Source organism: Telopea speciosissima, chromosome 5, assembly GCF_018873765.1.
Source record: "Telopea speciosissima isolate NSW1024214 ecotype Mountain lineage chromosome 5, Tspe_v1, whole genome shotgun sequence".
Lineage (NCBI taxonomy): Eukaryota > Viridiplantae > Streptophyta > Magnoliopsida > Proteales > Proteaceae > Telopea > Telopea speciosissima.
The window spans coordinates 50,938,247-51,226,604 of NC_057920.1; the positions used below are offsets into that span (position 1 = coordinate 50,938,247).

General features: G+C 41.8%; 5 protein-coding genes across 5 annotated transcripts; all 5 read left to right on the plus strand.

The window, feature by feature from the left end:
* Positions 1–17,604: 17,604 nt before the first annotated feature.
* On the plus strand, positions 17,605–207,633 carry LOC122661436 (glycine--tRNA ligase, chloroplastic/mitochondrial 2). Its single transcript, XM_043856817.1, has 36 exons — positions 17,605–17,962; positions 22,847–22,897; positions 23,622–23,689; positions 28,054–28,135; positions 28,268–28,331; positions 50,899–50,954; positions 51,157–51,234; positions 51,474–51,548; positions 51,629–51,699; positions 54,813–54,929; positions 55,032–55,133; positions 68,387–68,513; positions 70,174–70,257; positions 71,011–71,097; positions 71,243–71,344; positions 72,781–72,844; positions 102,446–102,501; positions 123,191–123,262; positions 134,575–134,657; positions 136,960–137,008; positions 153,107–153,169; positions 153,327–153,416; positions 153,534–153,620; positions 156,209–156,280; positions 156,403–156,461; positions 156,730–156,823; positions 158,507–158,725; positions 164,702–164,796; positions 179,669–179,759; positions 179,842–179,946; positions 180,236–180,274; positions 200,738–200,827; positions 202,370–202,471; positions 204,043–204,124; positions 204,351–204,436; positions 207,312–207,633. The coding sequence occupies exons 1-36, from the start codon at positions 17,714–17,716 to the stop codon at positions 207,408–207,410; spliced, it is 3,210 nt and encodes a 1,069-aa protein (XP_043712752.1). The 5' UTR covers positions 17,605–17,713; the 3' UTR covers positions 207,411–207,633.
* Positions 207,634–217,612: 9,979 nt separating this feature from the next.
* Positions 217,613–219,952, plus strand: LOC122661127 (pentatricopeptide repeat-containing protein At3g03580-like). The gene has a single exon (XM_043856445.1). The coding sequence runs from the start codon at positions 217,842–217,844 to the stop codon at positions 218,868–218,870; it is 1,029 nt and encodes a 342-aa protein (XP_043712380.1). The 5' UTR covers positions 217,613–217,841; the 3' UTR covers positions 218,871–219,952.
* LOC122663048 (pentatricopeptide repeat-containing protein At4g30700-like) lies at positions 218,937–219,857 on the plus strand. Its single transcript, XM_043858755.1, has one exon. It carries the CDS (start codon positions 218,937–218,939, stop codon positions 219,855–219,857), a length of 921 nt encoding a protein of 306 aa, XP_043714690.1.
* A 13,645-nt stretch (positions 219,953–233,597) lies between the features above and the next one.
* Positions 233,598–234,824, plus strand: LOC122663049. Its single transcript, XM_043858756.1, has one exon. It carries the CDS (start codon positions 233,598–233,600, stop codon positions 234,822–234,824), a length of 1,227 nt encoding a protein of 408 aa, XP_043714691.1.
* A 196-nt stretch (positions 234,825–235,020) lies between these two features.
* LOC122663050 lies at positions 235,021–235,710 on the plus strand. Its single transcript, XM_043858757.1, has one exon. The coding sequence runs from the start codon at positions 235,021–235,023 to the stop codon at positions 235,708–235,710; it is 690 nt and encodes a 229-aa protein (XP_043714692.1).
* The last annotated feature ends 52,648 nt before the right edge of the window (positions 235,711–288,358 follow it).

Consider the following 288,358-nt stretch of genomic DNA (forward strand, 5'->3'; position numbering starts at 1 on the left):
CAATATATCTATGGTTGTCCCAGTCCCTACCTTCCAACAAACCAAACATCTAAGAAATGGAAAAATACTAGAAATTTCATTCCAAAGCCAAAAAACTGTTTTTTGGTTTAAAAGTATGATAATATGATTGGTATTAGGGAAGTACTTTGCTTTTAAGGCCCTCCCTCAAAGAGTAGAAGGATTGTGTAATAGTCTCAAACCTAAACTAACGAGTAATGATAGATTATGAATATGGCTAAGCCAAAACTCTAATCCACCACAACTTTACGGTTTACACAAATGTGACAAAGATATTAAAGAGAGCTTTTTTACCTTCTTTGGACTCTCCCCCTCCAAAATTTAGCACTAATACAGTCCAAGGATGAACAAAGACTAAGTAAGACATTAAATAAGTTGGCATAGATCTCAGAACATATCAAGATAGAACTCCCAGGTTGAGAAAGCAAAGAAGCTTTCCAAGAAGCAAGCTTATTTTGAACTTCATGAACCAAAGGAAAAAAAGAAAGTTTCTTAGCTTTATTAATGAAAATAGGGGCACGAAAATAACAAGAAGATGAGGACATTTCATGCACACCAAGGATTTTAGTTTTGGATGTATTCGGTGGGCTTGGCCCCAACCTTACTTTCAGTACTACCCTGTGATGTAATAATTTTGGTAAGTACTACTTATGTCTGGTTGAGAAATTTGGATGATTTTTGAATAAAATACACACGGTTATGTATTTATTTTCACAACTTAGCTTCCGCACTCTGATTTATTCCATTATACTCTATCTTCCATTGCTTTGGTTATATCTTGTTGGGTAATGACTACAATGGCTAACTACTATTTCTGAGATCCTGGGGATGTTGGGGTGCATGTGTGTTACAGTTTGGCTTAACTCTAGCACAAACCCTGATTGTAGGTCTGAAACCCAAGGTCATAACCACTAATACCTTATGGAGTATTGACTGGATAAGTGATCGAGAGGAAGGAACCCCAATAGTGAAATTTCACCTACCGGCAAATAGATGGATACCTCCCCCGTGCAACTGCAAAGTCCATCATCAAATGTACAATTCATGGTAATTACCCTTGACTGGCAAACCCTAACCATAAACTTAATGTTTTAAGCTTGAAATCTATGTTGGGGGAGAATTAGTACGCGAAAACACCAACAACCGAAGTATTTTAACACTAAAACAACAAGGAGTCGAACTCTGGTCGATCACTCAGGTCGACATTGGATCGACCACTCCTTCGATCTGAGCTGTTGTTCTAGCGAATCCTTGTCCCGGGAGTGCGGAGTCCAGTGTTGCGAGGCCAGAATCTTGTCATCGTGTCCCAAATACCTAGTAGAAGTATTCCCCCAACAATGTAGGTAAGCGGGACCCATGTATCGACTCATGTACGTGAAATCAAAAAATTAATCAGTTTTGGGTCAAATAGACCCTTAGCCAAACTGACCCTTGGACCCATTTATATATAAACCACAGTACAAACATTGGAAGAGGAAAGAAAGAGAAGAGAAGAGAGAGGGAGTTGGACTGAGGTAAGATCGTCATATCCTCACCTTCTCTTTCAACCTAATTGGTTTCCCATAGGTAAACCCTACTGAGCCATGCTTAACTTCAAAGTTTGGCCTAAAGAAGAGAACCTATGTAGTGAAAAATCAGCAAACCTTTTACCAAATTCAATTGGGTAGGCTAATCTCTAGCCCAACCCTAATTTCCTATTCTAATTTCTCTTCCTTAGTCTAGGGATCATGCTTCAATTCTGAAATTTAGATTTGAATTAGATTATCTAACATATTGCATGATTAATTAAGGATATATGAACCCAATTCTTTATGCATGTTTAAAATCCAAACCCATTAACCCTAATTCAACTTTGTTTTAACCTAATTACTATCCATGCCTCATCATATATGCTAATTGAAGCACTTAGAAACCAAATTCCAGCCATGCATGGCTGAATCCATGTGCTTGGAACCTAATCCCCATGCATGGATGTTCCCATCTTAAATCCATCAATTAACCACCTCCATAGACCAAATTAGGGTTTCAAATTTATGAATTAATTGGAGTAAACATCATCCCTGTGGTCAAATGGAGGAATCCAGGCTTAAACCCCTTAAAAACCCTGTCTTTCCCTTTGAATTATGAGCTTAGTTACTGTAACCCTCTGGTCAGGACTGACCACCCCCACCAACTAGAGTTGTTGTCAAGCCATTTCTGGTTTTTAAACCTAATCAAGGTGGCCACCCATGTGTTCATTCCCAACCTTCCTTGTTTTGACTCCCGTCCCATCCATCGTTGATGAAAGCTGTGCCTTCCCCCATTCGGGCCATCTTGGGGCAAGATCTAATGGTAGAGCCGAATGCTATGAGTAACAGGCTTAGAAGGCCCCAGTAATCAAAGAGGGAGGGTTTTGGTATTAATATTATAGTAAGTACGTATGCCCATAAACAAACCATTACCAACTCATACGACACTGATCCAAAAAATAAATACTAAATGATGGCAACATTTCGAGGGGAATTGAAACTAGTACTACCGGCTCTATTTAGGCAGGTACCGTCGCCTCGTTTGAATGGAGAGATTTCGGGAACCAGTTGGGATCAAAAGGTAGCTTTCTTCTAATACTTGGCCTTTATTATTTCAGCTTTCCTTTATGAACCAACAGAAGGTGCTTTAAAATGGGGGGTGTGAAATCATGATTGGAGAAATGACCCAGCAAGGACCACCTTGCAAGGCTAAATACTCTTGGGTGACCGATAGCGAAGTAGTACCATGAGGGAAGGGTGAAAAGAACCCCATCGGGGAGTGAAATAGAACATGAAACCGTAAGCTCCCAAGCAGTGGGAGGAGACTAGAGCTCTGACCGCGTGCCTATTGAAGAATGAGCCAGCGACTCGAGAGAAGACTTGGGAAATAGAATAGGAAGTTTTAGCTAGACTTGTGGTCCAAGCATGCGAAAAAAGCGAGAAAACGGAAGGGCGCGCTAGCAGCGTAGAAACCCCTAACCATCTAGGGACCCTTTAGTGCCTGTAGCTTTCTACGCTTGTTCGAAAAGCCGACACTATCAGGAAGGACCGCCACCTGTTAAGTACATCTAGCCCGAGTTGTTCACCCAAAGATATGTGTGCAAACCAAGGAAGTTGTTTGACAGTACAACCCTCCTCTAGAGTTGTACAAGTCGAATAGGTTTATGAGACAGCATTGAAAGCTGCGCAGTTTGCACGAATGAGAAAAAAAAGGCGGCTAGAATCGGCTACAAGAAACTTTCGCACAAATGTAATCCAACCCTATGAATGACCTAGGACCCCACCTTCACTCAAACATATTTTGACACGTGTGTATGACTTATCAGTCGTAGGATAGAATCGATCGATCGACAAGACCCACCGACAACTGTCTCGAGAATCAATTCAATTTTGTAATCGCATACATATCAAGATGAGTGGGGATAAACATTGATCTTATTCTTTTGGAGTGTTTGTTTAATTGTTTATTGTGTGCCACTCATGCATGTATGATTTTCTTTATATATGATGTTAGAATTTAATTTGTTAATCCATTTTTATTATTTTTTTACATATAATGTGTGAAATTGAGTAAGGATGATGTTACGATATAATGTATTGGAATGCATACCAACACTATCCTAGATTAGATGTCGTAGTCAGCTTGGAAATGAGGTGTGTGGTGGCCCGTAGTATGGGATGCTGTTGGCACCACTCAACTAATACTATGTCATATAGAGAGCATGTGACTAGGATTTAACACTCACGTATGCTACGACCCTTACCAACAGGGGTTTAGGTGTTGGGTAGTCATAGCTCTTTACTGGCTGAGGAGTTGTCATCTGCCCAGGGTAGAGTTGTCTATGGCATCGGGGTCGACCAATGGGTGGTATGCGATGTCATGACCTGTGCGGGCTCCACGGTAACAATTGAGGTCTCAACACGGTGATGATGAATAGAAGCCATGTATGTTTCTTAAGTTGTTACAGTAGCAGAAGCTTAGAGACTTAATCATTGATGCTAGTTGGTTAAAAGATTAAAATTGAACTTTATACGTTTAGGATCATATGACTTGCAATTTCTTGTATGGTTTATCTTCATTCATTGGTTTGGGCTCAATGGAGCTCACCTCTGTGGAATTCCTCTTTTCAGATGATTATATAGGTGGATATCATGCTGTCAGGGTGGATTATTTCGACTTGGAGGTTGATGGTGATTTTTACTATTCTTGTATAGACCCCGAGGGGTGTGACCCCTCTCATGGATGTGATTAGGGTGTCGTTGGACAACGGAACATGATGGTGTTGAACTTTTCTTTTTGATGTTTATTTAACATTCTTTTGGTGGATGCGATCCCTGTAAATATTAGCTAGGGTTACAAGTTGCCCTCGGGTTGGGCATGTGGTGTAACCAAGTTGTGGAAAATAGGGAAAAACAATATAAATATAATCTTTTATATAAGCCTTAACTTTTAGCATACTCTGATCAATGAAGAATCGTTATCTTGATATTTGTGTATATTTGTGAGTAGTAATTACTGCATCTAGATCCTGGAGGTATTTGGATGTTTCGAGAATCCGGGTTACTTTCCAAATCCTTCTAGGGGTTGGGTTTGGGGTGTAACAGAGAGTGGTATCCGAGCGTGATGCTCTATTTACACTCACAAGCGACTGAAATAGAAAGGATAGTGGTCTAGAGCCAAAGAAATTTAAAAAAAAAAAAGGGTTTTAAAACACGTATAGGAACGGGGTAGAAGAACACCACCATAAGAGAGCAGTCAGGTGCAAAAGCCAACAACATATTATAATTTAAGAGCATAAGCTTTTACATTTAGAATTTTTCTTAAACAAAACAAAAGAAAGAAAATACATCCAAGATCAAAGGAAATAAAAACAAGACATAAACAGGGAAATCCTACAAATTTTAAAACTTAGATCTACTCCTGTGGAGGCTGAGGTGGATGCGAATTAACTTTAAAGTGAGCATCCCAGAAGTTCAGCCTTTGCTTGACGGCACCCACTCTCCCACCCAGGTCGGTAAAGCCTTGCTGCATCATGGTGGAGATCTCCCCAAGCTAGGTCCCCATGCTATTGAATCGGGCCATCATGTCCTGCCAACCATAATCCTCAGTTGGCGATGGTGGTCCTCGTGATGAAGAAGCCTCAATGTGAAATCCTGTTGCATCATGTGTGCATCCTAGTTGCATTACCCTGGTTTTTGGGAGTGGGATGTGACAATTGACATATGGAGTGATCAGTGGGTACCTAAAATTAAGGGATTAAGATCACTTCCCCACGTCCTAAGGAGACTCAAGTTACTAAAGTTTCACAGCTTATTGATTTGGAGAACCGGGTTTGGTGATTGGATTTACTGGAGTATCCTTTTAGTTCCTATGATATTAAGGAAAAAAGATACATTTATCCATCTTTCCACAAAAGGATAAAGTTGAATGGAATGCTGCTATGAATGGAGTCTTCACATTAAAGAGTGCTTATCATATTCTTTCCTAACAACTTGCAAAAAGGGACTTCACTGGAGCGTCTATCTCAAGGACGCATTCTTGGCATCTGATCCCTGAGGCGGTCTGCAAGAGTATATGGACTTGTCATACCAAAAATCCAATGATTTCTATGGAGGCCTTACGCTTTAGGGCTTGCAATTGGAGATGATATGCATAAGAATCCCTATGTTCTCTATCTGTGGACGAAATATTTTTATGTATTCTATCTGTTGAAGATGTGGTGCACAGGAATCGATTTTATATATTTTATTAGGTTGTGCCTTTTCTTATGCTGTCTGGTTTGGAAGTAATTTTGGATATTCAGCCTCTATTGGTGAGGATCCTTTGATCTCTTCATGAATTCTCAGCTGGGATATCTTGAAGGCCTTCAAGAGAGGTATGAATTCCCAATGCACCTTTATCTGTCGGTATCTCTAGTTATCAAGGAATGATCATGTTATGTGCATGACTTTGCACACATGGTACTATGTAATCTGTTGTGGGCAGTTTTATAGTAGAGAGCGTTAGTAATAATAGAGCAAGAGAAATTAGTGTAATTGGATTTATATTAGTGATTGTAGGACGTGACCAAGTGGATGGTTATGTAGTTAATATTGTACAATTTTATATATCTATATGAGTAAACTTCTTGTAGATCCCCTGAGGTTTGTTCACCTATCATGTAGCCCTCAAGTTTTTTAAAAGTTGACTTACAAACCCATAAAACGGACGGAATACATGTTATGTTAGAGTCAATGGTTAAGTGTTGATGTCAGCAAGCCATAAATGAATAAATGGCAAAAATATCCTTATGAAACAATGTAAAAGACCAAAATAGCCTTGTACATCTTTAATGAAATAGTGAAAATGGAAATTACACTATTACCCTTATGGAACAATGTAAAAGACCAAAATGGTCTTGTACATCTTTAATGAAAAAGGCAAAAATACCCTTCATCGTCCACGTCCTGCACCACCGCAACCATTCCCTCACCTGGTTCAAGTTTTGTAAGATGGGAAGAGATTCGAAAACCATAACAAGCATTCAGAGGAAACAACCGAAGATTCATCCTCACCTTCAATATCCTCTGACAGTGAAAGCAACCCACGTAGTAAAAGATCGAGTAGTGGTCGCCACAAGGAAAGCAGCATAAGCAGAAGGGACAAGGAAAAGAAACGTGAAAGAGAAGAGAGACATCGTCGGAGAAGAAGGGAAAGAAGGGAGAAGAAGAGGGAGTGAAGGGGAGAAGAGAAACAAAGATAAAAAGAAGAGGGTTGAAGTCGACAGTGACGACGATGATTCCAAATCCTCTGGTGGAGATGAATCAGAACCTGATGTGCTTTGAGAAGATTTAGAAACTGTTCTTCGGTGCCTTTTGAAGGAGTTCCCTTATGCTGCTGATGACCTGAAACAGGTACCCATTTTTCAATCTTTGTGAACAAATTCTTTCCTTTCCGGTGCTATCGATCTTGTTTTCGTTATTTTTTGTCAAAGATCTGAAATTGAATATCAGTATCGTTTTCCTTTTCTCTTGGATGCATAGGATTAGGATCTCTGTTCTTTTTTTTCTTCCAAGATCTAAGAGTTTTTGTTCTGTTTCTCTCCAGTTCCCTGCAATTGAAAGTTAAGAAATTGAACGAAGACCATGAACAGAGCGGAACAGAAAAGGAAAACAATGAACAAAAACTAGATCCGGAAACTGATTCAGACTAAGAAAGAAGGGAAAATATCAACCCCCTCCCCTCTAAGTGTCGTTAATAGCAACTCAATACCCAAGTTTTGAAAAATGATAATATCCTCCCTTACTTTTTAAAGATTATATCAAACGTATCCAAACGGTTAAAAAACGCCATTAAGTGATGATATGGCATCTCCAATTTTTCTAAAACCCCAAATTACCCTTAATCTAATTTTATTTTCATTTTTACCCTCATCAATCCCAGAACCCCTTTTACAGTTTTACCCTTCATCCTTTTTCACCCCAAATCAAAACTCCTTTTTCATTGCTTTTCCCCCAAAATCAATACTCCTTTTTCATCGTTTTCCCCCAAAATCAAAACCCATTTTTCGTTTTTTAATCTTCTTCCTCGCACGCCTCACACCTGCAACATCAAAACGACGAACACCACCGTCCCTGCAACACCACCGACGATCCTCTTCTTCATCGTCTTCTTCTGCCAGCACCACCACCATCATAGCACCAGCGCCAGCACCACCACACTGCCGCCGTCGATCTTCTTCTTCTCTTCTGTGAAACCCATCTGCTACTTTCACCATCTAAATGTAATCAAAACCCCTTTTTTCGTTTCTGTATCCACCCCTCCGAAGGCTGGACTGGCTATGTGCACGTCGAGATGCACATAGGTACATATCCCGAGCCGATTCACCGAAGTTGTTCTCCGCCTCCACTGTCGACTGTGTTCTGCTACTCTTGCTCTTGTTCCACCTCCCCCAAAAAAACTAAAAACTAAAACAAAAAAAATCCACTCCGGTATCATCAATGTAGCGAAACCATTTCTAGTGGAAGATGGGCCGTTTTATCTAAAGAATGGAAAAAAATTTCTGGTAGATCAATTGCTTATTTACCATTATAAATTACAAACATTACTTCAAGTGGAATACTTGTTTCTTGTCTGTGGATAACAAATGCAAACGAATCACTCAATCAGAGTATTCAAATCGGAAAATTGTGTTGGTCGATGTTGAATTGTTGGAATTAAATTGTTTTGGACCAGGCAAGACAATTTCAGTTTTTTTATATGTGAATGAAAGCTTTCAGTGGGAGTTCAGTGAGTAAGAGGACGATAGAGCAACTGGGTTATGAGATAAGGGATATCTGAGCAAACCCGAACTGTTGAGAGGTTACCCATCTCAACAATTTTTCTGAGGATTCAGAACTTGGCTTTGCTAATTAGAGCTCACTGACAGGTGAGGGAGCGATTTCTGAGAATACGCATCTCCTTAGATTGTTCAATTCAAACAATCTTATTAATTTCTATAATTGTATCAACATCATCATCTTTGTTTTTTTTTTTTTTGAGGAAGAAGAAGAAGAAGAAGATACAGAAACGTAAAAAGGGGTTTTGATTTTGGAGGAAGAGGATGAAAAATGAGTTTTGATTTTGGGGGAAAAGCAATGAAAAAGGGGTTTTGATTTGGGATGAAAAATAATGAAGGGTAAAACTATAAAAGGGGTTTTGGGATTGACGAGGGTAAAAATAAAAATAAATTAGATTAAGGGTAATCTGGGGTTTTAGAAAAATTGGACATGCCACAGCATCACTTAATGACATTTTTTAACGGTTAGGGTACGGTTAATATAATCTTTAAAAAGTAAGGAAGGGCATTATCATTTTCCAAAACTTGGGTATTGGGTTGATATTAAGGAAACTTAGAGGGGAGGGGGATGATATTTTCCCAAGAAAGAATCAAAGAGGAGGAGAGGGATGCAAAATCGGAGAAATCCTCCTCGTACAGGGGAGTGAGGAAAGGGTGGTGGGGCGGCGTTGCAGGAGAAACAGAGGTCTGCCAGAGTGGGATTGTAGGGAAGGAAAGGGGGGGGGGGGGGGCGGTGGGGCAAAGGTGTGTGCTGGAGAAAGACGAAGAAGATGAAGTTGAGAATAACAGATTGAAAAAATAAAAGAAAATGTAAAATAAGCATTAGTGGGTCCCATCGATTTAGGCAGAGGGTTGTTTCATTTTAGTAAGGGTATTTTTGACATTTCTTCATTTATGGCCTACTGACATCAGCACTTAACCATTGACTCTAACAGAACATGTGTTCCATCCGTTTTCTGGGTTTGTAAGTCATGTTTTACAAAACTTAGGGGCTACATGATAAGTGAACAAACCTCAAGGGGTCTACAAGAAGTTTACTCTCTCTCTTCTCTCTCTCTCTCTCTCTCTCTCTCTCTCTCTCTATATATATATATATATATAGATATATCAATATATCATAATCATTATCATTACTACTTTTAAAAGTTCAAACTCAATTCTATTTTCTTATACTCTTTAGGCTGACAAAAATACCCCTTTCCCCTCAAACAGTCACGCCTCTTCTTCCTATTTCCTCTCAAGTCTCTTTCTCTCCAACAACAACAATCTCCAGCAAATGCACTACCACCCTGCATAACATCTCTTTCTCAGCCCAATCCCTCTCTCTCTCTCTCTCTCTCTCTCTCACACACACACACACTTGGTACAACAACTGTAATTAGGGTTCTTTTCCTGTTGCCACGCTTCCTTCAACCCTAACTTTCTCTCTCGCACTCTTTCAACCCCGATTGTCTTCTTCGAATACGTCTCTATGAGCCCTAATCTACTCCTCTCTCTCGTCTCCAATGCTTCTTTGGTTGTCAAAATCACCAGAGGAAGGGCACCCGCCAAAGGCCTTTGGCTGGGCAGCTAGATATCCTTATGGAATCCTCTCTCCTTTTAAATTCTCCCGGAGATGGATAGATATCTCTTCTTTTCTCTTTATTAAAGTTAAACCAAACTTTCTCTTTATTGTTTTTGTTTATTGATGTGTTTGATTTTGTTTAGGGAAACGGAAGACGAAGACGTGAACTTCAAAGTGCTCTACAGTGGGATCTGCCACTCCGACCTTCACGCCGTCAAGAACAAATGGGAAATTTCTACCTATACTTTGGTTCCCGTGTATAACCTATACCTCTTCTTTCTTTTTCTTTTTTTTTCTTCTCTCCCGCATGGCAAAGATGATTTTGTGTTTGTTTTTCTTTCCTTTTCTTTTAATTTGCAATAATGTGATCTATGCACAAGAAGATCTTGTTTGTACATGATTACTGCATGGTTTACCAGTTTTTAAGCTTGATGTTGTCCAACATTTTAAATTCATTCCCATTTAAAAAAGCACTGCAAGTTTCGGGTCACAAGTTCTAAAACCAGTAGCATTTGGTGGAATAATTCATTTACATGGAATAGGTTTTTCTTCTTTATCCTCAATGAATAATCTACAAGGGAACCATTTTGATTAGTCTCTTTTTATGAATGATCAATCTATTGTACGTGTGGAGGAAAATTGTCACACCCCAACCCCACCCTAGGGTTTTGATATGACTAAGATGCTTCCCAACATCCCAAACCACCACCAAGCTCTCGATGCAGTGGCTTGAATCACAATCAACTCAATACAAACTCACATGTACATCAAAGTGCGGAAAAAAAAGCACATTTACATTATAGGAAAAATGTAAAAATTTACAGTGCGGAAGCATTTACAATAATACAAGGGTGTTCATTCGTCTAAATGATAGATAATTTAATATATTACAATATTATCTTAATAGACCTTTGAAAAGCTAAAACAACAATAAGTAAAATTATACAAGTTTACTCAATACAAATGATAACATTCAATAGAAACAAAAGATAAGATTCCTCGATCTAGATGCCTGATTAGCACAGCCATCAATAGCTACTCATCATCATAGCCCGAAGTCACCAGCTACGAATCAGCGACACCGAACAAAACATAACCAAAAGAAGGAGCTCTCATGGCTCGCCACCAAAACATCACTTGCAAACACAGCTAAAAAGGTTGCGCAAAGAGGGGTAAGCTCCACTAAACCTAGTGAGGGGATAGGGAGCACACAAGAAATAACACATAGTCCATGATGCATGAATTAATTAGCAATATTAGCCACCTAGCAAACAATCTAAGTCACTAAGTAAGTGCTACTACAACAACTCAGGAAAACATCATGAATCACTTATCTTATCACCGCAATGCAACCTCAATTGTTGCTTTGGGGCTCATGTCAGTCATGGCACACAAACACAGACCACCTAGTGGCAGACCCCGATTACCAATGGTCATCCCTGACCTGGCCTCTTACAGCTCCTCAGGCACATAGGAGGCCTTGGTTATCCAACACCTAAACCCTTGTTGGTAAGGGTGGTAGCATGGGGAACATAACTCTAACCACATTATTATATGAAACTATTGTGTCGAGAGGTATTCCGGGTGCATCAACTTCCCATACCATCTAGTACCCAGGTACTAGCACAATACAGTGCATAACAGACCAATTATAACACATGATGAAGGCATTAATAAACTACATTCGCAACACATAAACATCAACCAACATTTAAATAATCACAAACATAGTTGTCTAATGCAAGTATGAAGTTCTGCATGGAGAATGGCATACACAACATAATAAATTGCAAAACGCTCCCAAAATATTTCACACCCAAAACCACTCACCTAATAGTTCGCGAATCAAAGTTATGGTTCGTTGTCCGATCGTCGCCCAATACGCCATAGGGGTATAGTTGCCTAAGGAGTGTAAAAGAGGGAGTTACAAAGAGTAGAAGAGGTCCCAAGAGGATCCCTTTGGTTGCCTACAAGTATGGAATTATTGAACAGGGGCAGTTGCATCAACAATTGCAACTGGTCATGTGACTGCTAGACATCAAACCCGAAATTTTTAAGTCTTGACCTTCCCAAATCCGTCCTTCTTTGTTTATAATGATTCAAGGACTTGAGGAGAAGTGCCCTAGGGTCTTTAATGGTTCTAGCAACCTAATCAACTCAAGGGACCGAGGGATTTTAAAGGTTGGTTCATCCCTTGACTCAATTATAGGTTTTTTATGTATCAAACCATAAGTTCTTCAAATAGGTTAGAGGGAGGTCAATAAGCATAAATGGGTAGACCTTAACACCACATTAGGTTACCTAATTAGTATGTTTAGAAGGCATTAACAGTTTTATATAATCCCCCCCCCCATTAAAACCCTTCAAAAGCCTACATAAACATTCTCAAAGTAAGCGAGGTCACCGGGGTAAAATTCATTTCTAATATTGTTGTCAAAACACATCAGCAAGGTTTGGGCCCACTTTCGAGGGCTTTCCTCTCTAATTGGGTCAAAGGTTTCTTCATAATAAATGTATCCCTTTAAATCTAGTTTACAACTCAACTTGGATCATGTCGATACGATATGTATAGACAAAGTAATGACCAAAGGGGCAGAGGTAGAGTGGTTAACAGTTCTGGGGATGGGCGGATGCATAGTGCTTGCATCCGGCCCTGCGTCCGCCTGTGATACAGGAGCGAATGGATTTACAGGCGTATGCATGGGCTTGTATCCATACATGAGCCCGCCCAGTTATAATCCTCAGGGGTCGGGCAGATTTACGGGCAGATGCATCAGCAATTGAATCTACCCCTGCTTCCGCCCAACCTCAAACCGGAGCATCTAAGGTCTTCACTTCCCCAATCCAATCCTCTTGGGTTTTAATCCCCCAAGGGCATGGGGGAAGAAGTCCTAGGGTCCCTAATGGTCAAAATAACCTATCTAAACCATGGGCTTAGTGGATTCAAGGGATTGAATCACCAACAACTAAATCTAGGGTTTTGGGATAGTCGAAGCCCTAGGCTTCCAATGGGGTTAGGGGAGGGGTCAATGGGCATTAGGGGAGTGGCATTGACCTCACCATGAGTCCACATACCTGAACTCGGCCATCTCTTGGGTTCGAAGTGGAAACCTAGGTCAAACCTAACCTATAAGGATTCCCCAAAACCCAAAAAGATGGAGGGAAGAGGGAGTAGTGTTCTTAGAGTTACCTTAGTGCCAAGTGGAAGAAGTGCTCCAATGGCTGAGCTCCAAGGTCACAAGGTCCCCAACCGATTCTTCCTTCCTTCCTCTTCTTTTCCTCCTTATCCTCGGCTTCCTTTCCTTGTCCGGACAGTAATAGGGGAGGGAGGTGGTGTATAAGGGATGAGGGCAGCAAGGCTTCCCTTTCCTCCCTTCTCTCCTTTTCCTTTTTCCTTCTTCCTTCCCCCTCCATGGTTTTGGTTTTGTTTTTGGAAAGGAAGGAATGAGCTAAAGAGCTTATGCCTTATATAACTTTAAGTGGCCTTAGGGCCCATTTGGCTATCAGCTCTAAGGCTCCAAAATCCATTTAAAGGATAGGATGGCTAAGTGGGCCCACCTACACAACCTCATTTGGTCAGGAGAGATGGGGGTGGGGTCCACCATGTCTAAGAACACCAATACAATGTTCGAGACACAGGATAAGGGGGTCCCACACGAGATCCATCTCACTTGGGGTTTTATAGCTCGGACGGATGCATCAGCAACTGAATCCGCCCTTGCTGAAAAGGGACAAAACACAGGGTATGGCTCTCAGGCCTTGGCCCGCACTTCAAAGACTTCAAGGAGGGTACGTATACTTAACACTTAGGGTTAAAAGTTTACCTTTGGGTGATCTCATTGCTCATCAAAGCGTGATTCCTATCATTTTGTTCAAACTTTCCCCTTGATTGCCACAACCCAAGGTCATAGGTGTCGACATTTGGCAACATCGCAACACCTACCAATGAAAAATTCAAATTAGCCCAAAAAATTAGGGTGTATTTTGGACGCGGGTATAACAATAATTATAGCATGATGGAGAGGATCCTTGTTTGACTGTAAGAACAATGAGGGAATTCGTTCAATCCCAGTAGTCAAGTAGTCAATATTCCTTACCCATAAAAAAAGTAGTCAATATTAAAAAAAAATGTAACTATGCACACTAGAAAACATGTATACCTTCATGTTCTTCGTTTTGTATTTGTTTTGAGGGGTTTCAACACCTATTTGTTTTACCCCCTTCGCCTTGATATTTGCTTTAGATTTTATTGAGAATGGAATGAAACATAAAATATGAACTAATTTATAACTAATGATTTGATGCTTTCTTCCTATTTGTAGAATGAGATTTAATGTTCTCTTAATTTCTTTAAATGTCGATATATAATCATTGAAATATATTTTTGTACATTTTGTTTTTATAAGCTGGAAAAATATTTTTGAGGTTGATATCACTAATTGCTAGTCATGAAGATCTGGTTGTTGATAGGGTAGTATTGGTTACTGCTAGACTTGGAAACCAAAAAAAAACTTCGATTTTTCTAACAGCCCAAGAAGTTCGCTACATCCAAATTTACAAAAAAATAAAAAATAACAAAATAACGTAGGACGGGGACAGAGCCACTATGATAACGACACGAGAAGCAAGTTCTTTGACCTTCTTTATTAAATAAGTGTTTGCTTTCCATTTCAAAGTATAGTGTTGAGAAGCAACTCAATGATCCAGTGTTATCAAGGGTCCACCAAGAACAAAAATGGCAACAAGCTCATCAGAACCAGTGCAAACTTTTTTAGAATTATTTACTTTATTGGATAGCATGTTGTATAATATTGGGGCTTATAAAAGAATTTCGCTGGTCAGTAACTGCATTGATTTGTAGCTTTTGCATTTTATGTGAAATGCAAATAATAGAAATTTTAAATTCACTAGCTCTCCATCTTTGTGTGATAATATCCTTACAATTTTCCTCATTTTCACATTGTTAGAATTTTACCGATGTTAAGTCTCTCTAATTCGAGATTTATTGCCCATCTGATTCTGAACTGCACGTTAATTGTTGTTACTCTTGAAAAGTAATGGATTATGGAACTGCCCTTCAGATTTTGACGACGTATTCGAAATTTACGATATTAATCTTCCATTATACCCGGTCTGTGCACTTGGATACATTTTCTCTCTCCATCATCAAATAGATGTCCCCACATGCATTTGCGCGTGAAAGTTTACTAGTATATATATAATGTATTATAAAGAAGGAAAGTAGTCTCTGGAATCAAATTAATTGCTCTATTGAGTAAGAGGATTGGCGGCCTCCCAATTGCACTAAGATGCCTGGATTCGTCTGCAAACGATAGGGTAGGGTGCTCCAGCCAGGATCATAGTTTACTTGAAATAATTCAAGTGGCCGATTGGATTGGTTTTCCCATCATATATCTCTAAAGTCGGGGGCTTAAACCCTGCTGGAAGTGGGGCCTTTATGATGTTGTCAGAGAGCGCACTGTCATTAGAGAACTTGAGATCGCCCATCTGTCTTTTCAGCATCTTCTGCATCTGCTCATTGAGATCCCTAAGTTGTTTGCTCAAACCTGCCTCATTCTATAGAGGTCTCTCTTCTTCAGGTCTTCTAGTAGTTTCAATTCGTGGGGACTACAACCACGCCGCTGCTCATGTACTTGTCCATGGTTACTTCGTCTGGATTTGGCAGGAGGAGATCTACTAAGTTGTCCTCGACTCGCCAGGAGGTCTGTTGGCTAGACATTTCCAGTAGGCTCATTATCATGGTTGGGAGGTGCTCTTCTGGGAGTGGTTGAGCTCGTACTACTAAGTTTCCCCACGACATGTCGGGGAGCGCGCCTTGAATGGACGGACTACTCTGGAACTTGTTGTGGGGCTAGTGGGTGCTCCTGGGCCTGGGTGATCTACCGAACGGCGTTGCTGAGTAGGTTCTCCATGTTTAGGATTTGCAACTGCATGGCATCTAGCCGGGCATTGATTGTCTTGATCTAAGGAGCATGAAGGTTGGCAACCTGGGGATCATGAATTATGACCGTAGCTTATCTTCTGGGCGTGGGGCCTTGCACTTCATTTCCACTAGGGTTCTCAGGCAAGGCCCCCGATGGGGGGAGGAAGAGCCCTTAGGGACTATTATGCTCTCTGATTTCGGCCACTCTGAACAAACGGTTCTTCAGGGGGTGATGCAATGGCAGCTTTGGTTTGCACCATGTTGATTGCAATGAACAATGTGGAATTGCTCTGCACTCATTCCCACTGACAACGCCAAACTGTTGCGACATAAAACTTTCAAGGCGACGTTTTGACCTGCGATCAACAACTAATCTGCAAAGGTGCACAGGAAAAGGGACACTAGAGGTTGTCGTAGTGGACTCCGACTGGGACTCTTCGATGCCTAAGTTAGTTCTTTGGCAACAAATAAGAATAACAAAGCGAATTCTCATAGTATAGAGATTAATGCATACTTGCTCGATTGAGACCTTATTTATATTATGATACATAGTGGTCTAAGGCGATGATTTGAGTCCTTTGATATGTTGTCTTCTCAATTTGATAGTTTTCTAGTGGGAGACAGGATATTCATGGAGAGTCCTGTCGTGGAAAGTTTCCATTCTTGGCGTCTTTGGGGTGGTCTCCTTGCTAATTTGGGAGTTCAACCCTGCCATAGTAGATCTTCTCTGGCCATCAGGGTGTTGCAATGCTGGTTTCCTACTTCGAGTTAGATGCAGATGGTATGTGTTCCGTTCAAAGTTGGTTTATGCATGGGAAGTCATGTCCTGGTGCGATAGTCCGACTCATTGATTCAGTTAGCGATCTATGCTGTCCAAGTGTCACATTCTGAGGGGTTGGTTCATTTTTCCCGTATCAAGGACCATCAGTTTTCTGATGCTAAACCAAAGCAGGAAGATACCTACAATATCATAAGAGTGTCAATTCGGTACGATTTTGCCAAACACCGCATGTTGATACTGTACCGTATCGTATCGTACAATATCGAGTATGTTACCATTTTTCTATATCGATATTGTACTATATGGTACCGATTCAATATACAGTTTTATTTGGCATGTATTCGTTATGGTATATAATATTCATTATATAGTTTCTTATATTATATATATAAATTAGTATATATAATATGAAATATATTATATTTACTATGTTATATTCTTATGCATACAAATTATTATATATATTTAATACATATTATTTAATATATAGAAATTATTATGTATAAATATATATGCCGGTAATATGGTACGATATCGGTATTCGATATGGTATTCAAATCTAGCGCTGGTACCGATACTATACCATATCAAATACGGTACCATACCGAATTGAATAGTATTCGGTATGGCATGATACTGGTAATTCGGAACAGTAATGGTTCGATAAACGGTTTCGGTACCCTTTTACATTCATAGAGAGATTCAATCGTCGAAATCTTAAGGCCACAAATAACTTCTCTTCAGTCCAGTTCAGTTGAATCGGAAAGAGTCGCTTCTGGTTCCATTTTACTCTTTAGGTCGAAACATGGTAGACGGGCGTCACGGGCCAAGAATTCCACCATATAAGTAGCAGCTTTCACGACACACCTTGGATAAGCTAGTCGGCTGAGGTGATTGGTCCAACCATAGCTCTATCAACATCTGTCAGCCTCTGCCCCAAAGCCTGCAACTCCTCACCCAAGGTAGCAGCTTTGTGGACACACCTTGGATAAGCTAGCCGGCTGAGGTGATTGGCCCAACCATAGCTTATTCAACATTCGTCATCCTCTGCTGCAAGCCTGCAACTCCTCACCCAAAGCTATGGCCGCATTACCCTTTGTTCTGTCCGTTCTAAAACCACACGGAGCTCACTTCTCGTTCTTCTATGCCAGCAAAAGAAACCCTAGCCATTTCTGCAAACCTCTCCGTCGTCGTTCCTTGAATCAATTCAGCAAAACCTGCATATCTGCCATTAGCACTTCTGCAATATCTCAGACACACTCTAAGGATTCTGAATCTAAAACCAAAGCTTCTACTCCTACATTTCAACAGGCAATTCAGCGTCTCCAGGTTCGTTTCCTCTCAATGTTTCATATTAGAAAAGATGCGAATATAGTTGAATTCGAGTTTTACTTAAATTTTATTGGGCTTGGGTAATGTGTATATGTAGAGAGTGTTCCTGGAAGTGCTATAGGCCATATTAAAAATACAGAAGACCTGTAACATGCACTGCTAATTTAATCTTGTGGAATTTACATTTCATGTAATGCTTCAATTTGACCAGATTTTTTTTTAATCTTTTGTAAAATTGTTTAAGATATGGTCAGGTATATTTATCACTCCCACTGCTGTTTTTAGCTAGTGTAAGATTCATTATTGTGGTTACTAAACGTTCAATTTTAAAATTAGCCTCTAAAGCATAAGCTGTTCAATGGCAAATATTTTGCTGAAATTGTATGAAGCAGAACATATATGTATGAGCATTTTTTTTTTTACTGGAATTCAATGTAAAAATGTAGAAAAAATGCTTGCTATTGAATAAGTTGGATGTAAATTTTCCATCAAATGGTTGGATGTTGGTAAATAACACCATGGCCCCATTGAGAGCTCCAACACTGCCGTATGGCTTGGTTATTTTTTCATTATCACATGGTCACACATGCTTCCATGTCATGTGCAATAAAGAAATGATAGCGTAGAAAGGAAATTTTTTTTTAATAGCTAATATCAGTTTTCCTGAAAATATTTTTCCTGTTGAAGCAAATGGAGTTCAAGGGGATTAGCGACTTTGACCCAGATCACCATGCCCAGTCTCTCATGCTTATAATCTATCTTTTGTTGTGCAGTCTTAGTGGGAAAAGGATTGGTAAAGATGGGATGATATTTCCTCCAGAAAATGTTTTGTGGAAAAAAAAAAAAAAACATTAATAACTTGAATTTGTTGCAGTCCCCAAAGATTGAGGGAGGTTTGGATTAGGGCTTTGAAAAATATAAATGTGGACCCCTTGCTCAAGTGGTTATAGAGATTTAGCTAGGACATTGACAACCGAGGGTGGTGGATGATTGTGACAAAGTTTTGAGGTTATAACTGGGATTGGGAGAGTATTGCAGTAATGACAATAAAAGCCTAGTTGAGTTTCACGGCGGGGGTGGGAAATGAATCCGAATGGCTTATTAAATGAATATTAAGGGAGTACGCTAAAAAGTTGGTAATTGTAAAAGGACATGTTCTAGGTGTAACTAATAACTAGAAAGTTCTCTTGGGTTGGCTGGTTCAGATTCATGCAAATTGATGACATGGAAAAAGGTTTCTTGGCGATGCAGGGCAATTTAGATCTTCTGGGTGATGGTCCCAGCTAGAACTGCAAAAAGAATTGCATAAAACTGAAGACATAAGAGAAAGATAAAGGAACTATTTACCATTCAATAACACATAAATGAAACCCTAATGTAAAGCTTTCTGATACAATGGCTCCCTCAACAAATATTTATGGATTCTCAACTATTCCTACTTCTACTATGACCCCTTGTCTCTTCACTTAGTTCCGAATTGAACTAAAACTCCTAATATGACTTTAACAATTTAGCAACTTGTATGAGTACTTAAATAGTTTCCCAAATGAACAAAAATTATAAACTTAAGAAATAGATGCTAAATAAAGTATCTAAAATTTGACATGTAGTAATAGAAATACCATCATAGATTGATACCTCTGTGAGCCACTTAGAAGTGGGTTTATGGTATCACGAAAGAGGCATAGTCAATCTAGTAGGTTCATTATTAAGACTGCGGTTTAAGGCCCATTCTCACCGCCAACCTAATAACCTGATAGCATAGTTTAAGATTTCTTTCGAAACTTGGATGATTTCGGTGAAGGGTTATAAGGCCTAAATGGCCAAATTAGGTCCCTTTACTTTTAGGAAACCCTATTTTAGGCCCTCTAAATATAGTGGAATCCTTAGATTTTAAAAATCACATCCAAAATGGGAGTTTGACTTCGGAGCCTAGGTTGGTAGTATATGCTGTACGCTGATGTATATATTTTCTAATATGGCATATTTCACACAAAGTTTAGTAGTATAATATACTTAATTTAGTTAAAACAACTTAAATATGCATTAGGAATGAATACACAAAATGGGAGTTAAGCATACAAGCAAGTCATTCCTATGCCCATCCTAGAATCCTAGTACCATATTGAGTTTCGGGTAGGATCGAAACCACTAGAAACTCTTGCTGTCGAAGCAAGATATCCTCTGATTGTATCCCAAAAGTTAGCCATAGTATGGCGGAAGAAACGCTCAAAGTCCTCCACAACAGCCCTATAAATGGAATTGTCAACATATTGGAGGTACCCTAACCAAGGTATGTATCTTTGAACTGTGAGGAACTCTATCGAGAGCCGCTGCTACTGAATGTTGGTTGTGTAATCGACAGTGACACCCACATGTATGGTTGAGGGACCGGGAATGAGAATATGCTGTCTACAAATGATGACCTAGTGTGTGACTGATCCTCATACTCAGCATAGTTCAAAATTTCGTCTCGTCTCGCCCTTTCGTGTTGGTCGAAATTTCCAAAAATATTCCGAAATATCAGCAAAATATGGTATTTTTTCTGCCATATTTCGGCACTCCATCTCGGTGGGTTTTTGGCCATATTAAGGCCTGATACTTCATGTACACCCTTATTTAAGCTAAATAAACACATTTAAGCCTTCATATTGCAAAATAATGAACTCAAAGTGGTGTTTTGGGTTTGCACCCTTGATTGACAGTATACGGTCGGACCCTGATGTATAAATAGTTAAATACATATTGTTTAAGTAATATACCGAAATTTCATGAAATTTCGATAATATACCGAAATTTCACGAAATATACCGAAATTTGAACATTTTTCATTTCGGAAGCCCATCTCGTCTCGGTAGTGTCGAGATTTCCAAAATATGCCGATATATCGGCGATATATCGCGGATTTTGAACCATGACACTCAGAGGGTAAATGACGATGAAGAGCTATACTGCCCATAGCCAACATAGGCACCATACCCAACGTAGTCGGAACTGGTGCTCTCTGTGGCATATGATGGTGCACGCCACTGCCCATGCACACTACTCTCTAGACTCAGGCCTCCAAGAGTGCCAGTCAAGCTTGTAACATTGGTGTCCATGGACTCCATGCCATCCTCCTCCTTAGGTAGTGGTATGAATCGGCAGCACGAGCCTCTCGAGTAGCCAGCATGTGGGGTGGGGGGGCACATGCACCGTGGTCAATATCTTGTGTGGCATGGTCGAATTGACTCTTGCCTATGAAGCGGATTTGCTCTGGCTCCGACTGGTGGTACCCCTTGTGCATCCTTGCAAATCTATCACCCCCATTCACCATCACCATCCTCATCATCCTCATCATCCTCATCATCACCACCATCGGATAGGGACGGTGTGCGAGTGTGACCACTAAAATGCGACCAGTTGACATCCTCATCATCATCCTCGCCAGGCTGAGACTAAAATGTTGGGGTGTCTATGAATGAACATGGCCCTCTTGATACGCCATAAACTCGACATCAGTTTTCATCAGACTAGCTATCTCAGGGTTTGGCTTACCCCCAGCCAGATCTATGACAGCTCGATCCCTCATCCGCTCGTATAGGGGATCCTCCTCATTTAAATCTATTTAGAAATGTTGGCAAGCTCAATTGGGTCTTTATCACCATCCATGCCCATGCGTATGCGTTGCATCTTTAGTCTCATGTTATAATGTACATACACCAACTGCTCCAACCGTGCGTGTCCCAATCAATTCTGCCCCTTGGAGTGGATATGTGAGAATGTATTCTAGTTGCGCTTGCATCCAAAGGCGAAACATGTCTGGGAGAACACCTTTGTTGCTCTCTTTCTCAAGTTTGGTGTAGCAGTCCCATAGAGCCAGAGGAACTAGCTCTTCCCCCATCTCTACAGCCCAAACCCACTCCATCTAATGTGTGCCTCCGCTTGCTGCTTGAGCCTGCTGTATCTGTCTCCTCTTTGCCTTGTCTCCACGTCAGCATGCATGTAATCACTATCAGACTCATCAGAGTTAGTTCTTGCTGGTGGGTGTCTCTCTAGCACTGCCTTGTTAAACTCGTCTCTCTCTCTTTGATTTTCCAACTTCCTCTATTTTTCTCCATTTCTGAGGGTAGCCATGGCCTTCTGTATCTTACTACGGACCCTAGAGCATTTGGCCACATCCATGTAGCCACCTACCGGATGCCACTTCAGTTTTGTGCTCCCCCCCTGAATTTATTATCTTGCCACAATAATCACATTGTGACATTTTGTTGCCATTTCCTATAGGTACTCCATGCTTCTATGCTATGTCTCCACTTCCACTATCAGCCATTGTGCATTCTTCTTAATTCTTATTTCTTACACTGTTGCATAAAAAAATGTATACATTATTAGCTATTCTACATCATTTTGAGACTCTTAAAACAATAATATAGCTATTTCCTAATTTTTCCCTCTCTTATAGTTTTCTTAATTAAAAAAAAAATAATACCATAATTTATTAAAATAATCATGGAATGAGACATTAATAATCATCCTTCAGTTGTAAATACAACAACAATACTTTCATATATTCTAAAGAAATTTCTAACCAAAACAAAAAATTTTCCTTTTTTTTTTTTTTTCTGAATTTTCAGAAAATTTTCAAAATCTTGAAATTAAAATATTAATTTGCTGAAATCTCGTGAAATTTGAACTATGCTTGCTATCAAGTAACCATGATGCGTGCCTGTTATCCCTGTGCAGGAAGACATCTCCCTCTCCCCAAAAGAAAGAGAGAGAGGGTATATTTGAATTTTTGCAGATTGTGTATGCTATAGGTGGCTTAGTTAATTGATCATCATCATCATTGTCATTACCATTTTTGCTCTACTAACGCCATTGTAATGCTTAATGCTACAGGAGTATTGGGCTTCCGTAGGATGTGCCGTCATGCAATGTAGCAACACGGAGGTAGTGACTTTTAGAAGTTTTCTTCTCCCAAATTTAGTGACTTTGTTGCGAAGCCATCTTTTGATGTTCAGCTGTTCTACCATCTATACTTTCTCAAGGATATCTTATTTTTATTGGTATAGTGAGGTTCTGTATTGTAATTTTTGCCCATTTTTTCTTAGTTTTGTCCAAGAAAGTGGCCGGATTGTAGGGAGAGACTATTGTTTGTTTTGGAAGTTACTGAAACAACTATATGCAAAGTGCAATAATAGCATGGATTCATGTACTCATGCATGCTTGGAAGTTGGAAGTGAGTGCTTAAATCTCGCATACATGCATTATGGGCAAAATGCTATAGGAGCACAGTGGGCATGTGCTTGTGCATGCAGCAAGTCGGTGCTTTTAGTGGTGTGTGCTAGACCTGCCATACAGCTGCTGTGGCTTCAAACAGAGTGAGACAGCCGAACAAAATAATGATGCTGATATTAGCTGGGATCAGGCTGGGTTGAGTTGAATTAAGTGTGCTGCACTTGCTGAGTACAGACACATAAATGTGCATGTGCGATTAGATTATAGAATGAATGCGTGCATAGATGTTGATAAGATGCATTATCTACTCCGTACACTTGAAATTATTGGATAGGTTTGGAATTCCTTGGTTAATTGTGTTCATTCAGCTTTTTTCATTTCACTCGTTATTTTGTGATACTGATTGATTGATTTGTGTCCTTGGTTTATTAATAAGGTTGGAGCTGGAACTATGAATCCTCTGACATTTTTGAGGGTTCTTGGCCCAGAAGCATGGAATGTTGCGTAAGTATACTTTTGGAATACGTTTATTTGATGCTATACATCAGCCATGAAAACTTACTTTTGAAACTCTTCGTTAACGAAAGAAGTAAAAAAATTGGCATTTTCTCATGTGGGTCTCTTTTTCAACTTTAAATTTATGTCAAATGTACGACCATTATGAGTTTTTTAGTTTAACCATAGGATAGAGAATCCATAAATATGAGTGGATTAATGGATTCTTATAAAAAATAAAAAGGAGTGCAGTCTCTTCACTTTCACATCTTGAGATTTTAACGACCACAGATAGATTATGTTTCATTGATATTAAGACAATTCAGATCCAAATTTCAATTTGTAACTGGATAAGTTTATTTGACTCCAAGCCTGCCAAGTGCTGAATTGATGATAACTTGCACCTCACAAAATGTTCCATCTTCCTCCTATTTTTTTTTGGGTCTGATTTAGTTGCAACTTGCAAGCTTTACATGTCTGATTTGTTGTAATGTGTTGTAGATTAATAATATGATTTTTTAAAAAGAAGTCATATTAATTAGGTGATTTCTTTCCTCATTTTCAAATATTATCTTAATCTTGTTTATGGAAATCTAAAAAAAATTCTTATGCTGTTAGTGCAGCAACAATTGTAGTGCTAATGCCTAATAATGATATGTAGGGTTTCTTGGCTGGAACCTAGCAAAAGGGCTTTAAAGAAGCAAGAGAAAAGGAAACATCCATCCAGTATTTCATAAAAATTCAACAATGGCTGCTTAAAAAATTCTGTCCTAACAACTTTTTATATGAAATCTGGAACCCTTGTTGACATAAAGACTGAAAATACCCCTACTGGCATACTTAACTCTAAAACAAAGGATATACTTGTCCAACTATTGGAATAACTAAGACAAAAAGTTAAAGAATACAATAAATCTATGTGAAAGGAGACTTTGGCGAGTGTTGAAGTTGACAGGATGGATTTTTCTTCGCTGATCAAGGAGCCGATTTATTGCATCTTTTAGATTTCTAATTTCACCTTCACTGAGTACTAACCTATTTTTTTTAACGATCTTCCGAGAAATTCAAAACCAATATCTATCATTGTCAAATATAGGTGGTCAGAGATTCATGGCTTTCAAGATATGACCCGGAATTGGTGCTTGTGGATTCTTTTTTCAGTTGGAGGATAGATCTGAGATCTACACTTGACCTGTTTAGAAAGAAAGCAATTTTTTGTTTTTCTAACTATTTTGAAATTAGCCTCATAAAAGATACGTGAGTGATAAATGTATCACAAGATGAGCTAAAGAACTGTCCTTGGAAGAAGATGATGTCAGAATTCCCATCAGCCACTGATGTATTGGCAAATTGTTGCACCATTGAGGTTTACTGTACTTTACCCAACACTTGTCAACAATATGATTAATTTTACCACAATGCGAACATTGATGCAAAGCTTGGTTGGTTGCTGTCCTCCATGACCACCAAAACCACGTCCTCGACCTCCCTCTTAATCACGACCTCTTCCAGGAAATTCAGAGCCATGACCACGACCACCACTGCTAGCTACAAAGGCAGAACTGTCCTTGGAAGAAGACAAGGATTCAGATTTAGTTAGGGAGGGAGATACAATAAGCTGGACACGGAAATTGCTTCATTCATTGAAGGAACCTTTTTACCAGCAAGAGGTTGACTTTTGACGGGCTGCAAGTCAGAGTTCAAAACAGATAAAATTTAGCCACCTGAAATTCTGCTCGTTCAGTCTTCAACAACTCCAAATCTGTAGTAAGGGGATGGTAGACATTCAGTTCCTCTCACATGCTTTCAAGTGTACTATAGTATTCACCCCACATATTTGTCACCTTGCTTGAAATTAAAGATCTTCTCATAGAGATCATAAACTCGGGACATGTATTTATCTTGAGAGAAGCTCTCTTTCAAGTCATCCCAAACACCTTTGGCTGTGGTATGGAAGAAAACATTGGCAACCATATCTGGATTCATACTATTCCATAACCTGACAAAAAATGAACCATTTTTATGCATCCAATCATCATAGTCTATAGGGTCAGGAAATGGAGGTGATGAAGTTAAGTACTTCAATTTGCCCTTGGCATTGATATAAACTTTCACAACTTGAGCAAACAATTACTAGTAGGAAGCACCACTTAGCTTGATAGTAGTAATTTGGACATTAATAGAGTCCATACAGGGTTTGTAGTCACCCATTATATCAGAACAGAGATAGTTGCTTCACCAAAACAAATCACAATAACGAAAAAAGATCACAACCACATATCAAGGGCAGAAGGCAGAGAATAACCAGATCTCAATTGCAGATAACAGAAAAGAACAAAAAAAGATTGAGAATCTTCTAACAGTAGCCATATTAACCATCAATATCAATTTGGAAACAAGAAGAATCAACACTAGAAATCACAAGACAGAATAAGTCCAGATTGAAGAAGATATCCAACTCATTAGAGAATCCATATTGCATAAACTTCTCAAGCAAACCGTTGGGCTGAAGACTGTGCTGATGATGCTAAAACTTTACGTATATATATACTTGCTTGATATAGAGAATAAGTGTATAAAATATCAAGGTTTGAAAAAGGAAAGTAGGGTTCTTGCAAGGTTTAAAATATTGTATCTTATCAATCCGTATTGGTCGATACGTATTGGTATTGGAAGTCCTCGGTACGATACAATACCGATACATAAAAACAAAAAGCAAATGTATCTTCCTTGTATTGACCGATGCGGGACTGATATGGTCCTATACGGGTTGGTATGGTCCGATACTGGATTGATACAGATCGATACAGGTAAGATACACTCGACATGCTCCTTCAAACCTGCAAAGCAGAAACCGTGAGTGAGATACGAAACAGAGAGCAACTGGAGGAATTTTCTATTCCAAATTAGCTTGGTATCTGTCATTTTTTTGTCCACCCTCCAATCAAAGTCGATTTCAAAGTTAACCAACCTAGATTAATGAGCCAGCAGCTCCTTCAGCTCAACTAGAAAGTCTGCAGTCTCAAAAATGAGGTTATCATTTCTTTTGTAAATTCCCCCCATTTCTCTCTCTTCCCCTTCCCCACCCCTAGAAAGACATCCTGCAATTTAATCTGAAATGGGAGTATTTCCCATAAAATCTGTCCCTTAATTTTTTTATACTGAAATTTTGATTTCAGTCTATTGAAATTCTTTTAATTGTTGCCAGTACTTATTTTCTGCAATTTTGGTTTTAAACTAAGTTTCTGAAGCTGATCCTTTTGGCTCCTAGAAACCCATCACTTACATGAGGTTGAAATTAAAATTCCAACAAGTAGGGTATGCACAAGAACAGACAAAAACCAGAAAATACTGACCTGATTTAATGATGAACTAGAAAGAAGAATGGTAGAGAAGTAGAATGATATGGACCAAAGCTTCTCACCTAGAACTTGATCGGAATCTTACCAATCTTACCTTAGCATCTCACCAAGGGTTGTTGCATCACACAACACCCAGAAAATTGGAGCAAAAGCCAAGCTTTTCAACATAAAAATTGTTGGGGGGGGGGGGGGGAGGGGTCTACCCTCTCTTTATTTCAATATATGGAGTTGAGTATTAAATCTCAAACTCTAATTAGGAAACTTAGCAAAGCTGGATAACCAAACTCCTCCTAACTGTGGGCTACTTGGAGTGTTCATCTTGAAATAGAAAACTTGTAAGACAAGGAACTTAAAGATAAGACAATGAATTTAAAAAGTGAAAATCCTAATCCAGCCCAACTACCTTACGTTAAATAAAGAGAGAATATTATTTAAAACTTCTAATAGACCCCCACGATTCTAATTTTGGGTGAACCATAAAAACACCCAAGCTATAAGGCTTGGTCTCATCCAGAACTGGTTCAAAAAGGAACTACATGCCCTTGTTTGGCCCTGGGCTGGTTCCTACACAGGTACTTTAGTACCTCCTCTGATCTGCAACTTTAAGCTTTATGAACACTCCAAAAATTGAGGCATTCATACAGTTTGTGGTGCAGGATATATTATCCCTAGGTATTCTCTCTCCTTGCTGCTAGACTTCTTTGAGGTGTTTCCAGCTTATTCTTGGCTGTTGTTGCCCTACTTCCTTATGCTGTTTGGTTCTGAAAAAAATGCAACTTTTCTTAGTCTTGGATAATTTTGCGTCTTTTGATGACTGTAAAAGTTTTTCTACTGCTAAATGTCTCATTACCGTTTGATTATGTGAATCCAATCTGCTTACATTGTGCCACCCTGTCTATCTTTTTCAGATCTCCTCCTTTTGTCTTCCATGTTGCATTGCGAGTGCATTAAAATTCTCCATTGTTACTTGCTTACTAATACTCCTACTAACATATAAGTTTCTGGTGGAAGGTACGTAGAGCCTAGTATACGGCCAGATGATAGTCGTTATGGGGAGAACCCAAACAGGCTTCAACGCCATACTCAATTTCAGGTTAGCTTTTGTTGATTCCCATGATCAAATGATGAAACTATGATATAATGGATCTTTAAAGAGGTGCACAGTGCACACTAGCTTTCCACCTTTTTCCCAATAAAAAGATTACTTTTTTGACTCTAATATCAGGTTATACTGAAGCCAGATCCAGGAAACTCTCAAGATCTTTTCATCCGTAGCCTTTCAGCTTTAGGTAGTGACTCAGCCTTTCTATCTTTTAATTTGTTATGACATTATTGTGGGTGAAAATCCATGCTGCAGTTATTAACATTGTAAAAGTATTCTGACTCCATTGCAAGTGCTTGGTTTTTGGTTGCGTGTATTTTTAGTGTTCCTTATGCAGTTTTGCTGTTATATCCTTTTTCCATCTTCTGGTGAAGTAATAACACTATTATCCTTCAAATTGCATTCTCATGGGATATTGAAGGTTGTTAGAGCCTCATGACTTGCTTTTCTTTTCATCCTATTTTATTAGAGTTATTTTCTTTGATCAGCAATTTAAAAATGATGTATTAGGATCCGAAAGAAAAAAAGACAGGATCACTGGAAGTCAACTAGCCCCAGAAGCAGCAAAATAGAAAAGATCATAACCACCACAGATCATGAAGCAGCTTCCCTCCAGACATTGGAAAACTGACCTGCTGCAACAAAGAAACTACCTCAAAAATTAAGAATAGAGATAGATGATTTGGGGATTTATGATCAATCAGGGTCATGGCAAATTTGCAAGGAATAAAGAAACGTTTTCGATGTAGCTACTCAACAACTCTCTTGGAGAGGAAAATTATCATCTCCATTTATCTGCCCCTCCATTTACTCCATTTCATCTAATAGGGGGGAGTGAACCCCACCCGGGCAGTATGTTCGGGCAGGGGGTAGGGTGGTCATTTCTGCCCCCCATATGAGATGAAATGGAGTAAATGGATGGGCAGATTAATGGAGACGATAAAGATCCGCCACTGCTTTTTCAAATTAGTGTAGGTGCATTCATCACCCATGGTTGGAAAACTGCCAATTTTTCTTCTCTACCTGGAGAGCAGTGAAAGGGAACCATCTTCATTATAGAAGGTTTACCAGTTACCCCTCCACATTCTTGACATACTTAGTATAATTACAAGCACCCATGCTTGCTTGATAGAATTACTGTTGTAATTTGGGTTTGAGGGTATTTTTGGGTATACTTGTAAGGATGAGTTGCCCTAAGGGTATTCTTGTAATTTGTTCCCTTTTCCCCTTCTATTATAAATAGAACAAGGCTGTGCTCTCTTTAGACACAAGTCATTTCTATTCTTCCCAATCATTTCTCACATGGCTGCCGCCGCCGCTGCCGCTGCCGCCATAACTTGATAGCCACCATTCACCGCCATCGCCCTTCTCCTTTTACCGCCTCTCTCTCTCTCTCTTTTTGATATCATTTCACCGCCTCTCTCTCTTTTCGATCTCACCACACCGTCTCTCTCCTTGCGATCTCACCGCACCACCTCTCTCCTTTTGAACCTTGCCGCCACCCTTCTTCTGGTTATCTAAACTACCGCTTCCCTTTTTCTAATTTTCTACAGTCCCTCCCCTTCTTTGAGGGTCTTCCACATGAACTAACCCAAGGTGGTTCCCTTTTTCCCACCGAGGGTCCTTTTTTTTGTGACTGATTTGCTTCCTATGACCTAGACCAGCAATCCTGTTGCTGTTGTTATTAGAAGAGAGAACTGAGAGAATGCTTGAGTGATCGAAATAGATCACCCAGGCCCTTTATTTATAAAAATTGAATTACACTAAATCAAAGAACAAATAGGAATGCAGCCTCGGTCCTAATCCTATTAGGAATTCCCAATACAACTAGGAATACCAAATATAGAACTAGGCTGAGGGAAAAATAATAATAAAAAAGAAAATCCCTAGTCCTAGCCGAGATATGACTAGGAATCTAGGATTACATAAAATATAATAACCATAAAAATAAAGCAGAAAAAGACCAGAATACCCCTACGGTGGGTATTCTGGTATATCTTTAACACTCCCCCTCAAGTTGGAGCAAAGATATCAAGCATGCCCAACTTGACTAGGCTAGGATGAAAGACCCGGCCAGACAGTCCCTTGGTGAACATATCAGCAAGCTGATCAGTAGACCTTACATAAGGAACACAAATAAGGCCTTCCTCTAACTTTTCCTTGATAAAATGCCGATCCACCTCAACATGCTTCGTGCCATCATGCTGTACCGGATTATGTGCAATGCTAATGGCAGCCTTGTTATCGCAATACAGCATTATAGTAGGAAGGCGAATAGCAACGCCAAGATCTTGTAGCAAACCTTTTAACCAGAGTAGCTCACAAATACCTTGTGCCATAGCACGAAATTCTGCCTCAGCACTAGAACGGGCCACCACATTTTGCTTCTTGCTACGCCAGGTGACAAGATTACCACCCACAAAAGAAAAGTAACCAGAAATAGACTTTCGGTCCGGGGATCCTGCCCAATCAGCATCAGTATACGCCTCAATGCGTAGGTGACCATGGGGAGCCAAGAGAATTCCTTTTCCAGGAGCGGACTTCAAGTAGTGAAGAATCCGAAGAACAACCTCCATGTGTGAAGTATAGGGATCATGCATAAACTGACTGACAAGACTAACAGCAACGGCAATATCGGGACGAGTATGGGAGAGATAAATCAATTTTCCCACTAGTCTTTGATATAGCCCTTTATCAACTGGATCACCCTCCTTTTCCTTGAGACGAACATTTGCATCCATAGGAGTATCTGAAGGACTGCATCCTAACAAACCAGTCTTAGTCAGTAGGTCTAGGACATATTTTCGTTGGGAAAGAAAGATGCCTTTGGAAGATCTGGCAACTTCAATCCCAAGAAAATACCTTAATTTTCCTAGATCCTTAATTTCAAACTCTTAACCAAGAAATGTCTTCAACTTGCTGATCTCAACACTATCATTGCCAGTGACCACAATATCATCCACGTAGACCATCAAGATAGTGAGTTTTTCGCCTACTCTCTTGATAAAGAGAGTGTGATCTACATTACTCTGCTTGTAGCCTACAGAAACCATTGCTTTGTGAAACCGGCCAAACCATGCTCGGGGAGACTGTTTCAACCCATAGAGAGCACGTTTCAATCTGCATACCTTTCCTCGATTGCTGTCAGAAGAAAACCCTAGTGGAATGTCCATGTAAACCTCTTCATCGAGTTCCCCATTGAGGAAGGCATTCTTCACATCAAGCTGTTGTAAGTCCCATCCAAGGTTAATTGCACAAGATAATAGTACTCGGACAGTATTCAGCTTAGCGACAGGAGCAAAGGTCTCCTGGTAGTCTATCCCATATGTCTGAGTAAATCCTTTGGCCACGAGGCGTGCCTTATACCTATCCACAGTTTCATCCACCTTCTGCTTCACTACAAACACCCACTTGCATCCAACAGTTCGCTTCCCTGGTGGAAGAGTCATAAGCTCCCATGTGTTATTTTTTTTCAAGGCGTCCATTTCTTCCATCATAGCTGCCTTCCACTTTCCATTTGTAAGGGCTTCCTGCCAATTTTGAGGAATACGAACAGAAGAAAGCGAGGAAACAAATGTACGAAAGGATGGAGACAAAGATTCATAAGAAACAACATGAGATAAAGGATGTTGAGTGCAAGTTCTCACACCCTTGTGAACAGCAATGGGGAGATCCAAAGAAGAAGTATTACCAGGTGGAGAAGTAGGTTCCGGAGCCAGAGTTGGCAATTGGACGGGAACAGGTGTCACAGTGGATTGAAGCTCCCTAGTTCTGGTCTTATTCCTTGAAAAAAACTTCAAATTTGTCGCATCAATCCTTCGCTGAAATTCACCAATGGTTCTCTGGACTGGGGTGACCTCCCCTTGAGCAGGAATTGTGGAAACCTCCCCCTGTACAAGATCATCTCCCTCTGAAGGAGAATGGGGAACCTCCCCCTGTGTAGGAATATCTCCCCCTGACATAGGGGGAAGGGTAGGGGTAGGCATACTAGGAACAGCAGGGACAGCAGGAGTAGACTCCTTATAAACATGCCTAAGAGGGGGGTCTATGGTCAACACATCTTCACTAGAACTCTCCCCCTGAAGAGGTGGGGACGAATAATACGAGAGAGTTTCGTGAAAGATAACATCCATACTGACCATGGTTCAGTGGGCAGGAGGATAATAACACTTGTACCCTTTTTGAGTGGGAGAGTAACCCAAAAATATGCAGCGGAGACTACGGGGCTCTAGTTTGCCAGGAGATCTAGTATCCCTAGCATAACAGACACACCCAAACACCTTAGGTGGAACAATATAAAAGGAAGAGCCATGTGAAAGCTCAATAGGGGACTTGGAAGCAAGAACCCGAGTCGGCAGCCTATTAATCAAATAGGCTGCAGTAAGGACAGCATCCCCCCAATAAAAGGAGGGAACAGTACGGGCAAACATTAAGGCCCGAGCCACTTCCAAGAGATGGTGATTCTTCCTCTCAGCCACACCATTTTGGGCTGGGGTATCAACACAACTGGTTTGGTGTAAAATGCCATAGGCAGAAAGGTATCTTTGGAACTGACCTTCCATATATTCTGTCCCATTATCGCTCCTCAAAATTTTTAGAGAGGCATGAAACTGGGTTTGGATCATGTTATGGAAATGCTGAAAACAGGAGAAGACTTCACTCTTGTTATGCATGAGGTATACCCAGGTGAAACGGGAATGACAGTCAATAAATGTAACAAACCATCGCTGGTCATGAAGAGAGGCCTTGCGACTAGGGCCCCACACATCAGTATGAACTAAGTGAAATAGGGAAGAACTTCTTTTATTTGATATAGGATAAATGGAGCGTGTTTGTTTGGCCAAGACACAAGGCTCACAAAAAAATTCTTCCTTATTACAATCTTTAAACAAAGTGGGAAACAAAAGAGATAAAGTGCCCAAGGAGGGGTGTCCTAACCTAGAATGCCATTGGTGCAATTTAGAAGAAAAAGAAAATGGCTGACATAATTGAGATGGTAAAGTCTGTTGTGGTCCATCATCAAGGAGATACAATCCACCATGCAGCCTACCCGATCCAATCGTCCTCCCCGAGTCCAGTTCCTGAAAGACACAATGAGTAGGAAAACAAATCACTTTGCAATTCAAATTCTTGGTAATACTACTAATAGAGAGAAGATTAGTAGTAAATTTTGGAATGCGCAAAACAGAGGATAGAGTAAGTGAAGGGGAGCAGCTGATGGACCCCTTGCCTGAAACAGAGGAGAGGGAACCATTAGCTACCCAAACTTTATCTTTGCCAGAAGAAGGGGAATATTGATGAAAAAGGTTAGAAGAACCTGTCATGTGATCAATGGCACCGGAGTCTATAATCCAAGGAGCGGAGACAACCGATGCACAGTGACCAGCAAAAGGAATACCTGAGCGGGCAAAGTGGGAACCTGATGGTGTAGAGTAGGCGGCAGGAACAGATGTAGTGGAAGACTGTAACATACGCCGGAGGGCCTGGAACTCCTCCTGGGAGAAACTATTGTCAGCAGTGGGTGCCGGAGCTACATTTTCAGTGTGATTGGCTTTGTTTTTAGGTTTAGCACGGCCGCGTTTAGCCTCAAAATCAGCCGGCTTCCCATGTAATTTCCAGCACTGAGCCTTAGTGTGATATAGTTTATTGCAATGTTCACACTTGACAGGCTCCTTTAAAGGGGCAGCAGCAGTAGCAGTGGCAGTAGAGTCAGATGAAGTGCCTTTAGAACCAGCAGCCTGTAGGGCTGATCTCTCAACAGAGGTACCTATCATCATTGCAGCCCGACGTGTTTCTTCAGTGAGAACATAAGAGAAGGCTTTCTCCAATGTAGGGAAAGGCACCCTACCAAGGACTTGCACACGTATGGGGTCATAATCAGCATTAAGACCAGCCAGGAAGTCATAAACACGAAACTTATCCACGTAGGCTGAATAAGCAGTAACATCAGCAGCTGTAGTGGGCTGAAAGGGGGCATAGTGATCTAATTGTTGCCACAAACTTTTGAGGACAGCATAGTACTTAGTCACTGACAGCTCCTTTTGGGTAGTAGAATGGAGTGTCTTGCGAATGTCATACACCTGTGCATCATTCCCCAATTGGCCATAAGTGCCCTTAGCAGCAGCCCATATTTGTGCGGCTGGGTCAAGAAGAAGATACTGGCTGGAAAGGTCTTGTGGCATGGAGTTCAAGATAAAAGACATAACCATAGCATCATTGGCAGCCCATCGGGTCTTGGCAGTGCCCTCTTCAGTAGGCTGTTTGGAGGTACCATTAAGATGCCCACTGAGTCCCCTACCAGCCACAGTCAAGGAGAGAGACCTGGCCCATATGAGATAATTTGTTCCATCAAGTTTAATAGAAGCAGCATAAGGGAGGAATTCTGTCCGCGGCTGAGAATCACCTCCAGAGTTGGCCGTGGTCATTTCTGAGTCCCCCATTGTTTAGAAAAAATAGTTGCAGCAAAACTGAAATAAAACCTTGATAGAGTAATCCCTTTGGCAGCAAACTACAGGGATTAGAAAGGCAGAAACAAGCAGCCCTAATTCCAGAATCGATAAGCAGGGTTTTAGAGGAAAACCCTAGAAGAGAAAATCGATTGGGAGTTAGGGGTCTTCAAAGCAGTGATAGAAGACTGCAGAATCAGCATTAAAAGTTGATGAAGATCCTCAAAAAAATTAGCCCACGCAGAGAACAGAGAGAAACCAGATCGAAGATTGGTAGGGTTTTTCAGCCAAACCCTAAAGTAACTTGATATGGTGAGAGCCTGCAATGCTGGGGAAGAAAAAGTCGAGACAGCAGCTATCCAAAAAAAACCTGCAGAGGTGGATCTCAAGAAGAAAAGCAGCTTCAATTGCCAAGGGAAGACTGATCTTCAATAGGGAGAACTCCAAAAAAAATTGCAGAGATGTGGGCAGCAGCTATCGAACCAAAAAAACCTCTTAAATCATCAATTGTTGAGGTGATCAGATTAGGGCAGCATCTATCTTACAAATCACCTCATTAGATCTGCCCTAACTGAGGAAAAAAAAAACAGAAAAAAATTGGAGAAGATCGAGTGGTAAAAAAAGGTTGAGAAGAGAACAATGGAAGGAAGGAGGGGGGTTAGGAACCAGGCTAGATCGAAAACATCTGCTTTGATACCATATTAGAAGAGAGAACTGAGAGAATGCTTGAGTGATCGAAATAGATCACCCAGGCCCTTTATTTATAATAATTGAATTACACTAAATCAAAGTACAAATAGGAATGCAGCCTCAGTCCTAATCCTATGAGGAATTCCTAATACAACTAGGAATACCAAATATAGAACTAGGCTGAGGGAAAAATAATAATAAAAAGAAAAGCCCTAGTCCTAGCCGAGATATGACTAGGAATCTAGGATTACATAAAATATAATAACCATAAAAATAAAGCAGAAAAAAACCAGAATACCCCTACGGTGGGTATTCTGGTATATCTTTAACAGTTGTTTGTTTTCTTTGTGATGCTCCAGTGCTACAGCCTTTGTTTCCTTGGTCTGCTGTAGTAAGCCATAGAGACTCCTTTTTTTTTTTTTATCAGCAGTCATGTCCGACGGCAGCAGTACTCTCTCTACACCCACTGAAGGAATGATCGCAGCTCTCATGGTGAGTTTACCTCATTCCCTGTTAGCTCCATCAGGTTGGATAGAAGCAATTATTTGATGTGGTCTCGCTCTTGTTTTCTCTCTATTGCTGCCTGCGGCCTCACTGGGTATCTTTTGGGTAACGTTGCAAAACCTACGACTGCTGGTCCTTCATTGGGGAAGTGGCTCTCAGATGACTCCCTTGTAATGTCATTCCTCATCCATTCTACGCAACCGACTATTGCTTGCGGCTATCTTCTCTTGGACTCTGTTGAGAAGATCTGGAAGGCTGCAAAGGAGACTTACTCTTAGGTTGGAAACACAACCCAGGTCTATGAGTTGCGTAAGAGGATCCATGGCACCACTCAGAAGGAGATGTCTCTTTCCCAATACAATTCTGACTTACGCAGCATGTGGCAAGAACTTGATTTCTATGAAATCTTTTAGGCTACCTGCTCTACTGATGCTGCTAACTTCAAGAAACGTGAAGATATGATTCATGTTTATTATTTTTTTTCATCCACAAGCTCATTAGTTGGATTCATCTGCTTTTGCTTCCGTTTTATCATAGTTACATCAGTAGCATCAATGCTTAGGCCACCCACCACTTAGGACTTTATCGCTTGTTTTTCCTAGTCTTTTTCAGAATTGTAATCCTAATGACTTCTTTTGTGATGCTTGTGTTTTTGCCAAACAAACTCGTACTATTTACCCTCATTCGGAGAATTCAAGTACTGAACCTTTTGTTTTAATCGACTCTAATATTTGGGCCCCTTCCCGTTGTGCCTTCCATTTCTGGTTATCTGTGGTTTGTGACTTTTATTGATTGTTATTCTCGTACTACTTGGGTTATTTGATGCATTGTAAAAGTGATCTGTTTCAGTGTTTTCAGCTTTTTCATAGCATGATTAAAGCTCAATTTAATGCTATTGTTAAGGTCCTCCGCAGTGATAATGGTCAGGAATATCTTGAAGGTTCTTTGTAGTCTTATCTTTCTGCTGTAGGTATCATTCATCATAGTAGTTGTGTGGATACTCCAGCCCAAAATGGTGTCGCGGAATGAAAGAACCGCCACCTTTTGGAGGTTGCCTGTGCTCTAATGTTTGAAATGCATGTTCCCAAACACTATTGGAGTGAGGCTGGCCTTACTGTTGCTTACCTAATTAACCGCATGCCTTCTCATGTGTTGGGTTCCAAGTCCCTTTTGGATGTTCTCCAACACGGACCCTCCTTTCCTCTTACACCTCGGGTCTTTTGTTGTGTGTGTGTTTTGCACGCAATCATCGCCTTGCAAGCAAACTTGACCCTCGGGGGCTCCGGTGCATTTTTGTTGGCTATTTTGCCACTCAGAAGGGCTATAAGTGCTACCATCCGCCTTCTCGTCGTATGTTTGTTACCTTTGGATGCCTTGTTTCATGAGTCTGCTGCTTACTATTCTTCCTCGTCACCTCTTCAGCGGGAGGTTTGTAGTGACGACGTGCCGCTGATTGTCTCTTCTTGAGCTTGGTGTATACCCTTCTGTGCAGGGGGAGCAACAAAATACTGACAATGTTCCAAATACTAAACCATAGGTGTTTACTTGCTCTGGGTCTCGCAAAGGTTCAACAAATATTACCACTACTATTGCTCCACCCAGCCAGTCGCTTCCCTCAAATCCAGGGCCGCCCATTACTGCATCAGAATCTGGTAATCTTCCCTCTCCTAGTAATGATGACAACTTGAATTTTCCTATTGCAGTTCGAAAAGGGAAAAGGAGTTGTACTCAACACCCTATTTATCATGTTGTGTCTTACGACTCCCTTTCTCCCTCCTATCATGCATTTGTGTCTTCCTTGTCTTCTATTTCCATTCCACAGTCCTGGCAGGATGCGATTGCAGGCTTGAGATGGAACTTGGAAGGAGGCTATGATAGAGGAAATGAGGGCCCTTGGAAAGAATGACACATGGGATCTAGTTTCTCTTCCTCCAGGCAAAAGACCTGTGGGCTACAAATGGGTATACATAGTGAAACAGAAAGTTGATGGAATAGTGGATAGGTACAAAGCCAGGTTAGTTGTGAAAAGGTTCACCCAAACATATGGGATCTACTGCCAGGAGACCTTTGTACCTGTTGCAAAACTGAACACCGTTCAAGTTATCCTCTCATGTGCTGTCAACTTGGGTTGGGAACTACAACAACTTGATGTAAAAAATGCTTTCCTCAATGGAGAACTTGAAGAGGAGGTATATACGAAAGTTTCCCAAGGATTCTCAAGCTATGAAACTCAAGGGAAGGTGTGCAAACTGAAGAGTGCATTATACAGAATCAGTACCCTAGAGCCTAGTTTGGGCGTTTTCATAAGGCTATGGCATGGTACTAAAACTCGAAACTCGACCACAACTCGACCCTGGGAAAAACCGAGATCTCGGTCGAGTTGGTGTTTTTTTTTTTCCAACTCGAAACCTAGTTTCGGTGGGTTTTAGACCTAGTTTGGGTCTGAAACTATGTACTTAGCCTATTTTAGGCGAATTAAACACAATGATACTATCAAATTTTGTAAAAACAAACTCCAAATAGGAGTTTCACTTTGTACCCTAGGTTGGTAGGCGACGATGTACTAAAATACTCTACTCTACACATAATTTAGTAATAGAAATCAAGCAAAACATTCAATTAATGTAAAACAACTTAAATAAGAATTAGAAAGCTTTCCAACAAGTCTAAGATTGCTTAAATATGATTTATATTGAAGGAGTTATGTACCGGTCAAACTTAATTTGGTGTGCGCGAATGTTGTCAAAATCGCTCTGGATGAAAATATTTTTTTGGACATCAAAACAAATGAATAACCGTTGGCTCTGTTATTGGTACCCCTCTCTTTTCAGATGTGAGAACCAAAAGAAAGGACAGGTTGCCTTTTGTAAGGATTTGCATTGAGGTTTCTGCGCACGACCCTCTCCCTTCCTTTATCACAGTGAAGGAAGGTGAAGAATTTTCCTTTGATCAGGAGGTTCTTTACGAATGGAAGCCTTCTCACTGCGAGGTTTGCAAAACCTTTGGTCATGGCTCATCTCTTTGCACTCCAAAGGCCCAGAACTTATCGGTCGCTCCTCCTGCTGAGGAAGTTGAGGCGTCCGAGCTTCACAAAACCAATGATGGTGTTCGTCATGTCTCCTGTGGAAGGCTTTGTTCTAGAATCCGGCACCGGTACCACCGTCGGAACGAGAAAGGGTCTTTGCTTTAATCGAAACAACAGCTTTCCCCCTGTGATCAGAACAGATTCAGTCTGTTGTCTCCTGCTGAGGACGATGGAGACTTAGAACTTGGCTTGTGTCCCGAAAAGCTCTAATTTGATGCAATCCCTCGTAGCAGGTCCAAGTTGTTGGAAAACCCTACTTTGGAGCTTTCCATTCTTGGCTCTTCTGACGCTGCTATAGCTGCTGCCACTAATCTCCATGGGAACCAGCCCTTTGGCGTCTTGCGCTGCTACCTCGTCTGCGAACGGTGCTTTCTCGACTGAATCTCTGACTTTGGATTTGGTTATTACGAATGCCTTTTGCCCTCTTCCTGTGGGCCCTACCATCTCCAAATCCCCTGTAGCCCCCTCGGGCTCTCTTTCTTCGCCTGGCTTGGTCTCTCTAGACCTTGGGCTGGACCCCTCCTCTCTTAAACCCAATTCCACTTCTTTCTTGGGTTTGTGGGTCTCTAACCCATCCACCTCTCTTAACCCGACTGGTTACCCTCCTTCACCCGAAAATCCTCGCAATACCTCTCCCCATCTGTCCAACTTGGCTACACCCTTTAGCTGCTCTTACCGTAGGCGCTACCGTAGTGAAATGCGTTCCAGGTCTGTTATGTCCAGGCTCTCTGAGCCTTTGTTGCTTCTGGACTCTCCTTTCCAATGATCCAAGGATTCATTTGGAATACTCGGGGCTTGAACTCCCCCTCCAAGCAAGCTGTTGTCCGCTTTCGTCTTCGCTCATCTCGTGCCAATTTTTGCTGCCTTTTAGAAACCCACATTAAAGAGCCAAACTCTGAAAAAATCTTAAATTCTATTGTCCCTAGCTGGTCTCTTCTCTCCAATTACCTCCACCATCCTAATGGCTGAATTTGGCTTCTTTGGGACCCCAGCAAAATCTCCATTTCTCCCTTGTCCCCTTCTTCGCAATTCCTTCACCTTTCATTCTCGGACTGCCTGGGCCATTTCTCTTTCTTTTTCACTGTAGTTTATGCCCACAATTGTCATTCTCAAAGGATTCCCTTATGGACTGATCTTCGATCTATTGCTAGCCAAATTGGGCTTCACCCATGGGGCTTGGGAGGTGACTTCAATGTCATCAGGTACAGCTATGAAAAACAAGGAGGAGACGACTTGGATTTGGAAGCAATTAATTCTTTCAATGAGTGTATTGAGGATATTGGAGTGCATGACCTGAGGTGGTCTGGATTCTCCTTTACTTGGAACAACAAAAGGGTTGGAATTCATCGAATCTCTTGCAATCTGGATAAGGTGTTGGTCAATGAGGATTGGCTTTCAGCTTTCCCCTCTTCCCATGCTTCCTTTGACAATCTAGACATATCCGACCACTCCCCCATCTCCCTTGCTATTCAGCCTTTCACTTCTTTTGGTCCTAAACCCTTCAAATTTTTTGACATGTGGTCCTCACACCCCTCCTTTTTACCCACTGTTCAAGAAGCTTGGGACAAGCCTGTTTTTGCTTTCTCTACCCCCCTCATTACCCTCTCCAAAAAGCTCAGAAATGTTAAGGCTGCCCTCAAAGATTAGAACATCAACACTTTTGGCAGCGTCCCCCGGCAGGTCCTGGATTGCAAGGCAAGACATGCCTCTATTCAGCTTTGGTTGGAGTCTGACAATTTCAATAGTGCTTTAGCTGAAGAGGAAAAAGAGATTTCCTTTGAGCTCTCCTCCTTGCTAGCCCATGAAGATAGTTTCCTCAAGCAGAAATCTAGAATCAAGTGGTTAGACCTGGGTGACTCCAATACTGCATGCTTCCACCGTTCTTTGAAAGCTAGAGTCAATTATAACTCCACTGTTAAGCTCACAGCTCAAGATGGTTCTTTTGCTTCAACAGTTAAAGTCATAAAGGACTTGGCAGTTCAGCACTTTAAGGGATTATTCAGATGCACTCAGATGGTCTCTTCTCCAATCCTGAATGACTTGCTCAACAAGTTCATTCCCTCGGTTTACCTTGACTCTTTGAGCTCCATTCCCAAAGAAGATGAGATAGTGGCAGCCATCCATTCTCTCAAGGTGTTTGGTGCTCCTGGTCCGGATGGGTTTAGTATGGGATTCTTTTTTGCTACTTGGGACATCATCAAGCAGGACCTTATTGCAGCCATTGAAAGCTTTTTCTTTAATCCTAATCAGGTCAAGGGTATCAATCAAACTTTTCTCTACCTCATCCCCAAAAAGTAGCTCTTCGATAAGAATAGGGATTTGAAATGATACAAATTCCTCTTTGCAGTCTATTGTACAAGTTCATTGCCAAGATTCTTGCTCGAAGGCTCGAAGGCTTAAAAGTGTAGTGGATCTCCTTGTCAGTGACAACCAATCTGCCTTCATCCCAGGAGGAAACATCTCAGACAACATCCTTCTTTGTCATGATATTGTCAGAGGGTTTGATAGGAAAAATCACTCCCCCTCTGTTCTCTTGAAGATTGACATCCATAAGGCTTTTGATTCTCTAAGGTGGGATTTCATTCGACAAGTGATGACCAAGATGGGATTTCCGGCGATTTTTGTCAACTGGATTCAGGCCTGCATCTCCTCCTCTAGGTTCTCAGTGTTAATTAATGCCAGCCCGGCGGGGTATTTTGATGCTTCTGTGGGAATTCAGCAAGGCTGTCCCCTCTCCCCCTACTTGTTCACTTTGGCTTTGGAAGTCCTCTCCAGGAAAATCCAAATTAGCATAGATCAGCAGTTCATTTCTCCTTTGCCAAAGTTTAAAGCTCTTAAGCTAACTCATTTGGCGTTTGCAGATGACCTGATGATTTTCTCTAAGGCTTCCATTACCTCTCTAGAATCTTCGTTGCTTCGTCTTCAACATTTCCATGAGTTATCGGGCCTTCGCATCAACCCTTCAAAGTCTCCTTTGTTCTTTGCTGGGGTTTCGGATTTGGACAAAGTGGCTTTTATTGAGAGATCTGGTTTCCAAGACGGTCATCTTCTTGTCGAGTACTTGGGTCTCCCTTTAATTCCAGCTAGGCTATCAGCTCACCACTGTACCCCGATGCTTGATCTCATCCGCAAAAGGCTTCAGTTGTGGAAAGGCGTACTTCTCTCTTATGCAGGCAGGTTGGTGCTTATTAGATCAGTTTTGGAATCATCTTATATCTATTGGTCCGACAGCTATGGTCTCCCACAAGCTACTATCAAGTCCTTGGAAACTCTTTTGGCTTCCTTTCTCTGGAAGGGTAATGATTCTTCAAGGTTCCTCCACTCTATTAGCTGGGCAGTTGTGTGTCTTCCTAAGAAGGAAGGTGGTTTGGGTATTAAAAGAGTCAAAGAAGTGAATTCTGCTGGAATCATCAAGCTCATTTGGAAGATTGTCTCTAGACAGAAAACCATCTGGGTTGATTGGATTTACTCGGGCCTTCTTCGTCAGGACTCCATCTGGACGGCTTCAGCTTCCTCTGATTCTTCTTGGGTCTGGCGCAAGATCTTAGACTCCCGCCATTTGGTTCTTCATAAAATTCACTCTCAAATTGGGGATGGTTTCACTTCCTGTCTTTGGTTCGACCACTGGCACCCAAGGGGGATCCTCATCCACTCGATAACCCCGCGAATCATTTATGCTTCTGGTCTTCACAAGCTCTCCTTGGTAGCTGACATCTTAGATCAGACTGGCTGGTCCCCTCCTTCTACCTCCTTTCCGGAGCTTAATCTCATCTGGAATGAGCTTCCCTCCATTTCCAGAAGGCATATGGGTAGATATGACTGTGTTTCTTGGCTGGCAAGCAATTCCAGTTCCTTCTCCTCTAAATCAGCTTGGGATCTCATTCGTCTGAAGGGTCAATTGGTCCCTTGGAGAAAGCTTCTTTGGTTGAAGCATCACATCCCTCGGCACTGCTTCACTGCTTGGAGGATCTTCTCCAATTGTCTTCCAACTCGGGCCTTCGTCACCGCCAGATTCATGTTTCGCCCTCTTGCTGCCTCTGCTGGAACAATATGGAAGACCTGATCATCTCTTCTTTGAGTATCCTACTGTGGCAGCAATTTGGAAAGGTATCTTGACCAAATGCTGGCCTGCCCCTAGAAGAATCCTTCCCTTTTCCCGCGAGTGGATTTGGACCAACATGACCTTTGTCGGTTCCTCTATTTGTGACACGGTCGGAAATCTTGCTTTTTGTGCAACTCTTAACCATATTTGGATGGAGCGTAATATCATTAAATGGACCTCTAACTCTAGGACTTATCAGCAGATTTGGGATTCCATTTCTTTTGAAATTAAGGTGAAATTATCGTTAGCTCCTCCATCTTCTTGCCTTGACACCCCAAGGAACAGGCTCATTGTTGTCTCCTGGGGCCTTTCTTCTGTCTCTCTTGTTGCTCCTGACCCTCATTTTTGAGGGTTTGATTTCTGATTCTTTGTTTTGTTGCTCCCCCTTAGGGGCCCTGTAATTTTTATCCTCTTTGGTAATGAATTTCTTATTCACCAAAAAAAAAAAAGATTTATGGAATTTTTAGATTTGAGAAAAACGCTAGCATTAGAAAGTTGAAAATTGCACCTACCGCCAAAAATCCAATTTTTGTTCTTGAACTGGGGGGGGGGGTTGACCTTTTTTTTCCTTTTGGAATTTAATTTTTTTACTATTTTTATTGGATTCAAATAGGGGGTATTTGCTTATTTATGAATAATATCTTAAGTAAATGTAATACAAAAACATTTACTTAAATGATATTAGGCATAAATAAGTGTCTGTATACCAAGATTTCCCATCGAGATCTCGCTCAAATCTCGAGATCTGGCACTCATATAAAGGAGTTTGGATTGAGATTTTGAGATCTCGTCGACCGAGAAATTGCACTTTTAGAACTCGTATGAGATCTCGTTTCGTCCCCTTGGAAAACCGAGATCTCGCGAGTTTTAGAACTATGGGCTATGGTCACCGCTAGGTATACTCAGAGTAATGCTGATCACACCTTGTTCATTAAGCGGTCTGTTGATCACATTACGGTTCTCATCATCTATGTTGATGATATTGTTCTTATCGGAAGTGACTCAGCTGAAATAGTAAAATTAAAATCATATTTGGGACAAGAGTTTGAGATTAAGGACTTGGACAATTACGGTACTTTCTTGGAATTGAAGTTGCTTATTCTTCTAAGGGAATCTTCCTTTCTCAATGGAAGTATACCTTTGATCTTTTATCTGAAGTTGGGATGCTTGGTTGCCACCCTTTCGATACTCCTCTTGAGGCTAACACACATCTGAAGAGCAAAGATGGAGAGCCGGTGGGCAAAGGAGGCTATCAGCGACTTGGGGGACGATTGATATACCTATGTCATACTAGACCAGACATTGCTCATGTTGTGAGTCTAGTTAGTCAGTAAATGCGTGACCCACACTCTACCCATTTGGATGCTGTTTATCGTATTCTGAGGTACCTGAAGTCAGCTCTAGGAAAAGGGGTTCTTTTTACTCCTCACAATCACATGCGTGTAGAGGCCTTCACAGATGCTGACTGGGTAGGTTCCCCAGATGATCGGAGATCCACATCTGGCTATTGTTCCTTTATAGGAGGAAACCTTGTGACTTGGCGCAGTAAGAAACAAGCTGTGGTTGCTTATTCAAGCGCAGAGGCAGAGGTCCATGCCATGGCACATGGCATGTGTGAATTATTATGGCTTATGGGCCTTTTGCGGGACCTTGGTATTTGCTTCACTTCTCCCATGATACCGTACTGTGATAGCAAGTTTGCTATTAGTATTGCCCACAATCCAGTTCAACATGATAGGACAAAGCATGTGGAGATAGACCATCATTTCATCAAGGTGAAGCTCGATCAAGGAGTTATATGTATCCGCTTGTTCAGTCTGATGATCACTTGTTTGATGTTTTTACTAAAGGGCTTAGTAGTAGGGTTTTTCATTCTATTTTGTGCAAGTTGGGCATGTGCGACATCTATGCACCAACTTGAGGGGGAGTGTTGTAATTTGGGTTTAAGGGTATTTTTGGTATACTTGTAAGGATGCGTCACCCTAAGGGTATACTTGTAATTTGTTCCTTTTTCCCTTCTATTATAAATAGAACATGGCTACGCTCTCTTTATTCTCTCCCGTCGTTTCCCACAATTACCTCTCACATTCTTCATCTGAAATCCCCGCCTCCCTTTGAACAATTACCAGCATCCTCTCTTGGAACAATTCTCAAACATCGGTCTCTTGTTGATGATGGTCCTATCATGAAAATTCACTTAAGCAGAGTCTTCTGATAGAGTCTACTTACAATGACTTTTTACTGAATCAGGTTACCACTCTTTGATTTATTAGACACTAGCTAGGCTCATTGCAGTAGAATGTCACCACAAGCAGAGGTGCGTACTCTGAGGCACCTGGCATTTTCATGAGATGCCACAGGATCAAGTGAGAATCCTCTTCAAAAGACAAGGGAGTAATCGAGAGGAGAGGGGGGGGGGGGAGGGGCAACTTTGAATGATCACCTGTATTGGCAGCTGCTGAATTCAATTGCTGATGATGTTGACAATGTATCTTTGATGATGGAATCACAAGTTACCTTAGAGGAAGATTTTGCTACATCAGACTGTGGCAGGCATCCCAAGTGTGTTGATCCCCAAGCTGACTCTGTAATACTTGGAATTGAGTTGAGAAAGAAGGCTATATATTGAGCCCATCTCTCTCTGTAAAAGTCTACTGGGAACCCACTTGCCCTTAAAAACCCGGTAGATAGGTTTCTCAAGGATGAGGACAGGCTCGAGAAGAACTGACCTTATGTTCAGAGCCTGATTTGGTTCAACTGGTAGGCAAGGCCATCTTCCCCAGTGGGATGGACCTTACCCTTTTCACTCTAGTGGAGACAATTCATTTGTTATCCAAATACAAGGTTCTTTTTTTTTTTCTTTCCCTTGAGCATAATGCATCCTCACATGGCTAAAAAAATTACATTTCCATTTGACATCAGGAGTCGATCTTGTGAACTTTCTGCTTCTTGTTTTTCTCTTTTATATCAGCCAGCATTTAATCCCTGCAGGTAAGTTCACTTCCACATTTAATTTAATTGGTTCAGTGAGGTCATTCAACTCTCCCTGGATTGTTAATATTAAAATAGGGCATACTATGATTAAGTGGGCCCTATGGATTTGTGGATCTGTACTTGCTGTTAAGTCGAATGGATGACTTTTTAAGTTTATTAATGAGAAAGGGATTTTTCTCTTTAAAAAAAGAAAAAGAAAAGAAAAGAAAAGAAGGGGTGATATGGTGAAAATATACAAAATCTGCTGAAAGTAGCATTCGGGGTGTTTCAGTTTCAGATTTGATGGAGAAGAGCGGAAGGAAGAAGAAGGAAAGAAGAGAAAGAAGTTGGGAAGAAAGTCTGAGGATTGAGTTAGAGAATGTTAAATTATGCTGAGTTATGGGGTTGAGTGTGTGTCACTTCTTTTGTTTTTTTTTTTTTTGATGAATAAAACAATTCATTACCAAAGGAAAGAAAGGGGGGGGGGAGGGAGGGAACATACCAGCATGAGCCATTTACAAAACCCTGCCATTGAAGGCAAGGTCTAGCAAAAAGGAGGGCAAGACTTTAAGAGCCCCCAACAAAAACATCACGCTAAAGACGGGAAACACCTGATCTTAAAAAGACACCCAAAGCCAGCCCCGATGAAATCACCCTATCCCGGATCCATAGTGTCACGACAGAAGGCATGACCTCTGATATCCAAGCTCAGAGGCAAAATCTTTTCCGGGCAGGGTAAGGAGTAGGCAATGTAGGGATGATTCTTAGGGAAAGGAGGGGAGCTGGGTTTATGATGGCAAAAAACTCGAACGGATGGGGGGCATTAGAATGGAGCACAGAGGGGGTCGACCCAATGTTGGAGTTTAGGCCCAAACGAGGGTGGGCTAGGAATGAAGGGCTAGAGCAATGGGTCAAATGGCAAGAAGTAGCTGGCCCATTAGGCCCAGTGGGATCAGCCAAATAGGAAGAGGTGGTGGGCCGGGGCAGAGAGAGAATGGGCAAAGGAGTAGGGACTGCAGGGGAGGCCCACCATAAGGGTTGCGATAGGGGATGGTGAGATTGAGGGGAGAGAGGATCGAGGGGCCAAAAAAGACTTGGCTTGCCCTTTGAGAAAGTTGGTAATTCCCAGGCTCAAAGGTACTGACCTGGGAGAGATCGACGGAGAAAGGGGATGAGGCGCAGAGGGAGGGGAAGGGAGGAGGCATGGACAGTCTGAGGCGCAGAGGAGACTGGAAGAAGATGGTGACATGTCGAAAGGGTTTCCGACAAAGGCGAGGAAGTGGCTTCAACTGCAGTGGAGGAACCAACGGCAATAGAGGATGGATCAAGCATCCGAGAAGAAGATCTAGGTTCAGAGAAGCTGTGATCAAGGTCAACATCAAAGGAATCTCTCCGAGAGCGACTTGGCATGGTTTGCCGACCAGGGGTAGTCTCGAGGTTGGATATCTGGCCTGCAACATTGTCAGAGCTTAGAGCAGAGAACCGATTGCGACCCAAAGGAACATCAGAGTGACCAGCGTATAATCCAAAGCTAGAAACTGATGCTGGATTACTTGCCGGAACATCTTTCTGCCGGTGATGCTTCTGACGGTTTCTGGTTCTAGTTTTCCCTTCGGAGAGCAGCCGATTCTCCAAGAGAGGGTTAGGATCTTCGATAGAGGATGGCTGAGCAAGAGAGACTTCCGCTACAGAGGTACCTTCAGTGGTGACTTCACCCCCAGCAGCAGTAGCCTTAGGTTGGCAAAGGGAGGAGTCGTGGCCAAAGGTTTGACAGATTAGATAGTGAGGCGGTGACTAATCGTAAGCAACATTTTGCACAAAAGAGTGACCATCTTCTTCAACAATGGTAATGGTTGAAGGGAGAGCTTCACTTGCTGATACTTCAACGGAAATACGGGCGTATGCGAGCCTAACCTTCCAACTGGTTCTGGTATCTGAGTGCAGGGGGGTACCAAGAACAAAACCGACCAAACTTTGACCTTCAGTGCACCAGCAATGGAAGGGTAGCCCAGGGAAAGAGATCCTGAGTGGGATAGAGGAGAGGTTAACATGCTGGAGCTGGATATGGCGAGTCCATTATCGCAAGAAGATTGGTTTTCGACCCACCAGCCACTGCCATCCTTCCAAGGCATGATTCTTATCGTTGGAGTCACAGAACTTGAAGATAAACAAGCCATTCCCCAACAGGTAAGTCTCAAAAGACCCTTGTGATCTCCATTGTTTGGATAGAGAGAGCTTGACTATGTGGAGTGGCGGTCGGTTACCTATGAAGTGTCCAAGTAGAGTATTTTCCCACAAGGAGGCTTCATCATCAAGGAGACTTGAAGGAGGCTTCATCATTCCCCAACAGGTAAGTCTCAAAAGACCCTTGTGATCTCCATTGTTTGCATAGAGAGAGCTTGACTATATGGAGTGGTGGTCGGTTACCTATGAAGTGTCCAACTAGAGTATTTTCCCACATGGAGGCTTCATCATCAAGGAGACTTGAAGGGCAGAGTGCAACCTTGGAACCATCGACAGAAGAAGGGGAGACAAAGTGCAGAGGGAGACCATCAGAAGAAGAAGAGGGTGCTGGACCGAAGAGGGAATTCCAAGCAGGGCGAAGAGGGGAGGTAGAAAGGGCAGGGGATGGCAACGGAGAGAGAGAAGGGGAGGGTGCAGGAGAAGGGGTCGGGGAGGCCTGTCCAGAGGGGCGGGTCATGGAAGCCGGAGAAAGCACGGGTCAGCCACAGTACCCTTCTTTGGGTGTTCATTTGTTCTTTATCCAATCTAATGAGTGTTGCTTCTTTAAGTTAAGGGTAGTTTGTCATTGTCTTTTTTTATTATATTCTTAAGTTCTTAAGTCAGTTCTGGGATCTGGACCCAGGTTTAGGTTACAATTGCTTCTTTGTTTATTATAAATAGATTCCCCCATTCCACGATATGAAAATTCTGCTCGTTACTCAAACCATGGGCTGTGTTCTCTCGTTTGTCATCTTCTTCTCTCTTCCTCTTGTCCAGATAGTGATTCGGGTTCTGTTATTGTCACATCAAATGGTATCAGAGCTTTGATTTCAGTATGTGGGATTCCTTCTTGGTTCCTGTTCTAAGTGGGGTTAGGGTTTTCCCTGCCTTTTGGTGTACAACCACCTATGCTGTTTTCTGTCTGTTAGAACCCTAGTTTCTTGAATATGCCCAACTAGGGTTTCATCATTGTTGTTACTGAAGTTATTGGAGGGGGAATAATTTTTATCTAAAGACACCCTTATCTCAGCTAGGGTTTGCTGTTTTGGTCTATGTGTTTGGGTTTTCTTTCCATGCGCATAGGGGTTTGACTCTCTACGGGGTTTGTTTAATGATCCTGGTTATTCCCCTCTTATGGTAAGTCACGAACATCATTGTGAATACTTTTTATGGACTGATCATGTTTGTTTGTGTGGAAGATTAGATTTTCCTTGTTCCTGCCAAAACCCTAATTTGTGGGGCACTGGTTGGGCAAAACTATACTTTTTTCGGGAGATTTCCCAAGAACTTAGTCTTTTGTGGGTTGATCGCTGTGACTTTTGGAGGACTTTTTCTCCCTCTACTATACTGTATGTGGTCTGAATTTTAGACCAAACAGACAATCATAATTCATAACCATCTATGGGATTTGACATTTGCGATTTAAGGGTTTCAACTTTCTCTGCGATTTTCTGTTTTTGGGTTTTTTGGCTGCTGTCTTTGAGCCTCTTGCATCCGGTTACTGCTCCTATTACTGATTGTTATAATTTGTAGTGCCTCTGGTGACTATTTGCATAAGGTTCTCTCTCTGTGAAAGGATTCTACTACCTACAACATTATGGCTGATTCCAAGCCTCCCACAAATAACATCAATGTTCAGATTACATCTATTAAACTGAATGGGGCTTCCGATTGTCTTCTCTGGGCACAGGCAATTAGAGTTTATATTATTGTAAAATGGAAGATGGACTATCTGACTATGTCTCCACCTGCTACGACTTCTACTGAGTATAAGGAGTGGACGATGGAGAATGGTACATTACTTTGTTGGCTGTGGAACAGTATGGGGCCTTCTGTGGTTGCCAATGTAATATTTTATACCAGAGCCAAGGGTGTCTAGGATGATCTTAAAGAAAACTATTCTCAAGATAAGAATATGTCACGACTATATGATTTATATGAGTCATTCTCTTTTAAGTAGAATGACAAATCAGTTGGTGACTATTACAATGCTTTAAAAGGAATGTGGGAGGAACTCAATGTGTGCCAAACCTCTTTCTATTGATATTGAAGTTCTTAAATCTCAACGTGCTGAATTTTTTGTTGCAAAATTTTCTCTCCAAGTCCATCACAACAGCCCTATAGTTGGAAAATTTGGAATTTGAAGAAATTTGGCAAATTAATTCTTCAAATCCACCCAAATGTTGAAGTGGATAATTTGCAGTTAATCACAAAGTGTTGATTTAGTAGTAAAATGAAGGACTTTGCCAAAAATTTGAGGTTTTTAGTAGTTCTGGAGTTCTCAAGAGAAAGAGAGAAGGGGGGGGGGGGGTTCTCGAAATTTTTCCAAAATGAGTTGAAATTCATCAAATTTTGCCGAAATGAGTTGAAATGACTGAAATTGTGATTGGAACCTGGAATGCTTGTAGAGTCTACCCCTGTTTTGTTTCGAGGCTTCTCAAAACCGAAATATTTCTTAATTTCAAACCATGCATCTATCTAGTGTTGTTGTTCTTTTGTTTGAAATTTATAATCTGATTATAAAAGTTTATGGGGGATTAATGAGTCACCTGTCACCATCTGCTAGGAGGAATTATCCTTTTTCTTCACAGGGCAGGTGCACAATTCTAAGTTGTCTTTGTCATCTACCACTCATTTTTCTGTGCAATTGTTATTGTTTTTGCTGTCATTTTTCTAAAAATATTTACCTCCTTTCTCAGTCTTGAACATCCAAATCTTGTATGCTTGACAGGTATTGATGTCCATGAACATGACATACGTTTTGTGGAGGATAACTGGGAAAGTCCGGTAATATTTTTTCTGTTCCTCTTTTGTATTTTACGTCTGTTATTTCACTTCTGTATGAGCTAGGTAATGCCATATTGGTTTTCTAAAATTAGTTCTTGTTAACACTCAATATTTACTTTGGAGCTGTCCTTGACTAACTTTGGAAGTTAGGGCATGCATTTTTTTTCTAATCTTTTTACCATTGAATTCGAGATATTCACAGGTTCTGGGTGCCTGGGGATTGGGGTGGGAAGTTTGGATGGATGGGATGGAGATCACACAATTCACCTACTTTCAGCAGGTACATTTTCTGTAGTTATTTTATGTTTCTTCTTTGTATTGGTTCACACGGCAATGCCATCACAACAGAGTTTGGTTTATGAGCAGAAGAAAAGATATTTCTAGGAGAACTGCACGTGTGCACGTGCGGAGGGGGAGGGGGCGAGGGGAAGGGGGAATATTCTTGTAGGAGTGCTAACTGGGTAGGAGAGATTCTTGTTGGGGTGCTTTATTGTCTAATTTTTACTAGTTTTATTTTAGGCTGGGAGTCTTCAACTGCTGCCAATATCTGTGGAGATAACTTATGGGCTTGAGCGCATTCTCATGTTGCTTCAGGTTAATACTTGCTTGCATCAGTGGTATCCTTTTTTTGTGCATTTGGTAACATGTTTGCATTAACTTAATTTAGATGGCAGGGGGTTGATCATTTCAAGAAAATCCAGTATGCTGAAGGAATTACCTATGGGGAGCTGTTCTTGGAGAATGAGTAAACAAGCCACTTAATACTATTAGTTATCAAAAGTTCCTGAAAATTTCATGCTTAATCAGTTGAAATGCTACTTATGTCTTGCCTTCTTGCATATTTATGGGACAATGATGTTTATGCTTAATTTTTTTTCTTATCTTGAAATTAGATTTTCTGTGTCGGTTAATTCTTAGTTTAACTCATCAGTATTACAATCATCATCATGTTCCTTTAAGTTTTCCATTTGGGTAAGCTACTTGAATCATGTTCTGCCATTTTGCCTGAGGTCTATCTGGGGCCATGTTTCCAGTTCTCCAGACCTTTCCTTAGTCCTTAGTATCTCATTCTCATTGGGCCTCTTGGTTAGGCTGGTAAGTTCTTCAAGTTAATCACTGTGCCTTGTAAGGCAAGCGAGTTTTCCTTTTCAACAATCTCATGGCTAATTGGTTGAGGTTCTGTGGTGAAATAAGAGGCACTGGTCCATCCCTCACTCTCAGTCTGCTGGGGGTTGCAATTGGTGTCAGCTTTGAGCCTTTGGCCCAAACCTAACTGATCCTACATTCCTACCCATACTGATCTAGTCGAGGTTAGGCTTGTGGAGTGCTTTGTCAATGATTCAACTGAGTCTTTACAAGAAATCTGACTCCCATTAAAAAGTGAACTAGCACAGATAAAATAATGGAGGGCCCTATAATCTTCTCATTACATCTATTCCTAAATGAAGCACCAGATGGATTTAATTTTCTGAAATTCGATGGTTTCATCAAACTGGTAATCATCTAGAATACCAATCTATGGCTCTTCTTCAGGGCACACCAAACCTCTGTTATTTGCATCTCTCTCCTCTCAAGTGCTCTATTGAACATAGTTGTCACGCGTCTAGGTGACCCAAGGAGTTGGAGGGGCCCTGGACGCAAGGCAACGCCAACAATGTGCCTAAGCGCCTGCCTAGTCTCCAAGGCACCTGGACACCTAGGCAATGCCTTGACAACTATGCTATTGAAGTCAGCCAAATGCTAGTCTCATCCAGTAAGCAAAATGCCCAGGGCCTTGCTATCACCTACAATTGAAATAACTCCTTAATATTAGACGCAGAAGCTTCGTATATTTGATATCATCAATAATCTCGGTGTCTTCCTGAGAAGAACTAAAGCCTCTCCCCAATCTTTTTGAATGGTCTCATGGGATGACGGATTTTTCAAGAATGCTAATCTGTATGAGTTTAAATAGAATTGAATGGAAACAATCAGTTGATTGAGTAATGAGTACTCCCCCCCCTCCCCCCCCCCCCTAAGGGGGGACATTCGTATAGGTAAAAAACTTGCATACCTCCGTTAACTTGACATCGAAATCCAATTGTCCTGTAGTTGTAGACCCTTCAGGGGGTCCTTGATATCAACTCAGGGTGGGGGCAGGGGGGGTTGGTTGGTTCAAAGGTTCAAAAGTCTAACATCATGGACAGAGCTATTTACCCTGAAGTACCTGTGTTGCAACACGTCATGACACAGGTATGGGTATGGATTTGTGTCAGATCCTTCCACAATCACGTAGACATGGCATACTAATGCTTCCAAAATAGGCCTGAGAGAGAGACCAGTTGAGGCTTATATGTTAAATTCTTCATATTTTATTATAAACTCTATAATTCAGTTATTTTTGTTTAACCGTACCAAGTCTTCAGGATTTTGCAATTGTCTCCTTGTATTTTACTTTTATGCCTCTAAGAAGAAAGACTGTATAGATGGTTAAAAGACCTCAAACAAGTCCCACACCCTACCCTTTTTTTTTTCTCTCTCCCTCGTTTGATACATTTAGGCATTTAGCTGTGTTTTTGTACTTATAATCCATTTATGGGCACATAAACCTGTCCTAACTATTAGGGCTTTAGGGATGAGGGTGTATCCTACTCCTGGACACATACATGACTTGATCCCCATTCCCGAATGCGTGTAACATAGTGAGATGCTAGTGTCTGAAGGCCCAACAGAAGCCCATCTTATGTGTTGAATGGAGCAAGATTCTCATGGTATGTCATATGCCCAAAACCCATGGACTCTATAGTTGATGGTCCTGTTGTATGAGAAGCATCAAGTCTTTCTGAATGCACAAGCTCTCTCCAATTCCACTCTTTTCTTTGCGTAGGATTTTTTTTGGGGGGGGGGGGGGGAAGGGAGTGGATTTCAAATCCTTGTTTCAAAGAGTCTCCTGTGCAAAATGGAAAGCATACCCATGTTTCCTTTCTGGCCGAATTGATGACTAGAGTCACGAAGGAGGGTGGTGACTCCTTTGCATATCTAAATTTTAGCTTAGGAGATTGACACTAGTGATACAAGTTCCTGAATGGCTGTAGTCTTGTTTAAACATGTCCGCGGCCTGATCTTTTTAAGACATGACCCAATCTTATTCAGATTCCTTATGACAGTTTTGATTTTCACTGAATTTTAACAATTTCATTTGTTTAAAATAATTGAGATTAGACAATATATATAATGATACGTGTGGGGGTGAATGCTGACAATTCAGCAGGAGGGGTTAATGTTGTGATGAGTTCATTTGTTTCGAATGGTAAACACTGCATTTTATTGTCACTGTTGGTAGCAAAGAAGGATTTTTGGATCTTGGTGCTGCGATAATTGCCTTGTTTGTCCTTTACATTCCATCTGGTTAATGATTGAGTTCTTGCTTGTATCTTTTCTCTTAATATTTCTACTAATGATGAAGAAGGTAGATTGCTTAACTAGTGGACTTATTTCATAATCACATCCTTGCATATGCAGTGTGCTTCTCTTAATTTCATCTTTTGCCCAGTGCATTTGTTAGTTGTTACAAGCTGAAATCTTTTGGAGATCTGGACACTAACTTTTGTGACTGAAGTATTCTCTGCTGCTAGAGTGCTAGTCTTCTGATAATGTGCTGATTCTATCAACTCAACTCAGCCTTATCCCAACTAAATGTGCTGATTCTATCAAATTGTTCTTTTTTGTGATGTGTTCATATTCCTTCAAATTATTCTGTCACTGTTAAGATCTACTTACCTTTTGATTGGGACAATGTAATTCCTTTTGAAATTGAACATGCTTTGTACTTACCTGCAATGTGATAACAAGTTATTGAGTTTTATATTTCTGGCACAGGAAGGAAATGAGTGCATATTATTTAGAGCATGCTAGTGTTAACAATACCCAGAAGCACTTTGAATTTTTTGAGGAGGAAGCTCGGTCCTTGTTATCCTTGGGTCTAGCAATCCCAGCGTATGTTCCAGAAACTATCATTGCTTGTGTCTCATGTTATCTAGAATTTGTTTCCTATCACTTTCTTTTTCAAAAGCTAATGCTTACTCCCCAACATGTTAGGTATGATCAGCTTCTGAAGACATCACACGCTTTTAATATCTTAGATGCTAGAGGCTTTGTTGGTGTAACTGAAAGGGCACGCTATTTTGGTCGGATGCGAAGGTGTGGTTATTTTCTTGGTTTCTAATAGAACTTGGATGAATTTTATATCCGGATAAGGTTTGCTTGATGGGTTCTTACTTTTAACTCTCTTGAAAGTACTGGTAAGAACTTTTGCTCATTCATTTATCTTTCTTGAGTAATGCCACTTGTTTCTACTTTCAAGTGGATATTAATGTGTCGATTCAGTGTATTATCAGTGACAGCTTTTACCTTAAGGTAATGCAGCTAGTAGTTGCGTTTTTTCTTTTTGGTCCACAAAGTTGTAGATATTTAATTTAGCATGGGTACCACCAAATAACAAAGTGCCTCATAGGTTTACCTTTTCATTAGGATATCTGCTTATTTAAGGTTGAATGGTGAACTTGTGAACATGGGTATCCATCCTTTAAGGCTGTGTTTTGTAACACTCACCGGAAACGATTTTGTGAGTAGAATACCGTTTGGCACGTCAGTCCGTCTTTTTGCTCACAATGAGCAGTTCTGGTTCAAAAGGTGCTCCAGGAACACTTTTCACAGAGCAAATTTTTTTTGCTTTAGTTGCTCGTGAACAAAATTGCGGGAACGAAACACCCTCGAAAATATTGGCCTCTAGTCGACTTGACCCGACTCTCACACACCTTTCTCTCTCCTCTGAGACGCACGAACCAGGAGGCAGACCCAAGAACCCAGGTATGCTTTGGCCATGACCTTCATCCTCTACCTCCCTCTCTTTCTCTCTCTCACACGACTTCTATTGTCTCTCTGTGTGTGTGTCTTCTGCATCTCCCACTCCATTCGTTTGTCTGCAAATCCATTATTGGTTTTGGTTTTCAATCCCATTCCCTAGAACCATACAGAGTTACAGATTAAATTTCTAATCAAGCATAACCTTACCCTTCAACCGGTTACATATTTTTTTCTTCTTTTCCTTTCAAAGGCCATTGCAACTCTGCCTTCTTCAACATCTGCAACTCAAATAGAAACATGTGTTCTCCAGAATCACCATTTTTATTTCCTTTTCTTTATCTTCCCCTGAATTTCCCTTCCTGTTTCTGGTTGTGCAGGTTCTGTAAATTATGTTTGGCTTTTGATTGTTTGGCCTATGAGATACAGAAAAATCAGCTTTTTTTAAACTAAGATTTACTGATTATTGCTTGTAAACTTAATATTGAGATTGCTTGTATAATCGAATATTTGTTTGGCCTGTTGGTTTTCATAGTATTGCATGTATACTGCTTGTATGGCTTGTATACTGAGATTTTTGTTTGGCCGAGATTTTTGTTTGGCCCAAGGGTTTTTAGATTATTTCTTGTATACTGAGATGTTATTTGCCATATGGGTTTTCAGAGTATAGTCCTAGGCTTAGGATTTAGTAAATCCAGAGTGTGTTAGCAAATGCAGCCATACAAGCATTTTTTTTTGTTCCCAAGCCAACTGTTATGATTATAACTCGATTATGTACTATTATCTGAACTCAAGAAAGGCCTTGATACAAATGTTGTTGAAGTGTATTCCTGATGAGAAGATGTGGGCGACCTCTGAATATGTCTTCCCTTACAATACTCTTTTGAGTGGATTACTCTCTTTAGTAAATATAGATGAGTGTTGGAAGTGATTCTGTTAAATTGTGCCAAACGCCATTATGTTTTTTTCCCCTATTCCGGAAGTACTTTTTTCACAAGGTTACCAAACGCCAATCTACTCCCTGTAATATATACTAATTACTCTCTTTGAACAAAATCAGCAAAAAGTACTTATGGGTCAAAAGTACTTTCTCAGAGCAAAATTGTTACCAAGCGTAGCCTAAGTGATGATGATTTTCTTTATTTTTTTTTCCAGCAACAATGGAAGAATATATTAAGTTAGAGAAGAGAAAAATTGATATTGGTGAAAATATTTTGTATAAGTATATTGTTAGTTTACTATGTCTACATAGAAGCAAGGAAAAACATAGACCCATTCCATCTAACGCTCACGCTGAAAGGCAGTGGCATCAGTAGTACAAGCCATGGGAATAGGGTAATAGAAATCCAACTATTGCTAGAGTGCATTAAGAGCAGTATAGTAAGCAGTAAGGAACAAATCTTTTTGTATGGTCTCACAAACCTGTACAGAGCTCATAGATTTGTGCGCAATTACTAGCCTGGGCACAAGTCTGTTGCATGGCATCCCATAACTCCTTTGCAAAATTCATAAGAACAAAGCTAGAGCTGATTGTAGGTTCCATGGAATTGAGGAGAAAGGACATAACCAGTACATTCGCCAACCAAGTTTTTTTTTCTAGTGCTTTCAGTTGCAATATGGGTGTCACCTATCAGGTACCTCGAGAAATGATTACCATGAATAGTCAGTAGACGCCCTTAACCAGGCAAGGTAATTAGACCCATTTAACTTTGTTGGACCCGACTGGAGGGATGGTTATGGCCATGAGTCCTAGGTCCTAACATGACTCACCTCACTACCCCCAAGTCCTCCCAATGAGGTGCCTGTATTGCTACCTCTGTCATAGAGTCGGAATCACTGACAAGTAATAGGTTGCTGAAAATGGATACAAGAAAGTAAAGACGGGCGTGGGTGTGAGTTGGAATATGTAATCTAGAATACCGTGGGGGTATTCAAGTCCTTTTGGGGGTAGTTTAATTCTTATGTCATTAGGTTAAGTTGCTGATCTTATAGAGTCAATTAGTTAGGGGTAATTATGTCTATTTCAGTCCTTTTGTAACTTTCCCCTCTAGGGCTTACCTATCAATTAATAATACATTCCATTCTCTAATTCTCTCTTTCTAACCCACGGTTCTGCCAACATGGTATTAGAGCAGGTCTGATCTAGGTTAGAAAGAAACAAAAACCCTTTTTTCTTCAATCGACTTCTCCCTCCTTTCTCTCTTTCTCGGCTTCTCCTTCTGTTTTTCTTCTTCTCATCCTTGTAAGGGGGCAGCACTAATGAGGTAAAAACCTAAACCAATGATTTAGTTGCTGCCCTCCTCCATCTAATCTATTTTTTCCATTGAAATTCTGCTAGAAGCATACCTGTGATTTGGAGTTTTTTTCCCAGAATTCCTTGAAAATCAGATTTTTCCACTCTTGAAGGCTGATCCTCCATTGTTGGAGCCTCCTATGCAACATTTTCCAGCACCTTTCTACCCTCTTCCATCTACTCTCCTTTCTTTTCTTTCCCAGCCTTGAGTTACCCCAATCGATCTCCTTTATCAAGGTTTTCTTCAAAACCCTGACTCCATTGATTTTTTGGGTTCCTCCTTTCAAATGCAGCTGATTTTTGGGGGGTGATTCTCTCCTACTATAAGCCCCACTCGACCTGAGTTTGGACTTTGGACCCTTTCTGATGGCTGGATTAGTTTTTACAGCAAAGCTTCCTTAACCTTCTAATTTGGTTACCTGCTAAAAACCCTGACAAAACCCTGACTCCAATTGAATTTAGGGTTACAGGTTTTAGCTTTTGCTGATTTTGGAGGGCTGATTACTTCCATTACTAGGACCACTGGACCTCAATCTTGCACCTATCCAAGTTTTCTAGAAGACCCCTACACCAATCGATCTCTACTTTCAGGGTTTTTCAAAACCCTGACACATATCGATTTTTGGGTTAGGGTTGTTTGCTGCTGCTGTAATTTTTTGGAGGTGTTTCTACCATCAAGAGAGGCAATCTACTTCAATTATTCATGGCTTGAAGAAGTATTTTACTTAAGATAGCTGCTGCCCTATTTTTTTCTGCACTTTTGGGTGTTTCTCCCTCTTGAAGATCAAGTCTCAAACACTACAAGAGATTGGTTGTTCGTATTGGAGATCCATTCAAGCAGCTGAGGACAGCATCTATTACCTGAAATCATCACACTTTGACAAGTCATCATTAGTTTTTTGAAGCCCCCTACCCTTCAATGGATCGCAAGTTTCAGGGTTTTTACAAAACCTTGACTATAATCGATCTAAGGGTTAGGGCAGTCCTCTCTTGCTGAATTTTTTAGGAGTGTTTTATCACCATCAGAGGAGTACTCGACCCAAGTTTCAGCATCATTCATGGAGTTTTTTAACAAAATTCAGGTTTCTTCCTTATGGTCACCTTCTACATCAAGCAACCTATTTTGTTCAAGTTCCTATGTAGCTGGCTGCATCACTTACTATTGGATCTGTTGAGTTATTATCTTATACTTGCTGGTTCTATTGATTGGCTTCTGTAAGCATGACTGGTTAACCTGTTACTGCTGCCTTTTTGTGGAATACTGCTACCCTGTTCTTGAGACTGAGTATCCTACTAATGGAGATCGAATTTTGTTCATTGTTGAAGACTTGAATCTACTACCCTGGAGATCAGTTTATTTGGGATTACAACAGTGTGTTCCATAGTTATTGGTTGCAACTACGAACCTATTCAGTTTTGTGAAGCTTTTCTACTAGTTCATATCCAGCTTACTTTGGGAGCTTGATCCTAGCATTGTTCACTAATTCAGATCTGATCCAAGTTTTTTTGAAGTTTATTACATCAATTCTGCCCAGATATCTTCGTCAGTTCTATTTAGCATGTGGGAGTTTACAAATTGGAGTTTTGCACACTGGTTCTTCCGTGTTTGAAGATTGATCAAGCCTTGAAGATTGAAGTCTTTCCTTACTTCAAATCATATCTGTTTACTTATCAGATTTGAATATTGGAGTTAAGTGTTTCTCCCCTGCAGGAGTTTCCATCTAAGGAGTTTGTTTGATCGTTTGAAGATGGTTGACAATTTATATGTTGCATTGTTTTTTCTCCATAATTCTTTATCCCACTACTTCTTACAATACCCATCTCCCATACCATACCTTTGGCACTTAGCAATCACCACCTTGGAAGTTAATGGTCTCTACTTTGCCATTTCTTCTTTTTCCATTCTCATAGCACCTTTGGAAATTCTGAAGATTATACTTTTGCGCTATCTTTTACATCATCTCTGTTATGTCCACGTGTACTACTACACGTGAAGGGGAGATTATGTACAATACACCTGCAGACATTGCAGAAGTAGAACTTGCAGGAACACTTGGTGCAAAACATAGAAGATCAGTGTTTCCACCATTGCCATTGGGTATCTTTTGTTATTAGGTTGAGTTTGCTGTAAGGGGGAGATTGAAGTATTAAAGTATTAAAGATATTTGGTTGTTGCCAGCCTATATGAGGGTTTACAGTTGGGTTGATTCAGTTGTTTTCGTTGCCTAATTCAGTTTATTCTCCTGCTTGCTGCCCTAGTCTTTCACTTCAAGATTTTGTCACTATGACAATCTAAGATTCATCACTGGATAGCTATTGAAGATCGTTGAAAGCTGCCTTTTTTGGAAGAAATTCTAGTCTCGGTTTGCTGATCATGTTTGTCCAAGTTTTGAAGATCTATTTTTTAAGTTCTTGAAGTTTTATTTGGGAGCTGCATTCATCTGTCAAGCTGGACTCTGCTGCAACATTGTTTTTTCTCGTTTTCTTTAAGTTGGGCAGTAGTGCCTTGTATGCGTCAACTTGAGGGGGAGTGTTAGCATTATTATGGAGTTTTTTACTTATTAGTTCAAGCTGGAGCTTCTTTTTACTTATATGTATAATTCAGCTTGAGGGGGAGTGTTGGAATATGTAATCCAGAATACCGTGGGGTTATTCTAGTCCTTTTGGGGGTAGTTTAATTCTTATGTCATCAGGTTAAGTTGTTGATCTTATAGAGTTAGTTAGTTAGGTGTAATTATGTCTATTTCAGTCCCTTTATAACTTGCCCCTTATTTATAAATAGAGGAGCTTACCTATCAATTAATAATACATTTCATTCTCTAATTCTCTCATTCTAACCCACGGTTCTGCCAACAGTATGTCTAGCTGTATCATAGAGGCATGCAAAAATATCCTGTGATGAAGGTGTAAGGGCACTAGGGGCCAGGTATGGTTTAAAGTATTGGTCCATACCGTACCGTATCGATTGATATGTATCGGTATTGGTTGGTACTGATACGATACATACCGATACATATCTCTTTTTTTTTAAAGGATAGTATGTCTCGATTGGTTTCGTATTGTATTGGTCGATACGGCCTGATATGATACTTACAATACATACATTAAAGGGTTCTATGAGAGTATCGGTATGTATCAGCTGATATAGCTCGATTAAGACAAGTATGGTCGATATAACCGAAACATTTCCATATGGCACCCATGTGACTATCAAGCTCAATACAGAGAGTCATTTGATGGAAAAAAGGGAAGGAAGTCCCAACCGAGACTCTCAAAACTTTCCTTTAACCAAGTTTTTTCAAATAATTGGAGTTGGGGTAAGTATTGTGCTTTTGTTCGGTCAGTGCACAACATCATCCTAGTCTCTCCTATTCCTAAAGGCCCTTCTAGATATGAATTTGAACCACCCGAACACTCTTCATGGCAATAGACTATTACAGTTTTACAACATGTAAGAAACCTCATCTTTTTTAACAATTTCAATTTAATACACTTGTCTCATTATACGTAGTTCTCCATTTTAGTGTTTATGCATGATACATGTTATATATTGTTTAGTTATATTGTTTTTTGTTCCAAAAGTGTATGTCCATGTATACCTTTACCATTCCCATGCATATCTTTACCGTATTTCTTATATGATATGATATGTCTTTTAAAATAGCCCTTCCGATACGATACCTGATACCAATACTTTAAACCATGGGGCCAGGGGCTTAGTAGAAATCGTCTGGGCCTAACAGAAGGCAAGTGAGGGGCAACAAGGGCAGGCGGGAACCCTTGCTGTGAGCGGTAGGCGGCAGGTTGGCAGTGGCCTGGTGGGCCAGGCGGCAACTCGACAGGGGCCTAGATGCTAAGCAACGGGTCAGGGGCCTGCGGTCAAGCGACTATGGTAGAGAGGCCGTTGGAACCATAAGGCAATGTTAGAAGGGAGAATGGGCCAGGCGGTGATCGTGGCAAAGGTTGATAAGGCTAGTGGTGCCAGGGATGGGCAATGGTGGGCTAGGAGGCCCGACGGGTGGCTGGTGAGTTCAATGATAGGCGGTCGACGGTAGGGTGCAAGCAGCAATGGTAGTGGTGGTGCGACATTTGGTAATCAGCAGAGTTAAATGAAGGTTAGTGGGTCATGCGTGGTGCGACATACGTTGGAGCATGTTCAGTCTACCATGCTTGACTAGAGAGGCTGGAGCCTCTAGAACTTGTGATGGTGACCCTACTGGTGACAAAAAAAATAAAAATAGGGTTTTTGGGGTCTAATACCAAGTTGAGAATGAGGACCAGGATATGGGAGAATGATTTTGGTTTGTCTTAAATGACAGAGGGCACGTTTATTTATAGAGGTGAATATGATGTGTGATGGTTGGATTGGACCCACTAGACAATCCATCATTAGCTTCATGATCTATTGTGATGGCATGACTGAAATCTGTGGATGCGTATAAGGAGAAGAAGGATGCAAAGTATATATGTAAGTTGCTGAAGAATGTGGTACAAGAGGTGGGGGTACAGAATGCTGTCCAAGTGGTGACGGACAATTGTATCAACTTTATAAAGGCTGGGGAAAAATTGATGTACATAAATAGGTGCCACCTATTTTGGATACCATGTACAACTTACTACATTGACCTCATGCTAAAGGACATGGGGAAGAGATCCTTGATACAGGGTGTGGTCGAGAGGGCAAGACAAGTGACACCATTTGTCTACAACCATGGGCATTCTTTATAGACACTGAGGGACAAGTGTGGTGGAGATTTGGTGAGGCCTGGCATTACTCAATTCATTACCAACTATATTGCCTTGAAGAGCTTTGAGGCGAAGATGGTTGGTCTAAGGTTGGTGTTTGCATTACACGATTGGCTTAGTTGAAGGGAGTCGGGCTCGCCATAGGGTAGGGCAACACAGGCGACCATATCTAGTTACCAGTTCTGGCAGGACTTGAAAAGGTTGTTTTTAATTGAGCTAGTGGTAAAGGTATTGAAGATGGTCGACTCTGAGATAAAGCCTACCTTGCTACATCTGTATGCAGCCATTGAAATGATGAAGGACCATGTCCAACCAGCAATTACATATGGTGGTAGGTCGTACCTGAAGATGGTTGAGGATAGTTGAGAGAAGCACTTGATGCATCCACTTCATAGGGTTGGTGAGTTTTATCTTTTTGTTTTAAGCTACCCAAGTCAATTTACGTTCTATTTTACATCTTCATAAGCATTGATAAGTTCTTTATAGTTTATATCGCCCTCAGTTTATTATCTTAATCCCAAGTATCAATACAATCGTCGACTTAGGATGGAACAATCACTGATAGGTGCAGACATGCAGTGAAAGATGTGGTGACCAAGTACAAGCCAAATCCAACTATGCAGTCAATGTGCAATAATGAGGTATGACTTGTAGTTTGTTGAGGATTTATAAGGAATGTAATTACTCGATTTGGTATTAAAAGGCAGATTACCAATGTTTGAAATGAGTATGGATAAAGAACTTCAGGGTGGCACTTGGGACTTTTAGTTGGGTAGCCACGAAGTCTTGGTCGAGAAACCCCAACTCTTGGTAGGCCCACTGCATTATTTGTCTCCGTTCAATTCATATACGTTTGTACCAAGTACAGTCACTTAACATTAATAATGTTAATACTTTAATGCAGGTGAATGGTGGGTATTATATTGGAGTGATGTACCTAACTTGAGGAACCGATTTGGTCACCCACGATTGGAGAAGTTGGTGTATCATATGTGTGCACTATGCCACTATCACATAACATAGTTCAAGAACTCGTCGAGATCTCGGTAATATCTCTCTTTTTGAAAAATGCGAGATAAGACTTGAGGCGAAATGAAATATTACCCCAACTCGGTCGAGATCTCGGTTCAAAATTTTGGTTCGACCGTGATTTGGACCAAACTTATCTTTATAATGTACATATCTCGACCAAGACAGTGGAGATCTCTCCAGAACTAAAACTCGATTATCTTGGTGAACTCGACAGAGAAGTATGCATTTGACCTGATTTTTGAGGATTTTCGATGGTGGTTTATGATAGAGATATATGTAATATGTTAAGATTGATGTATTTTACACTTTTACATTTGTAATGTTTGTTTAGGTTGTTGTATATTAATTGTATGATTTGATTGCTTTCAATTACTAAATTATGTGTAGAATATGGCCTATTAGTACGTAGTCACCTACCAACCTATGGTCCGAAGTGAAACTCCTATTTGGACTTGGTTTTTGCAAAATCTAATAATGCCTTTCTGTTTAAATGGCCTAAAATAGGCTGAGTACTAAGTTTCAGGTCCAAACTAGGTCTAAAACCCATCGAAACCAGCCTTCGAGTTAAAAAAAAAAAAAAAAAAAAAAAAAAAATTACACCAACTCTTCGAGCTCTTGGCCCAACTCGTTTTTTTTGGCTGGCTGAAACCTGTACCAAAACCGAGTTCTTGAACCTTGGAGTGAATATGCAACACATACACATGGGTATGGAAAGTGATAAAGAACCAATCCAGCTTAGCAACTTCTTCTAGATGGAGTTAGATGAGGAGGATCCCCTCTATGAGTGGGTGAGAGATTAAGGTGTCACTGTCATGGATCGGCCTGGGGGTAGGCTTTAGCCCGAGATTGCTAGTGAAATGGGTGCTGATGTTGACGAGTTTATGGCATCTCAAGAGGGGCGAGTTCATTCATACACACCCCAACTGTTAGTCTCAGCTTGGTAGGGATGGTGATGAGGACACTGACTGCTCGCATTTGAGTGGCCACACTTGCACACTGTCCCCGTCTGATGATGGTTGTGATGATGATGATGGTGATGGGGGTGATAGATTGGCATCCCCTCTGTGAGGAGTACTACCAGGCGGAGTCAGAGTCGGAGCCGGAGCCCATCTGATTACAAGCAAGAGTCAATTCGATCATGCCACTCAAGATGCTGACCATGGTGCACATGCTCCCACATGCGTAGACTACTTGAGAGGTTCGTGCCTCCGATTTAGACCAAATGAGGAGGATGATAGCATGGATATCAATGTTATGAGCTTGACTAGTACTCTTAGAGGCCTGAGTCTGAAGGAGAGTATTGTACATGGGCAATGGCATGCACCATACTATTCCACGAGAGGACCGATCCCGTGTCTTGACTACATTGAGTATGGTGGCTTACTGCAGTATAACTCCTTTTTTTCATTACCCTCTGAGTTTGAGGGTCAGCCACACGGTGGGTTGTCATTTATGGACAACATCATCTTCTTCCCTACCCTCAACCATACATGCTGATGCCAGCTCCACATCCACCATCTAGTTACAGTTGCTCTCAATTGAGTTCTTCACGGCTCAGAGATCTATACCCTAGGCTAGGGTACCTCCAGTATGTTGACGATGCCATTTATAGGGCTGCTGTGGAGGACTTCGAGCGTTTCTTCTGGCATACTATGACATGGCTAGCATTTGTGATACTGTCAGAGGATAACTTGCTTTGGCAACAACAACAATCTACTAGTGGTTTTGATCCTGCCTGGAATTTGATGTGGTACTAGGAATCTAGGATGATAGAGGGATGACTTGCTTGTATTGTTTACTCCCATATCTTTAATTCTTTGTAATGAACCATGTATATAACACTTGATAATTATGAAATGGTTTATAATTTTATATTTATTCATTCCTAATACATATTTTAGTTGTTTTATTTGAATTATGTGTATTCTAGTGCTAAATTTTGTATGGAATAGGCCATACAGAGAATGTATACGGTAGCGTGTAGTGTATACTACCAACCTAGATTCCAAAGTCAAATTACCATTTTGGGTGTTCTCTTTCTACAATATAAGGGCTCCTCTATGTTTAGAGGGCCTAAAATAGGGTTTTGTAGAAGTTTCAGGACCTAATTTGGCCATTTGGGCTTCAAAACAATTCATCTAAACCTGCAACCAAACCTTATACAGGTTTAGACCCAAATTTTATGGTTCACGAAATATTTTGGTTTTGAGCCTGGTCGAAACTAGGCTCGAAACTGAAACCTTGAACATTGATCTGAACACAACTCAACAGAATATAGCAGGAACATATATCAATAGCAATTCTGAAAATTAACAGGAAACAGAGTAGCTGCAGCATTTAGAAGGTGAACAGATCAAACCTATGGTTCTGGTAGGGAGATAGACAGAAAGATTAGAGGGATAATCAGGATAGGAATCCACCTATGCTCAATCTGTAATCCACCAAGTACACCATTGAATCCACAGCAGCATAATTTCAGAAAATATGAACTGCTCTATTAATTAAATCATGGAGAGGGTCAGAGGCCTTTACATCTATTTATAATAATTGTGAAATCCAAACATGCTTGACTTGGGAAATACTAAAGTTGATCCTGACCAGAAAAGGAAAAGGAAAAGGAAACGCAAAACAAAATCGAAACAGACTTCAAAGTCCTCCAATCAACCTGCTATTGGAGAGTCTGAAATAGACTAGGACTCTGAAATAATAATGAAATAACCCCACAAAAACTGTATGACACATGAGTATGCAACTATTGATGAAAGATGGAAGAAGTTTCTTAAAAAAAACCCCTTGCAGCCCTTACCACAAAGGAACACCCATAACTCCCGACACTAACAACATCCAAGACACAGGCAAAGCATCAAAACAAAGAATCAAACTATCACTATATTTATTCCTTTTTCTACTTCTTCCAAGCGCAGGATAACTCCAATGGGTTGTGGGGTTTTTTCTACCAATTGGGGCCCTCCCTTCACCACCCCCATGGGGATAGTCTACAGGGTTCATAACTGCTCCTCTTACTACAGGACGCTTGCTAGCGAACAATTATATCTGGCTCAATAATGTAGAAAGGGGTTCAGCCAAGAACCACTCTACAGTAGGATTGTGGACAGGTTGCAGCAGAACCTCATAATTGCAATAAAACCAGAATTAGTAACTTAGGAGGTAGAGATCAAACCAGCCTGTAGAACAGTGTCAAACTTAGGTCGAATGGAGCCTGGGCTGAGTAGGTCTTGTGCTCCAAATTTCGTCCAATTCTGATGGTCAGAAGTGGAGATCTGAGTTGGTCTTGAAAATAGAAGGTAAAACTCAGAATTAGAAGGTAAGTGATGTAGAACAATCCAGCCAGCAGAATAGGCCAAAATTGGGATTGAATGTAGCCTTTGATGATGTGATTCAGCCCTCCAAATCTCAATTGATTTCAGTGGCTGGTTGGGGAGATATCCAAGCTTGAAATCTGCAGCAGAATCTGGCAGAACAGTAGAGCCGCAGGACATTCAAAGTCTCCCTTAGAATTGATGCAGCAGCAACAGTTCTGATCTTGATTAGGACTTGATTCTGATCTTCCAGAGGTCTTCACAGCACTTGCAGCAATCTCAGGGAAGCAACAGGTTAAGGGAATGGAGTGGGGTAAGAAGAGAAGATAGGAGAAGAAAAGAAAAGGGATAAAGAGATTCGGCTCTCACCAGCCAGGCTCTCTCAGCCCTAGAGTTTTGGCTCGGCCTCCAGCCTTTCAAGTCACTCACATGGACAAGAGAATATTCATGCTTCAAAGCAAAAGTTTCATTCACTTACTAAAATCGTGGGGATGGCTATATCAGCCTTACAAATAAATAGAAGCAATTCTTGCTTCCCAAGAAAAGACTGAAATAGAAACCAACTTATTGACTCAATCTTAAGGATTAGAAACTACTCTAACTAGGACTGAAATGAAAATAGAAACATTATAAAATCTTTTAAATCTTCTTTAGTCTTCAAATCTCCTTGTTGGACCCACTTGGATGACTTAATTGTTGCAGCCGAAATCTCCAGCTTGTGGTCCCCATCAGTTCAACTTATTAGCTTTAGAAGAATGACAAAATTGCCCTTCACTTAAGGACTTGAATAACTAATACTTAAAGACTAATCTGCCCCCACAAATTTTCAAGGAATATTCTCACCAAGCCAAAAATAAGGGGATGTGACACTGTTCATGTGAACAGTAACATGAACAGTGTTTTGGCCGCTTCTTCTTCAGGTTTTGATCTGCATCACTCTACTCAAACTTTTCTGGTTTACCCCAACATTGCCCATCGGTACGAATGTTGCTGAGCAGTTTTCGGATATCAAACGGACCTCCCCAGAAGGTAGATTTACCCTCTTTTGCAATCAGTTTTGCTACAGCACCCACTGCTCTAGCGAAGACACGAATGATTGGTTTATGTTGTGGAAGAAAGACATGTATGTGTGATATTAGATATTGACTAGTTATATATGAACTATTCATATAATGTGCTTTAGTTTGTCTCATGTTCAGTTTAGCTCGCCAATGTGCGCAACTTTGGGTAAAGACACGAGAATCACTTGGGCACCCACTAGGCGTTATATCTGAACAAAAGCATCTTATTTGTCCCAAAGAGCTTCTTGAAACAGCATTGAAAAAGGTTGGCTTTTGCATCTGGTGGGACTTGTCTGTATTTATTTATTTTTTAAATTAATATGTTTTCCTGTTTTAGCTGCTTGATAAATTCCTGGAAACCAACCTATTTACTATGATTTTTGTTGATCTCTTGTGTAATCGGTTTTGAAGTCTGACATTGTTCATTATTTAACCTCCAATTTGTCATTCAGTAATGACTGATTGCATAGTCACCAATAAAGATTTTGTCCCCCGAACAAAGGATCTATGGTTTTTATTAAAATCTGTATCATGAAAGTCCTAACCTAGTATATGATCATAATTGTTAATTTCAGAATAAAGGCATGTTTGGAACGGTAAAGTAGCATTATGAAAATAATGTGCCAGAATTTTCAGGATGCAATATGTTCATAAAAGTGACAACTAGAAGTAGTTCAAGTAGAAGGTGAAGCTGCTAATTTTTTTTTTTTTTTTTTTTTTCTGTTGGTTAGAAGAATAGTTTATATTTATTGCTGTATGGGATTACACGTACTAGTATGGTCAAAATGTAAGTTCTTTAAAAACTATTCAGCAAATAAGGTGGCTTAACCTTGGCAATATGCTCAACTTATAAGGCCCGTTCGGCATCTCTCTTCCCAGCTGGATATTGTTTTCAAATATATTGCAAGAAGTGCCGTATGAAACTGCTGGATGAACTGGCAATGCAAGAACTTGCAGTTTTATACAACCAAGAGTTTTATTTGAAGAAGATATTTTTTATGAATTGTACTAGCTGTGAGAAATATTTTGATTTTGTAATGAATTAGCTCTTTGAGATAGGGTCCTTTGCGCAGGATTGTATTATATTATTATGTCCTACTATTCTGTTGTCATAAACAAAATATTAATTATTTAAAAAAAAAAAGAAAAAAAACTGGCAGAGAAATTGTAGCAGGGCCTTCACCAAAATAAACAACAGGATACATATAAATGAAAATTTATGATCCATCTCAGATCAACGAGGACTAATCATTCCCAAAGCTGTGTCTATCAATCCCAAAAAACAATCTTTTTTGCCGACCCAATTCATAAGGGATTCTTCGATCAGGTGACATAAGTAGGGGACATCCATACCTTTGTTCTCGCCTATGATTCCTTATGCCCAAATGTTCCAAATAGTAGCATGCAGATTGGTGAGTTGTTTTTTGTAGAGAGGTTTTCTCAAATAGCCTACTATAATGGTCTCTCCAGTCTCCACAATGGCAGCATGGGGAAGCGTAATCCATACATTGGAGCCTTTCAACTGTGAAAAAATATGGGGAAGAGAGAGTAGTCCCAACTGAACAGACTTCAATAATAATTCCTCATAGAACTAGCTGTTTCACAGCTTAAGAATGTGTTTCTGGCTGTCTTTTCTTTGCAATGTTTGTGACATAGCTTGCCAACTTAATTCCCGTGCTTGAACTGTGGCAAAGTTAGCAAGCACCTTTATTCTGGATTTCCGATCTCTGGTTCTAGTCCTGACATCAGAAAAAATCTTCCTTAAATTCTAGATAGTGAGGGCTGGTTTGGCAACTTGCACAGAACATTTCGGGAACATCCTGGCAGTACATTCTGGGAAAATTGCCAAACCAGCTAGATTTAGAGTTCTAAAATAGCAAGGCAATTAGCCATTTGCAAGTTATATTTTAATTTTTTTGTAGCAGGTGCAGGGTGATGATAGGGTGTTTGTTCTTGAAATTGGTACAGAAGAAATGCCACCTCAAGATGTAGTTGATGCTAGCCAACAGGTAATCTTCTATTTTCCTTTGAAGCATCTAATTTTTATTGGAAGCTAAATTTATTGAACTCGTAACTGTACTATAGATATTCAGTCAAGGGAAGACATGCTCCAAACATGGAAGCAGAAAAGATTAGAAAAACAGAAAAGGAGGAAAAAATGAAAATCACTACAAATAGAAGACTGAGAACTCTGATGAGGAACTCAAGAGAAAACCTCTTCATCCAACATGAAAACCCTGATACCATGGCAACCCTCGAAAGCCACCATCGGCAACCTACCTTAAGCCATTAAAGTGAGATGCCACCCACACCTATGTTTTCCCTCTTTTCCCGCATCCTCTTCATATACCTCCAATGCCCTTAGCCTGCATAGAAATACAATTTTTTGCGAACTGATTACTGCTAATACTTTCATTCTGCTCTGACTGTAAATCTAAAGGAGCTGCCATCTTTGAAATTTATTGATCATTAATTTCAATAGCTTTATTGCTGTTGCACTCTTTTTCTTCTGGTTTCCTTTAAGGTTTTCTATCTGCTGTACATATGTTTTTCTCAATCTACCATAATATACAAACTTGAATATTTATTATCCAGTCCATGCTGTCTTAGAAATTCTATTGAATGCATGCTACTTCTGTCATTTTTTTTTGGGGGGGGGGGGAAGCTAGGATGCATATCGGTTTAAAACAATTTATCTGCTTAACGATAAGAGTAGAATCTCTGACTGCAATCGTATGACAATGCTTTGTTGGTTGCTGCAGATTAAAGGCTTAATCATGGAGTTACTAGAAAGGCAAAGGTTGAACCACGATGAAATATTTGCATGTGGTACACCACGCAGACTTGTGGTATCTGTTTTAATGGATCAAAACTTAGTTCTTTTGTTTGTCCTCATATTTAGTTGCGTTTTTTATTTTTCGAGACATTACTTGCATTTGGGGATTTAAATACTACACTGGTTAGTGCTTATATGGTTGTATCTCACATTTGCAGGTTCTTGTTGACAAGCTTTGTTCTAAGCAGCTGGAGAACGAAATTGAGGTTCGGGGACCTCCTGTTGCTAAGGCATTTGATCATCAAGGGAATCCTACCAAGGTCTTGTCCTGATTTCTAGCAGTTCTTCATTCTGTTGTTACTGAAATTTGTCTTGTTAAATAAAAAAAGTTTCTTCTATTGATTGGTATTACGAATTATAATTTCAACAGTATTTAGAAGATGGTAAGGGAGTTGCTTCTTCCCAGGCATGATTCAATTGACTACCCTTGCAATCCAGGAGCCAGAAACCAACTAATAGATAGTCCATGCATCCCGGGATCAGCTTCTCCCCCCGCTGCCTTGAAATGCATTTGAGAACTGATTCAGGCAACTGACTTCAGAATTGATTCGCCACTCAAGGCTATGAAAGCATTTGAAAGCCCTGAACATGTTCCCAGAAGTTGTGTTGTCCCAGCACCATCTTCTAAATACTGTTTATAGTATAATTCCTAATACCAATCAATAGGAGAATTTTTTTTAAAAAAAATTTTGTATTTACCGGTAGTGTTTGTCTTTTCCTTACTTTTTTTCCCCCCCGGTTTCTAGTATTTGTTTTTCCACTTTCAATGTGAGAGGGGTCTTTTAGAAGGTTCTAATTCTCAGTTTCAAGGCCGGTTTTGACCCTAGGTGAAACCGAGATTTCCCAGGTTTCGACCGAAACCTGGTATTTTCTGGTTAGCACGCACAGTAGTTTGATTGCTGTTAGCGCGAAAGCTGTTGTGCGGGAGCATGGTCCGGCTTTCTTCGCATGCTTGAGCGCGACGCACGAAAGCCGTTGCGTGTTAGCGCATCCATTTTCTTTGCTGCGCCATTAGTCTACAAGCCTTTCTCATTTCAGTGCTTGCCTTTTGAATCTTCAGTAGGGGCCTTTAGTATTTTGATTAGAGTAGGGGTCGAGAGAGCAGAGAGGCCAGGAATTCTTGATCGATCAGATAAGGGAGAAGTAAAATGGCAAATGCTTCGGTTAATCGGATAGTAGGTTCATTGCCAGCCCAAGAAGCAGATAATAGAAGAGGGGCACCGTAGGCACTTTGACGGCAAAAGAGGCGAAAGAAGCAATCCATAGAAAGATTTGGCGCCGCTCACTAAATTCTGTGGTTAATGAGATTTGTAAATCTGTGGTTCCTGTTTGCCGACATGTCATGGGCTGATTGAAACTGGTTGAAACTACCGAAATGTATGAAATATGGTCGAAATTTGGTACGAACTAGTTTCAACTCAAGGTTTCGGTTTCGACCTAGATTAAGAACTATGCTTTTAGAACCTGTAGTGTTCTGTATTTAATTTCGTTTTTGGGGGACAAGTATGCTGAACGACATTTAAATTGTGCAACAGTGAATGTTAATATTTTTTCTTAAATGATGTTCCAGTTAAGGGTTCTGATGACTGGAAAAATTTTCTATATGTTAAGTCTTGGTATATGACTTATGAAGAGTTTTGAATCTGGGATTAAGTTTTAATTGGCTTTCCTTTGTCAATTTCTCATCTTTTATCAGGCTGCTGAGGGTTTTTGTCGACGATACAGTGTACCTTTACAATCTTTGTATAATAAAGCGGATGGTAAGTTAGTGTAGATGCACTTGTATCTAGGACTTTTCTATTTTTATTTAATCATTTGTTTTGGCGAGGATTGCTTCATTACTATGGCAGTTTCTGTATCTATTGGTATGCTTATCCTGTATTCTGATGTGCAAATGCTAAAAGCCATAATGCCTGTGCCCGTTATAATATCTTGTTATATAGTTCATCTGAAACTAGTTTCTACGTGCCTCTTAACCTTGTAAATGGGTCTTTTTTCTGGTGTTGGAATATAATGAGATGTGACTAGTGAGCTGAAAATTATTTCAAATAATAGTGTCTCTCTCTCTCTTGGGACCAAATCTTTTTTTTTGTTGTTATGCATTAGTAGATTAGGTTAAAACAACTCAAATCCTTGCATCAAACTAATATATACATAGCATAATAAGATGTTTTATGCTTCAAAACTGTATTTTATATGTATCCTATGCACATTCATTTGTTTCTTGACAATTTGCATACGTTTCTTTAGCGTATGTTGTTCCTCTTCGATATGATATGATACAATACATCTCTTAAAATCACTGATGGTTAATGGAATAGTTGGCTTGTCATATTGAACAGTAGCCAGTCTTTATTCATAATGAATGAGAATGAGTACAAGTACAAGAATGCCTTCATAGGACAGAATTACCCTTATACCCATATTACAACACTCCCCCTCAAGTTGGTGCATGGATGTCACACATGCCCAACTTGCACACAATTGGATGAAAAACCTTACTACTTAGACCCTTAGTAAAGACATCAGCTAATTGATCTCTAGACTTAACAAAAGGAACACAAATAAGGCCTTGATCCAATTTCTCCTTAATGAAGTGACGATCAATCTCCACATACTTCGTCTGATCATGTTGAACTATGCTATGCACAATGCTAATGGCAGATTTACTATCACAATAGAGCATCATTGGAAGAGTCACAAGTACACCCAAGCCATTCAGAAGACTGTGGAGCCACACTAACTCGCAAATACCATGGGCCATAGCTCGGAACTCCCTTCAGCACTAAACCTGGCAACCACAACTTGTTTCTTGCTTCTCCAAGTAACTAACTCGCAAATACCATGGGCCATAGCTCGGAACTCCCTTCAACACTAGACCTGGCAACCACAACTTGTTTCTTGCTTCCCCAAGTAAATCAATTCCCCCCACAAATGTACCATATCTAGTCATAGACCGCTTGTCATCAGGGCAACCAGCACAATCCGCATTTGTAAAGGCCTTAACTCGCAACTGATCTTGAGGTGCAAAGAGAACTCCTTTTTCTAGGAGCGGACTTTAAATAACGCAGGATACAGAAAACAGCTTCCAAGTGTGCAGGCTAAGGATCATGCATATATTGACTAACCGGACTTACTGCATCGGCAATGTCTGGCCGGTTATGGGACAAATAAATTGAACTCCAAGCCAGCCGCTGATATCATCCTCTTATCAACCGGTTCACCATCCTTGCTGGAGAGATGAGTATTAGCTTCGATAGGAGTATCTGAAGGTCGATAACCTAGCATCCCTATCTCGGATAGGAGGTCAAGTGTATACTTCCGTTGAGAGAGAAAAATGGCTCTGGTGGAGCAAGCAACTTCAATACCAAGAAAGTAGCGTAGTTTGCCCAAATCTTTAATCTCAAATCTCTTTCCAAGTAGGCCTTTAGACGAGATATTTCCTCCGTATCATTCCTAGAAACTACAGTGTTGGCAACATATATAATGAGAAGAGCAATCTTATTACCGGATTGCTTGATAAATAACGTATGATCCGCATTGCTTTGAGTATAGCTGCCAAACACCATAGCTTTATGGTATCTGCCAAACCAAGCACGAGGGGACTGTTTCATCCCATTTATAGTGCATTTAAATTTGCAAACTTTCCCGGAGTTTTCTGACATGAAAAACTAGGACGAATCTCCATATATACCTCCTCCTCGAGCTCTCCATTAACAAATGTGTCCGTAACATTGAGTTGTTGCAATTCCCAGCCCAGGTTGATCGCACATGAAAGGATTACTCGAATAGTGTTCATCTTGGCGATTGGAGCAAACGTCTCTTGATAATCAATCCTATAGGTTTGGGTAAAGCCTTTGGCAACGAGCCTGGTTTTGTATCTATCCACTATGCCATCCGTTTTTTGCTTCATTGTGAAAACCCACTTGCAACTCACAGTTTTCTTATTTGGAGGAAGACACCATATCCCATGTGTCATTTTTCCCAAGTGTTTGCATCTCCTCAACTATAAGTGCTTTCCACCGTGGATCTGCAAGTGTCTCCTGCCAATTTTGAGGAATAGAAATAGAGGACAAGGAAGACACAAAAGCACGATAGGAAGGAGAGAGGGACTTATAAGAAAGAACCTGACAATAGGGTGTTGTGTACTGGTCCGTTTTTCTTTCCGGACAGCAATACTAGGAAGGAGAAAGTTACCAGACGGAGTAGGTCCTGGATCAGAGGATGGCGATTGGCTAGGTAGAGTAGGCGCATTGGTGGTGGTATCTATTTGCTGATCATGAGGTCCCTAAACATAAACCTGCAGATTTGGGTTCCCAGTATCCTGTGTCTCCCCCTGGACAGAAGGTAGCTGCTCAGTAGGTGAATTCGTCAGAGGCAGAGATGGGGAACTGTCAAGAGGGAAAACAAGAGGCACTTCTTCCCCAAGCGTAGAATTCTCCCTCTGAAGAGGTGCCGAAGAGTATTATGCAGCTGTCTCATGGAAAATCACATCCATGGTAACAACGACATGACTTTGATACCACGTGTCATGATCTGATTCAACCACCCCAAAAGATGCATCTCAAACGTGAGAGAGTGAGCGACCTCCAAGAGATGACAATTCTTGCGTTCAACCACACCATTTTAAGCAAGAGTGTCAACACAACTTGTTTGATGGATAATCCCATGGGTGGCAAGATAGGATTGAAATGGGCCCTCCGTATATTCCTTACCATTGTCACTATGAAGGATCTGATTAGTGGCATGAAATTGAGTCCAAACCATGCTATGGAACAATTGAAAGAAGTGAAAAACTTCAAGTAAGCATTTTTTGTCCCTCTAGAGATTCCTATACAAGCCGTACACAGTCACATCAGCAATATAACTAAAAAAACCACAAAACGGTTACATAAATAATGCCTTTTTCTACATAAGGTAGAACATTTACGAAAAAACAGCAACTAAAATAAGCAAATGGAGCAGCAGGATTAGTATGAGTTCTACTAATCCTCCGACCACCTCCCTCCCCTCCATATCCTCTGCCTTTCCCACCATCTCAGCCACCACCATCACTACTGCCACCACCAGCCCCTACTCCACCACCACCATTCCTGACTCCACCATCGCCTGCACCAGCTTCACCACCAACCACGACTCCATCACCGCCTCCATCTTCACTCCCTCTGCTGCTCCCGCTGATCCAAAGTCTCTGTCCTCCCTCTTCTCTCGTCAACCTATTTCCTCTGATACTTCCCTCCATTATGTTAAGCTCTCCTCTAATAATGGCTCTCTCTTCGCCCAATGCCCCAATAACCTATTATCTCCAGAAATCACCAAATGGCAAGCCTGCCTCGTCAGCCACTTCCTTGGCTCCAGACTTGCTTTCAACGTTGTCAAAGCTTCCCTCACCAAGCAATGCAAAGCTCTTGGGGCTTTGGACTTATTCCTCCTTGATAATGAAGTTTTTATCTTCAAGTTCTTCTCCGAAGAAGTTAAAGCTTGTGCCCTTGCTGGAGCCCCTTGGATGGTTGGTTCAAAATCGATCTTCCTCCGCCAATGGACTCCCTTTATTCAGCTCCACAAGGTCGACCTCAATACTATTCCCTTATGTATCACCCTCTCCGGTCTCACCTTGCACTACTGGAGCCAAGAGTGCCACAACCGTATAGGCTCGGTCGTTGGCTTCCTGCTATATTTTGACGCTCGCACCTTAAAGAGGGACAGGCTCTCGTATGCTCGTATTTGTATAGATATTTCTGCTGATTTCCCTCCTCCCTCATCCATTTCCATTGTTGAAGGCGACGGATTCAGCTTTGAGCAGCCGGTGAACTATGACTGGATGCCTCCTCATTGTATTCATTGTAAAGTCTTTGAACATCATTCGAAGGTTTGTTTTGGCAAAGCCCCTCGCCCCTCCGTTGAACCACGTTGGGCCTAGTGTCGACTCTAGTGCATCAGACCATCAACCTAGGTCCTCTGCCTCAGTTACACTTTTCCTGGTACTTCTCGACAGGGACGATCATCTTCTCGCCGCAGCCAAAGCTCCCGCAGCCAAAGTCATCACCTCCTCGATCATCCCGCCTCTTGTTCTCGCCTTAGTAGGGAGGCATTGCTGCCTACTGGTCCTGAGGCCCTTCTGACCTCCGCCGAGCCTGACGTTACGACTCTGCCAAAGCCTGCTTCTCTGGCTCCACAGAAGACTTGCAATCCCCTTGGTCTGGATGAGGTCCTCTCTTCGACCAACGATACCACCCCTAGAGATGAGATTTCCCTTTCGATGACTCAATCGTCTACTGGAAAGTCACTTTTTCTAAAAAGCCTGACCCGAGAGGATCCCAAAGCCGAGTGTTGAAGATCTCCAAAATCTGCCGCCTCCATCGAAGTCTCGAAGAACCATGCCTTCCCTCTTCAAGCTTCCTCTGTCACTGATGTTGCTGATGCTGCTGAAGCTTTGGTCTGCGCTACCTCCTATGGCGATTTTCTTGATAGGCGAACATCTCTTGCGCGACGGTCTGGTAACTTCTCCCCCTCTCCCCAACCCTTTTCCCCCTTTAGTAGTCGTCCACCTTTTCTTTCTTCTCCCTATTCCCAATTACCCCCCCTTTTACCAGACCCATCTCCCTCCATCTTACCTGAACCCACTCCTTTATCACTGTCCAAGTGTCCTCTTAATTTTTTAAACCATCCTCCAGAACTTCCCTGTACCCTCCTTTTAAACCCACCTCCCCTTTTGTCTCCAACAAGCTCACCTCCTCTCCAGCCCACAAACCTTCATCCAACTCCCTCTCCCTTAAGCCCACCCACTCCAACCTTCAAGCCCATATCTCTTCTGACCCGACCCAACTTCCCATCCTCAACAAATCCTTTTTCTCTTATAATCTCCCCATCTTTACCCCCTAGCCCATCTTTACCAGGCCCATCTTTACCAACCCCATCTCCCCAACCTCGCCTCCTGGCCTCCCCTAACTCGCTCCATCTCGGACTCCCTCATCCTCTCCCCTCTTGTGGACCTCCCCCCTGCTCCCTCCAGTCAACCCGAGCCTACATCCTTATCCGCTAAGCTGGCTCCCCTTCCCCCCCTTGGCGACCCTTTGTTCGAAACCTGACTATTGCCTACTCCCGCCGGAGATACAGAAGTGTCCCCCAAAGGACATCGTTGCCCAAATCCCTTTAGCTCCTCATGTTCGCCGGATTCATTTGGAATGTTAAGGGTCTCAACTCTCTAGCAAAGCACCAGGACATTAGAACTCTTATCAAGTCCACGTATTCCATCTTCCATTGCTCCTTTCTTTCCAACTACAACCATTCTCCTAATGGCCGTATTTGGATCCTTTGAGACCCCTCTAAAATGCACATTTCCATTTCCCATTCCTCATCCCAGCTCCTTCATCTTCACCTATCCTTCCCCAACTCTTCCCTCTTCCTCTCATAGTTCGAGAACTCACGAGATCTTGGCGAGTTTCTCTGGTTTTTGAGAAACCAAGACGAGATGGGATATGATACAAAATAATACAAGATCTCGGCGAGATCTCGGATCTCGGGTTGAGATCTCTTGTTGACCCATGGAAATGACCCATCTACTATGTATTTACTTACCTAACTCGACAGAACTCTTATATGCTTGCTGTGGAGCACTATATTCAGCATTATAGCAACACTATGTCATGGGAAGACTATGTGACACTAGAGGGGACTGAAACTTGATTCAAAGTGATTTTATGTGATGATAGTTGTAACACTGTTAAACAGTTTGATGTATCACTTTAACATTTCTAATTCTTATTTAAGCTGTTTAGCTATTAATTGAATGTTTTGCTTGCTTTCTATTACTAAATTATGTGTAGAGTAGGGTATTTTAGTACGTCATCTCCTACCAACCTATGGTCCGAATTGAAACTCATATTTGGACTTTGTTTTTACAAAATCTGATAGTGCCATTGTGTTTAAATGGCCTAAAATAGGCTGAATACCAAGTTTCAGACCCAAACTAGGTCTAAAACCCACCGATTTGAGGCTTCGAGTCGAAAAAAAATGCACCAACTCGGCGAGATCTCGACTCGAATCGGTTTTTCCAAGGATTGAGTTGGTACCGAGACCCGAGTTTTAGTACCTTGCTTCCTCTCCGTGGTTTATGCCCACAATTTGGCTACCGACCGCATGACCCCTTGGAATGACCTCTCTCTCCTTAAATCTAGGATGAATTCCCTCCCATGGGGAGTGGGTGGCGACTTCAATGTTGTCAGATTCCAATCCGAAAAAATTGGAGGGTGCCCCTTCGATCTCCCTTCTGTCAATGCCTTTAATGATTGTATCGAGGGCCTTGGCCTCGATGACCTTAGATGGTCGGGCTCTCCTCTCACTTGGCATAACCGGAGAGTGGGTCCTGACCGGATAGCTTGTAAGCTCGGCCGTCTCCTTATCAATAAATCCTGGCTTTCCACTTTTCCTCACTCTCATGCCAAGTTCCTTTTCCAGGGCTTATCTGATCACTGTCCTTGCCACCTCCTTATTCAGACCTACACCTCTTTCAATCCCAAGCCTTTCAAAAATTTCGATATGTGGATCTCCCATAACCTACCATCCTCCAAGCGTGGTGCCCACCAGTCTTTTCCCCTCCCTTCCCCTTATTGCCTTAGCTAGAAAGCTCCGTCGCACCAAATCTGCTCTCAAGTGGTGGAACCTTTCCACCTTTGGCAATATTCCTTCTTGTGTTTCCTCTTGCCGGTTTGACCTTGCCCGAGTTCAATCCCGGCTCCAATTAGACCCGCTCTTCCTAGAGCTTGCTTTGGAAAAAAAAAGATCTCTGAGGAACTCTTCTCCCTCTCTCTCCAAGAAGAAAGTTTCCTGGCCAAAAATCCAGGATCAAGTGGCTGGAGCTGGGAGACTCTAACAAGGCTTACTTCCATCGATCCTTGCGAGCTAGGTTGAATTCTAACTCCATCACCCAGCTTCTCGTGCAGGATGGGACCCTTATCTCCTCCGTTTTTTATATCAAAGTCGAAGCAATCTCTTTCTTCTCTTCTCTCTTCAATCCCCCCAACTCCCCTTCCCCTTGGACCCCATCAATAAGTTTGTTCCCCCCCCCCCCCTTTGACAGACTTCCTTCTGTCTATCCCCTCTGATGATGAGATTTCTAAAGCTATCCTGTCCCATAAATCCAACAAAACTCTTGGCCTTGATGGTTTCAATATGGGCTTTTTCCTCAGTTGCTGGGACTCTATCAAAGGAGAACTCTTAAAAGCTATCAGTAGCTTCTTCTTTAAACCCTCCCAGCTTGCCCAGATCAACCGAACCTTCCTCTGTCTCATCCCTAAAAAGGATGGAGCCTCCTCCCTGTCTAACTTTAGACATATCTCCCTTTGCAATCTTCTCTACAATTTCATTGCAAAGATTCTTGCCAGTAGGATTCAGCTTGTCATCCCCTCCCTGGTCAGTCCCAATCAATCTGCCTTCATATTTGGTAGAAGCATTGCGGACAATATTATTCTCTGCTCACCCAAATGGGGTTTCCCCCTACTTTCGTCCATTGGATTTTTGCTTGCATTTACTCCCCTTCCTACTCTGTTCTGGTTAATAGCTCGCCTGCCAGGTTCTTCCATTCCAAATTTGGTATCCGCCAAGGTTGCCCTCTCTCCCCCTTTCTCTTCTCCCTAGCATTGGAAGTCCTTTCTAGGAGTCTCCAATCCAAAACGGATCTCCACCTTATTTCCCCTATCCCCAAATGCGAGCACCTCAACCTTACCCACTTGGCCTTTGCTGATGATCTGATGATTTTCTCAAAGGCTTCCCCCTCCTCTATCTCAGTCATCATGTCTTCCCTCCGCCTCTTTGAGGACCTCTCCAACCTCCGTATCAACCTCCTCAAATCCAAAAATTTCCTTGCCGGTGTCCCTGACTCTGACAAAGACACTCTCCTGCATCTTACTGGTTTCGTTATAGGAACCCTACCTGTCAAGTACTTGGGCCTCCCACTCATCCCTACTAGGCTTTCCAACCACCATTACACTCCGATGCTTGACAATATCCGTAAGCGTCTCCAGCTTTGGTAGGGCAAACTCCTCTCCTATGCAGGTTTACTTGAATGCATCAGATCGGTTCTCCAATCATCTTACACTTACTGGTGTGGCATTTTGGTATCCCCAAAGCCACTATTAAAGCCATGGACAACCTCTTCTGTGCGTTCCTCTGGAAAGGGAAAGAAGCCTCCAAATTCCTGCCTCTAATCAGTTGGAAATCCATCTACCTCCCAAAGGTTGAAGGGGGTCTGGCATTCGCTGCATTTGGGATTCAAATACCGCGGGAATCCTCAAGCTTATCTGGAAAATCTCCTCCAAGCATGACTCCATCTGGGTCAACTGGGTCTAGTCCCATCTCCTAAAAAATGATTCCATCTGGATTGTTCCCATCCGCTCTGATTCCTCTTGGGTCTGGTGAAAGATTCTCCGCCTTCACCCTCTAGCCCTTAGAGCCACCTCCACGGCTATTGTTTTGCACGTCAACCTCTCTTTGGCTCGACCCTTGGCACCCCTTTGAAATTCTTTACAATGTCTTTGGAGCTAGAGCGGTCTATTCCTCTGGCATCCCCAAATCTTCCCCCCTCTCCTCCATCATCTCTCTTGGGTCCTGGTCTCCCCCTCCCCCCTTCAGTAACATCCTCTCTCAGATCTGGTCCACCATCCCCCCCAGCTCTTGCGGATAAGGTTATTTGGCTCCCCTCCCCCACTGGTCGTTTTAGCTTTAGTTCGGCTTGAAATTTTGTGCGTAACTCTAGCCCCCCTGTCCCTTGGCACAACCTAGGCTGGTTCAAAGGCCTCATCCCTTGTCATAGCCTTACGACCTGGAGATCGCTTAACTTATGCCTCCCAACTCAATCCTTCCTCCTCCATCGTAACATCCTTATTCCCTACTTTTGCATCTTCTGTTGGAATGGTTTTGAGGACACTGCCCACCTTTTCTTTGCTTGCCCCTTTACATCTACCATCTGGAAAAAAGCCCTTTTGTCCATTTGGCCCCGCAACAAGAGACATTTACCCTTTGATAGAGAATGCCTCTGGATGATCAAGATCTTCGAAGGCAGCACTCTCGGTGACATTGTTGGAAAGCTTGTTTTTGGTTCCGCCGTTCATCAGATTTGGATGGAGAGGAATCTTAGGAGATGGACTTCCAAATCTAAATCCTTAGATTTGATTTGGAAAGACATCTCTTTCGATGTCTCCTCAAAGCTCATCACTATCCCCCATAGATCCTTTATTGACACCCCAAGGAACAGGCACATTGTTGTTACCTGGGGTTTGGATAGCTCTCTTTTACAGCCTCCTTCCCTTTCTAGGATGGCTTGATTTTGTACCTTTTGTCCCCCCATCTCTTCTCTTTCCTCTGCCCTTCTCCTTGTATATTCCCCCCTTTTTTCCCCCCTTGCCCCCTCCTGGGGTTTGGTAATATATTTATTCACCAAAAAAAAAAAAAAAACCCACGTAGTCCTCGTATGATAAAAGCGACAAACTAACGGTAACCAGAAATCTAAACACAACGGGCAAGGCCCACACATCAGAATGGATCAAAGTAAATGTTAATGGCTATCTAGGTTCAATATATTGTCTAGGTTCGATGTATCTTGTGTGTGCTAAGGTGGAGCTGAGTCATCTCCACGTAGTATACCTTATCTATGTTCTGATTTCAATCTATAAATAAAGTGGCCCTTTGTCCTCTAGTGACAAGATGAATATTTTGATATTCAACTTCGTATCAGAGCTCCAAAACCCTAAAAAAATTCTTGGTTTTTTCTACTGCTGTTACCAATAAGGTTCCACCGTCGGTATTCGAGGCTCCAGCTTCTCTGGGTTAAACATGGTTGACCGAACATGTGCCAACCCATGTCGTACCACGTCTGACCATCGCTTACCAAGCTGTCAGGTGCCTTTAGACCACTACCATCACTGCCTACCACCACTAGGTCAAACTGATCGCCGCCAGCCCTTCTGGATGGGTTTGCTAGCAGATCCAAGCCTTTCTGCTTCCTGTCTCAAGCACTAGGGGCTTCCACCCCCCTTGTCGCGATCTCCAAGGGCCTTCGACCTCCTTCCGCCGCAAGCCCAAGGGCTCCTGCCCCCCATCACGATCTCCAGGGGCCCTCACCCTCATTCTGCAACAACATAGGGGCTTTTGCCACTTGTCGCGACCTCCAGGGCCCTCGCCCTCTCTCGCCACAAGCACAGGGGCCTCCACCCCCTGCCACGATCTGTTAGGTTTTAGAATGGAAGGTGAAGAAGAGAGAAGAGAGAAGAAGCTCTAGGAGAGCAAACACGATGTTGGGGATTATGTGTTATGTCTCAAACTAGAGACTAACAGGTTTATATTCAAAAGAATGAATAATTACAGAGAGGCCCTTGGCTTTATACAAATAATATAAAAAACATGAAAACATGTGGATATGTACAAATATACCCCTGAAACTACTATTCTTAACACCCCCCCTCAAGCTGGGTGGTATATGTCATACATGCCCAGCTTGTTCAACAAACAATCAAAATGATGAGAGCTAAGGCCTTTGGGGAAGATGTCGGCCACTTGTTCATTTGTCTTCACAAAAGGAGTGCAGATTGTCTTTGATTCAATCTTTTCCTTGATAAAATGTCTATCAACCTCAACATGCTTTGTCCTGTCATGTTGTACTGGGTTGTGGGCAACATGGTACTAAATCTCGTTTCGTTTCGGTCTGACCGAAATTTCCGAGATACCGAAATTTCGACGAAATTTCGTCGAAATATGGTATTTTTCTGTGGGTGTAAAATGCCAAAATGACCGAGATTTCCGAAATTTTCGAAACGAGATTATCGAAATTACCGAGATTTCCGAAACAAGACGACCGAAATTTCCGAAATATTCGAAATATTGCACATGACTTTTTCAATATCTCGCGATATATCATGAGTCCACGATATTTCGTCGATATCTCACGAGATATCGTCGAAATATGGTATTTTTTCATTTCGGATTGGTATCGTATCTCGGATAGCTCGAGATATACGAAATTTGGAGAAATATCGCCGAAATTTTGCGAGATTTTGAGCTATGGTGGGCAATACTTATGGCTGCCTTGTTATCACAATATAAACTTATAGGTTTAACAGTCTCAAATCCCAACTCTTGAACAAGTTTCTTCAACCACAAGATTTCACACACTCCATGAGCCATGGCTCTAAATTCTGCTTCAGCACTCGATCTAGCCACCACAGGTTGCTTCTTACTTTTCCAAGTAACCAAATTTCCACCAACAAACGTACAATAGCCTATAGTAGATCTTCGATCAGAAATAGATCCAGCCTAGTCAGCATCAGTGTATGCTTCTATCCTCAAGTGACCATTCCTAGAGAAGAGAAGGCCTTTTCCAGGGCATGACTTTAAATATCTGAGAATTCTGTAAACTGCATCAAGATGTCCCATTTTGGGTGCATGCATAAACTGACTTACCACTTCAACAACATAGGCTATGTCAGGTCGGGTAAGGGAAAGATAGATCAGATTGCCTACTAATCTCTGATATTTCTCAGCATCTACAAGAGGTTCACCACAATCTTCCCCTAGTTTGTGATTTTGTTCAATAGGGGAGGAGACTGGTTTACATCCTAAGTATCCTGTCTCTGTAAGTAGATCAAGGACAAACTTCCTTTGACAAGCATTGATCACTTGCTTGGATCTTGAAACTTTAATCCCCAGGAAATACTTCAAAGGACCAAGATCTTTGATCTCAAACTGCCGAGCCAAGTAAAGTTTAAGCTTTGAGATTTCAGCCTCACTGTTTCCTGTGACCACAATGTCATCAACATATACAATGAGAGCTGTAATAGTGCTGCCCTTCCTTTGTATAAACAAAGTGTGATCGGCTTGACTTTGGGTGTATCCATTCTGTAGGATAGCTTGTCTAAGCCTCTCAAACCAAGCCTTAGGAGATTGTTTAAGGCCATAAAGAGCCTTCCTAAGACGACACACCTTTCCATTGCCACTAGGATGCTTGAACCCAGGAGGAGAGTGCATGTAGACCTCTTCTTCTAAGTCACCATGTAAGAATGCATTCTTTACATCAAGCTGGTACTATGGCCAATCAAGATTTGCAGCCATTGAGAGAAGTACCCGAATGGAGTTACGGTTGGCCACTGGAGCAAAGGTTTCCGGATAATCAATTCCATACACCTGTGTATACCCCTTGGCAACCAGTCTTGCCTTATACCTCTCTAGAATACCATCAGACTTGAACTTGACTGTGAATACCCATCTGCAACCAACAAGAATTCTCCCTTGTGGGAGTTCAACAAGATCCCAAGTGTGATTCTTCTCAAGAGCCACCATCTCTATATTCATTGCTTCTCTCCATTTTGGATCAGCCATGGCCTCTGCTACATTCTTAGGAATTGGTATGGAGGAGATGGCCACAGTGAAGGCAACACCTGTAGGGGAGATAGAATCATAGGAGACAGACTTGGCAATGGGATTAGTACATGCCCGTGTTCCCTTGCGATATGCAATGGGGAGATCTAAGTCTGAGGATATGGAAGTAGAGGAAGGTATACCTGTCTCAATGGATGTAGATCCAGGATGAGGGGACGAAAGAGGGTTTTGGCAGGTCTTCTTTATGGGAAGCCATGAGGAAGGATTTTGGCTGCCATCCTTCTTTGTATACACCAGTTGCTCCCCCTGTTCTCTGTTCACCTGTGGTGCACAAGGCGGCTCCTCCTCAACAATAACATCTATAGAACTCTCCCCCTCAACAAGAGTATCCATTGAACTTTTTTTTCCTTTGTCAATCTGAATAGGGGGAATAGGAACAAGAGAGGAGAAGGGAAAGGAAACAAACTCAGGAACCTCTTCAACCGCACCACCAAGGGATGAACTCTCCCCCTGAAGAGGTGACTGAAAATACGGAATGGTTTCAAAAAAATGGACATCTTTGGAGAGAAGCCACCGACGGGTAGGAGGATGATAACATTTGTATCCTTTGGAGGTAGAGGAATACCCAAGAAAGAGGCACTTCAAGGCCTTAGGGTCCAATGTAGTGCGGGCAGATTTGCTAATATGGACATAGCAAATACAACCAAACACTTTTGGAGGAAGAGAAAAACAAGAAGAAAGTGAGGGTAAGACATCAAGAGGGACTCTGAAGTTCAAGACACTAGAGGGCATATGATTAATAAGAAAGACAGCAGTGAGTAAGGCATTGGACCAAAAGGTTTTTGGAACATGCATTGTAAACCAAAGAGACCGAGCCACTTCCAACAGGTGGCGATTTTTTCGCTCAGCAACCCCATTTTGTTGGGGGGGTATCAACACAAGCCACCTGATGGACAATGCCATGGTCAGAAAAAAAGGTTTCCAAACCACCATACATATACTCTCCACCTTTATCGGAACGGACAATCTGAATACGAGTTTGAAACTGAGTAAACACCAACTTATAAAATTTTTTAAACGCGACATAGACATCACTCTTTTGTTTCAAGAGGTAAACCCAAGTAACACGAGAGAAATCATCAATGAAAGAGACAAAGTAGCGGAAGCTACGTAAAGAAGTAACGGGGGAAGGACCCCAAACATCAGTGTGAACAATGTGAAAAGGTAAGTAGATCTATTGCTAGTAGAGGGATAAATTGTCTTACAACTTTTTGCAAAAAGACAAGGTTCACACTAGAAAACATGATTGACAGGAAAAGAGGTAAATAAATGTGGCAACAGTTTCCTCATAACAGAAAAAGAGGGGTGTCCCAAACGACGATGCCAAAGCAAAATATCCTCCTGTGTACGTCCGCCATCTTGCCCACACACGTAAGATTGAGCTTTCGCAACAGGGGAAGCATAAGTGTCCAAAACATATAAGCCATCTGCTTCACGTCCATTGCCAATCACCCTCTTCGTCACCAAATCCTGAAAGAGACAATGGGTAGGAAAGAAAGTGACAAAACAGTTTAAAGATTTAGTCAATTGGCTAACTGAAAGAAGATTAGTAGCAAAGTTGGGAACATGAAAGACAGATTTCAAAGGGATAAGTGGGGTGACTTGGACATCTCCCTTACCCAAAATGGAAGAAAGGGAACCATCAGCAATTTTTACCTTGTCTTTCCCAGAGCAAACAGATGAGGAATTATAAAGTTGAGACCTACCAGTCATATGATTTGTGGCTCCGGAGTCAATGACCCAGGGAGTGGTGCCCGAAGAGGTAGAGACCTGTAGGGCAGTGGAAGTAGTGGTAGCAGTAGAGGAGGAACCATCCAAGTGGGCTACAATCCGGCGAAATGCAGCTATGTCTTCCTTGGAAAGAGAGGATGGATCAGACTCATGAACTCCAACGTGGGCCTTAGGCCCATTCTTCTTCTGTCTTTTCTGTCCCCCTGATGAAGCAGAGGATGGTTTCCCATGAAGATCCCAACAAAACTCCTTATGTCCAGACTTGCCACAATAGTCACAGGAGAATCGACCCCTACCAGACCCCTTGGTGAGGGGAGTACGATCTTGAGGAGTGGAAGAAACAAGGGCAGAGCGCTCAACGGTGAGAATGGTCTCCATAGCACCCCTACGGGTCTTCTCACTCTGTAGATAACCACACACCTCCTCCAGGGAGGGGAGACTTGGTCGGCCAAGGATCTGGACCCGTAAAGGTTCAAATTCAGGGTTAAGACCTCCAAGGAGGAACATGACTCTCTCCTTCTCAAACAGCCGATGCACTTTAAGCTCATCAACAGGGCACAACTGGAGATCTCTATAATGATCATACTCCTCCCACAGTCCTACGACCAGACTATAGTATTCGGAGATACTTTTGTCACCTTGGCGCAGGCTGACAATCTGTTGGAGAAGTTGATAAACCTTGGTAGTCTCCCACTCCATCAAAAATACGAGCAACACTATCCCAAATGTCTTTGGCAGTCTCCTTGCTCATAAACCTTCTTCCAATCTCCGGCTTCATTGAAAAAATAAGCCAAGTCATCACAAGGGAGTTCTCTGTTTCCCATTTGGAGTAACTTGGATCAATGGAGGGAGGAGCCTTAAAGGTCCCAGATATGTATCCCAACTTTCCTCTACTCTGAAGAATGAGCTTCATAGACCGTGACCAATCCAAGTAATTATGATTGTCAAGCTTGACAATGGGGAGCTGAACATTGGAATTCTCATATAAAGGTGAAGGAATTAAAGGCAAGGCTGCTGCAACAGTGGGAAACTCAGATGTCCCAGATATTTCAGATGGAGGTATGACTGTGTCTCCATTTTTTTCACCCATTGTGACTTCAAAGCAAACAGTTGGGAACCAAACAACAGCACCACAAGTAAACACAGTGGGTTCTCAAAAGACAGCGGCAAAAAACATATACAAACCAGGACAGAGATCCTTGAAATAGCTTGTAGGACTTTAAACAATCATTAAACAGCAGTGGAGTAAAGAAGAAGGACCTTCCTTACCAAAAAACGACAGGGTATAGCCCAAAAAACCCCCAAACCAAGCTCTATTGAAGAGCTCTTTCGAATCAGTCCCTCTGGCTGGCGGAAAAAGTTGCAGAAATGGCCTGGCCGAGATGTATTTCTGATCCTTAGGAGCTTCCAAGATGCTTGAGAGGATACAAGGGAAAGAAAGAGCACTTCCAAACGAAACTAGAGCACCTGGTCATTCATCATTCAGGTTGCAAACAAGAGAGAAATCGATCTGAGAAGGAAGGCTAGGTTTTCCTTCAAAGGAACTGTTCTTCACCTTCCAAACAGCCTTCTACCACCTTCATACTCCAGGAGCAAGATGCTTTGATACCATGTTAGGTTTTAGAATGGAAGGAGAAGAAGAGAGAAGAGAGAAGACGCTCTAGGAGAGCAAACACGATGTTGGGGATTATGTGTTATGTCTCAAACTAGAGACTAACAGGTTTGTATTCAAAAGAATGAATAACTGTAGAGAGGCCCTTGGCCTTATACAAATAACATAAAAAACATAAAAACATGTGGATATGTACAAATATACCCCTGAAACTACTATTCTTAGCACGATCTCCCCGGGCTCTTGTCCTCTCTCGCCTTAAGTACTAGGGGCTCTCACCCTCGTGTCGTGATCCACCACGGCCTCGCTTAGTCCCCTGCCACCTCTCTATCATCACTGCCTGGCCATTTTAGGCCCTTCACGCTCCTCTGCCGCTGTGCTTCAGCTGTGTTTATCTTGCTTCCGGTCACATTTGTCTCCATATGACTTTTTGCCTCTCTTACGAATGATACGGTTGCCTCCATATTGCTACTCTTTACTTTATATATTTTTGTTTCAGCAACCTATCAATTTTTTCGTTGAGATTCTGACTCCATGGCAGAGGATAGTGATGTTCATGACTTTGTGGGAGAACTTAGGGGTAGTGAGGTGAGTCTTATTGGGACCAAGGTTCAAGAACTCTGTTTCGACCCTGTTTTCGACCAGCCAGAAACCGAGATATGGTTGAAACTTTGTCGAAACCAGGGATTTTTTCTCAGCCAACTCGATGAAGTGGTTTCGAGGTCCAGAAATGGTTTTCTTGATCTGATTTTTAATATAATCCTATTTGTGACAAACACAATGCATGAACTATTTTCACAAAAAAACACTCAAAATGGTACTTGTGGTTTTGACCTAACTTGGATAGTTTATATTGTTCTTGGACATTTGCTGGAAACCAGGACAGATACTTATTTATGCCAACTATAATTTAAGTAAATGTCATTTACTTGAGATATTATTCATAAATAAGCAAATACGCTCTTATTTGAATCCAATAAAAATAATTAAAAAATAAAATTCAAAAAGGATAAAAAGTCGATCCCCCAGTTCAAGAACAAAACTAGATTTTCGATGGTAGGTGAAATTTTCAACTCTCTATTGTTAGGGGTTTTCTCAAATCTAAAAATTTTATAAATCTTAATGTTGAATAATGTACACCAGAATACTGTGGAGGTATTCTGGTCTTTTCGGAGTTATTTTTTATATTTTGCCACTCTCTTAATAGAGTCGGCTTATGTAAGGGCCATTCTGTCCCTCTTTTGTAATGTTTCTCATTATAAATTAAAGGCTTGCTTGATCATTCAGATCATTCAAGCATTCTCCTATTTTCTATTTTGTTGACATGGCATCAGAGCCAACTTCTTTGATCTAGGTTTTCAAAACCCCATCCCTTCCATTGTTCTTCTCTTCCACCCTCCTCCACTCGATCTTCTCTTTCACTTTTCCTTTTTTTTTTCTTGGTTCTCTTTACTCACTAGGGCAGCTCTAATGAGGTGATCATACGATCTAGATGCTGTACTCAATCCAACCTCTTCAACAGATGGTTTAATCACATATCAAGCTCGATAGCTGCTGCCCTGTATCTTTGTGATTTTTTTTGGAGTTCTCCCCTTCTTGAAGATCAATTTTTCTTTTGCCTTAGAAGCTGTTTGTTCTTATTACGGCCACGTTCAAACTATCCTATTTCTAATAAAAGGTCTTCTTCCTTGATTTATTTGGTTCATACTGATGTGTGGGGTCCTAGTAGAAAAGCTTCAATTTCTGGCCATCGGTGGTATGTCACTTTCATAGACTATTATTCCCGATTCACTTGGGTCTACCTCATGCACACAAAAAATGAAGTTTTTTCATGTTTTCAGCTTTTTCACAAGATGGTTCAGACCCAATTTAATGCCACTCTCAAAGTCTTGAGAAGTGACAATGGGACAGAGTATATGGAAGGTTAGTTCCAAAAATACCTTGCTGCCCATGGGATTTTACATCAGACCAGCTGTGTTGATACTCCAGCCCAGAATGGTGTGGCTGAGAGGAAGAATCGCCATCTCTTGGAGGTGGCAAGAGCACTAATGTTTGTTCGACATGTCCCGTCCTTTTATTGGGGAGATGCTGTCCTCACTCGGTCTATTTAATTAATAGGCTGACTAGTCGGGTTCTTGGTTCCAAGTCCCCTGTCGAGTTTTTACTTGGCTCTTCTTCTTTTGTTGTTACCCATAGGGTGTTTGGCTATGTTTGTTATGTCAGGGATACTAGGTCGCCTGGTAAACTTGACCCCCGTAGTCTCCGCTGCATTTTCTTAGGGTACTCTGCCACCCAAAAGGGGTACAAGTGCTATTATCCTCCTGCCCGACATACTATGGTAAGTGTAGATGTTGTCTTTCATGAGAGTGTCGTATTATTTGTCCCCACCTCTTCAGGGGGAGAGTGTTAGTGAAGATATGTTGACTATAGAACCTCCCCTGCAGTATGTTCACAATGAGCCTGTTCCTGTTCCTCCTATGCAGGGGGAGACCATCATAGACACTGTTGTTGACATTCCTATTCAGGGGGAGAATACTCCAGTCCAGAAACTCCAGTCCAGAAGACCATTAGTGAATTTCGGAGGAGGATTAATGAATCTAATGTGCAGACCTATATGAGGAAACATAAGCAGCTTCAATCCACTGCTGCACCAATACCCATCCAGTTGCCGAACCTGTTTCCAGAACTTGCTTCTCCACCTGGTAATACTTCTTCTCTTGATCTACCTATTGCTTCACACAAAGGTATCAGGGCTTGCACTCAGCACCCTATATTATTGTTTCTTATGACTCCCTTTCTCCATCTTTTCGTACATTTGTTTCTTCTCTTTCTTCTGTTCGTATTCCTAACAACTGGCAGTAACTTTATCAGATGGAAAGTGGAAGGAAGCAATGATGGAAGAAATGGAACCCTTGAAAAAGAATGACACTTAGGGAGCTTCAGAGCTTGTAGTTCTTCCACCAAGAAAAAGGACTGTTGGATGCAAGTGGGTGTTTGTAGTGAAACAGAAGGTGGATGGCACTATGGATAGATATAAGGCACGACTCGTGGCAAAAGGGTTTACACAGACATATGGGATTGACTACCAGAGTACCAGGAGACCTTTGCCCCTGTTGCAAAGCTGAATACTGTCCGAGTTTTACTGTCTTGTGCAGTCAATCTTGGATGGGATTTACAACAGTTGGATGTGAAGAATGCCTTTCTCAATGGAGAATTTGATGAAGAGGTATATATGGATGTTCCTCCAGGGTTCTCTTATGACAAAAACGCTGGAGCAGTCACCTAGAGCTTGGTTGGCCAGTTTCACAAGGCCATGATTTTTATGGGCTACAAGCAGAGTAATGCTGATCAAACTCATTTTATAAAGAGGGTTGGTGAGAAAGTCACTGTTCTTATAGTCTACATTGATGACATTATGGTCACTGGCAATGATGGTGATGAGATCAGCCGATTGAAGACTTTTCTTCGACAGGAGTTTGAAATTAAAGATCTAGGAAAACTAAGGTAAGTTGCCAGATCCTCTAAAGGCATTTTTCTCTCCCAAAGGAACTATGTCCTAGATTTATTGGTTGAAACTGGTTTGCTAGGATATCATCCTTCAGATACTCATTTGGATTCTAATGTTCGTCGTAGAGAGGAGGGTGAATCTGTTGATAAAGGCTGGTACCAAAGACTAGTGGGGAAGTTGATTTATCTCTCACACACATGACCTGACATTGTTGTTGCTGTGAGTACTGTGAATCAATTCATGCATGATCCTTACTCTTCCCACATGGAGGCTATTCTTCGCATGCTTCACTACTTGAAGTCAGCTCCAGGGAAAGGCGTTCTCCTGTCTCCTCATGGTCACCTACGGATAGAGGCATACACTGATGTGAATTGGGCTGGTTCTCCGGATCAGAAGTCTTTCTCTGGGTATTGTTCTTTTGTATGTGGCAACCTTGTCACTTGGCGTACTAAGAAGCAGAATGTAGTGGCTCGTTCTAGTGCTGAAGGAGAGTTTCGTGCTATGGAACAAGGCATTTGTGAGTTGCTCTGGCTGAAAGGTTTGCTACAAGACCTTGGTGTTCCTATCTGTCTCGCTATGATGTTGTACTGTGACAACAAGGCTGCAATCAGCATTGCACATAATCCGGTACAGCATGATTGTACCAAACATGTTGAAGTGGATATGCATTTCATCGAGGAAAAATTGGAGGAAGGGATGATTTGTGTCCCTTATGTGAAGTCTACTGATCAGCTTGCTGATATATTCACCAAGGGACTGCTCGGAAAGATGTTTCATCCTAGTTTAGTCAAGTTGGGCATGTTTGATGTTTTTGCTCCAACTTGAGGCGGAGTATTGAATAATGTACACCACCAGAATACCGTGGGGGAATTTTGGTCTTTTGGGAGTTATTTTTTATATTCTGGTACTCTCTTAATAGAGTCGGCTTATGTAAGTGAAATTCTGTCCCTCTTTTGTAATGTTTCTCATTATAAATTAAAGGCTTGCTTGATCATTCAGATCATTCAATCATTCTCCTATTTTCTGTTTTCTTAACACTTAATATGGTAAAACATTGCTATGAACCAAAGTGCGGTAAAATATTCATTTCTTTAAATCTGATTCGTTGCAATCAGCATTGCACATAATCTGGTTTAGCATGATCGTACCAAACATATTGAAGTGGATATGCATTTCATCAAAGAAAAATTGGTGGAAGGGCTGATTTGTGCCCCTTATGTGAAGTCTACTGATCAGCTTGCTGATATATTCACCAAGGGACTGCCCGGAAAGATGTTTCATCCTAGTTTAGTCAAGTTGGGCATGTTTGATGTTTTTGCTTCAACTTGAGGCGGAGTGTTGAATAATGTACACCATAAGGGTATTCTGGTCTTTTGGGAGTGTTAATAGATTCAGAATTAGAGTACGGCTTGGATGATTAATGATCACCCCTAGCTCTTTAGTTATATCATTGAAAATAGAGGATAGAATTACAAATAAGCACTGTGGGGACTAAAACCCACATAATAGAAACATAATAGAAACAAGAAAGTGTCCAGAATACCCGTACGGTTCTAATACTCCTCCTCAAGTTGGACCAAATATGTCAATCATGCCTAACTTGACTAGATTAGGATGGAACAACTTCCCAGATTAGCCCTTGGTGAAAATATCAGCAACCTGATCAGTAGACTTCACAATGGGAATACAAATCAACCCTTCTTCCAACTTCTCCTTAATGAAATGCCTGTCCACTTCAACATGCTTGGTGCGATCATGCTGTACCGGGTTGTGTGCAATGCTGATTGCAGCTTTGTTGTCACAGTACATCATCATAGGAAGACGAACAGGAACACCAAGGTCTTGTAGAAAGCCTTTCAGCTAAAGTAACTCACAAATGCCTTGTGCCATAACACAAAACTTTGCTTCAGCACTAGAACGAGACACCACATTCTGCTTCTTGCTACGCCAGGTTACAAGATTGCCTCCTACAAAAGAACCATACCCAGAGATGGACTTCCGATCTGCAGAACTAGCCCAGTCAGCATTAGTAGATGCCTCTATCCGTAGGTAATCATGAGGAGACAAAAGAATGCCTTTTCCAGGAGCTGACTTCAAGTAGCGAAGAATCCGAAGAACAACCTCCATATGAGAAGAATAGGGGTCATGCATGAACTGACTCATAGTGCTCACAACAACAACAATATCTGGACGTGCGTGTGAGAGATAAATCAGCTTCCCCACTAGTCTTTGGTACTGGCCTTTATCAACAGGTTCACCCTCCTTTTCTTTGAGACAGACAGTAGTCTCCATAGGAGTATCTGAAGGGTGACACCTTAACAAACCAGTTTCAACCAACAAGTCTAGGACATACTTCCTTTGGGAGAGAAAGATGCCTTTGGAAGATCTGGCAACCTCAATCCCAAGAAAGTACCGTAACTTCCCTAGATCTTTAATCTCAAACTCCTACCCAAACCATGCTCGAGAGAGTGTGATCCACATTACTCTGCTTATAGCCCACAGAAATCATGGCCTTGTGAAACCGACCAAACCATGCTCGAGGTGACTGCTTCAGCCCATAAAGTGCTCGCTTCAACTTGCACACTTTACCTTGATTACTGCCAGAAGAAAACCTTGGTGGAATATCCATGTACACCTCCTCACCAAGCTCTCCATTTAAGAAGGCATTTTTCACATCCAGTTGTTGTAGATCCCATCCAAGATTGACTGCACAAGATAGCAAAACCCGAACTGTATTCAACTTTGCAACAGGGGCCAAGGTCTCCTGGTAGTCAATCCCATATGTCTGAGTGAAGCCCTTTGTAACCAAACATGCTTTATATCGATCCACAGTGCCATCAACCTTCTGTTTGACCACAAACACCCACTTACATCCCGCTGGTTTTTTCGCTGGAGGAAGGACTACAAGATCCCAAGTATTATTCCTTTTTATAGCACTCATTTCTTCCAACATAGCTGCCTTCCACTTTCCATCTGTATAAGCTTCCTGCAAATTTCTAGGAATAGAAACAAAGGAAAGAGAGGACACAAATGCACGAAAAGACGGAGAAAGAGAACTATAAGAAACAAAATGAGAAATGGGATGTAGGGTGCAAGTCCTAGTACCTTTGCGATGAGCAATAGGTAGGTCGGAAGGAGAGGTCTCACCAAGAGGAGAAGGAGCTGGATTCTGAGCCGGCAATTGGATAGGGATTGGTGCAACAGTGGATTGTTGTTGCCCTTTTTTGGAACATCTCTGTGTAGGTGATGGTATTAGAGTTGTCAATGCTCTTTTGAAAGTCACTGATGGTTCTCTGGACTGGAGTCAACTCTCCCTTACTAGGAATATCACCACCATTATTTCCTACAAGCTCCCCCTGTAAAGGAACCTCCTCAGATGAGGGGGCAGCAGCCAAAGGAGATGGTGCAGTGGATTGTTGTTGCCCCTTTTTGGAAGTTCTCTTTATGTAGGTGATGGTATTAGAGTTGTCAATCCTCTTCTGAAAGTCACTGATGGTTCTCTGGACCGGAGCCAACTCCCCCTAACTAGGAATATCATGACCATTATTTCCTATAAGCTCCCCCTGTAAAAGAACCCCTTCAGATGAGGGGGCAGCAGCCAAAGGAGATGGTGCAGCAGCCATAGGAGATGGGGCAGCAGCTATAGGAGAAACTTCAAGGGGAGGAAATACAAACACATCTTCACTAAAGCTAGAACTCTCCCCCTGAAGATGTGGGGATTGATAATAGGGAAGACTCTCATGAAAAACAACATCCATAATGAACCATCAACAGAAGGGGAGGAACCAGCAGTCAGAGGAATAGCCGTTGAAGCAGTCTAGAGAGCAGATCTCTCAGTTGGTGGAGGATGGAGCATGGCAGCCCTACGGTTCTCTTCAGAGGAGACCAAAGCATAGGATTGTTCAGGTGTGGGAAAAGGAGAGTGGCCCAACACTTGAACTCTAATATGATTATAATCCATATTTAATCTAGCTAAGAAGTCATAGACCCGTATCTTATCAACATGCTTCTTGTAAGAGGCAATATCACCAGGAGTAGAAGGACGGTAATCAGAAAAATGGTCCAACTGTTGCCAAAGGCTGCGAAGAGTAGCATAGTACTTGGAGACAGTCAATTCCCCCTGAGTTGTATGAAGGACCTTCTTTCGGAGTCATATACCTGGGCATCATTGCCAAGCTGTCCATATGTTTCCTTGCTGGCAGGCCATATCTAGGCAGCATTATCAAGAAGAAGAAATCCACCCACAAGGTCTGATTGTATGGAGCCAATCAGATAAGACATCAGAGTACCATTATTGGAGATCCACCTGGTTAGAGAAGGGCCAACTTCAGTTGGCATGACAGTAGTGCCATCAATATGGCCAGTATGTCCTCCTTCCTTTGGAAAGGCTCTGATTCTACAAGATTTCTCCGGCCCATTAGTTGGGCCTCAGTTTGTCTTCTGCTCGAAGAAGGAGGTTTGGGCATCTGAAGGATAAAGGAAGTGAACTCTGCTGGCATAATCAAGCTGATTTGGAAGATTGCTTCTAGACAAAGGAGCATTTGGGTGGATTGGATTTACTCGGGCCTCCTCCGATCCGATTCAATTTGGACAGTCTCAGCCTCTTTAGATGCTTCTTGGGTTTGGCGCAAGATCCTATCTAATTGCTCTTCTGTTCAAGGAGCTATCCAATCTTGCGTTGGCAATGGAGCTTCCACCTTGCTTTGGCTTGATCACTGACACCCTTTGGGAATTCTTCTTCATTAAGTCAGCTCTAGAATTATCTATGGCTCTGGTCTCTCTCGTACATCTTTGGTGGCTGATATTCTTGATCCGAGTGGCTGGTCTACCCCGTCCTCCTCCAGCCCTGCGCTCAATAACATTTGAAATATCTTGCCTTCTATCTGTAGGAGACCCTATAATAGAGGTGATTGTGTTACTTGGCTACCGAATTCTTCGGGCTCCTTCAGTTCCAAAGCCGCTTGGGATCATATCCGCTCTTGCAACCCTCTAGCCCCTTGGAGGAACCTGGTTTGGTTCAAGCACCACATCCCCCGCCATTGCTTTACGACATGGAGAGTTTTTTCAGATTGTCTTCCAACGCAGTCCTTCCTTCGGCACCAGCATATTGCGGTCTCCCCAAGCTGTGATCTTTGTTGGAATGCGGATGAGGACTCAAACCATCTTTTTTTCGCTTGTCCTTTCTCATCCTCTATATGGAAAGGCATCCTCGCTAAATACTGGCCAAGAAACCATAGGATTCTTCCTTTTGACAGAGAATGGGTTTGGGTTGATATGACTTTTGGTGGCCACTCCCTTTGTGACACGGTCGGAAAGCTGGCTTTTTGTGCTGTCATCAATCATATTTGGATGGATCACAACCTCAGGAAATGGACGACCAAATCCCGCTCTCTTCAGCAGATTTGGGATTCCATTTCCTTTGAGATTAAAGTTAAACTTAGCTCGTCTCCCCCCACCACTTGTATTGATACCCCAAGGAATAGGCTCATTGTTGTTTCCTGGGGGCTTACCTCTGTCTCTCTTCTGGCTTTTGACTCCTCTCTCTGAGTCTTTGCCTTTTTTGTATTTTCCTCTTTTTCTTCTCCCCTCCCTCCTAATTTGAGGGCTGCTGTATTTCTCTTTCTCTTTGGTAATGATTTTTTTATTCACCCCAAAAAATATGGCCAGTAATCCCACGGCAAGCAATGGCAAAGTAAGCAGAGCGAGATCATATCAGGCAATTGCTCCCATCTAGTTTAATAGGATTAGGAAGAAGATCACGGGTGTCATTCCTACTGTACCCATTATCAATAGAAGTACCAGTAGAGACTTTAGAGTCACCCATAAGTGTAGCAGAGAAACCCAAATCGCCGAGAGGGGCTGTTGTGAAGAGAACCCCAACAAATACTTCAAGAGAATGGCCAGAAATCGGTGGAGAGACCTTTGGTATAATAATAATAAGTGTCTCCAAAAATCAGCAGCAACAGAGACTCAAATCCCTGAGATCGATTTTTTCAGGGTTTTGAAAAAAACCTTGCTTGTGGTGAGATGGATGTAGGGAGAGAAGCCTTCAAATAAACACTGGATTGAGCTGAAACTTGGCTCGAGTGTGGGTCTAAAAGGGCCTTAGCCCTCCTCCAAATATCAGCACCAACAGAGGACAACAGCTCCTAGATCGATATTTGTCAGGGTTTTGAAAAAAACCCTGTTTTTGGAGAAATCGATCTTAGAGGTCTTCAAGGCAGATCTGAGATAGGAACTTATTCAACAAAGGAGCCTGCTGCAGTTCTTGATCTTCAATAAGGGAGATTGGTTCCTTATACTTGAGGTGGAATCAATCCAAATATGTGAAGCTTCAAATATCACTGCCAGGGTGTTGTAGATATCGAACAGAATTATTTAACCATGGAATGAGGTGAGAAAGGGCAGCATCTGGATCTATGGATCACCTCATCAGTGCTGCCCTGTTGGAGAATAGAAAACAAAAGAAGAAAAGAGAGAAGAGAAGAGGAGATCGAGAGAGAGAGAGAGAAGAGAAAGAAGAAGCTGAAATTCGAAGGTAGGGGACCCTAATTCAAAACCTGCTTTCATACCATGTTAACAGATTCAGAATTAGAGTAAGGCTTGGATGATTAAGGATCACCCCAAGCTCTTTATTTATATCATTGAAAACAGAGGACAGAATTACAAATAAGCAATGTGGCACTAAAACCCACATAATAGAAACATAATAGAAAGAAGAAAGTGTCCAGAATACCTCTACGGTTCTAACAAGGAGTTATTTTTTATATTCTGCCACTCTCTTAATAGAGTCGGCTTATGTAAGGGCAATTCTGTCCTTCTCTTGTAGTGTTTCTCATTATAAATTAAAGGCTTGCTTGATCATTCAGATCTTTCAAGCATTCTCCGATTTTCTGTTTTCTTAACACTTAATATGGTAAAACATTGCTAAGAACCAAAGTGCGGTAAAATATTCATTTGTTTAAATTTGATTCATATTGAAGGAGTTATTTTCCGCTCAAACTTAATTTGGGTGAAGAAGTTATTTTCCGGTCAAACTTAATTTGGAGTGCGTGAATGTTGTTTAAATCGCTCTGAATGAAAAATTTTTTTAGACATCAAAACAAATGAATATTTTACCGCACTTTTGATTTTTTGCAATGTTTTACCATATTAAAATTTATAAAATTTTTTGATTTGAGAAAAACCCAGCATTAGAAAGTTGAAAATTTCATGTACCGTCGAAAATCCAGTTTTTGTTCTTGAACTCGGGGTTTAACTTTTTATCCTTTTGGAATTTGATATTTTAACTATTTTTATTGGATTCAAATAAGGGTGCATTTTTTTATTTATGAATAATATCTTAAGTAAATGATATTTGGCATAAATAATTGCTTGTCCTGGTTTCCAGCCAGATTTCGTCAAGTTTTGATGGGGATAAGTCATAAGTGACACTTATATAGGTGTTCAGGTCGAAATGTGGTTGAAACATGTCGAAACATGGAATTTTTTAAAGTTGCATGACATTTCATCTCGGTTTCACAAGAAATCTAGATATCTCAGTCGAAACTTGTAGTTTCGACCGAGATTTAGTTCCATGATTGGGACTCCTGGCCATAACCTCTCTCTCAAACCGGGTACAACCAAATTGAATGGGTCCAATTACCTTGTATGGTCACAAGCATGTCTATTAACTATCCGTGGGAATCATCTTTCGGGGTATTTGACTGGCAACCCCTATGCCATCAAGTGGTTCTGCCAAGACTGCCTGGCTTTCCATTGATGCCTTGGTAATGTATTTTCTCTTTAATTTCATGGAACCTCAAATTAGTGCCAGTTTTGTTTTGCTGAACTCTGGACAAGAACTATGGGATACTGGCCATCAAACATGCCTAGACGAATAGCTATGTTCAGATCTTTGAGCTCCGTCGCCATGTTTGGGAAACCACACAGAAGGATATGTCTCTCACCTCTTCTTATGCTGCTCTGAACTCACTCTAGCAATAACTGGACTTTTATCATCCAATTCTTCTAGTATATTTTGCTAATATTGCTACCTTTCAGAAGGAACGTGAGAAGGAGCGGGTCTATGATTTCCTCACTGGGTTGAATCCAAAATGTGACCAGATTCGCGTTCAAATTCTTGGCCGAGATAAAATTTCCCTACTCTTCTCCAGGCATATAACATACTTCGGCATGAAGACCACCACCGCTCTGTGATGATGCCATCTGTTTTGGCTCCTTTCTCGGCTCTGGTTTCTGCTCCTGCTACTAGGGAGCCTACTGCTCCTAAGGCCCTTACCAGTACTAGAGAACTTGTCAAATGTGATTACTGTGGAAAACCTCGGCATACTCGAGAGACATGTTGGAAGCTCCAAGATCGCCTCAAGGGCAGGAGACATTGTTGGAAACAGGATTCTACTCGACACTAAGCTCATCTTACTGATTTTTCTGATGCTTCCCAGACTGGACAGCCTGCTCCTGCATCCGCATTGACTGCACCCATCTCTTTGGATCAGGTCTTAGCACTACAACGCATGATGTGTCAACTGGGGACCTCTCTTTCTACACCTCTGCCTACCTCTACCTCTAATTTAGCCCAGTAAGGTATTTTTCACATTTCGTTTGGTTCTAGTCCTTCATGGCTCCTTGATTCTGGGGCCTCAGATCACATGACTAGTTGCTCTGTTTTGTTCTGCTCTTATCATCCCATGTTAGGAGGATAATGTTCGTGTGGCTGATGGATCTTTTTCCTCTTTCTCTAGGAAAGGTTCCATTAAGTTTTCACCTAATGTGTCCGTACCCTCTATTTTACAAGTACTTAACTTGTGTGCCAATTTGCTTTCTATTTACCAGTCTTACCATATATCTCAATTGTTGTGTCTCATTCTAAAACAACTTAATCACTGGGCTTACATTGCTGAAATGAAGTGGGAAAAAATTTAGCTAAAGTGCCCATGTGAGGATGACCCTGTCAATGCCAGTGATGTAACTTGGATAAAGCTGTTTGAGTAGATTCTGTTTGATGAGCCTGATTAGTGATCGCAGACACAAAAGAGACATCATTCTCGAGCAAATATAAACCACTGTGCACTTTACCACAGATGCCAGGTCCTGAAAGAAACTTTTAAGAGACGAATTGTTTAAGAAACTTTTATATCCTTTGATCCCATGTAGTGCCGGTGCAAAATGATGTTTGCGAATGATAAAATTGGAAATAGAATCGTAAAATACTATATAATTCGAAGGGTTAAAAACATAGTTGTAATGGTGTCTAGGCGAACCAAAGTGTTGGAGGGGGTTTGGACGTAAGGTGACACCACCAATCTGACCAAGTCGACCAAAACGCCCGCCTAGGTGATCAAAGAGACACTAGTTGTCAAGGCGCTTGGATGCCAAGGCGGTCACCAGGGCGACGCCTTGACAACCATGGTTAAACAATAAAACACCACCACCTATGTAATAAGGCGGGCGTCTAGCTCCTAAAGTGTGCAAAGGTGTCCTAGGCGTCGTCTAGGTGACGCCCAGGACACCAAGGTGCCAGCTTTCACATATACAAAAAAGCGATTGTCCTGTAGCCCTTCCCAAAACTGTCAGGTTGCCTTGGCGGCGGCTAGGCTATGCTTTAATAACCTTGAACAAAACAAAACACCACATAAGCTTGCCCCTTTCGTGTATTAGTGATTATGTGCCTTCAATTCTTCCTTATATCATTCTGTTCATGACTAACTTAATGTGATTTATGGATGACAATTACTGGTGTATAATCATTTATCAAAAAATAAAAAATACAAAAGATAATCATTAATAGGGTACTGACCTTCAATCTTGATCACAGCTTTTATTGAAGAAGACAAAGAACATAGGTGGCTTATGTTCCAACTGAAAAACTTTTCAATGGATTATTATTGTGAAGCTAATCTATATGTTCCAGCTGTAAGAACCTCGAAATCATTTTTGGTGGGAATGATGTGAGCCCTTGCGGCCATGGCCGATCTTTTGAGATCTCTTTGCCCAGCAGATTTTGACTATCTCTTGGCATCATATGCTATTTGGCCCCATATTTGCTCAACTACTCAATATTTATTCTCTTTCTTTTTGCAGGGAAAACAGAGTATGTCTATGTTCGTGTGAGGGAGCCTGCCCGGCTTGCTTTAGAGGTTCACTCCCTTGCCTTCTCCTTGCTATAGTGCTGGTGTTTTAAAGTCATTTTCCAGGTTTCCTTACATGATTTTGAAGTTTTTCACTGCCTATGTGATCCAAAACATGTAAAATATTCGTTAAAGCCTTAATCTTGGTTCTTCAAACATGCATCTAGATTTTCCTCTCAAATGAGCTGAACTTGTTCTAAAATATGTAGGGTGAGATTGTTAGTAGAGGGATTTATAGGACATTCAAAATATGTAATTTGAATTTTCTAGCTTGCTTCATCACATGAGGCCTAGGATCAGTTTTTTTCTTTAGTTGGTGACATGCTCTAACCACTGATAGTTGTCTATTCATTTTTTTTTAAAGTAGAATTTCTTTAGAAGTGAAAAGTTGGTAACCTTTCGAGAAGTGTTTAGTAATTTCTGATTTTGGATATTGTCATTGGAGATGAACGAGATTTAAGAGGCTTATTTGATAGTGCATAGAATAACCTGGCTCTGTATTGCTTAGTTGGTTTTCTAAGTAGATTACTGCATTTAGACAATTTGATTAGTGGCCTTTGCTATATGAATCTACTTAATCAAGTGATGAAGCTACGCAATGGAATTTTTTTTTGTTGTTCTATATCCTTGATCATCTAAAGAGGGTGTTTGATTTGTTAGTGGGATCAGTTTGGATGAGGGATGGCTTACTGTTAGGGTTCTTTTAGGAGGAGGATGAAGTAGGATGTTTAGGTTTTCAACTGGGTTTGACAAAACTAGGGTTCAAAGATGTAAAATAAAGGCAAAGGTAATAAGTGGGGAAGTTTCAGCTCAAAGGGAACAGGTATGACATGACAAGATAGATTTTAGTTTTAATGGCAAAAGCAGGTTGGGAAAAAGTATGATAACTAGGGTTAGGGTTTGAATTTTGAGATGAAACTTGGTAGGCTGATAGAGGAGGGTAAACTAAGTTGAATGAAAGAACATTTTATGATTTGAATATATTTCCAATATAAAGATTGAAATATCCCAAAATCTGTATAGTAAAATCTAAGGGAACCCACCTCGAAGGGAGCAAGGCTCGTCTGCGCATCAAGATTCATAATTGAAATTCCCATGACCAACCTGAACAAAGGCTTTGCAGTAGAGCCCAAATAAAGTTTGCCAAGTGAGACCCGGGAATGATCCCTTCTTCTCCGGAATGATCCCTTCTTCTCCGTCAACCCCTCCCACTGCCCCCATCGCCCCCCCTCTCCCTGCTCTTCTCATTCCCTCCCCCCTGCTCCACACCCCCCTGCTTCTTACCCTGACCCATCCACCCCTGCAGTCGACCCTCCTGCCTCTGCTGCTATCCCCTGGACATCTTTCTTCTCCGGCAGCTCCTCTGCAAAACCTACTGGACACCCTCTCCATTTTGTCCCACCCACCTCCCGTGATGATTCCAAAGTTGGATTCTGTCCCAAAGGCTTACTTGATGAGGAAATCCTGAAATGGCAGTGCTGTCTCGTAGGCCACTTCCTTGGTAGCCGTCCTCCTTACCATGTTGTCAAGGCCTCCCTTCTCAAGCAATGTAAAGCTGCAGGTGCTGTCTTCATCTATGTGCTATCAAATGGGATATTCATCTTCAGGTTCTCTGACGAAGCCGATAAAACTCGTGCGCTGGAAGGTGGCCCCTGGCAGATTGGCAGAAAGCAGATTTACCTTCGGCAATGGGACCATCTCTCCTCTCTTCACAGGATTGACCTCAAATCCATTCCCATTTAGATTACCGTTTCAGGTCTCCCTCTGCATTACTGGTGCCCCTCAGGCCTTAGCATCGTTGGATCGACCATCGGCACCCCCCTCTTCACCGACGAGCGCACCAAGAGAATGGACCGATTATCCTTTGCTTGCATCTGCGTGGAACTGAGTGCTGAGGAATCTCCCCCTGATTTTGTCACCGTTCTGGAAGAGGATGGCCACTCCTTCTCCCAACGTGTTCTCTATGAAGGCTTGCCTCACCACTACTCTCTCTGCAAGGTCTTCGGCCACACATCAAAAAATTGTGAGCCAGGTCCTCTCTCTTCTAAGGCTATCTCAACCGCCAAGCCTGCTTCTGCAACCCTGGTTGAGGCGGAGACCTTTGAAGGTGAGCATCGAACAGCTTCGTCTACTGTTGAGATTCCTGCTTCGTCTACTGTTGAGATTCCTGCTTCGTCTTCGGTGGTTGTGGCTGCTGACTCTACTGCTCCTGAGAACACTCGCCCACCGGCTCATTCGACTCCTTCTCCTGCTGTCACAACTCATGGAGATAACGCGATGGACTCCATCCCTGTAATAGTTGAAGACCCCACTTTGAAGCCTCCCTTGGCGATGGCTCGTGGCCGGAAAAAGCAAATAAATTGCCGCCGAAGAAGTCCTAGAGAACCTGACGAGACTACTCCCCTTGGCGAGATTGCCGATGTTCACCTACCTCGCTGCTCTCCTGACGCTGGCCACAACAGGTTCTCTGCCCTCATAGGTCTCGATCCTGAGACCACTTGTGATGTCGACTTCTCGCCTGCTCTCCAGGAGCCCTTTGCGAGCAACAACGATGGCCTGCACACCCAGCACTCCCCCCTGAAAAATCGCCTTTTGCCCCTGCTTCGTCCTTCTTCCCTACTTCGTCCTTCTTCCCCTTTTGTCAATGAAGACGAGCCGCCCCCCCTTTTCCCCTTTTCGAAACCCCCCTTTTCCAGCTCTCAGTCTCACATACCCCCCCGTCTTGTCCCCTGCTTCCTAAAAAACCCAACCAAAACTTACACGTGGCCACCACCAACTTCCCCTTGTCCCATCCCACTTAAACCCGGTTGCCTTACACCCGACCCAAATATCCATCTCCTCAACCCACTTATTCCCTATTCCCCCTTTCAACTCTTCCTAGCTCGCCTTAGTCGAACCAGTCCTTAGCCCCCAGACCGGTTCGTCTACACCCATCCTACCTAACCAACCCCATCCCTCCCCTTCCTCCCCCCTGGTCTGCTATCCTCCCTTGAAGGAATATCGTCTTCGGCCCCGTAGTGTCCCACCGGGGTCTAGAGTTAGCTCCTCCACTGGTTGGCTGCCCCCTCCTCCCCCCCTCTCATGATCCCTTGAACCATTTGGAATGTCCGCGGGCTCAATGCTCCGGCCAAATAAGCTGAAATCCGTGCTCGCCTCAAGTCCTCCAAGTCCCCCCTTTGCTGCCTCCTTGAGACCAAAGTGCTCGAGCCCAATTCGTCCCGCATTGCCCACTCTCTCGCCCCCTCTTGGTGCTTCCTCTCCAACTATGATCATTCCCCCTGTGGCCGCATATGGGTTTTGTGGGATCCCACCAAATTTCATATCTCGGTCTGCTCCTCCTCCTCCTCCCAGTTCCTCCACCTTAGCATCTCCGACCACCTTCACAACCACCTCTTCTTCTTCACCATAGTCTATGCCCTCAACCGTCACCCTGATAGGATCCCTCTCTGGGACAACATCAGATCCATTTCTTCTTCTATTGGTTCCTCTCCATGGGGCATTGGAGGTGACTTCAATGCCGTTTGCTTCTCCCACGAAAAATTGGGTGGTTCCCCTATCGACCACCAAGCAGTTGCAGCTTTCAACTCCTGTCTCGAGGACTCTGGGCTGAACGACCTCCGATGGTCGGGTGCTGATCTCTCTTGGCACAACAAGCGCTCTGGCTCTGACAGAGTTTCCTGCAAGCTTGACAGTGTCCTCATCAATGATACTTGGCTTTATTCCCTTCCTTCCTCTTATGCCTTCTTTGACCTTCCTGGTCTTTCTGACCACTCCCCCATATCTCTCTTTGTCCTCCCTTACCTCTCCTTTGGCCCTAAACCTTTCAAGTTCTTTGACATGTGGTCCTCCCACCCTGACTTCCTCCCCCTTGTCCAATCGGCTTAGAACATTCTTGTTCTGTCCTCTTCCTTCCCTCTTCTGGCCTTCTCCAAAAAGCTTAAAAATGTCAAGATAGTCCTCAAAGCCTGGAACTCCTCGACCTTTGGTAACATCTCCTCTCGTGTCTCCTCTTGTCGGGACACCCTCTCCTCCATCCAGCTTCGCCTTTAGGTTGACCCCCTCTATGCTTCCCTTGCTGAAGAGGAATCCCTAGCTGCTTCGGAACTTGCCTCATCTTATCCCAAGAAGAAAGCTTTCTTAAACAGAAATCCAGAATCAAATGGCTTGAGCTCGGCGACTCCAACACCGCCTTCTTCCACCGCTCCCTCAAAGCCCGCTCCAATTCCAACTCGATCCTCTCCCTCACCTCCTCTGATGGCTCGACCCTCTCCTCTGTTGATGCCATCAAAACCGAAGCCGTGAACTACTTCACTGGTATCTATTGCCCCCCCTGCCCCCACCCCCTCCCCCATTCCTTCTGACCTTATCAGCAAATTCCTCCCCCCTCTCCTCCTTAGCTCCCTTAGCTCCATCCCCTCTGACTTTGAAATTAGCTCTGTTGTTCGCTCCCACAAGGCTAGTAAAGCTCCAGGCCCTGATGGGTTCAGTATGGGATTCTTTTCCTCTTGCTGGGACATCATCAGTGTCGAGCTTATCAATGCCCTCAAGAGTTTCTTCTTCAACCCTCACCAAATACATAGCATCAACCACACCTTCCTCTGCCTCATCCCCAAGTCCTCCAGAGCTTTGTCCATGTCCAACTTCAGACCCATCTCCCTTTGCAACCTTCTCTACAAGTTCATAGCCAAAATTCTTGCCAACAGGCTTAGCCTTATCATTGACTCTCTTGTCAGTCCCAGCCAATCTGCCTTCATTGCTGGGAGAAGCATCTCGGATAATATCATCCTTTGCCAGGAAATTGTCCGAGGCTTCGACCGCAAATCCCACTCTCCCGCTGCTCTGCTAAAGATAGACATCCACAAGGCTTTCGACTCCATTCGCTGGGATTTCATCTCCCAAGTCCTCCTTAAGATGTATTTCCCCCCCATTTTTGTCAACTGGATCCACTGTTGCATCTCCACCTCCCGCTTCTCTGTTCTCCTAAATGGCAGTCTGGCTGGTTTTTTCTCTTCCTCTGCTGGTGTCCGCCAAGGCATCCCCCTCTCCCCTTTTCTCTTTTGTCTTTCCCTTGAGGTCCTCTCTCGCAGCATCCAGTCTAAAACCGACCTTCACTTCATCTCCCCCATCCCTAAATGCAAGCCTACCAACCTGACTCACCTCGCCTTCGCTGATGATCTCATGATCTTCTCCAAGGCTGACCCTCTCTCCATTGAGTCGATCATGTCCTCCCTCCTTCTCTTCCAGAACCTTTCGGGGCTTTGCATTAACCTGTCCCAAATCTTCCTTGCTGGGGTCTCTGACTTAACCAAAACCTCCCTATCCTCCCTCGTTGGCTTTACCATTGGAACCCTCCCAGTTCGCTACCTTGGCCTCCCCCTCATCCCTGCCAGACTTTCAGCCCACCACTGCTCTCCCATTCTGGATCTCCTTCGCAAGAGGTTGTAGATTTGGAAAGCCAAACTCCTATCCTATGCAGGTCGTCTTGAGCTCATCAGATCGGTGCTTCAGTCTTGCTACATCTATTGGAGTGGTGTCTTCGGCCTCCCTAAGGCTACCATCAAGGCGGCTGAATCTATTATGTGTGCTTTCCTTTGGAAAGGTGTGGATTCAGCTAGATTTCTTTATCCTAAGAGTTGGGCTTCCCTTTGTGTCCCCAAATCTGAAGGAGGGCTCGGACTTAGGAGAATAAAAGATGTCAACACCGCTGCCTCCATTAAGCTTATTTGGAAGATCCTCACCAATAGATCCTCCATCTGGACTTCTTGGGTTTATGCCGGGCCTCTTTGCAGAGATTCTATATGGTCCATTAGTCCAGGAGCTGACTCCTCTTAGGTTTGGCGCAGAATTCTTCAGGTTAGACACTTAGCCAGAGAGGCTATTTCTTGCAGGATTGATGATGGTTCGGCCACCCTGCTTTGGCTTGATAAGTGGCACCCCTCCGGAGTCCTATCTTCCATCGTGAGCCCGAGAGACATTTACTCCTCTGGTTTGGACAGATCTGCCCCCGTTGCTGCCATCATCTCCAGTGGCTCCTGGTCCCCCCCCCCCTTCCCCTCCCACTCTTGCCGACCTTTGGAGCTCCCTTCCCCCCATTCCCCCTGGGCACCACGGCAGAGGTGACACAATCTTGTGGCTCCCCTCCCAATCCGGCAGATTCAGCTCTCACTCCGCTTGGGATTTGGTCAGACATAGAGGGACCCCCTGTCCTTGGCATAGAGTTGTTTGGTTTCGTGGTCACATACCCCACCATAGCCTCACCGCTTGGCGTGCCCTCACTGGCTGCCTCCCCACCCAAGCCTTTCTTGCCCATCGACATATTCAAGTCCCTCCCAGCTGCTGTCTTTGTTGGAACGGGACTGAAGATGTTGATCACCTTTTCTTCACCTGTCCCTTTGCCTCCACCATATGGACCCGTGTTCTCCACCTTTGCTGGCCCGGAAGACGCACTCCTCTCCCCCTCAACCGGGAGTGGATTTGGATAGACATGACATTCGGAGGGAAGTCGATATGCGACTCTGTTGGCAAGATTGCCTTTTGTGCCACTATTTCCCACATTTGGATGGAACGCAACCTTAGAAGATGGACATCCAACTCCTGCTCTTTCGACTTGATTTGGAAGGCCATCTTTTTTGATGTTTCATCTAAAGTTAGATCCCTCCCCCTTAAGGATGTGAAGGATTCCCCAAGGAACAGGCTCATTGTTGTCTCCTGGGGCATCCCTTCTTCTATCCTAACCCCCAACTAGTTCTGGTTTCGGCTTGTAGCCTTGTACATTCCTTCTCCTTTCTTCGTAATTTAATTTTTATTCATCCAAAAAAAAAAAAAATCTAAGGTTTTAGGTGGTATTTGATGATGGGTTTACGTTTGGGCTCAGGTGATGGTAGTGATGAAGTATATAAAATGGTTAAAGATTTTGGATAGATTTGTGTCATAGATAGCAATGGTTTTGGAGTTGCAGAAAATTAAAAAAACACAAGTTTTTGGAGGTGCAAATATATAGCTCCAGGGGTGGCAACATCAACCCAAAGATAACCTGTTTGCCAATAATGCGATAGTGTCCCAACCCTTAGACAACCTGCTAATAAATGGTTCATGTTCAAGTCAACTTACCACAACTTACTGTTTCAATCTTCTTATACTTTCCTAATCAATTGATTATGTTAGTAATGCAGGACTGGTTGTTGCAGTGTACAGCCAGCAGAAAGAAAAAGATGAAAAAATTTGGGCTAGTTTAGTTGTGGGGTCCAGTTGGATATATTTTAGTTGTTATTTCCTTTTTTTTGCTGAATTAAAAATTCATTACCAAAACCCAAAAGGGGAGAGAAGGGAGAAGGGGAGGGGGGAGAGCTATAAAAGCCTCAAGCCCTAGGAAGGGGGGCTAGGAGATTGAAAAAGAGAAACATCTAATCCCCAGGATACAACAATGAGCCTGTTCCTTGAGGAATCAGAAAGGGAACCATGAGGAAGCATATGAGGTTTAGAGCAGACTTCAAAAAGGATGGCTTTCCAAATCAAGTCGAATGAACGGGAGCATATGAAGTCTAGAGCTGACTTCCAGCAGTGGGTTATTTTCTTTTTAATCAAGTGTTTGTGTCAGTTAAGGAATATATCAAGCATCTGGTTGATTGGGATCAGATTCCTTGTCAATTTGGGTTTCTTTTTATTTTATCATTGAGACAAGTAAGGAGTCCTGACAGCTATTGATTGGAGAGAAGGATTAGTTTTCTGTCAGCTTAAGACTCTTTCAAAAGTACCCACTGCGGGTATTCTGAAGCTTATCTGGAAAATCTCCTCCAAGCATGACTCCATTTGGGTTATTGGGTGTACTCCCACCTCCTTAAAAATGATTCCATTTGGACCGTCCCCATTCCTTTGGATTCATGCTGTGACTGGCGTAAGATTCTCCTCCTCCGTCCCCTTGTGCTCAGAGCCACTTCCTCTACTATTGTTGATGGATCTTCCACTTCCCTTTGGCTTGACCCCTGGCACCCTAGGCGGGTTCTTTATAATCTCCTTGGGGCCAGGGCAATTTACTTTTCCGGCATTCCCGAGTCCGCCCTCTCTCCTCCCTTATCTCTCAAGGTTCTTGGTCCCCCCTCCCCCCTATTCCCATCCTTTCTCAAATCTGGCCAACCCTCCCCCCCTTCTCATGCGAATAAGGTTATTTGGCTCCCCTCCTCTAATGGCCTTTTTAGCTTCAGATTTGCCTGGAATTTTATTAGATCCCATGCCCCTACTGTCCTCTGGCACAAGTTTGTCTGGTTCAAAGGCCACATCCCTCACCATAGTTTCCTAGCCTGGAGAACCCTCAGCCTTTGCCTTTCCATCCAAGCCTTCCTTATACACCGTAGAATCCCAGCTTCCCCCTCCTGCATCTTTTGTTGGTCCGGAGCCAAAGACATTGAACACCTCTTCTTTGCTTGCCCCTTTACCTCTACCATTTGGAAAAAAGCCCTTTCGTTTATTTGGCCCCGTAGCAAGAGACCCCTCCCCTTTGCTAGAGAGTGGCGCTGGTTGGTCATGACCTTCCTCGGAGGCTCTATCTACGACACTATTTGGAAGTTGGTGTTTGGCGCCGCTCTTTATCACATTTGGATGGAGAGAAATCTTAGGAGATGGACCTCCAATTCTCGGTCCTTCGACTTGATTTGGAAAGCCATCTCCTTTGATATCTCTGCGATGCTAAGCTTTCTTCCTCATCAGCCCATTTTGGATTCCCCAAGGAATAGGCATATTGTTATCTCCTGGGGATTAGACAGCTCTATTTTTCGGCCCCCCTCCTAGTTGGTCTGGGGTTTGTATTGTTTCCTTCCCCCCCTCTCGGGCTTTGGTAATACATTTTTTATTCACCAAAAAAAAAAGTTATCTAGTCAATTAGGAAACTCCATCTCACACCACTCAAGAGGGAGATTTCTTTCTTTATTTTGGTTTCCTTTCTAAAGCTAGTTTTCTTAATTGAGTTGGTTGGTTAGTCTAATTAGGAACCTCCCTTTAGCTTGGTTGTTGAAGGAACCCTGATTTGTTTCTATTTTTGTTTTAGTATGTTATTTCAATACATGTTAGAGGCCAGAACTCACACACAATTCGATTAATGGAATAGTATTTGATTAGTTTTTGAGTTGAGATTGTTCTTTCACTCCTCTCTCCTATCTCCCCCAACGATTCAGGTTTTCTCCTTCTATTTCTCTCTCTTCTTTTTCTTTCTAGTAGGTCGATCTCTCTCTCTCTCTCTTTCTCCCTTCCATCGATCGATCTGCATCAGTTAGATTTGTTTTATATTCTTAGGCAAAAAGTTTCGTGCACGGCCATGTATGGTGCATGACCGTGCCTGCAACCGTTGGATGGGGATGAGCAACCGTGTACTGTACATGATCATGTTCATCCAATGGTTGAAAGCATGACCGTGCACATGCACGGCCATGTATGAAAACTCTCCCCATATTCTTATATGACAATATTTTGTTATGTTTGTGTCAATTGGTCTTGTGATGTGACCTTCTTTAGGTTAGTTAGAGTCAAAATCTCATCAAATGACAATCAGAAGATGTTAAAGTTGCAAAACTGATGCATAGAAATGTAAAACTCAAGCTCAAACCACCAGGCTACATACTTCAACACTGTATATATGGTGTATATAACATCTATTTTCTGTCATCTATTCAAAAGTGTGCCAAGTGGTTTGGGCAGGTTAGACTCCAACCCTTACAATACCTGTTTATCAATCATGTTGTGTCTTGGGGTCTAAAATTTCATTTGTGTCAAATCCCCAGCTACAAAACACTTAACTTTTGTGTCTCGTTTGTGTCAGTTTGCGGGTTGTGTGCGAAATTGTGAAGCCCATGGTCCAGGATTTCTGGTTTCTAATAACTAATATGTTAACAGAATGCTAATGGCTGTAATGCTTGGATGATCAATGTGATCACCAAGCCCTTCTATTTATAATTAAATTCATAAGAGCAGGATTACAAATAAGCCCCCCCTCACAACCGACTCTAATGAATGAGTCGGCTATAGGGGAAAAGACCAAAAATACCCTTGTGGGTTACATAACTCAACACTCCCCATCAAGTTGGTGCATAGATATCACACATGACCAACATGGACTTATTAGGATGAAACAATTTCCCACCCGATCCTTCAGTGAAGACATCAACAAGCTGATCACCTGACTTCACAAAAGGCATACAAATCTGACCACTTTCTAACTTCTCCTTGATGAAATGTTTGTCAATCTCCACCTGTTGGTACGATCATGCTGCACAAGATTGTGGGCAATGCTAATTGGAGCCTTGTTATCATAGTCCAACATCAGTGGGCGACGAACAGAGACACCAAGGTCTTGAAGTAAGCTTTGAAGCCATAGTAACTCATAGATTCCCTATGCCATAGCGCGAAACTATGCTTCAACACTAGATCTTGCCACAACATTCTGTTTCTTGCTACGCCATGTGGCAAAGTTATCTCTTACAACGGTACAATAACTTGAAGGAAATTTTCGATCATGTGGAGATGATAGAATCCCTTTTCCTGGAGCCGACTTCAAGTAATGGAGAATGCGAATAATAACAGCCATATGAGTGGAGCAGGTGTCACACCCCGGCCCGGTTCATGAGGGCCAAGTGTGACTGGATGTCTCTGACATCCAACCAATCCATCAGGATCGCAAGTGTAGTACCCTATTTACAACAATTATCACAATATACAGAATTTAAACGCAGCGGAAGCAATTTAAATATTAGAGATAAATGCAGTAATAAAGGAATCTAGTGATAATGCTGTCATATATATTTAAGTGAAGTAGAGTTACAAGGCAATCCCACACAGTAACTTAAAACCAAAAAGATATATCTACATAAGTCTAAGCATACAAAAGTGTTTATAAACAAAAAGAGAGGAGATGGCCTGATCTGTCAGGCAATTCAAGAGAAGGCACAGTCGTCACACGAGCACAAGACATCGTGCTCCACAAGAAGCGGAGTATCAACTCCATGAGTTGTAGGAAGGTCCTGAGCAGAAGAAACTCCCACGGAAATAGCCACAGCAGAAGTAGTATCATCTGAAAAATAAGGTATACCACAGGGGTGAGCTCCACTGAGCCCAGCAAGGAAAAGCATGCAAGCATATGCAGATAGTCCATGATGAATGACCTAAATTAAACATGCTCCTAACATGGATACTAGGTCTCATGAGGTATAAGTACTACTGTAATAGAATGATAGCCTCGGTCCCGGAAACACATAACCAGACGTCGGTCACCCGAGCGAAACCATTCTACTACGGTGGAGACCCGGCAGCTCAGGCATCAAACATCTGACGCTAAAGGAGCCCCAGTGACTAACCCTACTATTTATTCCCACTCCTGTAATATTCTTCGGAAATGGGACAGTGAATGGCATTCCGGAATCATCCCTTCGGACCTACCACGGGTTATCCAACACCTCTCCCCTGTTGGTAAGAGACGTAGTACTGGGCTATGTCAATCCTAACCATATACAGTCTAATATGATGGCATATGTTTCAATAAGAGTAATAATAAGCTGACCAGTAACATCATCATAAATCATACAGTTCCAAGAACAATAACAAGTGCAATGCAATATGCAGATGCATCCTAAATCATGCACATCTAATGCAAAGAAGTAAAAGCTAATTAACTACATGATCAGGGTTGTAGAGATGATGCATGGTATGATATACTTAACAAAATAGCAATTAAGTTCACAAACACACCAAATTAAGTTCAATTTCCCTTACCTGAGATAGTAGACTAGCCTAGCCAGATAGAATCCCAAAACTCCAGGTAAATTACACAAAGACAGGGTTTAACAGTCCTAAATAGACACAAAATATCATGAATTAGATATAGGAAGAGTCCTAGGTCAAAGCCCTAACATCAGGGTTCACGACAGGGCCAAAATCATGGACCGGATTCACACTCTAAACCCTACGGTCGACCGGTTGCAAGCCTGCAACTCCATCCGGTCTAAAAGTCAGAATTCGGGGTTTTTCATGTAATTCTTTGATCTTGACATGCAAGCTTTCAATTTTATGTTTTAGGCCTTATTTAAGGTGGGTCAGTAGAATTGGGTTAATTCAATTCAAAATCACATTTTAATTTGGGGGTTTGGTTAATTTAGCCTAATTCCCTATGCTAGGGTTTAATAGGTTATAAGATTCATTTATAGTTGAAGGATAAGAAGTGATATTCAGGTTATCTCTCAACTAGAATCATATTAGGTCCAAATTCAAGAACAAAATAAGGGTTTGGCTAAGTTCTTACCAATTCTATGGTTTAGGGCTGAATTGGGTTTAAGACCCAATTGGAGTTAAGAGAATTGAGAGGAGAAGAAAGGTACAGCAGTATACTCATGACCTACCTGATGCAGCAGATGAGATTGAAGATGGCAGCCTTGATTGTAAGCTTCAAGTATGATCTATAATGGTAGTCTCCAAGTTCCAAGTCCAATCTCTAAGCTAGGCCTCAATTCCAAGTTCTAGACCTTCCTTTCCCTTCTCTTCTTCTCTTTCTTTACTTTCTCTTCTCTAGATTTCCTAGGCTGAACCAAATTCTGGTTTGTGTAGGAATTTAATGAAAATCTAAGGCTAAGTATCCTATTTATACTAGTGTATTGATTAAGGGCTGTTTGGTTTAGTATGTTAAAAACAGATTTTAGGAAGTGTTTTTATAATCTGATTTTATATAAACCTAATTAGCTATAATTAGTCATTGGGGTGATGTCATGTGACATCAGGGGGAATCCAGCTAGGGTAAACTACAGGAATCTGGATTCCACACTGGAGACATGGGTCCCACAGATGGAAAATACCATCTTGCCCCTATATATTAACTAATCAATCTTTTATGTATACATACATAAGATAGATTATAACTTATAATTCAGTTTAGGAACTGGAGAGATTCTGCATACGTTCAAGCCAGCAAATCTGACATAAGTAACTCTGGTGCAGGGAGCCGGCAGGATTCTCAAACTCAAGAATAGCTATCTGTGATGCCTCCATGGAATCCTCCATAGGTGAGTCGAGGAGTTGATATGCATCTTCTACTGATGTAGCCCACAGCATCGAAGCAACCATTGACACTGAAGTAGAACCTGAAATCACACAAGTTCCAAAGTTCAAATTTACAGTGGATTTCACAGTAGGGATCATGCATAAACTGACTGACTAGACTCACTGCAAATGTAATGTCTGGTCTAGTATGGGAGAGGTAGATCAACTTCCCCACCAATCTCTGATAACGTCCCTTATCAACAAGTTCACCATCTTTTTCCTTCAGACGAGTAGCAGCTTCCATAGGAGTATCACAAGGGTGACACCCTAACAAACCAGTCTCAGAGAGAAGATCTAGGACGTACTTCCTTTGAGAAAGAAAGATGCCTTTGGAAGAACGAGCAACTTCAATCCCAAGAAAGTACCTTAGCTTGTCTAGATCCTTTATATCAAATTCTAGTCCTAAAAAAGCTTTCAGGTGAGAGAATCTCATCAACATTTTTGCCGGTCACAACTATGTCATCGATATAGACTATGAGAACAGTAAATTTATCTCCACAACGCTTGATGAACAGAGTGTGGTCAGCATTACTCTGTTTGTACCTTACATAATTGATGGCTTCATTAAACCTGTGAAATCAAGCCCGAGGAGATTGCTTCAGCCCATAGTTGTCCAGGCGTCTAGGCGTTTTGGTCATCTACGCGGGCGCCTTGGTCGCCTACTTGGTGTCACCTTGATTTTTTGCCCTCTCCAACGCCTTGGGTCGCCTAACCGCCGTGACAACTATGCTTCGGCCTGTATAATGCCCGCTTCATTTTCAGACTTTGCAATGAGTCTTGTCACATGAAAAACCCGGAGGAATCTCCATATAAACTTCCTCTTCAATCTCTCCATGAAGAAATGCGTTCTTGACGTTTAACTACTACAAATCCCAACCTAGATTAACATCATATGACAATAGAACCCGAACAATGTTCAACTTTGCAAATGTCTATTGGTAGTCGATCCCATTGGTTTGAGTAAACCCCTTAGCTAGAAGTCTTGCCTTGTATGTATCCACTGACCCATCTATCTTCTGCTTGACTACAAACACCTTTACAACCAATTGGTCTCTTACCTGTAGGAATAACCACTAGCTCCCATGTCGTATTATTTTCTAAGGCTTTCATTTCTTCCATCATAGCTGCTTTCCACTTTGTATTTGCAAAAGCCTCCTACTTTTGTGGAATAGAAGCAGAGGAAAGAGAACACACAAAAGCACGATAGGAAGAAGGAAGGGAATCATTGGAAACAACATTGGATATGAGATGTTAGGTACATGTCCTAGTGCCTTTACGAACAACAATATGTAACTCAAGAGAAGGATCCTTACCAGATGGAGTAGTAGGCTCTGGATAGAAGGATGGCGGCTGGAGGAGTAGAGGTGCTGTAGTGGTGGTAGTTTGAACTTGTTCTTTTTGCTTGGGATTTCGGATATAGACTTTATCTAGAGGAATCCAACTCATAGGTCTTCGAACTGATTGCTCCCCCTGAACAGGAACCGGATGAGAAGCTGGGTCAAGCACTACTAGAACATCTATCCCTTCAGAAGGAAGATCTTGCATAGGTAGTGTCATAGGAACATGTGTTATAGCTGACACATCTTCAACACCCATAGAATCAATCTCCCCATTAAGAGGTGGCTGGGAATCATAGGCCAGGGATTCATGGAAGACAGTGTCCATAGTGATCGAGGTGCGCCGTGAGGGAGGATGATAGCACTTGTATCCTTTTTTTATTTTTTATTTTTTTTGTTCGGTGTATCCTTTTTGAGTAGCTGAATAACCCAAAACAACACACTGAACACCATGGGGATCAAGCTTGCCATGAGGGTGATGGTTACGAGCATTGCAAATCCAACCAAAGATCTTTGGGGGAACAACAAAGGAGGACCCATGGAGAATGTCTGTAGGTGCACGATCATCAAGAACATATTAGGCATGATGTTGATCAAATAAGCAGCGGTAAGAACAGCATCACTCCAGTATTGAGAAGGAACATTTCGGGCAAACATAAGGGCCCGAGCAACTTCCAGGAGGTGACGATTTTTGCGTTCAGCCACAACATTCTGGACAGGAGTGTCTACGCAGCTGGTTTGATGAAATATCCCATTGTCAGCCAAATATGTTTGGTACTTACCCTCAATGTATTCTCTGCCATTGTCACTGTGCAGAATTTTCAGTCGCATTGAACTGGGTTTGAACCATACGGTGGAAGAGCTGAAAACAACAAAAAACTTCACTCTTGTGCTGCATCATCTAGACCCAGGTAGTGCGGGTATGACGGTCAATAAAAGTAACAAACCATCTATGATAAAAAATGGATGTCGGACGAGCAAGACCCCACACATCAGTATGAACTGAAGCAAAAGGGGAAACACTTCTTTTATTCAAAGGGGAATAAGTAGAACGAGTTTGTTTGGCTAAAACATAAGCCTCACATAATAACTCATCCTTTTACAATTTTTTACTAACTGAGGAAAGAAAGAAGCTAAAATCGAAGAGGAGGATGTCCTCGCCAGCAGTGCCATTGATAGAGGTCAGGAGATGATGCTGAATGTAACTGATGAGCTGGAGAAGAAACTATTGTGAGAGAAATCGAACTCGTGTCAAGCAAGTAGAGACCACCATGTACCTTACCACCACCAATTGTCGTCCCTGTTACTAGATCTTGTATGACACAATGAAAGGGATGTGATTTTGCAATTTAAATCCTTTGTAAGGCTACTAATTGAAAGAAAATTAGTAGAGAAAGAAGGAACATGCAAGACAGAGAATAATGTAAGGCTAGGAGAGCAACGAATAGAACCCTTTCCAGAGATAGAAGAAAGGGAACCATTAGCTACTCGAACAGTGTCTTTCCGGGTAGAGGGAGAATACTGGTGAAAAAGTTTGGAGGAGCCAGTCATGTGGTCAGTAGCACCGGAGTCTATAATCTAGGGACTGGAGATTGCCGATGCACAGTGACTACTGACTGGAATACCTGAAGCAAAGTGAGGACCAGAATGGGCAGCAGTTGCAGATGGCGTGGCAGGTGCCGCTGAAGATACCTTTAACATGTGACAAAAAGCTTGAAGTTCATCCAGAGTGAGACAAGTGTCTATAGAAGGAGTTGCAGCGGCTTCAGTGTGATTAGCTTTGGGTTTTGACTTTCCTTGACCATGTTTGGCTTCAAAATCAGCAGGTTTACCATGAAGTTTCCAGCAGGTGGCTTTGGTGTGATATGGCTTATGGCAGTGCTCACATTTAATAACCTCCTTAGAGGTATCACCATTGTGAGAAGACCCATCAGATAAGGGAGTAGAATCTGAACTAGTTTTTTGTAGGGCAGATCGATCAACAGTAGGAGGATGAAGCATGGCAGCTCGTCTATTTTCTTCAGTATAAACCAAGGCATAAGACTGCTCCAATGTGGGAAAAGGTGATCTGCTAAGAACTATAACACTAATCTGGTCGCATTCGACATTTAAACCAGCCAAGAAATCAACTCTGATCTTGTCCACATGCTTGCAATTAAGGTTCAAGATCTCGTCCCGTCTCGCCTTTTCGGGCAGGTCGAGATTTTTGAAATATCCGAAATTTACCGAGATTTCGCCGAAATATGGTATTTTTTCTGCCATATTCCGACAGTACATCTCGGTGGGTTTTTGGCCATTAAGGCCTAATACTTCATGGATACCCTTATTTAAGCTAAATAAACACATTTAAACCTTCATATTGCAAAAAAGTGAACTCAAAGTGGTGTTTTGGGTTTGCACCCTTGATTGACAGTATACGGTCGGACCCTGATGTATAAATAGTTAAATACACATTGTATAAGTACTAAAAGACATAATAACAAATTTAAACAAAGTAATGGAACAAAAATAAAGTCAAATGTAGCCTTTAGTTTAAACTTTAAACTCATAAAGTCATAAGTACATAAGTTCATAAGTCATAACTCATAAACTCCATAAAAGAAACTCCATAAAAGTCATTACTTCAATACTCAATAGTCAATACACAAAGTCACAACTCACAACTGTCATAAAACAATCCTAGTAATAATTGCTATGCCATCCTGGATCTACCCCACTCATGCTCCGCTGGAGTCGACGTCCATTGCTTTCTATCTGAAGGACATACGTAGACCACGGAATAGTTTCAGAGAAGAAACGAGTGTAGTCATCCACAATTGCCATGTAAATCCCAAAATATTCCGAAATATCACGAAATTTCGTAGAAATTTGTACTTTTTTCATTTCGTATGACCATTTCGTCTCGGTAGTGTCGTGATTTCCGAAATATGTCGATATATCGGCGATATTTCGTGAAATCTTTAACCATGCTTACGATAGGCAGCAATGTCTGTTGAATTCGTGGGCTGGTAGTTAGAGTAGCGATCCAGGTGTTTCCATAAGCTACGAAGGGCAACATAATACTGGGAGATGGATAGTTCTTTCTGGGTGGTTTCATGAATTTTCTTACGGAGTTCATAAAACTGAGCATCATTGCCCTCCTGACCATAGGTGTCCTTCGCAACAATCCATATCTGAGTAGCAATTTCCAACAAGTATCCACTGGCAAGATCTTGTTGCATGGAGTTAAGTAAAAAGGAAATGACTAGAGAGTCATTGAAGATCCATCGATCCTGTAGAGGACATGCTGTAGATGGCTTCTATGTAGTTCCAGTGATGTGTCCTGTAAGCCCTCAACCAGCAATGGTCAAGTATGTTGACCTGGACCACATCGGGTAGTTCGTGCCAACAAGTTTGATTGAAGCAGCAAAGGGAAGGTACTCATTCCGTGGCTGCCCATCAGTTTGAGAGGAAGCAATAGAATTGTCAGACATCAGTACACAATCAAATCACCAAATCGAACCAGCAAGAAGACCCCCAAAAAAAAAAATAGATCGAATTTTTGGGAAAATCGATCCTAAGATGGGGAATTTCAAAATCTCTAAAAATACTTGGCAGAAGGGGCTGAAACTTGGGTCAAGTGCTCCTCTGTTGTAGGTCAAACTATTCTCCAAATATCAACAATATCTGAAAAATATTGACTCCAAATCAGGAAAGTCGATTTTATCAGGGTTTTGGAAGAAAACCCTGAAAGGTTGGAATCGCAGGGATCAAAATACTTCAATGGTTGTTGATGATGATAGCTGTTGCTCAAGAGGTGCAGGTCTGGATCTTCAATAATATAAAGATTCGATTCTCAACTGAGGAGCAGAAATTGATCTTCAAAGGTGAAGATTCCATAATCGCAGAAGGGAGCAGCAATTATCGACAGTTTTTAAAGTATCGGTCCGTCTTGTATCGTCTCGGTCGATACGTCTCGGTATCGGTCGTGGTCGATACGATACATAATGAGACGTCTCTATTTTTCTAAAAATTAAAATGTCCCGACTGTATCGATACGTGTCGACCAATACATATCGATACGATACGACACGTTCAATACAACCGAGACATCCATTGTAAAATTTTTTTAATTATTTTTTAACGTATTGGTATGTATCGATATGTATCAGTACGTATCGATATGCATCGACTGATACATATCGATACGTCTCGATACGTCTCGACACACTTAAGCAGCACATGGTTATGTTCAGTTTTTCCAGCAGAACACGATACAGAGAGGTTCTAGGAGGAAAAAAGGCTTGTCCAGCCAAGGGAAAAACCACAAAATCATGGTTCAAACCCATTTTTTCCACCTGATTTTTTTAGGGCTTCAAATCCTTGGTAAAAAACGATTCTAAAGGAGGTGGAATCACAGCTTTTGCTGCATCCAACAACCCAAATTCGAAATCAAAAGGTGTTCTTGAAGGTTTTGGTAAGTTTTTTGAAAAAACTTGATTTTTTTGTTCAAGTCTTTGATTTTAGGTGTTTTTTTTGCTATGATTTAAAGAGAATAGGTTAAACTAAGTTAGCTATGCATTCTTTGTATACATTTGCAAAGATTTGAGTTCAAATCTTTGCATTTTTACCCAAAACCGAAAAATGCTTCTCAAATTGATTTGAACTCATCTTTTAATCTTTTATAACAATTTCAAAGTGCCGCACTTGTCTGGTTATTGATTGTTCACAATTTTTAGTGTATATGCATGATATATGACATAAATTGCTTGTTTATATTGTTTTTTGTGTCCAAAAGTGTATATTCATGTGTATTTTGATCATTTTCATGCGTTTCTGCACCGATCGATACGTATCTCCGATACGATGCGATACGATACGTCTCTTAAAATCGACCAACCGATACAATACCCGATACCGATACTTTAAACCTTGATTATTGATCCCCAAAAAAAAGGTTATTTCATTCCATGATCGAGGTGGCATATAGGGCAGCAGCTAGATCAATAGATCACCTCATTAGTGCTGCCTTTTAAGATAGGAGAGAACCAAGAAGAGAAGAGAAGAAGAAGAAGGGAGATGAAGATCGAGAAAAGAGAAAAGAGCAGTGGCGATGGAAAATTCTGTAACCTAGATCAGATCTGGCTTTGATACCATGTAAACAGAATGCTAATGGCTGTAATGCGTGGATGATCAATGTGATCACCAAGCCCTGCTATTTATAATTAAATTCATAAGAGCAGGATTACAAATAAGCCCCCCCCCCCTCATAAGTCATAACCGACTCTAATGATGAGTCGGCTATAGGGGGAAAAGACCAAAAATACTCTTGCGGGTTACATAACTCAACATAATATAAATCTATTAAATAGGAGATGTTCTGCTAAAATTTAAATGGGAAACTAAACACAGATCCCACTACTACTACAGCTAAACAAATAATATATGATCCCACAAATTAGACCCGAAACAAAACCAAATATATAGGGAGCATGGGCCTGAATCTTTTCAGAATTAGTGCAAATAAGGATGTTTTCAGTCCTACCCTTGTCTAAATTGAGAAGTCAGGTTATTTGGGCTCCAAGGCTCAGCGAGAATCTAAAATCTTCTGAGTCAATAGAGGTTGTTCGCTTGTTGTTTCTTCTAGACCTCCTTCTGAGTCAATCCATTGTCTGCATTGAAGAGGTTTGGAGTTGTTCAGTTACTAGGGATGGAACATTCTCTGAAATACACAGCAGCTTTGCTCCTACCTTATGAATCTGCTAATGAAAAGACGAAGTTCCCAAGTAAGGTCAAGTTCTTTCTACAAGACAATATATAATACTACATATTAAAGTGGATCACCTCATTGCCAAAGGACGGAAGATGTAGCTTCTGTGAAGCTATTATGGTGTCATTGAATCAGTTGAAGCATCTTTACTTTCCGGTCCTTCTGTCTGGAGGGTTGTTGGGTGAAGCAGGAGAAATTTACTTGGAAATGGGCTTTGTCATGTCAATATTTCTAGCTTGATTGTCTTTAGTAGATGTTATGGATTTCATAAGTGAGGAGTCTTCACAGTTACTCTCTTCTGCAGTCACAGTCATATGTTCTTCTGTTTAAGAAATTAAAAAAAGGAAGAAAAAAATTTTCAGGGTCTAAATCTTCCCCGCAAGCGACTCTAGGTATTTTAAGACCTTGATTTTCTAGGACCCCTCTTGGTATAAATGTTTTACAGTTCATGTATTTGTTGAAAATTTTCTTGTTAGCTTGTTTAGTCTTGAAGGATGGCTTAAATTATGACTTTACTAGTGTTGTCTTCTTTTCTGCCTAGGTTCTATCTGAAGAATTGCCTGGTACAATTAGTAAGATATCATTTCCAAAATCGATGCGTTGGAACTCTCAGGTACATGCGTATTTTTTCTTTAGTTTTCTAATTTCTATGATGGCTTACTGGTCTGTTCTCCTATTGTTATTTTTTATTAGTTTGTATATTATGTGAAGTATATGGGCATATTTCTTGTGACAATGGTATAATGTTCTTGTTATGTTTCCCAAAATGAAAGTTATATGTCAAATCTACATTGCTACCCTAATGCCTGCTCATAAGTCATAACTGACCATATGTAGTTTTGTGCATCTGGTACAAGCTGTTATAGTTTGAGTCACCTTGACATACTTGTCTCCTTTGTTCATGTATATGTCTTCATTTCTTGAGCTGATTGTAATTTCATGGATGCTTTTGTATACTTCTCATGGATCACATGCTATAAATGTTTTTTTCTTCATAATTTAAGTGAAAAGGCTCTGTTTGCTGCAAGGCCCAGGTAGGAAGGCCTTCCTGGTTGGCTTAAATATCTGCCATGTGGCAGTCAGTTAGTAATGCAAATCGATCTCGAACCAGTTAAGATAATCCAGCGAGAAATCAATTTGCAACAGGATCATTGGACAACAAAAATGCAAACATAATTTATTTCATAATAGAAAACAGAAAACAGAATTAGAAACAATGAAGAAGAAGGAATAGAGAAGGAAAGAAGGAAGGAAGAAGGGGGATATGGGGGGAATTTGACCAAGGTCTCTCACATATGGCCTAGGTCAGCCTCTCACTAACCCTATGGCATCTCACCACATACACAATCTCTCATAGCTCAATGGTGTTAAACCAAGGCATAAAATTCTTGTTGTGAGCTTTATGGCTCTTACATCTTATATAGGCTAATGAAAACATTAAAGAAATACATCAACTAACACTCACAAAACATGTGCCTAACTCCCACCAAACACTTACCTAACATTGATCAAACTCCGATATAACATTGGCCTAACTACCACCAACCATTGACGATGGATTCTCCCTTTTGACATTGGAGCCTTCTTTGTTGACAATGGAGCTTCCCTTTTGACAATGGAGCCTCCCTTTTGATATTGCAGCTTCGTTTATTGACAATGAAACATACTTCTAGAGGTTCTTTCCCTACATGGACTAGGTTTGGGCCTATGGTTTGAGGTCTCACGAGATCTCGGTGATTTTCTCTGTTTCGACAAAACTCGAGTGGAAACCACATGCGATACCAAAACATTTCATTGTTTCGACCAAGATTTCAGCATCTCACCAAAATCTCGGTCCGATATCTCGTTTCAATGAAAAAGGTACCAACTCATTCGATATAAATACATTGTCTCAACGTGATCTGGTCGAAATTTGACCATTTCAGTGGCTCTATGTGGTTTTGGTAAGTTTTGAAGGAAAACACCTCAAAACCTCATTTTTTGCCCAAATCTCGTCTGGAACAAGTAAACTTGTCACTCAACAACAACATTTGAGGCGATTAGCTGCACATCAACATCATTTGGAGGAGATTTCAAGTTGAAGGTAATACATCAACATCATTTGGAGGAGAGTTCAACTCAACAAGGCTTAGTCGAAATTGTGACCAGTCTCATCTGTCAGTAGGTCTTGACTGTGAATGCACAAAAACCCCCCAAATGCTGAATTTTTGACCAAATTTTACACAGCCAAGCTTGAAACAAGTGGATTTTAAAAAACTAAGGGTTTTACTTGAATTATAGAAATTTCATTCCTATTGGTTATTTAAGCTGTTTTACTTTAATTATATGTGTTCTAATACTAAATATTGTGTGGAATTGGTCACATCAGTATATATATATATATATATATAGTGTACACTACCAACCTAGGGTCCTAAGTCAAACTACCATTTTGGGTGTGATTTTTAAAAAACTAAGGGTTCCACCATGTTTATAGGGCCTAAAATAGGCTGTCCTGCAAGTTTCTTGACCTAACTAGGTCATATGGCCACCGAAACCAAAGACCGAAATTTGACATAAAAATTGCACCAACTCGGTCGACATCTTGCCCATTTACCGAGGCAACTTGGTCTTTTGGCTGACTGAAACTAGCCGAGATACCAAGACCTCGAACATTGCTTGCGCCAAGGCTTGGCCCAATGTTGGCCTTAGGCCCTGAGTTCGACTCCGCCTCCCCCCTTGGGGCCACCCGCCTGGGCGGAAACTCCCTGGTGAACATGGGGGCCCTAGTATCTCCCTGTTCGTGGTGTTGCGAGGTCTTGCATGAGCCCTGGGGGAATTAATCGGCCAAATGTCGGACACCTCCAGTTCCAAAAAAAAAAAAAAAAATTGGCCTTAGGCTGGGGCCTATAATATAAGGCTAGAATAGCAGGCTATTTAACCCCAATTACCCACAATAAATCAAATCAGTCGACTAACAATAAGCCCTAGCCGCAGGGTTACACCCGACCTAAATATCAGAGGTAGGGATTATGCTGGAGCTCAAAACACAGCCAAGTAATGGGGCTGCAACTAAGGTCGAATGCAGGTCTTGGTATGTCCAACTAAGCTTTCCAGTTGGGGCTAATTTGAATGGCCAGAAACACAAATATAAGCAGGTCACCAAATTAGAAGGTAGGAAGTAAATATGGTCTTGAGCATTGTACTAAAACTTGCGAGATCTCGAGTGAGATCTCGGTTTTTCCCAGGGTCGAGACAAGATGGCATAAGAAACGAGAAAGTGCAATATCTCGTCGAGATCTCGAGATCTTAGTGGGAAATCTTGGTATACAGACATCTATCTATGCAAACGTTGGGATACAGACACTTATTTATGCCAGAAACCAGGACATACACTTATTTATACCTAATATCATTTAAGTACATGTTGTACTTAAGATATTATTCATAAATAAGCAAATACCCCCTATTTGAATCCAATAAAAATCGTTAAAAAATCAAATTCCAAAAGAAAAAAAAGTCAACCCCTCAGTTCAAGAACAAAAACTGGATTTTTCACGGTAGGTGCAATTTTTAACTTTCTAATGCTGGAGTTTTTCTCAAATCTAAAAATTTCATAAATCTTAATATGGTAAAACATTGCTAAAAACTAAAAGTGCGGAAAAATATTCATTTGTTTTGATGTCCAAAAAAATATTTTCATTTACAGCGATTTTGACAGTATTCGCGCATACTAAATTAAGTTTGACCGGTACATAACTCCTTCAATATAAATCAGATTTAAGCAATCTTGGACTTGTTGGAAAGCTTTCAAAACAAATCTTTTCAACAAGTCCAAGATTGCTTAAATTTGATTTATATTGAAGGAGTAATGTACTGGTCAAACTTAATTTGGTGTGTGCGAATGCTGTCACAATCGCTCTGAATGAAAATATTTTTTTGGACATCAAAACAAATGAATATTTTATCGCACTTTTTGTTTTTAGCAATGTTTTACCATATTAAGATTTATGGAATTTTTAGATTTGAGAAAAACCCCAGCATTGGAAAGTTGAAAATTGCATCTACCGCCGAAAATCTAGTTTTTGTTCTTGAACTGGGAGGTCGATTTTTTTTCCTTTTGAAATTTGATTTTTTATTGGATTCAAATAGGGGGGTATTTGCTTATTTTTGAATACTATCTTAAGTAAATGAAATACAGATACAAAAACATTTGTAAGTCTATCCTGGTTTCCCACTAAGTGTTTGTCCTGTGTCTATCTTGGTTTCTAGCATAAGTAATTGGACTTTGTTTTTGCAAAATCTGATAGTGTCATTGTGTTTAAATGGCCTAAAATAGGCTGACAATCAAGTTTCAGACCCAAACTAGGTCTAAAACCCCACCGAAACCAGGTTTCGAGTTGAAAAAAAAAAATGCACCAACTCGACCGAGATCTCGAGTTATCTCAAGTCAACTCGGTTTTTCCCGGGGTCGAAACCTGGTCGAGTTTCGAGTTTTAGATCTATGGTTTTGAGTGTAGAACCAAACCAGCCAGTAGGTTGCAAACAAACCTGGATCGACTGGAGTAGGAGATGGGGAGGACCTGTGCTCCAAAGTTCAGCCAATTCTGTTGGCGTTAACAACTGAGATATGAGGCAGACTCGAAATTAGAAGGTTTGTTGAGTTCTCAATCCAGTAAGAATTTGGGTTCCAAACCAGGGATCGAGTGTAGCTCTTGGTTGTGTGAATCAACCCTCCAAACCTCTGCTGGATCTCTGTTTTGTTTGCAGAGGTATTGAAGCTTGAAGTTGCAGGAGCAGGCAAGGTAGAACAACAGAGCCGTAGGGGTATTCAAGGCCTCCTTTGTGTTGAAACAGCATTAACAGTCCTTGAATCAATAGGGGGATTGAATCTAGTCTTCAGGGTGATCTCCAGCAGCAGTTTTGCAATCAATAAAAGGCAGCACTAGTAGAGCTCGATGGAGAGTACGGGAGATAATGAAGAAAGAAGAAAATAGAAGATAGGAGACAGGGGGATAGGGTTTCGGTTCTCTCAGCCCTTCATCCTCACGCTAGGACAAGAAAACTTTACACAAAACAATATTTCAATTTCATTAATCGTGGGGGTTGGCTTCTAAAAGCCTTACATATAAATAAGGGATAATTCCTTGCCCCTCAAGTTACAAAAAATTAGAAACTTAATTGACAATGTTCTAAAATTAGTAACTAAAAAATAGAAGCTAGGATTCATAAAATAAGTGTGGAATTCCGTGAATACTGGTTTGAGTCAGTGACTACAGCCATCTTTATTTATAATAAAGAGAGGAACATTCTGGAATGAGTACAAGGACAAAAATACCCTTATGACTATTCTACCCCTGAACCCTTATTACAACCATGGTTCAAAATCTCGCGATATTTCGCCGAAATATCGCTTAATTTCGTATATCTCGAGCTTACCGAGATGCGAAATCAGGTCGAAATGAAAAATACCATATTTCGTCGATATCTCGTGAGATATCGTGAGATATCGACGATATCTCGTGAGATATCGGCGATATCTCGTGAGATATCGACAATATCTCGATATCTCGTGAGATATCGACGAAATATGGTATTTTGGCTTAAAGTGTCACGTGAAGGGGGCTTTAATACAATATTTCGCAAATTTCGGTCCATATTTCGACCGAGAGCTGCATTTGCTAAGGAATTTCAGTCTTTTGCCTATTCTTCCACTCTTCCAAGCTCTCATCCAACACTCTAGCCATTGTTCAAGCACATTGTTGTCGGATTTTCGGTAAACTCATCGGAGGGTCATCTAAGCTCATCATCCAAGCTTTTTTCCACTATTTAAGGTAAATTCTATTCCTCTAAAACTATTTTTTTGAAAAGACTATGTACAAATTTTGTTGGATGGTGATGATATTAATATATGTTAGACAGGAGACCGATCTATAGCCTCACAAGGTCGAAATTTTTTTCCATATGTATTTTTTTTTTTTTTTGGTTTTAAAATTCATTTTCCTACAATTAAAATAGGAAATAATTAGGGGTAATATGACTTAGATGGTAATGAATTAAATATATGTTAGACACCAATGGCCGATCTACGGCTTCACGGTGTCGGATTTATTTTTCTGCTCTTAAATAATTATTTTAATTTTCGCACATACCACTCCATTGGCATCGGATTATGGTGCATCACAACCTTACGATGGATATAGATATGGATCATCATCATATGGGCATTTAGTGGGGTAGGGACTATGACTACCTCCCAGTCCAGGGACATCTTGGATCATCTTTTGTAAATAACATCTTTGCATACCCTAGCGGACCTAACTACCAACCTCACCACCATACATGCAGCCCAATGCCATCGCCTCTGCGCGGCGCCAACATCATATCACAATGGATCATCTTCTTCCCGGATGGATCGATTGGTAACCCTAGTTTATATCCTAGGATAGGTTACCTACAGTATGTTGATGATTCCATTTACGTGACACTTGTGGATGACTACACTCGTTTGTTCTCCGATTCTATACCGTGGTCCACATATGTCCTTCAAACAGAGAGCAATGGACGTCGACTCACCGAGGCATGAGTGGGATTGATCCAGGGAGGCACAAGAACTACTATTAGCGCTTAGCACTTGTAATTTGTAACTTAAGTTGTGATTTCATTGATCTATGAACTTGTGAGTTGTGACTTGCGAGTTGCGAGTCTTGTGACTTACTAACTTTGACACTTAGTGTATTGCCTTTAAGGCTTTAAGCGAGTTATTGAATATTATGGAGTTTATGAGAATCATGGCACTCATCAATGTGTATTGGCTTTAACTTGATATGTGATGAAGTTAAATACTATTATTAAATATTAACGCCTAATCTATGTGTATGTAACTATTTATACATTAGGGTCGGCGACCGTATGTCAATCAAGGGTGCAAGCCCAAAACACCAATTTGAATTCACATTTTTACAATTTTATGGTTTAAATGTGTTTATTAAGCTTAAATAAGGCTGTCCATGAAGTTTCGTGCCTAGATATGGCCAAAAACCCCCGAGATGGACCCCAAATATTGCAGAAAAATGCAATATTTCGGTCATATTCGCGATATCTCGGATATTTCGGATATCTCGGTAGGCCCGAGATACCGATATATCGCGAGATATAGTACTATGATTACAACACTCCCCGTCAAGTTGGTGCATAAATATCAAACATGCCCAACTTGCTAATTATTGGAAAAAATAACTAGTACTGATTCCTTTGGTAAGGACATCAGCCAGCCGTTCACTAGACTGAATAAATGGGATACAAATTATTCCTTGTTCTAACTTCTCTTTGATGAAGTGCCGGTCAATGTCAACATGTTTGGTACGGTCATGTTGAACCGGGTTGTGAGCAATGCTGATTGCGGACTTGCTGTCATAGTAGAGCCGCATAGGAAGATCAGCATGTATCCCCAAATCTGGAAGAAGCCCCTTTAGCCAAAGAAGCTCACAAATACCCTGCGCCATAGCTCGGAACTCAGCCTCAGCACTAGATCGAGCCACAACAGCTTGCTTTTTGCTTCTCCAAGTTGTTAGGTTTCCTCCAAAAAATGTGCAATACCCAGATGTGGACTTCCTATCATCAGGACTGCCAGCCCAATCTGCATCACTGTACACTTCTATCCGGAGATGGCTATGTGGAGAGAACAAGGCTCCTTTCCCAGGAGATGACTTGAGGTAACAAAGAATTCTGTATGCTGCTTCCAAGTGAGAAGAGTGAGGATCATGAATGTATTGGCTGACAAGGCTTACAGCAAATGTGATATCTGGCCAGGTATGTGAGAGGTAGATCAATCGACCAACTAACCTCTGATAACTGCCTCTATCCACCGGGTCACCTTCCTTACTCTTCAAATGTGTGTTGGACCCAGAGGGGTATCTGCTGGTTTACACCCAAGCAGCCGTATTTCTTTCAATAAATCCAAGGTATATTTCCTTTTAGAGAGAGATATGCCCTTAGCTGAATAGGCAACCTCAATCCCTAGGAAGTACCTTAATCTACCCAAATCTTTGACTTCAAATTCGGTGCCCAAATAAGTCTTCAACTTCTGGATTTCTAGTGCATCACTGCCTGTGATCACTATGTCATCAACATAGACAATCAACACTGTCACTTGCTGTCCTATCTTCTTAACAAACAATGTGTGATCAGCATTGCTCTGCTTATACCCATAAGCAATCATAGCCTTATGGAACCAGCCAAACCATGCCCTTGGTGACTGTTTCGGACCATGTAGGGCCTTTTTCAGCTTACATACCTTTCCCTGAGTTTCTGAAGAAGTAAAACTAGGAGGTATCTCCATGTAGACATCTTCTTCCAAATCTTTATGCAAGAAGGCATTCTTCACATCAAGTTGCTAGAGTTCCCATCCTTGATTCACAGCACAAGAGATAATGACCCGTACAGTATTCATCTTTGCTATAGGAGCAAAGGTCTCTTGATAGTCAATTCCTTGGGTTTGAGTAAACCCTTTGACAGCAAGTCTTGCTTTATACCTTTCCACTGAGCCATCAGCCTTGTGCTTCACAACAAAGACCCATTTACAACCAACGGGTTTTTTTCCTAGTGGAGGACTCACCAAATCCCAGGTCTGGTTTTTTTCAAGGGCATGCATTTCTTCATTCATCGCATCCTTCCATTTCTATTCGGCTATTGCCTCCTGCCAATTGTTAGGGGTGGAAACAGAGGATAAAGAAGATACGAAGACATGGAAAGCATGAGTTAGTGAGTTGTATGACACAAAGTTAGAAATAGGATGCAATGTACAACAACTCTTTGATTTTCAAACAACAATGGGTAAATCAAGACTGGGATCAAGAGAAGGCTTACCAGAAATCTGACTAGGAGAAGACTTGGAGTAGGAACAAATGCCGATTGAGTAGGCTCAGTGGTGGTGGTCTCTTTTTACAGAGGGCCGTCCAGAGGAAAATCAGTTCCCCGAGTGTACACATTTTCCTTTGCCGATTGTTGCTGTCCCACTTCTTGTTCTTGACTTGTAACTCCATCTTCAAATTTAATGGAAACATCCTCTATAGTAGATATCTCAATGTCTAAAGGAGCAATCAACGGAACCTCTTCACCACTTATAATCTCCCCCTGCAGAGGTTTCGGCTGTTTAAAGTAAGCCTCAGACTCCTGGAACACTACATCCATAGTGACAAACACTTTTCGGGTAGGAGGATTATAGCACTTATACCCCTTCTGGGTAGCAGAATAACCAAGAAATATGCATCGCAGCCCTTTGGGGTCAAGCTTGCCGTGTACATGGTGATTCCTGGCAAACATAACACAGCCAAATACTTTGGGGGACACAACAAAAGTCGATTTCCCACAGAGCACATCTACTGGGCAACGGCCATCCAAAACACGGGATGAAAGTCGATTGATAAGATGTGGCTGTAAGGACAGCGTCTCCCCAAAAACGAGGAGGAACTGCCATAGTGAACGTAAGAGAATGAGCAACCTCCAAAAGATGTCGGTTCTTGCGTTCAGCCACCCCATTTTGAGCAGGTGTGTCAACACAAGAGGTTTGATGAATGATCCCATGGCTGTCCAAATATGACCGAAAGGCACCATCCATATACTCCTTCCCATTATCTGATTGGAGAATCTTGACCTTGGCATCGAACTGTGTCTCGACCATCTTATGAAATAAAGTAAAACATATGAAAACGTCACTTTTACTATGCATCAAATACACCCAAGTCGTCCGGCTGAAACAGTCAATGAAAGTGACAAACCATTGAAGCCCAGAGCTAGAGACACAACGGGCAGGGCCCCACACATCAGAATGTATCAAACCAAAAGGATGCAAGCTTTTATTATCAGAAATTGGAAATGCTTCTAGTTTGCTTTGCCAAAGTGCAAGCATCAGAAGAAAAATTATGTTTATTACAACTTTTCACTAAACTGGGAAATAAATTCGACAAAACACCAATAGGAGGATGGCCCAAATGACGATGCCAATTATTCAATTCAAAAAATGCAAAATCAAAATCAGAAGATGCAGGTTGAGATGTCAAAGCTGCCCGGGAACATTCAAGCATGTACAGACCACCAACCACCTTACCACATGCAATCGTACTGTCCGTTGCCAAGTCCTAAAATAAACAATGGGTTGGAAAAAATGTTACCTTGCAATTTAAATCCCTAGTTATGCTACTAATGGAAAGCAAATTAGTAGTGAACTTCGGAAAATATGTGGAATAAAAAGAGGAGGAACCGGTCATATGGTCGGTTGGAAAAAATGTTACCTTGCAGTTTAAATCCCTAGTAAGAGAGAAAGAACACTACACAGATCCCTTGCCTGAGATAAGAGAAAGAGATCCATCAGCAACACGAACCTTACTCTGACCAGATAAAGGAAAATATGTGGAATAAAAAGTGGAGGAACCGGTCATTTGGTCGGTTGCCCCTGAGTCAATTACCCAAGAATCGGGCATGACTGAGGTGCAATTCCCACCAAATGAAATAGTGGTAAGATAGCTAGAATTGTAGAACTAGATTTCTTGTGGTCATCATTCAGATAATTTAGGTTTGTCTTTGTTGAGATTGGTTGAGTTGAGATATTAGAATGTGAAGGAAAGAGAAGAAATAGTGTTGCTCTCCATATGGACCTAGACTGTTTCTTACATAGTTTTCTCCCATCACTTTCCTAGGATGGAAGTAACTTTCAGTTACATGTACTGATGTACATATTTTGTGGTCTATGATTAAGAAAAGTTTAGGCTACTTCAATGTACCTCCCAGTACCTAAATCGGTGTTTTCATCTGTATTATGTCGCTATATGCCTTAGAAATGAGCCGTACCTCTCTCTTGAGAACCACTTCATTATATCTAAGGGAATGGAGAATGTCATGATATTTGACCCTCCCTCAAGAGCCATATTCATTTCTGGTTCCCTTTCCCTCCCTGGTCCATCAAACCTAATTTTGATGGAAGCTTGGTAGGACAGGAGGGGTTTCTAGAAACATCTTGGAGATATTGTCCTGGCTTTTTCAGGTCCAATTGGAATTGCAGATTCAAACAGGAATCTCTTTCTCTTAACCTATCACCGACTAATGAAGAAGGGCAGGGTATCTAAACGGCTGAAGAGAGTTAAAAAAGGATCTGTTGTTTACAATCCTGTATAATCTCGAATGTTTCAGCATTGTTGTCAAGGTAAACCCTAGGCATCCAGGCAAGATTTACTGGAGGGGCGCCTTGGCCGCTTAGGCGATGCCTTGACGCCTTGTTGGTGTCACCTTGATATTTTTCCTCCAACGCATGAAATGGCCTAGACGCCGTGACAACTATGGTTATCAGTTCTGGTACATAGGCCAAAGGATACAATGAGAGAAAAAGTTCCTCTTTGGAAGTCTAAGGGGATTCAACAATGATGATATCATGGATGTCAAATACAGGGAGATATCCCAAGTAAATATTCACATTTAATCTGGCAGGCTAGATCACTTTTCCATGACCAGAGTGTTCTTTTAGGCGAAGTTCCAGATGTACCAATTTCATGACACAAGCTGGTTAGTATAGTTGTCAAGGCATCGCTTAGGCGACACAACTCATCCAGGAGCGCTTTGTTGGAAAGGTTCCTTGGTGGCCTAGGCATCGACTTGGCGCTCTGTAGGCATCTTTTTTCCTTCCTCCATCGCCTAGACGCCGTGACAACTATGCTGGTAATAGAAGTTTCTTGAAGGTCTCACGTTTATATAGGGGTGCAACCTGGCCAGCTGCATTGGGTTTTCAAAAACCCTACTTAATATTTTTTTTTTTATACATATTAGTAAATTTTTTATTCATCGAGGGGGCTGGGGGGGACCCTTAATTTGAGAATCTAAGAGATTTTGGCTCAGAAAGTAAGCATTTTTGACTGACTTGAATGTATTATTTATTGCTTCTTCATTTTCTTGCAGGTCATGTTTAGTCGACCTATTCGTTGGATTTTGGCACTCCATGGAGACGTGGTTGTGCCATTCATGTTTGCTGGAGTTCTAAGGTAACTTTATTTACATATTTGAGAATTCCAGTTAACTTGGAAAACTACGAATGCTGTGTTGTTTTGGAAGATCAGCCTTGTGCCAACTTTTGGATGTTTTTGTGGGAGTGCAAGCAAACAATTATCAATGATAGATACAGTTTATTAAATGTGTTCTTGCTTCTCTGTTAGCAATGGAGTTGATCGGGTGGTTGGACCATTAAACTTGGCTGGTCTTGTGCATTGATTGGATTTTTATTTATTTTTGTTGGAGTAGGGACAAATTATGATTTTATGGTTTTGTTCATTGACTGGAACACTTTTTGGGTGTTAACAATTTTATGGGAAAGAAGAAAAAAAAGAGGGATACAAACTGGCAGTGCATACTAATGATATGACAACAACAATGTAAGAGAGAAATAAACCAAAACGTCCATCTTAAAGAGAAAAAATGCAATCAAAACACAAAGGAATATAATCTCCAAAACATAATCTGGGCCTCATAACCCCTTGCTTTGCCAACTTATCTGCCAACTCATCAACACTCATTGGAATACACTGAAAAGATACTTGCAAAGAGGCCAATGGCCAAATGGGCCTTTTAAAATGAGAGTACTGCCATGCTTCATCATCTGAGGTCCTCATCCAACGAAATGACATTGGTTGTATCACTCTCTACAATTGCACAAGAGAAACCTTTCCTCTCCAGCTACTCCATTCTGACTTTTAGGGCCAATAATTCTGTTCAATTTGAGTCCCCTCCACCTATCGGTCTTGAGAGTTGAGAAAACCCCACCAGCTGAACGATCTCCCTCCTAATTCTGCCACCAATACCTCATGGACCTGGGTTTCCAAGGGAGGGTCTGTCCATGTGCAATTTAATCAGCTCCTCTAGAAGAGGCTTCCTTGGGATCACTAGCCTGTTCACTGCTTCCCTTGAAAAGCTCAGCGGACTCGAACTTGAAGCAACTTAGCATATCTCTCCTCCCAAAGAGACCAAAATGTGTCCATCAATAAATAATGCATCGTTTGGCATTTTTCATACAGGGAAAATGGTAATATTGCTAATTTCTCCTTATCTTGTGCAGTTCACACATTGGAGAATGATTTCCCAGTTTTCTCCCTCCCTTTTCTTGTAACAATACTATGGAGTTCTACCATTACAATAAAACGTAACAAATAGGTACGTTATGTCAATAATTAACAGCAGGCATGACTGGAAATTTTTCATGTAGTGTTTAAGGCTTTTTGTGTAGCATCTGTTTCTTGAAGCCTTATATCCACTTTTTTGGCAGATCTTGTAAAATTTTTGGACTCAACCAGAATAAAAAACTAATGAGAAAATTTTGAAGTTCACGCTTCACGTTGATGAATCCGTTGTTTCTTACCAATTCTCTTTGGTGCTAATTTCTGTTTGTTTTCTTTATGTTGCCATATGTGTAAATCTAAGGTTCCCCCCCCCTCCCCCTTTAAGTGTACATGCAAGATTTTAAGGCAAGAGGTCTTTCTGTGCTCTCCCTGCCCCCCTCCCCCCCCCCCCCTCCAAAAATCAATTATGTAAAATCCAAGTAAGATTGTAGAAAATAGGAGGAAAAGAGATCCACAAAATAATGACCAAATTCTATTGATTATGTACAAAATATACAAGATAACCATCTGCCACTCTTTGCTAAATTCTCCTTCGAGCGCTCTAAAATACTCAAAGCGCCTCATAGCACTAGGAGAAAAGACAGTCCACATTTGCACCAGTTACAGGGATAAGAGTCTTTCAGAGAGAGAGCATCCATCCACAAAAAGAATGCATGCTAGTTGTCAAGTATGTTTGGGATCAATTGAGGGCTCTTCTCTTGGTGTCCTCAGGATGTTTTACATGCCTGGCCTCTGAATTCCCTAGGTCTAACTGACAGTTATTATGGAGAAAATCCTTTTTATGATTATGCGAACTATTTGACAGAACGGAACAAAAATGATCAACTGGTCCTCCACAGTGAAAATTTTGAGAAATATACTCAGGCAATAACAGGGAACTACTTATTTTTATTTTGTTGAGTAATGACATTGCTTTGGTCATAGAAGATATAGGTGTTTGTGGGGGATGTCTTATGTTTTTCCTTTCTTGTGCTCTTTTTGTACTGCTATACAGCTTTCACTAAATTAATAAAATTGTGTTTGTTCTCAAATAAATGTCTATTTGGGGATGTGAATTCTCATTCGTTTTTGCTATTTAATTTACTTTATTAAGTTGTTCCTTGCGTGTAAATTTTCCTTGGTGTTTTGAAAAATGAAAATATTGTGTTTCACAAATTGTTCTTTTATAATGTAGCACGAATCTATCTTATGGTCTACGCAATACTCCTTCCGCTACTGTTGAGGTATGTAGTTTAACTTCATTACTAATCATTGTATTAAGTATATGATTAATTTCCTGGCTTTCCAGCACTTATTTTTAGTTTGTTTTACTTACTAACAGTGTTTTATTAACGCTAGAAAACCGTGGAGTCTCCATTAGTATTTGGTGATATAAAACTTACACAATAAGTGGAGCTATAAGTGGAATGCCTACTAGATGAGATGCAAATCAAGTGTTTTTGCGATAGCTGTGCCTTCCTGGTTTTAATTCGAAGTGGATAGTTACCATTATTAGTTTTTTAGATATTGAATTAAGATGGTAACTCATGGGATCATAAACAATATCATTTTTAATAGACTGTTTTATTAACTATTAAAAAGATATCGGCATATGGCTAAAGAATGTGGCATGTCCTTAGAGTGACCTGAGTAAATAAACTCCGGATCTTTTTCCTTTGGTAATCGAAAATTGGGATTGTCATGGACAGCAGAGTGTAGATGACTTCCAGGAGGCTTACTTACAAGGTACAACAGAATCTAAATCTAGTATGTGATTCTAAAGCCAGAAACATCTGATGGATCAGATTCTAACGTTACTACTCCCAAGTTTCAAAATCCACGAAATCTTTGGCACTGGCATCATTTTTAATGCTTGACCTGCTTCCTGCTTTCTTCCGTTGCATCCTTTGTACCTCAAAACTCCAAATCATTACTTATTGTTCAAAATGTTGGATGCTACACAATCATTGGGACTTGGGGAGGGAAATGCAAAGAGGAAACCCATCCATCTATCCATCGCCCCTGCAATTCATCATCAGATCACTGCTCATTGTATGATCCTCTGCTAATTCAAAAATAAACCTCATTTGAGTCTCAATCATTCTTATGTGTCAATGATGAAAATAGTGGCTACTTATGTGTTCCTTTCTTTGGAAAGGATCTGACTGCTCCGGATTCCTTCACCCCATATGTTGGGCCTCTGTCTGCCTCCCAAAAAATGAGGGGGGTCTTGGGCCATGGTGAATTAAAGATGTTAACTCTGTGGATATCCTCAAGCTTATTTGGAAGTTAGTAGCTAAGATGAATAGTATTTGGGTTACAGAGCTACTCACAGTCTGTGTTCTCACAGGATGGCAAAAGTTTTGGACATTATCCAAAGTGAAAATCGGATGGATTTGAGAGGACCAGACCACCAGCTAGTGGATCAGAAAGATTTGTATGGAATGTCCTACTCCTGCCTGAGCTTTCCGATCAACCAATCCCCTATTTCAGGGACGTCTGTGTTAAGTAGGTCCAGGGATCACTGATTAGTCGAATGAGCCCCTCCCTCTAGCCTATCATTCATTGGTCGACCCGGCTGGCGGCTCCCCCCACCTCCCCTAGCAGTCTGCTATTTGGTCTGCTCTGTCAGGTATCCACAGAAGGCCTTCTAGTGGCGGTGATCAGGGCTCTTCAGCTCCATGTCTGCTTGGGATCTCGTTCGTGCTCGTGGCACACTTACCCCTGTTGCAACTTGGTTCGGTTCAAGTCTCACATTCCCTGCCACAACTTCTCTACTTGGCGGGCCATCTCCCACTGCCTCCCAATGCAGTCCTTCCTTATTCAGAGGTAGATCCCCCCATCCCTCCTTTTTGTTGCATTTGTTGGAATGCTAATGAAGACGTTGAGCATCTCTTCTTCCGCTGCCCTTTCTCATCCATGATTTGCTCTGGCCTCCTTTCTAGGTGTTGGCCTTGGAGAAGAAGAATTTTGCCCTTCGAGCGTGATTGGATTTGGGTTGACATGTCCTTTGGAGGTAACTCAGTTTGTGACCATGTGGGTAAGCTTACTTTTGGCGCTGCTATTTATTACATTTGGATGTAGCGCAACCTCAGAAGATGGACTTCTAAGTCCAGATCCTTCCTACAGATTTGGGACTCTATTCTCTTTGATGTAAAAAGCAAGATGTTGATGGCTCCCTCTAGATGTATTTTTTTTTGGTGAATAATAAATTCATTACCAAAGGAAAGAAGAACAACAGCCCTCAAATAGGAGGGAAAAAAGAAACAAAACAGGGAGCAAAAGCCAAAAGACTCAGACAGAATGAGCCTGTTCCTTGGGGTGTCCTTACAAGAGGAAGGAGCAACCGAACTGAGTTTGGTTTTAATTTCAAAGGAGAAGGAGTTCCAAATCTGGTTTAGAGATCGGGATTTGGTAGTCCATTTCCATAAATTACGCTCCATCCAAATATGATTGATCGCAAAGCAAAAAGCCATCCTTCCGACCACATCACAAAGAGAAGAACCTCCAAAAGTCATATCAACCCAAAGCCACTGTCTATCAAAAGGAAGAATCCGGCAATTTCTTGGCCAGCATTTAGCAAGAATACCTTTCCAGATGGATCGAGAGAAGGGGCAATAAAAAAAAAAGATGATTGGAATCCTCAACTCCATTCCAACATAGACCACAAGAAGGGGGGACAGTGATGTGCCGATGCCAAAGGAAGGACTGCGTTGGAAGGCAGTTAGAGAAGACTTGCCAAACCGTGAAGCAGTGCCGGGTATATGATGTTTGAACCAGACAAGCTTCCTCCAGGGGGCAAGAGGTTGACGCGATCGAATGAGATCCCAAGCAGCTTTGAAGCTGAAGGAACCCGAAGTATTTGGCAGCCACATAACACAGTCACCCCTAAGCAAGGGTCTTCTTTGAATAGTAGGCAAAAGGTTCCAGATAGTGGTAAGCTCAGGATTAGAGGCAGGAGGGGGGGCCCAGCCATTAGCATCAATGATATCAGCCACCAAAGCATTTCTAGGTAACCCAGAGCCATAGATAGTTCTTGAGGTGACTTGTTGGTGGAGAATTCCCATGGGATGCCAATGATCCAGCCACAAGGAAGTGGAGTTTCCATCACCAATGTGAGAGTGAATGGATCCGAGGACAAGGGGGCGGGAAGCCAGAATATTGCGCCAAACCCAAGAAGCATCCGAGGAAATAGAGACAGTCCAAATGGAATCCGATCGGAGCAGCCCCGAATAAATCCAATCCACCCAAATACTTTTCTTTCTAGAAGCAATCTTCCAAATCAACTTGATGATGCCAGCTGAATTCACCTCCTTGATCCTTCTAATACCCAAACCACCTTCCGTAGAAGGAAGACAAACTGAGGCCCAACATAGGGCAATGGGCCTAAAATCCGACATAGCTGAAGCTCCCTCCTTTGGAATGAGACAGAGAAAAGTGTGGTTCACCCCTTTGATTCGGCTTGGATTGAAGAAAAAACTTCTAATGGCTTTGATGAGATCATCCTTAATGATATTCCAAGAGGCTAATAAGAATCCCATGCTGAATCCATTCGGCCCAAGAGCCCTGTTCAGCTTGGAAGAGTGAATAGAAGTAGTGATTTCCTCCTCCAAAGGAATGGCACTAAGGGACTGAATTAGCTCAGTAGGAACAAATTTATTGAGTAAGTTATTGGGAATAGGATCTGCATCACCCTGGGGGCCATTAAAAAGATCCTTAAAGTAGGAGACAGCCATATCTTTGATGTCTTTCACAGTAGTAACAGGAGAACCATCAGGGCCAGCCAGCTGTAAAATGGAATTGAAGTTTGTTCTAGACTTCAAAGATCTGTGGAAGTAGGCTGAGTTAGAGTCCCCTAGCTCCAGCCATTTAATCCTAGCCTTCTGCCTTAAGAAACTTTCCTCTTGAGAGAGAAGAACAGATAGGTCTTGGGAGGCAACCTTTTCATCGGCAGCAAGTTGACAATTCAGGATATCCGATTGAATTTGCAGCTGAATGGTAGAGAGCTTATCCTTGCAATCCTGGACCTGCTGGGATATATTGCCAAAAGTATTGGTGTTCCAATCTTTGAGAGCTTCTTTCACATTCCTGAGCTTCCTAGCAAAGCAATAAGGGGGGAAGAAAATGCTTGGACAGGCTTATCCCAGGCATCCTTGACTGTTGCAAGAAAAGTGGGGTGAGAGGACCACATGTCAAAGTACTTGAAAGGTTTAGGACCAAAGGAGGTGTAAGGCTGAATAGATAGGGAAATAGGACTATGGTTAGAAATTCCGGGGGTGTCAAAGGTAGCAGAGGAAGAGGGAAAGGAGGCAAGCCAATTATCATTGACAATAACTCGATCAAGCTTGCAATCAATACGGTAGCTCCCAGCCCTTTTATTGCTCCAAGAGAATGTAGGACCAGTCCAGCAAAGATCATCCATGCCCAAGTCATCAATGCAGTCATTGAAAGCAGCCATAGAATCGAGATCCAAAGAATCACCTCTGTTTTTCATTCCCGAATCTGATCACATTGAAAACTCCACCAATACCCCAAGGGGAAGGACCAATAAGACTAGCAATACTGCGGAGATCATCCCATAAAGATAACCTCTGTAAAGTGCAATTAGAAGCACATACAGCAGTGAAAAAGAAAGTGAAATAGTTGAGGCAGTCTGAGAAACTTAAATAGAGATACTGGGCCGAAGAGGAGATCAAGGAAACCTTAATTTTAGAAGAATCCAATAAAATCCAGATGCGGCAATCGGGGTGGTGGATATAATTGGATAAGAAAGACCAACCCGGAGCAATCGAGCTCAAAATTTTTGCAGCATTGGGCTCTTTAATATGGGTTTCCAGCAAGCAACAGAAGGTAGAATGGTGAAGCCGGATACGGGCTCTAACAGCAGCTTGTTTCCTCAGGGAATTGAGACCCTGAGTGTTCCACACTACTCCGTGATTCATTTGGGCAAGGAAGAAGGTTGCAACTGGCTTCCCACAGTTCGAGACATAATGCTTCGAGATGAGGAGGAGCTCCAATGGCGTCGATTGTAACCAGCAGCAGAGGAGATACGTGGGATGTTGGATGGGGGGGGATCGGGTAAAGGGGATGAAGGAATCTTGTTGGATACCTCAGATTCCCCAGCCAAAATGCCCGACCCGGGTGGTTCTGAAGGACTTAAAGGGTAAAACACAGTGACCACAGGAGATGACGACTTCTTCAATTTTTTTTTCTTATGGTTTTTTGTTTTTTTGGTGGAGGGCTTTTTAGGGATTTGGGTCACAGGTGATAGAGATATGGGAGAAAGTAAAGTAGCAGAGGGCCCCACAGAAGGGACAGCCAGGGGTAAATATCGGGAGAAGCAGTGAGAGAGGGAATCTCAAGGTCTTTCGCAAAAGAGGAAGAAGCGAGATCACTCGCAGGAGCTATCACCAGGACTTTTGCAGAAGAAGAAACAGCAAGAGCAGTCGACGAAACTGACGCAGGTTCCAGCAGGAGAGCAGGGGACAGAGAGGGAGGAGTCGTCAACAATGCCTGAACGACAGAGGCTTGGCCACCAGTGGTGTCAGGCAGGTCTTCAGCCATCGGCGATGCCATACACGATCTGCTACGAGGAGCAGCATAGTCAAGGGACTTCTTGATGCAAGTACCAAGATCAGACTCCAAAAGTCCATGGTCAGATAAAGCAACAAACGGATTTTGCCCAATGGATAAAGCAGGGTTACCCAAGGTACTGTCTTGTGGAGCAGCTGGAGCACGGCTAAGAGGTCGGCGGCGAGCTCTGAACCTGGCTCTGCCTCTGGATTGGGAAACAAACTTAGATGGAGCTTCAGAGGTCGAGATGTGATTCTCGGGTAAAGGAATAGACACCGGAGGAGAGCATAGGGAAGAATCGTGCCCAAACTTCTAGCAAATCAGGCATTGAGGAGGCTTCCACTCGTAGTGGACTTCCTGTTCAAAAGAAAAATCTTCCCCGTCATTCACAGTGATGAAAGAAGGCAGAGGTTCATCGGTAGGCACTTCCATATAGATACGAGCAAAAGCCAGTCGTAACTTCCGCATTGTGCGCACATCTGAGAACAATGCATTTTCCAACACAGAGCCCACGGTATTGAGACCATCAGCGCACCAGTAGTGGAGAGGAAGTCATGGAAGAGAGACCCAGAGGGGGATGGTCGAGAGATCGACCCTGCGGAGTTGCAAATGACGGTGCCACTGTCTGAGAAAAATGGGTTTCTTCCCAACTTGCCTAGGGCCACCCTCAAGCACTCGGTTCTTATCTAGATCATCCGAGAACTTGAAGATGAAGAAGCCGTTATCAAGGAGGTGAGTGTCAAGAGTGCCATTGATTCTCCATTGTTTAGAAAGGGAAGTTTTGACAATGTGAAAAGGAGGTCTGGAGCCTAGAAAGTGGCCAACTAGGCAGGATTCCCTAAGCTGAGCTTCGACATCGAGAGTACCAGAGGAGCAGACAGCTACCTTAGTAGTCCCAACAACAGAGGGAGCAACAAAATGAAGGGGGAGACTAGCGGATGAGAGAGAGGTTTGGTGGGAGGAATTGAAGAGAGTGTTCCATTTGGGTTGGCCGAAAGAGAGAGGGGAGAGAGGGATGGCAGAGCCGGTAGGAGAACCAGGTGGAGGAGTTGGTGGAGAGGAGGAAGGCATCATTCCGCCATTGAGAAGCAGCTTCTTATCTTGGCTCAATCTGCAACTTCTTCATTCCGCCATTGACCGAAGGAGTGGTAGTGGTCATCTGCTATGTTGTTTCCTCTTTAATATTTCTCATTTTTATTTGAATGTAGACTTATGAAAGTTGTGAACACAGAGTCCTCTAGATGTGTTGATTCTCCTAGAAATAGGCTTATTGTTCCTCTTGCCTCTTGGGACGTCCTCCATTGTTCTAGTGCAGGTGTGGTTTTGTTCGTGTTGTCATTCGGGTATTGTATAGGTTCTGCCTTGAGGGTATATTTGTACCTTGTGCTCATTCTCCTTTTTTTTTTTTGGTGGATAAAAAATACATTACCAAAACAACGAAAAGAGGGGGGGGAGAAAAAAGCCCCAAACCAAACTAAGAAAGGGAGTAGAGCCGTAAAAGAGCACTATCTAAACCGCAGGAAACAACATTATGCCTGTTCCTTAGGGAGTCATAAAAGGCTTATGGGGGAGAAGAATCAACTTAGAGGGAACATCCAGAGAGATGGCTTTCCAATTCTGATCATAGGACCGAGAATTGGAGGTCTGTCTCCTAAGGTTCCTCTCCATCCAGATGTTGTACAGAGTAGCGCCAAACACAAGCTTACCAACACTGTCACAGATAAAACATCCAGGGAAGGTCATGACCATCCAGAGCCATTCTCTAGTGAAGGGGAGGGGTCTCCTGCTGCGAGGCCAAATAGAAGAAAGGGCTTTCTACCAGATGGTAGAAGAAATTGGGCAAGCAAAGAAAAGGTGGTCAATGTCTTCAGAACTGTTCCAATAGAGGATGCAAGAAGGGGAGACTGGGATACTACTGTGAAAGAAGGAGGCTTGGGTTGGCAGGCAGAGGTGTAGGGTTCTCCAGGCTAAGAAGCTATGGCGAGGGCTTTAGGGTACTCATTCTCCTTTATTATAAATAAAGCTTGGTTGTGATCCCTAGGATACAAATCATCATTCTCCCAATTAATTCCATTATGGTATTAAAGCGGGAATCAATATTGGATCCCCGTCTTAGTACCTACCCTAGTATCTATGCCTAGGACCTGCCTTGGTATCTATGTCGTCGCAGCCACTGTGAAGCAACACAGCAGCACCAAGATCTTGATGAAGACCCTTAAACCACAACAACTCACATATGTCATGCGCCATCACATGCAACTCTACTCTCTACACTGGCTCTTGCTCATATTCTCGGGGTGGATCCACTTGTTCCACTGATCGCCCTTCCTCTGATCGGGACCTTGTCAAATGTGAGTATTGTGGGAAGGAACGTCACACGATGGACTTTTGTTGGAAACTACATGATCGTCCCAGTTCTTCACGTGGGCTTGGACGTGGTGATTCTGACCCTACTCATGCACACCATACTGAGGTGACTACCCCAACATTCACAGGTAGCCATTTTCCTAGGATGAGTTGCTGGTTCTTCGATGTCTGATTTGATGTTGAAGTTGGAACCCGCTTCTTCCTCTTCACCATCTCCTGCCCCTGCCGCGTCTGGTTTGTCCTCTTCTGCCTCCAACTTCGTGGATTCATGTATCTCTTTTATTAGCCATTATGCCTCGGCTATTTCCTCATCTTGGATAATTGACTCAAACGCCACACATCATGTAACTAGTTCCTCTAGTCAATTTTCTACTTTCTACCTAGGTTTAGGTAAAGAACGTGTTCGGGTTGCTGATGGTTCCTTTTCCTATGTTTCTGGGAAAGTATCTATTTAGTGTTCTACCTCTCATCATTATCGTCTGTTCTTCCTATTCCTAATTTTTCTAATTACATTCTTTCTATTAGTAGTATTACTCGGGACTTAAATTGTAAGGTCACCTTCTTTCCTTCTCACTTTGTTTTTCAGGACTTGGCATAGTTCAAGATCTCGCGATATCTCGCCATTTCGGGCTGGTCGAGATATCCAAAATTTACCGAAATTTCGCCGAAGTATGGTATTTTTTCTGCCATATTTCGGCAGTCCATCTCGGTAGGTTTTTGGCCATGTTAAGGCCTGATACTTCATGTACACCCTTATTTAAGCTAAATAAACACATTTAAACCTTCATATTGCAAAAAAGTGAACGCAAAGTGGTGTTGTGGGTTTGCACCCTTGATTGACAGTAGACGGTCGGACCCTGATGTATAAATAGTTAAATACACATTGTATAAGTACTCAAAGACATAATAACAAATTGAAACACAGTAATGAATCAAAAATAAAGTTAAATGTAGCCTTTAGTTTAAACTTTAAACTAAAAAATTCATAAGTGCATAAAGTCATTAGTTCAATACTCAATAAGTCAATACACAAAGTCACAAGTTCATAACTCACAAGTCACAAGACTCACAACTCATAACTCACGACTCACAAGACTCACAACTGTCATGAAACAAATTCTAATAATAATTGCTATGCCTTCCAGGATCGACCCCACTCATGCTCCGTTGGAGTCGACGCCCATTGCTCTCTGTCTGAAGGACATACGTGGACCACGGCATAGTTTCGGATAAGAAACGAGTATAGTCATCCACAATTGCCATGTAAATGGAGTCAACAACATACTGAAGGTAACCTATCCTAGGATATTGGTGACCAATCTGTAACTGTGAAGAAGAACCATGACTACCCACTGATTCAGTATGATGTGATGTCGGCGTTGGCAGCATGTATGGCCGGTGAGTTGGGTAGCTAGGGTATGAAAAGTTGTTGTCCACAAACGATGATCCAGTACGTCCCTGGGGCTGGTACTGGGACTGGGAGTCATAGTCCCCAATGAACTGCTCATATCCACATCCATATCCACCTTGCGGTTGTGATGCACTATAATCCAATGACGATGGAGTAGTATGTGCGTCAAAAGATGGGGCACGCCAATGCCCATTCGATCCTCCCTCCCTATCACCCATACTCAATCCGCCAACAGAGCTAGATAACTCATCAATATCCATATAATCAGCAGCTTATGTCTGCCAACCCCTACGCTTCCTAGTGTATGATAAGGGGATACATGAGGGTGCGGGTGCGGCCTCACGTGCACCGTGGTCCGTATCTTCTGTGGCATGATCAAATTGTGTTTCTCCAGTGAATCGGATTGGTACTACAGGCGTCGTCTGCTCGTCTACCTCATAATGCTCTCGCATTCCATCAAAACACAGGAGACTCATGGGAAGGTATGCAAGCTAAAACGTGCCTTTTATAGTCTAAAACAGTTTCCCAGGGCTTGGTTCGGCAGATTTCACAGTGCTATGGTTAAGTTTGGCTACACCCAGAGTAATGCTGAACACACCCTTTTTATCAAGAAATCTAGAACCAAGATTGCTCTTCTTATTGTCTATGTGGATGATATTGTTGTCACAGGCAGCGATACTAAAAAAATTGCTCGTCTAAAATTACATCTTGGGAAGGAGTTTGAAATCAAAGACCTTGGCCCATTACGATATTTTCTTGGAATTGAGATTGCCCGTTCTACCAAAGGAGTATTTCTCTCTCAGCGAAAATACACCTTGGACTCGTTGTCTGAGACTGGCATGTTAGGATGTAAGCCGTCTGATACCCCTCTTGAAGCAAATGCCCGTCTCTCTAGTAAAATAGGTGACCCTGTGGACAAAGGGAAATATCAGAGATTGGTTGAGAAGCTGATTTACCTTTCCCATACTCGGTCGGACATCGCGTTTGCAGTCAGTATGGTTAGTCAGTACATGCATGACCCATATACTTCTCATTGGGATGTTGTGGTCCGTATCCTACGGTATTTGAAGGCTGCCCCAAGAAAAGGAATTCTATTCTCTCCACATGATCATCTCCTAATGATCGTCGGTCCACTTTTGGTTATTGCATGCTTGTTGGAGGTAATTTGATCACATGGCGAAGCAAGAAACATATTGTTGTTGCTCATTCTAGTGTTGAAGCGGAGTTTCGTGCAATGTCCCATGGAATTTGTGAATTGATGTGGCTCCAGGGGCTGTTGAAAGACTTGGCTCTTCCTACTTCATTACGTATGCTGTTGTACTATGACAAGTCGTCTGCTATTAACATTACCCATAACTTGGTTCAGCATGACCGCACCAAACATGTGGAGATTGATTGTCATTTCATCAAAGAGAAGCTGAAACAAGGGCTGATTTGCATTCCATTTGTCAAGTCTAGTGACCAGTTGTCCTCTTGTATGCAAGTTGGGCATGTGTGATATCCATGCTCCAACTTGAGGGGGAGTGTTGTAATGTGGGGTATAAAGGTAGAATTGCCCTTAGGGTTTTATGTTGTGTTGCCCTAGGGGCTTTACTGTCTTTGTACTCTCATTCTTATTATTATAAATAAAAGTGGGTTGTGTCTAAGGAAGTAGGTTCTGTTTTACTTGTTTATTGGTTTGTGTGCGTCGGTTTCAAAGTTGAGGTGAGAGTTCTGCTCCTATGGGTTGGGGTAAGGTGGTATACCCCCCCCCTTTGTATTCTTTATTCATTTATTGGTTTTTAATAAAATCCTAGGGGCTAGCCTAGGTCCCAGGTAATATTCGGGTTTTAAAAAAAAAATTAAATAAATAAAAGGTGGGTTGTGTCTCATAGACACAAGTCACAATTCCCAAAGTCTTCAATAGGTAATTAAGTGCTCCTCTCTTTTTTCAAAGACGGTGTTCATAATGAATAAATCATAAACAACTGCAAAGTCTAAAATTGATGTCCCCTCTTCATTCCTCTCCTCAACCCCGAAGCCTGCATAGACACCTTTGTAGTCTCTACAATCTCTTCCAACATGTCCTTTCAGGTCACCTCCAATAATAATCAATTTGTCCTGGACAAAACTCTGCACCAAATCATCCATCCCAAAATTGGCGCTTAATACTTTCATCCAATCCTATTTGGGGTGCATACGCGCAAACAATATTGACAACATTTTTCTCCAATACCAGTTTGATGGATATAATCCTTATCTCCCATTCTTTTTATCTCCACCACATCATTCTTTAGGTCTTTGTCCACTATTATGTCCACTTTTCTTCTATTACTTTGATCTCTCGAATACCAAAGTTTGAAGTCATCCAACGCCTTAGCTTTGTTACCCTTCCATCTAGTCTCTTGGATACATGGGATATTAATCCTTCATCTCCTCATAACATCTATCAACTCTTTCAACTCCAGGCTCTTACCCGTTAAGAAACCAATGTTCCAGAACGCTAATCTAATATTCTAATACATTGTTTCTGGGCTGGTAAATTTCCTCACATGCCCTTGCCTACTTATCAGTTATCACCGCATCCGGGCATTGACGTGGCATGTCGCATATAGGGGACGCCCTATCCAAATAAGGACGAATAGACATAATAAGAAGAAAAAAAAAGAAAGAGATCAGAAAACAAAAGGATCCATGCAGAAGGTGATTGGCTGGATAAATTAAAGTGCTGGCTGCCTACCTGACGCACTACTGTAGGAAAGTATATAAATTTGTTAGAAAAGTATACACAAAAAGGTTATAAAGGAGAGGACACACCAAGTGCATTAAAAACACTCTCAATCATAGTACAAAAACTCGTTTCGTCTCAGTTGAGATTTCGAGAGTTTCGAGTAACTCGGTCGAGTCAAAACGAAATGCAACATCGAATTGAAAAAATAAAATATTTCGAAAATTTCGGGAAAATTTCGGTCATCTCGTTTCGGAAATCTTGGTCATCTCGTTTAGGAAATTTCGGAAATCTCGGTCATTTTGGCATTTTACACCCACAAATGACCAAGCAAAACTCAGAAAAAATACCATATTTCGACTACAAAAAATCTCGGAAATTTCGGTCAGACGGAAACACCGAAACGAAACAGGATTTTAAACCTTGCTCTCAATAGATAAAATAAGGTGCATATTCAAGCGAAGCAACGAACAGAGATGGTAAAGCAGTGCTTGAAACTAAACAGATAAAGATGATCAAGTAAACAAGTAGTTCAGATTAGCTTCAATAAGAGGAGCAGATAGTACAACATGGCATACAGGAAAATACTTTCAAGGGTACAGCAGATCAGGCCAAACAAAAGAAGCAGGATGATTCAATAACAGACAGATATATATGGGTTCTAGCACGTTAAACTAAAGCATAACAGGAATGACAAATAGCATGCAGAAATAAATAGATTAAATAGATATGCACACAAAGGCTATAAGTAGCAAGGAACGGCAGATAGCATGCAAAAATTAAATGGAGAGTATAGAGGGTGTCCCTTATGACCCAGAGGCTCCGAGGACCTTGACCATGAATAACTCGGTCGAGGATGCAGCGTGATGCAGAACCGTACGCTGCCGGGGTAGACCTGGTCAGTTTGGCGCAGTTTGTATTACGGTGATTCGATAGTGGCAGTGCTGCTGCGGGGGTACATTTTTTTTTAACGTGTGCGGTAGAGTGCTGGGTTTGGCTATGGTGGGTGTGAAATCGAAGATGGAGGGATGAAATCATGTGGAAATCAGAGGCAGGTAAGGTTTTTTTTTTTTAACCTGTGTTGTAGATTTCTGTTTGGGTTTCGATTGTGGGGTGAAATCGTGTGGAAAATTGAAGTTTTGGGGGTGAAATTGTGTAGAAATCAGGGGCAGGTAGAGGAGTAGGAGGGGTGTAATCGTGTGGAAAATTGAAGATGAAGGGGTAAAATAGGTTTTGATGGTGAGGTGAATCGTGTGGAAAATTGAAGTTGGGGGGGTGAAATCGTGTGGAAATCAGGGGCAGGTAGAGGAGTAGGAGGGGTGAAATCATGATCAGGTAGGCTCTGATAGTGTGGGAATCGTGATGGAGTGAAATCAGGGTCAGGTAGAGTGGAAGGGATTTCTTTGGGGGGGAGGAGGACCAGAGAGAGAATCGTGGGGAGTAAATAGGAGCAGATGGACAATCGGGGGAGATATAAATCTGGAGACAAGGCGGAGAGAGAATCGAGGAGCAAGAGATAATCGGGGATGGGGGGCTTCACTTACCTGGGCTGATTTGAGTAGGATTTCCTTTTTTTGTATATACTATGTAACTCAACGATTTGGACGATGGAATGAATGATATTGAGTTGTGGTTTGAGTGCTTGCCTGCATGGCCTGTAAATCGATCGAGTACCCCCGATTCTCCTTGCTTTCTCCGTCTTCTTGTTCCTTAGGTTCGATTTCTTCCTCTTCCCTTTTATTCTTTCTATTCTTCTTATCCCATCTTTTTCCTCCTTGTTTCTTCTTCAATTCCCTATTTCTTTAGTGATACTGGCAGCCTGAGATTGGAGTTCGAACTCCCTAATACCCCATCGATTGGGACTGAAACTTCAGGTCTGGTTTCTGAATCATTGCCATATCTGATTCCAGATACATCTATTCCCCTTAATGTTGAGTTTGTTCTTGCAACTCAACATTTAGCATTCATGGGAGGATCAGTAGTTACGATTCCACATCTAAAATTCCAGTCTGGTTGGATCCCATATGAGAGAGAACCTTTAATCGAAACAAGCTCTCTTTACGCTGGTTTTCTGCCCCTTGCTATCGTAAGGTTGAAGATGATTTTTTCCTTCTATTTACAATTAAGGCACTTGCTGTTAGTTACAATTTTGACCTTAGATTCTTAAGTGGTGTTGATTCCTTTCTTCTTTTATTATTAATTCCAGGTTTACCCCTGTTGCGTCAAGAAATCGCTGGTGGCTCTTTCGGGTGCCGCAACCTGCAAAAGGACCTTAGTGACAAGGGAGAACCGGTGTGGTTCCGGCCTAGGACTCTCCAATGCCTAAGTTAGATCTCTCTAAGCAACAAATGAATAGTTAGAATTCAAGATGGGTTAATGGGGTAGAGTACCTCGGAATTTATAGTGAAGCATGACAGTGTGGAGAGTCAATAATCCAAGAAGGGGATTTGACAGAGGAGCTATTACCACAAAACCGAATACTTGTAGAGGAACTGGCAGAGGAAGGAGCAGTAGTGGCAGAGGCAACACTGGCATGGGCCGAAGGTGCTGAAGTAGTAGATTCCAGCCGTGACATCAAACTCCGCAGGTGGGTTATCTCATTGGTAAAGAGAGGTGTACTGGTGGAACTAGAAGAATCATCCTCAGAGATGGACTGATGAGCAGCACTGCCACTAGATTTGGGCGGGCCACGCCCCCAGGAATCAAGTGGACGGCCATGAAGTCTCCAACAACGATCCTTGGTGTGACTCTCTTTCCCATAATAGTCACACTTAACAGGAGGTCGCTCAGGTTGGGCAGCAGAACCACGATTCTAAACAGAAGGAGAAGCCGTAGAGGAAGTCAAAGCCCCTTTAGAGGGAGCCGTATAAAGCATATGCCTGTGCAAGGGTTGGAAAGGGATCCCTATTCAAGACATGTGCACGAATGGGATCATACTCCATGTTCAGTCCGGCCAAAAAATCATACACCCGAAGCTTTTCTTCCCATTGGCGGTATGCAAGAGTTTCAGCCTGACATGTAGCAGTAAACTTCCCATAGAAATCCAAAGTTTGCCCGATACCTCTCATGGCATTGTAGTACTGGCTAAGAGTAAGATCCTTTTGTTCCATTTTATGTATCTTTCGACAAAGTTCAAAGCACTGGGCATCATTACCAACCTTAGAGTAGGTTTCCTTGGCAACACTCCAGACATCGGCAGCAGTCTCCAACAATAAATAATTCTGAGAAATCACAGGATCAATGGAACTGAGGAGAAAAGACATTACCAGGCACTCATCAAGATCCCATTTATCCTGGGCCTTCCCTGCAGCAGTGGGACAAACAGTGTTACCCATCAAATGGCCTTTCAAACCACGGGAACCAACGGCAAGCGAAACAGACCTCGACCACATGAGGTAATTATTGCCATCCAGTTTGACAGAGTTAGTCTGGAAACTAGGGAAATCCTTCTCATGATGCACAGAGGTTCCCTCTTGCCCAGAAGAGATAGCAGAATTTTCGTCGTCAGACACGGCCACAGAGAATGGAAAAAAAATCACAAATCTTCACTTAACAGCACATAAAAAAATCTCCAAAATAAGTGGGAGATTCAGGACATAGTGGCTGAGAAAAAAGGGCCCTTGGTGGGATACACTCACCACCAAGGGAGACCGAAAGAGAGAGGGAGGAGAAAAAACCTGCAGTTGTGGCTGTAGAGGTGGAAAAAAATAGGGAAAAAGAAAAAGGCAGAAAAAACGAGAAAAAAAGTGGAGAGGAGGGGGCTGTAGTCTCGCGAGAGGAGAGAGAGACACGAGAAAGAAGAGAGAAGGCGGAAGGGTTGATGGTGACGGAAAGAAGGAGGCGGAAGAGGGGGGGTGGTGTTGCTGTTACGGTGGTGGTGTGGAGGTTGGAAGGAAGGCGGCGGCTGCTGTTTTTTTAATCTCAAACATAACCGAAATCCCTAGATTGATTTTTGTTAGCTCTGGATACCATGATGAAATCTGAAATTAGGGAGAATGACTTGTGTCAAAGTGATACAGGCCAACTTTATTTATAATAAATAGAGGAACATTCCAGAATAGAGTGCACAACCAAAATACCCTTATGACAGTTCTACCCTTGTACCCATATTTGTTTGCCTATATATCATTGCATCATTACCATTTTCATCTATTGCTTCTTTTTTTGTTTTTTTTTTTTTTTTTTTTTGTAGATTTCACTTTACTGAGTAAGATAATATTTTCCTTTTCTTTTCCTTCTGCAATTTAAAGGATTTATATTAATATAGACATGAGATTTTCATAGGTAGAAAATGCAGAATGTTACATTGGTGAAATGAAGAAAGCAGGAATTTCTATTTCAATTGAGGTATGTTATGTGATTATTCCATCTACAAGTTTTTTTCCAATACGAACTAGGAATTACTAAATTTTTCCGTTTTTATTGACACAGAGTTTAACTTGGGTTTTAGATCAATGTTGTATGGATTTCTATCTGACTTTATATGTATGTTTCCCACCTTCAGGATCGGAACCGAACAATTTTAGAGAAATCAAATTCTTTGGCAGAAGGTGTTGGTGGACACCTTATCATGCAGAATAGTTTACTTGATGAGGTAAATGTTGACCTTTCCTTTTTTTGAATTATTTATTATGATAGATTCTATTTCTTCTTTTTCTTTTTCTTTTTCTTTAAGCTTCATTTTTTGACATCTACATACATGAAATTGTAGGTTGTAAATCTTGTTGAGGCACCTGTTCCAATCATTGGAAAGTTCAACGAATGCTTCCTAGAGCTTCCAGAAGACCTGCTAATAATGGTAAGCAATTTGAATATTTAAGGATTTGCTAGAGCAGGAAGAAGTTATTATTTAGATAATAGAAGCATATTACATTAACTGTTTGTATCGATGTTGTTATTCTTTCTTTATTTCTTGAGGAGCATAATCATACTTATAAGTTGTTGTTCCCACTTCCCAGTTCCCATCTACCAACCATGGTCCAAAAATCTAGGACCCAAACTTGCATAAATTATCTCTCTCTCTAGCTAGCTGTCTACCTAGCTATCTTCTGATTTTGTTAATATAAAAAATGTTTGTCACAATCCTCCCGAGTGTGAAAGGAGGACTTGTACTGGTTTTTATATTTTTAATTGTGATTTTCTGACATCAAAAATTTCCCTCAAGCTGGCATACCTTATGTTTTTAGATGGGTTTTCCCAAAAGTTGGTGTCATGAGCTTGAATTCTTCAAATCTCCCCAGCTCCCCTCCTTTCCCCAAGATCCGTCCCTACATTGCCTATTCCCTGCCCTGCTCGGAGAAGGTTTTGCCTCTGAGCTTGGATATCAGAGATCATGCTCTCTGTCGCGAGCCCACGGATCCGAGATAGAGTGACTTCGTTGAGGACTTGAGGATGGCTTTGATTGTCTTTTGAAGGCCAGGCATTTTTGTCCTTTTCTTTAGTGTGCTGATTCTTTTGGGGCTCTGGCCCTGTTTTGATTGTCCTTGCCTTTTTTGGCAGGGCCTTGTTTTTGGCTCGGTCTTGTATGTTCCCTCTCCCTCCCCCCTTTTTTCTTTCCTTTGGTAATAAATTTTTTTATTCATCCAACAAAAAAAATTGAGTAGGGTCGAAGAAATAGTTTTCAACAATTCCTAGGAAATATTGAGCAAAATGGGGTTTTGCTTGATTTTGGTTGGAACGTGTTCCTAATGGTCGAAATGCATGCGTTTTGTTGTTGAAATGCTACTGTTTTGATCAAAATCTGGAATTTTTTATTATAGCTGTAGCATTTCAGTCATGTCACCCAAAATGTCACATTTGGCTAACTCCCCTTGAGGTAACTGTATGATTTTTCAAGGTCAAAGATCCCCTGACTAGTTTGAAACAAAATAAATAGGAACATAAGTACAATAAAGGGAACCTATTTTGGTCAAAGTATATGATGTGTAACTTTAGTCACACTATGATGGATGATGACATGGTGAAAATTGAGGAGCGAGAGATACCACCAAGTGACTATTTCAGATATCTGGGGTCTATCATACACAAATAAGGTGACATAGATGATGATGTTTCACAAAGAATTAAAGTAGGATGGATGAAGTGGAGAGGTGCGACCGAAGTTCTTTGTGACCGACACATTCCTTTAAAGCTTAAAGGAAAGTTATACAGGAGTATTGTCCGACCGGCTATGATATATGGGGTGGAGTGTTGGGCAGTTAAGAAGTGCCATATAGGCATATAGCGAAGCTATGTGTTGCAGAGATGAGGATGTTAAGATGGATATGCGGCAAAACTAGGAAGGATAAAGTGAGGAATGAATGTATTAAAGTTGATGTGGGAGTTGCCTTGATCAGCGACAAGCTCTGAGAATGTCGCCTGAGGTGGTTTGGCCATGTAAAACGGAGGCCTGGGGATGCTCCAGTAAGGAGAAGTGCTTTGATGCCGATTGAAGGAGCTAAAAGAGCTAGGGGCAGGCCTAAAATGACCATAGGTGAGGTTGTGAAGAATTACATGCATAGTTTGGGTCTTGTGCCAAGTATGACCTCAAATAAAGCCTATTGGAGAGCAAGGATCCACGTTATCGACACCATGTAGCTGAGATTTTCCTAAATTCCTGGGTTATCCTCTTTCCTCTTTCCTCTTACTTTCATCTTCCATTTTCCATTACTTACCTTTCGTATCCCAGTTCTTTTTAAGTTTCTCCTACTTTCCTTTCCCTTTGTGAGGACCTCAGTTTTCTTTACTTTGTTTTTGAAAGAATCCATGTAGCCAATCCCATTTAGTTGGGAAAAGGCTGTGTTGTTGTTTTGAATTCAGACCCTGATGAAAGGTAGTACTCCAGTCGAGATATCAGATTTCGAGGGAAATAAGAAACCATGTTGTCCTGTGTTTAGAAAACGCTGACATCCAACAGATGTTATGGATGTACATTTCTGTAATGATACAATACTTAAAAATGTAGCATAGCTGTCTCTTTATCGTAGTTATAAAAGTCAGTGTGTCCGGGCTGGTTGAGCAGGAAATCCAGGAATAGACCACCCTGTGGATTTTAACTTTGGATGGATTTGCGTAGAATTGTTCAAACATGATGACTCTCATTTCTGTGTCCAAACTGGGAGATCAGGATAGTTGAAGCAATTGACCAAGCTAACAGTTAATTTTCATTTACAGCATCCTCGGAACTATTTATGATGCCATCACATTGACCCTAGTTAACTAGCCCGTTGAGCTACAGTGAACATGCCCAGATTCTTCCCCATGCCAATATTGACTTGTCCTGGTAACCATGTTTGTGGATTTAGTATTCTGATGCAATTTCATTGTGGTTATTGGAAAGTTTGTGTGTTCTGTAATTCCAAATTCTTACCGGCATTACTTAATAATTGCCATCTAATGACTATGCAGGTTATGCAAAAGCACCAGAAGTACATTTCCATGAGAGATGTTAATGGGAGGCTATTGCCATACTTCATTGCTGTGAGAAATCACTCTAGATTATTAGATTTCAGATGCTTTGGGAACTAACTGTCTCTTAGTGGTGAAATGTTTTAAATCATTCAATGATACCTGTAAACTAAGATTTTATTTTTTCATTGTAGGTGGCAAATGGAGCAATTAATGAATTGGTGGTAAGGAAAGGGAATGAAGCTGTACTCAGGTCAGACATGAACCATGCTTAAAACTCTTGGTGCCTATGGAAACGGATAAACCTATGCTATCACTTTCATGGTTCTTTAATTTCAGATGTTGGGATCTCTTTTCCTAGTGTGCCTAGAAAGAAGAAACAGTTTTAGGATGCTTGAAGTCTAAAAAATAAATTTGGTTGTGGAATGACATTTTACTTCTGACTCATGATTTATATTATAGTAGAGTAACTTGACACTTTGTTATATGCCTTTGTGACCAAAAGAATTGTCTTTTTGTAGAGCCCGCTATGAGGATGCAAAATTTTTCTATGAAATGGATACACGTAAAAAATTTTCTGAATTTCGAAGCCAGCTGGAAGGGATCCTTTTCCATGTAAGTTATGTTGTTTTAGTCATTGATGTGTCTTGTTGTCGTAACTCTTCTCATGCAGTTTTCTTTTTTCTTTTTTGAATTATTAAGGGGAATTTTGTGTGTAATGTTAAAGTGTAACCATGATAGGGGGAGTGTCCCTATCGTGGTGTGTGTGTCAAGTGATAGAGTTTAGGTTTATGTTTATGTCTTTAATGTAGACCAGTCAAGTGATAACTAGTCCACAAGAGGATCACAAACTTCAGGTTCAGCAACAGTAAATACTTCGATCGGTTATCAGATTTGCAGGAAATTTCAGAACAATAAAATAAAAAAATAAATCGAAGAAGGGAAGAAAGAGATAGGGTAGTCTCTCTCAGACTCGAGCCTCTCACCCACTCCCTCTCATCGTATTTTGGTATCTCACCATACTCTCTCAGAGCAAAACACAAAGCTATGTTTTTTCTCAATCTCATTAATCAAATTCGTGTACAAGGCTGTTGTCCCTTAGAAAGTTATATAGAAGACTCAAAAACAGACTCAAACACAAAAGAAAAAGGCCTAACCCAATCTTTAACTAATAAGGTACCATAAACTGACTAGGAAACTGAAATATGGAAAGAAAACCCATTAAAGTGGCCCATTGCAAAGAAAACCCATGGAATCAAAGGCCCAATAAAGAGGCCCATTACAATGAAAACCCATGTGATCAAAGGCCCAATACCTACATAACCCAACCCAAGGCTTATTTCCAATAAAGTTAGCCCTTTACGTGACTTATCTGCAATCTGCATAAGTCTTCTTTAGTTATTGAATTTTGTTGTAATTGTGTAATTAGCCTCCGACTCTTAGTAGGTTTCCTACTAAGAGTCCAATATAGAAATATAATATAGAGGCTATTGCTGGACCACGATAGGTCATTCAATTTCTACTCATCGTCTCTCTCGCCCTCTCGGTTCTCCTTCTCTTTTTCTTCTTCTTCAGATTCTGGTTGGTAATCTCTGGTTTTGTCACATGGTATCAGAGGAATGAAGAAGAAAAAAAAAGCAAAAAAAAATTCGGTTACTAGTTTTCTTCATCTGTTCTGGTTACTGTTTTTGGGCCCTTTGCTATTTTTAATCTGCTACACTGTTTACCTTTCCTGCAACTTGCGGTACAGCGGGACTGAAAAGGAGTGCATCGATCCCTCATCTCTGATCTGTTGGGCTTGAAATCCTGGGAATAATCGATTCCCTCATCTCTTATGCCCGGAGATGCAGTAGTCACCAATGAAGGGATACAAAATTTTCACTTCTAATTGCCCAATTTATTGAAAAGGAAAAAAGAAAGAACACTTCTAGAACTTGTTGATTTGTGTATATCCTCTTTTATGAATCTTACTTCGGTCTTGTTCAATCTTTGAATCCCCTCTTGTTTAATTCTGAGCTTTTTTTTGTGTGTTAGTTTTGAATACTGGACTGTCCAACATTGTCCAAAACATTTCTGCACAAATCTTTGACGGAAATAAAAAAAGAATTATTCTTACCGGTTAGGTAATTTTTGACAACCAGTAAAGAATCTTAACTGTTGTTTACTTATACAAAAAGAATTGAACTGTTGTGTTTCTCTAGGAGCTTCAGAAATTATAAAATAGAGATATCTATGATGGCTAACTGAATTTATCACTTTTTTTTAACCTTCATATGATTTAAATGTGAAACAAATCAGGAGAAACTAGGAACAATGCTGGACAAGATGATCCGTGTTCAACATATTGTTGCAAAATTAGGCTTGGCCATGGGATTTGATGAAGATAAGCTTCCAGTCATCCAAGATGCTGCATCACTGGCTATGTCTGATCTAGCTACTGCTGTTGTTACGGAATTCACCTCCCTCTCTGGAATAATGGGACGCCATTATGCACTTAGAGATGGTTATCCAAGACAGGTTGTTCATCTTACCATTAAATGCATTGATTTATTTATCATTTATTTTTCATTTGTTGTTTAAGAGGAAGCAGTTAGTGTTGATATAGTACTGATTAAAAATTTAAGAAAGGCTGGTTTGTGTTTCATTTTTTAAAATATGAACTATGAATACATCTTTGGTGGGTTGGAAGTTTTGTTTTGTGTAGGAGTTGTGGCCTCTAGGGTCTTGTACTCTTGTGATGCCTGGTTGTTGGTCATCTGCTGGGTTTCCATTGTCTAAGGACCCTCCTGTACTCTCATTCCTCCTTCTGTGCCCTCCTGGAAACTCGTGTCCTACATGATAATGCCTCTTGCATTACAGCATCCATTGCCCCTTCTTGGTCCTTCCTCTCCAATTATAACCATTCTCCTAATGGTCATATTTGGATCCTCTGGGAAGCTTTCAAAATCAACATCTTCGTTGCACACTCCTCCCCCCAGCTTATTCATCTCCTTCTCTCTCTCCCTAATTCCCCCATTTCCTTTTACCTCTCGGTGGTTTATGCCTTCAACCGGGCTGCGGACCGCTCCTCCCTTTGGGATGATTTGGCTCTCATTAAAGCCAGGACTGGGTCCCTTCCCTGGGGGTGGGAGGAGATTTCAATGTCATCAAATTCCAATCTGAGAAAATAGGTGGTCGCCCCCTTGATTCCCAATCCGTCAAAGCCTTCAATAATTGTATTGAGGATATTGGTATTGATGAACTTAGATAGTCAGGATCCCCCCTCACCTAGCACAATCGGAGAGGGGGAAATGACTGGATTGCCTACAAGCTGGACCGCTTCCTTATCAATGAAGCTTGGCTATCCACCTTTCCTCACTCCCATGCTAATTTCCTCCTCCAAGGCCTGTCTGACCACAGCCCTTGTCATCTCCTTATTCAACAATATTCCTCCTTCGGCCCTAAGCCTTTTAAGTTCTTTGACATGTGGACCTCCCATCTTTTGTACCTCCCTACCATTCTTAAATCTTGCAGCTCTCCCGTCCATTGCCCTTCCCTTCCTCTTGTTGCCTTTGTCAAAAAGCTTCGTCTCACCAAATCTGCCCTCAAATCCTAGAACTCTGCCACCTTTGGTAATATCCCCACCCGGGTATCCTCCTGCCGATCCAACCTTGCCTCTGTACAATCCCGTCTTCAATTGGATCCGCTCAATTCCTTGTTTTTTTTTTTGGTGAATAAAAAGTTATAATACCAAAGCCTGAGGTGGGCGAAAAGGATAAGCGGGGGAAGAGGAAAATACAAGGGAGGAAGAAAGGGGGAGGGGGAAGAGCCGAGCCCCTCTAACGGGAGCGCAGCAAAGAGCTATCTAGGCCCCAGGTAACAACAATATGCCTGTTCCTTGGGGAGTCCAAAAAGGCCTTAAAGGGCAACAGACTGAGCTTAGAGGAAACCTCCCAAGAGATGGCTTTCCAAATCAGGTCACAAGAACGAGAGTTGGAAGTCCATCTCCTAAGGTTCCTCTCCATCCAAATGTGGTAGAGGGTAGCGCCGAAAATCCCTTGTTGGCTGAGGAAGAGAGAAAGCTTTCTGAAGAGCTCTCTTCCCTCGCCACTCTGGAAGAAAGCTTTCTCCGCCAGAAATCCCGTATTAAATGGCTAGAGCTTGGTGACTCAAACACGGCTTTCTTTCACCGTTCTTTAAAGGCCAGGCTGAGCTCCAACTCCATCACCTTGCTCATTGCTCGGGATGGATCCCCGCTTACCTCTGTCCTTGATATTAAGTCTGAGGCTGCCTCCTTTTTCTCTTCCCTTTTTAACCCTCCCCTCCCCCCTTCCTCTTCCCTCCCTCCTGGCCTCATAAACAAATTTGTCCCCTCCACTTTGGCTAGCTCGCTCCTTGCCATTCCCTCTAATGAAGAGATTACCAAGGCTATCTTGTCCCATAAATCCAATAAGGCCCCTGGACCGGATGGTTTCAGCATGGGATTTTTCCTTAGCTATTGGGACCATATTAAAGAAGACCTCATCAAAGCTGTCCGCAGCTGCTTCTTTAACCCCAGCCAGCTAGCCCAAGTTAATCAGACTTTTCTTTGCCTCATCCCTAAAAAAATGGAGCCTCCTCTCTGTCTGATTTCAGACCTATTTCTCTTTGCAATCTTCTTTACAAGTTCATTGCCAAAGTCCTAGCAAACAGAATCCAGCTTGTCATCCCTTCCCTAGTCAGCCCCAACGAATCTGCCTTCATCTCTGGCAGAAGCATTGCGGACAACATCATTCTCCACTCCGAAATTATGCATGGCTTCAACCAAAAATCCCACTCGCCCGCTGCCCTTATGAAGATTGACCTTCACAAAGCTTTTTGATTCCCTCAAATGGGACTTCATTTGCGATGTGCTTTCCCAGATGGGCTTTCCCCTTGCCTTCATCCGCTGGATTCTGGCTTGTATCTCCTCCCCCTCCTCCGTTATCGTCAACGGTTCCCCCGCCGGCTTCTTCCACTCTAAAGTTGGGATTCGCCAGGGGTGCCCTCTCTCCCCTTTCCTCTTCTCTCTGGCCCTAGAAGTCCTTTCGAGGAGCATCCAAGACAAAATAGACCTGCACCTTATTTCCCCCATTCCCAAATGCAAGCACCTAAATCTCACCCACCTGGCCTTTGCAGACGATCTTATGATCTTCTCCAAAGCCTCCCCCTCTTCCATCTCCGCCGTCATGTCTTCCCTTCACCTCTTTGAGAGTCTTTCTGGCCTCCATATCAACCTCCATAAATCCAAGCTCTTCCTCTCTAGTATCTTGGATTCCGATAGAGACACCCTTCTCCGCCTGACGGGCTTTTCCTTGGGCTCCCTCCCAGTGAAATACCTGGCCCTTCCCCTTATCCCTGCTAGGCTCTCCAGTCGTCATTGTACCCCCATGCTTGACAATATCCACAAGCGTCTTCAACTCTAGAAAGGCAGACTTCTTTCCTACGCAGGTAGGCACAAATGCATTAGATCGGTTCTCCAATCTTCTTACATTTATTGGTCGTGTATCTTTGGCCTTCCTAAAGCCACTATCAAAGCAATGGAAACCATCTTTTGTGCTTTCCTTTGGAAAGGGAAGGAAACCTCCAAATTCCTCCATCCAGTTAGCTGGAAATCCATCTGCCTTCCCAAATCTGAAGGAGGTCTTGGCATCCGCCGTATCCGCAACTCCAATACTACGGGAATTCTGAAGCTTATATGGAAAATCTCCTGTAAGCATGACTCCATTTGGGTCCACTGGGTTTATTCCCATCTCCTAAAAAATGACTCCATTTGGACTATCTCCATCCCTTCGCATTCCTCCTGGGTTTGGCGCAAGATCCTCCTCCTTCACCCCTTAGCTCTTAGAGCCACCTCCTCTTCTATTGCTGATGGGTCCTCCATCTCCCTCTAGCTTGACCCCTGACACCCCAATGGAGTCCTCTATAACTTCTTTGGGGCCAGAGCAATTTACTCCACCGGCATTCCCAAGTCTGGCCCCCTATCCTCCATCATCTCTTATGGATCTTGGACCCCCCCCCATCCCCTCTTTCCCTCATCCTTTCCTTGATCTGGAATTCCCTTCCCTCCTCCCCCTATCCCCCCCCCCCCCAGCTCATGCAGATAAGGTTATCTAGCTCCCCTCCACAAACAGCCTTTTTAGCTTTAGATCTGCCTGGAACCTACTGAGGACCCATGCCCCTACTGTCCTATGGCACAAACTTGTCTGGTTCAAAGGTCACATCCCTCGCCATAGCTTCCTGGCCTGGAGAACCCTAAACCTTTGCCTTCCAACCCAAGCCTTCCTCCTTCACCGAAGAATCCCCGTCCCGCCTTCTTGTATCTTTTGTTGGAATGGATCCAAAGACACTGACCACCCCTTCTTTGCTTGCCCGTTTACCTCTTCCATTTGGAAAAAAGCCCTTTCTTTTATTTGGCCTCGCAGCAGGAGACCCCTACCTTTCGCTCAGGAGTGGCTCTGACCGACCATGACTTACCCGGGCTGCTCCATCTGCGACACTATTGGTAAGCTTGTGTTTGGCGCAGCTCTTTACCACATTTGGATGGAGAGGAACCTTAGGAGATGGACCTCCAACTCTCACTCCCTTGACTTGATTTGGAAAGCCATCTTTTTGGATGTCTCCTCTAAGATTTGTTTTTTGCCTCATTCGACTTTTTTGAATTCCCCAAGGAACAGGCACATTGTTGTATCCTGGGGTTTAGGTAGTGCTCTTTTGAGGCCCCTCTCCCCCTCTTAGTTGGGTCTAGGGTCTGTTTCCCCCTCCCCCCCCCCCCCCCACTCTTCTCTGTCTCCCCTTTGTATATTCCCCCCTTTTTCCCTTTCGCCCCCTCGGGCTTTAGTAATATATTTTTTATTCACCCAAAAAAAAAAAAAGGACCCTCCTGTACTGCTTCTGCCATTTTCTCCCTTTTTCTTCTTGTTGCCTATCAATAAAATGTGAACAATGATCTACAAATATGTCACAATGTATTCTTAAATCTTAAATGACCATATGGTTAGAACAGCTGTCTGCTGATTGCATTAACACATCATCTATATCTTGTATGTCTATCTTAGCTTCGTGATGATTCATTTTTCTAATCGTTGATTTAAAAACAAGTTATTTCCCATGCATCATCAGAAAAGAGAAAAGGATATGTCATATCTTCTATAAGCTAAAGACTGATGTGTACTATATGCTAAGACAACTTGAAGAATTAGTTTGGACTTTGGGAACCATTTTCCAAAATTTGAAAAATTTGAGGATCTTGTGGAGGGCATAGTTATTGCAATTTTTGAATTTAGCCTTGTGCAGTTACTGTGGCCTTTTAAAATATGGTAATCCTTCTTGATTTCCTCTTTTGCCTTTCCTTTTTCTTTTTTGAATTTTTAATCTTGCACCCTTTTATAGGACTTTAATTCCTATTTACTTGTATAGTTGTTAAAATTCTTATTTCAACCTTATTTAGGAAGAATTCAAAAACACTCTTAAATGTGTTAGAAGGACTAGAAAGGGGAAAATGTAAGGCCAAGTGCTCACCCAATTTGCCATGTTCTCTTTTTTTCTTTTTTTTTTGTGGTGTTAATTTTGTTAATATTGTGTTAAGTTTATGTCAATATTGTAATTATTCTAGTATTGTGGTAAATGGAAGTTACTGAAAAAAAATGACTACTAAAGCATTAATAGCCATATTTAGTAGCCATTTGTTTACTTTTGTGGTAATTCCATTTGGATTATGTTGATGTCCAACCTCACCTGCATCCATGTCAATGGTGGTCCACCCTTTATTTATACAAGGACTATGCTCCCCATGGTTATACAAGGACTCTGCCTGAGTATAACGGTTCATACCATAAGATAATAACCTACTCAGTATGTTAACTACTTGGGGAAGCAACGTATGACTGATTTGCTCAGAATTAGATGAAGATTTCAGTCTTGCTGGTTTGTATCCCATCCTGATCTCATCTTTTGCCATGCATAGATGTTTTTATACTTTTTTTGGGTCTGAAGTCTGTAATCATGCATTTTTTTCACATTTCCTACAATGAATATTGGTTTCCCCACATTTATCCAATATTCCCATCTTTAGGAATTTTAAATTATTTTCCAGTCTCAAAACATTCCATTGAAATTGCCCTCAAATTTCAATTAGTTCGTGGCAAGAATACCAGTAATATTAAAAATCTACACCTTTAATCATGGAACATGGTCTTGGTACTATATCTTGCAGCCCATCACAAACCATGGATAGTCTTGGGTTTTCTTCCATGGCCTTTTGATTACTGTCCTCATTTTTCTGATTAGTTCGTATGAATCTTCCAATTCAGTAACAGATGGATGGGTGCTAGCTTATCCATGTCTAAGAAATAACTTGATGAATTTATTGAATGCATTTAACAATAAATGAATCATATTATTTTTCTTTAAGCTGTTTAGGATTCAGTTCTTTGGGAGGTGATGGCCATGTAGTCAGAATTGTTGATGGTTTGTTCAACTTTTTCTGTGTGGTAGGTTGCAGATGCACTGTTTGAGATTACACTTCCCAGATTTTCTGGAGATATACTTCCAAAAACGGATGCAGGAATGGTTTTGGCGATTGCTGATAGGTGAATTACATGTCACATATACATTCTGATCACCTTCATGGTCATAGTTTGAATCTTCTCTTGTAATTTTTTCTTCTGTTTTTTCCCCTAATATTCTTTTCATCTCAAAAGTATAAGTAATGCATCTTTGTATACCTAATCCTTGACATGATCCTGTTTTAACTTGTTTCATATACAAACATACAAAGTCAGTCCATACATCATGCTACTCATCTTCCATCAGTGATAACTGGTTGCATCACTCCCCTGAATTGTATTTTGTATCAAGAGCTCAGACTGTCATATTTTTTTTCGGGTGAATTCAACTCATTACCAAAGAAGAAGAGGAGGAAGGAGAATATACAACAGAAGCAAACTCAGCATTTACAAAATGGGGGAGGAGGGTGGGTTTGAAGAATAGACGGTGAGAGGGCACAGGAGTTTATGATAAGCATGTTTCTGTGAAAATCAGGGCATCTACCAGGGATCCCAAAACCTTATACTATACATCAAACATAATGGAGTTCCAGATTTGTTGGAAGGATCTAGCGTTGGAGGACTACCTTCGCAGGTTGCGCTCAAGCCAGATATGAGAGATAGCAGCACCAAAAGCAAGTTTTCCCACCTTATCACAATAGGATTTCGTAGTAAAGGACATGTCATCCCATATCCATTCTCTGTCAAAGGGGAGAATTGTTCTTCTCCTAGGCCTGAACATGGCTAGAATACCATACCTAACAGCTGAGGAGAAGGGGCAGGCGAAGAAGAGGTGGTCCACATCTTCAGAGGCAGTCCCACAAAGACAGCACAGGGAAGGGACTAGAATCTGACGCCTGACGACTGATAACGAAGGACTGCGTTGGGAGGCAGCGGGTGAAAACCCTCTAGACAGTGAAGCTGTGGTGCGGAATATGGTTCTTGAACCAAAACAAATTACGCCAGACTTTAATAGAGTCACAAGCCCTGATGAGGTGTAACGACCCAAAACCAGCCTAGGGGTAAGGGCTGTCACTCAAAACCATAGGATCGAAAATGGTTTAGCTAGTGAACTAAAAATTTAATCATGCTCTCTTAATTCCAATCAATCCCCAGTATCATCACAAATATACACAACGGAGGACTCACATAACCATTAATTATTATCCAACTCAATTGTCTATATTCAAATGTGCTGGTGGCACTACAACCAAAAAGAAAATCTCTATTACAACTGAACTGATCAAAACTCCTAACTAAAATCAAAGTAACCGAAAAGTCAAATCCAAAGTCATCTATATAGTCCAAATTAAAAGAAAAATGAAAATCTCTAAATATCCTCATTTTGGGGTCCATCTTCCTCAACTACTGCAGTACATTCTTCACACTGACAAGGTTCCTCCTCAGCATCATCTAAAAAGATACTAAAGGGGTAAACTTGGGAAAGCTTAGTGAGTAAGGGGAAACAAAACCATAATATCGATAAAGCATATGGTATTTCCAATATCAGAAAACATTTCAAATCATATTCTATATGCAGTTTCATAACACTAAGCAAATTAATCAAACCATGTTATAAAACTTAGTTTGCAAAAAAAGAATTTTCATCATTCACCTTAAGTAAAATCCATGATATAATGCTGTCACAAATAAATGTAAAGAGCTCGAGGGAAAGCAGTTAGTGGCTTTGGCTCACGTAGTGTCGTAGTCCGGTACAAGGCTCCTATAGAGGGGAAAACCTTACCCTTATGTAGCGGTCCGCCTCACCATCTTCCCACTCTTACTCAATTCCACTCGACCCAATGAGCTTAGAAGTTAGTGGGAGACTCACGTAGTCTGGTACAAGGCTCCTATGAAGAGGAAAACTTTGACCTTATGTAGCAGACTAGCGGTCCGCCTCAACCACCCTTTGTTCTATACCCACCCCAACATCAATTCCGTGTTGGTAAGGTTAGCAAACTAAAGATAACAATTCATAAAACATCTAAAAGTCTCACTATGCCATTATAACACATCCATGCATTTTATTCACAGTAAAAAAAAAAAAAAAACATATGTCAAAACATGTCATTTCATAAAAACAATAAATAAAGGGTGATTTAAATAAAATAATATATGGAGATTTTGTTGGTCTTACTCACATTTAAAATCATGCCTTTTCGTGAAAAAAAACAGTTAACAATGAAAACAATAAACAAAGACTGATTTATGTAAAGTAATACAATAGGGTTTCGTTAGTCTCACTCACCTCGATATCGCCCAAAATAGTGATTCTTACCGTCAAAAGTACAACAACCTCAAATACTTATGTACATATACATGTATCCACTATTAGTACATTACTTAATATATTCCTATATAATCAAATATGCTTCCCCCTCTAAAAGTCCTCCTATATTATTCCGACAAAATTCTACCAGTATCTACGTGATGAATGGAATTAGTATTGAAATACCTCTTCTGGAATTAAAAAGGTTTCCAATTTTTTTATAATATCATTAGACCCATAGGTTAACTATACCTCAAAATTTTAGCTTCAAATTCCAAGTCCTTGTTAGCGAAATATAACCCACAAGTACAGTAAACAGACTCTGCCAAAATCTGCGCACGGAAACCATTAAATATGAAACAAATAGCTCCCAAATCCAACATATCTCCAAATTGATTATAACTAAACTAGACACATAAAACTAATATCCCTAAAAAGTTTAGACTCAGAATCAACTCCTAGGTCGGGTATCCAATCCCCTATGGTACAGTGTTCAGAATCAGTCTATTTCTATACACAGTGGTAAGGAGATATCAGAATCCATACTTTCCAATTACAAAACATTCTGAAAATTTTCTGATATAATATACATTCAAAAAGGATTACATCCTCCGAATTTCAAGTTAAAATTCTTTGTATAAGTCCAGTTATAATTCTTCCCAAAATCGGGTTCCAGTTTGTGATCCCTGTACATCAGTCTAGTATTTTATTACCCTATCAAACGAACTCAAAATGAGCCCAAATTTGTCAGAGACATTCCCATACATGTCATCCACGTTCTTTAAAAATTTCACATCAAAATTCTAGGTCCATAGGAAGGTACAATCAATCTCCCATGATTTGACAGATCTGTTCACACCACAGAAAAATCACACCCTAACATCACCCCCCTTGTACAATCAATTAATTCTAATTTCTTGCATACAATAATATGGTATTAGACCTAGGATGAAAGTACTAACCTCAATAGTTTGTTTGATAGGATTCTTCTTCCACGGTTTTCCTTTTTTTTTTTTCCTTTCCTACTGCAAGCACTCTCTCCCCCTCTTATATTCTTCTTTTTTTTATCTTTCCTATTTCTTTCCTAACTCACGCACTATTCTCTCTCCCCTTTTCCTTCTTTCACTCTAACTCCCTCTCTTTCTTTCCTTTCATATTTTTCTTCTTTTTGTTTTCCCCTCCCACACGGTTTAGGTCTCTCCTCAAATCCCCTCTCGGTTTGGGGCTCTTCCCCACATTCCTCCCCCCCCCCCCCCCCCATTTTTTTCACTTCTCAATCCCCACTATTTTGGGTTTCCAATTTATACTCAAATTCCTAAATCCCAGCATTATAGGGAATCTCTTCCTCTAGTACGTGTATACTCCTATTATTTAAATTAGTTAATTAAGTGGGGCCCACCTATGACTAAGATTAAAAAATATAACATCTTAAACAAAACCTCCTTAATGCACATATGGGGTCTTGAACCTTTGACCTCTCTCTAATTAAGTTACAACTACTAGGCTAGCTGCTAGCTTGTGTACAAAGCCCAACAAAATAAATACTCACATCAAATTAGCTACACTAGCAATACATTGGATAACTACTTAATAATTCATACACTAACACACAAATTATAAGGTTCAAAATTGCTAACTCACCTTCAATATAAACAATTGGTCACTAAAGTCAAAATCCTCAATGTTAGCAGCCTTTAGGAATGAATGCTTTCACCAAGCCTTTTTATTTATAATAAAAGAGGAGAACAAAAGATTACGGAAATACCCCCTCATAACCGGCTCTAACGAATGACTCGGCTATGGAGGGAAAAACTCCATAATGCCCTTGTGGGTTACATAACTCAACACTCCCCCTCAAGTTGGTGCATAGATATCACACATGCCCAACTTGGACAAAATAGGATGAAATAATTTCCACCCAAGCCCTTAGTGAAGACAGCAGCCAATTGATCATCGGTCTTCACAAAAGGCATACAAATTTTGTCCACTTTCCATTTTCACTTTGATGAAGTGTCTGCCGATCTCCACATGCTTCGTACGGTCATGCTGCACTGGATTATGGGCAATACTAATTGCAACTTTGTTATCACAGTACAACATCATGGGGAGACAAACAACAACACCAAGGTCTTGAAGTAAACCTTGAATCCACAACAACTCACAGATTCCTTGTGCCATAGCATGGAACTCTACTTTCGCAATAGATCTTGCCACAACATTTTGTTTTTTGCTGTGCCAAGTGACAAGGTTCCCTCCCACAAAAGAACAACTACCTGAAGTAGACTTTCGGTCAGGAGATCCACCCCAATCAGCTTCGGTATATGCCTCAATACAGAGGTGATCATGCGGAGACAAAAGAACCCCTTTTTCTGGAGCTGATATCAAGTAATGAAGGATGCGAAGAACAACAACCATTTGTGTAGAAGAAGGATCATGCATGAACTGACTAACCAAACTCACCGCAAACGCAATGTCTAGTCTAGTATGTGGGAGATAAATTAATTTCCCCACTAATCTTTGATAATGGCCTTTGTCAACAGGTTCACCATCTTTTAATCCTTCAGTCTAGTACCAACTTCCATAGGAGTATCACATGGATGGCAACCCAACAAACCAGTCTCAGATAAAAGATCTAGGACATACTTCCTTTGAGAGAGAAAGATGCCTTTTGAGGAACGAGAAACTTTAATCCCAATAAAGTACCTTAATTTCCCTGGATTTTTTATTTCAAACTCACGTCCTAGGAAGCTCTTTAGACTAGAGATTTCAGCACCATCATTCCCTGTCACTACTATGTCATCGACATGAACTATGAGAATAGTGACCTTGTCACCAGACCGTTTAATGCACAAAGTATGATCATCATTACTCTGTTTGTATCCCACTAAAATCATGGCCTTGTGAAATCTACCAAGCCAAGCCCGTGGAGACTGCTTTAGCCCATAGAGTGCATGCTTCAATTTGCAAAATTTCCCATGTGTTTTTTTAGATGAAAATCCTGGAGGATTCTCCATATAGACTTCCTTAAGCTCTCCAGGAAGGAAGGCATTCTTAACTTCACGATGCTGCAAATCCCACCCAAAATTCACAGCACAGGATAATAGAATACGAACAGTACTTTGTTTCACAACGGGAGCAAAGGTCTCCTAGTAGTCGATGCCATAAGTTTGGGTGAAACCCTTGGCCACAAGTCTTGCCTTGTATCAGATGTCAATTGTGCCATCCATCTTCTGTTTGACTACAAACATCCATTTACATCCAATTGGCTTTTTCCCTATACCTCCTCCGGCAGCCTTTGTGGCCGGTAACGCCTCTGCAACATCTCCTGTTCCTCCTCTAGCAACCTTTGTCGCTCCCTTGTCTCCTCCATCTTCACCCCCTGCTTCTCTGCCTCCTCCGCAATGGATTTCTCTTTTCAGTCCTGCTCCCAACCCCTCTAGAAAAGGATTTTCCCTTCATTTTGAAGCTCTCATTGTCCAAACAATGGAGGCCCCTTGGAAACCTTGAAACTTTTCTTCTGAACGATGGCTTCTTTGTATTCAAATTCTCTAATGAAACCGACAAAAGTCGTGCCCTTGAAGGAGGCCCTTGGCAAGTTGGGAAGAGACCTTTATTTCTCCAGCAATGGCAGCGTCATCTCCAACTGAATCGGGTAGATTTCTCTACCATCCCCCTATGGATCTCCCTTCGTTGGTTGTCGCTCCACTTTTGGTTTTCGAAAGGACTTAGCATGTAGGATCTGTTGTGGGTAATCCCCTCTTCTCAGATGTTAGAACTATGAGGAAGGAACGGCTGGGCAGAATCTCCTCTCCCTCCTCTCATCAAAATAAAGGAAGGAGATGGGTACTCTTTTGAGCAAGAAGTTCATTATGACTAGAAGCCTCCCCATTGTCTCAACTAGTAAAACCTTTGGCCATGAATCTTCCTTCTGTGCCCAAAGGTAGATTCGAACCCTTGTGAAGCTGCTATTGAAGTCGTTGTTCCTCTGTCGAACCTCAACCAAGATGCCACCCCTGAGGATGATCCGTTGGAATAGTTGACCTCCCGAAATGGCCAGAATTCCTCCCACGATACTCTGCCTGCCATTCCGGTAGCCTCTACTTCCCGTGGCCCTAGCCGTTGTCGTAGAAGAAACAGACAACACTAGTCTCTTCACAAGGAGATCCCGGCTTCTGCCTCTTCTCGAGGCCATCCTCCCTTTGGTCCGTTGGTCCCCTTATCGGCTAACGCTGGTCCAAATCGATTCTCCATCCTTCAATTTGATGGTCTCTGTGACGATGTAGCTAATCCATCTCCCGATGAATCAACCTTTGACCCCCTTTCCTCCAACCAGCCAACCTGTCACCTTCCTCTTCTCCACAACCAGTCGACCTGTCACCATCCCCTGCTAGCCTTCTTTTGCTGCCCAGACTGTCCAGGCCTCCTCCCCTTCTCCTCTGATTTCTCCCAGACCTGTCCCTTCGAGCCTGGGGATTACCCCCTTTCTCAAAGAGCTAACCTAGCCTTTTCTGAGCCCTCGATCTTCCCTTTCCTCAATCTTACCCTCCCCTAACACAAACCTTGTGGGCCCTTCTATCTCCTTACCCATTCCATCTCTAGCCCGACCCACCACCCATTTCTTTTTGGCTGACCCAGCCAGGCCTTATGGGCTAGCTCTTTCTTGCTCGAATCCCTCTGTTTCCCAGTCTAATGCCCCCTCCCCTTCATGTCTTTCACCGTCGTAACCCCAGCTCTCCTCCTTTCCCCAAGATCCATCCCTACATTGCCTATTTCCTTCCCTGCCCAGAAAAGGTCTTGCCTCTGAGCTTGGTTATTAGAGATCATGCCCTCTGTCGCGTGCCCACGGATCCGGGATTGAGTGACTTTGTTGAGGATGGCTTTGATTGTTTTTTTAAGGCCAGAAGTTTTTTTTCCCTTTTCTTTAGTGTGCTAATTTTGTTGGGGCTCTTGCCCTCTTTCATTTGTCCTTGTCTTTTTTGGCAAGGCCTTGTGTTTGGCTCGTGCTTGTATGTTCCCTCTCCCTCCCCCCTTTTTTCCTTCATTTGGTAATGAATTTTTTATTCATCCCAAAAAAAAAAAAACTCTATGGATGAAGACCAACACTAAACTTCAGTTTTCTACAGCCTTCTATCCCAGATAGATGGTCGAACAAAGGTTGTTAACCGAAGTTAGGGCAACTTTCTGCATTTCCTTGTTCGTGACTATGAGAAGACTTGTTCTTCCATTCTTGACATCGCTGAATTCGATATAACAGTTCGGTGAACAGCATAGTTGTTAGTTGTCACGGTGTCTAGGCAAACCAAGGCGATCAGGGGGGGGTTAAAAAACCAAGGCAACAAGGTGTCAGCTAGGCAACCAAGCTGGCACCAGTAAACAAAGCGAGAGAAAGGCACCTGGACGCCTAGGCAACGCCTTGACAACTATGGTGAAAAGGACTATGGGTCCTCCATTCGAGACTATTCTTGAAGTTCAATATAAGCAACCTGTTAAACATTGTTCCCTTCCACGTCAAGCATGCATTATTATTGAAGCGGATGAGTTCATATGCCATATTTCTGAGCTCCATGCCAATGGCCATAAGCAACATCTTCAACATGGCCAATCTTGTGATTTACTTGGATTACCACTCGAAGAGGGAGATGCAGATCGGCTGCCCCAGTTTGCTTCACTGTTGAAGATGAAATAGAAGATATTATAGACGACAAATATATTATCACTCGAAAGGGAGGTTGTTACCATTCCTTTCTTCTCAAGAACTGACTACTCATAGATACATGCTGATGACTTCAATGAGCTTAACTCGGATTTGTACAAGCGCTACATGTCCCTGATGCATGCATTGGGGACGAATGATTTCAAACCGGGGAGAATTGATGCAGATTAAAGGTACTTAATAAGTACCATTGTAGGACCAAAACTAGAGCCAAAACATGACTTATGGTTCTTTTAGAGCCAGTCTTTGAAAAAAAGCTGAACCACAGTTCAGTTCTGGTTCACTCCAAAACGTGGGGGTTAATTAAATTCCTGAGAGCCTCCCCACGTATTCTATGATGAGTAAAGCTTGGCTTTTCTGCCTCTATGTTCTATGAGATTCAGAATAGCGTTGTGAGATGCTAAGGTAGGATTGGTGCGATTCCAATTAAGTCAGAGGCTTAGTCCATATCATTCTACTGTTCTTCCATTCTTGTTCGTCATCAAATTTTCTGGTTCTATTTTTTGTTCTTGGACATGTTTTTCAATTTCTCCATTGTTTCCACCTGAGATTTAAAATCAAACTAAAATTTGGTAACCACATAGTATTCTAAGCGCACCCATGGTTTCTTTTTTTCTTTCTTGTTGTGCTGATTTTTTAGAGTCCTTCCTACTTCAAGTTGGATTCTTAGTTCTACTTGTTTTGAAGATCAAAATCTGTTTACTATTTCAGATTGTTAGACTCTTTAAAATTCTGCTATCTGATCAGTAATTTGATTGTTTTTTGTTTACATCAAATTGGACCTTTAAGTTTCTGATTTCACTGTTGTGCGGAAATTCTAAATTCTAGAATCCGTTTGTCAGTAGGATACTGATGCATGACAATCTTGGACCGGGCCGACCCAACTGGTGTACTACATTGGACCGACCCAAACCCAGTTGAACCAGGTCCAGTTTGAGTGTTTGGATCTAGTAGGATTTTAGGAAGTTTATTTTATTTGAAAATTTTATTATGCAATCTTTTATTTTAAGATAGTTATTAGACAAATAGGGAAATTTCCAATTTGAGTTTTATTGGGTTTCTATTTTAGTTAGCCTGGTTTTAGTAAGTAATTAGGAGTCTTTATTTTAGGGATTTACATTTTTCTTGTCTTTATTTAAGATTGTACTCAGCCACGTTTTGGAATTAATTAATGCAAGAATGAATTGAGAGTTTGAAGCCTGCGTGGCTGGTTGCTTCCCCCCCCCCCCCCCCGCCCCTTTCTTGGACGCTCCCTTCTTCTGTTGTGTCTCCTTCTTCCCCTTTCTTCTGTGTGATTTCTCCCCTCCCCCTCTGGTTTCTTCTTCTACCTCCTTCAATCCTCTTCTTGATTTCTGTCCCGCATTATCTGGTATCAGAGCCGAAGGATCCCATCTTCTTCCTTCGCTTGTGATCTCTTTCCCCCATTCTATTTTTCTCCCTTCCTTGTCTTTCCTATTCCCTCTTTCCAGTTACAGTTCTGCGGTACAGTGAAAAAAAAATTCCATCGATTCCCACTGCACCCGCCAGCCCCTTTTCTCCTACCCTCCATTTCCCCACCTTCTTCCCACTGTGAAGCACCCATCCATTCAATTCCCACACAAGTTAAAAAAAAGGCCACCCCATCCTCACCGTCCCACTGGAACCCTACCCCAACCCAACAACCTATCGACTTCACTGAAACCACATCCCATTCAGCCAAACAAAAAAAAAAACCCGTCTCTGTTGAGAATAGAGAAGCCAAACCAATACCCCAGCCCATCTCCTCGATTCTCGCTGCCTTCCCCTTCCCCAGAACCGATCGAACAATACCCCTTCCCTTTAGGGTTCCACCATCAAAAAAAAAAAAAAAACCCGCGTCACTCTCCATCTCCCATCCCTCTCCTTTTACCCCACTGAAACCCCAAACCCACCTTCCCTTTCCCTTCTGCCTCGCTGTAATAGTGACCACAAAAAAAAAAAAAAAAAACCACAGAAAACCCCATCCATTCATCTTTCTCCTGCAGGAATCCATCTCCCCAACTCCATCGTTTCGATTCCACCCCATAGGGTTCCGCCAGAAACCAGAAACAGAAAAAAAAAATCGAGAAGAGAAGAAGAGGAAGCAGAGAATCGAAGCAGGGGAAAAAAAAAAAGTACATACCTGATTTGAAGATTCCTACTGCGAGTCGCCATCTTCATCGGAGTCGCAGTCTCTTTGTCGAGTCCAATTTGGACCCTCCAACCGCTGGTCGACTCGAGCTCCTAGCATTAGCGTGAGATTTCTGCCTTTTTTTCTCCGCAAGATCTTCCGCAGGCTCCGCTGGTAGAAGTTTCACTCACTCACGAATTTTGCAGTTCTGCCCCTCCAATACGATAAGTTCAATCTTGTAAGGACTTTTTTTTTTTCCTTCTCCATCTTTTCCCATATTACCCCCACTTTAGTCTTTTAGTTTATTTGAGTCCTTTCACAACTGTTCAGAATTGCCCCTCCTTTCTATTATTACTTCACAGTTTATTTTTTTTGTTTGTTCCAAGTTTGCCCCCCATCTCTCATGTGTCATCAAGAATTTTAGTTGAATCTCCATAATTATAAATCTGCCATCCATTTAGCAATTTCAGTTTAATTACAATTCTGCCACTGTCCTTATAAACTTCATTGTATTTACAACTGTGCTATCACATTCTCCAAACCACAATCCAACCGAATTCTTTTAGTTACAATCCACAAGCTGCTCTGTCCTATAACTGTGAAAGTGTTGCATCAAGTGTTTTATCCTCATGGATTTGTTGAAAAGATCAAGATATTTCATCAGTCTGCTATTGCTTATGTCCAGTATCAGTCACTCCTGAGTGCCGTTTCAGCAAGGAATATTTTTCAAGGCCGTAATATTTATGATGATTGTTGTACACTGAACATCCAATTTTCATGCCTAAGTGAGGTACAATTGAACTACAAATGGTCAACGGGTTTCAAGAACACATCCGTGCCTTCAGCACAGAAAGACAGTAAAAATTGTGATTTAGGCATCACCAACTGAATCACTTCCAGGAGATTCTATTGCACTGACGGAAGACCCTACTGAAGATGTCTATGAAGAGCCAAAAGGCGAGCCACCACAGATGGACGGGATGGCGTCGATAGTCATTCAAGAAAAGGTGGAGCTGAACGATCCGATCAAAATTGCAATCGTGGAACCAACCAATGGTCCGATTATAGTGGCAAAACCTTGTGATCACCATAGTTATCAAAGCGGGAAAGCGACCATGGCGTTTTAGAGGGGCAAAATTCAAGGCGACACCGCTATGGCGCCCAAGGCGTCCAAGGCGACCAAGGAGCCTGGACGCGTTGCCATGGCGACTCCTTGATAACTATGGTGGTCACATTCCCATCAAAGTCATATCATTTGTTGACAATCATCGGGAGATCGTAACGGTCGATCGGGAAATGTGCGGGATCATTACCCCATCTAAGTTTTTGATCGTGGATGCTGGTCAAGTGGTGCTGATCCTTTCCTTATTTAAAACTCGTGGACGAGTTTTCCTTAACCACGGGAGAGTTGATGCAGGACAATCTAGGACCAGGCCAACCCAACTGGTGTACTATATTGGACCGACCCAAACCCAGTTGAACCAGATCCAGTTGGATCTAGTAGGATTTTAGAAAGTTTATTTTATTTAGAAAAATTATTGTGTAGTCTTTTATTTTAAGGTAGTTATTAGACAAATAGGGAAATTTCCAATTTGAGTTTTATTGGGTTTCTATTTTAGTTAGCCTGGTTTTAGTAAGTAATTAGGAGTCTTTATTTTCGGGATTTACATTTTTCTTGTCTTTGTTTAAGATTGTGCTCAGCCACGTTTTGGAATTAATGAATGCAAGAATGAATTGAGAGTTTGAAGCCTGCGTGGCTGGTTGCTTCTTCCCCCCCCCCCTTCTTGGATGCTCCCTTCTTCTGCTGCGTCTCCTTCTTCCCCTTTCTTCTGTGTGATTTCTCCCCTCCCCCTCTGGTTTCTTCTTCTACCTCCTTCAATCTCCTTCTCGATTTCAGTCCCCCATTAGATACATCCATAACTCCAAATCTGACTGTCAGATTTTGAGGAGTTATTCTTGACCATTAAAGTGACCTTCGACCAGAATTTTTTTTGGGTAAATAAAAAATTCATTACTGTTAGATGTGTAGGTGCTGTGGGGCCAATAATGGGTCTCGGGATTAGTGCCTAGTGCTAATACCGAGACCTTTCCTAGTCTCAATTTGTGTGTGGTTGTTTTTCCTGTTTTGCCCCTAGCCCTATATATCTCTTGTACATCTCTTTTTCTGATTATTATGAGACTCCTCACGGTTGTGTGAGTTGTTCTTCTTCTCTCTTCTCTTCTCTTCTTCTATTCACTTCTATTTTCGCAGGTTACATGGTATCAGAGCTGATCCCCTAATATCAGTGCACACCTTCCGAGATTTTCACCCTCTTTTCCTTTTCTGTGATTTCTGGGTAACCTAACCAGAGGTTGTGATCTTCAGAACAGGGGTGATTTCACCCATTCTTTTTGTCTGTTCTTGGCTGCGGATTGGATATTTGTGATGATGCTTTGAATCTGCTTATTTTACAATACAAAAGCAGACTTTAGAAGGTCTTTATGGTGATTTTGTAAAGGAATTGATAATGGCAGGTCGCTGGTTTGATGTTTGCTCGATATTTTTGGAGTTGTGTGTGAAGCATTAATCGTGGCAAGGTGCTGGTTTGGTATTGTGGTGATTTGATTGGTGTGTGTGGTGATTTATTTGAGCACTTTGGTGGCGGCAAGTTGCCTATTGAGTAGGTATTTTTTCAAAGTTTTTGGTGATTCTATTGGTGTTAATTCCAAAAGAACAATATGGGAGATGATGACAGAAAGAATGCAGTGGTTACGGAGGTTGTGTCCTCATCCTCCAATCGAATCACTAAAAAGAAGCTTGAGGGTATCACAAATTTTCAGCAATGAAGGAAGATTGTGAACCTTGTTTTGACAAGTCGCAGTCTGCAGGCTCATTTGACAGGAACCAAACCGGCTGATGATCTGACTTGGGATACTTTTGATTCCAGGATTCTTGGGCAGATGTTGAACTTGATGGAGAACCATATAGTGGATTTGGTTGCTCACATTCAATACTGTGAATGAATTATGGGAGTACTTGGGAGTTTTGTATTCTGGCCAGAATAACTTATCTCGAATGTATGAGTTGTCTCAGGAGTTCTATCGGACTGAGAGGAAGGGACGTTCTATCGCCCAATATTTTTCTGATTTCAAGAGAATGTATGAAGAGTTAAACTCACTCCTTCCTATCACTTCCGATGTGAAACAGATGCAGACCCAAAGAGAGCAATTGGCTGTTATGGGTTTTTTGGGTGGAGTTGGAAAGGATTTTGAGTCGATCAGATCACAGATTCTTGGTGGTGAAACTGTTGCCTCACTCACGGATACCTTTCCTTGGGCTTCTCATTGGGATGTTGTAATTCGTATTTCACGATATCTTAAAAAGGCTTCAAGTAGAGGGATAGTTTATTGAGATCATGGTCACAACCGAGTTGAAGGATTTTTAGATGCTGATTGGGCAGGATCTCCAACTGATAGGAGGTCGACTACAGGGTTTGCACATTTGTTGGAGGAAACCTTGTTTCTTGGAAAAGCAAGAAATAGAGTGTGGTAGTCCGTTCCAATGCTGAATCAGAGTATAGAGCTATGGCACACTTGACGTTTGAGTTGATGTGGATACAACAATTGTTATCTGAGTTGGGTTGTAAAACTTCAGTTCCCAATTTCCCATGCAGCTATGGTATGTTAATCAAGCAGCAGTTCATATTGCTTCCAACCCTGTATTTCATGAGAGGACGAAGCATATTGAGGTTGACTGCCATTTTGTTCGTGAGAAGATGCAGATTGGATTAATTCTTCCAAGTGATGTTAGAATTGGAGAGCAGCTTGCAGATGTGTTTACAAAGCCTTTGAGTAGTGGGCAGATCGATTATATTTGTAACAAGCTGGGCATGATGGATATATATGCTCCAGCCCCAGCTTGAGGGGGAGTGTTAGATGTGTAGGTGTTGTGGAGCCAATAATAGGTCTCAGGATTAGCACCTGGCGCTAATACCGATACCCCTCTTAGTCTCGATTTGTGTGTGGTAGTTTTTCCTGTTTTGCCCCTAGCCCTATGTATCCCTTGTACATCTCTTTTTCTGATTATTATGAGACTGCACACAGTTGTGTGAGTTCTTCTTCTCTCTTCTCTTCACTTCTATTTTCACAGGTTACAATTAACAAAATGTGAGAAAGGGGGGGGGGGGGAGAAACGAACAATACAACAAACAAGGCCCTGCCCTCACAGAGAGGAGGGTGACAAAGGGCTGAGACATAGAATGTGGGAGGCCCCAAGAATCTACAGTGAGTCTATTCCTCAGGGAGTCAGCTCACCAGGTGGGGACACCAGATAACTTGCTTCTGACATCAAAGAGGATGGAATCCCAAATCTGCTGAAATGATCTGGACTTAGATGTCCATCTTCTGAGGTTATGCTCGCAAACTTACCCACCACATCACAGCCAGTTATCAGTTATCCAACCCTTCGACCAGAATTTTTATTTCTATATGAATTGCTGATTGTTATTTATTGAATCTCTTCTAAAATCTGGTCTTTTCTCTTCACTGTGATTCTGGTTTTCAACCGAGTTTCTAAACCTAATCCCTTAGGCTTCTAGAAACCCATCACGCATGGTCGTGATGCTGTCAGATTGTGTTAAAATTTGAAAACCAACCATGATTGAATGATTATGTGATAACCTGTCTACAAAGTTGCAAGCCAAAATGGTTAGATGTTTTATTTGTTAATACTTCCATTGTCATTTTATGCGGCACCTCTATCTTCAATTAGTATAAAAGGATATTATTAGCTTTGTTTAACCATCATATCTTGATTTGCATTCTGCAGACTGGATAGCCTTGTTGGCTTATTTGGAGTTGGTTGTCAGCCAAGTTCTACAAATGACCCATTTGGCATGCGAAGAATCTCTTATGGACTGGTACGTTATGGTTTTCTTGATCTTAGAAATGCTTTCAAGATTCATCTATGTTAATTCTGATGTTGCTGTTGTTTGGAATTAGGTCCAAGTGTTGGTGGAAAATGACAAAAACCTAGATTTAAGAAATGCTTTGGAACTTGCTGCAGATGTTCAACCAATTCAAGTAGATGCCACTACTATAGATGATGTGAGCGTAATATTCTCTTATCTGGAATTCAAGAAATTTATCCCTGATAACTGATATGATGATCTACCAACGTGAACCATTATAATCATGCAGAGTTGTGAAAGATATCTTTCACCATGTAACTGATCTTATGCCAAAACTGTGACGCTGACAATGTCCCTCATGTGTACTTGTTTGCAATTGGTAGACCATCATACGCATTACCAGACGATCTTTTAGATTGTTTTGTGTATTTGAAACTTCTTTCGCCTTCCATATATGAGATTATTTGACAACTTCACACTTTTAGGTATTGCACTTTGTTACAAGGAGACTCGAGCAATATCTGGTATGTAAAGGTCCTATCACAAGAAGCTGCTTTCATTGTGTATAATTTTGTGAATTGATATTTTCTTATTTATTATATCTTATGCAAAAGTAAAGCAGTTAAATTTTGCCTATAATAAATTATTATTGTTGTTATAATAGATAAGCTATGATCGCCATCATCTTACTAAAAAAAGGGTGTATCCAATGCATGAGGCTCCCACCACTGCGGAGGGAGGGTCATAATGTACGCAGCCTTACCCCTGCTTTGCAGAGAGGCTGTTTCCAGAGACTCGAACCCGTGAGTCCGTGACCACTTGGTCACAATGGAGCAACCTAACTGTTGCACCAAGGTCCACTCTCATCGTCATCATCTTACTATTAATTGTAAATAGCATTGTAATGTGTATGCAATAGTATATTATAGTTTTATTGCCGTTAGAATTTAGCTTCCTTAGACAAATTTCCATTTCTAAGTTCTCTTAAAACTGTTCAAGAATCAAGAGCTTGTCCAAAAAAAGGACCCATTCTAGGGGGTGCAGTACATCTCTAAATTTGAGCATAATCCCAAGTCTTTGCAACTTCATGATAACAAGAAGTAACTCTGAAAATATGGCTACATTAACTGAAAATATGGCTACATCAACTGAAACTATGGCCTGTGCTCTACCTTTCTACCTTCTCAAATCTACTGCTGTTAAATCAGATTATATATACTTTAACCTTCAGAGTTATTGAGCATACTCATCAATATCATGATCAAGGAGATTCTTCAGAACTCCAAAACGATGTTCAAGGTTTATTTCGTGAAATATTTTGGTTTCACAAGATATCAATACGAAACTCCATGCGATTATGTAAGAAGTGCAAGGTTTTGGTCGCAATTTTGTTGTTTTGGCGAAATTCGACGATCTGAGTGGTTTCGGTATCATTCGACCGAACAATACAAACCTTTAATATAAAAAATGTTTTGTATTGAGCAATTGTTTGTTTCTCTGGTTTCGATTCTAAGGTTTGTGAAAAGTTGGTTTTGTAGTGTTTTTTAGCCAAATCACTCCCATACAAATGTGGAACAAGTTGTTGGGCAGTAGTCGAACACATCGAAAGTGATGATTTGCTGCATTTGTAGAAGTTTTGTGCAAGATTCAAAGTTGTGTAGATTAAGTCATATTAGAGAATGTATACAACAATGCACAACGTATACAACTAACCAAGGGTCCATAGTCAAACTACCATTTTGGGTGTGTTTTTTTACAATGAGTTCCTTAATGTGTAGAGGGCCTAAATAGGATTTCCTAGAAGTGGACGAAAGCTTCCAGGTTTCAACCGAAATTTTCCACCGAAACCTGGACGAAAGCTTCCAGGTTTCAACCGAAATTTTGCAGTTTCGTGAAATATTTTGGTACCAAAACCTGGAACCTTACTCCAAAATGGTTCCATCTATGTAATCTTGGAAAAATGGTCCACCATATGTTTCATTCAGGGGTTACCAAGCTGTAAAACCAAGGGCAGATGTTTTCTGTCTCCATATGATTCATCTTCCTAAAGTGAATTCTAGAACCCTATCCCAATTTAAAGGCAACTGAGGGACAAAATCGTCAGTTTCTTTCTTTTTTTCATTTTAATATTTTTTCCAACTGAACCCCATGAGAGTATCTTACCTCTTTAGAATCTTATCCACCATGAGTAATCCAATAAAGTTACCACTTCCTACCAACTACCAAGGGGTCAAGGGATCATTGCTAAACTCCATAATCACATTGCAAGTAATGTGGTCTTTTCTTTCCTCCCAGACAAATGACACCAGCCATTCCAAGTTTTTAGGTTCATCCTCTCACTTCATCAACTTGACCAAGGTCCCTTTTTACTCCTTCTCATGCCTTTCTTCACTATCCTGCAAACAAGTAGTCTTGTCTATTCTTTTAGAAATGGAAGCCAGCATATCAAGTGTAGACAAAATTACATAAGAACTATTGATGTATTCAACCCAATAGTTTAAGCTATTAGGTGGAGAGGCCAATTGGTATATGAAGACATTAGACATCTAAGGTCCCAGAGTTTTCCAATGTGGGATTATTCCCAGCACTCTTTCTCACATGTTGTCCCTCTTTTGGGTGGCAGTACACTTTGTGGCCCCTCTTTTGGGTGACCATACCCAAGTATATTATCAACGTAGTGGGCCTGATGGTTCTTGTAAGACAATAAGAAGATAGAAGAGAGGAAGAAGAAGAGGGAAGAAAGAGAAGAGAATTGCTGCAACAGGTTGGGAGTCACAGCCGTACGAATGACTGCCCCCAAAACCATCAATATATAACAAAATAATCAATAGACAATAGGGTAAATCCAAAAAGACCAAAACACCCTTGAGGGAGAAGTCGTGAATTAGCTCTAGTGCTAATTCACGACTCCCTCTCCCTAACTACGACAACTTCTAACACTCCCCCTCAAGCTGGAGCATATATGTTAATCATGCCCAGCTTGTTACAAATATAATCTACTCTCACACTCCCCAAAGACTTTGTAAATAAATCAGCAAGTTGCTCCCCAGTTCAAACATGACGAGCAGAGATAATCCCTTGTTGCAACTTTTCACGAACAAAATGACAGTCAACCTCAATGTGTTTCGTTCTCTCATGAAACACAGGATTGGTAGAGATATGAATGGCAGCCTAATTGTCACACCACAGTAACATAGGAGAATCATCATCAAACCCAAGTTCTGCCATCAACTGTTTAACCCACATCAGTTCACAAGTGCCATGTGCCATAGCACGATACTCCGACTTTGCACTGGACCGAGCTACAACGGTCTGTTTCTTGCTTTTCAATGAAACAAGATTTCCTCCAACAAACATACAGTAACCTGAAGTGGATCTTCGATCAACTGGAGACCCTGCCCAGTCAGCATCAGTAAAGCCTTCAACCCTCCCATGACCATGATCAGAATATAGAAGACCACGGCCTAGAGCTTTCTTGATATAGCACAAAACCCTTATAACTGCATCCCAATGAGACGTCCGAGGAGAGGACATAAACTGACTCAATACACTGACAGGAAAGGAGATGTCAAGCCTAGTCACAGTCAAATAGTTGAGTTTCCCTACCAGCCTCCGATACTTCTCTGGATCATCAAGGATGTCACCAACATCTACCACTAGTTTCAAACTAGGATCCATAGGAGTATCCAAAGGTTTAGATCCCAGTAACCCTATCTATGAAAGCAAGTCAAGTACATACTTTCACTGTGAAAGCGAAATTCCTTTCCGTGATTGGGCTACCTCAATACCCAAGAAATATTTCAAACGTCCCAAATCCTTAGTCTGAAATTGCTGTCTCAAATGTGTCTTCAAGCTCTCAATACCTAAAGAATCATCTCCTGTGATAACAATGTCATCTACATACACTATCAAAAATATCCTCCCTGCATCAGAACACCGGAAGAACACCAAATGATCACTCTCAGACTGAGTCAGTCCAAACTTCAACACAACTTCAGTAAACCGGCCAAGCCATGCCCGTGGCGACTGTTTCAGCCATACAACGATTTCTTTAGCTGACACACCTTACTAGACTCCCCCTGAGCAACAAAACCAGGGGGTTACTCCATATACACCTCCTCATGGAGATCACCATGCAAGAAAGCATTCTTGACGTCCAACTGAAACAAAGGCCAATGATGTGTAGCAGCCAAAGAGAGAAATATGCGAACCGAAGTAAGTTTCGGAACAGGAGAAAACGTATCCAGATAGTCTATACCATAAACCTAGGCATAGCCCTTAGCAACAAGACGGGCCTTCAACCGAGCCACGGACCCATCAGGATTAACTTTCACCACAAATATCCACCGGCAGCCAATTGCGGTCTTACCAGAGGGTAAAGAAACAAGGTCCCATGTCTGATTTTCCTTCAGCGCATATAATTCCTCAGTCATAGCAGCCCTCCACCCAGGGTCAGACAAGGCTTCGACAACAGACTTAGGAATAGGATGACTCTCAATAGTGGATAAACAAGCAACAAAATTAGAGGACAAACCAGAATAGGACACAAAGTTAGAGATAGGATGTTGGGTACAACTCCGAACACCCTTACGAAAAGCAATAGGAACATCTACATCAGAAATAACAGGAGCGGGAGGTGAAATGGAAGTACCTATTGGAGGATCCGGATCTGGAGGCGAAGAATACGAGGTAGAGGTAGCGAACCATATGCTATATGTATCAAAGGCTGAAATGCAAGGTGTCGGCTCGTCAGAAGAGCGACGATGAAACACAGCAAGTGGCTGAGTCGGAGGTGGCGCTGCCGGCAAAGGATCCTGCAAAGTAGAAGATTGCTCGACAACATAGAGGGGCAGATCATCGTCCAAATCTGAAGGAGGCAGCAAAGACTCGACAACAGGAGTAGACTCAAGGAATTTGACATCAGTAGTAACTAGTAACAAATTATTTCTTCAAATCAAAAGAGTAGCAACGATAACCCTTTTGAGTTTTAGAATACCCCACAAAAAGACATTTAAGAGCCCCAGGATCCAATTTAGAGCGACCAGGACGATGATCCCTAATAAAACAAACACTCCCAAAAACCCGAGGGGGAAAAGCAAACAAAGGCTGCGAAAGAAACAATAAAAAATATGAAATACTCCCACACAAAACCGAAGAGGGTAGACGATTAATAAGATAACATGCTGTCAAAACAGCATCAGCCCACAAGATTTTAGCCACTTTCATCTCAAACAAAAGAGAGAGAGTAACCTCCATTAAATGCCTGTTTTTCCTTTCGGCCACACCATTTTGTTGTGGTGTGTCCGCACAAGAGGACTGATGAATAATGTCATGCTGAACCATAAATGTAGAAAAAGGAGCAGAAAAGTATTCTTTAGCATTATCACTACGAAGAACTTTTAATGAAGTTTGAAACTGATTCTGAATTTCAAGAACAAAAGCACAAAAAATGGAGAATAACTCAGAACGATTCTTCATTAAATAAATCCAGGTAACTCTGGAATAATCATCAACAAATGTAACAAAGTAACGAAAGCCTAACTGAGAAACAACCGGACAAGGGCCCCAAACATCAGAATGAACAAGAGCAAAAAGGTGGGCAGCCCGTTTATTGACTCTGGGGGGATAACTTACACAGTGAAGTTTCCCAAACTGACATGACTCACAATCAAGACTAGACAAAGACTTAAAACGACTATCCAAAATTTTCAAACTCTCCAAGGAATGATGACCCAAACAACAATGAATCTGATGAGGAAGCGCCACACTCGAACATGCCAAAGCTAATGTGTCTTCAAGTAGATACAGCCCCCCAGATTCACGGCCTCTAAAAATCGTCTTCTTCGACTTGAGATCCTGAAATACACAATAGCCAAGGAAATAAGTGACAGAACAATTATGAGCTTTGGTAAACTTGTGAACAGATAACAAATTAAATGGAAACTTAGGCAAATAAGAAACAGAGGATAATGACAAAGATGAGGTAGCATGCACAGTGCCTGTACCCCGAACCTGAGCTAAAAACCCATAAGCTAACACTACATTGGAAGAAGGCTCACAAAATAAGGAAAAAATACCTGGAACCCCAGTCATGTGATCCGAAGCACCTGAATCAATGATCCAGGGACGAGAAGTGGATGAGAGGCATGCAGTAGCATTACCTGTCTGAACCAGAGTAGCGACGGAGAACTGAGATGACTGGGAATTCTGAAACTGAGTAAAGCGCTCATAATCTTCATCAGACATTGTCATTGTCTTACCCTCGGACTTGGAAGAAGAAGAAACACCCGACTCACTGCTAGCCGAGTTGGCAAATTGAGGTGGCTTACCATGTAGTTTCCAACAAAAGCGCTAAATGTGGCCAGGCTTGCCACAATGATGACAGGTCCGCACCTGTCCAGAAGTCTCCAAAGCACCAGTCAGGGGGGCTTTACTAGTGCCAGTCCCACAACCCCGACCACCACCACCACTATTACCTGACCCTCCTGTAGGACCACGGTTTGGTGGAAAAGAAGCAAGAGCAGAGTTTTCAGCATTGGTGGTCTCTTGGCTGCTCTCACAGGAAGCACGTAAAACTCAAGAAAAAGTTTCAGAAAGAGTGGTGACCTTATCCCCACCAAGAATTTGAGACCTCACCGACTCAAACTCCTTACGAAGTCCACCCAAAAATACCATTACAGCAAGTTGTTCTCGCTGGTTTTGCATTGCCTGTACATCCGATGAGATAGGAAGGACTGAATTGAGCTCCTCACACAAACGTTTGAAGTCAGCAAAATATTGAGTAACATGAAGATTCTTTTGATCCACTTTATAGAAAGCCTGGGACAGATCATATATACGTGACAAGTTATCTTGTCCAGAGTACAAGACATTCAAATATTCCCATAATTCCTTAACCGTATCAATATGAGTCACCAAATCTGCAATCTGATTTTCCATTGAGTTCAGCATCTGGCTCAAAATTCTTGCATCGACAGTGTCCCATGTTGTATCTCCATCAGGTTTCGATTGAGTCAAGTGATCCTGTTGATCACGGCCAATCAAAGCCAATCGAACCACCTTCTTCCATTGCTGGAAATTTGATATTCCCTCTAACTTTCGGTCAGTAATACGATGAGAAGATGAAAGTTCAGTCACAGTAGTCTTGGTCTCAACCATTCTCACAAATCACAGTAATCGACAAGCCACAGAGACAGCCAACAGTCCACCAAAAATATCGTGAATCACCTCCAAATCATACACCACCCCACTACAGAAAAACGCGATTAAAACAAAAAATCGTGGATACTTCAAAGGTCTCTGACTTCCATCAAACTCACTGCTCAACGCACTTGATCAACACCACCAAAAAATCAGACTAGTTCTTAATATAATCACGAACTAGTCTTCAGACAACATCAAAAAACAGCCTAGGGTGCTGCACCCCTTCAAAAGAAAGCCTAAAAAGACTTTACAAACCAATCAAATTATCGAAGAAGATTTCAGCCACTGTAGAGCCTCGATCAAGAGAGAACGACTGATCCTTGTAAGTGTGAACCAGTCCCTATCGATCCAGCTCTGATACCATGTAATAAAATAAGAAGAAAGAAGAAGATGAGGGGAGAAACAGAAGAGAATTGCTGCAACAGGTTGGGAGTCACAACCGTAAGAATGACTGCCCCCAAAACCATCAATATATAACAAAATAATCAATAGACAATAGGGTAATCCAAAAAGACCAAAACACCCTTGAGGGAGAAGTCGTGAATTAGCTCTAGCGCTAATTCACGACTCCCTCCCCCTAACTACGACAACTTCTCACAGTTCTCATAACATGTTGAAATGTCCTACCCAAAAACTTAAGCTATTAATTGGAGAGACCCAATTGGCATATGAAGGCATCCAAGGTCCCAGAGGTTTCCAATGTGGATTATTCCCAACTAGAATATTAATGGTGCTTCTAATAATGTCAATCAGCCCCCGAAAGAAACTTATTTGTTCTTCCGACCGAACATTCTCTTCTCCATCTCTTTGATGTTGGATTCCTAATAATGATTCTGGATTAACCTCAATAGGAACCCCAAAAGAGTCGGGGGATCTACACTACAATCCAGAGAGAAAGCACCTGCTTCCACCATTGCTATATTGATGTTTCACACACCAATGATAATAGTTACATTCAAGTTTCACCCTTAAGCTTGAAACAGTCTCGAAGTTTAAATCCTATGGCAATACTAACATGAGCAGTTATGAGAGGCAGATATCTTCTTTTAGTATCCAAAACTCTCTCTGTCCAACATTTGTTGTCACTGTGACAGAGTCCATATTTCCCGAAATATTTCGGTTTTGGTAGATGTCAAAACGAAATCACTATCAATATAGAAGGTTTGCAACTTTTTGGTCAAAATTTCTTTGTTTCGACATGTTAGCAGAACAGTTTTAGACTGAATGCTTGAATGGTCAGAGTGATCAGTCAAGCCCTTTATTTATAGTAAGTGAAGGAGGTTACAATGGACAGAATTGTCCCTACTCTAGCCGACTCTCCTAAGTCCTAAGCATAGTACTATATCTCGCGATATATCGGTATCTCGGGCCTACCGAGATATCCGAAATATCCGAGATATCGCTGAATATGACCGAAATATTGCATTTTTCTCGCAATATTTCGGGGGTCCATCTCGGGGTTTTTGGCCATATCTAGGCCTCGAAACTTCATGGACAGCCTTATTTAAGCTTAATAAACACATTTAAACCATAAAATTGTAAAAATGTGAATTCAAATTGGTGTTTTGGGCTTGCACCCTTGATTGACATACGGTCGCCGACCCTAATGTATAAATAGTTAAATACACATAGATTAGCGAGTTAATATTTAATAATAGTATTTAACTTCATCACATATCAAGTTAAAGCCAATACACATTGATGAGTGCCATGATTCTCATAAACTCCATAATATTCAATAACTCGCTTAAAGCCTTAAAGGCAATACACTAAGTGTCAAAGTTAGTAAGTCACAAGACTCGCAACTCGCAAGTCACAACTCACAAGTTCATAGATCAATGAAATCACAACTTAAGTTACAAATTACAAGTGCTAAACTCGCTAATAGTAGTTCTTGTGCCTCCTGGATCAATCCCACTCATGCCTCTCATTGGAGTCGACGTCCATTGCTCTCTGTTTGAAGGACATATGTGGACCACGGTATAGAATCGGAGAAGAAACGAGTGTAGTCATCCACAAGTGTCACGTAAATGGAATCATCAACATATCGTAGGTAACCTATCCTAGGATATAAACTAGGGTTACCAATCGATCCGATCCGGGAAGAAGATGATCCACCGTGATATGATGTTGGCGCCGCAAGCAAGAGGCGATGGCATTGGCTGCATGTATGGTGGTGAGGTTGGTAGTTAGGTCCGCTAGGGTATGCAAAGATGTTATTTACAAAAGATGATCCAAGATGTCCCGGGACTGGGGATGTAGTCATAGTCCCCTACCCCACTAAATCGCCCATATGATGATGATCCATATCTATATCCATCGTAAGGTTGTGATGCACCATAATCCGATGCCAATGGAGTGGTATGTGCGAAAATTAAAATAATTATTTAAGAGCAGAAAAATAAACCGACACCGTGAAGCCGTAGATCGGCCATTGGTGTCTAACATATATTTAATTCATTACCATCTAAGTCATATTACCCCTAATTATTTCCTATTTTAATTGTAGGAAAATGAATTTTTAAAACCAGAAAAAAAAAAAAAATACATATGGAAAAAAATTTCGACATTTGTGAGGCTATAGATCGGCCTCCGGTGTCTAACATATATTAATATCATCACCATCCAACAAAATTTGTACATAGTCTTTTCAAAAAAATAGTTTTAGAGGAATAGAATTTACCTTAAATAGTGGAAAAAAGCTTGGATGATGAGCTTAGATGACCCTCCGATGAGTTTACTGCGAAAATCCGACAACAATGTGCTTGAACAATGGCTAGAGTGTTGGATGAGAGCTTGGAAGAGTGGAAGAATAGGCAAAGACTGAAATTCCTTAGCAAATGCAGCTCTCGGTCGAAATATGGACCGAAATTTGCGAAATATTGTATTAAAGCCCCCTTCACGTGACACTTTAAGCCAAAATACCATATTTGCCGATATCTCACGAGATATCGAGATATTGTCGATATCTCACGAGATATCGTCGATATCTCACGAGATATCGTCGATATCTCACGAGATATCGACGAAATATGGTATTTTTCATTTCGACCTGATTTCGCATCTCGGTAAGCTCGAGATATACGAATTAAGCGATATTTCCGGTGAAATATCGCGAGATTTTGAACCATGGTCCTAAGAGAGTCGGCGAGACATAAAAAATAATCCCAAAAAGTCCAGAATACCCCCACGGTATTCTGGTATACATTATTTAACACTCCCCCTCAAGTTGGAGCATAGATGTCAAACATACCCAACTTGACTAGAGCATGATGAAATAACTTTCTAGACAGTCCCTTAGTGAAAATATCAGCTAGCTGATCAGTAGACTTCACAAAGGGAACACAAATCAGTCCTCCTTCCAACTTCTCCTTGATAAAAAGTCTGTCCACCTCAACATGCTTGGTACGATCATGCTGTATTGGGTTATGTACAATGTTGATGGCAGCCTTTTTGTCATAATACAACATCATAGGGAGACGAACAGGAACACCAAGGTTTTGTAATAAACCCTTGAGCCATAGTAACTCACAAATACCTTGTGCGATAGCACGAAATTCTGCTTCAGCACTAGAACGAGCTACCACATTCTGCTTCTTACTGTACCTAATGACAAGATTCCCACCTACAAAAGTACAGTACCCAGAGATAAGACTTTCGGTCAGGAGAACCAGCCCAATTAGCATCAATATAGGCATCTATCCGTAGGTGATCATGAGGGGACAGGACAGGAGAATGCCTTTTCCTGGAACTGACTTCAAGCAGTGAAGAATACGAAGAAATGCCTCCGTATGAGAAGAGTAGGGATCATGTATGAATTGACTCACAATGCTCACTTCTATAGCAATGTCTGGGTATCTATGTGAGAGATAAATCAACTTCCATACCAATCTTTGGTACCGGCCTTTTTCAACATGTTCACCCTCCTTTTCTTTAAGACGGACATTAGCATCCATAGGAGTATCCATAATTGTCAAGGAGGCAAGGCGACCCAAGGCGGTGGAGAGGTGACTAAGTGCTTAGGTGTCAAGGCGCCCGCCTAGGCGGCCAAGGCGCCCTCAAGTGTTATTTTTTATTTCCCCCCTTTTCTAACATTATTTAGTGTGCTAATATTTTAGTATGCTACAATATATACCTTATATCATCAAAAATCAACATTAAGCCACATCAAGTCATCAAAAATAACATTAAGTCACATCAAGTCATCAAAAATCAATATTAAGCCTCATCAAGTCATCAAAAATCAGCATGGAACTAGAAGACAACAGAACTGAAGAAGCAAGCTATCGGAAGTTTGAAACAATCAAAACATTCATTTGGTTTATACTAGTCTCACATTTGGTTTATACTGTTCTTAGAAAATATGGTCTTATCTATAAGAAATTAAATTGCTCTCGATTAGAGAGATTTCTTGTTCTCTAAGAAGTTTGACTAGTCAAATGATTTTATTTTTATACGAGACTTTTTGTATTAGTTATAGCACAAAACCAACTTTCCAACAAATCCAATTACTTAAATCTGATTTATATTGAAGAAGTTATGTTCCGGTCAAGCCTTATTTGGTCTGTGCGAATGCTGTAAAAATCGCTCTGAATGAAAATATTTTTAATATATCAAAACAAATAAATATTTTACCGCACTTTTGGTTTTTTGCAATGTTTTACCATATTAAGATTTATAGAATTTTTAGATTTGAGAAAAACCCCAGCATTTGAAAGTTGAAAATTTCACCAACCGTCGAAAATCTAGTTTTTGTTCTTGAACTAGGGGGTTAACTTTTTATCCTTTGGAATTTAATTTTTAAACTATTTTGATTAGATTAAAATAGGGGGTATTTGCTTATTTATGAATAAGACCTTAACTAAATGAAATTACAAATATAAAAACTACCGCCTATGCGATGCTTAGGCAGAGCCTAGGTGACTCGACAACTATGGGAGTATCTGAAGGGTGACATCTTAACAAACCAGTTTCTGACAATAAATCCAGGATATACTTCCTTTGGGAGAGAAAGATGCCCTTAGAAGACCTAGCAACTTCGATTCCAAGGAAGTATCTTAATTTTCCCAGATCCTTAATTCCAAAGTCCTGTACAAGAAAAGTCTTCAGACAATTGATCTTATCACCATCATTTCCGGTTACCACAATATCATCAATATAGACTATGAGAACAGTGATTTTTTCACCAACCCTTTTTATAAATAGAGTGTGATCAGCATTACTCTGTTTCTAGCCTACAAAAACCATATCCTTATGAAACCTACCAAACCATGCTCAAGGTGACTGCTTCAGCCCATAAAGTGCACGCTTCAATTACATACTTTGCCTTGGGTTTTGTCACAAGAGAACCTTGGTGGTATATCCATATATACCTCCTCATCAAGCTCTCCATTGAGAAACGCATTCTTCACATCCAGCTGTTGTAATTCCCATCCAAGATTAACAACACAAGATAACAAAACTCTGACAGTGTTCAGCTTTGCAACTAGTGCAAAGGTCTCGTGATAATCAATCCCACCTGTTTCACCACAAACACCCACTTACATCCAATTGGTCTTTTCCCTTGTGAAAGAACCACAAGCTCCCATGTTTCATTTTTCTTCAAGGCTTTCATTTCTTCCATCATTGCTACCTTCCGCTTTCCATCTATTAAAGCTTCCTGCCAATTCTAAAGAATACGAACAGAAGAAAGAGAAGAAACAAATGCAAGAAAAGATGGAGAAAGGGAGTCATAAGAGACAACATGGGATATAGGGTGCTGAGTACAAGCCCTAACATCTTTGCGAACAGCAACAGGTAACTCGAGAGAAGAAGTCTTACCAGGTGGAGAAGTAGGCTCTGGATCCGGTTTTGGCAACTGGATGGGTACTGGTGCTGTAGTGGATTGAAGTTACTTATGTATGGTCCGGCTCTTTGTATAGACCTTCATAGTAGAATCATCAATCCTTTTATGAAATTCACTAATGGTTTTCTGAACTGGAGTGAGCTCCCCTGAATTGGAATTTCACTATTTCCATTATTTGTAATCTCCCCCTGTATAGGAACCCCTCCCCCTAAGGTAGAGGGAGGAATTGGAGCAGACTCATCATGTACATGAGGAACAGGAGCAGACTCATCATGCACATAATGAAGTAGGGGCTCTATAGTCAGCACATCTTCACTAAAACTCTCCCTCTTAAGAGGTAGGGACGAATAATACAAAAGATGTTCATGAAAAACAACATCCATACTCGCCATAGTGCCTCTAATAAGAGGATAATAATACTTATACCCCTTTTGGGTGGCAGAGTAACCCCAGAAAATGCGATGGAGGTCACGGGGCTCAAGCTTACTGGAGGATCTAGTATCCCTAGCATAACAAACACAGCCAAAAAACCTTAGGGGGGAACTATAAAGGAGGAGGAGCCATGTAAGAGCTCGGCTAGGGAACAAGAGTCAAGGACTCGAGTAGGCATCCTATTAATTAAATAGGCTGCAGTGAGGACAGCATCCCCCCAATAGTAGGAGGGAGCAAGCAGAGCAAAACATGAGGGCTCTAGCCACCTCCAAGACATGTAGATTTTTCCTTTCAACCACTACATTTTGGGCTGGTGTATCAACACAACTGGTCTGGTGTATTAATCCCATGGGCAACAAGGTTTTTTTGGAACTGACTTTTCATATATTCTTTGCCATTGTCACTCCTCAAAACTTTGAGAGTGGCATTGAATTGGGTCTTAACCATTTTATGAAAATGCTGAAAACAAGAAAAAACTTCATTTTTAGTGTCCATCATGTAGATCCAAGTGTTCCTAGAGTGACAATCTATAAATGAAACAAACCAACGATGGCCCGAAAGAGAAACTTTGCAACTAGGACCCCACACATCAATATGAATCAAATGAAAAGAGGTCGAACTTCTTTTATTAGAAATTGAATAAGTTGAACGTGTCTGTTTGGCCAGAACACAAGCCTCACAAAAAAATTTCTTCCTCATTACATTGTTTAACTAATGCTGGAAATAAATGAGATAAAGTTCCTTATAGTTATCAAGGCGACGCCTAGGCGTCCAGGCTCGTTGGTCGCCTTGGGCGCCTTGGTATCGCCTTGCTTTTAACCCCTCTCCAACGCCATGATTGCCTTCCCGCCTTGATAACTACGAAGTTCCTAAAGGGGGATGACCTAATCTAAAATGCTATTGGTGTAATTCAAAGGTGAATGAGGAAGTCTGACATAATTGAGAAGGTATTGCAGTTGGATGAAGACAACCATCATCAAGCAAGTACAATCCACCTTGCACTTTACCACAACCAATCGTTTTCCCCGTTACCAATACCTTAAAAACACAATGGGTTGGAAAAAAAAGTTACTTTGCAATTCAGATCTTTAGTAAGACTACTAATGGAAAGAAGATTAGTAGTAAAATTAAGAATATGCAAAATTGAAGATAAAGTAATGGAAGGTGACAAACGAATGGATCCCTTTCCAAAAACGGATGAGAGGGAGCCATCAACCACCCTGACTTTGTCCTTGCCAAAAGTGGGAGAATATGTGTGAAAGAGACTGGAAGAGCCTGTCATATGATCAGTGGCACCGGAGTCTATAATCCATGAAGTGGAGACAATCGATGCACAATGACCACCAAATGAAATACCTGAATGGGCAAAGTTGGAACCTGATGAAGTGATAGGAAGTGATGTAGTCGATGCAGCAGAAGCCTGTAACATTGCCTGAAAGCGTGTAATTCTTCCTGGGGGAGACCATTGTGAGTAGTGGGAGCTGTAGCTACACTTTCAGTGTGATTAGCCTTGTTTTTAGTTTTGCCACAACCACATTTGGCCTCAAAGTCAGTAGGTTTCCCATGTAATTTCCAGCAGGTAGCCTTAGTGATGCAGCTCCAAGAAGGAAGAAGAAGAAGAAGAAACCCTGAACTTAGGGTTTGAATAGGGAGCCATAGGTTAGGAGTTATATTTTCCATACTTAGGTATTTTTCTGTTTTTTAGATTGAACCGGCTTAGAAATTGGTTGCATCCAATTGGTTCAATGGGTTTAATGGGTCTAATTTAAGTGAAGAGCTCCTATTGGTTAATAGGTTCTTTTATCCTATTGGCTAATAAGGAATCTTCCTTTAATTAGTAGTTTTAAGTTATAGTCTTTTAATTTAAGTCAAGTAGGGGTAGTTAGGACAATTTACAGTTTAAATTTAATTTAAGTTAGATATATTCTCTCCTTCCACGATTTTAAGTGAGAGGTATTAGATTTGTATTAGGTTTTGGCCGTAGGCCTTTTATTTAAATAAAGAATATCGTGGGAGGCTCCCCCACAATTGATTTGAATTAAAACACTGATTTCGTGGCTGGTTACTGTTGCTGCTCCTTGCTCTCAAGAGTTTATGCATCCTTGTGGTTCTATCAAGGTGGAAGGGTGGGTGGAATCCTGCGACTCTTTACGCCGGGACGGCTGGGAGGATCTTTCTTCGAAGGTGGCTTCATCCTTCAACCATTCAAACTGCTGTTAGAGGATTCGAGAGTGAGTTTGAATTTATTATTTTCTGTTTATCCTTTCTTCCCTTCCCCAATCAATTCCTTTTCTCTTCTGTCCTATTTTCATAAACCCTAGAAGACTCTAAACTCTGATTCAGATCTGTTCCTCCATTGGAATCTTCCCCTCATCACCATCTCCACTCGACCCTAGCTGCTGCCCATTCTGTCCAGCCAAACCCTAAGATCCCTCTTCTCCATTGAACCCTAAAAACCCTAATTTTCTACTGGGACACATTCAGCCATCAGAAACCTTCCATATTGCAACCGAATCTTCCCCCTAGCCCCTCTAACAGTCGACCTTAACCCCTGCCCCTAAATCCTACTTTAGACCATAATTTTAGTTGTTTACCTTATTTACAAAACCCGAAACCTAACCCTAATTTCTGCAGGAAATTAAAACTTGTTCAAATCCAGATATTTTTATACCATAATGACCCTCTAAACCTGCAGATTAAAACCCTATAAACCCCATTCCCAAATTCGCATCCTAAACCCTAATTTTGCCCTAAAACAGCCCCTAATCAGCCCTAAACAGCAGGCTTACCCTAAGCTTGGTTCTACTTGATTCCTAGTGGGAGTAATTCCTATTCTAGGACTACATTATTTTGGTATCAGAGCCATGGATGAACATGGCAATCCGATGCTGCCACAACCAGCCGACCCTATGGCAGCCATGCTAGAGATGTTCAGAAAATTTACTGCAGACCAGAAGACCTTGTTTGAAGACCTTAGGGTTGAACAGAGAGCTATGGCTGAAAGGCTGCAAGTAATTGAACATAGGCAGCTTACAGCTAATGGGGACAGCAATGTACCCATAGAAGAGGACAAGTACAGAGACTGCCTAACAGAGATGGGAGCCCTAGAGATGACTACAGGGGTTATAGAGCTGGACATATAGGTCACAGGGACAGATTCAGGACTGATCGAGATGATAGAGATGATAGAGATGATTATAGAGATTGTCGGGACAGACCTAGATATGCCCGTGAGCCTTCTCGGGAACATAGAGATCACCACCGAGGCTACAGAGACAGAGATCGAGAAGACTGGGACAGAGATAGAGGTCGACAGCCTACTTTTGAAGAATATATGAGGTCCTACTTCATTGGAGACCAGGGTACTAATCGACGACATACAGGCAACCAAGATTATTTCGACTGGTATGATCTATCTGAAGAAGGGAAAATGAAGTTAGTCCGTGCTAAGCTTGTCGGACCTGCACGTGAGTGGTGGAGAACTGCGGAAAGAGAGATGGACTTTAATGGTATTGCACCCCGCACTTGGGAAGACATGAAATATGACCTAAACAAGCAATACTTACCAAGGCACTTCAGGTCTCAAATGCAGGATAAATTCAACTCCCTCTGTCAAGGAACCATGACTGTAACTGAGTACATGAGGCAATTCAATGCCCTTTCTTCCCACACTGGCATTAGGGAGGAAGGCATCCAAATGCTTTCCAGGTTCAGATTGGGTCTATCAAGTGAGATCAACAGGACAATTGGAGTGGTTGATGTGGTAGATGTTCGCGATTGTTTTGAGAAGGCCTTGAAGGCAGAGGAGTTACTAGCTTCATGTAAACAGCCGGGTTCTACCTCCAAGCCGGCCTACATCAACAATAGCACCTCCAAACAAGGTTCCTCTACAGGCAACACCCCTCTCCCTGCTGTTCCCCAACGTGAGGATGACAAGGGCAAGGCCCCTATGGGCCGAAATGACCCCTTCACTTGTTACTACTGTCAAGACAAAGGGCACATTGCTAGGGACTGCCCACATAAGAAGAAGCCCATCAACGTGGCTGAAAAGGAAGAAGTTCAAGGTGAAGACGACGACCAAGGCGCAAATTGTATTCACCCACTCCCTCCTGATGATGAGTATGATGTGGCTAATTATCTTGATGATGATGAGTTACGAGGTGTTCATGCGGTATGTCAAAGGGCTGTTGTCCAGCCAGCATGGCAACCTTCTTCATCCTCCAAAGAGCTGCTGTCCGCATATAAGACTGTACCATCCGCTGAAGATGAACTCAAGCAACTCGATCCTGATTTGGAAGACCATTCTGTGATCTCCAGCCATTCATCGGGGATGAATGCTTTCAAGACGGGGAGAGTTGATGCAGCTCCAAGAAGGAAGAAGAAGAAGAAGAAACCCTAAACTTAGGGTTTGAATAGGGAGCCGTAGGTTAGGAGTTATATTTTCCATACTTAGTTATTTTTCTGTTTTTTAGATTGAACCGGCTTAGAAATTGGTTGCATCCAATTGGTTCAATGGGTTTAATGGGTCTAATTTAAGTGAAGAGCTCCTATTGGTTAATAGGTTCTTTTATCCTATTGGCTAATAAGGAATCTTCCTTTAATTAGTAGTTTTAAGTTATAGTCTTTTAGTTTAAGTCAAGTAGGGGTAGTTAGGACAATTTACAGTTTAAATTTAATTTAAGTTAGATATATTCTCTCCTTCCACGATTTTAAGTGAGAGGTATTGGATTTGTATTAGGTTTTGGCCGTAGGCATTTTATTTAAATAAAGAATATCGTGGGAGGCTCCCCCACAATAGATTTGAATTAAAACACTGATTTCGTAGCTGGTTACTGCTGCTGCTCCTTGCTCTCAAGAGTTTATGCATCCTTGTGGTTCTATCAAGGTGGAAGGGTGGGTGGAATCCTGCGACTCTTTACGCCGGGACGGCTGGGAGGATCTTTCTTCGAAGGTGGCTTCATCCTTCAACCATTCAAACTACTGTTAGAGGATTCGAGAGTGAGTTTGAATTTATTATTTTCTGTTTATCCTTTCTTCCCTTCCCCAATCAATTCCTTTTCTCTTCTGTCCTATTTTCATAAACCCTAGAAGACTCTAAACCATAGTTGTCACGGCGTCACGGTGATCCAAGTCGGTGGAAGGGTGTCACGTCGATATATCGACATGTCGCCCGCCATGGCGTTGCCATGGCGAGCATGTTGACCATGTTTAATTTTTTATTTTCTGTATTTTTAATGTCATTTAGTATGCTATAATATATGTCCTATAACATCAAAAATCAACATGAAAGTGTACTACACTACTACTAGTATACTATGCCACTATGGTTTAATTCATGAAAGTGTAACTAATATCCATTAGTGTATATGAAAGTATGAAAAATTGAAAATATAGATTAACCTGTCAAAATATCGACCGATATGCCAACATATCGTGGCGTGGCGTCGCCATGGAAGCCATATCGAACGATATATTTACATCCACCATGGCGTAGCTCGATATGCCACCTCTCCCAGCGCCAGGACGCCATGGCGACGCCATGACAACTATGCTCTAAACTCTGATTCAGATCTGTTCCTCCATTGGAATCTGATCAGATTTGGACCATAACTTCCCCTCATCACCATCTCCACTCGACCCTAACTGCTGCCCATTCTGTCCAGCCAAACCCTAAGATACCTCTTCTCCATTGAACCCTAAAAACCCTAATTTTCTGCTGGGACACATTCAGCCATCAGAAACCTTCCATATTGCAACCGAATCTTCCCCCTAGCCCCTCTAACAGACGACCTTAACCCCTGCCCCTAAATCCTACTTTAGACCATAATTTTAGTTGTTTACCTTATTTACAAAACCCGAAACCTAACCCTAATTTCTGCAGGAAATTAAAACTTGTTCAAATCCAGATATTTTTATACCATAATGACCCTCTAAACCTGCAGATTAAAACCCTATAAACCCCATTCCCAAATTCCCATCCTAAACCCTAATTTTTCCCTAAAACAGCCCCTAATCAGCCCTAAACAGCAGGCTTGGTTCTACTTGGTTCTACTTGGTTCCTAGTGGGAGTAATTCCTATTCTAGGACTACATTACTTAGTGTGATAGGGTTTGTTGCAGTGTTCATACTTAACTGGTTCTTTTGAAGAAGTATTGGTACGAGGAGATCCATCAGTTATGGGAGTAGATCTGGAACCAACTTGTAAAGCAGACCGATCTACAGTGGGAGTATGCAGCATAGCAGCCCAATGAGTCTCCTCAATATGTACCAAAGCATAGGACTGCTCCAGTGTAGGGACTAGGGAAAGCAGATCTAGTAAGAACTTGCACACGGATAGGATCATAATCAATATTCAGACCTGCCAAGAAATCATAGACCTGAATCTTATCTACATGCTTTCGATAGGCAGCAATGTCAGTTGGATTGGTAGGCTGAAAATCCGAGTAATGCTCCAACTGTTGCCAGAAACTTTTGAGGACAGCATAGTATTGAGATATAGATAGTTCCTTGTGGTGTCATGGACCTTCCGAATTTCATACACATGAGCGTCATACCCAACCAGTCCATAAGTCTCATTTGCAGCAGTCCAAATCTGATTGGCTGTGTCCAATAGTAAATATCCACTAGAGAAGTCTGGTTTCATGAAATGCAGCAAAAAAGACATCACCATAGCATTATTAGAAATCCATCAGTCTTGAAGAGGACCAGGGTCAGATGGCTTTGTAGCAGTGCCAATGAGGTGTCCTGTAAGGCCGAGACCAGCAACAGTCAAATAAGTGGATCTGGACCACATCAAGAATTTGTCCCATCGAATTTAATAGCAGCAGCGAAAGGGAGATAATCATTCCTTGGCTGTCCTTCAATGCCGGAGGTAGCAGTAGTAAGGTCAGACATACTGACAAATCACCAGAACCAGCAAGGGATTGATGCAGCCAGCCAAAAAACAAAAACCAGATAAATAGATCGATGTCTGCAAAAATCAATCCTTGGAGGAGAAATCTGAGAACCTTAAAATATCTTCAATAGAATGAGCTGAAAGCAGGGTCGAGTACCCCTTTGTTGAAATATTTGGTTTTTGTTTTTCTTTACTTCTTTGTGAATTACTTTTCTCTGGAATGTTTTTCATTGCGTAGGTTTTTTATTTTTGGTGAATAAATATATTACCAACCCCAGGGGGGCGGAAAAGAAGGGGGGAATATACAAGAGAAAGGGGGGAAAAGGGGGGGGGGGGAAACAAGAACCAGCAACCCAACCTACGCAGAGGTGGTAGACTGCAAAAGAGACAAATCAAGACCCCAGGAAACAACAATATGCTTGTTCCTTGGGGTATCCAAAAGGTGTCTATGGCGGGTAAGACTGAGCTTAGAACAGACGTCAAAGGAGATGGCTTTCCAAATCATTGCGTAGTTTTATTTGCTTGTTCCTCTGTTTTTCCCCTTTTTGGATGAATTTCATATAAATTTACTACTCATAAAAAATTGTACCAATTAATATACTTTTTTGATAGGTGGACAAAGATATTAGTCCTGAAGTGGTCCGTTCTATTCTTTTAGAACGTGCAAATTGGCCATGTCTGGCTACAAAATCAGCACTGAAAGTAAGTAACTTCTTCTTTGAACACCTTTTTGGTTTTCATATCTCTTTATACAACCTCCAAATTTTTTGATTACATGAATCGACTTGCGTGAGTTGATTCAGAAATTTTATAAGATTCCTAATTTAGAGTGCATCTTGGACAATATCACTTTGACTAAATGCAACCAATCTTTGACTTCGACAAACAGAAGTTATTTTTAAATCACAAAAAATAGGTGTCATGTGAACCCAGAATCAATGTTTTGCATCTACAATTACAAAGTCTAGTAGGTCTATAAAGAAAAGGGAGAAGCCACAGAAACTTTCTGATGGGACTTATGTAGGGTCTTTTTATTTACAAAAATGAATATGCAAGACATCCATAACTGTTGTAAACAGGTCTTCAAATATATCCACTGAACAGTAACTCTGTGCTGGTAGAACTTGTTCTCGCATTTTAATCTGCCAAAATTTCTTTGTTGCAGTAAGCCTATTTTAGGAAATTGATTGGTTCAAGCATCATGTGAAATGATACTGATATGGTACATTACCCTTGAATGATTAAAATTTTGAAATAAAATTATATAAGATAGACTTATGGATGTCTCGGAGCATCTGTTATATTATCCTTGCATGGTAAAATATATGCATATGAATATATGATTTCATTGTCACCACCTAAATCAGTCATATTATTGTGAACTATTTTGATGATTTCATGCAGCTGAGGCCGCAGATTCAGCAGAAAACAGTTACCTGATTGCTTCTCTTTTTTCTTTTTTAATTACTTAAAAGCTCTTTCTAGATGACATGTCATCTAAACCCAAGATATTCAGTCATTCTTCATGTACGCAACAAAAAAAGTTGGGCAAGATGGACAATCAGGCTTTCATCATCCAGGCAGAGAGATAATCTGCTGCTGGCAGACTACAATAATTTTCCTGAGTGCATGAAGGGTCAGAATATTTACCCTCAAGCTAATACCATTCAGGCAAGGGAACTCCTGACATCTGAAGGCCTGAAAGGTTTCAAAATCTTTGAAACTTTCCTCTGATATTAACCATGTATCTTGCACCAGCACACCTGATCTTGTGCAAGATTTTGTCAGTTGCCTGCAAGTGAACATTGAAAAGCCAGGTGGCCTAAATATTTTCTTTAATCTCCATTAAAAAAGAGCCAAAATCCCACAAAAACCTGATTGATAAGAGGTGAGGATTGGGAATCAAATGCAAATTAACTCCTTTGAGAAAACAAGCTAAGCCCAAACTCGATGGCCCTATGTCGTAGGACTAAGAGCCTCCAAACTCCTTGCCACCCAAGGACAAAGACTTCTTTATTTACCATCAGGAGACCATTTCCAGAGACCTGCTTCTAGAATAGAGTAGTTAGAGACAGGATGCTTGAATTTTATTTGTGATGTTTTGTTTTTGGTTTCACGTGGAGTAAGTCTGGGTTTCTTTCCCAATGGAGAACCCCAGCACTTGTATATTATAGCTTGCAAGGTAACCAAATCATGTGGAGCATCAATATTTTTCTGACACATCATTGCCGCAATTGGTTGTAGATGGAGGCCTTATCTAGAGGTGATCTTCTGCAAAAGGTTGTAGAGGCATACTCTCGCCCCACAAGAATTATCCGTGGGAAGGATGTTGATGCTGATTTGGAGGTACAAATGAAGTTGAAATGTCTACTTTAAAACTGAAACTTGTATGTCTTTGCCTTTGTTTCTGTTGATGGGAATAGGTATACTGGTTTGTTCTTGGTTAATGAAATTGATTATATTAAATACCAAATCATCTGTAGCTATATCTAATGCATATCCAGTTTCCTTTGTCTTGGAAATATGCTTTAGCTACATTAATCATTAAATTTGACTGCTAAGAAGTTTAGCTCTGGGACTGCAAATTATGAATCCAAAACCACACTTGTTAGAACTTAGGAGTGTAATGAAGGTACTAGCAACATTGGTTTAAGCATGTAATGAGGCGGTGGTGTCTATTTCCCTTGAATATCATCAACCAACTCCAAATGGTGACCAATTCTGTTTCCAGCTCAATTCCTTGTCATGTGTTGCAGGCATCTAGTTCACCATGAATGGAAAGATACTAGACCATCCGTGCAAAACCCCACCTCATTTCTATAGATCCATATGCAATATGCAATAGTTCCAATTTGAGAAAGCATTCCTATTTTTAACAAGAGAAAAAAGTGAGGTTCAACCAAGACAAAGAAGGGAGTGGAGAGGGATTCAGAACTGATGATGGAGCATTCCAGAATTGGGACACAGGTTCAAACTCACAAAAGGGCAGTTAATACTAGGAATGATAAGCCAACAATTTATGTCAAGGCTTCCACATGAAGTTGAGAACAGGCAAGACAGGAATTTCTCAAACTCTATCCACAGGCTCCTTTTTGTCAATCGTCAACAACTACCTTCCATCTTTTTCTAGTTGGCATTGTTTGGTCATCTTAGCAAAGAAAAGAACAGAAACGATAAAATCTTCCAAAGAAATGAACCAAGCATGTGTATAGAAGACTTGACAAGAGGGGTATTGCAAATTGGACATTAGATCCAGTGCATCAGGAAGTGCTTAATGCTTATACAAGGGACTAATGTGCATGGGAATAAAGATTATGTCATCATTGTAACTTTTATTGTACAGTCTTTTCTTATCTTTCTGTCATTTAGATCTTAGATCGCCTGGGTTCCCTTTCATCTTTGATAGTTTACTAGTTCAACTCTGAATCTGGGTTGCTTATTAGGACAGGAATCAATCAGAGCTCAAAAATATTTTAAATAAAGTTTAATTGACATCCAGGAATCATTTAGGATTGGATCTCAAAAAATTCCAGTTCTGAATTTCTTACTGAATAGTTTGACTTTTTTTTTTCTCCCCTCAGAATATCTTTACAATTCACATTGTAGAAAGAGGGTCATTCTGTAATTTCCTTAATGGCTGTATGTGATTCCTGAAAATTAGATTAGAGATGTTAAGACCTGCAGACTTTTCTTTGATGTATCCATAAAACAAGAAACCATGGTAATTGAATTGATAAAAACAGACAGATGAAGTTCCACAGCAGTGGACTCTTTAGCTGCTAGTTGCATCAAAAGTGAACCTGTCAGCATAACCCCTTTCTGGTGATATTATCATATTGTTGAACAGCCTTGTTTTTAATCTATTAATAAGTATTTCCTCACCACCTCCTTACTTCAGATGAAATTTGTCTTAATAGGTAAGTGAGACTGCATTTGAGACACGTGAAGAGAGAGCTTTATGGAGTGCTTTCTTGTCAGTAAAGAGCAAGATCTATCCTGGTATTATGTCTCATGAAATTACTTTGTTATCCCTTCCTGGTCTACTATCTGCTTTGTATTACTTACAGTCAATTGGTTTTCTATCTTCTTAATTAGCAGTTCAGTCATGCTCCTTTTATTTCAAATTCATTTTTTATTGCTAGTCATGTTTCCAAAAGCATATAATTTCTACTAACCGCTGTCATTGTTTTTACTGTTTCTGGTATCATCATCATTTTTTTCACAGGTGTTGAGGTTGATCATTTTATTGAAACATCCCTGGAACTACTACAGCCACTCGAGGATTTCTTCAATCATGTCTTTGTCATGGTGGTAAGCTGCTTCACATTTCACATCTCTCAGTATTTCCAGAAGAAAATATTTGTTAGTGCTTGAAGTACTGAAAAAACCACACCTTTAGCTAAGGCTCAGTGAGAAAAACATGTTTGTCTAGCAGATGGTCGGTATATACAGCTGATGCCTTCTGATATAACCTGATAAAAGGTTTCAGATGTTAAACACAATAGGATCGCAGAATCAGTCAAGGAAGCCAGATTTAGGGGAAATCTGTGAACACTCAATCCAAGACTGATTTCTCCTAATTTCTGATTATAGACAATACTCAACCAAGGGAATCCAACAGCTGGATTCTGGTCTATGACTAGCAACAGAAAATAGAAACCAATATTCTAAATTTTAGGAAACCAAATATCTTCAGATACAAGGATGAGACCTGCCAGTCTATTGCTCAGTCTAATGGGCTGGATATTGAGATACAAAATTTGTAACTTGACTGAAATGAGAAACTAACAGAAAATTGGAAATTAAGAGACCTTAGGAACAGGACAGACATTAGCAACTCAGTTGGAACTGCAGAAACTGGTAGCAGATCTGTATGTGATTGCAGGAAAGTAAAACAAAATATAAGATAGAAGAATATAAGAAAAGAAAAAAGGATATGTTAGCCATCTCACCTAACTGTGGAGAAGGAATCCCACCAACTCCAGCCTTGGCATCCCAAGAAGGTTTTCCTACTGTATCCCACAGTAGGGCAGTTTTCAATTCCACAAAATCATGCTCTGTCTCTCACAGAACTCACCAGCTCAAGGCTATATTATTTCTCAAATCAATAGTGGTTTTTATGATCCTTTACTCTTTATTTGTAATTTCCTGGAAACAAGCAAAATAGGAAACTTAAGTCTATTATTGTATGGTAGGGAGAATCCCATACAACTTGTCTCTCTTCAAAATGGAAGCTATTCTAGAACATTAGAAAATAGAAACTAACTACTTAATCCTGTATATGACTTAAATCCTTAATATTTGGGCTTATAGCATTGGTCCATTGCGATAGTAAACCCAAAAATATAAAGCCCATGGCCCATACAACCCGTTGGGCACAAATTAAGCTTATTAATCCATTCTTAGTCCAGTTTAATGGCCTGGTTTGCTGCTGGCCTTCTTGTTTTATTGAGCTACATCAACAACTCAACTCAAATCAGTCTTACGGTTATCCCAACTAAATAGGGTTGGCTGCATAGATCTTCTGCCTCCAATCAGCTCTATTCATAACCATACTTGTTACTAGTCCTAAGCTATGCATGTCTTTCCTCGCCACTTCTCTTAGAGTGGTTAAGAAATATGATAGTCATCTTTTAGTAGCTTTCAATTCATTTGATTCCCTAATTAGGCCTTACTAGATCACAAATAATGGTCATTGGGACGACCATAAAAGTTTGTGAGACTTCTTTTGAACTCCCTGTGCAGGATAACTTTCCTTAGCTTGGCTGGGTCAGAGATATATGATGATGGGAAAGATGTTAATTGCTCAAGATTGTCTGACTCACTGACCATCAAATTGGGCTTTAAGCTGCCATTCACCTACAAGATTCTCCAAGGTCCATGAACCATGATAAAAAGTTTGATAGTGGAGGAGATCAGTTACCTTGATCGTATATAATTGCTAAGAGTGTAGCCCGTGAAGGGTTTTTCATTTGATTAGGGAAGCTGGGGCTGTGGCTGCATTCTAATATCTTATGCTGATGGTCAGTTCAGCCAATTTCTGACAGATGACTTGACCAGAAGTGTGCTTCTTGGTATTCCATCTAAAGTTTCCCTCACAGCTGTGTTAATGGCCCTTTTTAGACCCAGATCTGACACATGGCAAATTGAATGGGGCCTAAATTTTGTGAAAAGGTAGACCCCAGGTCCTCTGCTCACATGTCCAGTTTCAGCCCAATGGAGTATTCCAAATGGCACAATAGTGCTTTGAGAGAAAGAAAAAAAAAGAGCGTCCCAGTGTGCGAGGCTCCCGCTACTGCAGGGTGTGGGAGGGGCAAATGTACCCAGCCTTACCTCCCCTTCGCAGAGATGCTGTTTCCATGTTTCGAACCCGCAGCCTGATGGTTGCAATAGCACATGATGGTTGCATTAGCACAACTTAATCGTTGCGCCAAGACTCTCAAAATAGGTTTGAAAAATTCCAGGAAACGGGAGAGTACAGTGTACTGGTCAGAGTACAGTCCACATGCATGGACAACAGGGATTCATGCCAGTAAACTGGAGGGTGGTATATATGGTTGAATTTGAGTCTGAAATTTGACAGGCCTATCTGGAAGGTCTCCTGTTTATCCAACGGTTCAGAATTGCTATATATCACCCTGCCACATGGCAGACTAGGGGTCCCATGGAGAGAAGCCTCTCTAGAGTAGACCATGTAAAGGCAAAATTTTCTCGTAGAATAACAACTGCTGTTTCTGTAACCTTAATTCCTGTCGGCTTTGGGTTCTGCCCCATGATTTTGGAATTACTATGAAGACACTGTTCAGCAAAGATTTTAAAGCATCTTTTTGATTAATGAAAGATTATTACTAATGAAGATGAGAAGAAAAACATTGTATTCTTGTTCAATGCCAAGGTGTTCATCCATTGTTCTGCTGAATCATTTGACTTTGGAAGCTGCTCACTTTCCATAGATTTCATTTTCATTATCCATTTAGACTAATTTGTCTGAGATTCTTGAAATCCTGAAGAATGTAAGCAAATTTTCTTAGATTTTAGCATGAGTCGAGCTTTAGCCTTTAGATTTGAGTATTTCAGAATTCTGCTTCTTTATGTACTTGAGTGGTTTGCCTACATTATTTTTTCTTCCAGACAGTGCGTGGTAGAAAATTACCTACTCAACAATTCTGTTTCTGTTCATGTGTAGGAGGATGAAAGAGTCAGAAAGAACAGGCTTGCGCTCTTGAAGAAAATTGCAGACCTTCCAAGGGGGATAGCAGACCTCTCAGTTTTGCCTGGGTTTTAGGGTTTTGACCACCTCCATTCGATTATAACTTGAGGGATTTGGGAGTAGTTTTGTAAGGACAAATCTGAAATGGTTTCTTCTCTTCCTTTTCCATTGCTTTGTAGAAAGAGCCAGGATAGTCTCATATGGTCTCTGTGCAATTTTCTGCTCCAATTGGACTTGTGCAGAGGATGTAATTTATAATTCAAGAGGTTTTGAGAGTATTTCTTTGAGGACCAAGCTGGGGTGGGTTTTTTTTTTTGTCTTTCCTAAATCCCGTTTCCATTTCTTTATAGAAAAGCCAGAATTATCTGGTGCACTCTCTCAGGTGCAATTTTCTGCTCGAATTGGGCTTCTGTAGAGTGTCAAGGAAATTTTTCAGTAAGTAGTGACAGTGTTGAATGTTGCATTCAGGTCATTTTTATTGTTCAGATTCAGATCTTGTATATGCTCTTTGGCTTTATGATTTGTGAATACGTTGGGCACTGGAGCAGTTATATTGAGAAAATTAAGATCTTTAATCCCAGGTATGAAGCTAAAGAATACTCTTTACTGGTTATCTAAAGTACCAGTGATACACATTGGGCATGTGGGAATCCTGAGATGTAAAATGAATACTTTACGAACAGACTTTGTAACCATACTTTTTGTGTCCTTGGAAAAACTGTGTTAATTACATAGTGTCTAAATATGTAAATTTGCAAGAACTCTGGTCTCAAGGTAACAATCCCAGTTCAGAGGGTAATTTAGGAATTTCTCGTTAAGCCCTAACACACACTCTCCACACAGCTTGCTCTGCTCCAACACTAGCTCCTCCTCTTCTTCCTTGTCCCTGATCCTGCTCATCATCCGGGCATTCCCATCAGGCTGCCATTGCCCCCACCTCTCTCTCTCTCTCTCTCTCCCTTGACCCATTTGACGGAGGTGTATTGATTGGAATCTCCTTGACCCATTTGACGGAGGTGTATTGATTGGAATCTCCTCCTCTATATCTGTCCTCCATATGAACAAGTGATTATTCTGGTAGTAGCAATGGCAAGTGATTTTCCCTATCAACTAAAGGTACAATCCGAATCGATTGGAATCCTCGTCCGCTATCTCTTTGTTCCCTGGGGCTACTCTGGCAACTGATTGAAAACCACAAGCTGAGGGCAAAACATGGCAAGATCGTCCCTCTTTTCACTTTCTCTGCCCCCCAAACTCGCAATAATGTTGCAGCAGCCCAGTATCCATGGATTCACTCTTTATCTGTCAAATTGGCATCTTTAATATGATTGAACGAGAGAGAGAGAGAGAGAGAGCTCAACACCTCAACAACAATTGTCCTAAGAAGAGCAAGATCCTTCAAAAGTCTCATAACTGAACAAGAAAATTAAAGTTTCATGATGAGTTCAATCTATGGTACAGTGAGAGTTGACAATTTTTTGTTTTTTTCCTTTCCATTTTCATTTTGATTCCCACTAGCGATGTCTCTCTTTGTCTTTCTCCATTGTTGATCACCGAGTTTAGCATCCATGGATTCCACGGCTCAAGAACGTTTCTGTACCGATAGGAATACCTAATTTCTCCCAAGCTTGGACCTCACAACATGTGGATCTCCTCTAAACCCTTGTAAAAATTGAATCCAACATTGATCCAATTTTGTCTGCAACTGACCTTTTCCAATTCCATTTTTATTTCAGAGGGATAAATCGTCCACCAAGACATTTCCTTGGGTTCCTTTGGAAGCTCTACCGCCGGAGACACCACCTCTGAAAACTGCTTCAATGACCTTATTACTCTCAAGACATTATTGTTGTTACTTTTAATTTTTGGTAATAACTGTACATCTCTAATAACATAACATTTTAATCCCCACCCCTGGAAAATGATATCTATTTGACATAAGGGTATAAAAGAGTGGTTACAACTGTTACAAACAGCTTTACCCTTTTTTTTATACCTTTGATTTTGTGTATTTCCCTCTTTATCTATTTGAAATTTATTAGTCGTTGAAAAGGAATCATTGGTTACTGTTATCAATAAACTAGCGGCAGGGCAACAATGTCCGTGTGCAAGAACTACAGGAGAGAACCTATTCTCAGAAATTGAACTACTAAATGAGTTTCTTGTTCTTGAAATATTTCAAATTGACGCAACCAAAACAATTCTGGGACTAAGTTTTTCTTCTCCACTTCTCTATTAGTGATGTGTTCAAGTGATTGGACTCCTCTGTTATCATTAACTCTCACAAGAAAATATCCTTCCCCATGCCAATCCGACTGTACTGAGGCCATGGTGAGGAGAGTACTCTTTCACCCATGATCTTAGGTATCAAGTATGGATGGATTGGATGTAGGGATGGTATCACAGTTTTACCCTAAAAAATACTAATACCATAGGGTATTTTGACCGTTATACCTTTCGTCTGTACCGTGCATCGATATGGTATCGGCCAGGTATTATTATTGATGTCAGTATCAGTATCGGGATCGCCTGATATGGCCGGTCAGAGGCCAATACCTAAAACCATGCTTTCATCAAACTCGGCCCTAATTCATATCAACTTTTGGTAAGAATTCATATCAACTTTCAATCAATGTAATTTGGCAAAAGTTCTGGAAACAACCACGAATCCAGAGTTCCTTATTTCTCCATTTTTTTTCTATTTGTTTGATGTTTGAAATAATTCCTTGGCACCCATCCAAGCGCTATGATGATTCCTCATTCACCAAGGTTTGAGTAAAACTTTGTTCATTAATTAGTGCAGGTCAGAATCCACCGTCTATCACACCTTCAGTTAATGCCATGTGATAGTTTAGTAAGCCTTCAGATATGGTGAACATATCCACATCACCGTTTATCTGTAGTTAAAACTTTTGATTATTTTCAAATCTACTACTATCATCATAGGGTTTAAAAAATATTTGAAGTATCCAAGGAAGTAAAGTTAAATAAGAAGAAGCATTAGATCAATAAAAGAGAAGATTTGATCCATGGTGGGTCATATGGTTGATTAGGACATCACATTAATGCCATAGACAAGTGATTTTAAAGATTTCTATTTATGGTGATTTCAGCATTATTACGGCATAAATAGGGGTTTGGGAGATTTCTATTTGTGACAATTTTAGTATTATAACGGCATAAATATTGGTTTTGGAGATTCTATTTATGAAAATTTAAGCATTATGACAGCATAAATATGGGTTTTGAAAAATTCTATTTATGACAATTTCAGCATAGAACAACATAAATAGTACTACTGAAAGAGCTTCCCCTAGTCGGGTGGAGTTCTAACAACTTCTGTGATGATTCTTGTAGAATTTCGACTTCGAGGATGTGTTGGAGACTACTAGGGTAAATTTCCCATAACCTCTTGTCTCTTTCTTCTTCTTCTTTTCTTTCTTTTTTGTTTCTTCCTGGCCTTTGCTATTTATAGGTGTAGGGGATAGGGGAAATTCGATGGCGAATTGGAGGTTTTGGCGACGCAATAAGGGTGTTTTGTCGTCAAAACCTTAAATTTGCCAGCAAAATAGGATTCCACCGACGAACTAGGTGTTTTTCGTCGATGAATTAACTACCTTGCTGACGAAATTATGACACCTATCATAATCACCCTGTAGATATGTTTTGTGTGTTTTTTCGCAGGAAAACTTCTTAGAGCACTATCTCCCAATCCGATCGTTCGAAATTTGATGATCTGGGTAGTGTCGGAAAGGTTTAAATTCTAACCTATGCAAATATTATTTAAATGTTTGTCTGTGCTTATGACATGTGTATACTGCATCTGGATCCTGGAGGTGTTTGAATACTTCGAGTATTCGGGTCATGAACTAGATTCTCCTCGGGGGTGGTTTCGGGGCGTGACAATAACTGTAATCATTTTCTTGGGAAAGATCCTAGTTTATGGTTTTGTTCAATAGGAGAACTACTGGTTTGCAGCCCAACTTCTTTGTCTCTTACAACAAATCAAGAACAAACTTCCTTTGGGATACATTAATTCGTCTTTTGGACCTTGACACTTCAATTCCTAAGAAATACTTTAAGGACCCAAATCTTTAATCTTAAATTGTTGAGCTAGGTAGGTCTTCAGCCTAGCTATCTCAATTCTGTCATCTTCAGTCACTATAATGTCATTAGCATAGACAATAAGGGTTGTAATAGTACAATTACATTGTCGGGTAAATAAGTTGTCATCATCTTGACTGTTGGAATACCCATTCTTCAAAATAACATGCTTGAATCTCTCAAACCAAGTCATACTGTTAAGAACAGATTTGATAACGAAGATGCTTTCTTCTTTATCGGATGGGACAACAATGCCTGTTCAAACAATGATAGTTATCTAACTTCCCAAATTCTAAACAACGGTTTTATATACCCCTTGCTGCTGTTTTATCTACTAACCCTGTTCCTAAAACCCATCATGAGGCATTCTCTCACCCTGGTTGGAAGGCTTCTATGGATACCGACATGGATGCCTTATTATCTAGAATTCTTGGACTCTGGTTTCATTACCTATTGGGAAGGATCTGGTTAAGTGTCGGTGGGTTTACATTATAAAATATAATCCCGATGGCTCTGTCAAGCGGCTCAAGGTTCGCTTGGTTGCTAAAGGCTATACTCAGACATATGGTGTTGATTACTTTGAGACTTTCTCTCCAGTTGCCCGGCTGAATTCAGTTCGTATTCTTGTTTCTCTGGTTGTTAATTTTGATTGGCTTGTATATCAGATGGATATTAAAAATGTTTTTTTCCATGGTGATCTTCAAAAGGAGGTTTATATGGAGCAACCTCCAGGGTATGTTGGTCAAGGGGAGAATTAAACCAAAGTTTGCAAACTTTGTAAGGCAATTTATGGGTTGAAACAATCTCCAAGAGTGTGGTGTGATAAGTTTAGTTTCATTGTTACTCAAGTTGGGTTTTCACGATGTTATTTTGACAATTCTGTTTTGTTCATCATCAGAACAACAAATTGGTGGTAATGGTAGTCTATGTGGATGATATTATTATATCTAGTAATGATACTTCTGGTATTGCTTAAGTTAAATCATATCTTCATCAACATTTTCAGATGAAAGACTTAGGTGTTCTCAAGTATTTTCTTGGTATTGAAGTCTTGAGAAGCAAGAAACTCAAGGAAGCATGTTTTGATCTTCTAACTGACACTAGAATACTTGCTTTCAAGCCCGCAGATACTCCCATGGACCCCCATAAGAAACTTGGGTCCATTGAGAGTGAAGATTTTCTAATATTCACCGGCACAGACGATTGGTTGGGAAACTCATTTTACTATCACTCGACTAGATATATCTTTTGGTGTTGGACTTATTAGTCAGTTCACGCAATGTCCAAAGAAAGCTCATTGGGATATCGCTTGCCGTGTGTTGCGATATCTAAATAGTGCTCCTAGTAAGGGTCTTATCTATCGACCTACTCAGAGTGCTAATCTTGTTGGATTTTCGGATGCTGATTGAGCTGGTGCTGATGATGATAGGCGTTCCACTACTGGTTATTGTACTTTTATGGGTGAAAATTTGATCACATGGAAAAGCAAGAAGCAAACTATTGTTGCTCGATCCAAGAAGAATATCGAGCAATAGACGATATTACAACTGAGTTGATGCGGGTCAAATCATTGCTCCAAGAGTTGGGGTTTTCTATTTCTCAACCAATGAAGATGAACTGTGATAATCAAGCTGCTACTTACTCATGAGAGGACCAAGCACATTGATTTCTCTTCAGAAATTTAGGGAAAATTACATCACCCTCCCCTGTACTTTACCCTAATTACACCTTCTTCCCCTTGATTTTGTCCAATTACACCCAGACCCCCTCTGGCTGACGGTGTTAGCATACTGTTAATTTTAGTTTGGAAAAGACTATTTTACCCTTGTATGAAAACATCATAAATAAAATTACAATACTACCCTTTTCTTCAACTTCAACCTAAAACATCCAGAACTATCTTTCCTCCTCTACTGCCAGCACCACCACCACCTCCGCCGCTAGTGAAAAATTTCATTGAGAAGATTGCTTAACTAACACCATATTCTGTGTCTAATAATGTGCAGTTCGTCACTGCAACTCCATTCACATCCTTTTCATCTGGATACTTGCCAAGGCTACCAACACTATTGTTTAAACATAAAACCCACAATATTAATATTGAATTAGTTAAAGCCCACACCATTTTTGGGTTTCACTTGAAAATTAGGGTTAGAGACCAGGGGAAAAAATACCTAATTCCATGTCCTAGTCCACAAGTGACCTCATTAATGGTGATATTGATTGGGCCTTGACTGACTGAGATGTATCATCCCTTGTTCCAATGATGCTATTGGATATTGTGATAGAATTGGATTCACTGATGTGGATGTCATCTGTGTTTGGGCTAGTTTCAGGGGTGGTGATAGTGAGCTTGCGAGCCCCAAAGTTTTGGCAAAAGTTAATCATAAAGTGGAAAGCTTTGCTATTAAGTGAATGGATATGCCGAACCCTCCCATTGTTTACATGATTGAACTTTATGTTATGCGAAAATCAATAATTTTCAAGGGTAAACTAATTTGAACAAGAATGAAGAATGTCTAACAAGAAAGTACAGATCATGGTTTCCAAATGCCACTTGATCTGTCGGGTGCAGGAGACTTCTGGTGTTCAAATTTACCAGGGATTTCATGCCTACAGTGGCCATAAAACAACCATGGAGGGCTGGGTTTTGAAAACCATTAATGGGTGTTTTAATATCTGAAAGCGTTTTTATTTTTCAGGGTTCCTCATTTCGCTTGAATGGTGAAGGGATTTCAAGGCTTGTTCTAGCTTATTGGAAAAGCCGTTGGCATCGATTTAAGTTCAGTCCGAAACCCTTGTGGGTTTCTATTTTGCGGCTTGAGGAAGAAGGGGTTGCAAGAGGAGGAAGAAGAAGGGTAAATGGGTCATCTCACAATGATCCAGGGTTAGTTTGGGCAATATAAAAAAACTAACTATGCCACATCAGCGCTTAACAGACAGATGCTAACGACAGAGGAGGTCTTAGTAATTTTTCAGAAACTACAGGGGAATTGTACGTAATTGGGTAAAATCAAGGAGAGGGAGGTGTAATTAGGGCAAAGTACAGGGGAGGGTGATGTAATTTTCCCTTTCCCTTTTGGTTAAAGTTTCCTTTGCATGCACTCCGCGGTGAAGTAGAATGCGTTGTCCTAGATCCTTCAGAAACACCCTTAGCTGCATCTCCAACCTTGAATGAAGTAAAATCGACTGTTTTCAAGATTGGGGGTTTTAAAGCCCCAGGACCTGACGGTTACCAAGCCTGCTTCTTTCACACCTTCTGGGATCTCATTGCTGATGAAGTCTACAAATTTGTCAACGATTTCTTCACCATTGAAGCCCTCCCTGAAGGCTGTAACCACACTCTGTTATGTATGATCCCTAAGTCTGACAATGCCCTGATTGCATCTAACTTTAGACCCATCAGCCTTTGCAATGTCTCCTACAAAATTCTTGCAAAAATCCTGGCAGACCGATTTAAGCGCTACCTACCTCTCATCAACTCCCCCAATCAGGCGGCATTTATCCCAGGTCGACAAATCACTGACAATATTGTCATTGCTCAAGAGATCTTCCACTTCCTCAAAAGGAAAAAATCCGGCCGCTCTAGCTTTGTGGCTTTGAAATTAGACATGTCTAAGGCCTATGACCGCATAGAGTGGATCATGATAACAAACATCCTTAAATTTCTTGGTTTCCCAGAAAAATGGATAAATCTGATCAAATCTCTCATCAGCACAACTTCATTCTCCTTGAAAATAAATGATAGTCCTTTTGGCTACTTTAAACCTTCCAGAGGCCTCGGACAAGGATGTCCTCTTAGTCCCTACCTTTTCTTCCTTACTATGGAAGTCCTCTCACGACTATTAGAGGCAATCAGGGAGATGGGAACCTTTAGAGGGATCAGAATTGCCATAAGTGCTCCTAAAATCACACATCTCTTCTTTGCTGATGACACTTTTATTTTTGGTAGGAACTCTGAAGAAGATATCCTATCTATCAAAGCTACCCTTGAGCTCTTCTCTGATCTTACTGGATAGGAAAGAAATTTCTCTAAAAGTGAACTTTTCTTCAGTAAAAATACTAGCAATGAAGATAAAAGAAGAACTTGCACCCTGCTTGGTATGAAGGAGATGAAGCCTGAGTCCTTGTACCTGGGAACCAAGCTTTTCCACCACAAATCCAAAGCGAAAGAGTTAGAACCCCTTGTCCATCGCATTAAATCCAAATTAAACTTTTGGAAGGCAAATTGCCTTTCTTTTGCTGGGAGGCATGTGTTAATACAATCCGTCTTAGCATCCATACCCTCTTACCTAATGAGTTGCTTCTTGTTTCCACAAATAATTTGCTCATCCATAGATTCAATTTACCTTAATTTCTGGAACAACAACCCACCAAACAAACACAAGACCCATCTAATTGGGTGGGATAACATCTGCACCCCCAAAACCATGGGTGGATTGGGACTTCGCAAATCCCACAACCATAATAAAGCCCTCATCACCAAATTAGGTTGGAGACTGATAAATGAAAATTCATCCCTTTGGGCTAAAGTAATTAAGGCAAAATACTTCCCCCATACCTCAATTTTCAACCCATGTGTGGCAAAAATGAAAGGAACATGGACTTGGAATAGCATTGCCTCTGTGCTACCAGACCTCAAAAAAATCGTGTGGAGAAGAATTGGGAATGGAATGAGTACCAATTGTTGGTATGACCCATGGGTACCAACTATACCAGGACACTGTATACCCTCAAATTTTCATAACTCGGCGTACTGCCTGGTAAGTGACCTCACCAGCAACCAAAATTGGAATTTTGACATCCTATCACATATTCTACCCAACTGTTTAAATCATGAAATCTCTAAATTGATTCTATCTGAATCCATGGACTGTTGGAGATGCTCTCTTACTAAAAATGGAAGCTTCTCCACCCGAATTGCGGCAAGCTTTTTTAATCCAATTATTCAAACTAGATCCCTTGTATCCAAATGGTGGCGCTTTTTCTGGAAACTAAATATCCATTCGAAATTTAAAATATTTTTTTGGCGTGTCTTAAATGCAGGTTTACCTGTCAAGGCCACTCTCTCAAAGTGGACATCGATCGAGCCTACATGTGTTTTCTGTGGTGCTCATGAAGAATCCCACTGGCACCTCTTTCTATCTTGTGAATGGACTAAGTGTATCTAGGCCTGCGGACCCCTCGGACTCAGAACTGAGCACCTAAGAAGCTCTAATATGGCACACCTTTGTGCCTCCCTCATCCAATCCAAGACCATGGACAAACCAACAACTATTTGGTTTTTTTCTGTTTTCATTATTACTTGTTATTTTATTTGGATTGTAAGAAACAAAATAATTCACAAACTGGAGTCAACAGACCCTACCCCTGTACTCAAACTTGTCACCAAATGGATTAGAGATCTGAATTTAAGACCACCGTTGGAGCATAGCCAACTGCTTGATAATTTTGTGCATACACACACTGATCTTGAGGCTCCTACAAACACTAATCATGAAATGAACTTTCCCATTTTATGTTGTGCAGGTCTCTCTGAACCAAATGTAGGCCTAATTGGATGGGCTTATTGTTTTTTGCTAGACGACCAGAGTGTTTTAGCATCTGCAGGATTTGCTACGTCAACCGATGCAATGAAGGCTGAGCTACAGGGAATCTTGCAGGGGTGGAAACACGCTGTGACTGATGGAATCCAATTAAAAGAAATTTGGATCACTAACAAAAACCTACTCAATCTTTTGCTTGCCAAGGAGAATATAAATATTCCCTGGCAAATTGTCCCTAGTTTTTTTGACTTAGCTAAAATAACTTTGAACTTTGCAAATATACAGTTTAAATATAAAAACAATAGATGGACTAATAGACTACGCTCTCTAGCAACCTTCTCTATCACCAATGGGAATATTATCCATCCCTTTCTCTATGATGTAAATGTGTTTTTCTCTTCTATCAAAAAAAAAAAAAAAAAAAAAATGTTTTTCTCTCTTTAAGTTGAATATATTACTGTTCTCATTAAAAAAAAAAAAAATAGAATGCGTTGAGCCATCCTTACAACCCAACAAGGCCTTTAGACAATTCCACTCCCCCATCATTCGACACCACTACTCTTCGCTTTGCAAAGCGAACAACGGGATTTTCTCTAACCCATAGAGGTGCTACGTGTATTGTGCTTTGTGCTTCGACAAGCTGTATTTCGTTGGAATCTCTTGCCTTCAGCTATTCGATATTAGGGTCCTTGGTCATGGCTTCTTACATGGTCGTTTGTCCACTCTCTCTCTTCTACATGGCGTCTTTCCTCTTAGCTCAGCCATTAATTTTTCTCTTCTACTTCACATCCATCACTTGACAATCCATAATCGGCCTCATCCCCAAAATTTTGCCCAACCCATCTGTTCTTCTTTGATGTTGTGTTCATGCACTAACCTTCGAATGCTTAAACAAACCCACGCTCTCATACTCTCCAACGGGTTTGAACCCATCTCTATTGCTCCTAAACTAATAACCCTGTACACGGTGTTCGACGATCTCGAAAGCGCCGTATCGGTATTTAAGGGCTTACCAGAAATCAATACTTTCACCTGGAATATAATGATAAAAGCCCATGTAGATTCTGGTGCCTTTGATTCTGCTGTCTGCCTTTACCGAGAAATGCGGGAATCCGGTGCTCCCCACGACAGTTTTACGTTTCCTGTGATCAATAGAGCTATTTCATCACTTGATCGGAGTCTTGGATATAGAGAAATGGTTCACTCCCTTGCAATTCAAATGGGTTTTGGATCCGATGTGTATTTTTGCAACACATTGATTGGGTTGTATGTGAAGCAGGGGTGTATTGGTCATGCTTGTCAAGTGTTTGATGAAATGTGTCATAGTGATTTGGTTTCTTGGACATCAATGATTTCTGGGTACGTTTGGAGTAGAAATTATTGTGATGCTTTTAGGTTATTCCATGATATGCGAACCAAGGAATTCACACCCAATTCAGTGACGATGTTGATCATGGTACAGGCGTGTTCTATATCTGGAAATCCAGTTGGAGGTACGCAACTTCATGGTTATCTGATCAAAAGAGGGTTCGAGAATAACGTGTCTGTACAGAATTCAATCTTGGCTTTGTATGCCAACACAGGGAAACTTGAAGATGCAGAAATTCTTTTTAATAAAATGGATAAAAGGGATGCTATCTCATGGAATATTATGATTTCTGGTTCTCTCTTGATAGGAGATTCTATAAGAGTAGCTGAGAACTTTGACAGAATGCGTTATGAAGCTGTCCCCAGCCGTGAAACCTTAACCTTGGTTACCTCGGCCTTTGCCAAGTCGGGTAATCTTATTCAGGGTGAAAAGATACATGGTTATGCATTGAAATTTGGACTTATTGATGTAGTTTTACAGACTTCTCTAGTGCAATTTTATGCCAAGTGCGGTTAGTTGGGGATATCAGCTCAATTGTTCCAAGAAACCTGTAAGAGGAACACCATCACTTGGAGTGCAATGATGTCAGGTTTTGTTCAAAATGGGTATTTTAAAGAGGCGATTGAATTGTTTCAGCAAATGCAGTTTGCAAGTTTGAAACCTGGGGTTGACATGTTAAGAGTCCTTGTCCTTACATATACCCATTTGGGTGCATTACGTTTGGGGAAAGGAGTTCATGGTTATGTAACAAAGAACATAGTTCACATCTCTGAAGAGGGTAATAAAGCCATGGAAAACTCTATCCTAAACATGTATGCAAAATGTGGCAGTATTGTTTTGGCTAGAAGGTGTTTTGATCAAATGGTTGACAAAGATGTTGTAGCATGGAGTTCAATGATTGAGACCTATGGGATCCATGGATTTGGTTACAAAGCTCTGGAACTTTTTTATCAGATGGAGAAGGAAGGTGTAAAACCAAACAAGATCACCTTTTTAAGTTTGCTTTCTGCTTGTAGCCACTCTGGTCTTGTTGCTGAAGGTTGTAGAATTTTTAGCTGCATGAGCCAGATATACTTCATTAAACCTGATATAAATCATCATACTTGCATTGTTGATCTTCTTGGTCGATCTGGGAAGCTCTTAGAAGCCCTAGCTATAATTGAAAAAATGGTTGTGAAACCAGATAGTCGGATTTGGGGTGCTCTGCTTGCAGCTTCTAGGGCTTATTCTGATGACAAAATTGGGTCCTATGCTGCTGAGCGGATCTTGGAGTTGGAACCTGATAATGTTGGTTATCATACATTATTGAGCAATGTACATGCCAGTGTTGAGAGGTGGGCTAAAGTTGAAACTGTGAGGATGGTCATGTATGAGAAGGATCTGAAGAAGAAACCAGGTTGGAGCTTTATAGAGGCAAGAGGGAAGATTTGTGGGTTTGTTGCAGGTGATTTATCACTTGCTGAAGTACTAGTTGAGGAGACATTGGATGCTCAAGGACAATAGAAAAATTGGGTTTGAGCAGTTAATTTTGTTTCATGAAGAAAAAGATTCTCGATGTTATATTATCCCGTGATTAGTTTATAATTAGTGTATAAATTGTTAGTACTGTTATTTGTGATGGCAGCTATGAGTCCAATGGTGGAGTAGCAGTTTGGGCACTTATATTACCATGTCAGTCACAGTTTGTGTGGTGGCCTTTTATAAATTCTGGTTTTGTAGGGAACTCTCAAGAATAAGAGCTTTGGAGATTGTACCAGAGGTTGCAAGGAGCGTAGGAGCAAGGGTGGGCACATTTAGAAGTTTGGACGAACTGTCAGGAAGTCGTAGATTTGGCTAGTGCAGGGAAAAGGTAACCTCTTTACTTTATTTCATTCTATGTTGATGAAGAACTTTGATTCTGTCTGTATAGTTAAAAAGGATAGATATGTGGTATCTGTCACCCATAAATGGGCTTTGAAAGCGAGGACTGAGAGGATCTTAGCCTTTGTGAAGGATGATGTTTGGACTTTTTTTGTTTAATTAGCTTGTTGTTTCCTTGCATAAAAATAAAAGAAAATAATTTCACACATATACAAAAATACTGTTGGAATATGGGTATTCGTGTGACATGGGTCAACCCATGATATATGGTCGACCCATGGAGTGTTTTTCTTATTCTAGTTATTATTTTCTATTCCTAGTTCTATTCTGATTATTATTACAGTCAGTTAGTTAGAGTTAGAGTTTTATTTGTAATTGGTTTATGCTTGAACTTCTATTATAAATAAATTGTGGAGGGCTACCACATTGGTAATCCATTCAATTATTTCTTCATGGTATCAGAGCAGAAAATCGATACCTGAGAGATAAAACCCACATTCCAAAAATCGATCTCCCTCTTTAAGATTGATTTTTTCCTCATCCATCTTCTCCCTTCAAGATCGATCACTCCTAGATCGATTAACTTAGTTATTCTAAACCCCTAAACCCACCGAGACCCTTCTTCTCTCTTATCTTCTCAAGTCTCCACTGTTTCATGGGGGCGGTACTTTGAGGTGATCTAATAATGATCTAGTACCTGCCCTAGATCTTACCTCCTTTCTTTTATCCTTTTTTTTTATGATCTCCATACAAAGTGAGATCACTGTTTGAAGTTGAAGACCTGCAGATTTTTTTTGTTTGAAGATCTGCAGATTATTTTTTTATATTCGAAGACCTGCAGATTTTTTGTTTGAAGACCTGCAGATTTTTGTTTGAAGACCTGCAGATTATTTCAGTTTGAAGACCTACAGATTATTTTTTCTGATTCGAAGACCTGCAGATTTTTTTGAAGACCTGTAGATTATTTTTCAGCCACTGCAGAAGATTCTGCAATTTTTTTCTGAAGAATCTCGGTTATTGAGGCTCTCGGCATTCCAGGATTTATATTTGGTTTTCATCTTATTTTTTTCCTGCACTATCAGATTGGAACCATAGAGGATCCCATCTGCTACACAAAGCCGAGACTTATTTCTTTTGCAGGAATCGATACCTGCACTTTTCATCACATCATATTTATACTTTGGTTTTTTTTTGTGATCTATAATCTCATCAGTATGCCTGATTCAGATGTATCTACCACCACCACTGGCCAATCTTCTACACAAGGGAATCATCATGATTATCCCTCTTTTCCAGCCAGCCTAGTGAAGCTCGATTGCACTAATTATTTACTCGAGTCTACATCAGTCTTTCTTTCCATTGATTCAAGGGGCTATAAGGGATATATATATGGTACCACTGTCAAGCCAAGTGAGGCTGGTTCATTACAAGATAAGTGGAGTTCAAGTAACTCCCTGGTTATGTCCTTTCTTCTCAGTGCTATGACTCCATCCATTGCCCGTGGCTATGTACTACTTGATTCAGCCGCCAAAATTTGGAAGGCTGCTACAGATATTTATTCCCAGGTAGGGAATGATGCACAAGTTTATGATATTCAAAGAAAACTCCATGCAACCAAACAGGGTGAACTTACTTTATCCCAATATTACTCTGAACTCCGTAATCTGTGGCAAGAGCTTGACTACTATGATAACTTTCAACTTGATTGTCCTTCTGATATTACTAAATTTCAGCATAGGGAGGATAAATTCAGGGTATATACTTTTTTGACTGGACTTAATGTGGAATATGATCAACTTCGGTCTCAAGTTTTGAGTCGTTCCCCTTTTCCCAATTTGGAGCAAGCCTACTCTAAGATACAGTTGGAAGATACTCGTCGTTCCACCATGTTACCACCTACACAGCCAGAGAGATCTGCTTTAATTACTTATGGGGGTGGCCCTTCTCATACTGGTACACGTTCCTCGCCCTGAGAAGGAACCTCTTAAATGTTCCCATTGTGGAAAAGAACGACATACTGTGGATTATTGCTGGAAATTGCATGGTCGGCCATCTGACTCATCTGATGGTCGTAGTGGTGGTCGTGGTCGTGGTGGTCATGGTGGCACACAAGCCCACCTTTCTGAAGCTACTGAAACAACCCCTACTACCACGCTTTCTGCAGAAGAACTTGCTGTCTTTCGTCGTATGATGACCAACTTTGGGTCTCTCACATCTTCATCTGCATCTACCTCTACCTCGACTGTGGTTCCCTCTTCTAAATCCAACCTTGTTCTCTCCAAACCAGGTATTTCTTTTGCTGGTCATTGTGCTTTGGCATTATCTCATCCTTGGATAATCGATTCCGGAGCCACTGACCACATGACTGGTCAATCTAATTTATTTTTTCGCTATTCTCCTTGTTCTGGCAAAGATAAAATTAAAATAGCCGATGGTTCTCTTTCCTCTGTATCAGGGAAGGAAGCCCTCCATTGTTCCCCTTCTTTATCCTAGTCCTCTGTTTTGCATGTCCCTAAGTTAACTTCTAATCTGCTTTCTATCAGTAGTTTGACATCTGATCTCAATTGTAAAGCTATTTTTTATCCTTTACATTGTGTCTTTCAGGACTTGGGGACAGAGAGAACAATTGAAACTGGTAAAATGCGTGGTGGCCTTTATTTGCTTGATGATGATCTTATCTCCAGTACTGCTGCTAAGCCTGGCCAGGCTCTTACTGCTACTTCCGCTGACCATCATTTATCTGAATTGCATCGATGGCATCGTCGATTGGGACATCCACCTTTAGGAACATTAGCTAAAATTTTTCCTGCTTTATTCCAGCATTGTAATCCTCACTCTTTATTATGTGAGGCTTGTGTTTTTGCAAAACAAACTCGTTCTATTTATTCTAGTTCAAATAAAAGATGTTCCAAGCCTTTTTCTATGATTCATTCTGATGTCTGGGGTCCCTCACGCACATCCTCTATTTCTGGTTTTAAGTGGTTTGTCACCTTTATTGATTGTCACACACGCACCACTTGGGTTTATTTAATGCGACACAAAAGTGAAGTGTTTTCCTGTTTTAAAGTTTTTTATAGCATGGTTCAAACTCGGTTTCACGCCACCATTCAAACTCTCCGGAGCGACAATGGTCGTGAATATTTAGATGGGGCATTTCAATTATTTCTTGCTAATCAAGGTATTATTCATCAAACTAGTTGCGTTGACACTCCATCCCAAAATGGAGTGGCTGAACGCAAAAATAGACATCTTCCTGATGTAGCTCGCTCTATTATGTTTGAAATGCATGTTCCATCTCATTTTTGGGGCGAGGCTGTTTTAACAGCCGCTTATCAATAGAATGCCCTCTCGGGTTCTTGACTATAAATCCCCTCTTGACCTTTTAAAGGGGTCTTCTTCCTATATTATTCCTCCCAAAATTTTCGGGTGTGTTTGTTTTGTTCGAAACCACTATGCCCATGGTAAACTTGACCCTCGCGGTCTCCGCTGCATTTTCATTGGTTATTCTCCCACCCAAAAAGGATATAAATGTTACCATCCTACATCTCGTCGTGTTTTTGTTTCCATGGATGTCGTTTTTCATGAAGCGGTGGCTTTCTTTCCCTTCTCGGCACCTCTTCAGGGGGAGTCTACATCTACTCTAGAAGATCTGCCGATTACTCTTCCTCCTCTACATGAACCTATTGATGGCTATCATGTACCTTTAGATGATGATGTCCAGGGAGAGCAGCAGGTACAGCCAGAGAAAGACTTTAGTCAGCAGTATTATCGTAAGAAAAAAGGGCAACGACAGCCCACCACTGCAGTATTACCACACCAAGAGTTGTCTTCTAAACCAGGACTGAATGACACTTTCTCTAGTAATATTTCTGATCCTTTAGATTCTGCTCCTTTGGATCCTTCTACTATATTTCTGATCCATCACTTGACCTACCCATTGCTCTTAGGAAGGGGAAAAGGTCTTCATTGACGCAACATCCAATCTCACAAAGTTGTTTTGTATGAGTCTTTATCCCCCCTCATTTCATGCATTTGTTTCCTCTTTATCTTCTCGTTTCCATACTACTGACTTGGCAGAGGCATTTGCGGATACCAGTGGACGAGAGGCCATGGTCGAAGAAATGCAAGCTCTTAAGAAGAGTGGTACATGGGACCTTGTCACACTTCCACCACAAAAGAAGACTGTTGGCTGCAAGTGGGTTTTTGTAATTAAACAAAAAGCTGATGGAACTGTTGACCGTTTTAAAGCAAGGCTGGTTGCTCGCGGATTTACTCAGACATATGGGATAGATTATTTGGAGACTTTTACGCCTGTTGCCAAAATGAACACTATTAGGGTAATTCTCTCGTGCAGTGAACTTAGGATGGAGTCTACAGTAGCTTGATGTTAAAAATGCCTTCCTCCATGGTGAATTAGAGGAGGAAGTATATATGGATGTTCCTCCTGGGTTCTCATCTGTTGCAACTCACGGCAAGGTTTGCAAACTTAAGCGGGCTTTGTATGGTCTGAAACAGTCACCACGTGCATGGTTTGGTCGCTTTCAGACGGCGATGTTGACATTTGGTTATAAACAAAGCAACGCAGATCACACCTTATTCATCAAGACATCGGGCAGCATTATTACTCTCCTCATAGTATATGTCGATGATATAGTCGTAACTGGAAATAACCCTGCTGAAATTTCCAAGTTGAAGACTTGTTTGGCCAAGGAATTTGAGATCAAGGATCTAGGCATACTTCGCTATTTTCTGGGGATTGAAGTGGCCCAATCTTCTCAAGGGCTATTCTTATCTCAACGAAAGTATACTCTAGATCTTCTTTCCGAAACTGGCATGTTAGGCTGTTCTCCTGTGGATACTCTCATTGAGGCAAATGCTCGTTTCCGAGACATTGATGGTGAACCAGTGGACAAAGGGAGATATCAGAGGTTAGTCGGGCGACTAATTTATTTATCTCACACTTGGCCTGACAATCTGACATTGCCTATGCTGTGAGTCTTATCAGTCAATTTATGCATGATCCCCGATCTAATCATCTAGAGGCAGTACTTAGGATTTTGAGATACTTGAAGTCAGCCCCTAGTAAAGGAGTGTTATTATCCCGTCATGATCATCTACAGATTGAGGCCTACACTGACTCAGACTGGGCTGGTTCTCATGATCGAAAATCCACCGCAGGTTATTGTACATTTGTGGGTGGAAATTGTGTTACATGGTGCAGCAAGAAGCAAACAGTGGTGGCCCGTTCCAGTGCAGAGGCTGAATTTAGAGCTATGGCTCTTGGTATTTGTGAGCTATTGTGGCTCAAAACCTTGTTACAAGATTTGAGAATTCCTATTACTCTGCCTATGCGACAGTAAATCAGCAATAGGTATTGCCCATAATCCAGTGCAGCATGATATGACGAAACACATTGAAATTGATCGTCATTTTATCAAGGAGAATCTGGATAATGGGACTGTTTGTGTTTCTTATGTGCAATTTGAAGAACAGTTGGCTGATGTGTTCACCAAAGGATTAAGTGGAAAAGTTTTTCAACCTCTAATGTTCAAGTTGGGCATGACTGATATCTATGCACCAACTTGAGGGGGAGTGTTGGAATATGGGTATTCGTGTGACATGGGTCGACTCATGATATATGGTCGACCCATGGGGTGTTTTTCTTATTCTAGTTATTATTTTCTATTCCTAGTTCTATTCTGATTATTATTACAGTCAGTTAGTTAGAGTTAGAGTTTTATTTGTAATTGGTTTATGCTTGAACTTCTATTATAAATAAATTGTGGAGGGCTACCACATTGGTAAGCCATTCAATTATTTCTTCAAATACATTTTAAATCCTCTACGTCATTTCTGACAATAATTGAGAGTCCTTCCATGTCAAGCCATTGAAAATAGATGCTCATGACTATGTCTGTGGCCCCACACACAAGACACGCTAGCAAAATAATTGGTATCTTGCGTATTATGACCCATTTCAGTGTTACATATATGCTAGAACTTCATTGGGAAACTATACAAGAACACACTAAATCACAAAGAGGATTCTGTGTCAATTATGTGGGCGATTGATCTCCTTCCTTCTCTAGTGCTCTGGTGAGTGCTTCTCTTACAATGGCCGCCCGCAAAGTGGGGTAGGTGGTCATGACTTAGGCACGCAACGAGGAGAAAGGAAGGCCTGCTGTCGAGCAAGGTAGCAGCGGCCATGGACAGTTGCGGGGTTCAGCGGCTTCTGTGATTAATGCAAACTTGACCTCGAACAAGGGAAGCCAGCGGGAAATCGATTGCAGCAGGATTAATACAATAAAATTAAATAACTGAAACTTTTTTTATTACTATTTTTCTGTTTACTTATGAAGGAGAACATAAAGGATAAGGAAAAGAAGGAGAAAGGGATATAGAAGGGGGGATAGGATCAGCTCTCATAGCCAGGCTTTCTTAGCATATCATCCTCTCACCCACGATCACTCACTGTTGCCGTGTCTCACAGCTTCAACCATAACTTTTTATTTCTTCAATCTCTGTTTCTTTTCTGCTCAGCCACATACTTATTTATAATAAAACCTAAGGCAACTTCTCAGAATAAAATAAAATCCTAATAGCAATCTAATTAAGGACCTCTTTGGTATCACTTTTCATTTTCATTTTCTGACACAAACGTTTTTACAAGTGTTTGGTACAATTTATGGACCCTATTTCTATCTACAAAACATCAAAATAATTGAGAACACCCCCCAAATGATAATGGACTCGAGTCCATTATGGATTATGGCCAAAATCTGTTTTTCATTCATTTTTTCGCTCTTTAATGAGCACATGCTCTTAAGCCCTCAAAGTCGAGGGTAAAAGTGTCATTTGCTTTTAATATTAGAAAGGCATGTTGCTGCCCGCTCTTTTCTTCTTCTTTCTACAAGGAGCCTCACCGACCTACTGTGCAACCTCGATCTACAGAAATCAAAACGAATGCTTGTGGTCATGTTTTCGGCCCAAACCACCTGGTTCTGGTTAGGCTAGGCCAGGGAGGGGCTAGGGTTGGGCGCCCGTCGTTGGGCCGAGAGCATGGGGGACGCTAGGACGTGGCTGCACCCTGTCAGTTAGGGGCTGGCCCACGTGTCAGAAACGCAGGTAGCACTGAGCGCAGAACCGCATCTCGCAAGGAACGTGAGTGGGAACAGCAAAGGTGGGCCCCACCACTGCCTCGGCAGTTGGAGGCAGAGCAGGTGTGGTGGCTTGCGTGGCAACGCTTGATTGGAGCTAAGAGGACATGGACCGAGAAGGATGGCCCTGGTGGGAGCAGTTGCGCAGACTGATAACCGCTGGTGCTTATCTTATATAAGGAAGACAGCAGATCTGACAGAGGACACACAAACACATCTGACAACCAGCATTTGTTTTACTTGCTTTACGTTTTTACTTTTCCTTGTTTCGTTTTGCATTCTTTATTGCTGTTCCTGTCATCATTTGAGGTTGAAAGGATGTACGGTCACATACTAAGGGCAACAGGGGTGTACGCACAGAGCTCACACTTGTATCTGGTATGATTGATTAATACATTCATTATTTCAGTTCATTATTGTTTGTGTCTTAAGTCGATCTCTTTTATCATAGATCAGTAGCATTTTGGGCTGTAGTCCGTAGTTGTTGGCTTAACCCAAAAGACCTTAGAGCTACTCAGGCAGGAGGGAAACCTACTAGCCTGGTGAGGAGTCAGATTAGGCTGTTCTCGGCCTCGTTTGAACCTGCGCAAAGGTTCTGGCACTCCCGCCCTATTCGCACCACGTGCGTATCCTCGCGTGAGTGTTTGGGATTTCTATCACCAACACATTTTGGCACGCCCGATGGGACCCTCATAAGCCAACGACTGCTATGGTCAAGCAAAAGAAAGGACTAGGACGTCCTCGTATTCAGAAGGAAATTATGGTGGATGAAGAGATGGAGAATCCCTCGGCGGTCGAATTTGGCACCAAGCCGAGGACGAACCTGGGCGGTTCACATGGGCGCAATGCCGGCCCATGACCAAGCGATCACCTGGAGGTTATGGTGCATGACGCCAGAGACTCCCTCATGGGCAGCGATATCAAGCAGCTTGTGGACGTCTGTAGACACATTTCCGATGACTTACGACATATGATGGCTGCGGTCGATAAGTCTGTGGCCAGTCAACAAAATCAGTTTGAAGAGTTCCGTGAAACCCTCGTTGCCTTAAGGCAGCAGGCTACGTCAAGGGCAAGACCGAACACGACGGTCACTCCACCTGATGGGACTGTTACGGCGGCCGAAGGTAAAGGACTCGAGGTAGGCCGAATAGGCTTGCCAGCTCAGGCCGCATATGGCGGAAGCTCGAGCCAAAACCCCGTTGTCGGGGACCGACCTAGGGTTAGTCTACCAGCGACGACTTTCATTAATCCCCTGTATCAGGCCGCCTCACCCGTTGCCGTCAACCTTGTTGGGAGTTACGTGGTTAACATCCCTCCCACGCGGCGTCCCCGGGTACTAGTCAGTGCAACCGCCTTAGGGGCAGTAATGCTTGCAGCATGCTGTCCCGGTTGCCAATCGCGAGCGCAAGTCGCCGCAGTAGCACCGCTCCGTGACAGGGGGCATCGGGCCCAGCCCTGGATCGGGTAACATTGCCGCCATCAGGGGCAAACGCTGTCCCCTTAGGAGGATACCCCCTGGGGCAAGGCAATGCAACCACCGGCGTGTCTGGATACAGGCCCGCAGGGATAAATATCAGGGAAAGTGTGCCCGGATTTGGACAGAGTCCGGAGGCGTTCCTAAACGCTCAGCCCGGCCTGGCCTATCATTGTAACCTATGGCCACCCGACGCGGCGGGATATCCTGCTGGCCAAGGGGCACCCGTGGTAATCGACCGGGGAGAGCTGACTAGGATCATCCAGGACAGCATTAACCCTTTCTACAGGACGATCCCACGTCCTGCGTATCGAAAGCCCTACCCCTAGTATTTTGATGCAGTGGTCCTCGGGAGGAACCCTAAGATCCCGGAATTCACCAAGTTCTCAGGTGAGGACAAGGTGTCCACTATTGAACATATAGCCCGTTTCACAGTACAGTATGGTAATCTGGGTGGATTGGAAGCGGCCAAGCTTAGGCTGTTTCCCAACTACCTAACGGGATCGGCCTTCACCTGGTACTTCAATCTACCTGCCAACTCGGTCCGGAGTTGGCGGGAAATGGAGGAGCTCTTTCATACTTGGTTCTATCGCACTGAGCCTGAGATCACCATAGGAGACTTGGCCAAAATGACCCAGGAACCGGGTGAGGCCGTTGAGGGGTTCATTACCCGATTCAAGACGGCCAAATATAAATGCCCGACCACTTTACCTGAGGCCGAGTACGCAAAGATGGCCTTTGGAGGGCTTAGTTTCGAGTTTCGAGCTTTAAAAGAGGTTTGCTGGCCAGTACTTTGCTGATCTCAGATAGCTGGTGCTGCAGGCCGCGCCCTATGAGCAACTCCTGAAAGAGGAGGGCAAGCGGAAAGCGGCCTCTATTGGAACGTATTACAAGGACGCCGCTTGTCATGCTTTCCCGTTGCTGGGGAATAGTGATAAAAAACAGGTTGATTACGTAGAATTTGAGGTGGATGTTGCAGAAATCGCAGAAGGAAAGCCCTATGTGTGTAAGGCCTTAGTCAGGCCGAATGATCAGGCCAAGCAGGCCGAACAATCCAAGACAGCACCTTAGAGGACCTTTGACTTAAAGGTGACATATTCCTTCGACATTTCGAAGGCTGAGTTAATTTTTGACCAACTGCTCAAGGATAAGCAGATTAAGCTGCCGCCAGGGCACCAGATACCACCCAGTCACGATCTAAAAGACCAGAAGTACTGTAAGTGGCACAACACTCGTACCCATACTACTACTAACTGTGTGGTTTTACGGAATGCCTTGTAGAAAGCAATTACGGCTGGACGCTTGTAGTTCCCAGGGGTGGAAAAGGGGGTCATGATGGTTGATGAAGACCCCTTCCCAATTAACATGGTCAGCGCCGACTTTTCAAAGATGGCCGGACCAAGAGGGAGTACAGCGCCGGCCCTGAATTTCGGACAGGGGAGCAATCCACCCAGGCCGAACCCAACGGCGTGGTCATCGGGATCTCGTTTGAACCCATGGGCCGCTCCTTTCCATAGCCAGGCCAACAGTGGCCGGGCGGTTAACAATCTAGAGGTTGCAACGGGCGAAACGGCGCAGGCATGTTTGGCCCCACCCAAGTGGCCTAGGGCGCCTGTCATGGGCCGGTCCAGTAATGTGCCAGCTCAGGCTAAGGAGCAGGTCAGGATTCAGAGACGGCGAATGAGAGGCAAACAGTCCACAGTGAATTCCCGTTATGAGTTTAATCCGCAAGGGGAAGGGGATTAGAACACGGGACTGGCATACCCAGGTTGAGTAAAGTACCAAGGCTGCATCAGGAAGTCTGTCCCAGTTGCAGTCAGCCAATCAGGGGACAACGGAATAGAACCGCAGCTCGGTCAGGCCGGGCGTGGTCCAATCAGGGCAAATGGCCTGCCCCGGGGGCCAGAGAGGAGGTTAATCCAGCACTCGCACGAGACAGGAGGCCAGTTTCTCATCAAGCAACCCACACTTCCAGGCCGTCCGCCAAAGACCGGCTTGGGAGAGTTTCAGTAAGGAGGCGCCTGACATATGAACAGTACGAGCTAGATTACTCGCGCTCAGTGCACTCCGGATGGGAGGCCCCTCCACACCAGGAAGGCCACAGGCCGAGAATGGTTGTTCCGAAGACAGATAGAGAAGAGTGGAAGGTTGTAAGGCATCCGACGTTCCCGGCCAGCCTTGATCCAGCTCGCATGACCAGAGCACAGAAAAGAAGGCGACAGAGAAAGAGGGCGGCCCAAAGACGGAACCAGCAGGCCTAGGTCAACAAGGGCCGCAGCAATGCGCCCCCCAGGATCAATTTGAGGGAGGCGTGAGCTCCGGAGAACAGAGCCAGGCGATCAACGAGCCATCAAGGGCATAAGACCCAAGCCCTGCTATTAGGGAAGGAGCCCTGAAACCAGATGTGTCAGACTACAAGACTGAGGACAACGACCCAGATGTTTTCGGGGACATAGTGACAAGCGCCAGCCCAAGAGTTGACAGTGCAGACACCAGCGGCCCCATCCACTCACCGGATATCGACTATGGTGGGCTGGTCGAGATGATGTTCGGCATGATCCCGGCTCAAGTACAGATCTCGATGGTGTACGTCCTGCCAAAGACGTTCCAGTACCAGCCCGGCCAGGCAACGGAACTAGAAGGAGATGTGGATGAAGGGGACTCACCTCCAGGAGTACTGGGGATAGAACTGGTGCCCACTAAAGAGCAGGATTAGAAGAAGGTAGGCTGCGGTGAACCAAACCAGCAAGACCTGAAGGATAACGTCAGGACGGTCATCACAAGGGAGACAGAGTACACTTTTGACGCCCTAGTACAATGAGGAAAGGTGGCCGATATATTTGAAGAACCAACCCGGGAGATGACGCGGCATTTGAAGCCGTTGTATATTTAGTCTCACATGGATGGCAAGCCAGTAGCCAAGGTTTTAGTCGACAATGGAGCAGTAGTGAATATCTTACCCTCAAGAATGATGAAACGTCTCGGCAGGGATGAGACCGATCTGCTACCCGCTGATGTATCGGTCACAAACTTCTTAGGTGGGTCCACTAGGCTGAGAGGAGTGCTCCCGATCGATCTGAAAGTCGAGGATCATACGTCCTTGACCGCCTTCTTTGTCATGGATGCCATGGCCAACTACAACGCCCTCTTAGGGCGAGACTGGATCCATGCAAACTCTTGCGTCCCATCGTCTGTACACCAGTTTTTGGTGCTTTGGCGTAAAGGGGGAAAGATTGAGTTAGTGATGGCAGACAACCGGCCATTCATGGTCGACGCTAGCCATGCGGAGGCCGCTTTGTATGATGGATGCATAGGCCCTATCCAGTTCACTGGGGTAGATGAACATGGAAAGCCTACATCCCTGGTTACCTCGTCCACGGTCTTGGAAGAAGTGTTCTAGCTGAAGGGACCGCAGACAGAAGCCCTGCCGAATCTCGGAGAACGGCGGAGGAAGACTGACCAAGATTACTTATGAAGACAAGCCAGAAGATTGTGGCAGACATAATGCACCAGCTGACAGTTGCAAGCCTAGAGTAGAAAATGTCTCATGAAATAGGAATGGTGGCCTCGGCCTCGGCCAAGGAGCAGACGGTGGATGGCCCCGAAGTTAGGCTACAAGACCTGCCACCCGCACTGCCAAAGATGGAAGAGATACTGACGGAGGTCCAGGATCCGTTGATAGAGGTAGATTTAGGAACGGCCGAGGACCACCGGTTTATTTATATTAGTGGTCTACTCCCACCCGAGTTAAGGGAGGATATTGTAAGCTTATTGACAGAGTTTAAAGATTGTTTTGCTTGGGATTATTCTGAGATGCCTGGCCAAGACCGAAAGTTGGTTGAACATTGGTTGCCCATTAAAGATAACTACAGGCAGGTAAAACAACTACCCAGGCGAATGGCACGGGTTGTCGTCCTGAAATTCAAGGACAAAATCGAATGGTTGCTCAAGGCAGGTTTCATCAGGACCGCAAGGTACGTGGAGTGGGTGTCAAACATAGTTCCGGTCATAAAGAAGAACGGGAAGCTAAGAGTGTGCATCGACTTTAGAGACCTGAACAAGGCCACCCCCAAGGACGAGTACCCGATGCCAGTGGCCTATATGCTGGTTGACGCGGCCGCAAAGAATCGCATCATGTCTTTTATGGATGACCACGCCGGTTATAATCAAATCTTCATCGCGGAAGAGGATGTCCCGAAGACAGCCTTCCGTTGCCCAGGTGCTCTGGGGACGTATGAATGGCTAGTCATGCCGTTCGGGCTAAAGAACGCCGGTGCCACCTACCAACGGGGGATGAATACTATTTTCCACGATATGATCGGCGCCTTTGTTGAGGTCTACATTGATGACGTTGTGGTCAAGACGAAGCATGAGCACAAACACCTTGAGCACTTGAGAAGGGTGTTCTCCAGAATGAGGACTCACGGCCTGAAGATGAATCCATTGAAGTGTGCCTTTGGAGTAGCAGCCGGCAATTTCCTCGGATTCTTGGTCCATCTGAAAGGAATTGAGGTTGACAAAAACAAGGCCAAGGCCATCCAGGACGCGAGGCCGCCTTCAAACAAAAAGGAATTACAGAAGTTTTTGGGACAGGTGAACTTCCTCAGGCGCTTCATTTCTAACTCTGCGGGACGAACAAAGGTTTTCTCCTCGCTACTGAAGTTAAAGGCCGGCGAAGACTTCAGATGGGATGGTGCTCACCAGGAGGCATTTGACTAGATAAAGGCTTACTTAACAAGGCCTCCAGTTCTAATGCCTCCAAGAAAAGGGGTACCTCTAAAATTGTATGTATCCGCAGCAGAAGGTTCAATAGGGAGTCTACTCGCACAGGACAACGAGGCCGGGAAAGAACAAGCTGTGTTCTACCTGAGCCGGGCCTTGACGGAAGTAGAACGGAAGTATCTTTCCATTGAAAAGCTTTGCCTGGCGTTGTTCTTCTCCTGCAGCAAGCTTAGGTACTATCTCTTGCCAGATACGGTAAACGTGGTTTGTCAGACCGACGTCATCAAGTACATGCTCACGCGCCCAATTTCTAGGGGAAGGGTTGGAAAGTGGACTCTCGCTCTTACTGAGTTTGCCCTCCAGTATGTACCCCAGATAGCGGTCAAGGGACAGGCGTTAGCAGACTTTCTTGCGGATCATCCTCTCATGGAGGCAGCGAGGGGTATGGTGGAGGTGCCCCTCATGGGACTGACACCATGGAAGCTTTTCTTCGATGGATCCAAGACCGAGCAGGCCGCCGGAGCAGGGGTTGTGCTGCGGTTACCAGAAGGGACCGAGACCCAACTTGCATTTCAGCTTGACTTCCCTTGCTCCAACAATCAGGCCAAGTATGAGGCCCTTATACTAGGGATAAGCTTGCTTCTCGGCCTGAAGGCCGATGTTGTGGAAATCATCGGCAACTCACAGCTGGTGATCAGACAACTGGTTGGAGAATACCGGTGTAAGAGCGAGCATCTGGTTGAGTACCTTGCGCGGGCCAAAAGGCTGCTTGAAGGATTCCAGGATGTGGCTGTTTGCTACATTCCACGGTCTCGAAACCAGGCCGTAAACGGGTTGGCTCAAGCAGCGTCTGACATCGGCCTACCAGAGGATAGTATGGAAAGGACCATCATCATCAGACGGCAGACGCGGTCTTCCGTTGCTGAGAGTGGTCAGGTGGAGGTCAACCATGTCGAAGACACTCAGCCTGATTGGCGAACTCCCATCGTCCAATACTTGAGCAAACCTGGACCAGAGTTTGACAGAAGGATCCTGGACAGAGCCACGGGCTACGTGCTGATTAGGGAAGATCTCTATAAAAAGGGAAAGGATGACCTGTTGCTCAAGTGCGTCAGCCTAAATGAGGCAACATTGGTCATGGCTGAGGTACACGAGGGCATATGTGGGGCACACCAGGCTAGCCCCAAGATGAGATGGTTGATTCCATGTCATGGGTATTATTGGCAGACGATGACGGCAGACTGTCAAATATGCTGAGGGATGTTAGGCATGTCAGACCCATGGACCGGTGCAGCGTTTGCCAGCAACGGAGTTTAATCCAGTGGTCAAGCCATGGCTGTTCAGGGGATGGGCTATGGACCTCATAGGGAAGATTGCCCCGTCAGCCACGCGGGGGCATTGCTTCATCATTTTGGCCACTGACTATTTTACTAAGTGGGTTGAGGCCGTGTCAATGAAGGGAGTCAGTCAGGCTGAGGTCATCCAATTCCTCAAGAGCCATGTCATTCATAGGTTTGGGCTTCCAGAGACTATCACGTGTGACAACGGGAGCGTTTTCTTTAGAGATGAAGTGGTTGTGTTTGCGGTTGAATTGGGAATAACATTCACCTATTCCACCCCGTATTACGTGCAAGGTAATGGTCAGGCCGAGGCAAGTAACAAGATTCTCAAAGGGTGTTTAGCGAAGGTTGTGGATGACAACCCACGAAGGTGGGCAGACATGCTCTCTAAAGTTCTTTGGGCATTTAGGACGTCACAACGAACCAGTATGGCCACTACACCCTTCGCTTTAACCTACAGCCACGACGCAGTGTTACCTGTTGAAGTCAGTGTAAAGTCAGCGCGGGTGGCATTCCAGCAGGGACTCACGCCAACAGCCTACAGCAAGGCCATGCTGGCCGAGCTTGATGACTTGGAGGAGCGTTTGGCCGCGCTGGATAGGATGCAAGTCCAGAAGAAGAGGGTTGCAGCAATCTACAACAAAAGGATCAGCCCAAAGCATTTCCAGGAGGGGGACATCGTCCTAAAGGCCGTGCTCCCAGTTGGGGCGAAGGACCCCAGATTGGGCAAGTGGTCCCCAACGTGGGAGGGACCGTTTACGGTCTGTCAGGTGCTTCCGCGGAGGAGCTTACAGATTACGTGACCTGGATGGATGCATCCAGATCAGGCCCATCAACGGCAAGTTCCTCAAAGCTTTCTATCCCATGATTTGGGACTTGGGGTGAGTAGAGCGAGTGTGGAACGCCCCAGAAGCAAGGCCGCGAATTGAAAGAGAAAGCAGGCTTTACTCCTAAGGGAAACAAACACGGCCTAAGTAGGCCGAACAAAGCAAAAGGCTGAAAATAAACAAAGTACCACTGTTCTTCTGAAAGGGGGTGGGAACGCACACAGGCCTACTTGAAAAAGTCCTGAGGGGTGGATTCTTGAATTTCATTCCACTTCTTTTCCATTACTGTCAGACGTTTGTTGGCTACGGCCAGGTTGGCTTCATGGCTTGGCCTCAGTTCTTTCAGCTGCTTGACTTGGGCCTTGGCGGAGGTGGCCTCTGTGGACACGGTCTGGGAGCCGCGAAGCTTCTTTCTGACCTCCTGGTCTAAAAGGGCCCTCTCAGACCGTAACGTTGCGAGGGGGGCCTCCAAGCCTTAGATGTCCTGGTCCATCTTGGCTAACCGGTCCTGCCCTTCTTTCACTTCGTCCAGAATCTTCTTGAGATCGTCTCGCAATTTTTGCAGGTTCTGGTCCATGGCATCGCTCTCCTTGAGAAGAGCCTCATAGTTCTAAGCATTTTTTAGGGCAAGGAGGGCCGCGGTGGTCACGTCGAACATGAAAGCAACGGCCCCGTCTAACCATTCTTTCACTGCGGCAGGAAGGTCTGTCAATGACAGCAGGGTCCGAAGTGCCTCGGCGATGGCCGTCAGATTCCCAGCGCGCATGGCGTCACGAAAAGGGGACTACAGGAAGGAGTGCAAGAGTGCTTTTGCTTCGGCCACCTGGGCAAGGACGGATCCGGAACCTAAGACGTTGCCGGTTTCTTTCTCATATTCAGAGGAACTCAGGTCGGCCAGTAGTGCCTCTAGGCTAACAACCTGAAAGGAAGGACCCGTCAGCACTGGCAAAACGTAGGAGCTAACGTCAGGGCTAAGGTGCACGTACCGTGGGGGTCACTGCAAGAATGACGTGGCTTGGAGGGGAAGGAGGAGCCGGTTCATGAACATGGTTTTTGGACCCGTTGGGTTCGACCACGTCATAAGTACCAGGCGCATCAGCGCCGGTTTTTTCTTCTTCGGTGCCATTTTCGGAGGCGCCGTTCGATTGGGAGGAGGATTCAGATGCCGAGGAACTGGTGAGAACAACTTGGGGGGACTTTAGAATAACGGTCTATTTCAGGCGTGCACTGGACCAAGTACGGTCTTTCACTAAGCGAGAGGTGACCGAAGGGGATGCTGCTATGGAGGCATGAGGCCTGGTGCTTACGGTCTGGTCTCCTTGAAACACACTTGGAAGGAAGGCCTGGCGTTGGACGGCCTTTGATGGGCTGACACTTTTCATCCTCCTACTCACTAGAGGGGGTTCGTCTTCGGAGTCCTCATCGTCCTCTAGTGTGGACCCGTGATCGCTTCTGGCTGACTGGACCGAGGACATGGGCCGCGCTGAGGATTTGGCTGCGGTCACAAGAAGGTTGGTCAGCAAAGGATAGGCAGGTAGCAGAGCAAGAAAGGGCAAAGATAATGCTTACCAGCGGCTTGCCTGGGGACTGACGCTTTCTTCCGCTTTGGGGCAGCGGTCTGATGACTGGTAGTACCTGAGGATGAGGGAGGACGTTTGCTGCTCTTGTGACAAGGCCGAAGTGGGAGGAGAGAATTGAAGTATGCATCCCACCAGGCCGTAAAGTCTTCGGTCGCTGTGGGCTCCCTGACAAAGAACTGCAGCTCGAACTGTGAAAGGACTAAGGCATTTATGGCCGAGGCATGAAGTATTTCGGCCACGTTCTAATAGACCATCCTGTCTAGCTCGCAGTTCGTAATGGAATAGTAGTTGGGGCAGGGGACTGCTTGGCGGAGGCCGAATTGGCGCGCGCAGAAATGAGGGTTGTACATTTCGAAGCCACAGGTGTTGTTACCTGACGGCTTTAAAGTAACTCCAATATGAAGATCCTGGCAGACTAAAAACTTGCCCCACAAGGCTGGGGCGGATGTAGGACAATCAATGGCTAGTGAGAGCCACTCAGGGATGTCCTCTTGCGTCTGGAAAGGGAGGAAAAAGCTACCACTTAGGTCTGTCTAAAAGGAAGAGAAGAAATCGTAATACTCCTGCAAAGTTTTCAGGTCGTGATGGGGAGAAGAAGCAAACAAATGACCAGCCACAGTCCGGACTGGAAGCAGCGAAGGCACGACGTACAGGTCAGTAAAGTAAGCGCGAAGCCACATCTGGAGGAGCCAGAACGGGCCACCGCCGTAATCAAAGTCGGACTCGGTGATGTCGTTGCAGCCCCGAAAGAGGGCGGCCAAAGTAAAAGAAGCTAGATCAACCACACGGCCTTGCCCAGGGCGTTGGCCAGACGAAGGTAGGCCTTTAAAATCTTGTTGGACCGACCACAGGCGACGTAATGGAAAATCCAAAACAGAAAGAAGGCTGTGAGCTCCTGGGGGAAACAGAGCCGCGGGTCTCCCGGTAGGCTCGTAGATAGAAACTATAGCTTGCAGACTTAGTAAATTCAAGACCGTGGTGTATCTCAACCTCGTGGTCTTTGGTCAGGCCAGGGGATGAGCCATTGAACTCTTCTCCTTCGGCCTTCAGGCCGGTGAGGGCTCCGATGTCTAGGAGGGTTGGGGCTGCCATTCCAAAGCGAAAATGGAAGGTGTTTGTTGACCGTGACCAGAACTGGAGCGAAGCCTGGAGCAGGGGGCGGTCAAGAGGAACAAAGGTGGTTGAGAGCTGAACGGCGTGAAGGACGCCGAGTTTGATCAATAGGTCAGATTGGTCACAGACCACTCTATCAACCCAGGTTTTCCAATCCAGAAGGTAGTGGGGCCATAAACGCCCAAAGGCCCTGTCCTTGAGTTGCAGGGGGGCCGGCGATTGGAGAAGTAGTTGTTCCCGCTCATATTTCGGAAAGTTGGACAAGCCATGGGGATGAGAGGCAAAGGCTGGGCCTAGTCTGAAGACAGAGGGCTCAGAGCAAGGGAGCAGTACCTCGGTCTGGACTGTGGAGGGCAGGAACGAGCGTTTCTGTGCCAGTAGGTCTTCCGCCTCTTCTGCCGTCGCTGGTTCTGGTTTCCTGGCCATGGCGTCAGGGAAGGGAGCTGGGCGAGGATGAGAAGGGAAGAATGGGAGAGATGACGGGCGAGGAAGAGAGATAGAGCGAAGGGTTTCGTTGAAAACCCTCGGTAATCAGCAGGGGCTAATAAATGGGGGCTGGAACTTGCGCCATCATTATGGCGGAAGGGTTTGAAATTCAAAACCCTAACGGCCTGAGAAGATGAAGCGGTGAAGGGGTTTTTGCACGAAGGATCAGCCAAAGGCAGCTGCCGTTTCGGCCTTTCCAACACAACCCCCATTGAGCTTGGGCCACGTGGCACCGCTCAGGGAGGTTGTGAGGGGCATTGTTTGCGGCCCAAACCACCTGGTTCTGGTCAGGCTGGGCCAGGGAGGGGCCAGGGCTGGGCGCCTGTCGTTGGGCTGAGAGCATGGGGGACGCTAGGACGTGGCTGCACCCTGTCAGTTAGGGGCTGGCCCACGTGTCAGAAACGCAGGTAGCACTGAGCGCAGAATTGCGTCTCGCGAGGAACGTGAGTGGGAACAGCAAAGGTGGGCCCCACCACTGCCTCGGCAGTTGGAGGCAGAGCAGGTGTGGCTTGCGTGGCAACACTTGATTGGAGCTAAGAGGACATGGACCGAGAAGGATGGCCCTGGTGGGAGCCGTTGCCCAGACTGATAACTGCTGGTGCTTATCTTATATAAGGAAGACAGCAGATCTGACAGAGGACACACAAACACATCTGACAACCAGCATTTGTTTTACTTGCTTTACGTTTTTACTTTTCCTTGTTTTATTTTGCATTCTTTATTGCTGTTCCTGTCATCATTTGAGGCTGAAAGGATGTACGGTCACATACTAAGGGCAACAGGGGTGTACGCACAGAGCTCACACTTGTATCTGGTATGATTGATTAATACATTCATCGTTTCAGTTCATTATTGTTTGTCTCAAGTCGATCTCTTTAATCATAGATCAGTAGCATTTCGGGCTGTAGTCCGTAGTTGTTGGCTTAACCCAAAAGACCTTAGAGCTACTCAGGCAGGAGGGAAACCTACTAGCCTGGTGAGGAGTCAGATTAGGCTGTTCTCGGCCTCGTTTAAACCTACGCAAAGGTTCTGGCACGCCCGCACTATTCGCACCACGTGCTTATCCCCGCGTGTGAGTGTTTGGGATTTCTATCACCAACAGGTCGCCATAGAGAATGATGGAAACAGAAACAGAGAAATGCACGAGCGCCCAAGGACACTCAGAGAGAGAGAGAGAGAGAGAGAATCCTTTTTCTCTTCTTGGGAGTTCGAATTGCGATATGGGATTTGGAGAGGTTTGACTGCAGTGGGGTAATGTTTATGTGAGAAAGAATTTCAGAAGCAAAATGAAGACGATCTCTTGAATCTTGATGCCTCCAAAGACTTTGGCCGCTTGGGAAGAGGAAGGGAGACCTGAGGTTTTTGTCTTCTTCTATTGTTTTGTACGCTTGAATAACTCAGATATTCGATAATCACAAGTGGGAGTGATGGGATCTGGCTGTGAGAAGCCGAACTGTTGAAGGGGAAGGGGTGTGGGAATTCGAAACCTGCACTGTATTATCTTGTGAAACAATCTGATTGGATGGTCAAATCATTGAAGCTCTTAGATTAGCATAGTTTCAGCTGCAATCTGAATTCGGATGTGGAAGCCTTCACCTTCACCTTATTAGAGTTGAATAAGATAAAAATAGTAAGTCTGTAAATTTGAAGGGAAAATTCACCTTCCCAATGACATCATCATCACCAATCCACCATTTCTTTTTTTTTTTTAATATAAATGAATCAATCCACCATTATTGCCAGGCCAATTTTAAAATTCTCCTTCGCCAGATTCATTGTTCAGTTTTCCCTACTGGGTTCACCACGGGGACCTTACAAAGTTTTTTTATTATTATTCCTGACGAACGAATCGTGAGGAAGAGAGAACCTTGGAGATGTTTATCCAATGGAGATTCAAGAGGAAGGGAGATCTGAGGTTTTTGTCTTCTTCTACAGTTTTGTACGCTTGAATAACTCAGATATTCAATAATCTTTCCACATGTTTCTATAATCTATGATTTCCAATACACGAAAGAAGTATTTGGACCGCTCATCGACACGAAAGATGAAGGTTTTGATAATGTTGTCAGTTGAATCTGAAAGGGTTTCCAGAGGAAGACTCAAGAACGATAAGAGGAAGAGAAGAAGAAGAGATTTGCAGAGAAGTGTGGGCACTACCATGAGAGCAGGAAGGAGAGTGAGACCGAGACAGAGAGAGTGTGAAGTGAGTTGCAGAGACAGAAAATGGGTTATGTCGGTGAGCAGCTGACCCCTCTCTCTTGATTTTGGGGAAGAAGATGGGTGGGTTCTCTTCACCTACCAATTAAAAAATGTTATGAAAATTATTTACACATATGTCGTTACCAAACAGTTTCTCATTCTATATTCTTTTGTGTCTAGTAGCTACCAAATAGTTTTTCATTTTTATCAAAAATGGTTTTTATTAATGACTTTATATAAATAGGCCATAATGAAAATGAAAAGTGATACCAAAGAGGCCCTAAATAACAAATAAAGCAACCCTATAAAATAGAAACTTGAGTCTAACTAGGATACCCAATTAGGATTACAACTCAAATAGGAAACTAAGTGTCTAATAATAAAAATAATGCCTAAAATCAACTCCTCTTAGCCAGCAGTCCATATCAGCCCCAAATTACTGTTCATGTGAACAGTGTCACATGAACACTAACTTTTTTTTTGTCTTCTTCATGCTTCGATCTACATCAGTGATCAAAGCTAAGCAATTTGATGCCATGGTTGAAGATGTGCTCTCTGCTTCCAAATCAGGGCAGAAATCATGGACATCTCTATTTGAGCGATCGTCAAAAGGAAGTCCGGGGCTGATTTGGAGTTCATCCCTCCTGTGACTGTCACAACCCGGCCCGGTTTATAAGGACCAAGTGTGACTGGATGTGTCTCACATCCAACCAACCCACCAGGATTGCAAGTGCTGTACTCTATTCGCAATCTCATTCACAAATACAGAATTTAAATGCAGCGGAAGCAATTAAAAATAAGAATAAGGCAGTAATTAAAGAAGATCTAGTGATAACAGCAATATATATATTAAGTGAAACTGAGTTACCTGGTAAGTTCACAAAGGTAACCCAAGAACCCAAAAGACTTATATACAATAGTCTATACGAAAGTGTTCATACAAAAAGAGAAAGGAAAGAGGTAGCCTGTCAGCCAGGCGGCTCAAGAGAAGGCACAGTCGTCGTAAGAACACGAAGCATCGTGCTCCACCAAGAGAGGAGTATCAACCCCGAGAGCTGAAGGAGCGTCCTGAGTAGAGGAGACTCCCACAAAAGCACCAGAAGCAGTAGTAGATATATCTGAAAAATAAGGTTAACCACAGGGGTGAGCTCCACTGAGCCCAGTAAGGGAAACACACAAGTAAGTGCAAATAGTCCATGATGAATGACCTAGATCTAAGAATGCATCTAACAGCAATACTAAGTCTCATGAGGTATAAGTGCTACTATAGCAGCATACTAGCCTCGGTCCCGGAATATCATAACCAACCGTCGGTCACTCGAGTGAAAGCATTCTACTACGGTGAAGACTCGCCAGTTCCGGCATGAACCATCGGACCCTAGCAGACCCCCAAAGACTAACCCTACTGTTGTTCCCACAGCGGAGCGGATCGCTAACATGGGGACAGTGAATGGCATCCCGGTATTACCCTTCGGACCTACCACGGGTTATCCAACACCTCAACCCCTGTTGGTAAGGGTCGTAGCACTGGGTTCATGATAAATCCTAACCATATGCATACTAACATGATGGCACATGAATCAACATAAGATAATACAGTAATTCTGTCCAACAACATCATCATCGTAATAACTTCCAAGAAATCAAGTAATAAATGCAAATGCAATATGGAAATGCAGCCTAATAATATGCACATCTAATGCAAAGAAGAAGAAAGCTATAAAACTACATGTTCAGAGTATTATTATGATGCATGATATGGCAAGATTAACAAATAAAAATTAATAGAACAAACACACCGAAATTAAGTCAAAATCCCCTTACCTGACGATGATAGACTAGTCTAGAGTGGTGTAACTCCAGTAACCAGGCAAGAACAGTGAAGAATTTGCCAAAAGTAGTCATAAAACAATGACAAACATCAAGTAATAGGGTCAGGAGTCAGGTTAAGGTCCAACCAAGGTTCAAGGGGCATTTCTGTCCAAAAATATTGGATCGGATTCAGAGGGCAGAATTGGGGTTTTGTTCCTAATGCATGGATCTTCACATGCATTCCAGCCTATTCTAAGGTGGGTCATGCCTAATTAATAGTTTAATTTCAAAATTTAATATCAATTTGGGGGTTTGAACAATTAATCCCAAATTAGCAATTTAGGGTTCTTAAATTGAACAATTCAGCTAGGGATTGGATTCCTATGGGGCTGTTTTCAGGTCACTGCCATGTCTGAACCGAAATTGGTTCAAAACAGTAATTAGTTGGGCAAAATTTTATTATCCAAGCTTGGTTTACAAGCTTTAATGGCTGCCAAGGGATTAGGGTGAAATTAAAGCTGAGAATTGGAGGAAAAGAAGATGGGAAGAGTTCAGATTAGGGCTTACCTGTGTATAATCTCTGAATTCAGTTATAGACAACACAATTGTGTGCAGCAAGATGACTAAATTGCAGCCAAATTCCCAAATTCAGGTGGAGAAGCAAAGCCCCAAGGATAACCCTCTTTTCCCTTCTTCTTCTTCTCTTTTCTCCTTTCTTTTCTAAGCTTTACAAAGTTTTCTCTAAGGCTGAAATGATTCTGGTTTCATTTGGTTTAGTGAATAGTGAAATTAGGTTGGTTTATACAGATATTATGACTAAGGGCTGTTTGGTTATTAAGGCCAAAATCAGTTTCTAAAATTTGATTCCTAAATCTGATTTTTAACAGAATTTCATATTTATTAGTTAATTCTAATTAAATAATGATGTCATATGACATTAGGGGTAATCCGGGTTCGGGTAAATGTTGGAAATAGGATTTCCCACTGGGGATGTAGGTCCCACAGAAGTAAATTAACCAAAATACCCCTATAACTCTAATTGGTCGTACAATACTTTATAAAATACAAGTAACTTCATACTTACAATGGGTTTTAGTTGATGGAGAGATTCTGCATGCTATCTAGGCAGCAGATCAGGCACAGGTAGCTCAGGTGCGGGGTTCCATCAGGGTCCTTTGACTCCAGAAGGGCAAGTTGGGAAGAATCCCTGGAATCCTCCATAGGTGTGTTGAGTGATTCATCTGTATCCTTGACCGATGCAGCCCATAGCATCGAAGCAACCATAGACTCAGAGCTGGAACCTGAAATCACACAAGTTCCCAAAAAAAATTTTTAAATTTGTTGCGGTTTTCACAGTGACCGTTGAAGGCCGTAAGATCGCCTAATGCTCAACTGAGGATGTAGTAGATGAACAGAGTAGATGGGAGGGCACTCTGGTTGGCTGTGTTTTGGGGCCTCAGGTTCCTTACCATGCCATGCGCAGGTTTGTGGAGGTTAATTGGTGGGAATTTGGTGAAGTAGAGTTTACAAGTCTGGACAATGAGGTTTTTATCTACGACTGTGATAGTTACGCCACTAGAATGGGAATTATGGAAGGACGTTAGTCTTTTGGCATTAGACCTTTGATTTTTCATCCATGGTCCCCTTAGCTTCGTCTGAATAAATGGGGGTTGGAACTCTCCCCTTGTGGGTGTCACTACTAGGTCTCTGTGAAAACCGCAATAAATTTAAACTTTGGAACTTGTGTGATTTCAGGTTCCAGTTCTGAGTCCATGGTTGCTTCGATGCTATGGGTTGCATCGGTCGAGGATGTGGATCAATCACTCGACACACCTATGGAGGATTCCAGGGATTCTTCCCAACTTGCCCTTCTGGAGTCAGAGGACCCTGCTGGCACCCCGCACTTAAGCTACCTGTGTCTGATCTGCTGCCTGGACAGCATGCAGAATCTCTCCATCAATTGAAGTTATGTAAGTATGAAATTACTTGTATTTTATAATGTATTGGACGACCAATTAGAGTTTATAGGGCCAGTTTGGTAAATTATCTCTGTGGGACCCACATCCCCAGTGGGGAATCCTATTTCCAGTAGTTACCCGAACCCGGATTACCCCTGATGTCATATGACATCATTATATGATTAGAATAAGCTAATTAGGTACGAAATTCTAACAAAAATCAGATTTAAGAATTAATTTCTAAAAACAGATTTTAGCTTTAATTAGGCAAACAGCCCCTTAACTTAAGCACTATATATATAAACTAAATTTCACTATTCACAAATCCTAAGCCATTAGAATCGATTCCAGCCTAGAGAAGAGAGAAGAAGAAGAAGGGAAAGAGAGGGCTTTGCATAAGGCTTTGATCTTCTACCTGAAATTGCTGCTTTGGAGTTCAATTGCACACCTTGCTGCACATTGCCAAGCTGTTATACACTGTTCTTACTGCTGTACATAGGTAAGCCTTGTAAACCCTTGCTGTTCCCATCTTCTCTTTCTCTAAATTCAAGCCTAGACCATGCCTAAACTGAAATCTGCCATTAAGCTTAGCTCCCTAAGCTTATTTAACCAAATTATGCTTAAATTAACCCTATTTTGAACCAATTAATGGTTCAGATGTGGCTGTGACCTGAAATCCCTATCTTAGAAACCTAATTCTTGGCTGAATTAGGGCTGAATTGCCTAATTCATGAACCCTAAATGGGTAATTGAAAGTAGTTAATAAAAATTCCCAAATTTAAAACCAAATTATGAAATTGGACCCCTAATTGAATGGACCCACCTTAGATTAGGGTTGAAATGTGAAATTGGGGCTATGCATGCTAGGATCTGGGGGTTACAAGCAAAACCCCCAATTCTGACTTACCAATCGGATGCAGATGCAGGCTTTGAACCGGTCGACTGGTTGGTCTGACCCATGAATCTGGTTCAGTTATTTTGGACCAAAATGCCCTTTGAACCTTGGTTGAACCTTAGCCTGTCTCCTGACCCTGATAATTGATGTTTTCCATTGTTTTAAGACTGTGTTTGGTCTGTTCTTGACTGTCCTTGCCTGGTTACTGGAGTTTTACCACCCTAGGCTAGTCTATTATTGCCAGGTAAGGGAATTTGGCTTAATTTCAGCGTGTTTATTGTCTTAATTTCTTCTTGTTCAATATGCCATGTCATGCATCATTGTTATTATTCAGATCATGTAGTTTGCTAGCTTTAAATTCTTTGCATTAGACTGCATGTGAATTAGGTTGCATTGGCATACTGCATTGCATTGATATTACTTGATACTGTACAATTGATGTTTATGATGCACTGTTACTTTACAATTGATCTGTACATACATATGCCATCATGACTAGACTGCATTGGGTTAGGATGCTTCATTACCCAGTACTACGTCCCTTACCAACAGGGGAAGAGGTGTTGGATAACCCGTGGTAGGTCCGAAGGGATGATTCCGGAATGCCATTCACTGTCCCATGTTAGAGTGTGTACTCCGTTGTGGGAACAAACAGTAGGGTTAGTCATTGGGGGTCCGTTAGCGTCAGATGTATGATGCCTGAGCTGCCGGGTCTCCACCGTAGTAGAATGCTTTCGCTCGGGTGACCGACGTCTGGTTATGTGTTTCCGGGACCGAAGCTAGTATTCTATTACAGTAGTACTTATACCTCATGCGACTTAGTATCCATGTTAGGAGCATGCTTACTTAGGACATTCATTATGGACTGTTGTGATATGTTTGAATGCATTTCCTTACTGGGCTCAGTGGAGCTCACCCTGTGGTTAACCTTATTTTTCAGATGATTCTACTGTCTCTGGTGCTTCTGTGGGAGTCTCCTCTACACAAGACGCTCCTTCAGCTCTCGGAGTTGACACTCCTCACTTGGTGGAGCACGATGCTACGTGCTCATGCGACGACTGCGTGTTCTCTTGAGCCGCCTGGCTAACAGGCTATCTCCTTCCTTTCTTTTTGTATAACACTTTTGTATAGACTACTGTAGATAAGTCTTTTTGGGTTTTGGGTTACTTTTTGTGAACTACCAATGTAACTCAATTTCACTTAAATCTATATATATACAACTGTTATTACTAGTTCTTCCTTATTTACTGCCTTATCTATGTATTTAATTGCTTCCGCTGCATTTAATTCTGTATTCTGTGGATATGATTGCGAATGGAGTACAACACTTGCAATCCTAGGGGGTTGGTTGGATGTGAGAGACATCCAGTCACACTTGGCCCTTAAAGACCGGGCCGGGGCGTGACAGTCTCACCCTCCACTTGTGGAGTGACCACTCTAAGCATTGTGTGCAGTGTGCTCAGGAAACCATTGTTCACAGACCAAAGAACCGCACTAGGGAACGGGTCTCATTCGCCCATGTTTGTATTGAGATCTCAGTTGAGGAGGCTCTCCCTGAGTTCATCGCTATAGAATGTCCTGATGAGACTACACTCAATTAGATAGTTTTGTTTGATTGGAAGCCAAACCGTTGCGAACTTTGTGAAGTCTTCGGCCACTACCAATTTAAAGGCCTCATTATGGCCAATAGAATCAGTCCCTGGTAAGCTAGGGGGAATAAATTAGAAGGTGATGGTGGATGGAGATTGGCTCCCAATAAGCAAACCTGTAGAAGTAACGGAGGAGGTAAAGCTAAGGAGAAGCTCGTGCCTCACCTCTCCACTGCTTCTATTTCATCTTCGAACAAGGGGGATGACTTGGGAACACTACAATAGGAACCTCCGTCGCCTTAAGCTATGGATGATTTGGATATAGATAATGATTAGAATGTGCTTGTTGAAGTTGCAGGGGCTGTTCTGGCATCCTCCACTTTGTGTGGTGAAGATAACAACCTTTTTGACACCTCCATAACTCATGGTATGCTCTTCCATCTTCTAATGCTCCTTTAAGGAATTGGGTACAAACTGATTTCAGATTTTGGAAACCATCTCCAATATGGAGGTGGATAAGGGTAAAGAACTGGGGAAATTTTATGAAAAAAATGCAGTGTTGAAGGAGATTGCAGCCCGGATTGATGGGTGAGCCTCTTAAACCCCTAGATTCAATGCCTGAGTTTTCAATTTGGAACATTAGGGGAATGAATTTGTAGAAAACCTAGGACCTGTAACCAGTAACCTTAGAGAGGAGAAAAGAGAGAAGAAAGAAGAGGAGAAGAGTAACTGCAATGGGAGGAGCCGTATGTATTAGTTTGCTTCCTCCCTCAAGTATCTTATTTATAATAAAACCACTACAATCATAAAAGGAAAAGGAAACTAAACCTAATCTAAAATAGGTAACTAACTTAGACTAGGAAACTGACTCCTAACTCCTAACAATTAAAGACATAAAACAATATAGGAAACCATAATGGACTCAACCACAATAGGGACACTCCCCCTATCGTGGTACACTTCTCAACAGAATTCCACCCCCCCTTCTCTCCTTCAGCAAGCCGCTATTAGATGACTGCTGAGGGATCATAATTTAGATTTGTTTTGTTTAGTGGACACAAGGGTTAGAGTAATGAATAAACATTATATTGCCAATAATATAAATAGAAATCGGAAGGTTTTGTGTAACTATGATCAAGCTGCAAATGGTAGAACATGGGTGATGTGGAATCCAAATGTTATGGAGGTTTCCCTGAAGTCTGAGAGTGTGACCAATTCATGCACTGTGAGATATTCTTGAAGGCTGACCAGAGCAAGTTTGCCTCAGCGTTTGTTTGTGGCAGCAATAGTAATAATGAGAGAAAAGCCCTTTGGGATACTATTATTTCCATTTTTTGAGAACGGCTCCCTTTCTTGGCTTATTGAAGCTGATTTCAGTTTGCTCTGAATCTTGAAGACAAAATTAGAGGTAGACGGTAGACCTCTTCACCCTTCTAATGTGCAAGACTTCAGGGAAGCCATTAACAGAGTTGAAGTGGAAGACATTCGGTATCGGGGCAACAGAGTTTCTTGGTCCAACGAGTCTGCAGGAGAAAATTGTATTATGTCGAAGATCGATCATGTCCTCAGTAACATTATGTGGCATACCTATTTCCCCTCTTCTTAGGTCTTATTTTTGTCCCAAAGTGATTCTGATCACTCCCCTATGGTAATCATTGATAATCAAGACCCTCCAAGTTATCTAAGGATCTTTTGTTTTTTAAACCATTGGGCTGACCATGAAGATTTTCTTGAAGTGGTAAAATAAGGTTAGTGAATTCACGTTCTTGGCTTTCCTATGCTTGTTGTGGCTGAAAAAACTTATGGAAGTTAAAAGAAGATTGAAGATTTGGAGTAGAACTGCCATAGGGAACATTTAACATATTGTGAGAGATTGTAAAGTTTCCCTTGATCAAATTCAATGGAACCTTCAACATGATATTTTCAATCTCTCTCATCAAGAGTAAGAAAGGGGGTTATTGAAGAAGATGACACACTACAACCACTTGGGAAGAATTTGAATTGTATCAAAAATAAGAGAGAAGCATATCAAACTTGAGGATGGCATTTCCCAGTTCCGTTACAGATCTTTATGTTGTAGGAGAAGCAGGATTAAGCTTGTTTCAATCTAGGATAGGCATGGGTCAACTTTGACTGATGAGGAAAGTACCCATGAGGCTGCTGCTGATTTTTTCGCTAGTCATCTTGGTCTCATGGTACTAAAACTCGGAACTCGACTCCAACTCGGCCCTGGGAAAAACCGAGATCTCGGTCAAGTTGGTGCATTTTTTTTTCAACTCAAAACTTGGTTTTGGTGGGTTTTAGGCCTAGTTTGGGTCTGAAACTTGGTACTCAGCCTATTTTATGCCATTTAAACACAATGACACTATCAGATTTTGCAAAAAACAAAGTCCAAATAGGAGCTTCACTTCGGTGACGACGTACTAAAATACCATACTCTATACATAATTTAGTAATAGAAAGCAAGCAAAACATTCAATTAATGTAAAACAACTTAAATAAGCATTAGAAATGTTAAAGTGATACATCAAACTGTTTAACAATGTTACAACTATCATCACATAAAATTTGCTTGAATCACGCATTCAGTCCCCACTAGTGCCACATAGTCTTCCCATGGCATAGTGTTGTTGTACTGTTGCACATAGTTTTCCACAGCAATCATATAAGAGTTGTCATCAGCATATGCCAAGTCCCCTATCCTAGGGTATAGCGGTTGCCATGAGGTGTGAGACGGTTGCCATGAGGCATGAGATCCACTGCTACTGTCATATTGAGGCATGTATGGGTGTGGATGGTTTGGGACTGGGAATATGGGCCCAAAATAGATTTGGGGAAAAATTGTTTACCTTTGAAAAATGCTTCAAATTTGAGATGAATCCTTCAATTTTCTCGTTGAATCCTTCAATTGTGTAGCTGAATCAACTCTTCGACAGGTTGTACGTCGAAATCTGGAGGTAAAATGAGCTCACAGCCTTCAAAGGGGAAGAAAAGAGCTTCTGGACAAAACTCGATCGAGAAATCTCGAGTTCTGTCGAGTTACGACACTTTTAAAGGATAACATGGGTCGAGATCTGGGTCGACCCGAGATCTCGGGTAACCTGAGATCTCGACCAAGAAATTGCACTTTTAAAACTCGTATTACGACTCGACTCGTGAGTTTTAGGTCTTCCTCATCAACACCAATGGCCCAGATTTTAATATGAATGGAGAAAGAATTCTGCCTCCTCATATTGCTAGACTCATGACTCACCCAATTACAGTAGAGGAGATCCGATAAGTTGTTTTCGCTACAGATGGAGAATCAACTCCGGGCTCCGACGGCTTTAATGCCTTTGTCTTTCAAAAAAATTGGCATATAATTTTGGAAGATGTCACAAAAGGCCATCATGGATTTCTTCCACACAAAACTGTACTTAAAGAGATGAATTCTTCTTCAACCCTTGTCCCAAAAGGTGAAAACCCACATCCCTTGTTGATTTTAGACCTATTTATATTTTCAGGTTAATATGCAGGTTTATCGCAAAGGTTTTGGCTAACGGATTGCAAGGCACTCTTAATTCCCTCATCAGCCCCTCTCAATAAGCTTTTGTAAAAGGGAGGCACTTGTTAGATAATGTTCTCTTGTGCCATGAGTTGATGCTTAATTATCATCTCCAACGAAGTATGCCAAGGCTCGCAACTAAGATTGACTTATGGAAAGGTTATGACACGGTTAGTTGGAGTTTCTTATTTACCTTACTCTGGAAAATGGATTTCTTTCGTTTATTTATTCGATGGGTTGTGTGGCATGCGTTACAAACACTTGTTCCAAGTGCTGCTTAATGGAGTCCAATCCAAGACTAGACTTGTTCTTATTAGTTTTGCAGTTTCTCTCTAACCTTCTCGATAGTGAGGCGAGGAGTGGTTCCTTCAAAGCTCATCAATATTGTACTGTCCCATTGATAACCCGCCTCTGCTTTGCTGATGTGTCTTCATCTGTGCTCGCTCTCACTTGGATACGGTAGTGAACATTATCAACTTCACTTGTTTACAGGCTTTCAAATTAACTATGCCAAATCAATAGTTTACTTTGCCAATACAGATGCATATTTAAAGCATCAGATCTGTTCTTTGTCGGGCATTGAAGAGGGTTTTCTTCCGATTAAGTACTTGGGTCTGCCGTTAGTTTCCTCCTGCTTATCCAGTCACGATTGTGATCTCTTTATTAAGAGTATCTCTAACAAGATAAGCGCTAGGAAATGCTTGGAACATCTCTCTTTTATTCTCAAATTCTGTCCTTAAATGGGTTAAGTGGCACACCTTGGGGCTGGATTTCTGTAAATTTAGATGGTCTCAAGAGACCCAATGGTACTGGGTACAGGGTTGTAGCTAGAGATTTCAGCTGTCAGCCTTTATTTTAACTGGTTGGGGGACTCTTTCAGCAAATATGTGCTTTGGGTCAAGTTAGAAGGGATCATAAGAGGGATGGAAATTGTAGCAGCTTATGGGGGATTTTGATTTACTCTGATTCATTCAACTCAATCTATATATTCAGGAACTCAAGAGTGCTCCTTGAAATGCTTTTGGGCATCTTCATCAAATTCACTCTCCTTCACTCCTTCTTCTAAGATCCAAGAGGTGGCTTTGAGGTTTGCGTACAGAGAGACTAATAGGCATGCTGATCACTTGTCTAGGACCTCCATTGGTGAAACTTTGTTTCCCTGACTAGTATCCCTAAGGAGCTCCAGCTGCTCCTAGCTAGGGATGCTTTAGGTCGCTTGTTTTTGTGTCTATAAATCCATGTAAATTCTCTTTCATTTGTTTATATATTTAATATATCTTTCCTTTTTCAAAAAAACAAAAAGTTTTCTAGTTCCCTGCTTTTGAGACATGCAGCAGGCCCTGGTTCATATCACTAATCCTCTTTTTATCCTACTTTTACCCTTGATTGCCATCTCATCTTCTTTGATGCATCTCTTTCATTGAAACTGGAAGCTTTTGGGGATGGGCCGCATTGCCTTGGATGCCACAGCAGAATCTTGTGTATGTTGCCACTGACCATATCTACACAAGTGCAGTAGTTGTAGGTGAGGCCGTAGCTCTACGCTTAGGGTGAAGACCGCTATCCATCTTGGTTTTAGAAAAGTTGCTTTCCATCCTGATAACCAATTCTTGATTCGGTGCTTAATGGATGCTACTTCCAAACCACCATACGAGATTTCCGCAATGGTTTTGGATATCAAGCGCCTTCAAGTGAGTTTTAACTTGTGTTAGCATTTGTGTTAATAGATCTGTAAACGTCTTTGCTCACTCTTTTTTGCGGTGATTTGTAATAGCAACCCTAAACAAGGTCTCTGGGAGTCCTCATTACCTTAGGAATTGCTCAATATTGTACTCCAATTTCTACCTTCGATGGCTTTATAATATTTTCCCACTGCAGGTTTTACATGAAAACAATGAAGTGGTATGGATCCTTGCTAGTGTGAACATTACATCTTTTATAGACTGCTGACTGCTGTTCCAATTGGAGATTAAGAATGGAATAAGGAGAGTGGTTGTTGGATGTGAGGTCCGAACCTTGTGCAGGTATTGCATAGGAGTCTAGGATTGGCTTTCAAGAAGAAAACATCAATGAAGTCATAAAGTTACACCATGCATTATACTTGGAATATTTAAGATAGTTTTTAGTTTTAAAAGGTGCATAACATTCTTATATTGCGTATCATCAAAAAAAAAAAAAAGAGCAAATTACATGCACTCCCTGTAGTTTGAAACAATATCAAAACACTTCCCCTAGTTTCACTATTTACGTGCACCCTCCTAGATTTGTGGATGACTTACAAATAAACCCCTATTGTTAAGTGAAAATCGTTAGTTATAGTTAAACTTTTCAAAAACCCTATTTTACCTTTAAGTTTTTCCCATGAACTATTTTACCCTTATGAGACATAAGGGTAAGCCCAAACCCTTCTCCCCCAAAACCTTCCATTGTTATCTTCCTCCATCTATCTCTTTCTTCTCCGGCGACCTGTGAAGAACTAAATCATTTCCAGCAATCTCCAAAGAAAAAAGTCATCGGAAAAATGGATTCTCTAATTTCTATGTCCGTTCTTGCCTTCTTGGTTCTTTTTTCCCTACTCTCAGTACAGCCCGAAAAAAAGGGAGATCAAAGGATGAAGATTCGCTTAGAACTGAGAGAGAATTGATTCTTGGGTTGTTCTTTATTCCATTTTCTTTCTTATTATTCTTGCTACTGCTTCCCCTTTGTTCCTGCCATTTGCATTACAACTGGATCAGAGAAACATTGTTAAAACTCCCCAATTTTTTTTTTTAGAAACATTGTTAAAACTCCCCAGTTATTAACCCATTTGGCCTGAAAATTTGTTTAGTGTTCGTCAATCATCAAGCGAACCAGCCTGCAAAATGTGAGCCTGAACCAAGTTGGGTTTGTGAGATTTGAATCCATCTTCAAGGCTGTTATATTCATTCCGCCCGGAACAGTTTCAGAGATTTTCTTAATTTTTTTGTCGATTATTCGATGTGCTATTGGTTGCATTCAAGAGGTGTGGGGGGGCTGATATCTTAACCCTAAATCCTTGACTGATTTGGAGCCTTGGGTGAGGAGAAGTATCCTTCCCAAGAACAGCCTCTCTACCGTGTTCTGTTTTGTTGGAGGAAGAAGAAGACTGATTCTTCCTAATTGCAAACAAGGCCAGATACTTGTCAATGACATGAAATTTGATTTGGATTTGATGGTTAGATCTGAAGTTATGATATACTCCTACTGAGAATATGATTCTAAAAACAAAATCTTAGAACAGTGAGTGTGACACATGCCATGATCAGACTAGAAAAGAGAATGAATCGAGACCGACAGCGAGTTGGCGGTAACAATAGAATACCAATCTGAAACGAGATTCAGAATTCGGTTCAAAATAGAGAGAATTGATAGATAGATTAGAATTCAGATTTTGCCTAAAATTAGTAGAAAGATCTAATTGGAAAACATAAATAAATTAAGTTTAAAGCTAATATCCTGATTTGAAAATAGAAATTCAAAAATCAGATTCTAGTGTTGTTGAGAGAAATCCAACCCCTATAATTATCTTCATGTCTATTCCAAAGGATGAAGATTCGGCTAGAATTGAGAGAAAGAAATAGGAAGGGAGAAGAGGGTTTGAAGGGAGGAAGAAGAATTGACCAGATTCTGAACAGATGCTGACGCTTCTGGGACGGAGGTCATCGGAGAGAGCATTTGAACAGACGCCGGAAAAGTTCTTACAGAGCAACGAGAGGAATTTTGGATGGGTGATGAGACTCTGAATCGCAGGTGGGGTTGCAAGAGGAGGAAGAAGAAAATTTGGGGATTTTAGGTTTGAGGATGTAAAAAACGGTTGAAATGAGAGGAATTTTGGATGGGTGGTGTGACTCTGAATCACAGGTGGGGGTTACAGGAGGAGGAGGAGGAAGAAGAAGATTTGAGGATTTTAGGTTTGAGGATGTAAAAAGGGTGGAAATGGTATTTCCATTTTATCATTTTAGTTCAAGGTATAAAAGGGTAAAAATGTCTTTTTACTTTCATAACTAACAGCTCACTGAATACCGTCAGCTATCGGGGGTTAGACGTAAAAGGTGAAACTACGGGGGATGTTCTGTTATTGTTTCAAACACCAAGACGGGTGCATGTAATTTGCTAAAAAAAAACATGCTTACATTGCAATCACCTTATTGAATGATGAGACAATTGGTATCTAAGGGGCTGTATGATAAGGTTTCTATTCCAAATCAGTATTTCTGAGTTAGAAGTACTTTTTTGTGTTTTGTTAATTTGAAATATCTCAGCAAAAATTGATGTATGGTAAAAATAGAAAAAAGAAGTATTTTTGTCCCTAAAAAAGAACAGACATGTATGGAATGCATATTAACAGAAGTATTTCTTCGGTTTGTACCAAATTACATAAAATGCCATCGTACACTTAGTTTCATTACTCAAATTTGAGAACACTGATTAGCCATGTAAACAAGATCACGTTTTTTTTTTTACCCCAAACTTAACTGGGACCCAGGACAACCCCTAGAATTTTATTAATAATCAATAAAAGAATCTGGAGGGTCAAGAGTCTGTAATATCAAGGCTTTTTGCTACAAGTTGTATTTTTTTTTTTTGGGAAAGAGAATGCCACCCGGTCGCATAGCACACACCACCCCTACATTCTGACACAAGGGCGTGCAAAATGGCTGTTGCACCCCCTTAGAACCCTAGAAATGAGATGTGGTGGTCATTTTGTGTGCCCGTGTGTCAGGGTGCAGGGGCGGACGGCATGTCTAGTGCGACCAAGTAGCGTTCTTTCTCCCTTTTTTTTTTTAAAGCTTTTTCAAATTGCTTCTCAAATGATTTACACCTTGTTTGTTTCAAAAAAAAAAAAAAACATAAAAACAGATTACACAACGCATATAAATTTTGTTCCGAACCCATTCCAAAAAAAAAAGAATCAACAAGTATAGATAGTATCTGTGGGGGAGCACAGGGGCCATGTGTGCGTGGTAGCTATTGAGAGTGTACATGCTAGCATCTCCGGGACGGGATTTCCACCTTTCATAGGGGGTTGGGCTGGTCATTTCACTCCCCAATGTGCCTGGGCATGGCCTGCAACCCCCAGTCATTTTGCCTTATGTTTTTTTACGCATCGTCATACACCCTTAATTGGTACCAACCATTAGATTTTCATCTTATAATCCACCATACAACACTTGATAATTATGAAGCTAGGTGGACCTTCATTTAAGTATGATATTTTTTAAAATTATTTAGCAATCAACTAGCATGTCTAAAGTAAGTTTGAAGTTATCAAGTCAAAAAGAATTGGACCGAGTTTCCCTTCAGCCATAGTGAATGGGATCTCATTCATTGCGACACAGGAGATGGCCAGAAAGGGTATCAGAAGGATATTTTGAAAAAAATACTAAAACCTAGGAGAGGTTTATGAACCCTAGGATGGTGGTTTTTCACTCACCGAATGGTGGAAGGAATTTTAGTCCAGAAGAAATTAAGAAAACAGTTCTATAGGCATCGAGTACTCTCTAACCACAACAATGAAGAATAACAAACTATAATTCTTAGTTCTAATGATCTAATAACTAGTTCAATTATACAAGCACATTAGTATGTAATGTTACAAGTGTTACTTAACATGAATTTAACTCATCTCGTAATAATGGCTTCTGATAAGGATATTCTAAAACTTTCTCTTTCAATTTTGTTGACTCAGTATCTTTTGATTTGGCCCACAAAAGAAGGTAAAGTCCCAATGTCACCAATATGGCCCCAGCAATGCTACAAGATTACAATCAAGAAAATCTTAAGATAACAAAATTTATAGGAGAATTTGAAGTAAAAGTAAATGAAAAATTCATAGAACATTAAGGCCCAACCTTCCAAACTGAGCAGCTCGTCTCAAGATGATTGTCTCTAAAAGGAAGGAGAAGACAATATTCAGTGGATGGAATGCTGATGCAAACACAGAACCCTTCTCATATATGCACCATGAAATCGCATAAAAGCACAGCCCTGTCACTAAAACACCCTGTGCACTCACTGCTAGTCACTATGGTATTTATTACTTAAAAGGCAATTTAAAAAATATATATATATAGGCAGAGTGGGACAAGATTTTAATTTTTTTTAGGGAAAAGAACGCTACTTGGTTGTGTGGCCTGCTGGCTTCTGCGCCTAGACAGAGAACCATACGAAAGTACTGTACTGCCCCCATGAAAAGATGGAAATTTCACCTAGGGCGATGCTTGTGCGCACGTTCCCATTAGCCAACGCACGTGTGCAGACTCTAGAGGCCCAGGCAGCGATCTCTCTCCCTTTTTTTTTTTAACAAAGAAGGTAAAATTTTTGACATTGAAATAATTTTGATATGTTTTTGAATCTATTTAAATATTGTTGTTCACAGTTTAGATCTTTTTGTATTCATTTCTTCTTTAATGTGGAATGGGCTATTACATTTGTATTGATTCCAACACAATCTTTTCAAGTAGAAAGACACATAATATCACTTGATTTCAACTAATAATGTAGTTAAACTGATTTGATTGTAATATCCTTTTCTAGGATCTTGGCTTTTATGCTTCTTTTCCACTAGCTTTGAGTTGTGACAATATCTGAACCCAATATGTTACTACAAATCCTGTTTTTTCCATGCTCAAGTAAGGATGTCAAAATAGACTTTCATCTGTTTGTGGTCCATAAACAATTTATTTATTTTAAATTATTGAACTATAGGAATGAAGAAATGAATTACCCCATAAAGAATGACCAGAAGTTGAAGACTGCCCTCCCATTGTATCTTCCAAGCAGTGAGGTCTCTCTCAGTAAAGGCTGCAACAGTTGCGGTTTGAATGGTTCCCCAAAAGGTAATCATGGCTACCCATGACATGACTCCACGATACTTAGCTGCTACATCTTCCTGTACAACAACAACATATCCCATGCACTTTTTACTTACAAGTTACAACTCTTATATATTCCATAAGACTCCATTGAATTAGATGTTCTTTAAAACTGGATTGGAGAGCTATTTCTGTTCGGGATTGCTGGTTATTAACCGAGATAGAGTTCTCCCTCCTTTAGGAAACTCTATTCGGTTGATCTCTCATATAGAACTCCTATCTCAGCTAGATCTCTTTCTTTATTTATTATAACATGTAGAGTTGTGTTGTATCTAAATCTCTATCTTGCGTTATCTCTCTAAACCGGCTAGCCTTGTAATATAAATATTCGATTGTGAATAATAAATCATTGGAGAGTGTTGAGATGTGTTACCCAATATTATAAGGGTACTTTTGGTATTTTATTTATGCTTTATTTATGTACTTTTGAACAAGGGTAGAGTTGTAATTTGGGCTGTGACACTGTTCACGTGAACAGTGTCATGAACAGTGTTTCCCTTTGTAATCTCTTTTATTATTATTATTATTATAAATAGAGAGCTTGACTGATCTCATTGATCATTCAAGCATTCTCAGAATTCAGGTTTTGATAACATGGTATCAGAGCAGCTTCTCTGATCTAGGGTTTTCAAAACTCTCCCCTCTCCATCGATTCCTTCTCTTCCCTTCTTTTCATTGACTTCCTCTCTCTCTCTCCTTTCTCTTTGCTCGGTTCTCTCAACCCTTCAAGGGCAGCACTAATAAGGTGATCCAATTATGGTTCGAGTGCTGCCCTCCAATCCACCTCAATTTTAATGCCCTAAAAGTTGATCGATAGCTGCTGCAATTATCTCTCTGCGATTTGGACTGCTTCAACCTTTTTTGGAAATCGATCTCACAACTCTTGGAAGATCGATTACTTCTTTTGGAGCATCATTGGCAGAGCTTCAGACAGCATCTATCATACTTGGATTATTATCAATTGAAGACCTCAAAGCTTCAACCCCTTTTTTCCCTTCTTATCGATCTCAATTGTCAGGGTTTTACAAAACCCTAACACATTATCGATTTGGGTTTTTTGGGCTGCTGTTTGGGGAGTTTTTTTGGTGGGATAATTCCCTACTCATACTGCTGCAATCGACACTGTTTCACACCAATTAGTGCAGTTTTTTCCCGCAGATCAGAATTTTAGAATTCATAATCGATTTCAGCCTGGCAAGGTTTTTCTTGAAGATCAGTTTTTTTTTGTTCACCTCAAAGTTCGACATCTGTCTAGCTGTCCTATGGGTGACTCAGAGATGACCTCGGCTACTTCTGGAGGAGATCAGACCAGGAATGACTTCCTTCCTTATGCTATAGCTATCAAGCTTGATGGTACCAACTACCTAATTTGGGCCAGATCATTATCCCTGACTGTGGCTGGTAGGGGACTCACTGGCCATCTTAATGGTACCACCAAACAGCCCACTGAAGAAAGTGTTGCCCGTACTAAATGGGCTGCCAATGATGCAATGGTGATGTCCTTTGTTCTGAACTCCATGACAACTGACCTCTCTAGTCAGTATCTTCTCCTTGACACTGCTACTCAGATATGGACTGCTGTCAAGGGTACTTATGGTCGTTCAGGGAGTGGTGCTCAGGTTTATAAGATTAGGAAAACTCTTCAAAACACTACTCAGAAGGAGATGACAGTCACTAAGTATTATGCTGCCCTCAAGTGCTTATGGCAACAACTGGATCACTATGCTAGGTTTCAGCCTACTACTGCTGCGGATATTACTGCCTACCACACATATGTAGATCAGTTTCGGGTCTATGACTTTCTGGCTGGACTCAATGATGAGTATGATCCTATTCGGGTGCAGGTTCTTGGACGGGTTCCTTTCCCCACTTTGGAGGAAACTTTTTCCTATGTCCACAATGAAGAGACAAGGAGGGCTGCTATGATGATTACTCCTAAGGTTGAAAGATCAGCCTTACAGACTGCTGGTTCCACTACTGATACTGTTGCTACTAATGCTACTGCTAAAGAGCCTGTGAAGTGTGACCATTGCCACAAACCCTATCACACTAAGGCTCAGTGTTGGAAGCTTCATGGGAAGCCTGCTGATTTTGAGAGCAAAAAAGGTCGTGCTAAGTCTAAAAACAAAGCCAAACACACTGAAAGTGTAGCTCCAGCTCCTACTACTGACATCGGCTTCTCCCAGGAAGAACTTCAAGCTCTCCGGCGTCTGTTGACTTCATCTGGTGCCCTACTACATCTGCTGCCAATTCAGGTTCCTTCTTTGCCCGTACAGGTATTTCCTTTGCTAGTCACTGTGCATCAGTAGTTTCCACTCCTTGGATTATAGACTCCGGAGCTACTGATCACATGACAGGTTCCTCCAGTATTTTTAACACTTACTTTCCTACTTCTGGTAAGGACAAGGTTAAGATTGCTGATGGGTCCCTCTCCTCCATATCAGGGAAAGGATCCATTAGCTGTTCCCCTTCTTTGACATTATCTTCTGTGTTGCATATTCCCAAGTTTACCACTAACCTTCTCTCCATTAGTAGTATCATCAAATCTTTGAACTATAAAGTGACCTTCTTTCCTACTCATTGTGTTTTTCAGGAACTGGACTCGGGGAAGACAATTGGATCGGGTAAAGTACATGGCGGATTGTACCTGCTTGATGGAGATCCTACATCTACGCAGGCATTACCTTCTAGGCTTTGTTCCCCAGCATCGTTCTCTTCTGAATTACTCATATGGCACTCTAGACTAGGACATCCCCCTTTAGGTACCCTATCTACTTTATTTCCAGCATTAAGTACTTCATGTAATAAAGAAGATTTTTTTTGTGAGCCTTGTGTCTTGGCCAAACAGACACATTCAAATTATCCAAACTTCTAATAAAAGATCATCTTCTTTATTTCATGTTGTTCATTCTGATGTGTGGGGTCCTAGTCGAAAAGTTTCACTTTCGGGTCATCGGTGGTATGTCACCTTTATTGATTGCTATTCTAGGTTCACTTGGGTCTATCTTATGCACAATAAAAGTGAGGTTTTTTCTTGTTTTCAGCACTTTCACAAGCTGGTTCAAACTCAATTTAATGCCACTGTTCAGACTTTAAGGAGTGATAATGGGAGAGAGTATATGGAAGGTCAGTTCCAAAAATACTTGGCTGCCCATGGCATCCTCCATCAGACCAGTTGTGTGGATACTCCGGCCCAAAATGGTGTGTTTGAGAGGAAGAATCGCCACCTCTTGGAGGTAGCTCGTGCTCTTCTATTTGCCCGTAATGTCCCTTCCGTTTATTGGGGGGATGCTGTTCTTACTGCAACCTATTTAATTAATAGGCTGCCCAGTCGGGTCCTTAACTCTAGACCCCCTGTTGAGCTATTACTTGGCTCTTCCTCCTTTGTTGTTCCCCCTAAGGTTTTTGACTGCATTTTCTATGCCAAGGATACAAGGTCCCCGGGCAAACTTGACCCACGTAGTCTTCGGTGTATTTTCTTAGGGTACTCTGCCACACAGAAGGGGTACAAGTGCTATCACCCTCCATCCCGCCGGACTTTTGTCAGCATGGATGTCGTGTTTCATGAGAGTATCTCCTACTATGTGTCCCCACATCTTCAAGGGGTGAGTATTAGCGAAGATGTGTTGACTTTAGACTCTCCACCTCCACTCCAGTTGGTTCATGATGAGGCTGAATCTATTCAGCCTACTTCTCCCGTTCAGCCTCCTTCTAGTCCTCCTCCTCCTCCCCCTGAGTCAGGGGGAGAGGTTCCTGTACATGGGGAGCAAACCACACCAGCCCAGACTCCTGTCCAGAGGGCCATTAGTGAATTTGAGGGTATGATTGATGCTAGCAAAATGAAGACCTATGCAAGGAAACATAAGCAGGTTCAATCAACTGTTGCTCCCGTACCCATCCAGTTGCCGAACCTGGATCCAGAACCTGCCTCTCCACCAGGTAATATTCCTTCTCCTGAGTTGCCTATTGCCCTTCGCAAAGGTGTCAAGACTTGCACTCGGCATCCCATATCTCATGTTGTGTCTTATGACTCCCTTTCCCCATCATTTTGTGCTTTTATTTCTTCTATTTCTTCTGTTCGTGTTCCTAACAATTGACAGGAAGCTCTATCAGATGGAAAGTGGAAGGCAGCCATGATGGAAGAAATGGAAGCTTTGAAAAAAAATAACACATGGGAGCTTGTGGTTCTTCCACCTGGGAAGAAAACTGTTGGATGTAGGTGGGTCTTTGTGGTGAAACAGAAGGTGGATGGCACTGTGGATAGGTATAAGGCACAACTCGTGGCCAAAGGTTTCACTCAGACATACAGCATTGATTACCAGGAGACCTTTGCACCTGTTGCAAAGCTGAATACAGTTCGTGTGTTGTTATCATGTGCCGTCAACCTTGGTTGGGATTTGCAGCAGCTAGATGTTAAAAATGCCTTCCTAAATGGAGCACTGGAGGAGGAGGTATATATGGACATTCCACCAGGGTTCTCTTGTGACAGAAATAAAGGAAAAGTGTGTCGGCTAAAGCGTGCACTATATGGGCTGAAACAGTCATCCCGAGCTTGGTTTGGTCGATTCCACAAGGCCATGATTTTTGTGGGCTATAAGCAGAGTAATGCTGATCACACACTCTTTATTAAGAGGGTTGGTGAAAAACTCACTGTTCTTATAGTCTACGTGGATGACATAGTGGTTACTGGCAATGATGGTGATGAGATCAGACAGTTGAAGACCTTCCTCGGCCAGGAGTTTGAGATCAAGGATCTAGGGAAGTTAAGATACTTTCTTGGGATTGAAGTGGCCAGATCTTCAAAAGGCATATTTCTCTCCCAAAGAAAGTATGTCCTAGACTTGTTGGCTGAAACAGGTTTGCTAGGCTGCCACCCTTTGGATACTCCTATGGATCCCACTGTTCGTCTCAAGGAAAATGAGGGTGAGCCTGTAGATAAAGGCCGGTACCAAAGGCTTGTAGGGAAGCTGATTTACCTTTCACACACTCGTCCAGACATTGTTGTTACTGTGAGTGCTATGAGTCAATTTATGCATAATCCCTACACTTCACATATGGAGGATGTTCTTCGCATTCTACACTATTTGAAGTCAGCTCCTGGAAAAGACATTCTTTTGTCTTCACATGGTCACCTACGAATAGAAGCATACACCGATGTTGATTGGGCTGGTTCTGCAGATCGAAAATCTATTTCTGGGTATTGCTCCTTTGTAGGTGGAAATCTTGTCACTTGGCGTAGCAAGAAGCAAAATGTAGTTGCTCGTTCTAGTGCCGAAGCTGAATTTCGAGCTATGGCACAAGGGATTTGTGAGTTACTTTGGCTTAAAGGTCTGCTACAAGATCTGAGTATTCCTATTCGCCTTCCTATGATGCTGTATTGTGATAACAAGGTTGCAATTAGCATAGCACACAACCCGGTACAGCATGACCGTACCAAGCATGTTGAAGTGGATAGGCATTTCATCAAGGAGAAATTAGAAGATGGACAGATTTGTATTCCCTTTGTGACTTCTTCTGATCAGCTTGTTGATGTCTTCACCAAGGGACTGCCTGGAAAGTTGTTTTATCCTAACCTAGTCAAGTTGGGTATGTGTGATATCTATGCCCCAACTTGAGGGGGAGTGTTGAGATGTGTTACCCAATATTATAAGGGTACTTTTGGTATTTTATTTATGCTTTATTTATGTACTTTTGAACAAGGGTAGAGTTGTAAATTGGGCTGTGACACTGTTCACGTGAACAGTGTCGTGAACAATGTTTCCCTTTGTAATCTCTTTTATTATTATTATTATAAATAGAGAGCTTGACTGATCTCATTGATCATTCAAGCATTCTCAGAATTCAGGTTTTGATAACAGAGAGTTTCAATCTTAACATGGTATCGAAGCTTTCCTAGGCTCACGCCCTTTTTTTTTGCTAGCCGATCTCTCTTCTTTCTCCATGGCTGACAGCAACTCTACTGCTTCTTCCATTGCGGCGAAACCTATTGCTGCTACCCATCTCCCCTCTCTTCCCTCTGCCCATCATTTTGTTTCCATCAAATTATCCCCCAAGAATTATCTGCTATGGCGCAAACAGGTCATGGCCTACCTTAAAGGCCAGCGGCTCTTCTCCAACGTTGATGGTTCCAATCCATGCCCCACCACTGGTGATGCCATTGCTACTTGGCAGCAACAAGTTGCTGCGATCACCAGCATGATCCTTATGTCGATATCTGGACTGCACTCCAAGGTGCTTTTGCTTCTACTTCTTCTACACGATTGATGTCTCTCAATATGAGTTACAAGAATCTTCAACATCAGCCCGATGAATCTGTATCCGCTTACCTCCAACGTGCCAAACTATTGTTGATGAATTGGCGGCTGCTGGAAAACCTCGCCCCTTCCTGAGGATTTCAACATCTATGTTCTCCGCTCCCTCCGTGCCGACCTTCAAGATATTGTTCCCTCTATTTTGGCTCGTCTAGATCCGCCATCTTACATGGAGTTAATTGGACTGCTTCTTAGCCATGAGAGCATGCACTCTTTTTAAAAATTGAGACTCATTGATGTGTCGTCTGCTGCTTCTGCCAACACAGTACAAACCACCTCTGTTCCCTCAGCTGCTTTTGCCTCTTCCACTTTCAACAGAGTGGGGCGTGGAGGGCGTGGAGGTCGGTCCGGTCATGGTTGTTGTCGTGGGGGGTGGCTGTATTGCTCCTTCTGTCAACAAACTAACCACACTGTTGACCGCTGCTTCTACCACCCTCACACCTATCCACCTACTCCACAACCTCCATATCCGCAATACCTCAACAATCCATACCCCACCAATCCATCTCCCACCGTACCTTACAACAACCCTCCTCTCTTACCCACCCCATCCTACCCTTCATCTGCCTTAACGTGGTACCCTGATACGGGGGCCACGCATCATGTAACACTAGATATCCAATCCCTTTCATCGCATGACACCTACACTGGACCTGATCAGCTCCATGTCGGCAACAGTAAGGGACTTCCTATCTCTCACACTGGTTATACCTCTCTTCCCGTACTTTTGATCTTAATAGTATTCTTCATGTTCCCTCTATTACAAAACCCCTTTCTTCCGTTCAAAAATTTGCTAGTGATAATAATGTGTATTTTGAGTTTCACCCCTCCTTTTTCCTTGTCAAGGACTAGGTCACAAAAGCAACCCTGCTCTCCGGTCCGAGTAATGGCAGGCTATATACTCTATCTTCTCCATTTGTCTCTTATCCTGAAGTTCATTTTATGGAGCGTACTTCAAATGATGGTTGGCATCAACGCCTTGGTCACCCTCATGAGAGTCTTTTACATTTTATATTAAAGGTCAATAATATTCCGTGTAAGTCTACACGGCTCAAGTCTGTTTGTCCGGCATTTCAGTTCGGTAAGGCCAGCCGTTTGTCATTAAAAGAAACCAATAGTCGTAGTAATTTCCATTGGATCTTATTCATAGTGGTGTCTGGGGACCATCTCATTCTGTTTCAGCTGATGGTCACAATTATTTTGTAATTTTTGTTGATGACAGTACCCATTTCATTTGGTTTTATCCTCTTATTAATAAGTCTGATGTCTTCTCCACGTTTTTTAACATTCCAAGCTCTTGTTGAATGCCAATTCTCTAGAAAAAAACAAGGCTATACAAATTGACTGGGGAGGGGGATACCGGTCTCTCCCTACCTTCTTTAAACGTATTGGCATCTCTCATCGTGTTGCCTGTCCACATACCCATGAGCAACTGGGTTTTGTAGAACGGCGTTACCGTCACATAGTAGAAACCGGTTTGACTCTCCTCTCCCATGCCTTTGTTCCCTAAAACTATTGGCCTTTTGCATTCGACACTGTAGCTTATTTAATTAAATTAATCGAATGCCCTCCCGCACCACTCATCGTGTTACCCCTTTTCAACTAATCCACCATAAATCCCTGACTTTGCCTTTCTTCGCATATTTGGATGCTTGTGTTTTCCGTATCTAAGGCCTTATAATCGGCACAAAATGGACTATCGCTCCGCATCTTGTGTCTTTCTTGGTTATAGTCCTTCTCACAATGGCTAAAGGTGTCTTGATTTATCCACTAATCGTATGTATATAGCCCACCATATTCGGTTTGATAAGACTATCTTTCCCTTTGCCTCCTTCATACTTGGACCCCCACCATCACCACCCACCGCTGCCCCCACTGTCCCATGGGGAGTTCTACCTACTCAGGTGCCCCTAGTGTCACCACTGGTTCCCTTGACGTTGCCCCCTTTAGCTGATTCCCCCTTCCCCTCCCCCCTCACCGCGGGCTCTACCTCCTCCCCAATTCTTCATTCTCCCATTACTTCTCCTTCACCCCTCCCTGGTTCGGATACCCCTCCTACCCACACTCGTCCCCTCATAGATTTCTATAACTCTGTCTCCTAGTGTCCCTTCCCCCAATGTCTTACCATCTTTACCCATACCTGCCCCATCTTAGTTACATCCCATGCTGCTCCGCTCACAAACTTCCCGCCCTCCACCTCCTCATGCCCTATCCACCACCACCCCTCTTACTGAACCCATGTGTTTCTCAAGCCCAAAAATACCTTGAGTGGCGACAGGCTATGTCAGATGAATTTAATGCCCTTTTACGGAATGACACTTGGTCTCTTGTGTCACACTCTCCTCATATGAATTTGGTTGGCTATAAGTGGGTTTACAGAATTAAACGGAAGTATGATGGCACATTAGAACGGTATAAGGGGCATCTCGTAGCTAAGGGATTTCATCAACAAGAGAGCATTGACTACACAGAAACATTCAACCCTGTTGTGAAACCTACAACGGTTCGCTCTATTCTTGCCTTGTCCATTCGGCAACTTGATGTTCACAACACCTTTTTACATGGTGTTCTATCTGAAGAGGTTTACATGGTCCAGCCGCCTGGGTTTGAAATTTTTACCAAACCACAACATGTCTGCAACCTGCACCGATCTCTTTATGGTCTTAAGCAGGCACCTAGGGCTTGGTTCCATAGGTTATCTACATTTTTACTTCAGTTGGGGTTCACTGCATCTCATTCAGATCCTTCCTTATTTATTTACACGAAAGGAGGTACTATAATCTATGTGGTTATTTATATTGATGACATAATCATTACCAGTAACATCTCCTCTCAAGTGACTCATTTCTTGACCCGATTGGCTGTCGAGTTTGCCATTAAAGACTTAGGTCCATTGCACTTCCTTTTGGGGGTTGAGGTCCTTCCTCATCCCAAGGGTGTCCTATCTCAATCTCGGTATATCAAAGATCTTTTGCAATGGGCCGGTATGAGTGATTGTAAGCCCATTCTAACTCTGATGGCCATAACCCCCCCTCCAACTTCCTCTTCAAGGGTTGATCTTATGTCTGATGCCATTAAATATCGATCTATCGTCGAAGCTTTATAGTATGTTACTCTTACTCGCCCTGGTGTGGCCTTTGCTGTGAACAAGGTCTACCAGTACATGCACTCTCCAACGGAAGATCAATGGTCCTTAGTCAAATGTATTTTATGTTATCTGCAGCACACTAGGACCTATGGTTTGCTTCTTGAATGCTCTTCTGTTAATAAATTGCAAGCCTTTTCTGATGCCAACTGGGCTGGCAGCAGTTCTGACCGACGCTCCATGAGCGCCTTTACCATTTTTCTTGGCCGTAACTTGATATGTTGGCAATCTCACAAACAGAAGACAGTTGCTCGTTCCTCTCCTGAGTCTGAGTATAAAGCACAGGTAGATGCATCTACAGAGTTAATTTGGCTAGAAGCTCTCTTTTTTGAACTGAGATTTCCTCTACAAAGACCCCATGTCCTCTGGTGTGATAATATTGGCGTGACATGCTTATCTACGAATCCGGGCTTCCATGCATGCCCCAAGTACATTGAGATTGACTTCCACTTTGTGCGTGAACATGTTGCCAACTGCCAGCTCTCTGTTCAGTTCATTGCTACGTTTGATCAACTAGCTGATGCTCTCATAAAGCCTCTCTCTACAAGTCGATTCCAATTTTCACGTGACAAGCTGAAGGTCCATCCACCTGGCCCTCCACCTCGAGGGGTGTATTAATCGAGATAGAGTTCTCCCTCCTTTAGGAAACTCTATTCGGTTGATCTCTCATATAGAACTCCCATCTCATCTAGATCTCTTTCTTTATTTATTATCACATGTAGAGTTATGTTGTATCTAAATCTCTATCTTTCCTTATCTCTCTAGATCGGCTAGCCTTCTAAAATAAATATTCAGTTGTGAATAATAAATCATTGGAGAGTTTCAATCTTAACACTGGTGCAGGGGCCACGCTCCCAAACAAAAAACTCATCCTCTTATCATATGGGATGAAGGACTTTGTCTAGGAGTGTAGCTCTGAGCTAGACACAAGATTATGCAAAATGACTGCCCTACCCCATGAAAGGTAAAAAATTCCAACATTTTTGCATTCACATTGGCTCCCACGTTGGTGCAAGAGCCACATTTCTGGAAAGAAAATTCTTCCCTTAAGCATATATGGTTGTATGACATGGCCCTGAATAGGATCAGTTGGAGCTGAGGTCTACCCCAAGTCCCAAATCCATCCCATGTGGAACTGTGGTGCCCCGCAAGGTAGAGATTGCAAGTACGTGGTTCCGCTGCACATACATTCAGCAACAGGAAAAAGGGAAGCCCAGATACCTCTCTCAACTTCTTAGTGTCGTCAGTTGCTTAGCCTAAATTATTCATCATTGCCTATAGTAGTTTTATTTTTTAAGAATACTGGAATAGAGTGTTTGGTTGAGCGATATAAGGATCTCAATCTGTTCGGTTCTAGTTTTTGGTTTGGTTTTGATTCGGTTTAAGATACAATAAATATATACGATATCATGTCTAGACCCACAGATGACACGATATTGTCCGTTTTGGATCGAGGCCCGCACTGTTTTAAAACATATCATACCAAGTAAGGAGGGTACAACATATATGTGCACTCCATGGCACGTTCTCAGGCAATATGAGACTATTCAATGGTTCCGTGGTTCTACATAAGAACCTTCACCCTTTGCATTTAAATTAAGGGAAAAAGAATGATACATGGTCACATGGCCCCTGCACCCATATATAGGAGAATGCAAAATTATTGCCCAATCTCTGTGAAATAAAAAATCCCATCCATATTGATGCCTCTATGTGCACTCTCATTGGCCCCCGCGTTGGTGCATAGGCCATGCTAATAGGCAACGTCTCTTGCCCTTCAAGTAAAAAAGAAAGCCAACACACTATTAGTGGTTTTAGGTTTAAAGATCCTTGGTGCAACAATTAGGTTGCTCCATTGTGACCAAGTGGTCATGGGTTCCGGTCTCTGGAAATAGTCTCTCTGCGAAGCAGAGGTAAGACTGCGTGCATTATGACCCTTCCCATACCTCGTAGTGGCGGGAGACTTGTGCACTGGATACGCCCTTTAGGTTAGAAAGGTCAAAATAGGGATATAGTAGGCTTGTTCATGAAAAATTAAAGTTTCATAGACATGGAAATGAAGAAAACCCATGATTCTAAGCCTTTCTTATCCATTTGATTACAAGGATTATCGAAAGGAAGGGAAGTAAAAAATTTCTAACTAACAAAGAAAACTTATGTAACCATTACCCCCTACATGATTGTTAAATTACATAAATTCTTTTTTTTATCATAGTTGATTTCAATACTATTAGATGTAATTTTTATTTTACTTTTCAAAATTTAATAATCAAATATGGTATGATTAGAAGTTAGTGAGGTAACCGTGTTAGGTAATGATTGCCATAGTTTTTTTTTTTTTGGAAAATTTCAGTTCCCTTCCTTTTCATTTCCCTTGTAACCAAACAGAGCCAATTTGAAATTAGTAATCTCCTTACCACTAATAGATTTGCAAATGAAAGGGAGAGAAGTGAAACACCCGTCATGAGCCACCCAATCAATTGGCCCTGAAATGTGCCTTCCGGCATTGATGAAATCATGGTAACTGGCCTCCTCCACACTATCATAATAGTGGTGCCGACAGCCGACAAAGTGATTCCCCATAACTTGGCCTGACCATCAACTGTAAAGAAGCTAAAGCTCTCTCTCCGTAAAGCCACTGAGAGGACGAAAACTAGTGCTGTCTTTGAGTTCATAGCGATGCTTTGGCATGTTGCAGATATAAACCGTAGACTCCATGTCAATAGTAATTTCCCTAATGGTATCCTGTACACCTTGTTACTCAAACATATACAGATAATAATATAAAAAGCATCAAAGCATTGAAGAAGAGAAATGATGAAAAAAAGTAAGGGAGAAAGAACGCCACCCGGTCATGCAGCACGGCGTGTATCTGCAACCAGACACAGTCGCACAGTGTGGCATGTGTCTACGCCCAGACACAGTCGCACACGAAATGACCGGCACTAACACATACTGTGCTGCACGACCGTGTGGCATTCCTTTTCCCAAAAAGTAAATACAACTATTGAGATTGGAAAGAAGATTTCAGATTGGCAAGTTAGCAGTTTAGCTTCTCCTTTTGGGGAAGAGAATATTGAAGCCCTTTCAGTTTTGATGCAAACCTGGCTTCAAACCGGTATGTCTGGGCCTAGCCAAAACCCATCCAGGGATCATCAGTCCAATGTGCTCTCTTTTTTGGGTAGTCTATCTCAAGTTTTAAATGGGCTTGTATAAGCCCATATTCCCAATAATTTGAATAGACTATTGTTGAGTATGGATGTAAACGGATATTCAAATATCTGAATTCAATTCACATTCGTATTCATTTAAGGGTATTTGTATTTGTTAGGGGTATCAGGATTCAAATTTGGATAATCCGGAAAAAAAAAAAAAAAATCTATCCGGACTAAATAAATATCCGACTGATAATAAAAAATTATGAAGCTAATGATCTTGAGGGTTTATTTTGAAGATTCAATAGGTTTTAGAATGCATTGAGAGTTAATTGTATTTGTTGGGGGAGGAAGGTCCATGTTACATAAGTCAGGGATGTAGACGAATAGTCAAAAATCCGAATTCAATCTGCATCGATATCCGTTTAGGGGTATCTGATTTGGTCAAGGAATATCCAAATTTGATCACATATGATCTGTATTCTTTCCGTTTACATCTCTATCTTTGAGGCCACTGAATCTATTTCAAACAAATGATCAGTTGGATGCCCATCATCTCCAAGAGATCTTGAATCCTAGCCAACCCCAAGAGTTCTTGGCCCCTATTATCTCCTCTAGGCTCTCGACCCCCTCCTGTCCTCCAAGCTTTATATAGGTTCCATTGAACTTGTTTTACCGTACCAAAAAGAAAAAAAAAGCACTTAACAAACTTTAGAGGACATCAATCAGTCCCCCCTCCCCTCAAAGGTATCAATTTAGTCTAGTTTCGATGCGGCTTACATTTTAACAAGTTCAAAGCCAAACAGAACTAGTTATGAATCAACAAAAATCTGTAGGAAGCTTTCCTTCTCTGTTTTCTACTGAAATATGATGCCTTGCTCCTCAGGACTTGCTGAAACTGATAAAGGGGAGTTTCCAAAACTCCATTGATGATGTGGCAACCACAAAGGTGTTGGGTATATTCTATAACCCTAATATATGTTCTAATAGAAGTCTACTTGAATAAGAAATCAGGCTGTGATGGGCCCCACTGGATAAAACCCATCTAACCTAAAACCCTAGTCTTTTCTAAAAATACTAGCTGGAGGCAGCAACCTGTTTATTCCAAACTTGATATGCAGGGTGTATTGCTTTAAGCAACCTTGTGCTTAAACCCAAAACCCTAACAATTTTAAAGCAATATCTATTGAGATTCACGGCTCTGGTTTTTTGGGTGATCGGCTTTGGCGTTCATCATTCACGGTTCTGTTTTGAGAGATCGGTTTTGGCGCATGTCATTCACGTTTTTTGGTTTGAGAGACAAGCTTTGGTTTTTGTCTTCAATACCTTTTTTAATGGATTGATTTCAAAAGGAAAAGAAAGTCAACAAATTCTTCATCAGTAAGCTTTTGTAAAAGTTTTTCCTTGGTTGATGTGAAAGAAGACAAAAGCTCTTTGATTGCTTTTGACAAAGCTCTTTGATTGCTTGATTACGGAAAAAAAAGGGGGAGGGGGGTGCAGAAACTTTTGTCAGAATATTTCCTTTTTCTGATTTCGATTATTCATAACCGAACGGCACCACCTGCGCCAGCGCCGCCGCCGACACCACCAGTTGAGTTTGATCCGTCGTATTCTCTGTTTCTCGTTTTACCAAGTGCGATTGTTCTGCTTTAAACTTTTTTAAATAAAAAAATATTTATATATAGCAATCGTTGAGATGGAGAAACATGTCGTTCCGTTTGAGATGATCAAATTGGAAACTTTTAGTGGATGTGAGTTCAATGTATGGAAACGGAAGACTCAGTTTGGTCTAAAATATTTGAATGTGTTCTATATCGTAACGAGTACTTTCAAAGACTCTGTTGATATTGAGGAATCTCAATGGGTTGCTGATGAAGATTTTTGCAAAGATTATTTGTTGAACTGTCTGTCATATAGACTTGCAGAGACCTACAGTAAATTCGAAACTGCAAAATAGATCTGGGATAATTTAGATGCTTAATTTAAGAAGGAGGAACTATCCAAAACTCACCTGGTTAATAAGTTCATGGACTTCAAATTTCAGGAAGACAAGGCAATCCTCCCTCAAGTAACTGATCTTGAGAATTTACAGTCTAAATTAAATCTAGAAAAAACACCTGTTTGTGATGCATTCCTAGTTGGTGTTATTATTTTTAAGTTACCTTCGACTTGACATTCTTTTAAAACTGAGATGTATGGAAAGAAAGTACAAGTGGGGCTGGATGATCTCAAGCGATTCGTTAGAATCGAAGATAAGAATCGGGCTAGGAATAACTTGGAGATGGTTAAACAATAATAGTCAGCTGCTAACATGGTTTCACATCCCAAGAAATTTCCTAAGAAATCCAAGCCACCTAAAAGTGAATCACAGCAGTTGGAGACCTAAAAAACTACTTTAAAAAAGAAGGGTAAGTGTCACAACTGTGATAAGTGAGGTCACTATGCATCTAAGTGTAGACACCCTAAAAAGGAGGATTCTGACACACCAAAGAAGAACGTCCACATGATGGTAGATAAGATTGAGCCTACAAATTTTTTTGCCATGGTTGGAAAGGGTGAGGCCAGATCTTGTTTAGATTGGTGGTTGGATTCTGGAACAACCTGTCATGTGTGCAACAATAGGAACTTGTTGATCGAAAAAGCCGAAGTAGCAGAAATGGTTACAGTTGCCAATGGAGCATCAGTGTAGGTGACTTAGAAAGGAACTGCAAATCTGGTATTGTCTTCAGGTAAGACTTTAATTTTGAAAGATGTTAAAGTAGTTTTTGATTTTGGAAAGAATTTAATTTCACTTAGCCTATTATGTGATGCTGGCATGTGTGTTTCTTTTCATGGTGATAGAGTAACTTTGTCTGTTAACCCTCATTATTTTGGTTGTGCTTATTTAGTCAATGACATGTATAGATTAAGTTTAACAAATGAGACAATTAATCAAGTTAGTCCAAATTTACTTGATCCTAAAACATTACATTGCAGATTAGAATATGTGAATTATAAGAAATTGCTCAAACTAGCTAAAACTCATAATTTGCCATTAGACACTTTGATTAAATTTGATAGATGTGAAATGTGTGCTCAAACCAAAATTACTATAAACCTTTCCGTTCGGTTTCTAGGAGTACACAACTTCTTGAATTAATACATTCTGACCTTTGAGAGTTTTAAAAATTTCACTACTAGAGGTGGTCGGAAGTATTTAATTAATTTTATAGACGATTTTTCTAGGTATTATCATATTTATCTGTTAAAATCGAAAGATAAAGCTTTTGAAAAATTTAAAATTTTCAAGAACCGAGTAGAAAATCAGTTGAACTTAAAAATTAAAAGACTTAGAAGTGATAGAGGAGGAGAATATAAATTGTCAGAGTTCAAGGAATTTTGTGCCTCTCAGGGCATAATACTTGAAACTACCGCTCCTTACTCACCTCAATCAAACGGCATAGCTGAACATAAGAACAGGATGTTGACAGAAATGTTAAACTCCATGTTATTGACAGCTGACATGCCTGCTTGTTATTGGAGAGAAGCAGTGTTGACTGTCAATCACATTCTAAATAGGTTACCATACTCCAAGTTGACTTCTACTCCTTATGAAATTTGGCATAACCATCCCTATGGATTTGACACTCTTAAAACTTGGGGTTGTATAGTTTATGTAAGGATACAAGACCCTAGGAGACCTAAGGTGGGAATTAGAACCAACACTTGTGTGTTTCTAGGATGTGCAGAAGACAGTGCTGTAGACCGATTTTTGGACCTCTCAACCAATGTGGTGATAGAATCTAGGGATGTGTTTTTTGAGGATAAATTTCTCAAAGACAAAGGCATGACCTTACCAGGTCTGATAGGAATGGTTACAGAATCACCTTTGGAATCTGAACCAATTGTTTCTAAAACTATTCCCACAATGCTCCCTGAATCAGAGTCTAGAGGAGTTTCTACTAGGGATCGAGTACCCAAGAATTTTGGTCAGGATTTTGTGACCTACTATTTAGAGGTTGATCCATCCAACTTTAAGGAAGCGATGAGATCTAAGGACTCGCTGTTATGGAAAGAAGCCATTAATGAAGAAATGAGCTTTTTAATGCATAATAAGACCTGATAGCTCGTTGATTTGCCTAAAGGGGCTAAAACGATAGGCTGTAAATGGGTTTTGAAGAAAAAACTTAATCCTGACGGATCTATAGCCAGGTATAAAGCACGCTTAGTAGCTAAAGGCTATACTCAAGTTAGTGGGATAGATTATTTTGATATCTACTCACCGGTCTGTCACTTAGCTATGATAAGGATTCTTCTTGCTTTGGCATCTATTGAGCACTATATTGTGCATCAAATGGATGTGAAAACGACCTTCCTTAATGGAGACCTAATGGAAGAAATCTACATGAACGAACCTGAAGGGTTTGTCATGGAAGGTTTTGAAAAGAGAGTTTATAAGTTGAACAAATCTCTATATGATCTTAAACAAGCACCTAAATTGTGGCATGAAAAGTTGGACAGAACAGTAAAGAGCTTTGGTTTTTATACCACTAACTCGGATAAATGCTTTTACTTTCGGTTTGTGTCAAATAAGATTACGATTATTTGCTTGTATATAGACGACATGTTGATTCTTGGTTCTGATCATTCTGTAGTAAGTGACATTAAAGCAACCTTGTCTAAAGAATTCGACATGAAAGATCTTAGTGTAGTAGACACCATTCTTGGTATAAAAGTAAGTTTTAATAGGCAAGGGATCACTCTTAGCCAACCTCATTACATTAAGAAACTACTTTCTAAATGGGGATACAGTTATTGTAAACCGATTGAGACACCTTATGACTATAACCAACGGCTGAAACCTATTACAGGTGAAACTATGAATCAATTGGATTATTCTAAACTGATTGGTAGTCTCATGTATGCAATGAGTTGTACTAGACCAGATATAGCCTTTACGGTAGGCATGCTGAGTCGATTTACTAGTAATCCTGGCAAAGAGCATTGAGATGCTCTGACGAGGCTCATGAGATACCTTACAGGTACTTTAAGGTATGCCTTACACTATACTGGACATCCTCCAATTTTGGAAGGAAATTCTGATCCATCGTGGTGCTCAGATTTGGGAGACAATAAATCTACCAGTGGATATGTCTTTACACTGGGTGGAGCAGCTGTTGCATGGAAATCTAAGAGACAGACTTGTATTGCTCTGTCATCTATGGAATCGGAACTTGTTGCTCTAGCTTCTGCAGGAGATGAAGCAGAGTAGATAAAAGATCTGATTATGGATATTCCATTGAGAAGTTTGAAGTTAAACTCTCTATCTATATTCTGTGATAATCAAGCTACGAAAATGATAGTTAATAACTCACTCTTTAATAGAAAGAGGAAGCATATCAGGCTGAAATAGGCCATGCTGAATTATCTGACAGAACACAGAACCATCACTTTGATCGCCGTGCGATTGAAGGATAATATGGCAGATGCCTTAACAAAGGGACTGAACAAAGATCGAACATGCAAAACAGCGGGGGAAATGGGATTAAAGACCCTTTAGATAGGTCTTAATCTAATCCTATGTTATTTTGAATTATTCGAATCTCATCTAGCCATAACAAGCATTTGTGAAAAAACATATTTTAGATAATTTGGTAAGATTACTAAGTATGGAGGTCTGTGAAACCATTCCAAATCTGATGGTGTAGCAAATTTCTGTATGACATTTCCTTATATTGTCATTTCACAAAGAAATATGAAAATTGTTTTGATATGTTTCATTGATATTATGCTTGTCTTTTAGTCCTTCATAGTATGATGTGTCATTCCAAACTTGATGATACAACATCTGTGATTGCTATGACGATTATAGTATTCCAAAAGGAAACATGATATGGTCCTTCTGAAAGAGACTATATAGGGTCTTGTTCTTGTATTGAAAGTTGACGATAATGCTTATTGTTGAATTTTGATTCATTTTCAGTCATTATATGAATTGTACTAAGTTCTTCTTGTTGAACTAGATACTCTTATATCTTTATGCAAATGATTGAATTCATTTTTCTTATGAAATTAATATTTGATAAATTACAGAGGATGACGAAGGTGGAGGAGAACGTTTAAATCTGGATCTCGATGATGATGACTTACTTGATGAGTAAAGTCATTAAGGATTGTAAGGATCTTTTTCTTTTTAATTTTTCACTTGCATGTGGAACTTCTTGTTGTTTGGGTTTAGATTCGATCTAAGGATTCCCTCCACCTTTTTGAGACCCTCTCGGGCCTCCGCATTAATCTCATTAAATCCAAAATCTTCCTTTCTGGTATTTCCGATTCCGCTAGAGACTCCCTTCTGCGTCTGACTAGATTCTCCATTGGCTCCCTCTCGGTTAAATACCTTGGTCTTCCTCTCATCTCGGCCAGGCTTTCCAGTCACCATTGTGCCCCTATGTTGGATAACATCTGCAAGCGTCTCCAGCTCTGGAAAAGTAAGCTCTTTTCCTATGCTGACCACCTTGTTTGTATCCGCTCTGTCCTCCAAGCTTCCTACATTTACTGGAGTGGGATTTTCGGCTTACCCAAAGCTACCATCCAGGCCATGGAACGTCTATTCTGTGCTTTTCTCTGGAATGGGACTGACGCTTCAAGATTCCTCCATCCTGTTAGCTGGAAGTCTATCTACCTTCCTAAATCCGAGGGTGGTCTTGGGATACGGCGTATCCGGGACTCCAACACTGCAGGCATTCTTAAGCTGATCTGGAAAGTCTCCTCCTGTCATGATTCCATTTGGGTCAACTGGGTCTACTCTCATCTTCTCAAGTCCGACTCCAACTGGACCGTTCCCACCCCCTCTGACTCCTCCTGGATCTGGCGCAAGATCTTTGCCCTTCGAGGCATCCTCTATTGTGAATGGCTCCTCCACTTCCCTTTGGCTTGACCCTTGGCACCCTCTTGGAGTCCTCTACTGTGTCCTTGGCCCCAGGATGATCTACTCTTCTGGTCTCTCTAAAAATGCCCCCACTCTCCTGTCTCATTTCCTCTAGATCCTAGTCCCCCCCCCTCTCCTCAATCCCTCCATTGTCTCTCGGATTTGGCCTGCTCTCCCCCCTCCCCCCTCCCCCCCCCCCCCACCATGCGGACATAACCCTTTGGCTGCCCTCCCCCAATGGCCTCTTTAGCACCAGCTCGGCCTGAAACTTTGTTCGAGAAACTGCTCCCACCGTCCCCTGGCACAACCTAGTCTGGTTCAAAGGCCATATCCCTCGCCACAGTATCGCAGCCTGGAGATCCCTTCGCCTTTGCCTACCAACCCAAGCCTTCCTGATACACCATCACAACCCTATCTCCCCTGACTGCTCCCTTTGCTGGAATGGTCTAAAGGACATCCCCCATCTCTTCTTTGCTTGCCCTTTTACCTCTACCATTTGGAAAAAAGCCCTTTCCTCGATCTGGCCCCGCAACAGGAGACCGCTTCACTTTGAGAGAGAATGGCTTTGGATGGTTAAGTCCTTCTCTGGGTCCTCGATATGTGACACCATTGGAAAGTTAGTTTTTGGAGCTGCTATTTACAACATTTGGATGGAGTGGAACCTTAGGAGATGGACTTCCAACTCTCAATCTTATGATCTGATTTGGAAAGCCATCTCCTTTGAAGTCTCTTCCAAACTCAGCAGTACCTGTCTTCGTGCGGTTCGGGACTCCCCTAGGAACAGGCATATCGCCGTCTCCTGGGGCCTTGATCTGTCCATTTTATTTCCTTCCACCTCTACGTAGGTTGGCTTGTTGTTTCCCCCCCCCCCTCTTTCCCTTGTATATCCCTTCTTCTTTTCCTGCCCCCTCCTGGGGTTTGGTAATATATATTTATTCACCCAAAAAAAAAAAAAACTCAAAGGTTTTATTTCTTGAAGTTTACTTTATGATCCGTTGAAGTTTTAAACATTCTGTTTATTTGATTCATTATTTCGTTTGAACAATGTTTATCTGTTCTTAGTGCTGACTATATGTAGAACATAAGAGGAGATTGTTGGGTATATTCTATAACCCTAATATATGTTCTAATATAAGTCTACTTGAATAAGGAATCAGACTGTGGTGGGCCCCACTGGATAAAGCCCATCTAACCTAAAACCCTAGTCTTTCCTATAAATACTAGCTGGAGGCAGCAACCTGTTTATTCCAAACTTGATATGCAGGGTGTATTGCTTTAAGCAACCTCGTGCTTAAACCCAAAACCCTAACAAAAGGCATGGCTAAGTAATCATTGGTGCAGGGCGTGTCTGAACTAAGTTTGATGAGCTGACCGGATCCATGTGAGCCTCGTTACACTTGGGGCCTCATAAAATATGAGGGTGCCTGTATTGGATTTTGAAATTGATCGAAAGTACAATCTGGCCTACATCATACCTGTTAAGTAATACGTTATCCACTGATTCAAATTCAAATTCAAATGTACATCATAGAGTTGTTCCAACTGTACATCCCTTAATTGTAGAACAACTTCACCTGCTCAAGATAAACATGAGCTTATCTCTTGTAACAAAAACAAACTTGAGCTTATCTCTTGTAACAGTTTTGATTATTATAAATATAACCTAAACCCAACGACAAGGGTAAGGCAAAATCAAAACAAAATCTGTTCATTGACATGGTATCATAGGCTTTGATCCTATGCTCACCCGACAGATCATATCATCTTTATCCACAGAGTTTGCCATTCGAGATCTTGGTCTGTTGCATTATATCTTGGGCATAGACAAAGGCATTTAATTATCTCAACAAAAATATATTGTGGATCTCTTACACAAAACAGGTTTGGATGGCGCTAAACCAATTCAGACTCCTATGTCCACCTCCACTACTCTGTCTCCGCATTCAAGGGAGCCTCTTGTTGATACTACACAATACCGAAGTGTAGTGAGTGCTTTGCAATATGCCACCCTCACCAGACCAGACATCTCTTTTGCGGTCAATAAGGTTTGCCAATTTCTGCAATCACCAACTGAGGATCACTGGCAGGCCGTAAAGCGCATCTTACGGTACCTCAAACATACATTTTTGTATGGCTTACTCATTTCCTGTGCCTCTACAAATCAACTTCAAGCATACAGTGATGCCGATTGGGCTGGCTGTGTAGATGATCGTAGGTCAACCGGTGGCTATGCAATTTACCTTGGTTGTAATCTTATCTCCTGGTCCTCGAGGAAACAACAGACCATTGCTCGTTCATCGACTGAGTCTGAATATCGAGCATTGGCAAATGCGCCGAAATAGTGTGGTTGCAATCTCTCTTACAGGAATTAGGCATATCTACAAAGGCTTCTCCAGTGCTCTGGTGCGATAATTTGGGAGCTACTTACTTGACGATAAATCCTTTGTTCCATGCTAGAACAAAACATATCGAGGTGGACTTCCACTATGTTCGACACTTGGTCTCTCAAGGACGTCTCCAAGTCCGATTCATTTCCACTAAAGATCAAATAACAGACCTTTTCACAAAACCATTGTCCACTCTCAGATTCCATTTCTTAAGAGATAAGCTGAGGATCAGCAAGCGTCAATCATCAACTTGAGGGGAGCTGTTAAGCAATACGTTATCCACTAATTCAAATTCAAATTCAAATGTTCCCATCGTAAAAACCACCGTAGAGTTGTTCCAACTGTACATCCCTTAATTGTAAACTTCTTCACCTGCTCAAGATAAACTTGAGCTTATCTCTCGTAACAGTTTTGATTATTATAAATATAGCCTAAACCCAACGACAAGGGTAAGGCAAATTCAAAACAAAATCTGTTCATTGACAATAATACCCTCCTGGTCCAAAAAGAGTTCGTCCTAGAACTCTTATTCCGATCAAGGGTGTCGTCGTCCACCGGAGTCAAATGAAACCAAACAATATCATCATTGGTCTTTCCAATTGTACGTAACAGGCTAACAGCCTTTGCTTTACCACTTCAGATTTGATGATGATAGCAATTGATGTGTGCACGACTCGAATAATTGAGGCATTCAAATATGGCTTGTTGATGACGCTCAATTTCAAATCAGTATCTTGTTGTCGAAGCTGCAACAGCTCAATTTCAAGAGTGAGATTGGCAAGTTGTTGCCGGAGTTGCAACATCGGTAGTTGATGTCCTCCATGGGGGTTGTAAAGATACCTCTACGCTTGGGCATCATTACAATCTTTGTTGTCCTCCTAAGCTCCGATACTAAATAATCCAGCCTGTTGTAGAAGCAACAGATGGGAGAATCGAACACACTTTTCAAGGCATGTGGGAGAAGTAACTCAAACACAATAAAATAAAAAAAAATAGAAAATGAATGCAACAATGGAAAAACGAACTATCGTACTCTTCAAGAAATGATAGAGGGTGGAGAAAGCTACAACTCTTCGATGTTGTAGTGAAACTCTTACAGGTTTCAAGGGTTGAGCTCTTCTAGGTTCAAAGTACTCAACTGAGTAACAATTTCATTAATCAAATTCTTCACTACTTACAATGGGCATAGGTCTTAAAAATTTTATAGAAAACTAAAAACCTAAACAAATCCTAATCAATCTCAACCATCTATCTAATTAAGTTCCTACGGCTGAGATTGCGTAGACAATAAACCTAATCAAGGTAGCCTGAGGAAGGTTCCTTGGCACAATATATCCCAACTTTATTTGAAAATAAAACCTCCTACAAACTGAATTGATGGGAAACAAGATCTCTTTCCTTATCTATTATTGGGAAGCTTCAAGACACCTTCTAAAATTGTAACTGGCTAAACCCTCCAAATATGTTCTGCTTGCTGAAAATAGAACAAGGGCACTTGTGATGGTCATTAGTTACCTCCAAAACAGTAGGGACTTTCCGAAACCTAAAAGGTGAAAAATATGGTCATTCCCTGGAGTCCAAGATGATGAATCACCTTTGGAGAACTTTCCCATTTTGATTTAGGAAAGTGGCCAGAAGCAAGCTTCCCTTACAACGATATCAGTAGGAAGCATTCCTCTTCTGTTTTCTGCCAAAATACAATGCCTTGCTCCTCAAGACTTGCTGAAACTGATACGGAAGAGAATGCATAAATACATTGATGATGTGGCAACCACAAAGGGGTAGCTGTGTCATAATTGGCACAGGGGGAATGTCTGGATTGAGTTTGATGAGCTGGCCACTTGGTCTTGGGCTTGGTTGGGTTGTTTCATGCGGCTCCATGTGGGCCTCGTTTTGCTTAAGCCTCCATAAAATATGTGGGTGGACATATTAGATTTTGAAATTGATCAGAAGTGAAACCAGACCTGCATCACCTGTGAAAGATCAAAAGTTGGTGACTTGAAAGTTGAAACATGAGCTGATTCGGTTTTCTATGATTTTTTCTTGGGATGATTCTTTAATGGGCTTGCTAGATTAGGTACAACACAAAACAGAATGCTTTTAAAGGTTTTGTTCAAAGAAATTTCTCATTTCTCAAAGAATGCTCTGAATGCTATAATTCCTTTCTTGGTTTATCTTAAAGTGGTTTCCTACTTGAAGAATTTGCAGACTATGTGTGAAAAATCCTAGCCCTCTGCTTTCTTCCTCCTCAGATTAACGAAGCGCAACTGACTGTTACCTAATCCACCCACCCTTGATTGTCTGTTTTGTCTGTTTGAGGGTTTATAGTTAGCTTGTGATCTAGGTCATATCGATGTCTCGGTCTGTAGTTGTCTCTTATACTAGTTTTACTGTAATATCTCCTTCAGTTTTCAATAATGGAATAATTTTGGGAAAACTACAAGATTAGACAAAATCAAGTTTCCCCTTACAAAACTAGACAGTGACTGTTTGGGTTTACAAAATTATCCAAAACAGTGATTCTCCTTAACCATCTGTATTTCTTGACCATTTTACCGCTGATTTCACCCTGTCCACCCTTCCCTACAAACCCGCCTAGACCTGCAACCCCCAACCCTCCCTTGCTCCTCCTCCTTTACCTCCACATATGTGTTCTTCCCCTCCACCCCCTCCCTTCTCCTTCTCCTTCCCACCCCACTTGCAACCTCGGCCTCAGATTGACATCCAATTTACCACTCATCGCTTTCTGACCTGGAAGCTCACACCAACTCAAATTGGGCGAGCCCAATTATATTAAATGTGAGTGGGATGTGGTTGTAGTTCTGGACAAATTGAGAAGTTTTGGAATGGTTTATGGCGAGTCGTCCGATGGGTTTGTGTACGTATGCAAGAATGATGGTGAAAATGGATGGTTAACAAGTGGGAATCAATCGTTCAACCAATCGGTATCATTCATGGCCCACGACACCCCTCGCTCGACCTCGCCTAGCCGTTACTACTCCAGGCCATTGCCATGTGTTTCTTGCAACACCTTTGTGCTATTGTTGCTGCAGATTGTGGAAGTGGAGGAGAAGTGGACGAATTTGCACCAACCCCTTCCCTCAGTTCCTCCCCCAAACCCCTCCCCTTCCCTTCTTTCTGCTCCTCCCCAACCACCCACCCTCCCCTATCCTCGCGATCACCCCTCTATTCCACCCCCTAACCCACCCTGCAACCCAACCCCTCCCCTGTCCCCTCCCTTTCCCTTCTTTCTGTTCCACCCCAACCACCCACCCTCCCTCCCCTAACCCCGCGACCACCCCTCTATTCCGCCCCCCAGCCCACCCTGCAACCCAACCCCTCCCCTATCCCCTTACCTTCCCTTCCCTATGTTCCACTCTTAATCCCCGCTCTCCCCTGAAAACCCATCCCAGCACCATTGTTGCTTTGTTGCAGCGTATCGACCCCCAGCCCTACTAACTCTAGCCCATCCCCTACAACTACCCCTCTCTTGAATCTCAATAGCATCTGCCTGAACTCCACCCCACCCCCTGCAACCACCCCTTCCCCGACCCAACCCTCCTCTACCACAGAATTTGGGAAGAACAAGAGATCTACAGGGTGGATTTTTTTATGAGAGCAAGATGGTTAGCAGCGCACAATACAGTAGTGTGCGAGGTAGCAGTGTGCAGGCCAGCAATGGGAAGGGAGGAGCAGGTAGCGATGGCAGGGCTGCAATGGCAGGTGTGAGGAGATGGGGCGATGGGCAGTTGCGTGCAGCAATGGGGAGGGAGGAGCAGGTATCGATGGCAGGGCTGCAATGGCAGGTGTGAGGAGATGGGGCGATGGACAGTTGCGTGCTTGGTTCTGGCCGTTAGCAGAGTACATGAATGAGTTGCGCCGAGTGACAGGTACCTAAGAGGAAGAAAAAGAAGAGGGAGTGGGGTGGGTTGTGTTACAGCAGGGGTTGGGGGCAGATGGTGTTGCAGGAAGTGGGGGCCTCTAGGGCTGGAGGAAGGAGACTGGTACGTACTTAGAGTTGGGTTTCCCTATTTTTCCAAAGAGAAGAGAGAATGAGATAAGTTTGACTCAATAGAGGGAGTCGTGCCTCCTTCTCTGAAAGAGAAAGTATAGTGTTATCGTGGACTTGGTATTAGCGCAGAGAGCTAATACCGAGAACACAATGAGGAAGGGTATTCTAGTCTATTTAGTTATTAGGTTATGTCTTTTATTTTATTAGTGTGTTTACTGTTTTACCCTTTGAGTATTTTACATAATGAAGGTTTAGAGGAGAGGATCACATGTCGTGAAACTCTCTCTAATTTCTGCAGATTCTCTTCTCTCTTCTCTCTCGGTTTCTCTTCTTCTTCTTCCTTTTTTCTTCATTAGTTTACATGGTATCAGAGCTGTAAGGACTGCTATAATTTTCGTGGCTCACTACTTCCCTTCTCTACAGCATTCGATTGAAGTTTTGAGTATTGGTTGAAGACTTGAAGCCCTTGCGGTTTCTTCTATCCTTTGTTTGAAGGGGTGCAGCACCCTATGCTGTTTTTTGGATTTGTTTAGAGACTCGTTCGTGGTATCAATTAAGAACTAGGTCTCTCTTTTTGTTTGAGGAATATTTGAAGGTGATTTTCATGAAGTGAAGATTCTGTCAGGGTTTTTTGGTTGAGGAGATCGATTGCTGCCTCCACTGTCTTTATCAGATTTTATCAGGGTTTTTATCTGAGGGACTCGATTGTTGTCTTTGTTGCTTCTATCGACTTCTATCAAGGTTCTTCAATCTCTATTGATTTCTGTCCCTGTTTTCAGCATTCTTTATTGTACTTCATCTTCACTTCATTAAGCATATCATGGGTGATGAATTGAAATCTGTTGAGGGTTCAAAGTCAGTAACAACTGAAATTTTTTCTTCCTCTTCCAATCGTATTACCGAGAAGAAGTTGGAAGGGGTTACCAATTTTTTGCAATGGAAGAAAATTGTTCGGCTAGTGTTAACTGGCCGTGATCAGCACAAACACCTGTTCGATGCTAAACCTGAGAATGACTCTTCATGGGAAACAGTTGATGCTCGAATTTTGGGACAGCCGCTAAATTCTATGGATCATCAAATTGTAGACTTGGTGACACACATTGATACAGTGAAGGAGTTGTGGGAGTATCTTAATGTTTTGTATTCTGGACAAAACAACCTTTCCCGCATTTATGACTTGTCTCAGGAGTTCTACAGAGTTGATAGGAAGGGTCGTTCTTTGACCCAGTACTTTGCTGATTTTAAGAGAATGTATGAAGAGCTTAATTCTTTACTTCCTATCACTACCAATGTGGAACAGATGCAGAATCAGCGGGAACAACTTGCTGTTATGGGATTTTTGGGAGGCCTTGGGAAGGAATTTGACTCTGTTCGCTCCCAAATTCTTGGTGGTGACAAGGTTGCCACTTTGTTTGAAACTTTTTCCAGGGTTCTTCGCGTTTCTCGGGAGAACACTACTGATGGTGATACTTCAGCCCTGGCTTCTTTTCCATCCAACCGTATGCCCAATGGTGGGGCTGGTAGTGGTGGTAATGTTAGTTCTAGTGGTGGTCGTGGTCGTGGTCGTGGTGGTGGGGCTGGTTCTTCTAGTAAGGCACCTACCTTGGGTACTTAGGGTACCTCTGATGTTTCTGGTGGTTCAGTGCGCACTTGTCATCATTATGGTCGTCCAGGACATATCCAACGTTTCTGTTGGAAACTTCATGGCAAACCAACTCCGCAACAGTTTGCCAATTCTGCTACAGCTGATGCTCCTGTTTCTCCACAGCCTGAGGGTAAGACTGTGAAGATGTCTGATGATGAATATGCCCGTTATACACAGTTTCATATTTCTCAACCAGCCCAGCCTCCAACTGCGACCTTTGTTCAGACAGGTAATGCCACTGCATGCCTTTCGACTGTCTCTTCCCGTCCCTGGATCATTGATTCAGGGGCCTCCGAGCACATGACTGGCGTTTCAGGTATACTTTCTTCTTTTCAGCAATCCTCTTCGAGTGTCACTTTAGCTAATGGTTCCTTGGCTAAGGTGACTGGTACTGGTACTGTCCATATTACACCTTCCCTTTCTTTGTCTTCTATTCTTTATGTTCCTGATTTTCCTTTTAATCTTTTCTCTGTTAGTCGGTTTATTAAAACCCACAACTGTTCTGTAACCTTTTCTTCTGACTCTTGTGTATTTCGGGATCTTTCGTCGAAGAGGATGATTGGTAGAGGTCGTGCAGCAGGGGAACTTTACATACTTGAGGACACTTCATCTATGGCGTGTACCGGTGTGACGTCACCCCACCAGATTCATTGTCGTTTGGGTCATCCTTCGTTAGAGAGTTTGAAGCTTCTTGATGGTCGTTTTCAGTCAATTTCTAGTTTTAATTGTGAGTCGTGTCAATTTGGGAAACTCCACCATGCGAGTTATCCTCCAAGAGTCAATAAACGGTCTGACCAATCACTGTCTTTAGTTCATTCAGATGTTTGGGGTCCATGTCCTGTTGTTTCTACTTTGGGGTTTCGTTACTTTGTCACTTTTGTTGATGATTATGCCAGGGTTACCTGGATCTATTTAATGAAAAATCGTTCTGAGTTATTTTCTATATTCTGTGCATTTGTGACTGAAGTGAATAATCAGTTTTCACACTCTTTGCGTGTTTTTCGTAGTGATAATGCTAAAGAATATTTTTCTGCTCCTTTTACTAAATTTATGACTCAGCGTGGTATTATTCATCAGTCCTCTTGTGCCTACACCCCCCAGCAACATGGTGTGACTGAGAGGAAAAATAGACACTTGATGGAGGTTACTCGTTGTCTCTTGTTTGAGATGAACGTGGCTAAATCTTTTTGGGCAGATGCTGTTTTAACCTCGTGTTATCTTATTAATCGTATGCCTTCTTCGGTTTTACGGGGTGGTATTCCTTTTTCTTTGTTGTTTCCTTCTGCGCCATTGTTTGTTTTGCCACCACGTGTGTTTGGTAGTGTTTGCTTTATTCGTGATCATCGTCCGGGTGTTTCCAAGTTGGATCCCAGAGCTCTGAAGTGCATGTTTGTTGGTTATTCTCGCACTCAAAAGGGTTATCGTTGTTATTCTTTTGACTTGCGAAAATATTTTGTTACAGCTGATGTATCTTTCTTTGAGTCTACACCGTTTGTTCATTCTTCTAGTACTGTGTCTGACTTGGATGTTGATATTCCTGTTACTGTTGTTCGATCTACTGTTCACCATGCTCCGCAGGCTGCCTCATTACCGGCACCTCAACCTAGTGTGTTTCAACATCACCAATGGAAAGTATGTGCTTGGACCCCTGCTACATCGACTTCTACACCGTCTCCTACTTTGCCGCCAGATCCTGTGATAGGTACTGATCCTCCACCTTTGGAACTTTCTTCTGACCTTGATATTCCTATTGCTCGTCGTAAGGGGGTTAGGGCCTGTACCCAACACCCCATTTCTAACTTTGTTTCCTATGATGGTTTGTCTTCCGTTTTTCATTCTTGTTTACATACTGTTGAGAACCATCCTGTTCCTAAGTCTGTCGCAGAGGCATTGTCTAGTCCTGGTTGGAGGGCTGCTATGGGTGAGGAATTATCGGCTTTGGAAGAAAATCAGACTTGGGATCTTGTTCCCTTACCTTCGGGCAAGACTGCTATTGGTTGTCGCTGGGTGTATGTGGTAAAGGTGAACCCTGATGGGTCCTTGGCTCGCTTGAAAGCCCGTCTGGTTGCCAAGGGTTATGCCCAAGTATATGGTGTGGATTACTTGGATACATTTTCTCCTGTGGCCAAGCTTACGTCTGTTCGTATTCTGATATCTCTGGCTGCCACTTATCATTGGCCCTTATATCAGCTCGATGTCAAGAATGCATTCTTGCATGGTGATTTACATGAAGAAGTTTCTATGGAGCAACCTCCTGGGTTTGTTGCTCAGGGGGAGTCTGACTTGGTGTGTAAATTGAAGAAATCTCTCTATGGGCTAAAACAGTCCCCTAGAGCTTGGTTCGGCAGGTTTATTGAAGTTGTGTTAGAGTATGGGCTGACACAATGCGATAGTGATCATTCTGTATTTTTCCGCTGTTCTGGAGGTGGAAAATTGTTTCTTGTGGTCTATGTTGATGATATAGTCATCACAGGAGATGATGTTTCAGGAATTGATGGTTTGAAGGCACACTTACAACAGAAGTTTCAGACCAAGGACTTGGGTAGGCTGAAATATTTTTTGGGTGTGGAAGTTGCTCAATCAAAGAAAGGGATCTCACTCTCACAGCAGAAACATGTTCTTGATCTTCTGTCAGAAACAGGAATGCTAGGCTCTAAACCTCTAGATACTCCTATGGATCCTAATTTAAAACTTGTTGCAGAGGATGGTGAAATTTTAGGTGATCCAGAAAAGTATCGGAGACTTGTTGAGAAATTAAACTATCTCACAGTGACCAGGCCTGATATAGCTTTTCCGATTAGTGTGGTGAGTCAGTTTTTGTCCGCTCCTCGGACATCTCATTGGGAGGCTGTTATGCATATTTTACGCTATCTCAAAAAGGCTCCTGGACGTGGTCTTCTCTACAGTGATCATGGTCATGGGCGGATAGCAGGTTTTTCAGATGCTGACTGGGCAGGATCTCCGGTTGATAGACGATCTACTACAGGTTACTG

Excerpts from the sequence above, each read along its gene's own strand:
- LOC122663049 (XM_043858756.1), top strand. The coding sequence starts at position 233,598 with ATGCCTCCAAGAAAAGGGGTACCTCTAAAATTGTATGTATCCGCAGCA.
- LOC122663050 (XM_043858757.1), top strand. The coding sequence starts at position 235,021 with ATGAAGGGAGTCAGTCAGGCTGAGGTCATCCAATTCCTCAAGAGCCAT.
- LOC122663048 (XM_043858755.1), top strand. The coding sequence starts at position 218,937 with ATGTCAGGTTTTGTTCAAAATGGGTATTTTAAAGAGGCGATTGAATTG.
- LOC122661436 (XM_043856817.1), top strand. The coding sequence starts at position 17,714 with ATGGCCGCATTACCCTTTGTTCTGTCCGTTCTAAAACCACACGGAGCT. Across the intron at positions 54,930-55,031 it reads TTGGGTCTAGCAATCCCAGC|GTATGATCAGCTTCTGAAGA; the intron begins GTATGTTCCAGA and ends CCAACATGTTAG. Across the intron at positions 55,134-68,386 it reads TATTTTGGTCGGATGCGAAG|TTTAGCTCGCCAATGTGCGC; the intron begins GTGTGGTTATTT and ends TCTCATGTTCAG.
- LOC122661127 (XM_043856445.1), top strand. The coding sequence starts at position 217,842 with ATGTTGTGTTCATGCACTAACCTTCGAATGCTTAAACAAACCCACGCT.